The following is a 288,358-nucleotide window of genomic DNA, read 5'->3' as shown; positions in this document are numbered from 1 at the left end:
GCCCCTGACTAATTTTTCTGTGGGTCAGCAGCCCCCACCCTAAAAAAGGTTCCCTACCCTGCTAGAACAATCTTTCCACTAAAGGGAGAAAAACACCCTCATTCACTGTACTTAAAAAGCTCCTGAAAACTCACTCTTCTGAGGAGCATTCTATCTCCAATGATGGCTTTGCCCCTCTGATTGTCTATGGGGCCCTTACTTTTCCAATAGCTCTAAACTGAGAATGGTAAGCCCCAAAAGAAATAACAAACAGCCAGCAATAACAATGACTTGAGGCTACCTACATAGTGGCATTAATAGACTGAGGCTACGTCTACACTACGAGTTTTCTCAGCAAAAAATATGCTAATGAGGGACTCGTTTGCATGAGTCGCAATCTTATTTGCCTATTTTCTGCCAATCCATTTTTGTGCTAGGGGTTTTTGCACAAAAGCAAGCAGTGTGGACATTTTCTTTTTGCACAAAAAAACCTTTTTCCACAAGATCCTTATGCCCCAAAAAAGGAGGTATACTGATCTTGCGGAAAAAGGGGAAAATGGTATGTGCAGCAATGATTCAGTTTAGACAAAATCTTTACCTGTAGGTAAGTCTCAGAGCGCAGCTAAGAATTTTGCATTTTTGAAAATCAAATTATAGGCTTAGATATGAGTTTGCAGAGATCCAGGTGAGTGTGAATGAGTGTTACTGCCTTTGAGAATAATGTGTTGTTTTGTTATTATTATGACATATGCTTGTGTTTTAAAATAGTAGCTGTACAGGTACAGCATATGAAAATACAGTAAGATGGGTAAGTGCAAGGAGAGATGGATTGGGATGCTGAGGGAACCAGGGTAACATCAAGTAAATTACACCGTCTCAAATTCAGAAATGAGTTTCATGTGAACCAGGCTAATTCTATCATCCGTGAAGGGAAGGATGTTGCACAAACTTTATAGAAGAGTCAATTGCCTGTGACATTTTTCTGCAGCAGACAGTGTTCTCCTGTTGTTTATGGTGATTTAGCAAGTTTGCAGCCAGATATGAATTAATGTTCAGAGGGAGATTTCATGATTTTCTTTCATCCACTCTTTTAGGGCAAAGATGATGGCCTGGATTTGTTATTTCTTTCATGCTCTTATGAAACTAAATAAGATACATTTTCTACATTCCCCCAATCAGACCTGCCAACAGCAATTCTGTCTGCCAGGCAGAACAGTCAGTGAGCCCCCATCCATAGACAAGCCACGCCCATGTGGACTCAGTCTGTCTGGATATGTCTACACTACCCCGCTAGTTCGAACTAGCGGGGGTAATGTAGTCATCCGCAGTTGCAAATGAAGCCCGGGATTTGAATTTCCCAGGCTTCATTTGCATGAAGCCAGCCGGCGCCATTTTTAAATGCCGGCTAGTTCGAACCCCGTGCCGCGCGGCTACACGCGGCACGGAGTAGCTAGTTCGGATTAGGCTTCCTAATCCGAACTAGCTGTACTCCTCGTTCCACAAGGAGTACAGCTAGTTCGGATTAGAAGCCTAATCCGAACTAGCTACTCCGTGCCGCATGTAGCAGCGCGGCACGAGGTTCGAGCTAGCCGGCATTTAAAAATGGCGCCGGCCGGCTTCATGCAAATGAAGCCCGGGAAATTCAAATCCCAGGCTTCATTTGCAACTGCGGATGACTACATTACCCCCGCTAGTTCAAACTAGCAGGGTAGTGTAGACATACCCCCTGATATTAGGGTGGTGCTACACCTGCACTGGTTGGTGCCCAGCAAGCTGCCAGATACACTGCTGGGCACACTCTTCAAGGCATGGCCAGGACTTCCACATGACTGCCCGTCTGCCCTCATTGCTACCAGTACCACCTTGCATGCAGCTAGAAGTCCTGTGACCTGCCCAGGCAAAAGGGTTTGGGGATCCTGACTACCACTGATGAGGCTGGGAACCACCAGGCCCTTTTAAATTGCACAGGCTCATGGGCAATTATATCCTCTTCCCCCTCTCTCCTTTTCCAGGCCTGCTCAAATTCACCCGTCCAAGCACATGGAGCACAACAGGTTTGGAAAGTCCACTACATACTCCATGGAGGTGGAGAGAGAATAGGTACATAGGCACACAGATAGGACAGAGACTTGATTCTGCCCCTCAAAGTACCAGCCAGCACAGCTGAGTTGGTGCAGGAGAACAAGTAGTTTGCCACTGGTAAAGATCAGCAGCTGATTGCTTCACTCTGAGAGCAAGCGGGGAGCTACCTATTAACTCTGTACTTGAGTAATCAAATTACTTTGTTAAAGTGTATTCTTCATAAACCCATGATTCTCATTGTTCAATATTCTATTATTCTCTAGATTTGAAATTATTTTTTGCTTAACATTTGATCTATTAATTTACTGGAATAGAAATTCAATTTTTATTGTGGCAATTGCCACAATCACATGTCCCTCTTTTTCTTTTCTTTCCTTTTTTTCAAATTGGTATTACATCTGCTTAGCTTTGGCCTTCCATTATTTGCCTAGTTTTCCATGACATTCCAAAAATAATTTTCAACCATACAATGAGTTTGTTTTCTACTTCTACTTCTGTTAATCTAGGATGTATAGTATCTGGCCTGGCCATAATTTACATGTTCAAAAATTTCAAGTTATTTCTTTCCGGTACACTTTATCATTTGCTATTTTCATAAAGTCTTTCACACTGAATAACATCTCAATTTCTTTTCTTTATAGTGGACATATATTGAGTTTAAATTACTACTTAATATTTTGGACAAAAGTAGCCATTGTAAAAGAGTCAAAACTGGCATCCTTTCCAATAATATGTCAGAGAGTTCACAGACAGAAAAAAATCCCTGTTTCTTTAGACCTTGAGGTTCCTCCAGTAAAACCAAGGAAGACTAGATCTAACATTTCCTGATATTTCTAAGGTAAAAGCAAGCAGAAAAAATCTGCAAAGTCTTTCTGACCTTTTTTATACATTAGAGGCAAAAAGGGATAAAGGGCCAATTTAAAAAAATAAACCTTTGCACGTCACTTTGAAGTTAGTATTAACTGTATTTCACTCAAGTCCTAAAGAAGAAAGAAGAGAATGCACCAAGACCTAAGGCCTCAGAAATCAAATGGATTTTCCCATCAGCTTGATTTTATTTTGCAGTTTTAAGCATATGTTCTGATTGCACTCCGCTAGACTAATCAGCATTGAATACAGACAGGCTGCGAAGAACTAGAAATAAAAATACAAGGAGCCTTTTGAGTCTTGCCAAGCTAGTTACCATGATATGTTAATTATCTGCTCCCATTGTGTTATGACTTGATTAACTCACAAGATCTTAGTACAGGTTGGACCTCCCTGGTCCAGCATCCTCAGGACCTGACTGGTCCTGGACAAGAGAGTTTGCCGGACCAGGGGAGATCAGGCTTCCCCACTGAGCTCTACTGCACCTGGCCCTGCTGGTTCCATGGACTCCGTGTCCCACTGGCCCCACTTCCTCATGGGCTCTGCTGCTCCAGTGAGTTTCTGCGGGCACTGCTGGCTGGCTCCGTTCCCAGCCGCTGGCAATCTCTGCCACTGGGGCTCTCTGGTCCAGCAACATCTATGGTCCAGCAGAAGGTTCAACCTGTAATAAGATGAAATTTCAGGAGGCCAAGTGTTCTAACAGGATTGTATGTCTTCAGAATTCTGGTACAATTAATTAAAATAGAATAGATTGGCCACCACCATTAGTCTGAGAATTGGTGAAAAAACAAACATGTTTTTCTACATACCATTAGCTTTTGTGAATTACTGTAGCTAGAGATCCTGAAGGACACAAATAAGTGGCGAACCCAAGTTAACATATGCTGGACTATTACCATTGAACAGTATTAAAGTATTTTCAATTTTTTTTATTTTACACATACGACTATGCCTTTATGTGAAATGTGATATAAATGGAATTACCATACAATTCTGGGATTTTAATGAAAAGTAATTGATTATTAAAAATGTATAATGCATACTATTTTACCCAATGCATATTTTATTATATACTGATTATTGTACTGTAATATTTATGTGTGTGTGTGTAATTGGGAAAAGAACTGTGGTAAAAGGAGAGGGAAAAGATGACCTAATAGGATTTTTTTTATCTGCAATTTATATTATTCTTTTATTAAAACTGAATGGCCTGACTTAGGCTATGTCTACACTGCAGGCTTTTTGCGCAAGAACAGTTGTTCTTGCACAAAAACTTGCAGAGCGTCTACACTGCACGTGCGTTCTTGCATAAGTAAATTTACAGTACACCATCAGAAAACAGGGCTTCTTCTGGAAGAGTTATTTCTCTCCCCACGAGGAATAAGCCCTCTTGCGCAAGAGCTCTTCCACAAGAAGGCAGTGTAGACAGGTAACATGAATTTCTTGTGCAAGAAGCCCTATGGCTAAAATGGCCATCGGAGCTTTCTTGAGCAAGACAACGTCCACACTGCCATGGATGCTCTTGCGCAAAAGCACGTGGCAGTGTGGACGCGCTCTTGTGGAAGACCTTTTGCACAAGAACTCTTGCACAAAACAGTTCTTGCGCAAGAAGTCTGCAGTGTAGACATAGCCTTACAGTTTTCATTAAGGCTACATCTAGACTGCAGGTTTCTTTCAGAATAAGCTTTTCTGGAAGAGATCTTCCGAAAAAACTTCTTCCGAAAGAGAGCGTCCAAACTGCCAGCACTGAATGGATGCTATCTCGCATTTATGCTGTAATTACTATGGATGGAGTGGCCACCAGGGCACCTGAGCTCTTTCTTCTTTCCTTTTCTTTCAAAAGAACTCCCTCTTCTCCAACCACACAGGCCTTTTTCTGAAAGAGCTCTTTCAGAAAAAAGGCTTCTTTCTCGTAGAAAGAGGTTTACCAATGTCAGAAAATCCCCTCTGTCTTTCAATTTTTTCTCAAAAGACCGTGATTGCAGTGTGGACGTAAGTGAAGTTTTTTCAGAGGGACTGCTATTTTTCGGAAAAATCTCTGTAGTGTAGCATAGCCTAAGATATTTAGGCCCCATTTGATTTAAGCCATTTTTGACAGAGATCCAATATGGAGTCTGAAGGATAGCTACACTGGAGGATTAATTTATCTGTCAGTTTCATATTTCCTTCAGGTACATCAGTACTTTGCACAAGCCCAGTATCTCAGCTGGTGTACATCAGTGAAGCTCCACTCACTTCAATGGAGTGACTCAGGTATAAACTAGCTGAGGAGCTGCCCTTGTATTTTCTCTATGCAGCATTAAATGAAGTACAATAGCTGCATAATCCCCACAAAATGAAAGCCCAAAAAATGAGAGCAAGAAACAGTTGTTACATAATCCTGAATATGAATTTCACCACTTGAGCGCAGAGATGTTGCCAGAAATGTAAAAGGAATTCTGCTGTACCCCAAAGGGAGTTTTATATAGCACCTCCATCAACTGGATGAAAGGACTTTATTAGAAACAGCATCTATGTTAACTGAGACTCCTAAGATGTTTGGCTTTCTTTACTGATCTATATCATCCATGTTTACTTTTGCTCTATCCAGGGTATATCCATGAACTGTGAGGTCCACAATGTTTTTTGTTTATTGGGTCTGTCCTGTGGTAGCAGTACTTGCACACAATGGAACAGGATTTTGAGAATGCTAATCAACTTTTTGTCTTGGACTGAAATTGTGCATAAAAGCTATAAGAAAAACACATAAGATGGGATGTAAAACAAAGAGATATTGTGCAATATCACATAGCTCTTTTCTATTTTGAAAAATCCTGTTCAAATTCAGGGGATGTCTGGCTTCTGAGGAAGAAACAAGTGGCGGGTATTTTAATTAATTAAGGGTACTCTCTCTACTTATGAGTAGCAACCTTTTAAGGGATCCAAAGAGATGCACATCCCTAGAATTCTGTATTAGTGGTCATATATGATGTTTACATAGCTTGAAAGTGCAGATGATCTATAAAGCCAGTAAGGGTATGTCTACACAGCAAAGGTATTTCGAAATAACTTTACCAGCATCTACACAGCCAAACTGCTATTACAAAATTAAATCGAAATAGCAGACGGCTTATTTCAAAATTGGTAAACCTCATTCCACGAAGAATAGTGCCAATTTCGAAATTGCTATTTCGAAATAAGCGCTGTCTAGATGCTTATTTCAAAATAGGGGGTCTCCAGCACTTCCCAGGTGCCCTAGTGGCCACTCTGGGCATAACCAAGAAAACTCCTCTCCCTCCCCCCCTCCCTTGAGCCCTTAAGGGGTAGACTCTGGCCACAGTGCCTGTGCCAGCTCCAAGCCTGCCAGCCCAGAGCCAGCAGTCACTGCCTGTGACCAAGTGGCCCCAGCATGAGCCAGGCAGCCAGTCCCAGCCAGCCCTCCACCGCTCCCCAGAACCAGTCTGCCAGCTCCCAGGAGCCTGCCAGGGGCCACAAAAGGCGGGCACCTGCCTGGTCCAGTGCGGAGATCAGGGATGTAATTCAGGTTTGGGGGGGATGCCTCCAACGTCCATGATCTCCACAATAAATGGAGGAACGCAACCATCTACAGGCGGATGGCTGGCAGCCTGGCCACCAAATGCCATATATGAACCCAGGAGCAGGTTCATATGAAAATAAAGGAGCTGTGGCAGGCGTATGCCAGGGCCACATGGGGTAGCTCCCCACCAGGGGCATACCCAGACCTCTGCCCCTATTTTGATGCCATGGACCACATCCTGCGGGGCAGGATGGTCCATGCCCCCCAGGTGGTCATCGACCCTGGGGCAGAGCTTGCTGCCTACTGTTGCTTCAGCCCCTGAAGCCTCCCCAGCTACCGTTCCTCCTCCTACTCCTTCTCCCACTCCTGCTTCTTCCTCCCTACCATCCCCATGCCCCTAGGGATTCAGAGGTCCCCGCACCCGCAGTGCTGGGAGACAGTTGGGCCGGTGAGACCCCCAACCCTGAGCCCTGAGCTGCTCCTCCCCCTTCCTTCCCTTGCCTCTCCTGCTGGCTCCCTCCTCCCAGGTTTCCCCCTCCCTTTTCCCACCTTCTTTCCCCAGTCTCACCTCAGTTTCATTCCCCCCACCCCGGTTTTGTTCAATAAAGAGGCTTTATGTAATGAACACATGTCTGTTATTGTTCAGCAGGAAGGGGGCTTAGGGAGGGGTAAGTGGAAGGACGTGAGGGAGGAATGAGGCACAAGCCCCAGTGGGGCACACCAGGGAGACTGTTATTGCCTGCAGAACGTGCTGCCAGGCTTGCAGCAATATGTCCAGGAGAAGCACCAGAGTGCCCAGGGGCAGCTCCAGCTCCATGGTGCCGAGTGCTGTGGTGTCCTGAGTGAGGGCAACCAGAGCATGCAGAGAAAAAAAATGCTTTGCTGTCCGTCAGTGAGGTAGGCAAGCAAGCAGGGAAACCTTAGGACTGGCTGTCTTGGGGGGTCTCTTTAAGAACAGGTCTCACATAGCCTCAGGCAGCACCCACACAAGGTAACGCCTGACCTGATGCCCTGCCAGAACTGGTTCCGGACAGCCTTAAATGTGATTCAGCTATTTCAAAATGCGTTTTGTGTCTAGATGTGTTCTTTCAAAATAAGCTATTTCGAAATAACTATTTCAAAATAAGATATTTCAAAATAACGCTGTAGTATAGACATACCCTAATTTCCTTTGGTGATAACGATATGTCCAATATGTAGGGTCACCTCTTGGGCCATGCAGATTTACAAGAGAACCTTGGTGACCTATAGGAAAAACTGAGGACTGGGCTACTAGTGAAACACTACAGTAGCACAGCTGCAGTAGTGCTTCAGTGTAGACATTATCTATCTGGGTGGGAGGTGTTTTGTTGGCTAAGGTCATCCACCTCCCTAAGAACCGGTAGCTAGTTGATAGAATTTTTTTTCCCATTGACCTAGCGTTGTCGACACTGGGGATTGTGTCAGCTTTTTTCACATGTGATTGAGGTAGCTGGGTCAAATTGATGCAGGGAGCACATGATATCAGTAGGACAGCTATGATTAGATTAATCAGCTGCAGTCTCAATTATATTAAGTTCCTTCAGTCCTATCATAAAATAAAACTTAAGTTCATGGTATATAGCTGTAGTACTTGCTGCAGGTCTGGAGACTGAATAAGGAAGACATGCATTCTCACAATATGACATAGGAAAACTGCTCTTTCATGGATATCTTTTATGCAGAATAAGGTCCTGATCCCGGACCCTTGTGCCTGTGCACTACCACACTGAAATCAATCAGGTGCCACCATCTGTCTGCTTGAAGCTCCTTATAGGATCAAGACCTTAGTGAGGACTCAAAAATGGCTGAATTATTAAACTTTTGAAAATCTGTGCTCTTTAAGAATAACAGAGAAAAGCTAAATTCTCTGCTGGGGTATATGGATGAAAGGTATACATTCATGGAGTAGCACCCATTTATACCACCAGAAACTATAAGATAAAGAATTTTAAATATTCTGTGAGGTATCCCTTGCCTTCCTAGCTTTCAGCTGTTGCTTTCTGTGATGCTACCATTTCACTACATCTCCAGTCAACTCCTCAAGGTACAAGGTTGGAGAGAAGAAGAGCACACAGAGCTTCTTCTCTTCCCACCCACAGTAGAGCTCTACAAGAACCAGGTATGTGCCGAGGCTGTGGGGCTCTGTACCTGTCAATGGGGGCTGGGACTGTCACTTCAGCTTGAAGACCTGGCCAGGTATGATGCCCACTCCCTGTACACATGCTAGCAGCAGGCTCTGATCGGACCTATACCTGCTCTTTACAAATGCAGCTGATAGGCTTGCAATGCAGAGTATATTACTTAGTGTCTCCTGAGGCTTCCTGCTTGCTTGCCCTGTACAGTCAAAATGCCACAGAACATAGATGTTTGGTAAGAGCAGCTCCACATGTTTTCTATAGCCTCTCCCTTTGTCCCCTTTGCACACCTAGATTAGTGCTCCAAAAAAGAGAGAGGGAACCAAGAAGACCTTTTAATCCTGAGAGCTATAAAATATACCACATCGAAAGCCATATCTTACAAGCAAAGTCAGACACGATGCTTTAAAAAGGAGGGCAGCAGACTGGGGTTTTTTTTTTGGTTAGGTTTTTTGTTGTTTTTTTTTGCGTGGAAGGGGATGGTTAAATGAGCAAGGGACTATGCTTGCTCTCAATTAACCTTTTAACCTCATAGGGCCATATACCGCATGCAGCACATTTTGTATATGGTAAAAAAAAGAACCCAGGGTGAAAGGTTAAATATACAATTGTAAAGTGTTGCTGGCTAGGATCACTCTAAAGGAGTGTGGTATCTATGATATATCAGTTCTAAGAGAGATTTGTCAGGCTCCTTGTATTTTTATTTCTAATTCTTCAAAGCCTGTCTGTATTGAGTGTAGATTCTCATTCAACTAATTCACTATTGCTCATAGATAAAAATAAGGTGCTGAAAAATATTACCATATCAAAGAAATGGTGATTATCATATGAGAAGTATTTGCTGCTGTGTCTATCCAATATTCCAGTCACATCTCGTGAAACACAGACTGAATTTTGGGAGAGTAAAAAGACTGGTTTAAAATGTGATAGGTGTACAATTATTATATATAACTTTTTTCTTATCTTTTCACAAATTTTTGTTTTTATGAACAATTTCTACTTTCTTGCAAATTTTAAAATGTATATGCACATTGTACAAACAATGTGCATTCCCTTTGCTTTCTTCCGGTGTTGTAAATAGCACTAGAATTAGTTCTCTCATCATCTTGTTCCTCCTTCAGTTTGATCCTACAGTGAAACAAGAAACCTGCATTTGTGTCACTGTAATTTTGCCATGGAGATAGTGCAAGTGTGATTCCACTCTGAAAAGTGGCTCTCCGAAAGAGGCACTGTAGTGTTCCATTTTTATAGTCTCTCAGATCCAGGGCCCAATCCAATTCCCAGTAAAATCATTGTAAATTAGATCAGGCCAATAATTTCCTTAGTTTGCACATAAAAGACAGTGAATGAAATCCTGGTTCTGTTCTCATCGAGGGCAAAACTACCAGGGTACGTCTACACTACAGCGCTAGTTCGAACTAACTTAGTTCGAATTAGTTAATTCGAACTAAGCTAGTTCGAACTAACGCATCTAGAACTAAAAACTAGTTCGAATTAGCGTTTTGCTAGTTCGAACTAGCAAGTCCACATTGAGTGGACTCTGAACAGGGCTTAAGGATGGCCGGAAGCAGTGCCGGCAGGGCATAAAAGGAGGACTTAGAGCATGGAGATGCTGTCTCAGGCTAGCCGAGGGCTGCGCTTAAAGGGTCCCGACCCCCACCCCGGACACACAGTTCTAAGGGGTGCCCCGCTTGCAAAGAAGTTCTGGCTTGGAGTGCCCTGAGTGCCCACACTGGGCACATCACACCACTCGGCCATCAGCCCGGCTGCACTTGCCGCAGGCTGCCATCTGGGGAGAGGGAGTAATTGGGGGGCTGCAGGAGAGCTTCCACCCCCAGAAGCCCGCAGAGCCAGCCCAGTCCTCCCCATCGGGGGCTCGTACCCCATTCCTCCCTCACCTCCTTCCACTTACCCTTCCCTAGCCCCCCTTCTTATTGATGTACAAAATAAAGATAACGTTTCTTCCAACATTGACTCTGTCTTTATTGAAAAAAACTGGGGGAGACTGGGAAAAGGAGGTGGGAGAGGGGAAGAGAAAGGCTGGGAGAGGGGAGGGCAACTAACATGATCAGGGGTTGGGAACAGGTCCCAGATGAAGAAAGGCTACAGAGACTGGGACTGTTCAGCTTAGAAAAGAGGAGACGGAGGGGGGACAGGATAGAGGTCTCTAAAAGCAGGGGTTGGGTGGAGAGGGTGCATTCAGAAAAGTTCTTCCTGAGTTCCCATAAAGAAGGACTAGAGGACACCAAAGGAAAGGAATGGGTAGCAGGCTTCAAACTAGTAAGAGAAAGTTGTTCTTCTTGACAAAGCAAATAGTTAACCTGTGGAACACCTTGCTGCAGGAGGCTGTGACGGCTAGAACTAGAACAGGGTTTAAAGGGAAGTGAGATAAAGTGATGGAGGTTGGGTCCATGGAGTCCTATTAGCCAGAGGGTAGGAGTGGTGTCCCTGCCCAAAGTTTGTGGAAGGCTGGAGAGGGATGGCACGAGACAAATGGCTTGGTCCTTGTCTTCGGTCCATCCCCTCCAGGGTCCCTAGGGTTGGCCGCTGTTGGCAGACAGGCTACTGGGCTAGATGGACCTTTGGTCTGACCCAGGACGGCCATTGTAAGCTCAGGGCTCAGGGTCGGGGGTCTCAGTGGACCCCCTTGATTTTCATGCACACCTGCTCCTGGGTGGCCAGGCTGGCAGCTCTCCTGCCCTAGACGGCCACTTTCCTGTGCCTAGTGCGGAGATCGTGGACGAGGTCCACGATGTCCGCACTAGCCCAGGAAGGTGCCCGCCTCTTGCGGTCCAGGGCAAGCTCCCGGGAGCCGCCAGCCTGGTCCCGGCAAGAGGGGGTGGGCTGGGGGGTATCGGGTGGGTGGCTCTGTGCCGTGCCAGGTGCAGGGTCTGCTAGCTGGGTGCTGGCAGGCTTGCACCTGGCATGGGCACCGTAGCCAGCCCGTGCCCCTTTAAGGGGTCCGGGGCCGGGAGGGGGGCATAGAGTTTCCCTGGTGTTGGCCAGAGTGGCCACCAGGGAAACCTGGGGAGGGCTAGCCTCCCACTAGTTCGAACTAAAGGGCTACACAGCCCTTAGTTCGAACTAGCTAGTTCGAACTAGGCGTTAGTCCTCGTAAAATGAGGTTTACCTAGTTCGAACTAAGCGCTCCGCTAGTTCGATTCAAATTCGAACTAGCGGAGCGCTAGTGTAGCACCTATTAAAGTTAGTTCGAACTAACGTCCGTTAGTTCGAACTAACTTTGTAATGTAGACATACCCCCAGTGACTTGAGGTAATACCAAGATTTTGCCCTCTGTGTTTTTCATGACTCCTAGGCAAATTCACTTGAAAATCAAGCTGGGTTCTTTCTAGCTTAGTCTTCATTAATAGTACAGTAAGTGAAACTGTGCTCTCACTTACACCTGTGGAAAGCCATCATCTTCAATGCAGTTTCAGGGCTGGTTCTGCAGGATTAGCACTCCTGGAAGGGCAACTTCTTTGTTCAGTTTAATGAAAGGTCATCATCTGCCAGTCCTCCCTCGGTCACACTACAGCGTGTTTTATCCAGGCCTTGCAATTGTTTTGGCATTCTCCAAGACCAGCCTGGGGCCTTTGCCATGGCACTTTGTACCATTCTGCACATAGCTCTGCTGGTCGCCACTGTAGAGTAGGAGCAGCAAGTTGTCCAGCCCTAATAATAAGCAAATAGAATGGATGTTTGTGTAATTAAAAACAATCAGCCATCCCAAGACAGGCATGACAGGACTCAATGAACTGACAGGTTTTCCTGTCCTCCCACTAAGGAGGAGCCCCATATGCAACTCCATAGCACTTTGAGATTAAAATATTTTAAAATATCCAGCAAATTTTGATTAATGAATGAATTCAAAACCCTCATGATCTAGTTCAGGACCATTTAAAAGCAGAAACAGAGGTGAACTTCACCAAATTAATTCTTTGTTTCAAATTATCTTAGTTCTATTAAGCATCCATGTGACCAAAAAGGATCTATGGATCAATTATCCGGCATATAAGAAAAAAGTACTATGAGTCTTACCTTTGTATTTTCCTGATGGTCATCTACCCAGAATTATAGTCTGGTCGTAGATCTGTTACAAATTAAATGATTAAATTATTCAGTGTCGACTATTCCTGGTTTGTACTTTCCTCCTCTACACTTCTAAAAGAGCTGAAAAGACCTGGGCTGCGTCTAGACTGGCAAGTTTTTGCGCAAAAGCGGCCACTTTTGCGCAAAAACTTGCCAGCTGTCTACACTGGCCGCTTGATTTTGCGCAAAAGCACTGATGTTCTACTATCCAAAATCAGTGCTTCTTGTGCAAATGCTTTGATGATCCCGTTCGGGCAAAAGTCCTTTTTCCAGAAATGTTTTTTGCAAGAGGGCCAGTGTAGACAGCTAAAAACTGTTTTGCGCAAAAAAGCCCCGATGATGAAAATGGCGATCGGGGCTTTCCTGCGCAAAACCGCATCTAGATTGGCACGGACGCTTTTCCGCAAAAAGTGCTTTTGCGGAAAAGCGTCCATGCTGATCTAGGCGCTCTTTTCCGCAAATGCTTTTAACGGAAAAACTTTTCCATTAAAAGCATTTGCGGAAAATCATGCCAGTCTAGACGTAGCCCTTGAGTCATTGCTGATTGCCTGGTGGAATAAGGCCAATTGGTAAGATACCCAGGCCCATACACAAGAATTTCTGTGGGGGAGTGTGAGCTGTGGGAGAGGCTGGTGGCTGCCCCCGCTCCCCGTAGCCCAGCCCTGCCCCCAGCCTCTCTCCTGGGGGATAAAGTGGGGAATCAGACACAGGCTTTCCCTGGCCAGAGCATGACAGAGGGAGGCTGGAGCAATGAGCCACCCCTGCCTTTCCCAGACTGGCTGGAATTGGCCCCATGGCAAACCATAAAGAACTGTGTGGGTTTGCACACAGGCCTGATACCCTTCCATTTTTCTGGATTAAGTCCAGCTGTCCTCAGGAAATCTTCCTTTCAGACAGACAGAAACAACCTTCTAGAGTGCTATGGCTTAGGCAGCACCGTTCCCTCACTTCCTCTGCCTTCACAGTGGCATGCTGGACACAAGAAGTGCAGATGGCTGGTAACCCTGAAGATTCTTCCCTTCCCTAGAAGAGGAAACAGAATCATTGTGAGCAGGGCAGAAGCTCTTTGGTAACTACAGAAGGAGCCACTGTAGTGTCTGCTCTGCTTTTTATGTCTCTGCAGCTGAGTTTTCTAGGCTAGATCAAGATTCCATGCTCTAGATCAGGCCAAGGTTCCTTGCAGCTTTCAGACAGTCCATTATTTTCCTGCCTTTTTCATCCCTTCTACCAGGGATCACTGCAGCACAGCCCCCTTGACACAGCACAGCCCTCTCTGGACCTGTTTCCTGTGCAAGACACAAAAGTTCTGCTTAGAACCAAAATTGTCTAATGCAGGTCAACCAAGTATTATTGTCATCCCCTCTCATTCAGCATCTCTGCAACTGCAGACCTGAGGAGCCAAGAAGCAGGACCTGGATATAATAGAGAGATCCCACTAGGCCACAGTGCCTTGCCTGGTCAGCTCAGGCATATGGTTTAGCTGGTTTTTTATGTACTTTCAGCCTTTCACATTGTGGATGCTGCTGTGAGGCATCTACTTCATTCCCCACTACTGTGTTCTTCACATGACTTTACTGCACCTGGGAGGAGCAGGAAGAAGATGACACATGAATCATAGAACTGGAAAGAACCTGGAAAGGTCAAGTCCAGCCTCCTGCCGTCACAGCAGGACCAAGCACCATCTTCTAGACCATCCCTGAGAGCTGTTTGTCTAACCTGCTCTAAAAATCCCCAATGATGGAGATGCCACAAGCTCCTTAGGCAATTTATTTCTGTGCCGAACCACCCTGGGAGTCAGGAAGTTTTTCCTAATGCCCAACCTAAACCAACCTTGCTGCAATTTAAGCCCATTGCTTTTTGTCCTATCTGAAGGGGTTAAGGAGAATAATTTTTTCTCCCTCCTTCTTGCAACACACTTTTAGGTACTTGAAAGCTGCTATCAGGTTCCCTTCTCAGTCTTCTGTTTTCCAGACTAAATCATAGAATGGAAAAAATTAAAAGGTGCTCTCAGAAGTTGTAAGTTTTTTTCCCAAAAAGCTTGACCAAGTAACTATTATCTTAAGAAACAGACCGAGAACGAGTTCTGCGTTTGGTGCCCTACACAGGGCACGTGCTGTTTGCAGCTTCTGAAAGGGAGATCCGTGAGACAGGGCTATGAACATGAATGGGACAGGACAGTGAAGATCACAAGCAGCACACCACAACCTGAGCTACTGCAAGGACTGGAGTAGCTGGTGCTGTGGCTGCTATTGCCTCCATCTGGGCTGATGGAAGTGAGGAGAAAACAAAAGAGGATGTCCCTAGACTGGGAACCACTGGCAGAGAAGAGGCTCAGAGTGGGCCAGGAGGAGCAGGACAATCCATCACCTGGTGCCTGAAGAAAGAAAGCACAGCAGTGAGGAACATCACATGGAGAAAACTAAAAGACACTTGAGCACCAGTAGCACCAGCAACCTGGAAGAAGAAAGAGCAGAGAAAACCGTGGTTTGCGTGAATGTAGCTAAGTAGTGGAGGAGATTGTGGAGTATTCTTGGTAGAGAGGGTGGTGTGAGGTGATGGAAGGTTGTGGTGTGTGTGGTAAAGGGGGAAGGAGGTTTGTGTATGTCTGTTGGACATTTTAATTAGCATATCTGCCCTTTACTAATGAAGTGGTGTTCCCAGAAGCATTTCTCACATCTCTTCTGAAAATTGGCAGGACTGACTCTGCAGAGACCTACAAAATCCATTGGCCAAGATTTATATTTCTGTGGGATATGAACAGAAGTATACTATCTACTCAACCTAGAGCCAAAAAATTGGCAATAGAGCCAGTGAGGTAATACATTTTGAGTTGATGAGGAAGCTAAGGGCATGTGGAACTCATTGCCACCAGATATCACTAAGCCTAAGGACTTAGTAGAACTGGGAGTAAAGACAAGATATTGATACGCATGGATAAGAACAACCACAATTAGATTAAATAATATGTTAATTGTTTTGAAAGAATGAAACCCCTATTGCTTCTGGGCATAAGCCAACCTCTGAGAGGCTTTGACCAGAGATGTACCATACGGCAGATTATTCCATAACTGTTCATTATGGGATTACCTTCCTCTAGTCTAAAGCATCTGGTTGTGGCCATTGTCAGAGACAGAATACTGGGCTACATAGACCACTGGTCCTCTCCCTGACAGCCAATTCCTATGTTCCTCACCTCCCATCATCTCATTTCACTCCCCTAAGACAAAACATGGACAGATCTCACTGATACACATGCACTTGTGAAGAAAAAAAGACTGTTCACCACCAGGCCATACTCTGGAATGACAAATATGCAAGAATTAGTATCTTCAAGCTCTCCATAAATGTTGGGGTTAATCTCCAGGGTTTACAAGGCCCTTTAAATGTGTTTTAATAAGAGAATATGCTTTACAAAAGGCCCATGTAACACTTCACTTATCAGCAACATTTAAGGGATGGTAAACCCAGCTGTGATAATAGTGCAGATTTTCAGGGAGGGCCCTAACCAGAAGGCCAAAGTCAAAGTAATAAATGGATTTTCAGGGTTGTTTTAATTTGAGAACAACCATCTCCCAAATGGCTGAAGAACATTCCATTCAATCCGGACAGCTGGCGGGGAATAGCTGCCAGAGCATTCTCTCTCGTGCTTGGTAATATAAAGAAACAGGTAAAGCAACCTTGCATCTTTCAGAATATAGCCAGGCTAGGGTATATTCTGTTACCTCAGATAGGACCTTATTTCATTAGCAGTGTGATTTAAATGGTGGCACTAGTCGCAGAGTATGGTGCTACTCAACATGAGACCCCTAAACAGTAAGATTATATGAAATAATCAGAAGAATAATCAGAATAATCTAGTGACCACACACAAGGGCTTCAAGTCTGTGTGACTTCTTCCATCCTTCATTCACTAGGCAAAAAGAAGTTGGAGCATTTCCCTCTATTCTCAGGCAATCGCCTTTGGGCAAACAGCATGAACAGGGTTAATAGACTGTGGAGGGAGCAAAACACAGTCTTTCTCATAGTCCTTCTCCTACACACTGGTACAAATTAGGAGTAAGATCATGGAAGTTAACCGAGTTATACTGGGTTTCCAATGGAATTAGTGAGATCAGAATCAATCAGTTAGACTTATAGATAGCCCCTAGAATATTGCAAATACAACCAGCTCCATAAGCAAATGGAACAACAAGAGATAATACACCAAGAACATTGCACAAGCCTGGGATTGAAGCCTGCTAAATTCCTCTTGGCCTCTTGTCAATCTGATTGTCAATGTCCTCTTGTTATGCAAACACTAGAGTGAGTTGACCATGCCTCTGAGGAAATAGGAATTAGATGCACATTATGAGCCTGGTTTTGTTTACCAAAAGAGACTTTTACCATTCATTTCAAAGGACTAAAGATTAGGCCCAATATGGATACACTTCTGCAACGAAACTGAATCAGGTTCCTGGAATCAGCAGGGTACCGATGGCAAGAGACAAGATATGGAGAAGAAAAATACTGATGGATTCCACTCTATAAGTATTGGACAAACAAATAAATATGTGGTATATAAAATGGTGTGGATGAGAGCTTTGATCTGATTGGCCGAAAAAGATTCCAACACAGCAGCCACCATTCTTAATTGGAACTCAGTATTAGTGCCCATGGAGCGGTCTGTTTAAAAATGAGAGGCACAACATGGTCTTCTAATTGTTTCCCTACAAACATGTCTGCTGGTGCTTTTGGCAGTCTGAATGAGCACTGTTAACAGTCTGTGAAGAGAACGTCCTCTTTACCCATTAGATCCCTATGTAGCTTTCGGTTAACTTATTTCTTCTTTACTTTTCTGTCTATGGGCATCCAACATCCTGACAGATGACGTCAGTCAGACAATGGTGCTTGACAGTAGTGTGGGAGAAGAGATCAATGTATGAGTGTTTAACCTTCCCACAGTGGCTAGAGGTCCTTTTGCCATTGTGGAAGTTGGAGCACACTGTGCTTCCTACTGCACCTGCAGGCCTCAGCTCTCTGATGAATCTCCATGATAACTGCACCAGACTTCTCCTGACTGAGCAGTTGTAGGCAGGAGTCTCCCAGTTGTCAGTGGGAATGCTGAATTTCTTGAGAGCTTGAGTTTGTTGCTGTGTTGGAGTTTTGGCCTCCCTCTGCATCACAGGCACTTCTTCAGCTGGTCATGGAGCATTAGCCTTTGGCAGACAATCTTCAGGCAAATGCTCAATGTGGCCCAGCCAGTGAAGCCTGCATAGACTGTAGACCGGTTCTCTCAATGATCTCCTTGTTAGAGAATAGTGCATATGGCTAAAGAAAATTGCAATCAATCAGGATAGCTTGAGGGGACTAGCTGTCAGAGTTTTCATATTCTCTCTCAAACTTGGTAATATAAAGAAACTGGTAAGTGGTCTGACACAGGTAAAAAAAAAGAACAGCTGATTTTAAGGGTAATATAATTCACTTTTTTGAGCAAAGATATCTAGGGAGGATATAAGCATTGTACCGCTCTCTTAGCATAAGAATCTGAACTTCATTGAAAGTATGTCTGTTAAATGCTCATGAAAACCAGGTAGGGTAGCATAATAAATCAAATGTATGAATTAGACATCCAGAGAAGTAGGGTTGACTTAGTGTTTGGCTATTTTATCATCATCAACATTACTATAAGAGTTCATACTGAGACACCACTTACATTTTCAAAGCACTTTGTTTCCAGATGGCTGTGTTAAGACTCATGTTCTTAATATCTTTTGAGGGAAAGGAAGTTGTATCTTAGTTTTACTTGCCAATGTCTGTGTTTATCAATTGGTATAGTTTATATTATGAGACAATAAATGGTCAGTGGTAAAACAATGATCTCTATATTATAGTAATTTGCTAATGAATTGATTTATAATATGAAAAGCAAATAAATATATGTTTTATAGACAGCATTACCACTTACTAATTAAAATGTCATATGTAATAATCTACAGATTGTGGAACAAGGGGACACTACAAAGAGAGGGCTGTGTCTACAACACGACTTCCATCTCAGTATGGGAAACCTATATTATTCAGCCAGACTGACTAGACTAGTGAGGAAGGTGTTAAATTAAGGGGGGGGGGGAGAGTATGAGATGGAGTGAAAGGGTGGAACAAATGAGCATTTGTTTAGCAGTAAATCAAGATGTGAAGAACAAAATTAATCAAAGCACCAAAGGGCATGAAGACATGAAATTCTCCAATTGACTATACACCAATGCAAGGAGCATGGGTAATAAATAAGAGGAATTGGAACTGGCCATTTACAAAAAATAAAATTGACCTAGCTGGAAATACTGAACCTTGATGGAAATATTTGCATGTTTGGAATGTTAAATCCCTGGGTATACCCTGTTTAGAAATGATCACAAAGGCAAAAGAGGTGGAAGAATGTAAAAAATGGCAATCCTTCTTTTCACATCACTGGCAACTTGGAAGCAAATGGTCTTGAATGATATGGAACTATGTTCCAACAGATATTGCACAAGATGGGGAACTAGTGGGTATCTGCTACAGACCACCAAATTACACTAGAGAACAAGATGATCAATTTCTTATGCACCTATTTTCATGTGTAGGAAAACTGGGGAAATGTTAAAAAACTAAAAGAATGTACCAATATTTTAAAAAGGTAGATAGAACCACCCAAATAATTATAGCTCTGTTAGACTGACACAGACCCTGCAAAAAATAATGAAACAGTAGATGCAGAGATTAATATAATTCATGCCAATCACCATGGTTTTATGGAAAATAGATCTTATCAAACTAATTTGATGTCATTTTTTCTATGGGATTATTCATTTGGTTTATAACAGTACTCATGCTGAGAGAGATATTGGTAGACTTATGTAAAGCATTTTACTTGGGTCCATAGGCCATTTTGATCAAGAAATTAAAATGATACAAAATTAACATGGCACATATTAAATGAATTAAAAGCTAGCTAACTTAGGTCTCAAAATGTATGCAGTGTTGGTCCCAGGATATTAAAGGGACAAGACGGGTGATGTAGTATCTTTTGCTAGACCAACTTCCGTTGATGAGAGAGACAAGGGTACCTAGAACAGTCTCACATAACGTGTGCTAACTACTTACATGATGCTATCTGTTCAATCTTGTATCAGCTGTGATAGAATGAGTACCGGTATATTTCTCTGAGCTAAGAAAGAGCTCTGTGTGGCTCAAAAGCTTCTCTCTCTCACTAACAGAAGTTCATCCAATAAATATACTACCGCACCCTTCTTGTGTCTCTAGGTATCAAAATGTAATTGTAAACGGAATCATCACTGAGAGGCTGTGCATCTAGTGAAGATTGTTTCTTGGCTCTAAGTATTTTTATTAACAACCTAGCAGAAAACATAAAATCATCACTGATAATGTTTGCAGATGACGCAATAACTGTGGGAGTGATAAATAATGAAGAGGACAGGTAACTGATCAAAAGCGAACTGGATCACGTCGGTAAACTGGGCGGAAGGAATACCCATTTTAATATGGCCAAATGTTAGGTCATGCAGCTAGGGACAAAGACTGCAGGCCATGCTTACTGGATGGGACACTCTTTCTTGGGAAGCCATGACTTTGAAAGAGATTTGGGGATCATATTGGCTAATCAACTGAACATGAGCTCCTGGGACAATTTGTGACTGAAAAAGCTAATGAGGTTCATGGATTCATAAATGGGCATATTGAGTAGGAATTGGAAGTTTATAGTAGCCTTTTATTTGGCACTACTGTAACCACTAGTCAGGGCCGGCCCATAACATTTTGGCACCTGAGGCAGGGAGCTCAAATGACAGCCCCATACCCCCTCGCTTGGGCCAAAATTTTGAAAGGTCTGAATTCTGCCTTCTTCCTGTTCTACTCCTCTCATGGCACTCTACCATCTCTGTGCATCTAGAGCAGAGAGAACACATATGCACCAGCAGCAGACACAATTTTCTACAATCTGGGTCCTAGTGGTGCCCCCCCACAGTCTGGCATCTGAGGCGGCCGCCTCAGTTCGCCTCATGGTATGGCCAGCCCTGCCACTAGTGGAAAACAGGCTTTGGTATCCACAGTTCAAGAAAGATGTTGAGAAATTAAAGCAGGTTCAGAAAAGAGCCATAGGAATGATTAAAAGGTTTGAAAACATGCACTAGAGTAACAGATTCAAGAAGCTGTGTCAGGCTGACAGCTGCTGTAGGCCTGTGGGCTAGGTGTGGCTCCCTAGAAAGGCGCAGGGCTTTGGGCAGAAGGGCCAGGGCCAAGGACAGCCATCCCTCTGTACCCACAGAGTGTGGTGCTGGATTCCTCCTTCCAGCACTCAAAGCCACACAGAGTGCCTGGCATGGCACTATGGTGCTAATTCAAAAGGGTCCCTATCTGGCTGCTGCCATTGTCACATTAGCAGCAGCAGTGGCTGGGAGCTCCAGGCCCCTTTTTAAACACTGGACCCCGAAGCAATTGCCCTCTTTGTCCCCCCTGCCTCCCTGGTCAGCAGGCCTGAGTTCTGTCTATTTAGTATTTCAGAGAACAATAAGAAGAAACTTGATCACAGTTCATAAATACCTACATGGGACACCGAATTTTGGTTACAGAACACTCTTTAGTCTAGAAGACAAATATATAACAAGGCCCAATGTCTTGAAGCTGAAGCTAGACAAATGAAGACTAGAAATAAGGAAGAATTTTTGAACAGTGAGGGCAATTCACTGTTGCATCTGTTTACCAAGGGTTGTGGTGGGTTCTCCTTCACTGGAAAGTTCAAAAACAAGATGGATGTTTCTTCTAGACGATATGCTTGGTCAACTATAGCTATTGGACATGAAACAATAATTAATTCAACAAAGTGCTATAGCATGATGTCAGACTAGACCGGGGAGGGCAATAAGTGGCCCACAGGCTGGATGTGGTTCACCAGGGTTAGCCCCGATGGGCTGCCCAACACTTCATTCACCTGTGCATCTTCAGGTATAGCTGCTTACAGCTCCAGCTGGCCATAGTTCATTGATCCTGGCCAAAGGGAGCTGTGGGAAGCAGTGCAGGCCACACCACCACTTCCTGCAGCTCCCATTGGCCAAGAACAGCAAACCATGGCCAACAAAAGCTGACGAATGAAGCGTCTGGCAACCCACCAAGATCTAACACTGGCAAACAACATCCAGCCTATGGACCACTTATTGCCCAGAACTAGATGATCACAATGATACCTTCTGACCTTAAAAATCTATGAAAAAGATAATCAGGGACAAAGTAGGGTTTTAACTATTTGTGTCTCACATAAATAACAACTTTGCCTCTCAATCCAGTTGAACAGGATGACTGTACACACAAAGGACACTGTAACATTCCCACACGTTATCATTAGTTTGCATGAGCTAGACCAGGGTATTCAAACTTTAGGTCACAGCTTCTAAGCATAAGCCACTACTTGGCCGCAAGACACTTTGTTTACCTGAGTGTCCACAGGTTTGGCTGCTCCCAGCAGCTATGGTTCTCCATTCTTGGCCAATGGGATCTGCAGGAAGTGGTGACCCAGCCCACACTGCTTCTCAGAGCTCCCATTGGCCAGGAACGGTGTACAGCAGCCAGTGGGAGGTATGAGCAGCCATGCCTGTGGACAGTCAGATAAAAAATGTGTCTTGCGGCCAGCAACCGGCATACCCTTAGAAGCTTCAAAGTTTGAAAACCCCTGGTCTAGACTGACACTGATAGGAAAGATTAATGCAAATATGCAATATATATCTGCAATATTTATTTCCAATCCTTATCAAATCTTCATCTATTCATTTGTTTCACTTTTGAGTACATCTCAGTTCTCAGCTCTAATGGCAGTTATGGATTTTATGCATTGATTTTAGTTTAACAGCTCTTCTCACTGTTTGGTCATCTTTGGTGACCCTGTGTATATTCTTGCAAGATGATTTTATGTGGACTGTACATGCTTAGGTTTAATGGATACAGAGGAAACATATTTTAATGCAATCTCATAACTTTCATTTGCAGAGTGTCAGTTTGCAGTGACTGTTCTGTTTTAGTTCACATGTCTTTGCAACCCAAGAATTTCTCTTTGAAGAGGAACAAGCCCCAAAGCTTACATCCTAACTCATGCAAAATGGCCACGTCTTTTCTGTTTTCTCATTAAAACTGTGAAACTACCAAATCTCTCATGGTGTCTAACCAAAATCACAATTTGCTCCAAATCCATTCAAAACTCAATTAGAAATTGAATGAGACTGACAACCCTTCCAGTGAACATGGACAAGTTTAAAATGTAGACCAAATAAAAAAACTGTCAGGTTTCAAATCTCATTGTGAACATTTTGCTTGGCTCTACTAGTGAATTAATTTACCCCAGTTGTTTCATTAGAGACAGATCCATGCCATGAAACTTAGTTCTGAAAAATCCAACCTTCAGTGGGGCTCAGGTCTGGAATTTTATTTTGGCCCACTATAAAGACAGGAGGAATCAGATGCTATGATCAGGACCTAGTGTAGCCTCATATTCTAAGCACAAAAAATTCACAGTATTTGGGTCAGTGTTTTCCTTCAGACCCACTTATATTCATCATTTATAAGTCATGTTACTTAACTGGTATTTTCCCCTTCATCCCATGTTATCTTACATAGATACAAATGGAGATATATACGTGGAGATATAAAAGCAGACTGAAGATCTTCGAAGCCACACACCACTACAGCTTCTTGTGCCTTCTAAATTTGCAGTGGTGTCTAGGCTATGCTGTAAGATTTATTGCTTTTAATCTTCTCATGTACTACAACTGCTAAATACAGTATAATATATATGACAGGAAATAGTCCTGAATTTATTTAAGTTTTTTTCTGAGTTCATATGTCAGAAAATTGCCATTTTCAATTATTTATTAGGAAAGTAATGTTTTTTGAGGTGGATGCATTACTTTTGTTATCTGCTTTCAATTAGCTGGGAATTCACTGTGTTCAGCCAAATGTCCATTCAACAACAAATTCCAGATTCCTGGCAATCTGAACAAATTCCCAATTTTCTTCTTTTATGGATAAAATCAGTGAGGATGTTCATGCCTCCTGCTAAATCATGGCTGGAGGTGGCTAGCCTGGAGAGAGGGGGAAAAGTCACTATGGAAGTTCTTGAAATATACAAATGGATGTTGCAAAAGAAGGAAAGTCACAAACCCTCATGCTCCTTTTCTCAGGTGTGTCCACTTCTATAAATTAGGCTCCCGCATTCTTCCCCAAAGAGAACTGAGTTGAGAATCTAGCAAGCTTTCCTCCAAAATGCAGGAGACAAATTCATTGCAGAGACGGAAAGAACTTTACCATATAGACACTGTCCCATGCCGACAAAGCTGAAAATAAAGCCCAAGTAAAACAGCATGTATCTTGTGACACATAGTGCAGAGAGTGGAGTGATATGCCAGCACTCTGAGAACTCAGATGCAATTAGTTCCCCAGAGAAAACTAACTAGATAATTGGACCAGTGGGTTGGATGAGGTAAAGAGCCAATTAGCCCTCACGCCATGTCTGGTAGAGTCACAGCAAGAAAGGACTGGTTGGGGGAGAGAGGGGAAAAAAATAAAGGAGAAGGTTTAGCTGAGCCCACTAGCAAAGACAATTCAGGGAAGGAAGATTTCTGTTAGTCTCAGCTCCTGATAAGAGGAAAGAAAGCACAGAGGACATTGTGAGTAGACTGTTGCCTAGAAACTAGTGGCACTGATCAAAGGAACTCAGAATAAATGGTCCTGTGAATGCATAACTAGCAGAACCTCTGCAGTATCTGCAGGATGCCAGGAGCTCTGTTTCCTACAGCTCTACCTGAAGCGTTACTTACTACTAATACAGCTGCCACCATATGGGCAAGTTGAGTCACTGGCCTACAGGACAGCAACCTCCAGGAAGTCCCTAGGGGTCTGTCTTTCACTGCCATATAGTTACTATTCTTAACTATAGTAAAGAGCAGAATTCTCAGACACATAGGTGAATATAATTTGTTGGTCTCTAAAGGGTAGATCTACACAGCAACATTATTTCTAAATAACTTAGTCTGCGTCTACACAGCAGGCAGTTATTTTGAAATTATGTTGAAATACCGTCAAGCTGGAGGACTTCTTACTCCGACTCCTGTAACCCTCATTGCACGAGGAGTAAGGGAGGTCGAAGGAAGAGTGCTCTATTTCAAAAAAGTGCTGTGTAGACGCTCCCAATTTCGAAATAAGCTATTTTTAAATAAGCTACGGAATTGATGTAGCTCAATTTACATAGCTTATTTCAAGTTAAGCCCTGCTATGTAGATACATCCTAAGGTGCTACAGGACTACTCATTGTTTTTAAAATTACAGATTAACAAGACTACCTGTCTGAGGATGTGTCTACACAGCAGGGCTTAACTCAAAATAAGCTACGCAAATTGAGCTACATCAATTGCAAAGCTTATTTTAAAATACCTTATTTCGAAATTGGGAGCAGATGCACAGCACTTATTTTGAAATAGGACACTCTTCCTCTGACTTCCCTTACACCTCATGCCATGAGGGTTACAGGAGTCGAAATAAGAAATCCTCCAGCTTGACAGTATTTTGACATCATTTCGAAATAACTGTCTGCTGTGTAGACATGGACTAATTTATTTAGAAATAACACTAGTTATTTTGAAATAATGTTGTTGTGTTAGATGTACTCTGAGACTTTCAAACATGCAAGGCACTGCATTAAGCTGTATAGAGTGGAAATCCATCAACTGCACAAGGAAACTTGCACAGATACAAACAGACATCAACTACCTATCCAAGTGCAAACAAATGAACATCATACTACGTTCAATAGAACTACTTGTTGTTTTTAATTACATTGTCTCATTTTCCTCTTAATTTCAACTCCACCTAACTCCTATTCCTCTCTGTTCTTCTGCTCCCCACAATATGCTTTCCTGCTGCCTGCTTATCACTTTCCACACACTCACACCGCCCTAATGCCATTTCCACTCCCCACCCCCACCCACAAAATCGTGCATAGAAGCCTGGGTCATCCTCTTTCCCTACTTCCCTGCACATACTGACCAGCTGATATGCTCCCCTGGACAATACTCTCAGACTTTGGGCTCCACCTCTGAAAAGATAGCTAGGCTGGCTGCTCCTCCTTTTCCCCATGGCTCTTCTTTCTAACAAGGAACCTGGAGAAGCATCTGGAACTAAGGAGAGGGAACCAGCAATATATAATCAAACAGCTCTCCACAGACCACTAGTGAAGTGATGGGCAGAGCAGACCACTTCAGACACCAATCTGAGACACACTTATTTTGACTGTACCCCTGCCAACAACATAGGATTAGTTAGTATTTTGTTCAGTCTGGTTCTAAATATCTCGAGAGATGGGACTATAATCATTTAACTACTCTCATTGGCAGAATTAGGTCTAATGCTGAGGTGACATTTTCACTTTCTCCCCAGTTATACCCTCTTGTCACCCTAAGCAGTTCCTCTCCCTTCTTATAGTTTATATCCTTCATCTTTTATTATTATTGTAACTGGGAAATAACAAAATGAGACTCTCACTGAAAAACTGCAAGTGAGCAGGCCTATGTATGTCATTATTTTACCAAAGTGAGTTTCATTTTGTTATTTGCTCTACAATCCTTGTATGGGAACACTAATGAAGCCATTCATATTAAATTAACAATAACCCCTACAGCACCCACTAGAGTCCTCTCACAGCCTCTATCTACTTTCATTTATCAATACCTTTTGCTTATTGCCCCTCACAGTTTTCAATCCATGTGAGAATACTCATTTTTAAGCCAACTTGAATGACATTTTATAATACATTTTCATAGGGCTCTACAAATGAAAACTTTATGAATAACAAGATGGGGTTATTTTTGGTTCAATGGCAGTTTTGAAAAATTGAGACAATATTTTTTGTTAAACTGAAACATTTTTTTAAAAATTTTGCTGCACTGAAAAGTAAAAAAAAAAGTTTCAGGTTAAATGTTTCATTATGTTTGACTTGAAACAAAATACTTTGGTGCAATTTAAAACATTTAATGTTATTTATTTAAAAAAAATTAAGGCACTTTTGAAACAAAAGGTCATTTTGAATCAAATCATCCAAATATTTTGTTTTTAAAATATCAAAATGAAACATTTGGACTTTTTCAGAATATTGTTTGTTTGTTTTTTCTTTGTTTTCTACATGAATGATTTGGGAGTGAAAGTGAAACAAAACATAAAACATTTTGGTTTTACTAAATCTGCATTTTTCACCAAAAAAGTTTCAGGCAAAAATTTTCACCCAGCTCTAACAGTGACAAATCCTTGTCTGAGGTACAGCACCTACTTCTTTCCTTTCCTCAACTATATACCAACTCTACAAACACTTATGTGCATAAATGCCTGTAGAATTAGGGCTTTATCTGACAATATAAAGAGGATTATTCTGGTAGGGGTGGGTGAGATTCTGTGGCCTGCACTGTGCAGGGGGTCAGACTAGATGATCATAACGGTCCCTTCTGACCTTAAAGTCTATGAGTCTATGAATATTTTCTACAGTAGAAAGAAGTTACAAACAGCAGCCCTATGACCTGTTGTATAATAAGCCAGGCTGTTTATTGTCTAAGACACCATGACCCTCTATAGATATAAATGCTGTTTTTCAACATGTGTTTCATTATTTCATTGGGGTTTGCAATTTGACAATATTTATCAGTATCACTCTCCTTTCCTTCTTTGGAACATGAGTGTCATCACTTCTCTTCCTTACCCTTTTCACATCTCTCCAGTTCTCTCATCTTCTTAAAAAATAATGGTTGGTGGCTTTGAACAATTATCATCGCGATCCCTCAACTCCGTAAGATGTAAGCTATCTAGATATCTAGATACTTAGACATCAGTCTATGTTCATGTTTTTCAAGTATTCCTTTGCCTGCTTTTTATCAAGTTATTTTTACTATTGTTATGTGTACTCTGATAGCAATTAGAGGCCCCCACTGAGAACAATGTCCCATTGTGCTATGCACTGCACTTAGTCAGACTAAGGAATTACAGTCTAAATAGATCAAACAGAAAAGAGGTAGAAGACAGGAAATTATCACCATTCTACAAATGGAGAATCAAGAGACAGAGAAATTAAGGGATTAGCCCAAGGTCACAAAATATATCTGTACTAGATCCAGCAACTGATGCAACACTCCACATTCCAATCCACAAGATCAAGTTCCCGCTAAACTGCGCAACAGCAAAGACCCGCAGCTGCTTAATCAGCCCCGCCCAGCCAGGCAGCTCTGTGCACAGAGCCCTGAGTCCCTGACTGGGCAGCGCTGATTAAGCAGTTGCAGGGCTGTGCTGCTGGGCAGCTTAGAGAGAACCTTGCACAAGACCTCCTTCCATTCATTTATGTCTTCGTTACTGTCTAAGAACTCACATCAACGCTTGACCTCTGTGGGACTACCCACACATGTGAAGTACTCAGATAAAATGCTTACTTAGGGCCTATTGATCCAAATATATTTCCTTTATTTTTCTTCTCAAGTATAGGTTTTCAAAAGTAGTTCAAAATCTCTGCCATTTTAGAGTCATCCATGTAATTTCTTGCCTCTTGTAGTCATGGAATTGTTATGCCTCTTGGATTTTTCTTTCCTACTTTTATTGTAATTGCTTTCCTGCCCCTGCTAACTCCTCTGGCTTATTAACTCATACTGCTTATATTTCCTGGCAAGTCCTAACAAATTCTTGCTAGTCTTTGGTCATGTCTAGAGGCCTGCATGGATACAAAATTTGTATCCACATCCACTTCTGTATCCACAAAAATGAGCCACGGATATCTGTGGTTGTGGCTATAAAGAGAATATCCACAAATTTGCAGGGTTCTAGAGGCAAAATTTGTACCTACATTCACATCTGTATCTGCAAAAATTAGCCATGGATATCTGCATCCTGCGGATGTGGTTACCATGCATATAAAGTGCATGCCCATGGATTTGCAGAGCTCTAGTTCTGTCCCTGCTTTTGCTTCCCTGTAAAGGTACCGACTGCTTCTCATTTCTTCCATTTTTTTCATTTTCAAGTAAACTGTAGGCAAATGTCCCTTAGAGGAACCCCTTTGAGAAAAGCCATGGAAGTTGCCATTGCCCTCGTCGAGTGGGCTCTCAGAGTGTGGGGAGTGGCTTGTTACGCAGTGAGGAACAGCGTATAATGCACAAAACAATCAGTCTGAATATGCATTGTGCTGATAGTGGGCAACCCTTGGAACAGTCTGCCATAGATACTAATAGGCACTGAGATTTTTGAAAGGTCTGTGTTCTATCAATATAGAACACCAACGCTTGGTAAACGTCCAGGGTGTGCAGTCGTGCATGTTGTTCTGAGGCATGTGGCTTGGAGTAGAATGTGGGGAGGACTATTGGTTCATTTATGTGAAATTCCAAGTTAACCTTTGGTAGGAAAGTTGGTTGGGGGCGTAGTATGACTCCCTGGAACATAAAGACTGTGTATGGTGGTGTCGCCAAGAGGGCAGACAATTCTCCCACCCTGCATGCTGATGTTACTGCCAACAGAAAAACAACCTTCATGGTTAAGGTAGGTAAGTTACAAGTTGCTGAAGGTTCAAATGGCGGCCTCATTAAGGCATCGAAGACTAGTTCTAGGCTCCAAGGGGGCAGTGGCTGTCTGTGGCATGGAAAGAGATTAGCGAGCCCTTTCATGAATCTCTTTATCATTGGGTGGGAAAACACAGAATAGCCATCCACAGTGGCGTTGGAAGGCAGTGATTGCCACTAGGTGGACTTTAAGAGAGGAGAAAGTGAGGCCAGAGTGTTTGAGGTAGAGAATAAAGGCCAAAATGCGATGAATAGGAGCTGAGTATGGGTCAAGGCCGGTGTTGGAACACCAGGAATGGAACCGATGCCATTTATGCAAGTAGGTGGTACGGGCATTGGATCTTCTGCTGTGTAACAGAATGCGTTTGACTGCCTGTGAACAACTCATCTCTGTTTGTTGGAACCAACTAGAAACCATGCTGTCAACGAGAGATGATCTGGTTGACGATGTATCGAGTGTCCGTGGTTCTGTGTCAGCAGATCGCGTCCTCTGGGAAGATGATATGGAGGATGGGAAGACATGTGAGACAGGTAAGGAAACCACATCTAATGTGGCCAAAAGGGTGCCACCAATATTACCCTGGCCCCATTCATGAGTATCTTCTCTAGAACTTTGGGAATGAGGAGTGGGAAGAAAAGCATATAGAAGGTGACAACTCCAGTCCAATAGGAAAGCATCTCCCCTGGATCCCGTTCCAATTCCTGCCCTCGAACAATATTGAGGGGACTTCACGTTATGATGTGTAGCAAAGAGGTCTATGGATGGGTATCCCCTTAGTTGGAAAAGCTTGTGGAGTACGTCTGTGTGTAATTCCCATTCGTGATGTGCTATAAAATGCCTGCTGAGGGCATCTGCTGTGACGATCTCTCTGCTAGGGAGGTACGCTGCCATAATCACCACTTTGTGCTGGTTGCACCAGTTCCATAGTCATATTGCTTTCGTACAAAGGGAGCAGAAAAGAGCTCCTCCCTGTCTGTTTATATAATATACCATTGTCATATTGTCGGTGAGGACCCAAATAACGTGACCACAAATAACGGGGAGAAAATGTTTACACGCGTTGAAGACTGCCTGCAATTTGAGGAAGTTGATGTGCTGAAAGAACTCCTGTGCAGACTAGCGGCTTTGGATCTAATGATCCTGTAGATGGGTGCCCCATCCTAGCAGTGATGCATAGGTGGTGATCTGCATAGTTGGTTGAGGACAGTGAAAGGATATTCCGGCCAACATATTGTCCAGGATGGTCCACCATGTTAACAATTTTTTTGACATGACAAGGCACCAACACCATTGTGTGAACGTCATGCCTGTTTGGCATATATCCCGTGGTTATCCAATGTTGAAGGCACCTGCGATGCAACCTTGCATATGCCACGATGTACATCGGAGCCGTGATGTGTCCCAGGAGTTGTAGGCGGGTAAGTATAGGAGTTCTGGGACTGGTGGAGAGAACTTGCACAAGGTCCTGAATCTTCTGCAACCTGTTTGCAAGTAGGTATGCACGTACCGCAGTGGAATTGAGGTGTGCACCTATAAATTCTATGGATTGCTGAGGTATCATAGATTACTTTGGAATGTTGATTATAAGCCCGAGTGCCTCCAATACTGCCCTCATTCTGTTGGTAGCATGGAGTGCTTTGTCGAGCGACAGCGCTGTAATTAGACAATCGTCAAGGTAAGGAAATATGGTGATTCCTGACCTGCGTAAGTAGGCTGTCACTACTGTCAGTGTCTTGGAGAAAACCCTGGGAGCTGACAAAAGACTGAAGGGTAAAACTTTGTATTGGAAGTGCTCAGAACCGACTAGAAAACTTTGTTTGCATAGGTATCGACTCAGTCGCCGGAGGTCCCAAATTGGCCTCCATCCCCCTGATTTCTTCTGGGTCAGAAAGTAGTGGCAATAAAATCCTTTGCCGTTGAAATCCTCTGGTACCTTCTCCACTGCGCCGATAGCCAGAAGGTGAGCAACCTCTTCCTTCAAAAGAGACTTGTGAGAGGGGTCCCTGAAGAGGGACGGGGAGGGAGGAGTAGGAGGAGGGAGTGAAATAAGGAGATTCGTGTAGCCTGATGTAATTAGCTGCAGGACCCATCAGTTGGTGGTGATAAAGGCCCATCATTGTTGGAATGGCCTCAAATGATGATGGAAAAGTGTGGTTGTGGCACATTGGTGAGCTGTTAATGGGATGGTTTTCAAGCCCTTGACTGAGGCGTCAAACTTGCTGAATGGTGTTTTGTTGGTTGGACGCTCTGTTGTTTTGAGGATGTTGTTTCTGCTGTCATTGCTTGGGATGCTGCTGATCATATTGCCTGTAATGAGATGTTGCATCTGAGAAGGGCCTTTGTTTGTAAAAAGGTGCGTAGCGCTTTCGATACGGTGGGGTATACATCCCTAACGTCCCGAGTGTTGTTCTGGAGTCCTTGCCAGAGTCAAGGCCTTGATCAGTCTTCTCTGCAAATAGGCTCTGTCTGTCAAAGGGTAGATCTTCTTCCTTTGATTGGAAGTCCTTCGGGACTGCTGCCTGCTATAGCCATGACATCCTACACATGACCAGTGATGTCGCGGTGGTGCGAGCTACCATGTCCACGGTATCGAGCGTGATATTCAGGGCTGTTTGAGAGTCCATGTATCCCTCTTGTACCACTGCCTTGAGGTTTTGACGTTTACTATTCGGCAAATGTTCTAGAAGTGGTACTAGTTTTGAATAATTATCAAAATTATGATTGGCCAGGAGAGCTGCATAGTTGGCCATTTTTAGAGTCAAAGTGGCTGATGAATAAACCTTTCTTCCAAAAAGGTCTAAATGTTTGCTGTCTTTATCACCGCTGTTATTTTTATATTGCGGAACTTTAGCCCTCTGTTGCGCCACATCCACAATGAGAGAATTTGGCTGTGGATGTGAAAAGAGGAACTCCATTCCTTTAGCAGGGACAAAGTACTTCTTGTCCACTTTCTTATTTGTGGCAGGAGTTGAAGCCGGCGTTTGCCAGATGTCATCTGCCATTTCTAAGATTGTGTCGTCGAGTGGCAATGCGACTTTTGATTTCCGGGATGGTTGTTGATTCCTAAGCAAGTGGTGTTGTTTTTGCTGAACTTCTGAGAGTTTCACTTCTTGGCTGTCAGCAACTCTTTTAAACAATTCCCGGACATTGTTGGTAGGTGATGTATCACCAGGAAAGACTGCGTCGTCAGGTGACGACAATGATAGATCCACAGGAGAGAGTCTTTGTGGCTCCTCACAATCCAACAACTGTCCTTCCTCTGGTTCCAACTGTTGTGGGATTGTAGGTTTGTTCCCCTTGGGGGTGGGAGGTCTCATCCCCGAGAGGGTAGGAGAATCGGTCTTGTTGGTCCCAATCTGAGTCCGGTGGAAGGAAGGCGATCTTCTCAGGTCACTTTCCAGAGAATGTGAACAACGTCTGTCATAGTGACTGTGTCTGTAATGATGTTCATAAAGACGTGCCAGAGATGGAGAATATCTGGAAGAGTATCTGTTCCTCTGTATGTCATGATGTCTAGAGCAAGTCAAGAGTGGGGGGGATCTGGGTGACCGTGATCTACCCCTTGAATTCACAGGAGATAATCGTCGAGGTGAGAGAGCTCACTCCGTCTGCGGCCGAGTATGGTTAGAAGGAACTGGCGGGAGCCAGACCGCGTGCTCAGAAACGAGGCGAACAGCACGAGACGCCCAGTGTGTATGCACGGTCTGAAAAAGATCTCGGATCTGTGGCACCAGGACAAGCCCGACACCTACAGTGGAGCACCCACGGGGACTCTACTCGAAGAATTCCTGGTTCCTGGGTCAGGACAAGGCAACAAACAGGCCAGCAGTTATAAAGTTCAGTTGCCATGGCCCTGGTTCAGGGCAGGGCCCCAAACACATAAGCAGTTTTGAGCCCAGGCCCTTACTCAGGGCGGGGTAGCAAACAAATCAACAGTTCAAGGCCCAAGCCCTGGTTCAGGGCAGGGCGACAGGCAAGCAAAACAGTTAAAGGCTCAGGCCTAGCTACAGGCTGAGCCATAGTCTGTTAGGCAGTTCAAGCAGTTTAGTGCTCAGGCCTGTCTACAGGCTGAGTGGTAGTAGGGCCTCCTTGCTCTGGTGGAGAGCCAACAAGCTCAGAGGATTTTCTCCCTACGGGGGCAACCTGCCACTCTGGGTGGTAGTGTGGCGGGGGGGATGCAGGCCCACCCGCTCCACTGCATCCCAGCTCAGAGCCCTAACAGTGTCAGCGTGGGCTGCCAGTGGGGGTCCTGCTTGCAACATGCTGACCAGATTGGGGGGCTGGGGTAAGCGAGGTCCAGGCCACATCACACTCCCCCACCCGACCTCCATTTCATCAGCCGGCACTGGGTCAGCTATCCCTGAGTTGTTTCCTAGTTCCCCTTGGGATCCTACCTGGCACACCTGTTGGTTCTTGGAATCCTCTGCAGATGATGGTGCTGGCAGGGTGTCCACAGGCTCAGGGTCTAGTTCATTCATTGGCCCCGGTGGTGCTGCCCAGTCTACCCTGGTATGGCTGCTGGTCGTCTCCACCCATCCTCAGAGCTTGGCGGTGGTTAGGGTAACTGGGGTGTGTCCTGTGGGTCGGGCAGCGGGCCTGAGGGCCCAATCCAGTCATCCCTTGAATGGCAGGGCCGCTGTTCCTCTCTCCTGGAGAGGCCGGGGAGAACGTTTGGCCTGCTTGCCTGCTGGGCTCTAACTGAGCTCTCTGTCTCTGCCCTTATAGTCCCAGCCCCACCCTTCCACTTCTTCGGGCTGGGGCTGGGCAGCTCTGGCCCCACCCACCAAGGGGCCTTATGGAGGGCTTCCCCATCCGGGTCAGCAGGAGGCCATACTGACCCATTACATTTTGCACCACATTCATCACAGTATAAATCTTAATTTGGTGACATTTGTACTCCTGAAATGTCATCTTTTTACTACTCCATTCTATGAACCGCTTTTTGTATATGGAATTCAAATTGCACATGGTCACTGATATCAAAAACCTATATCATACTGGGACTTCCTCATTCTGGCTGCTTTTTCATTCCCCAAACAGGAAACACATTGCCCTAGAACCAGCCAGCCTACCAACCAGCTCTCATTTTCAGTCATTCACCAGTCGAAGCAGATACTCGGTAGTTGAATCTGTCAGTCAGCCAGGAATGCCTTCCTCTTGAGTAAAATACAGGACTATGTAGCACTTTAAAGACTAACAAGATGGTTTATTAGATTAAAGTGCTACATAGTCGTGTATGTTGCTTCAGCTACACCAGACTAACATGGCTACATTTCTCTCACTATTCCTCTTGAGTGGCTTCATTGACTGATTTCTTCCTTATTGCCTCTCACACATTCTACTGAGTTGTAACACTTCTCTGAGTCTAGGTGATCTCAGAGTTATCTCACATGCTGTATGGCTTAGCATGTAAGTCAATAACTGGAGCCGTCTTAGGCTTGTGCTTCTGATTGACCTTTCATCTGGAGGTAGTAAAAATTCATCACATATGCAAAAAGTTTTCCAAACTATAATCAGGATGTATGAGGAAGAGGGCATGGCATTTTTCATTTAAACTGTTTATGTATCACTCAATGTGCAATTCATTTTCCGACAGTGGGATGGTTAGTCTGAGGCCTCAGGATAATGCTGTGTTTCTTTTGTTTCTTGATACTGTGTATCCTACTGTATCTTCCTCCTGCCACTGCCCATTAGTTTTGTTGATGGCATGTGTTCATCTAGACATCTGAAGTGTTTTTTTACAGATGACACCATTGTCTTCTTTTTAACAGCTGTGTAATGTACTGCAAGCTAAGTGGTTATGAATTCATGAGTTAATTTTACTTGCAATCTAAATATTGTATGATAAGCAGATGTGTGCATCTATGAATTGAACCATGCACAAAGATTTGTAGACTCAAGAGGTTCAGACACAATGAATGAGAGCCAAGGTCACTGTTGGACTTTCAGATTCAATAAATCTTGCCATTATTGGGAGGGGAGAGGCAAGCAAGAAAGAGTTACAGAGATATAACAATTTTAAAAGTACAGCACTGGTGATCTGCAAAGCAGATGTAAGTCAGGTTGTTTTTTGATACATTAAACTTACCCCAGCAGAGCTGGAGATTAAATAAACTAGAGGTCTGGTTGAGAATCACATAGGGAACATAAGGAGTGGAAATGTCAATAATAAGCAACTGTTCTTATAAAGAGAGGAAATAAAATGCAATTGAAAAGACCAAATATGTGATTCATAACTTATAATAAAGCTAATAAAGATGTATATGACTCAGCATGAGATTTATCTGAAATTGGGTGTTTATAAATTACACATGGAATGGGGTCAATTTGAGCTAAATAACAGCACAGAACACTGAGAGCCAGGACTGGCAGCTGTAAATAAATTTTATGGGGCTGCAGGAAATTTGGCCACACCCATGATAAGGGGACATCTGGCTAACTAACATCATGCCGGACCACAGATATTGCTGGACCAGAGAGTGCTGAACTAGAGAGGTTCAACCTGTAGTTTGGCCTCCTTACAACTGAAGATCTCTCCATCAGCAATCAGGCACTGTATGGACCCTCTGCAGTGCCATGTTCTCCTCACTGCTTGTGCTAATACTCACCAGGCAAAATTCTGGTAGGACTGGGTGAAATTTTATGGCTTGAATTATGCAGGAGATCACTTGGTGACTGCAACAATAAATTCAAATCTATAAATATGCCATACAGCAATTCTAGAAGACTTATCTTGAAGGTGTAGAAGATAGTTCAGTTTGATGGTTCAACCAGTCCTTGGGGTCACTGCCATGAATATCACAGGAATCATGTTGAGCCCATTTCATACAGACAATTGAACAGCCATCACCTTGTGACAACTTCAAGTCATTACTAATCTGGCACCTTAACATAGCAGTGACAGGTGCCATATGCTATTCCCAGTTTCTTCAGGTATATAGTCCCATTTCACACATGGGGTTTTGCTATCTCAACTATTAGGGTATGTCTAGACTGCATCCCTCTATCGGCAGAGGGATGCAGATTAGGCAGGTCGACATTGCAATGAGGCAGGGATTTAAATATCCTGTGCCTAATTTGCATAAAAAAGGCTGCTGCGTTTTGCCGACTCAGCACTTTGTCAGCAAAAAGCGGCAGTCTAGAGGGGGCTCTGTTGAGAAAGAAAGCCTTTTTCAACAGATCCCTTATGCCTCCTGCAAGGAGGTTTACAGGATCTGTTGAAAAAGGCTTTCTTTCTTGACAGAGCCCCCTCTAGATTGCCACTTTTTGCCGACAAAGTGCTGAGTCAGTAAAACACGGCGGCCACTTTTATGCAAATTAGATGTGGAATATTTAAATCCCTGCCTCATTTGCAATGTCAACCTGCCTAATCTGAATCCCTCTGCCAACAGAGGGTTGCAGTCTAGACATACTCATCTTGTCAAAACAAACTCAAGTGGCTAACAGTGGCTTCTTATGCAATTTCTAACCACAACAAAAAACTCACCTGTATGTGGCCTTTAAAATCAGGTTACTTACATGTGGGTGCAAAAGCATAGACTCAGGAGCCTAAATTTGTGCATCTATCTTGGGCCTTGTTTATCACCTCTGGAGATGAAGGTCTCATGTTAGCTCCCACATTGCTGTGTGTGGGAGATAAAATACACTACCTCACAGGCTGCTGTTGAAAATTCCACTGTAGATGCAAACGTAGAAAAAGCTGCTATAATCATTTACTTTGTGACATCCTAAGCCCTCAGTGAAATGACTATTTCAAATCCTACATCCATCATGTGTGCTACATCTTACATCTTTTACTTCCCACCTCCTCCCAAGTTATTTCATACTTTAAGATGTACAGTGCTAGACTGTATGTCCTGATTGCACTCAGAATTTAATGCAAAAGAACATAAGAACGGCCATGCTGGGTCAGATCAAAGGTCCATCTCACCCAGTGTCCTGTCTTCCAACAGTGGCCAGTGCCAAATACCCCAGAGGAAATGAACAGAAGAGGCAATCATCAAGGGATCCAGCCCCTGTCGCCCACTCCTGGCTTCTTGAAAACAGAGGTTAGGGATACCATTTCTACCCATCCTGGCTAACAGGCAGGCTGGCCGACAGGGAGTGGCATGGGGGCAATTGCACAGGGGCCCTTTTGAATTAAGGGGATCTGGGATTGCCACGTGACAGTGCCAGCCCTGATGCAGTCCTTTTGAATTGCACTGCTGTAGCAGCAGCTATGGAGAGCCTTGGAGCTTGGATCTGTGGAACAGTAGGGGATGAGGAGGGCTCAGAGCTCTCTACCACTTTAAGCTCCGTGCTCAAATCAGCAGAGCAATGGCAGCAGCAGTGCGGGGGCAGAGGAGCTCCGCTCAATTCAGCAGTGGGAGTGGCAGAGGAACAGGAGCTTCCTGCTGCTTTGAACCCCAGCCTGGGTCTGCAGAGCTGCAGGGCAGGGGAAGGAGGAAAAGTGAGCGGGGAGGGGACAGCTGGGCTGGGAGGAGAAAGAGGGAGACGAACTCTGGAGGCAGAGCCAGGCAGGGGACTATAGGGAATGAGGGCCAAGGTGAGCAGAGGAACCAGGCTGGGAAGACAAGAGAGCAGAGGGATGCAGCCAGAGGCAGGCAGGGACAGCTGAGAGAAAGGAACCAAGGGGGGGGGGGCACAGGACAGCTGGGGGACAGAGAGGGGAAGGAGGGTGGGGGGGCACCTCCAGGCAGGTGGGGGATGGGGCAGTGACTGACCAAAGAGTTCTTTAACTGAAGGGTGGTGCTTAAGGTTTCTCTGACGGGGAGGTGGGTGGCTTGTGGCTCTCTCCGAAGGAGGGGGAAAAGGGGACCATTGATGTGTTGTCCTAGAGTCCAGAATTCCTGCCAACAGGCCTGCTAATAGCCATTAAGGGACCTACCCTCCATGCCCACAACTGGACACCAACAGTAGTGAATATGACAATCAGATTCTTTAAGCGCAAGATCTTCACCATCACTACAAGCTTCAGAATCAAAGGACTTCCATTTGCATAGCTTGTCACCACTACATTTTGCCACTCATTTATTGGGCATAAAAAAAAACAAAACAAAACAAAACAAAACAAAACAAAAAACAAGCAGTAAAGCTCCCAGAATAATTGAGGGGCTCTGTTCACATTTGCCTTGTCTGAGCTCTGCTCCCAGTGCTCTCAAACATAAATTCTTAAAATATCTCAACAGGACTTCAGACTTTCTTAAGGAATATAACAAATCATATTCTATATTTTATGTTCTAGGGAAGGACATATTGTAAAAGTCCATGTCCTGAAGGCCACAGTGCATTGGTCTGAAAACAGAGCTATCCCATAAGGAAGCTACTGGACTTTTTTTAGGAAAAACACGTCAATTTTCTGCTTTGTTGCCATCCCACATCAGACAAGCCTGCAGGTGAAAGAGAGCTTAGTATTCAGTATTTATCACAAACTGATTACTCAGCCGATTTCTCATTACTGAAATAAGGCGTTAAAAATAAAAGTAACCTTTTATTCAAAGGAAGACATTCCAACCAGCTGTTTCCTTCAAAGGCTTTACCCCTTCCTTTTCCCTATAGCCTCCCTAGGGAGCCCACAGGGATATAGTGCTATGTAGGATGCCAACTGCTGACTATTCATCATGGCCCTACTCTCCAAGGGCCCATCTACCTTGAATCATTTATCACTTGGTGTTGTGTGTGTTGCTGCAGAAATAAATCAGAACAGGGAACACCAGATGCTCCTGCATCACATAGTTCTGTCTTAATTTATTGAAAAGGTATTTTTTTTATTCAGCATAAATGGAAGCAGTGTGGTTCTCACTAGGCATGGAGCAGCAGGGAGAATGATTTAGCTCCACTGAATAAAAGTGGGAATAACTTTGCAAGAGAGAAATTTAAAAGTAAAAAGCACGTGAGCCTGAAAACACCCACGGGGTGACCCAGCGGTCAGTTTTCCAATTAAAGCCAGTGGGGAGCAAGCTCCAAGAAAAACACATTTTGAGCTTAAGTGTGTGTCTTTTGTTCGGGGTACACAATATCGTTTTGTTTCTTGGACTAGGTCTTGATTCCAGATAGAATAACTAAATATCAAGCTATAAATCATAGGATTCAGACTTGCTTTTCTTTTTCAAGGTTGTATTATATAATAAAAAAGGTCAAGCCAATGCAAAGCAAGTTGCAAGCTGCAGAGCGACAAAGTACAAAAGGCCCTAGGTCTCTCCTAAATAGCCTTCATGAAAGATAGGGCAAGTGCTAATACGAAGATCTGCATTTGTTAGAGACCACACAGATCCTCTCAAGGGTAGCAAGAGTTTCTCCTGTTCCTGTTTTCTTTAATGCTCTTGGAATGGTTATGTCACTAATAACATACCAACAAAACCGCTTAATTTTACCCCCTTGTAGATGCGTAGGCATTATGAAAGTCTTGCCTGATATCATCTGGGAGTCTGTTACAATGCCAGCACTAAAAGACCTCAGCTGTGCTAAGTGCCAGTCCAGAGTCTTTAACCCATAATATCCTTTTTCTTTGTCCAACCCTTTGCCTTATTCACGTCCACTGAGGCTCTCAAGCTGTGCCATTAAAGTGAATGAGAGATTTGGCACTGACTTACATCTAGACAGTACGGGGTCGTGCCGTGAGGGCAGGGGACTGGACTTGACGACTTCTTGAGTCCCTTCCAGTTCTAGTGTTCTATAACTTTAAGCCATATAGGGTCACACTCTGAATGAGACAGGGGCCCTGTCTAGAACAAATACTACATGATCATTTATTTGAAGACTAGCCAAATTAGCATTGCATGGATAACCTTAAGTCTGGTATCACCTAACTTTTGAATGCTTAACTTTGCATTTTGATATTCTTGTAACCTAATATAATGCCCTCCTTATTAACAATGCTACGTTGAAGAGATGAACATAGAACTCATGATTGCCTTTGGCTACTAAGCCTTTCCTTCTGCCGGGGGAGGGGGAGAGTAGCAGTGTAAACATACACGTACATTGTGAAACATAGTTCAAGTGGCAGTGTAAACATACACGCACTGTTATTCCATGATGTTTTCAGGCCACTTGGATATCCTGAGTAGGCTTATCCTCCTAGCAGAACACAGATTCCACTAAATCAGGACTGCTCTCCTTGAAGAGAAACAAATGTTAAAAAAAATATAGTAAATTGCAAGTTGCAGAGGGCTAGCCATGTTAGTCTGTTTAAGCAAAAGCAATGAGGAGCTCCAGCCCACAAAAGCTTAGGTCCATATAAAATTGTTACTCTTTAAGATGCCATAGGACTCCTCATTTTAGTAAATGGCAAGATTGCAAGTAAGGCAGCAGTAAAATGTAATTTCTCCCATGTACAGCTTTCTGTATGCATGTCTTCTTTGGAGCAAAACTTTTGTTTCAGCCTGAATATGAACTTTTGGGGGAAGTTTGAACAAAACCTCCTACAGCTGTTTTTGAATTAGCCAGGTGGGGGAAAATGCACATTTGCCCCATATCAACATTATCTCTGTTGGGGGGGGGGGAGGAGAGGTTAAGTTCAAGAAGAATATTGTGTTTATTTAAAGTTTCATTTTATTTAGTTGTCAGCATGGTATATCCATAGTTCTCAATGAAAGTTCTCAACTTGCTGTGTTTGAAAAAATATGGTTGAAATCTCAGATTTAGTTAGTAATCTAAATTACTACTAGTATGTATTGTGGATTGGTTAAAGTTTTATTTACTAACCTTGCTGTGTTGAAAGCATAACTTCTTATATAAAGAAAGCCAAATTCAATTCACCTAAAACATTTAGAAGTAACTTTACATACATTTCCTTTGCTCCCTTAATGTTTCCATTAACTTGTGTCTTTGCATTTTTAATCGGGTATTTAAACACTCTCTAATTATGCACTCAGAATTTTGCCTTTGTAGTCTATTGTGAGCAAAACTCAGTGGATGCCAATGACAGTATTTGGACTAAATCTGCAGATGTTATCATATAGTTAGATATCTGCAGCAAATGTTATGGCTTGAGCCCACAATTAAGAATTTGTTTACACAAGGAAATTTACCGGAATAATTGTAATGTTATAATTATTCAATTATAACTTTTTATATTCAGAATGACCTTTCTTCAGCTTATTTATGTTGCTTGAACATAATTGTTCATAGTTTTTATTATCTGCAGAAACATCACTGGTATCTAGATTCAGACCCATTTTAAAATTTGATCTGATATACTAGAGAAAGAGAGAGAGAGAGAGAGAGAGAGAGAGAGAGAGACTCACTTTAAGCACCAGAGCAGCTCTGTTGAATTCAATGCAGCCAGTCTTGGGCTTAAAGTGAGGCATGTGGTAATATGTCTTGCAGAGTAGAGACTTTAACAGGAACCACCACAGATACCACTTAGGCAAAATTTCATTTGTAGTCTGTTTGGTTTTCAGGACTGCTCATCATGACTTTGCCATTTTCTCAACTATCACATCTCATGCACTAGAAAATACTCTGACCCCCATAAAGGGGGAATCCCAGGTGCCGTGGCACCAATTCAGATATTTCTTGGGGGAAAATTCTGTTCCAAGCCATCCAGCAGGGATCCCATTCTCATCCCCAGTCATCCCTGACCTCCCACAGGGCCTTGTCCTTCCCCTGGTTTACCCACACAGTGCATGAGCTGGTGGTGTTCTCAGGGAGTTGAGCTCTTGACAGACTCCCATGCACTCCATTGCAAACACACAGACTCCCCTGGCACCAGGTCACACCATCACGTGACCCAGCCAACCTCCAGTCTGGAGGAAGAGGCAGCTAGGCCAAATGTGAGTGGCATTGTGACACGATGTGCCTGATCTCAGTGCCATTCCCTGAAATTTAGCCCCAATGCCCCTACATCAGTATGGAGGGGTGGCTGGGTCAAATTTCAAGTGGCTTTGCAACCACACAGCTAGAGTGATGCTTCAAGGCCAGTCCAGCAGTGGCCATATACTGATTTACTACAGGACCACTGCTTCCAAGTGGCTGGGCCACACCCCTTCCTACTGAGGATATTAAGAGGTGGATAACTGGTACAATTTGTATCAACTACACGATTAGTCGATAAGGGAAGGTGCTACCCCTGCTGCAGCTCTGCAGTTTAAATGCAGTAAGAGCCAGGTTGACCATGAACAGAGGCTGCTCCGGCAGCAGCCCCTGTCCATGGGGGGTCCCAGCGGGGAGGCAGCAGTGCAGGGGGGAAGGGCAAGTAGCGCTGCAGAGACAACGCTGGGGGGAATTGGCTTTTAAGACTTAAGCATAGCTTCTTTTTTAAAGGCCTGACCCTGGAAGCACTGCTGAGCCGAGTGATGAGTTGCTCCCAATTAATTTCCCCTGACAGGGAAAAAGGAAGAGAAGTTAAATAACACTAACCCACTGGCCAACCTTCTCTCAGAGGAAGAGCCATTGTGGCATCAGCCTTGTCTCCAATCTCACATGCCCCCCACCAGTATTTGACAATCTGTGGCTTCAAAGAGAGGTGCCAGGGGAAGGGGGGGGGGGGAGTCAAGCCTGATTACAGAGGCTCGCTGTGGTTTCATCCCTCCAACCTATGTGTATTGGCCCACATAGATCAGTAGGTGCCTTATGCATGTAATTTCGCAGCACTCTTTCCCCTCGCTCTTGGCTCAGGTGCAACAGGGAGGCCTATGGCAGCTAGGCGCCTGCAGGACAGACGGCTTCTATAAGATCCAGTGAATACCCCTGAGGCCCTGAGATTGGTGGGGATTCCTTTGGCGCTCTCAAGCCTTCTGTGGCTTGGGTGTGCCATGCTCACTGCTTACTCTGTAACGGAAGTGAACCACGAGCCCAAACCCCAACCTTCTTTTGCAAGATACAGCAGACATCAAGGACACAGAAGAAGTGAGATGAGCTTAAAACCAAAACTAGTCAGCACGCCTGACTCAACATAAGAGTTGAGACAATGGCCTCTTGCACTACATAGTCGCATTATTCTGAAGATGACACATTAACTCCATAGTCAGAGGCAGTGAGGTCCAATGGTTAATCCTGGCTCCTGTTCCCAGGACTACCAGTGTGACCTTGTACAAATCACTTCAACTGTCTGGTTCCTCCTGCCATTGAATTGTCACTTTAGATTGTGAGATCTCTAGGGGTATGGACTGTCTCTCACTTCTGTGTCTGTAGAAATCCCTGGGGCCTCTGGGTGCAACTGGAACAGAAGTGGTAAATAATAACAGACCCATCATTTCTGTCTTGGTGCACAGTGTGTTCCCCAAACTGGGTGGCAGAACCCTGGAGCTCAGGTCAGAGAGGCATGAGCCTCTTCACATGCCTCATTTTTCAACAGAACAGCATCATTTCTCCCAATGAGTGTTCACATGTACAAGGGTTTGGGAGTCCTGTCCATCTCTAGACTGCTCTTCATTCACAAGTTTTCAGTAAGCAACTTGAGTCATTCCATTTGCTGCCTCAGTAATAAAGAACAAATACAATGTTCCTCAAGGTCAAATCACAATAAAAGACGGCCATCTCTTGAGTTCCTCTTTAAAGGAACTTTTTAAAACCAAGGCAGAAATGACATGGCAATTACTCCTGTCACAATTTCTTTCACTGCCAAGCCCACTATAATACTGTGCTCAGCCTCATTCATGAATAAAAGGATTTCACTGCTGGCTAGAAGGTCACCAGAATATCAATACTAACTCTACCAAAACGTCCGAAGCACACAAGCCTGACTTGAATCGCTGCTGGTGATTCATGCTGCTGTCCTCTGGGCAGGGCTGGAAGGGGTTTCAAGACATTTTTACAGCTCACTGTACAGCTTCTCTGCAATGCAGTTCTAGCTCCCTGGCTCCAGCACCTGGAGAAACACTTGATATTGGGCCCTGGACTCCCTGTTAGTTTCATTTAAGACTGTTCAGTCAATGCCTGGCTTGAACTAACTATTTAGTTTTATCTAGGATGTCTTTGCTGTGAAGTCAGGCCAGGTCCTTGGTGAAGGACCCATCATCTAAGGAAACTCATTGTGCACAAGTGAGATCCTGTCTTTTGTGTTGGACGGTAGTGTATTTTAAGCCCCTATATTTCACTTAGTTAATGTCTGGCAACTTTCCATTTTTGAAATCTCACTGTTGCAACATTATGGCACTTTTAAACAATTGCACTGTACAGAATGTTCTGGAGAGGGATTAAATACTTCACTGTTTAAATGTAAATCCATTTGAGTTGCTGTAGTATTCAACTTATTATCAGTGCTATATAAATACATGCAACACTATAAAAAGTAGGTCCAAGAATGACTTACCCTGTACACAATGCTGTAAACTGTAGACACTGTGTAAGTTTGGTTTTCATGCTTTGGTTATGAAAATACAGTCTGCTTCCAGAACAATGGGCAGACTGCATGCTCTCCTTAAGTGAGACCAACTCAGTGCAGCAAATATAGAACCAGTTAAAAAGTTGTGTGAACAACACCAGTATTACGTAAAATACATCATGCTCTTCCTTACACTGTGCAGGCAACAATGGAGAATGTGAAAATCTTTTGACAGCCAACAGCTGGGATCCTAAATGTATAACCAATACAGCAATCACCAGATCACCATCTTGTAGCGCCCCCTTCAGGCGGGTTACAATGATGCAAGTGAATCCTGCCATAGGTGCTTCTCTTACCAGGGGTTTGTCCTGTCACAGCAAATCTGAAGAACTAACACCAAGTCTCAAATCCAGTTTGACACCTTTGCCTCAGGCTATCACTGTTTCTTCAATCAAACAAACAAACAAACAAACAAACAAACAAACAAACAAACAAACAAAGCTCCATGCTTCTTATAGGCTTTTACACAGTCTTCCCCAAAGGCTTGGAGTACAGGCAGTTATTCAATAGGCCTTCTCATAGTCATTCCCCTTTTGTTCAAGGCATTCAGCCAGGACCCCACTGGTCCATGAGTTACTTTTCTTAATCCACACATCCTACCTTTCTGCTGAATGTTTAGAGTTCCTTCCTTTCACATTCTATGCCTAGAGCCCGGAATCCCTTCTAGAGCCCCTGGGCTTCTTGCAATATCCTTTCATCAGTAATGGAGATGCAGCCGTGTTAGTCTGGTGTAGCTGAAACAAAAAACAGGACCATGCAGCACTTTAAAGACTAACAAGATGGTTTATTAGGTGATGAGCTTTCGTGGGCCAGACCCACTTCCTCAGATCAAATTGTGGAAGAAAATTGGCATGACCATACATACCAAAGGGATGCAATCAAAAAAAGTGACCACATATAAAAGCACATCAGCACAGCCTAGAATCCCTGCCTATCTTCCCTCTAATTTTTTCCACTGTGCAGAATAAATTGTGTTATGTGCACTGAGGCATGTGTGAATGTGCACCATCAGCAGAAACACATGCTACCAGCTGTGGGCGTTCTGCTAATCAGTTGGTCAGCATTTGAATCTCTCCTGGGTGGCCACCCAAGTACTCAGCTTACAGAGAACACTGAACCCTCCCTGTCCAAGCCAGTCTAGACTACCCCTGCCTTCCTGTTCACAGGAAAGACTTAAAGACCTTTTTATCTCTGCAACATCTGTATTCTCTAGCCCCTTTTGACTCTCCCTCTTCCTCTTCCACTTAGCTGCCCTTCCTGATATTAGTGTCAGTTGATTCTTACCAGGGCCACCTATGCCATCACAAGCAAGCTAAACATGTTTTCTTTAAAGGGACCTGTCACCCATGATAGAACCATAACATAAATCTCAATGAGATTCATAAACAGCCAGGCCCCTGAGAGGGGGGATCATTCACTTGACAAGTTACATGCTAGAGACTTGACTCTGCCTTCCAACATGTATGGCATTAGCAGTGACACTATAAAACAATGTACTGCTCTATGTACCCCCCTAGCACGATGGGAAAAGCTTACCCAGGAGGATTTCCAGAGAGGTTAAATATTGCAAAAATATCAGAATATCATTTCATTGATACTCCAGAAGGTAACAGACACTATTGCCTTTGATTAGTAATAGCGGATGCCCCTTCTCACACACACACACACGTTTTCATGCAAAAGTATTTATTGTTAAAGGAAGGGAAAGAAATGCAGAAAAGTGCCAACATCTCCTTCCAAGAAACTACTGGCAACTGAGGACTCTCAGTACCTCCCAGCAAGTGCTCAATGACTTAAAGAATAGTGCCCCATACTCTTCGCAATCCTAATTTTAAACCTCAACTGAATGATTATCAATGTGAGTTAAGGGCCTGATCCAAAACTGGCTACGTTGATGGGAATCTTTCTGTAACCCTTTTGCCACGTAGCGCCAGCAGCAGCTAGGGCTGGGTTCCATACCTAGGGGTATGACTGCACGACAGAGAACATTAAAGCTGCTGCTGTCAATTTTCCAGAGTTCGAATTTGCAGGTCTAGTGAAGACATGCTAATTCGAACTGAGAGTGGTGCTCCAGTCAATGCCGGTAGTCCTGCTTCCACCAGGAGTCGGGGAAGTCAAAGGGACAGTGCCAAAAGTCGAGTTAAGGTATGTCAACTTCAGCTACACAATTAGCATAGCTGAATTAGTGTATCTTAATTCGACCTTATCCCATAGTGTAGACATACCCTAGGGATTCCTCTCCATCCATCCAATACAAAACTGGCTCGAACTCACAACCAGTAACCTGGGAAATTTACACAACACGCCTGGGTGCCTCGGGGAGGCAGTGCTTACCCACTTGCAAGCACAGAGTCTGAGGGTATGTCTACACTACCACCCTAGTTCGAACTAGGGTGGTAATGTAGGCAACCGAAGTTGCAAATGAAGCCCAGGATTTGAATTTCCCGGGCTTCATTTGCATCTTGCCGGGCGCCGCCATTTTTAAATGTCCGCTAGTGCGGACTCCGTGCCATGCGGCTACACGCGGCACGGACTAGGTAGTTCGGATTAGGCTTCCTATTCCGAACTACCGTTACTCCTCGTTCCAAGTAGGAAGCCTAATCCGAACTACCTAGTCCATGCCGCGTGTAGTCGCGCGGCACGGAGTCCGCACTAGCAGATATTTAAAAATGACGGCGCCCGGCAAGATGCAAATGAAGCCCGGGAAATTCAAATCCCGGGCTTCATTTGCAACTCCAGTTGTCTACATTACCACCCTAGTTCAAACCCTAGTGTAGACATACCCTCAGTGTAGAGAAGAAACCTTTAATAAAAGAGGAGGGAAGTAATGTGGCATTGATTTGGGAAAACACCACAAAGTTCATAACCAAAACCATGAGTAACAGCCCGACTTCAAGTAGGTTGGGCAATGTCCTATTCCTTGCAGGTTTTTAAGTCCAGCAATGTAAATGTTCCCTTCACAACCCCAACCTTTCTCTCCACCCCAATCACAGTCACTCCCTTTAGTTAGGGCAGACCCAGAGTTCAGAGGTGCATCCGCAGAGTTCACATCCCATCCTGAGTGGGCGGGGGGGGGGGAGGAGCGGGGAAGATAGGAGGCATCTTACCCACTTGGCTGGTCACTCACCATCCACCTGCTCACTGCTCTCTGCCGCTGCCTCTCTGGCCATTCGTTGCCCCTTGCTGCCACTGCCCATTTCATCTCTCCATCATTGCTCTGTTGGCTGCTCATCGTGCTGCCACTGCTCACATCTTCCACTGGCTTGTGATGGATTTGGCTCTGGACCAAACCTAGTGATTTCAGCTCTTAGTGATTTCAGCTCTTGGGCCAAAACACGGTCCAGCCATAGGAAATTCCAGTTGAAGTTCAAAATAATAAAGTGACTCCTTATAGAGTCTGGTCTAATTCTATTATTAGAAGAGAGGGGGAGAAACAGGTTGAACCAGTCTTACAGCTCATTCATGGAGGGCATGCAGCTGACTGACTCAGTCATGCGCCTCCCTCAATTAACTTCACAGAGATTTGGCAGGGGAAGCCTGGTCTATCTGAGATTCTTTACACTGACAGTTTCTCTCCTTTGAACTGAGTTAAACACAGTCTGACTTTTCTGCATTCCCACAGTAACTGCGAGCATTGGTGGTCATATCTCACAATTCCTGCATTTAATGTTAACACAGTTTGTGACCTCACAACAACCAAATTGGTTACAATGGACAAAACACCACTCGAACAGTTGAATATCTAGCAGGCCTAAGCAAACTGAGTGAACTGTATTTACATATACACACTCAGGATTTCTCTCTCAGTCCAGCTGGTTGTAATGGAAGCATTGATTCAGACCATGCTTATATCTCCACTGACTTCAATAGACCTTGGAGCAGTGCCTAAATTTATATATTTTGTTAAAATGCATAGCCCAGAGGATTCTAGTTTTATTCTTCTCTGTAACTCATGTAACATCATGCCTGGCTGCTTAAATCAAAGAATATTTCAAAGTAATGAACTGATTCCAGTCCTCAGTTCTGTTCCCACTGGAGGTTTTTATATATAAACATTTGTCTGACACTTTACCATTTCTCTCTACTTCAATGCAGATACTGTAAATCTGCAGGGATAATAGGCTTTACAGTCCAATTTACAAACTTTTCTTAGGATGGTGTATATGATGCACTGTACTGTGCACCATTATACATAAAGAGCATTTTAAGAATGTTCTCTGATGAATAGGAATTATTGCTTTTAATATCCCTGTATAGTTTTGCTAAAGTTACTTAAGAACCCTCTGTCAATTTTGAGCTCTGGCTTTCACACGTGTCATAATCTATTTTTATATCATGCCCAGTATATGATACTGTGTGTGACAGGGAGAGAAGGCAGCACAATAACACCCATTTATGCTAAATGAAGTTGAAATTTTATTCCCACTGAAATCAGTAATAAAACTGCCACTGACTTCAATGATTCAGGATCAGCGCCTTAATGACCACTGTGTTTGCCTTTTCTGACAAAGCCCTGTGCTCAGTAGGATGCTGGATCTCTTGTTTTCTAATCAGAAAAACTGATTTGACCTCAGTGGGTTTTCTTTTCTTCATTTTGTGCTTTCCTATAGGGAATCAATGGGTATATTTTTGAATCTGCTGAGTGGCCATAAAATGTTAGTGAGCGTGCCATGTGGAGAACGTTGAAATGCATTTGCATGTTTGTCTAGTGATTGTACCACTGTTAGACATGATTATTCCCGAAACATAATCCAAGAGCAAAATAAGGGTAGTTAAATTAAAACAGCTCTAAAACCAACAGAGAATACATTTGCTTTCTGGTAATGGCACTTACACAGAGAAATGTTTGATGGCAATATTTGCAGAGGTTCTGTTTGCATGATAACTAGCTTTTGGGAAGCCTGAAACACCAACCCCATCCCATAGGCATAAAGGTAACAAATGCAATAGCACCAAGGTCAAAAAACATGAATCTCAATAGCCATTTGAGACACTATCCTACACTGAAACAGACTTTCACAGAAAGTGTCAAAATAGAAACTACAAAATGACTGGGAAAAATAAATAAAAACAGGGGGTTACATAAGCAGGACAAGTTGTATGTGGGAGAGGGGGGTGGAGAGAAATTGATCCATTGCATACACTCTGGCTTTTCATGCAGAAATGGATTAATTCATCTGCAGAGGCCAAAACATTCAGCTATTTTGATTAATTTAAACATATAAACAAAATAAATGTACTTCAGTAAAAACTCCCCAGGTACAGTTGGCTCATTGAACAACTGATTACTTAATGAAATGGAGTCTTGGCATCTTACAAAATATATTTCAGTGTATTTATTTTTTAGATAAAGCAAAAGGTTGGTGTTGTTTGCAAATGACTTCATTAATCACTACCACCGTTCCAAATCCAAAGGAGTTCCTACTACAAAAGCTTTGCCTGTGTTAACTTTCAGGCTGCCATCAACGCCCACAAACTCTCTTCCATCAAATTCATGTGTCCATCCAAATGGAAAAAGGCTGGCAGCAAATGAGTTAAAGACATGTAAAAATTCAGACACTTTCAGTGATGTTTTTCAAAATGAACATACTTGAATAATCACAGTGGAGGGGATTTTTGTTCCCTCCTTCCCCAGAAAGGAAAGACAAGGTAAAGACACCTTTAGGGCTTTTAAAACTAAGCCTCTTGCTTTTATTTAAAAAGAAAGATTTTTCTGTTGCCTGCAGACAAATTCAGAATGCATCACTGTTGCCAGACCACCTGGGACATAGGGAGTATGGGAGATTTCCAGATGGGTTTTAAGATAATTCATTTATATTTATATAGCCAGAATAAATGTTTTTCCTGAGATAGCATTTCCTTTTGCTGTATCTAGACCACCAACAAAAGAGGGAGGCACAGAAATTCTACTGCATTAATAGTCTTGGTGTTTACAGCTTTGGCATTTATTAACTTGTGAGAGCTGTTTATTGAGTCATAAACAGTACTAATGGGGATATTATCTCTAAATTATAGAAGTATTACGGTATTTGGGTTAGTTAAAAGAAAGGTTTTAAGCAGTTACAAAGTTTCAATTTATCACAATTACCAACATGGTCCTATAATGGGAATTTAATTGCTAATTGTTGGCTATGAAAAAAGCTAAAGCAACAGCATATGACATATAGCATACGTACATGAATGCAGACAGAGGCATGTTCATAATGCCTCCTTTCTAACATACTTTCTAATATAACGTATTTCTATTACAATGGTTAAATTCATCAGGGCCTCGATTCACAGTCCACCCTGGATCAGCAAAGCATTTAAGCATGTATGTTTGCTCCATTGCATTCAATGAGATTTAAAAACACATTTAAATTGCTTTGCTAAATAGAGATGTGCTTTGATGAACTGGGGCCTAGAAGTTAAAAACTGATAAGAAGAAAGATTGGCTCCACTGAAGTCAATGTGAGATTTGCTGTTGACTTCAACAGCGTAAGATTTTCATCTATGGATACTGCAGCCAGAATCTGATCCAAAGCTCATTAAAGACAATGTGTGAATTTCTATTGATTTCAGTGAGCTTATGGGCTGTCCCGCTGCGGGCGTGCTCCAAGGCTTTGCTCCGCGTCTCCCTGGTCTGCTGGGAGGGGCCCCCCCCCCCCAGCAGACCAGGGAGACGTGGAGCAGCTTTTCTCTCCCCGGAGGACGGGGGCTGCGGGACTGCAGCGCACCTGGGCGTCCCGCCGCTCCAGTCCTCCAGGGCGAGAAAAGCCCCGTTCGTAACTGCGGATCCAACATAAGTTGGATCCGCGTAACTCGGGGACTGCCTGTATTACTAAAAATACATAGAACAGCACTACAAAATAGTTAAAAGTCAGAAAGCTGGTAGTTCTCTACCTTTCCTTCCAAAAAAACCAAGTCTTGTTATTTATCTACACAGAGATCATCAGACATGTGAGAAGGCATTTTCAAGTCTAAAACAGCTTAAAGAGTGACTTAGTCACAGTTTATAAGTTCCTGCATAGGGAACAAAAATCTGGTAAAAGAGGGCTCCTCAATCTATCAGATAAAGGTCTGACGAGATCCAGTCCCTGGACGCTTAAGCTAGATAAATTCAGACTGAAAACAAGGCATGCATTTTTAATAATGAGAGTAATTAACCTTTGGAACAACTTACTATGGGTTGTGGTGCATTTTCCATCACTGGCCATTTTTAAATCAAAATTGGATGTTTTTTCCTGTAAGATATGCATTAGTTTGAACAGGAATTAATTGTGGGAAGCAATGTGGCCTGTAAAACACAGGGGTGAATGCAATTGCCAGGGGGCATGTTGGGGTCCTTGGCAAGGTGATGGGGGGGGGCAGCTTTGGGCCTCTGGAAGGGGCGGGACTGGGGCCAGACTTTCCCAGCTAGTCCTTGTCCTTCATGGTTGCTGCTGCCACAGTGGCCAGGAGCCCCAAGGCACTGGCATCAGCAAGCAGGCCAGAAGCCCTGAGGCTCCAGTGGCAATTTGAAGGTCCAGAGTTCCTGACCACAGCTGCTGCTGTAGTGGTGGCTGGAAGACCTGGGTCCTTTTAAATCGCCTAGGCCTCAGAATAGCTGCCCTGTTTGCTCCTTGCACCCATTGACAGCTCTGCCAGCAGGACTGTTGACGGTGGGGGGGAGGCAAAAAGGGCAGTGATGTTAAAGTACTGTTGGCCATGTACAGGTCAGTTTGTACCAATACGCCATACCAACCTGTACCAGCCCATTGTCATCTTTGGTACAATGTTGGACTGAATGATCACAATCATCCTTTTTGGCCTTGGAATCTATGGCATTATGGGATGTAATCTATATATAAAATGTACTACTACAAAACAAATCTGATTTAAACAATCCATCAAACCTACTTTTGTCTCTAATACAGAATCATAAAATATGCTAAGTATCTATCTTCCTAAATTAAGTACTTGTCTTTCTGCTTGAATTGCAATTTGAGGTAAAACCCTGTCATCCTCAGTCAAACAATTTGATAATTTCAGAAAAGTAACCAAAAAATATTAGCACAGAGTTGGGAGTCAGGTCATCCTGAGTTCTAATCCCAGTTCTTCTACTGACTTACTGTTGCCTCAGGCAAGTCCTTCCTCCCACATCACTGCTTCAGCTTCCCCACCCTTTTTAAAATGGGAAGCTCTGTGGGTGGAGTGATAACAAAGTCATGGCTAAAAATGGTTTTGAACTTCTACAGTGCTACAGATATGCAAAGGACTGGCAGGAACTCCACTTAATCATCATACTCTTTAATGATGGGAAAGGTGGCAATTAGTTTCAGTTGTGGATGTCCTCCGAATAAAGTGCTGTTTTACTCTGAGGACACCCATTTACTAAGCTTTGATATCTATCTACTTAGGATGTATGCAAAGCAAAAATCAAGAGCTCAGTTTCTGTGCTATGCTTGCAAGATATTTACTTCTATATTGGTAGGCTGTAATTACCTCTGATACCAGGAAATGTTGTGCTATGCTGTACTAGCATCCCTCCATAAACTAACTGGCTTAGACATAAAAAACACATAAGCTTCAGCAGAGATACACTGATATCCAACTAAGCAGCATGACAAAACAATGAACAGAATATGTAATTATTGTACTGACAATGTTATCGGTGACCATTTTGGTTTGTTTGCAGATGAGAATGGTTTAGGGGTCAGTCACACTTTGCTACATTTGATTCTCCCTGTGAGATTTCTGAATATTTGTGCATTTCTATATATAACCAAACATGAAGATCTGTTTAAAGGATATTTTTAATTGTGCTCATGCACCTTCAGTACAGGACTTTGTATTTTGAAATAATTACAAAAATATATGAACTATATTTCTACACTGGAGTAAGAAATTTAAATTCAATATAATCTGTATCTGTGATTCTTTTATTTTTAAGGGACGTTTACAGTAACTGTCCAGATATGCTTGGTGAAGTTGCAACAGTAATTCAAAAGAAGCGACCCGTATAGATCAGATTATTCTTCAGTGCCAAAAACATCCTCTATTAGGGGTAAGTATTTGATCCTTTTCACTGGAAGGGATGGTGGCTGCCCACTCCAGTCATCTTCATACTGAAAGTGATAAACAAGAGAACAAACTTAGAACTGCATTTTGAAAATAAAAGTAACTAGAAATGTCACAGAACAATGTTAAACAAGTGATTTCATTTCTACACACAAATCACCTGTTAAGGGAACAAATGTGTAGAACATATCCTCCTACACAATTTGGTATTGTTGATTTTGATCAATTTTGTTGAAGTTTTAATTAAAAATAGCCCATTACCTTCATTTCTGCACAATTTTTTTGAATTAATGACTCGCATACTGATTTGTTCAGTTAAGATACCTATATTTTAAAGATATGTAGGTCAGCTAAGAGGAAGACATTTTGTAGCAATTGTCAGCTTTCAAAGTAGTAGACAAAAAGAAAAAGAAATGTAAATTAGAAGATTAAAATTGAAAATTCAGTCACTGAGTTAGAATACAAACTGAAATTTTTGTTTGTAAAATATAATAATCTTACACCTAGACATATTATTGCAATGTATATTAAATCACAATAGCATAAAGATTAAGCTGATAACTTCAAAGACTCATCAAAAGGATTTTGAATTCCCATTGGCATCTCCTCTTCCTTTCTCTCTCTTCTTTTGTTACTCATCTTTCTTTAAAACATACCAGTCTAAAATAAATTCAGTATTATATATTACAGCTAAACAACAAAATAATACATTGAATAAATAATGCCACCACTTCTAATGTGGACATAATTTACTAACTTGTTTGTTGATGTACTGTGGTGCAGGATATCTCAGTATGTTATGTAACTTATTGTTTAATGCAGAAGTGGTTCTTCTGCCTAACAAATAAAGGAATACACTTCTGTGGCTTGAAGCAAGGATTGTTTAGATGGTCCACCTGGTCTGAGACAGCTCATTTTCTGCAAACCCCTCCAATGGCTCCACTGCAAACACACATTTATTTTCCTGATCTTTACTATGTAACCCTGCCCAAATTATACCTGATATTGTATTATACTGATCACAGCCTTTGGTGTACTAAAGATGCCAATCCAGACCTAGTACTAGTTTCCCAAATCCTTTTGTCTTGTCTCCCTTGCTGTTCCACATCCACTGGAAAACTTCCCTGCCACCAAGCCATAAAACCAGTCCTCCCTCTAATCACTGCTGCCACGGTATATACAGAACATTGGCATCTAGTAACAGGGAGGCAAGTGGAAGACTGTGATCATAGCCACTGACTGGCTTATTACGACTACAAACTGAACACAATGCCTCTCCTCACCACCTCCAGCCCCTATGCAAGATTCACTTCAGGCACACCATCCACAAGAAATCAATCAGGGCTTAGTGGCTAGTCTGAGAATGTCGGGCAGGCAGCCCATATTGCTAAGTGAAAAATATGAAATAAATAACAAGCCAAAAAAACTGTATAATTTTATGCCTCTTTAATTCCCCCAAAAGGTTCATATGGTGCTCATCCTCTTAGTTTTGTAAATGCTTTAGGTCAGAGACTGCATCTACCTCTGTTTGTACAGTACTTATTATAACAGTGCCCTAATTCTAACAAGTGTCCCTGGGTGCTATCACAACACAATCAGGGTATGTCTACACTAGCTCGTTAATTTGAGCTAGGTAGGCAAATCAGGCAACCGGAGTTGCAAATGAAGCCCGGGATTTAAATATCCCGGGCTTTATTTGCATGTTCCTATCTGGCTGCCATTTTTAAATCCCCCTTAGTTTGAACGAACTGCCCATGGCTACACGCGGCAGTTTAAAGTTAATCCAAACTAAATTCTTAGTTCGGATTAATTGTTACATCTCATTCTACGAATTAACGATCTAGTGTAGACATACCCTCAGTGAGTAATATCTTTGAGAATTCCTAACTTCCTTATGACTGTCTTTGAAAAGTGTCCTCATCAATACATGGAGTGCACACTTTTAAAATCTGAAACATGTCCAATATAAAGTGGATGTTGCAAACATATGTACAGGATCTTAGGTGCACACAAGAAAGAACATTCTTCTGAATTAAGGAGTCCAAGAAAATGACACCAAGGAAATCTTAGCAATTCAGCAACATTTTGCCCTCCTTAGCTCCTAGAGACTATTTTATAGGCTCCAGAAGAGTGTCACTATGTTGTGAGGATGAAAACAAAGTACTTGCATATCACTGATAAAAAAGTATGAAACTGCTGAATTTATTGTGCAGTGAACCCTACACTTCTAAACCAGCAGAAACAGAGGAGACTAAATGAATCACATTCAATCTCAGCAGTCAATGGCTGGGTCAGAAGAGTGATGTTATATGTGCACTATAACACTCGGGATTTCTTTGCTATGACATTTGTAAAAAATCAATTCGATTGGATTATGCACAATTCTATTTTAAATCATTCTGTTCTAACACCAGTGCAAAACAGCCAGGTCAGATTAGTATTTGCAGTTTGCTGAAATAAAATTTTTACTTACCCTAAGTACTAGACTTACAGAAACATATTAGTTGATTTCTCCATGCTACTCCCACTACCTACTAACAAAGTGGCGTATTCTGTGCAAGTTTCCACAGTTACAGAAAACTGTAGCTACATTTTGCAGTGTGAGTGCAGTTTTTAGAAGTTCCTGACAATCGTGACTTCTGAACATAAGCTCTGTGTAACAGTGATAGCCATGTCCTTACTCACAGGAGAGCACAGACATTTTCTTTCCTATATGTCCCTAGAAATCCATAGTGGCATCCATTATGCACAGAAGAGTCACAGAGTTCCCCTGCCTTACACTGGTTCTCTGCCTCAGCCAGCCCCTCACAGCAAAAACAAACTGCCCCAAAAACCCCAGACAAGATCCATAAAGATCAAGTCTTTGATGGATAAATCAGTGATGTTAATATGTTTCAGCTAAATAACATTAACTGCAGCCTGAATGAGGCTCTCAGATTTTGTGCATTTCTTTTTTGTTTTAAACATCTTAACTTTACCTTTATAGGAACCTTTATTGTCTGGAATGTAGGAACTGGAGTTTCTCTCCAATTCAGCCCATTGACAAACTTCTTATAATCTACTTGTTCCTTGCTGTCTTCAAACCTACAAGCAGAATATTTATATATAAATATTGACTCCACTGTTAAATATTTTAATATACTATGCTATGTTTTACATTGCACAACAACAAATTACCTTTTTATAATTAATTTAAAAAATATAGAAAAGGACAACAGTTCAAGAAGACTGCAGAATATGTATTTCTATTATTCTATATATTACACTTCAAGTAAAATTTTACGTTCATTTTTTTCCTGTCACATTGGACTTTTTTATTGTCTTTAAAGTTTATTCAAGTTCAACTCATTTCAGTTTTTAAAACATTACAATTAATCATTTTTTCTTCAATACATGAATATTATTAGTGACAGCCTTATAGTTTTGGGATTAGAGTGATATACCCTATAAACCCTGTCCTTATGTTTAGAAGAGACATCCACACAAGGGAATGCAAGACACAATATCTGGTTTATTTTGCAACTTTGATTTTAATCCTTTCATAAAAATAAGCATCTATCCATAATGAACTGGCACCCATTTTGTGATCACCAGTTCTGAGTAGAGCAGGATAAATACTTCCTACTTTTTATTAAGAAGCAAGCATGTGCCATAAAAGTTGACTGGCATTATTCTTTGATTGCATATATATCTTAATATGACATATGTTGCACACACACTGAATTTCATAAGCCTTTCGACATGTGATTTGTTTGTATTGCCAACTTGTAGTATTGCTTTCAACCCTACATTATCTTGACATCCTGCAGTTTCATTAATTAGAACCTTTGAAGTTTGTATGTTCTTAGGATATAAATTGGCCTTTGCTGATTTGTGGAAGGTATAATCTAGAAAGCTGTACAAGTTAACTCAGCAGATTTTTATACAGGAAAAGTGAAAGAATTTAACAACTTAAAACTTATACTGGACCACTTTCATCTAAGTCTGTATAGGTGCCATCCCACTGACTTCATTGGATTGGGGCCAAAGTCTTTCAATCTGAATATGAAAGCATGCTAAACAGCTAGGAATGCTGTCTCTGAATTAATGCTCTTAACTAGAGCTAAAATTTTCAAGAACGGGTACTGATAAATAACCTTCTAAATGCATATTTAGGCACGTATGTAAAAATGGCTTGAAAATATTCCAAATTCATTCTGGTATCTAGTGGGTGGATACAAATCCCTTGGCTCCCATAGAGTATGCATAAGGAGAAGCCCTGTTTCTGAGATATGAGTTGAGACTCACAAGGTACTAGATGGACTGGAACAAAATGCTATCCATTTGCGTTATCAGAGTTAATATGAGTAGACACTATAATTCTTTGCAATAATAAAGGAAGTTAGATTTGCCTCATCAAAAGGAGACAAGATCACTTGACAATCGTCCCCCTTTAGTTTTGCTATAGAACGTCATCACAGTATTTGATGTTAGAATATGGTAGAAGAATTGGAGAACAATTTTCTTTTCTTTGGCAGAAGAAAAATAACTCTTGTTTGTAGCCTCCATAAAATGTGTTCACCTTGGATTACCACAACAAGTAGAAGCCTGCTGTATCAATTCATGAGGCTATAGTGACCCAATCTGCTTATAAATGTTTTTTTTCTTTCCATCCAGAAAAGTTGCAGCCCAAGTGTTCTTTTTGTAGATAGCAATATTTACAGAGCTTGAGTTCCTTCGTTTTGAGAAAACCCTTTATTAAAATGTTAATCAGATAACTGTAGAAAGTACTATGTCACTTTGATTTAACAGAACATTTGTCAAGTATGCTGCTACTTTAGTTTGTTTGATGGCTGCTGTATATTCTGGGTATTAATATGTGTTTAAGTTGGTTACAGGAAAAGGTTAAAAGGACTAACAACTCTTGTATAACTGGTTAGTATATTGTGGTTACCATGCAGTAAACCTGATTAGCATGTACCAACAAATGTAAACTGCACTACCAAGTCTGTCATAGTGTACTGAAAAACCAAGACATGTTTACAAAAAGTTACATTCTAATTATTGGTACCTGAAGGTCACAATGGAGACAGGTGTGTCTAAGGTGCCAGACACATTGAGCTGGAGAGAATATAGCAGGACAATCAGAGGAGCCTTTCGAGTCCTGCTGTCTGTCCCCCGATCTTTTTTGTTGCAGGTGGAGAATTATGCCTACCTTTACTGGAGGGAGCATGCCACCCCTAAAATATGAGTTTTGAGGGTATGCTGCTGTGTAAAAGTCACCAGGGCATACACACCAAGGCAATGTCTATACAAGGGTATGTCTACACTACCCCGCTAGTTCGAACTAGCGGGGGTAATGTAGTCATCCGCACTTGCAAATGAAGCCCGGGATTTGAATTTCCCGGGCTTCATTTGCATGAAGCCGGCCGGCGCCATTTTTAAATGCTGGCTAGTTCGAACCCCGTGCCGCGCGGCTACACACAGCACGGAGTAGCTAGTTCGGATTAGGCAGATGTGGAACGAGGCGTACATCTAGTTCGGATTAGGAAGCCTAATCCGAACTAGCTACTCCGTGCCGCGTGTAGCCGCGCGGCACGGGGTTCGAACTAGCCGGCATTTAAAAATGGCGCCGGCCGGCTTCATGCAAATGAAGCCCGGGAAATTCAAATCCCGGGCTTCATTTGCAAGTGCGGATGACTACATTACCCCCACTAGTTCGAACTAGCAGGGTAGTGTAGACATACCCCAACAGAGTTACACTGGAAAAAATATGCAAGTTGCAATTCTCAATTTGTTTATCTTTTTCCGCTTTCTTTTCAGAAGAGGCTTTTCCGAAGTTTGGCCTGTCTACATGGAAAAGCTCTGAAGTGTAGACATAGCCCAAGAGATAGAAAAAAGGCAGAGAGGTCCTGGCCTGTGGTGGGAGGGATGTTCTAAGGGCAGAATTTTTCTGGCCTGAAGTCATTGCTCTAGCCCTTATGAGGATCAAAGATGCCTGGGGGTCTTCTTCCCCTTTCTGCTAAACCAGAGGAGATGGGGTGCTCAGAGGAATGCATGACCCTCAGGGTGATACCATGTAAAAACAAATTAACAGTTTTGCATTGTTCACATTAAAACTGAAGCAAACAGAGGTTTCACTTTGCATGGGCTCATACACACACGGAAACTTGGAGGCTGTTGGACGGAACAAAAGAAAACCAGCAAATTGGAGCTGCTGCATTTTCTAATCAAAATGCTTGTAATGTAGTTTACATAAAGTTTGGCTTTATCTTCTTAGATGCATGCACTCTTCTACTGTCTTGTTTGTCACTGGATTCCACAGTAAATTTGGGGGAAATCTGCACATTTCTATGGGCAGACAATGTCTCATTGATTAAAACACCCTCAATGAGTTTTGAATATGTACATAGTACACCACAAGGGGTGGACCTGATGACTTCCTGAGGACCATTTGAGCTCTGCATTTTGAGATATGGCTTTCTCATAGAGCTGGAAGGGACCTTGAGAGGTCATTGAGTCGAGGCCAATCTGCTGCCCTCCTGGCAGGACCAAGTACCATCCCTGACAGATTTACCCCAGATTCCTAAATGGCCCCGCAAGGATTGAACTCACAGCCCTGGGTTTAACAGGCAAACCACTGAGCTATCCCTCCCCCCCAATGTCTAAGACACATCTGAATTAGTCTAACTGAAAAGCAGCAGAACTGACACAAGAGTGATTATCAGTTTCTCTGGCATAAAGAGAAATCATCTGGAACATTAGATCCCAGAGGCACACCAGCTACAGCCCTCCCAACCTGGCAGCTGCCTCCCACAGATTTTCTTAAGTCACAGTTGCCAAGTCTCTCCCAGCTCTGGAAGCCCACTATTACCACCTCACATTAGCAGGGCAGAGAGAAATCATTCTGATGTGTCCATTGCAATTATTTAGCATAAAATTTACACTATTTTTTAAAGCCACAAGATGCGTGCACTATAGATGAACTCAAGCTTTTATATTTGAAACCTTGGCCATACAGTCTCATTAGCTGCTTTCTTTTCTCCATTTTATCTTTCCTCATTTGCCATCTCTCTGTTTAGATTGTAAGTCCATTCAGAAAGGGATTAGGTCTTTTTAACTCTTCATTGGTGCATTGGTAAGTGCACATTGAATAATAGAATCAAAAGAAAATTCTATGTAAAATTTTTATTTTTCAAGCATTTTAATTGTGCTTGTGTATTAAGCAAGCTAATTGTTCCTTGTATGTTTGCATAAACTTAAAGAAATGTTATAATAATTGCTGCATTTTACAGGTAGAAACAAATGGGAAGCCTCTGCATATATTAAAACATAACGATAAAACTCTGCACCTGTTCTGTAATTTTAAAAAATATATTTATACTAATTGGACACAAAGAATTTCTGTGGTATCCCCACTGCAGGTGGTCAACAGTAGAAACGCTCCCATTGACTTCCCTTACTCCTCATGAATCAGTAGAATACCAGACTCAACGGGGGCACGATTAGTGCTCCATTTAGCAGGCCCCTTCCTAGACCCACTAAATCAAATTCCGGGAGATCAATCTCCTCAGTGTCTATTCTGGGGTGACTGATGCTCCCTGGGACAGAAACCTCACATGAAATCTTGGGCTTATTGAAGCCAGTAACAAAATGCCTATTTGCTTCAATGTGGCTTAAATCCTTATTCTGTTTGTTAAGTGCCAAGGACACCTGCAGCATTACATACAAATGTTAAATAATAGATATTTATGGGTATTACTTTTTTAAATAGAAAATTCAAAGTTAACATCAATATATTTATTGCTCAATCTCAGGGGAAAAAACCTGCAAGCTGAAGAAGCTATAGTTAGAGAGCTCTTTCGACTATTCAACTAATATTCATTCATATGGTTCAGTACCATTTTATAGTTGAAGAGAGTCTAGCTAAGGCATTAGCTAAAGCTGCTGGTGCTGTGGGATTTGCACAATTTTCCTCCTAAATGCATTTAATAAATTTAGAAATGTTCAATAGAAATACCCATAGAAATAAAAATCAAATTCTTCCTCATCTATAAAAACAGGTGACGGGACATCAGTGATAAGCGGTGCTACCTTACATTGAACTGTGGACTTTCCAGAAGTCAAACTGGCTTATTGGCAGCAATGCCGCTGTGGTACATGTTTCATGGTTTTTCAACCTTCATGAGAAATAGCAAATGGAGGGGAAAGATACTACTACTTCCAAGGCAGAGTATGAGGCCTCCCAATGAATAGGAAATTAATTTTAATTAAATCCACTACAGGAAACATATTCCCGACCATGAACCCCCAAATAAACAAAAGTTACTATTAAATACACATCCTTACTTAAGTGGTACCAACTGCACAAGCCTTAGTTTAAGAATTTAAATACTTTCCTCTTATCTATAATGTAAGGACTCACTGTATACAGTGAGATCTTTCAGTGCAATGAATCTTCATCTTATCACTAAAATTACTCACAGTCCCTAATCATATAAAGCGATGTTTAGAATGAAATGATCTTCCACTACATATTAAGCAACCTCCTTGTTCTCTAAGCTTGTATATAATTTTAACAATCATTTTCAATTAAAGAGATTTGGTGTTTTTTTTGAAGCTATCTCCATTCAGCCACCCCTTCTATGAGACTGTCAACTTTCAAAAGCTTTTCCTAATACCAAGCCAAATATATATATTTCTGAGGCCTATGATGCATCAGATTTGCTAGTTCTTCTTCAGTATTAGCAAATAAAGCAAAAGTCCACTTCATCCTTCCTCTAGTTGCATCTATTCAATCACACCTTTGAGACTATGAGAATTCTAGTTCTAAATGCCAATTATCCTGATGCATGTTTTATGCTGGACAACTTGGTGGGAGTTCTAAAAATGAACTGTATGTGTCTTTTGACTAATGCTTGTGCCCCAACCGTCAGAAGTGAAGTCTCAGAGGGGTAGCCATGTTGGTCTGTATCTGTAAAAACAACGAGGGGTCCTGTGGCACCTTAAAGATTAAGGGTATGTCTACACTACAGCGCTAATTAGAACTAAGTTAGTTCGAATTAGTTAATTTGAACTAAGCTAATTCGAATAAGCACATCCAGACTTAAAAACTAGTTGGAATTAGCATTTTGCTAATTCGAACTAGCATCTCCACACTGAGTGGACCCAGAACAGAGGTTAAGAATGCCGGAAGCAGTGCCGGCAGGGCATCAGAATACAACTTAGAGCGTGGAGCTGCTGTCTCAGGCTAGCCGAGGGCTGTGCTTAAAGGGATCTGACCCCCACCCCGGACAGACAGTTCTCAGGGGTTCCCCGCTTGCAAAGCAGTCCTGGCTTGGAGTGCCCTGAGAGCCTACACTCGGCACATCACAGCACTCGGCCATCAGCCCGGCTGCACTTGCCGCAGGCTGCCATCCGGGGGAGGGGTGGCAATCGGGGGGCTGCAGGAGAGCTTCCACCCCGAGGAGCCCGCAGAGCCACCCCAGTCCTCTTCATCGGGGGCTCGTGCCCCATTCCTCCCTCACCTCCTTCCACTTACCCATCCCTAGCCCCGCTTCCTGATGTACAAAATAAAGGACACGTGTGGTCAAAAATAGAAACTCTCTTTTTTTAACAAAACTGGGGGAGACTGGGAAAAGGAGGTGGGGTAGGGAAAGAGAGAGGGGGGAGAGGGGAGGGCAACTAAAATGATCAGGGGTTTGGAACAGGTCCCATATGAAGAGAGGCTAAAGAGACTGGGACTTTTCAGCTTAGAAAAGAGGAGACTGAGGAGGGATATGATAGAGGTCTCTAAAAGCATGAGTGGTGTGGAGAGGGTGCATAAAGAAAAGTTCTTCATTAGTTCCCATAATAGAAGGACTAGAGGACACCAAATGAAATGAATGGGTAGCAGGCTTCAAACTAATAACTGAAAGTTCTTCTTCACAAAGCAAAGAGTCAACCTGTGGAACTCCTTGCTGCAGGAGGCTGTGAAGGCTAGAACTAGAACAGAGTTTAAAGAGAAGTGAGATAAAGTGATGGAGGTTGGGTCCATGGAGTGCTATTAGCCAGGGGGTAGGAATGGTGTCTCTGGCCTCTGTTTGTGGAAGGCTGGAGATGGATGGCACAAGACAAATGGCTTGGTCATTGTCTTCGGTCCATCCCCTCCAGGGCATCTAGTGTTGGCCGCTGTCAGCAGACAGGCTACTGGGCAAGATGGACCTTTGGTCTGACCTAGTACGGCCATTCTAAGCTCAGGGCTCAGGTCGGGGGTCTCACTGGACCACCTTGATTTTCATGCAAACCTGCTCCTGGGTGGCCAGGCTGGCAGCTATCCTGCCCTAGACGGCCACTTTCCTGTGCCTAGTGTGGAGGTCCTGGACATTGGAGGCCTCCCCGCAAACCTGGATGAGGTCCACGATCTCCGCACTAGACCAGGTGGGTGCCCACCTCTTGTGGTCCCGGGGAGGCTCCTGGGAGCCGCCAGCCTGGTCCCAGGAAGAGGCGGAGGGCTGGGTGGCACTGGGTGGCTGGCTCGTGCCGTGCCAGGTGCAGGGTCTGCTGGCTGGGTGCTGGCAGGCTTGCACCTGGCACGGGCACCGTAGCCAGCCCGTGCCCCTTTAAGGGCTCCGGGGCTGGGAGGGGGGCAGAAGAGTTTCCCTGGTGGTGCCCAGAGTGGCCACCAGGGAAAGCTGGGGAGGGCTAGCCTCCCACTATTTCGAATTAAGTGGCTACACACCCCTTAATTCGAACTACTTAATTCAAAGTAGGCGTTAGTCCTCGTGGAATGAGGTTTACCTTGTTCGAATTAAGCGCTCCGCTAGTTTGAATTAAGTTCGAACTAGCGGTTTGCATGTGTAGCACCTATCAAAGTTAATTCGAACTAACGTCTGTTAGTTCGAATTAACTTTGTATTGTAGACATACCCTAACAGATTATTGGGTCCAAGCTTTCATGGGTAAAAACCATCTCATCAGATGCATGGAATAAAAATCACAGAAGTTGGGATATATATAAGTACTAGCACAACAAAAAAAGAGAGAAACTCACCAAGTGTAGGACCAGTGATAAGGAGGCCAATTCAGACCGAGTGGATGTGGCTCACTCCCAACAGCTGATGAGGAGCCACATCCACAAAGGACTGTTGTATCTATTAATACCATCTATTTGATTCATGAACTTTTCTACATTATTCATCATGGCATTTTTCTCAGATTGTGTGTGTGTGAGAGAGCATGTGTGTGAATGTGTGTGTGTGAGAGAGAGAGAGAGAGAGAGAGAGAGAGAGAGAGAGAGAGAGAGAATGATCCACCTATTTATCCTAGACAATAAATGTTAGTTGTTAATTTCTATAAGTTTATTCAATTATAGTGTATATATATAGTCATGGGGATTTTTTTTCTGTCAACCAAAAATGACAAAAATGCTTCAGTTTTCTTCCTTGTTAATTCCAAATGTTTACCAAACATGAAGACTCAAAGAAGTTCATGGAAAAAATCAGCACCAGAGCACACACACAACTGTGTGAACTGCTGAAATTCTTAGGAAATATTTCTACAATGTATATTAAATAATCCTCTGCCATTAAACATACACTTATACTACACACAGCATTTTGTCTGGCTATGACTTACATGGTTAGTAAAGTCCGCAGAAGATCATCAGCCAATGGCAACCTGAAGGACTTGCAAATAGTCCTGCATTTCTCATGGGGAAGCAACCCACATCTGCAAAAAATAAATAAAATGAAGTGAAAAAAATGTCTTTTGTATTTTTTATCTTTACAAATTTAACAACATGGAAGCAAAAATGTGTATTTCAAATGCATGTATTACTGAATAAGGAAACAATACAAAACCTGGTGAAAAAAATGTAAGGGTAAAAATGAAAATTATATTTCACAAAAATTCACTTTTGCATAATAGGAAAACATCAACACTTTACATACATAGCCCTCTTCTCCTGTCTATTTAAAACACATGCTGCAGGTATTTATTCACAGATTTCTAATTCTAAACCTATGATCCTACAAAACCAGAAGGACAAACAATTTATATAAGTGATTATTTTGAACTATCTAAAAATCTTAGATTTTTAAAATTTTGCTATAAAAGTCTATTCGTCCCCTCTGATTAAAGAAATGTTTTTTTTTCTGTGGTGACAGGGCCAGGAACATTGCTATTTCACAGGCTATCCCAAACACTTGAAATGATGTAGACTCACTCCATCAGCAAAAAATCAGAAAGAAAAAAGGAGGACATCGATCCTCAAGTAGCCCCTACCAGAAACCAAATTCTTTGAATGCATTTATATGATATACTAGACAGAGAGAGAGAGAGACAGACAGACAGACAGACCGACCTTGGGTCTCCACGAAGTTATATATCAAATCGTGAACTAATAAAGGGAGTCAACTTTTAGCTTGAATCAAATACAGAAACCTTACTTTTCACGGTCATTGTAAACAAAGGTAGCAGACAGTTGCCCAAAATTCTCGAAGTTATTTTTCTTTAGCTGTTCTTGAGCCACTGCAAGAAGGAAGTTGATGTCCGTTTCAACCTCATCTCGCATACTATAATAACGTCCAATAGTCATAATTTCATGTTCTGACAATTTTCCACCAGTGACATTTGCTATCAAATTTCTGTTAGCAAGAAATAAATAAATAAAATAAGCAAAAGCATTTAAAGCAGAGTATTTAATGCTATTAAGAGTTCTGTGAAATTAAGTGATGTACTACACTCAACTTGTGATGCTGATATTAAGTCCACATAGTTTAACATGAATTCAACTCTACTCAAGAAAGCATTTTAGACATTACATAAATATTAACTCTTTAGGGAAAAGACCATTGCTTCCTACCAATCTGTAAAAGACCTAGAACAATGCAGGTATTATACCAATCTTTGTAATCTTTCAAGTACCTTTCCTCAGCAATGTCCTATTAAAGACATACAGAATATAGTATTTATTGCATCACTGTCTTTGTCCAACTACTAAGCAAAATTTTATTTAATCTTCTCATCAGTTATAAAATAGCTTCCACCATATTTGATCAGATATTTATAGATGTATGAGCTAGTAAAGTAACTGACCTTATGAAACATACATAGAAAAACACATACAAGAGAGGAGCAGGAGAGGGCAGTGACAAAAGAATAGAGTGATAGAGCTAGGCACACCAACAGGATGGAGGTGTAAAGTTCCACTCACCTGCACAGTGGAAGTGCTGTGAAAACTGACCCCATTTCCAAAGCTCTGACTGGCAGAGGGATGAAAAAATAAGGAACTGGACAGAGAGATTAAGATTAGGAAATTCCACCTTGACCTACAACTGCAAGATTTCTTGGGAAAGAGGAGAGACAGGAGACAGTGTCAAGAGCGTTGGGTGGCTGTTGCAGGGACACAGCTGGTGAAAACTCAACTCCAGCAGGAGCACAAGCCAACAGGGCAGTAAGCCTATGTCACACTCCAGGTAAGAATCAGCCAGGGCCCAAAGGATATGCCCCTGATCCATGCCTGCTAGCCTGATGCGGGTATTGGGATCAAGGTGACTTCTGTTAATGAAAGTGAATAAACAGTGTTGGAGTGATTTTTGAGTGTATTCTTGCCTCCCCAAAGACAATGGGAGTGGGGCCAGTGCTTGGAATTCACTACTAGCAGAATTCCACCCCAGAAGAAAGAGGTAACATAACTGAATTTAATTTAGAATCCCTATCACAATAAATTCATGTGTTCGCTTCTTTTAAAACTGTGTCCTCTGTGGAGAAGGCTCTGAGCACGTTCTATGTGCTAGCACAATATTATATATATATATATATTAAAAAAAACCTCCCTGGCAACAGTGAGATATGTAAAGGACTCCAGAAGGTGGCTTTCCCAATCTCCAGGGTAGGAAACAACTGAGGCCCATAACTATAACATGGATTTTTATAAAATCTCTTAAATCTAATTTTGTATAACTAGACCATGGCACTAAGCCTCCAAACGAGTACCTGTGTTGAAATCATACTTAATCACACTTCTAATATTTTTAAATATCAAGAATCAGATATTTTAAATAAGTTCTTATAGGTTGGTCAAAATGAGGTTAGTTGTCCATGACACTTCTGTATTTTAAAAAAATACATTACACTGCTAGTAAACCTTGTCATAATCTTTTGATGCAATTAAAGTTCTAGTGAGAGTTCCCTTGAGACGCTGTCAATAAAGTTGCTATGTCCTTGATTTGGTATACTGTCCTCTGAAAATATATTTGGGATAAATTATCAGTTTTCCATAGGGTTTTAGTCACAAAACTCTCATGAAAAATTGATGGCTGGTGCATGGCTAAACTTTGCACAATTTTCTGATAATGTAGCCTTTAATAGTCAACAATTCATAGCATAAATATATACAACCCCCATGCACACAGACACACAACTGTATAACAAATTTAATGATTGTTATTTATTTCTTTTAAATGATTTGATTTTTGGCAGCCATGCTCAAATAAAAGTGTCAACCCAGAGCCTATAAAGTCTAAATTTGCAGAGCTATTCACTGAAGGATACTTAACACAATGTACTCTCAACTTTGAGTCAGTTGATTCACCATGAGCTGGATTTGTATTAAGTAACACAGAAAGATCCTTTATTTACAGTGACTGGAGATGTATTATCAGCACAGGACAAAGTGTACCTAACTCAAGATAAATCTTATTTCCAAACATAGGCAAACTTGGCATTTGCATTTGAATAGAATGACCACCATGAAATACAACACTGTACCTAAGTATGGTCCCTTCCTTGTTATTATGTGTTTTACGGTAATGCTCACAGGCCCTCCAATTAAAACTGAAGTCCAGTTTGTGCTGGGCACTGTACAGACACTGTAAAAGACTATCCCCACCCAAAACAAATTACAACTTCAATCATTTAAGCATATGCATAAACTTACACGTATGACCAGTCACATTGGCTTCAGTGGGCCTATTCACATGTGCAACTTTGCATCCAGGCTTAAATCTTTGCAGGATAAGGGTCTAAACAGCCCTTCCATATGTTTTCTCAATTCAGACAATCATAGCACCAAAGATTTCCTCAGATGAAATTATTTTCTCTTTGGGGATTTAAGGGACTGTTTCCTATGCTGTATGATTTGAGATTTGTAAACATTAAATAGAATAAATAAAAACTATAATTATCATTTTGCTTCACTGAATCATATCTAAGGATGCGCCTACACTGCACCGTAGGTCGAAAAAGGATACGCAATTTGAGCTATGCAAATTGCATATCTTATCTTGAAATAGCTTATTTCGTAATTTGGTGCTGTCTACACAGTGCCAAATTTCAAAATAACCCACTATTCCAAAACATCCCTTACTCCTCGTGGAATGTGGTTTACAGGACATTGGACTAGCAAGCCCGAAATAACCGGCTTCCTGTTAAGACATGGAAGAGCTATTTCGAGATACTCCGGTATCCCAAAAGAGCACTGCAGTGCAGACATAGCCTAAGAGTGCATCTTCCCAGTGCCACTTGTGGAAAATTATACAAGACAGGATCTGTGCATTATGGAGAAAGCTATTTTGACTCATTAAGTAGGCTGACAGGAGTATATTTAAACTGTAAAGTCCAGAGCATAGTAAAACTTTTAGGCCATTCTGAAACAAGCCAGGGAGACTCTAGTATTGGGGCATAAACTTAAGTGTTCCTTACAGCTTCAGGCTGTCATGCAGGTGTTTGCAGGTACTAAAAATATGCATTTTGTAAAGGCCTATACTTATGAAATTCCATGAAAGACTAAAAGCACTAGTAATATATGAGAGAAAATAACCAAATAAAAAACATATGTTCCCTAATTTTTTTAACTTTTTATAGCAGAGAGATTTTCTGTTTGCTTTGGAATGAAAATGTTTTTCCTCTCAATGGCAGAAATATTTCCAGGCAATTCTATAGTAACGTGTATATTGCAAAATGGAACAAGAAGATATGGTTAAGATTTTTCAAATAATTTGCTGTGTTCTATGTATATAATACACTAGGAGCAGGAAAGCATAAAAGTCAAATGGCTACGTCTAGACTACATACCTTTTTTGGAAAAGGGATGTAAATTAGATGTATCGCAATTGCTAATGAAGCAGGGATTTATATCTCCCGTGCTTCATTAGCATGAAAATGGCTGCCGCTTTTTTTTCTGCCCGGAGCTTTGCCGGAGAAAAGCGCCAGTCTAGACGCTGATCTTGTGGAAAATAAAGCCTTTTCTGAAAGATCCCTTATCCCTCTATGAAATAAGGGATCTTTCGGAAAAGGCTTTATTTTCCACAAGATCAGAGTCTAGACTGGCACTTTTTTCCGACAAAGCTCCAGGCAGAAAAAAAGCGGCAGTTGGCTATTGAAGCCTCACTGCTTAAAAAGCAGGCCGCAGAGTGGCTCCACAGTATAGGGGAGAGAATGCATCTCTTTCCAGACCCCTCTGAGCACACGGGCTGTTCACAGCTGCCCAGAATTTGGCTTAAAAAATTACGCAGTAAGCTTACATGTAACAGAGGCTACATATCTTAAAATAAAAACCTTTCCCCACCATAAAGAAGTGCAGTCAGTCCTTCTAAAAAGTCTGTCCCTCCAATTTGGTAATACAAGTGCTGTGACACATTATCAATGCATGGCCAAAAAAACCCCCAACATTTCAGATGATGAGTTTATAATTTGGACCACAGCAAATATTTAATGATCAAGTTATTTGGTCTTTAAACAGATTACTGGGCACATGCAATAAACTGCTTACTAATATAGAAAGGGGGTTTTCAACATAGACATCATCAACTTGGGTTTATTTTGCCCTTTCTTTCTTTTGTAGTGAAACTACCCATCTCATCTGCATTTAATGGTCTAATGTCTTGACTTTGATCATGGACTGACACCTGTTCGATCTCAATAAAACTTCTAACACTGAATCTTAAGTATCCTTAGCAAAAACAAGGTGCCAGTGGTATTGACTTCTCCTGGTATGAATCTTACTTCTCGAGGTACTTATTTTTCATTACTTAACATGTTTTTTTTCTTTCATTAATACTTCCACTATTAAGTGTTATGAAAACCTATCTTTTGGCCTTTGCTTCACACCTAAATATCTTGTAATATATTTCATCAGTCTTTTCTGAAATAACATTTTTATAAAGAAGACATTTCTTTTTTTCCCATTTACCCACACATCTTATCTTTGATGCACCTGATTAAACTATCATATAATAACTACTCAAAGTTTGAAAAAACTGAAGCCATAAGTAAAACAATCTTCTCTGTCCCATATTTTTGGCTTTATTAACACTCTCCTTAGCTCAAACCCCTCCCAAAGTCAGAAGTCTTGAAGCAACCTTTGATCTTCAATTTAATTTTCCCTTCCATATATAATTTGCCTAAACATTTGCTCATTACCACCTATGGATCATTGCCAGAATCCAGGCTTCCATTAAAACAACTTCTGCTCACTTATTCATACTTTAATCACTGACTGAGAATATATTTCCCTCTTTTCAGATCTTCCTAGATTGTTTCCTATACTTCAAGGGCCCTGATTCAGTGACCAGATTATTATGGTGCTCAAAGAATCAGGACTCAATTAACCCCTTTCTCTGTTACTGTTTCCTATCCATCTCTGAATTCAACTGAAAATTCCCTGAGTTTTAGAACTTCCAGCTGACTTGGCTGACCCTACCTGTCTGCCGATGTATTCACCTACTCCCCTGCCTCTGCCGTTACGATCTCATTCTCCTGTAGCTGCACTGCTAGCTCCATAGATAAATGCCACATTCATTTGTGCTGTTCAAGCTATTCAAAAAACTCTCCCATTCTCTCGTTCTAAGCCAGGATCATTTCCCTTTCTTTAAATTTCATCTGAAGACCTTCCTTTGTGTTGCATTTCACATAATGTCTTAAAACGTGTGGAAATCAAATACAAGTCATCAGTCACTTAGCGTTTAATATACAACTGTGCAAAGACCTTCAAGAAACAGCAATGCTCTGTACATTTCTTGGAAATCATCTGAAGTAAACACTAAAACTGAGAATCCTTCATTCTTACCTGAAAGGGTTATATTCAATCACCTTGGTGTGTTCAGGGTCAGTGGCTGCAAAAATCTGCTTGATCTCTCTGGAACTCGGTTCTCCTAAAGCCTTCAATTTGTTCAGGATGAGGTTGATATTGGCCATTGGGAACTTAAGTGGGGGGATAAAAATGTATGTTATACTCAAAAAGACATTATTTAGTTCACTTATGCAGTGTTGTAGAGATGTAAGGCACTGCATAATTGCTAAGCATTATCATCCTCATTGTCTCATATCAAATGTACATTACATATCACTGCATTTTCTATGTGAATTTGAGAAAAAACAACGGCTGAAAAAATTTGCCTTTTTAATGAACATTTTAAAAGCTCAATAACTACTTATCTCTTACACTTTCAGAAAGCTTAAATTTCAGTTACTGAAAATGATGTCCAGTTTTGCTTCAATTAAATGTCAAAGCAGATAAAGATACATTTTAAAGCACAAGTTTAAAAATGATCTTTGCCCTCACAGTTCACTACTGCATTCCACTTAATCCTCGATTAATACATACAGTTCATTTAAAGTAAATCTTTTCATCCTTTGCTTTGGTGAACAGCTTACTGCAGTTCAAATGTATATGCTCAGTCATATAAACTTGTCATTCACAGTGAGTTCAGCATGGATTTTACAATTAGCAACCAATTTTTCCCAGAAGGCAAGATGAACGTTTATTTCAACAAGTGGCATTCTTCCCAGTTAGGCTGTTCCAATTAGATTTGAGGAGTTAAGCTTCAAAGACAGTATTCAGCTTTGCTATGTTAAAACTCTGTACATAATTTACTTGCTATTCTTAAAAGTATGTAATCAACCAGAAAAAAACCTTGAATTTTATTTTTGGAATAAATGACTAGTTATTTAACAGAAGCTGAATCAAGTTCAAGAAAGTCAGACATGCTCTGCTACAGAATATGAAGTACAATGAAACAAGCTGAAAACTGTTTTCCCCATTTCATAGTCAATGTTGTTTTGAGTAGCAAATACTGAAATTAGATAAGGCTGGCAATTAAGGATCTAACCATAAGAGCCTGACTCTAAGTTATACTTAGCATAACCAAGAATTGGGCCTCTTTATATCACTCTGGTTGTGTTATTGGCCTTAAAAGTGGGTGTATCTTAGCACCCTTCTATCATTGCCTGATCAGCGCAAAGGGGCCTGTTCGAATTAACCTACCTGCCAGACAAGACCTGCACATTGTGTCACTTAGGGCTTATTTACATTAATACTTACTTTGCTGCAAGCTGGAGTGTGAATCTAGCCCTGCCATGCACTCAATTCAGGGTAGCAGTCCATGCGTACCCTGTCAATGTGCATTAACAGTTGCATAATGTGCTTTCATCTAGTCTCTTCAACTTTGGTAAAATATGTAGAGCTGTGTGGGAATTGAAATTTCTAATTTGTAGACAATTCCTCAATTTCTAAATTTGTTTCCATTCTGAATCTTAACAAAACCAAACATTTTCAAAATTTTCCACAAAGTGATATTTTTGAAAATAATTCATTTTGGATTAATCAAAATGTTTCCTTTGATTATGACTTTTTAATTGTTTTTATTTTTATAATACAAAAATAAAATAAATTTCACAATGAAAATCAAAATGCTTGGTTCCAAAAATATAGAAAAGGAACTTTATCAGAATGACCTTTTAAAAAATCTAAACAAAATTGTATAAAAAAATCAACACATTTCTGCAACAAGTTTCTGTTCTGGCACAATGGCATTTTGTAATGGAGAAATAGTCCGTCAGAACTTTTTTGACCAACTCAATACACAGATACTGATGAGAAAGGCGATCAAGGCAAAGGAAGGAAACTGAGACCTAAAGGTTAAAAAAATACTGAATTTAAAAATAAAAAGATTAAGAATAATCCTAAAATTCTCTTCTCTCTATAATGTATTTATTTTGCTTCTATTTATCTCCAACTTTTATTGGAGATAATTACATTTGCTCAAAGGAAAAACAGGACTTCACCTGAAGATAGTGCATGATGTGCTCTCACTGGACTACTGTCATGAACAAGTACACTTAATCCTAATATTCAGTATTCAAACACTATGCATAAACCACCTAGGTATCAATATAACAATGAAGTTTATCTGCAAAATTAAGAGTTTTCAAAATTCACTTTAAAAGGCCTGTTTTCTCAGTGTTTCTTATTCACATTCTGCAGTTTGTAATGCTGATATATGCATTCACATAGTCTGAAAAAACAAGGTCTCATTTATTTGCTTAGGGGATTAATCAAATGCAAACTGCAGCGCCAATGAACATTTGGGCTGCGTCTAGACTGGCATGATTTTGCAGAAATACTTTTAACAGAAACGTTTTCCCGTTAAAAGTATTTCCGCAAAAGAGCGTCTAGATTGGCACGGATGCTTTTGCGCAAAAAGTGCTTTTGCGCAAAAGCATCCGTGGCCAGTCTAGATGCGCTTTTGCGCAAGAAATCTCCGATCGCCATTTTAGCCATCAGGACTTTTTTGTGCAAAACAGTTCTTCCCCGTCTACACTGGCCCTCTTGCGCAAGTATTTTTGCACAAGAGGGCTTTTTCCCGAGTGGGAGCGGGAAAGTATTTGTGCAAGAAGCACTGATTTTGTACTTTACAAAGTCAGTGCTCTTGTGCAAATTCAAGCGGCCAGTGTAGACAGCTGGCAAGTTTTTGCGCAAAAGCACCTACTTTTGCGCAAAATCTTGCCAGTCTAGATGCACCCTTGTAGTTTAGTGGTGCACTATATATTTTGGAACATAGCTTGGTTATGACACTTAGAGTACAAACAAACTGCAGGGAATAATAGGTGTATATAGCTTTATTTTTATTAATACATGACACTTTAAACACTTTATATCAAGAAGCAAAAAATCCTTACTTCATACGAAGCGAAGAAGACAATATCAGTTTCTTTATTTTACAAAGAAACAGAGGCTGAACACTTGCCTGTCTTAAACGGTATGTCTACACTGCAGAGCTTTTCTGGGTATTCTGGAAAAGCTCTGCTGCGTCCAAGGAACGTGTCCGCTTTTTTGGAACAGTTTTGGTATCCCTGTATTCTTCATTGTATGAGGAATAAGGGATGTTCCAAAAGAGATGTTTTTCCAAAATGTGGCCCTGTGTAGACGGGCCAAATTTTGGAAAAGCCTCTTTCCAAAACAAAAACAAAAATATCAGAAAAAGATACGCAAATTGCAGTTTGAAATTTGCGCATCTTTTTCCAACTTTTCATTGCAGTCTAGGCATAGCCTTACTCAGAGGAGTAGTGCATGGGCTCAAAGGCATTAAGGGCTAGATTGTGTCTACTCTACTGTGACTAGGTAGTGAAATTGGGATTTCCACTCTCCCAAATGAAACAGATACAGGCCTACCCACCCCATGGATCTGGGTCTTTGGCACAGCAGAGTCCTTGAGTGGCTGCATCTCCTCTCCTTTTTCCTTTAGTGAACAGGTGGGTAGGGAATAGGCAAAGACTTCATTAGAGCAAACTCTCATACAAGATGGCAGGACACAAGGCTGAAGGTCAATCCTATTTTCTTGCTAAGGACTGATTTAGTGTATTCTTTGCCCTTCCCCACCTGCTGCTGTGGAAAACGGCAGGTTTGGAGATCTTATAATTCAAACACAAGGAACCAGAAACACAATCTAGCCCTAAGCAAGTTGTTCAAGGTGAATATGGCAGAACAGGAGCAACTACTCAGGAATTCTTGATTTCACATATTCTTCAAAGGCATTTTAAAATAATTTCAGAATAATTTTCAAAACTTCAGAGAAAAGACTTCCCAAATATATACACGTACAATTATAGTTATTTCATCAAAATCTCCATAAGTGCATGATTCTGCACACATACCCAATCCCCACCCATAATATTCTGCTATTCTTTTTAGCAGCTTGTTTTTATCTTCTCCGAGTTACTGTTTCTGCCAGTGGCTCATGTGACAACTGCTGTGGGAAGATGAAGTCAGAACAACTATGAGATATTCTGGTGGCTTTGGTTAGCATTGATTCTGTTACCTAGATGTATATAAATTAACTGGCACTATAAAATATGTATCATCAATTTTACCCTCCCTCTGCTAATTACTGATTTCCTTTCTGAAAACAATGCCAGTGTCAGCAGACCTCGAATCCCAATGAAGCTGAGAGCTTGAATCTCTAGCTGCAAAGTGAATGTGTGATACTGGTAACAAAGCAAATGATCAGACAAGAGAGAGAGAAAATAGACAGCAAAATGATCAAACTGTTAATTTAAATAAGTAAATAGTGATAGTTCAGTATGCGATTTAGTGTGAAGAAACGTGGTAAACTTGGTTTTGAGAAAAATATTATATAGATAAGATACTCAAAGCATAGCCCTGAAAGGCAAAATAAAATAACAAAAGTCCAATTCACCTCATCTGCATGCTTCTCCATATAGTTGAAAGCATACTCATCAGCATCCACCAAAAGAAAGTTGTGACCATGGAAACAAACTTTGGCTCCAACAAACAGATCCTGAGCTTTGAAATACTCAGATATCTCACTCTTAAAGAGCTCCTGCCCAGGCTTCTTAACACGGCTTCTTTCCAGGAACTTCCCACCAAGTACCCCTAGAGGAACAGAATTGTAAATAATTAGCTGTACTTTGCTATTTTGTTTTTAAATTTTTTTCATCTTCAAGTTTCATCTCCTGTACAATATTCCCTCTCTTTCTCCCTCTCTCACTCCTAAAAGAGCCTTATATACCACTGCCCACAACAACAATTACACTGTGCACATTCTATGACATGTGCTCCTCTTAATGCCTGCCAAACACTTTCCTTTTTTCATTAAAATGTGACAGAAGTTTGCCTCTTCTAATGGTTTCCACAACCCAGACACTAGCACTGGGATCTTGGGAGGGGGACAGCATAAGCAATTGCATTTAAACTGATAAAGCCAAATACAACTTAGAATCAGAAGAAAATCCTAGTCATATAGACTGAATTTTTGGTTTACCATTTTTCCAACTTTTTAAGAACGTACGAATATGAAAAATATAGGAATGAGGTACCTGTAGCATTCCATATAACTCTTCCAGTGCAACTTAGTTCTGATAGTCTTCCATTGTAAATGTGATATCCTTATGGTAATTTTGTTTTCATATATAATGATTTCATTCACATCATGAGAATTGAGCATGTGGTTGAAGGGCACTGTGTGATTTATATTTATAGGGATTTTAAAATGCAAATTAATTTTAAGTGCCAACTACAAGAATAAGTAGGGCAGAATTGGTATAGTTGTTTGTAAAGCTTAAGTGACTAGCATGTAAAATACAAGAAGGAATGGGCTCTCTTTTGAATTGATTTGCTATAGTTTTGCAGTGCACAGCAACTCTGCATCACATTTACTAAGGTCTAGAAAACAGTTTGTCAAGTGTTATGTTTTATCAAGATATGTTGTTATGTTAAATGTGCACTATGCCAATTCTGTATTGTCTCGGCTTCAGTTCCTGTTTATATCTGACCTTGCAAACCAAAAGCTAAAAAGCATACTTTTGTAACTCTTTCTTTATGATGTTTTACATATTCTGTAGTGGTGTAAGGCTAATAAAAAGGTTGATGGACAGTGTAATAAAACGCCATTTATAGTCAAAACTGTAAGCGAATGTGAAACCCAACTACTTATTAAACAAGAATTTGGATCAGATATCTAATTTAATTGCTTTAGTAACATCATAAAAGTGAAAGAAAAAATACATTAACGTAATAATCAGGGTCTAGCTTAAACCCAAAAAAGCAGGAAAATTCAAACTTAAGGAGGGAACTTTGAACTTAACATATTCACTTTTACATAGGTACTACAGCACATATGCTACTTTATATCATACAGTTTCAGAAGATGCTACAATATTCTAGCACAACTGGCCGCTATGGGTATGTCTACACAGCAGAGCTGAAGTCGAATTAAGATACGTAACTTCAGCAATGTCAATTGTGTAGCTTAAGTCAAAGTAGCTTAATTCAGCTTTTTGGTGCTGTTTACACAGTGGGAAGTCAAAGGAAGAACACCTTTCCTTCGACTTCTCTTCCTTCTTGTAAAATGAGGGTTACCATGAGTCTGAGTAAGAAGTCTTCCAGCTTGACATTACTTCATAATAAAGGCTTGTAGTATAGACACACACTATGTTATTTTGGAATAACTGACTTAAGCTACACAATTCACGTTGCTGAAGTTACATAGCTTAATTCGACTTTAGCTCTGCTGTGTAGACGTACCTATAGTGGCCAGTTGTGCTAGAATATTGAAATAAAGCTGCTGTGTGGACATAGCCTGAGAGATTAGAATTTCAGCCCTATAGCACCTCCCTTAATTTGTGCGTTTAAATTAGAAATTCACTTTAATGTATTTTTCTGACTTTTGAATATTTAAAAGTAGTGCTTTTCTAGCAGTGTAAAGAAAAATTAAAATAACAAAAAAAACCATCATTAGTTTAAGGCCCTTAGATTGAGCTCAGATGAGCCATTTCAGTGGACATCTAAAATAAACAGATTAAAAATAAACACCAAACAAAAAAGCCTTCCACTGGCATCAGATCAGTCTTTGCAGGTGTTTATACAGCTGTTAGATTAGTATTTACACAATGTGAAAAGTGGGTTATAGTCTCCTGTATGGTGAGTTATATATAGGTACCAGATTTTGTCTCCCTTTTCAATAGAAGCTTCAAAATGTCAAAAAAATTATATTTCTAATCCAATTTGCAAAATAAGAATGAGTTGCTTTCCCCTCACCCTGTGATTTTCAGGATACTGTACAGAGAAAAATTAGAACAACTTTAACATTTTAGTATTAGCTGTGCAACCCCAAATAGTTTAACTTGCCTTCTAATACCAATTTCTAAAATTAAAATGAGAATAATAAGCATTTTTAATTTGAGTAGAAGAGGGATGTTCAGGCTTTCATTTAAAAAAACCCAACCGTTTACTGTTACTGCCTGACTCCCATCGGGTCTGAGCTCATCATTATTTTCCTCTATTTAGACCCATTCCAACCCCACCTCGTTCCCTATGCCAAAGTGTTCCTCCCTCTCTCCTTCAATCCCTGTCCCTTTGCCCTTATCCTCTCCCATCTGCGACCTCCTGTCATGCCTCCTCGCGCTTTCTTAATCTTGATTCTCTCAGCTGCTTTTCCTTGGCTTTCAAACATAGCTACGTCTTTGCATCTTGAAAACGAAATCTTCCTCGGTTTTTCCCACCTCTCTTACTACTATCTTCTCTCTCTAATCCCTTTCACATCCTAGCTCCTCCTGCTGCTTGTACTTCATTTCACTCCTCTTGTTCCTCAGAGACAGGAGCTGACCTAACCCATACTCAGAATACGCAGCTGCGTAGGGCACCTGAAAATCTGGGGCACCACTGGATCTTATTTCCACTCACCCACCTTTCCCCTGTTCCTGTTCTGTGGCTCTGTTTCCTCTGGAGAGGGTCTAGTTACCTGAAAAGTGAAAAAGCCTGCCAGACCCATTAGCAGAACACTGAACCTGCGAAAGAGCCTTTCAAGTGGTAATGAAGCCATTTAACAGGCATTTGCCAACCCAATCTATATACTGTCTGTTTCTGAATTGACCATGTTAGTCTACAGGACCTTAGTTTAAAATTTGTTTTAAAAATATTTCATTAGTGTGTTGCTGAAGATTATAAAATCACTAAAAAATCATCTCCTCCCCACAGCTGGGTTGCCATTGAGTATAGGAGCACTAGATTAATAGTAATACGTAAGAGTCCTATGAATCCATTGGACGGCTCTGCCGAGAAACTTCTCTTTACTAAGTCAAACTCCAATTAGCTTTTCTTAGACAAATCAAATCTCTCTTCTTTAGTCTTCTCCTCCTGGAAGTCTCTGGGTTTACCCTCCTTGACATTTCTACTACTTTAAAAGCTGCTGACCACATAATCTTTCTGTACTCGCTTCTATTTCACCTTTCTGAACTCATGGACATCTGAGTTTCAGAAACTTGATTTGGAGAGAGCTCCCTCCAGTATCTCCTCTGGAAGTGCTGCCTCCTCTTTACCCCCTCTCTACATCTGAATTTAGTCTTTGCTTCCCCTCTTCTTCCTCTGCAGTTTATGCCTGGGGAACCTCATCCACTCAATTTGAGCCACTGTCCTTATGCTGACTCTCTCTCTGCCAATGACTGATCCCCTATTGTTCCTTTCCTGCACAAGTGCCTGTGCTCTCCTGATTGCTATCCTCCTAGCCTGGAATAATCTCACTGGACCATGCAATCTCCCTTACTCTAGATCTTCTCAAAACCCACTGCTTTTCACAATCCTGAAATCAACAATTGTCAAATTCCACTTAAACAATTTTTATAGATCTACTTAAAATTTAAAAAAACACTTAGGAGGTAATGTACTATTCAAATAAATCCATAACTTTATTCTGTGTATTTCTTCTTTGCTGCATTCCTCCATTTCCCTTGGCTGGTGTTCTCTTTTCAGTGTCTTCTCATGTGAATTTAGCAGACTGAGGTGTGCATCTCATCTTTATTTGCTATGTGAACTGCCATGCATGCCAATAGCATGATACACAAATGTTTCATAATAAAATAATAGATAACAGCAGCAGCTGTGATTGCCCTGTTCTTTTGTGGATGCCACAGCTTGCTTCTTTGTGCCTTGGAACCAGAGCTGCCCCTGGGCATGTGATGGCCCCATATGGCCATGCTGCAGTTTTTGCAGCACTTTCTGCCAGCTGCCTTCCTGGTCCTGCACGACCTGGACCCCAACTTATTCTGGGGACCCTCTCTGTGGCTGCAGCTGCTCCACTCTGGCAACAGCACCCCAATGCAGAGAGGTGTTTTTGGAGGCTCGACACCAGTTCAGACTGGTGGGACCAGCTGGTCCTGGAGTGGTGGGACGACCAGCAGTGGCTCCAAAGCTTCCTCATGTTGGAGGCCACATTTTTGGCGCTATGTGTGGGTCACCCCCAACCTCTGGAGACGCGACACCCACCTGCAGCCTGCCATTCCTCTGGAGAATTGGGTCATCATCATACTCTGGAAGCTTGCCAACCCCAACAGCTATCGGTTGGTGGGCAACCAATTTGGCGTGGGGAAGTCCACTGTCGGGGCCCTCCTCATGGAGGTAAGGAGCTCTCGGGCTCCAGTCCCTGCAGGAGGGTGGGGAGAGTTGCTTAAGGGGGACCCTTGGGAAAGAGGGGTTGGGAGCTGGGGGGAGTGATCGGGGGGGGGGGGGGAGAACCCTGTCCCCAAGGGTTTGTGCCATCCCGCTCTCACACAGCCCTGATGCTGGGGAGGAGGGGGGAGCAGCCTCATAGGAGGTGGCTCCTGGGGCAGAGGAGGGGAGCAGGGCAGGCACCTCCCAAGGGCTCAGGCACCCCCTCTCCCATTCTCTGTTTTGTGTGTTTCTTTGTCTCCTTCTGCAGGTGGTGAGGGCCATCAACTCCATCCTGCTGCGCAGGGTCATCTGTCTGAGGATATGTCTACACTACAGCGCTAATTCGAACTAACTTAGTTCGAATTACTTAATTCGAATTACTTAATTCGAACTAAGCTAATTCGAACTAACGCATCCAGACTAAAAAACTAGTTAGTTTTGCTAATTCAAACTAGCATGTCCACATTAAGTGGACCCTGAACCGGGGTTAAGGATGGCCGGAAGCAGAGCCGGCAGGGCATCAGATGAGGACTTAGAGCGTGGAGCTGCTGTCTCAGGCTAGCCGAGGGCTGTGCTTAAAGGGACCGGACCCCCACCCCAGACAGACAGTTCTCAGGGGTGCCCCGCTTGCAAAGCAGTCCTGGCTTGGATTGCCCGGAGTGCCCACACTGGGCACATCACAGCACTCGGCCATCAGACCGGCTGCACTTGCCGCAGGCTGCCATCTGGGAAGAGGGGGCAATTGAGGGGCTGCAGGAGAGATTCCACCCCCAGAAGACCGCAGAGCCAGCCCAGTCCTCCCCATCGGGGGCTCGTACCCCATTCCTCCCTCACCTCCTTCCACTTACCCCTCCCTAGCCCCCCTTCCTGATGTACAAAATAAAGGACAATTGTGTTCAAAAATAGAATCTCTCTTTATTGAACAAAACTCGGGGAAACTGGGAAAAGGAGGTGGGAGAGGGGAAGAGAGAGGGTAGGAGAGGGGAGGGCAACTACAATGATGAGGGGTTTGGAACAGGTCCCATATGAAGAGAGGCTAAAGAGACTGGGACTTTTCAGTTTAGAAAAGAGGAGATGGAGGGGGGATATGATAGAGGTCTTTAAAAGCATGAGTGGGGTGGAGAGGGTGCATACAGAAAAGTTCTTCATTAGTTCCCATAATAAAAGGACTAGAGGACACCAAATGAAATGAATGGGTAGCAGGCTTCAAACTAGTAACAGAAAGTTGTTCTTCACAAAGCAAATAGTCAACCTGTGGAACTCCTTGCTGCAGGAGGCTGTGAAGGCTAGAACTAGAACAGAGTTTAAAGAGAAGTGAGATCAAGTCATGGAGGTTGGGTCCATGGAGTGGTATTAGCCAGGGGGTAGGAGTAGTGTCCCTGCCCAAAGTTTGTGGAAGGCTGGAGAGGGATGGCACGAGACAAATGGCTTGGTCACTGTCTTCGGTCCATCCCCTCCAGGGTTCCTAGGGTTGGCCGCTGTCGGCAGACAGGCTACTGGGCTAAATGGACCTTTGGTCTGACCCAGTATGGCCATTGTAAGCTCAGGGCTAAGGGTCGGGGGTCTCAGTGGACCACCTTGATTTTCATGCACACCTGCTCCTGGGTGGCCAGGCTGGCAGTTCTCCTGCCCTAGACGGCCACTTTCCTGTGCCTAGTGCGGAGGTCATGGACGAGGTCCACGATGTCCGCACTAGACCAGGCGGGTGCCCGCCTCTTGCGGTCCCGGGCAAGCTCCCGGGAGCCGCCAGCCTGCTCCCGGGAAGAGGGGGAGGGCTGGGGGGCATCGGGTGGCTGGCTCGAGCCGTGCCAGGTGCAGGGACTGCTGGCTGGGTGCTGGCAGGCTTGCACCTGGCACGGGCACCATAGCCAGCCCGTGCCCCTTTAAGGTGTCCGGGGCCGGGAGGGGGGCATACGAGTTTCCCTGGTGTTGGCCAGAGTGGCCACCAGGGAAAGGTGGGGAGGGCTAGCCTCCCACTAGTTCGAATTAAGGGGCTACACACCCTTTAATTCGAACTAGTAAGTTCGAACTAGGCTTAGTCCTAGTAGAATGAGGTTTACCTAGTTCAAACTAAGCGCTCCGCTAGTTTGAATTAAGTTCGAACTAGCGGTTTGCTTGTGTAGTGCCTATCAAAGTTAATTCGAACTAACAGACGTCTGTTAGTTCGAATTAACTTTGTAGTGTAGACATACCCTGGGAGACCTGGACACGACCGTGGTCACATTTGCTGCCCTGGGGTTCCTGAACTGTGATGGAGCCTTAGATGGGACCCACATTCCAATCCGAGCACCGGACCATCGAGTGGCCCAGTACATTAATTGAAAGGGCTACTTTTCAGTGGTGCTGCAGGGCCTGGTCGACCACCAGGGACACTTTACCAATATTTTTGTCAGGTGGTCGGGTAGGGCACACGATGCCCACGTGTTCAGAAATGTGCTGTGGCTGATGAAACCCTACACCGGGCACCTGGACCCCAGCAGGGACTAATTCAATGCCTACCTGAACGGGGCCCGGATCCAGGTGGAGTGCGCCTTTGGCCATCTGGTGCCTGCTCACCCACTTCGACATGGGGGAGCACAACATCCCTGAGGTGGTGGCGGCATGTTGTGTCCTCCATAACATTGTGGAGACGAAGAGGGAGGTCTTCCTGTCTGGGTGGGCGGCAGATGCTGGGGAAAGCCTTCAAGCAGCCGTAGACAACTGTCATCCGACAGGCCCATCAGGCTGTCTCTACCTTGCGGCCCTATCCCTTCCCCACCACAACCCCTCCCTTCACCCTTTCCTTGACCTCCCAATAAACATACCAGTTTGGTTTTCAAAAAAAAATGCAGTCTGTATTAATGAAACATTCTGAAAAGGTGGGCAGGGGGAGAAAGGCTCAGAACTGGGAGGGGAAGGGGGGTGGCTCATCGGAGTTGTGGTCAGCTGGGTCCGGGGAGCACAGGGAGGTGAACAGGAGGGGGGCTGGAAAGGAGCCAGGGTTGACAGGGGAGACATCATTTGGGGAGGGAGCAGAGGCATAGCAGGGAGTGGGGGGCAGGTGAATAGGGAATGGGCATAGCAGGGGGGGCAGGGGGGTAGAAGCCAGGAGCAGAGGCATCAGGTGGGTGTGCCTTCATGTGGGACATGACGGCACACATGTCACACTGCTGCATCAATTGGTCCCAGGCACGGTCCCACCACTCCAAGTGCGCATGGTCCTTGTGCACCAGAGTCTGGTGGATGTCAACAAAGGTCACTGGTGTGCTGGCACATCAGGTCCTCATGCACCCTAGCACACCTTCGGGTCCCCCGGGCTCTGGCAGGTGGCTGCGGTGGTGTGGCTCGGCCTGCGGTGGTGTGGTTCAGCCCGCAGTCCTGGCTGTGAAGAATACAAAGAGGGAGAGGCGTCAGTCATCCCTGCAGACACTGTCTCTGAGGCCGTGCCCTCCTCTGTGAGCAGAAACCAACAGTCTGCAGCCCACAGGAGGGGGATGTCCTGAATGCAAGGCCATGTAGGGCCTGCACAGCAGGCCCTGTCTCACAGGGGCCCCAATGTGCCCAGAGGACCATGCTGCCCGCTTCCCTTCCCCTCCCCCGCCCACGGACAAGCAGGTAAGAGAAGTGTCTAGTCACAGTGATATCCCCTGATGGGCAGCAGAGGAGCCGGGAGCAGCCTGGGTCTCCCTGGGGTCCACACACACAGTAGCAGCTTGCGGGGCTGTGAGCGAGAGCAGTTGCTGCCTTGCATGTGCACGCATGCCCGTGTGCTGTGTGTGGCACTCCTCTGTCTGTGTAGGGTTGTGCCTGTGCCCTTCTGTCAAGTCTGCTTCCAACCGGGGCAGCCTTCCTCCCGCTCCAGGGCAGGACGTGTGTGGCCTCCCCTGAGCCTGGGAGCAGGATCCCACCCATGTTCATGGGCTGCCTGCTGCGTCCACGTGCCACACAGTAATGCAGCACATGGTTGCATGTGCACGGACCGCACCACGATGTCCAGCCCAAGCAACACTTGCCCCCCCGCCGCCTGTGTGCCCGCCTCCCCTGCCCTGTGAGTGTGAAAGTGAGGCCACTCACCTGAAGATCCCTCCCCAAGCTTCCTAGGAGGCCCAGGAGACTTCCTGGCTCAGTTGCACCGTCTCCACGGAGAAGGTCACAGTGCCCATCTCCTCCTCCTCCAGCTGTCCCTGGTCCTCCAGCTCCTCTTCCGTGGAAACCTCTGGCCAGGCAATGACGGGGGTCTCAAAGCCAGAGTCGATAAGGATGGGTGGGGAAGACATTTCCCCAGCCCCCAGGATTTGGTGCAACTCCTAGTAATAGGGGCAGGTATGGGGTCCTGCCCCTGAGCGCAAGCTGCACTCTCTGGCCCGTAAATATCCCTGACAGAGCTGGTTTACCTTACTCTGGACCTGTTCCAAGGGCCAAGGTGGGTGTCTGCATTCCGCTAGGGACTCGGCCATCTGGCCATAAATGTCCGCATTGCGGCGCTTGGCCAGGGATCTTGTAATGTCTCCTCCTTGCTCTACAGTTTGAGGAGGGACTGGATCTCCGGGCCTGACTAGGACGAGGTGCGCCTCTTTGTCCCCCTAGGTGAGTCCTGGGTCCCCAGGGGCTGCTCCCTGCGAGAGCCAGGAGGATTGCGAGGGGCTTGAGGCTCGGCCATCATAGCAGGCTGTGGCAGAGAGAGCTGCACGGTGAAATGCTGCTCTCTGGCCAGCTTCCTGCCACAAGGTTTGTCCAGGGTGCCTGCAGCTTTAAGAGGGGCTAGGAGACAGGAACTATAGCATGGGTTCCCAAACTGGGGGGGGAGGAGGAGGCATGAAGAAATTCCGGGGGGGGCACAAGGCGACCCAGCCTCCCCCCCATCCAGTTTTGCTGCCCCGCTCAGTTCCTTTTTTTTTTGCTCAACAAGTTTTGCTGCTATTTTGAGGTGGGGGGGGGCCATGAGGGTTTTTCAAAAATCAAAAAGGGGGGGCATGATGCCAAAAAGTTTGGGAACCACTGAACTATAGAGTTGTGATTACTTTGTATGGAGTGGCCACCAGGGCACCTGTGCTTTTTCCTGAGGCCTCTTCTTCTGAAAAAAATCCCTCCTCCCCGTCCACACACACCTTTTTGCGAAAGAGCTCTTTCACAAAAAGGCTTCTTCATCATAGAATAAGGATTACTGCTGTCGGAAAAAGCCCTCTGTTCTTTCTATTTACAGTAAAACTCCAACTGTCCGGCATCCAGTGGTCCAGCATTCCTGATAGTCCGGCACCAACTGGAACCTGGAAGTGCTCCGGCCAGCCGGACAATTGGAGCTGCTCTGCCCCCGGCTTCCCCAAGTCCACTGCTGGTCAGTTTCAGCAGCGGCTGACTTGGGGAAGCCGGGGACAGAGCAGCTGGAGTGCTGCTGGGTTGGTCCTGCAGCGCCGCTCAGGTGAGGGGTGGCGCTACGGGACCAACCCAGCAGTGCCCCAGCTGCTCTGTCCCCGGCTTCCCCAAGTCAGCCGCTGCTGAAACTGACCAGCAGTGGACTTGGGGAAGCCGGGGGCAGAGCAGCTGGGGTGCTGCCGGGTTGGTCCCGCAGCACATCCCTCTCCCACGCTGTGCAGTTCCCCGCCAACCCCCCCACCCTAGACCCCTCATAGCCCCCCTTCCGGTACTCCAGCATATCTGATAATCTGGCACCCCTTGGGTCCTAAAGGTGCCGGATTATTGGAAGTTTACTGTACTTGAGAATGAACTCACTTGCAGTGTGGACGTTCCTCAGGTTTTGTTGGAAAAACGGCCATTTTTTCAACAAACTCTGTAGTGTAGACATACCCTGAAGGTAAGCGTGGAAAGGAAACGGGGTACGAGGACAGGTCTGGAGTGAAGCTGAGATGAAAAGAATGGAAGGCAGGGAGAGGCTGTGTTGGTATAAACAGCCAAACGCACACAGGGCAGAGAAAGTCCAGTTAAAACTGCAGAAAATTCTCTGAATGTCCAGAGGTCCCTACTTTGGCCATTTCTGCTCCTACTAGCTGGAGACGCTGCAGCTAAGCCACATGGGAAGGGAAGAGGGAAGGCCACTGTTGGAGGACAGGATACTGGGCTACATAAATCTTCAGTCTGACCCAACAAGGCCATTCTTATGTTATGTAGGCACCACCTTGGTCCTAGTTTCCCCAGAGTAGGGGGATTTTCCCCTGAACTGTTCAGGGTTCAAGGAGATGCTGGTGTCAGAAATGGTTCCATGGGGCCCCATTTCCCCCCCATCCTTGTGCAACATGTCCTAGTTTTGCTCTCACTTTGACTCCATGAGTTAAGGAGGCAGCCCCAGAGCACCTTTAGAAACTGAAGCTCCAGGCATCTTGGGGTTTGAAAAGGGATGCACTGACCTCTCCAGGAAACCTATTTTCAGAGGTTCTTTGGTTCTCGTGGAAAATTATCTACAAATGGTGCATGATTCTGTTATGTTCACCTCACCCAAACACAGCAAACATCTGGTGTGCCATCACTGGAAGGCATTTCATCCTTGCAAGGAGAAGAATTTTTGAAGTCATGAGATTACTGCTCAGTCATAATGACTCATCTTAGTACCAGAGCTAATTCAAAGGAAAATGAAAAAGTAATTTCCTTCTAGAAGGAAAAAGGGAATTGCTACCAAAAATCTGTAACAATAATACTGTTAGCTAACTAACTTGTAATTACCTAGCTATCCAGAACTATTTACTTAATGAAGAACAGGCCACACAGTGAGCAAAGAAGCTTGAATACTGCAAGTTTCTGAGGAAGGGAGAAGAAACGAAAGGCAGGGTCACTCTCTCCTTTTGTCAGGCAGAGGCCCAGGAATATTCAGGACACAGGCATGGTCCCCAAAGGACATTGCTGGCCAAAAGAATCTGGACATAATTGTATTGGAGGCATGCTCACCAACACTGAAATACATATGGACAAGAACTTGAAGTACAGCCCATTCATCACTAGAAAGGCTGGATCAGCTGTCTCCTGGAATTCAAATCAATGTCACTGTAGCAGGTTACTACAAGACCAAGTTTACCCTTTGAATGCCAATAAATGGTGGTGTAATATTTAAAATATTATGTACATTAAAACAGATTATTATGATGATGTTGATTTTGTTTTCATACTGTGCCTCTATATAATGGAAAATATATACCTAGAATAATCATCATCAGATTAATCATCATCATCCCCCAAAACACTTACAATATGATTTCCAATGTGTTAAATTTTCTGTGGGTTTATCCCTGTTCACCATCAATTACAGTCACACAGTTTTCTATGTTACCTATAACAAAAGCAAGGTCTGTTGGGTAAAATTTGTAAATAGAGTATGTGCTACCAAGAAGCCAACATCTTTAAATGTTGTGAAGTGCTGTCTTAAAACAAATGGTTTTATTTTGAATGTCACTGATTATAAATTAGCATAGCAAATTACTATTAAGGTAAAACAATAGACCTCAGTCAAGCCCCCAAGCAGCGGATGCAGATCCCATTGAATTCTAAAGGATTTGCACAGGTTTCCATTAGGACTGTTTTCAGCCATAGAGTTTAATGAACACAACATGTTAGTGAGAGCAGCAGAACTGTTAGAACTGATTGCAGAGGACTTTTCTTACCTGTATTTCGCTGCGGGGTCTCAAACACTGAAACTGTGTCATCACTCAGAAAATAAGAGATAATGAACTGCCGATCCTTGTCAATGGGGTTATCAGTAATAAATTTTGCAAGAAAGCGCAGCACGTTACTTTCGAGGCCTTTTCTAAGAGGGCAGAAGAAGTGGCAAGAAATTCAGTATATAGTGTGATTAAACTTTTCCTCAGTTAGTGAGGCATTTTGTGAAATAAACTATGTTGTTCTTGATCTGAAAAGAAAATGGAATGAGGTTCTGTTTTTTTTTCAAAAATAGTTTTCCTCTTAGGTTAATAAAGCCAAGCAGGGTCAGCCAGATAGAAACACATTATTTTTCAGGGCACAATTGTTTCTATGATTGCTGATTCTGATTGCATTTGTATTCAATCTTAATTGGAAATCAGGCTCAAAGTTTATTTCCAGAAATGTAATGGGGGAAAAAACATATTTTGGATGTATTCATTTTCAGACCTAAATACAAATCAATATACATGTCAGGACTCTCGCCAGGAAATTTGGCCAATCAGTTTCTTTTTCCAGGTGGTTACTATTTAAATGTGAAAAGTTTTAGAAAGTTACTGTTTACAAATGTCCTGTAGTTATGTAAAATGTTACTAAGTCTTCTACTAGCATTCTCCTTTTCTGGAGGCTTTACACATGGGATACTGGACCTCAGATCTGCCATGCAGCTTTGCATTTCACACAAGACTCATAAATCATGGCACAGTCCATGTAACACCCAATGGAAATGAAAGGTGTTAATGTTTGCATATTGCTGTAGTACAACTGTGTGTGAAAACCAGCCGACAAACAAAGGAACTGTGACAAAATCTCAAGATACCATATTTGTGGCTGTTCTGAAATTCTTTTTAGTTGTCTACACCTGGAGCTGTGAGGTGTGACTGCTAGTTCAAGTCGACATACTCACACTAAGGCTAATTCTACAATATGAGACTCTTCCGCAAGAAGAAATGCAAATAGAGTGCTCATTTGCATATGTCACGCTCTCATTTGCATTTCCTCTTCCCTTCTCTTTTGCGCAAGAGGTTTTAGTATAAAAAACGCTGTGTAGAAGGCGCCTTTTTGTGCAAAAACCCCCTTTTGCAAAAGAGCCATTCTTCCTCAAAAAATGAGGAAAAACGGCTCTTCTGCAAACGGAAATGCAAATGAAGTGCTCATTTGCATATGTCGTACTCTCATTTGCATTTCCTCTTCCTTTCCCTTTTGCGCAAGAGGGTTTTTGTGCAAAAAAGAGCTGTGTAGATGGAACCTTTTGGCACAAATCCCCCCCTTTTGCACAAGAGCCGTTTTTCCTCATTTTTTGAGGAAGAATGGCTCTTACGCAAAAGGGGGTTTTTGCACAAAAAGGCGCCTTCTACACAGCGTTTTTTTATACAAAAACCTCTTGCGCAAAAGGGAAGGGAAGAGGAAATGCAAATGAGAGCGCGACATATGCAAATGAGCACTTCATTTGCATTTCCGTTTGCAGAAGAGGCTCATAGTGTAGACGTAGCCTATCTCTCATTGAGCTAACATGCTACAAAAACAGTAGTGGAGCCATGAGGAGCAGCAGCACAGGCTAGCCATGCTAAGTAGGTACCCACAGAAGCCGGCTGAGTCATAGTTGGGGCAACCAGCCCTAACCACCCCTCAACCATTGCTTGTCCTACTTCAGCTATCCTACCTTTATTTAGTATGGCAGCTCAGTGAGAGCTAGCACAAATACATCCACTTCAACTGGGAATCACACCCCTCGCTCCAAGTGTAGACCCACCATCAAAGTTTGATCCAACTCCAGATGAAGTCAGGGGAGTCTGTATTTATTTTAATGGGAACTGGATCAGACCCTAATTTCACAGAAGACAGTGTTTGCCTACTTTATAGAAATGTTGAATGCAATGTTGCTAATCAAGTGTAATATACCTGGCATTTGGTGACATTTTACTTAACAGCACTCTCTCCTGCAGCCAGGAATTTAAAAAACTGACTGGAGTTCTCTTTCACTAAAGTACCTGTCTTTCTCCATAAATTTTCTGAAATCTTTCTGGGGAGGTTGGAGAAGAAGGCTCACGCAGGAGCATAGAGAATCCTCTTCAGAGCCAAATCCAGTGTACGGTGGAAACTTCTTTTCTATTTTTGGAGGAGGTGGAGCCTTGAATGGAATTGGAGTAAAATCCTCTATAAGAAAATAAGATAGCAAGATTTTTTTCAGATCATGCTATTCAATTAAAGATATTGTATTTTCACTATTAACATATTTGTATAACGTAGTAGAACCTCTCTTTTTTAGGGTGAAATGCAGGCCTTATTGAAATCAATAGCAATACCTCTATCATAATTTTAATGGGGTCAGGATTTCACCCATGCCCTATAAGATTTTTCACAAATCAGTCAATAGCAAGGCAAATATTTCTAAACAGAAGAACCAAATTTTCAAAACTACTTTTCAACTCTCATCCCTTGGGATCATTCCACAATTTAAATTTCTTGACTGCGATATTTTTTCTGCACTTTGTCAATTTCTATGTTTGTATTGGAAGATCTCAAATAGTTATGAGTAAAAAATCTCCAGTCATCTGAAGAAGTGAGCTGTGCCCACTAAAGCTCATGATACCATCTACACGTTTTGTGAGTCTATAAAGTACTACCAGACCATTTGTTGTTTCTTAAGTTTATCAAACAGTTATGTTAGTCTTGGCAATTTGCCAATAAATTCAGCCCTATCCCAAATATATCCACACTTTCTGAAGCTTTACTTTTATAGTCCTTCCCTAGACTCGGTTATCAGTACTATTCAAAAATATGATCCTTTTTCTCATATGAACATGACCAATAACCAGTCTGTCCTCTCTTCACATATGCCTCTCAACTCACCACACTGTTGTAAGATCTACCCTGATCCCTATGTCTAGCAAAAATCCTGCTGCCCCAGTGTTGACTACTGCTCTAGCGTGCCTTGGTTGCTCCCACAAACCTGTGTTTCGCAGTGTTACTACTTGTAACACCTATTGAGGCAAACAGCCAATATAAATATCAAGACAGATACAGATTTGACGATTATTTTCCCTGTAAATAGAGTTTATTAAACTGGAAGCAACATTGGCAGATGTTGGAAAACAAAAGTACAACACACTAAGAAAATCACGAGCCAGAAGTACATCACAGCATCCATGGTCCATGAAAGAACTGAGGGCCTCGGAAAGTCAATGTACAACAATGGCCACACAAAAAAGAATGTTTTTTCAAATTCCCAAATCTTGTCTCTTCTATGTGAAAACTGGCCAACCAGTGAAAACAGTGAAATTTACACACAGTTCTATAGAAAGAAAAATGGATTTAATGAATTTTTTTTTATCCCAAACATTCCCAACATTATTGTACTGTAGGGTTGATTTCAGCACATAGAGAGAAAAAAGGTGATATCTGGGGCCATGCAAACTTTTCTTAGAGTGTTTTTTCAATCTACATATCTATTTAGAACATGCTAATAAAAGAGCATAACAACCTACTCTTTTAATTCAGATTTATCTAATACAAGATTGTTGTTGAGTACACCAAGGATTCAGATGTCAGAATTTCATCTAAGTACAAGTCCTAATGCACCTTCTTCATCCTTCCATCAGCAGTTGCTTCTACTGCAGCATCGCCAGTTGAGACTAAGTTCTTAAAGGATAAGCTAACACTACCTCTTGAACCAATCAAGAGGAGTTTCTATAAAAACAAAGCAGACAAAGTATTTCCCTCAGAAATTACACATCTCCTTCCTACAATATAGTGCAACTAGTCCAGGGGGCCTACGTACTAAGTTGATACATAAAGAAGAAGTCTTCTGCTTGGAAATTTTCAAATTTTATACCAAAAACGACCTGCAACAGAGTAGCATCATTTATGCAAACACATGACAAAAACATTATTTTCTTAACATTGCTTCTGGCAATACTGACTCCCTAAAAATGTCAATGTAGTATGTGAGAAGTTACACATGCAACTCTAGTTAAATAAATACTGCATATTGAAAGGAGAGAAAACCCACATGTGAGTATGTATGTTGAATTACTAGGTGATCACACATGCATTCTCTGTTTGAAAAAGAACCATCATATTTATAGTATTGATTATTCTCAGTTACAGTATCTTAAGTGTGTCGAACTTACATAACAAATGGAACACTGATTAAGATCTTTCTTGCACCCCAACAGTGCCACCTAGTGTATGTCTAGTAGACAAGACAAAGATTACTACTAAGTTTAGTTTTACTCTCTTGGTACTCAACACTTGTACATTTGTTTTAATATATCAGTCATAATTGTAATCGACCAGTAACAAGTTTAATATATCACTAATAAATCAATATATCAACAAAATGCCATAACTTTCAATTGCTGTAGTATTTAAGTTTCTACTTTTTTACTTCATAGGTCCCATTACATAAAGCTAGTGTAGCCAGAAGGTCTGTGTAATTATGTAATATTCTTGTGTGATCTTCAGCTTTGGCCCTCTGAACCAATTCCTAACTATTTAATTATTTTCCGTGAACTCATATTTTATCTCTATCAAAGTCTTAGAAAGCTGTAGCAAAACAGTTTCACAGAAGTATTTTTGGACATTTGTAAATATGTCTCTTGCTGTAATAATCTGCAGAGTAACCCAATGTTCTTATATGTTGTTCACAAAAAATATCTTGCAAATCACTAGGGACCAATGCAGAAGATTAAGTAAAGTCCATATGTTCATTTCTGAATACAGGCAGTCCCCGGGTTACGTGGGTCCGACTTAAGTCAGACCCCTAGTTACAAACCGGGGGGGAGGACCCCGCTAGTGCGGGGTGCCTCCCCCACTGTCGTCGCCTCCGGCGGCGCAGGGGACACCCCCCCCCAGCAGGCCAGGGAGACGCGGATCGGCTTTTCTTGCCGCGGAGGACGCGGGCGGCGGGACCACCGAGACGCGCCGCGGTCCCGACACCCGCGTCCTCCGTGGTGAGAAAAGCCGCTCTGCGTCTCCCTGGTCTGCTGGGGGGGGGGCCACAGCTAGTGCGCCCCCCCAGCAGACCAGGCTTTTCTCGCCAACGCCTGGGGTAGAGCAGCTGGGGGACTGCCGGGTTGGTCCCACAGCGCCGAGATGCAGTGCTACTGGACCAACCCAGCAGCACCCCATATGCTTTGCCCCAGGCGTCCAGATTCAGCCGCTGTTGAAACTGATCAGTGGCTGATTCCAGGAAGCCAGGGCAGAGCAGCTGGGGTGCTGTCGGGTTGGTCCAGTAACGCCAAGGAGCTGCGCTGCGGGACCAACCCAGCAGCACTCCAGCTGCTCTGCCCCAGGCGTGTCCGATTCAGCCGCTGCTGGTCAGTTTCAACAGCGGCTGAATCTGGACGCCAGCTCCGACTTATATACAAATTCAACTTAAGAACAAACCTACAGTCCCTATCTTGTACATAACCCGGGGACTGCCTGTACTAGTGATATCTCAGCAACATTTTTGGAAGCTTTCTCAATTGATAGCTAATTTTGCATATGCAGCAGTTGACATCCCAGTGATCTGCTTCTCAACTATCTATCTCCTCGCTGGTCATCCCATATTACAGTGACCTTTTACCATCCCTCCAATGATGACTTTCTCAAGGTTATTTTCATACTCTATTCCTGATGTGGCCAAAGTACATAAGTTTGTGCCTATTGATTTCCAAGCAGAGCCCACTTCTTTTCAATAACATTTCTAACATAAGTGTTTTTCTTTTTTATCCAGGAGATACAGAAGAGTCTTTGCCAGTACCACATCACACAGTCTTCAGTTCCCTTCTCAGACTTCAGTTGGAAAAGCCCATTCTAGTACTCACGATATGGACATTCTTAATTTTCACATGGTCCGATAGGATCTTGTTTAATGCCTGGCACATTTGCACCAGCACTGTTCCATCTGTTTTCTTCTCACACAAACAAGGGAGCCAAGAAACAGTACAGATTGAAACTCTTAACTGGGACTCTCTGGTCCAGCAACATCAGGGACACGGATGTTCCAGGACCAGAGAGTCCCAGTGGAGAGCTAGCGCCTGGGAGCCCTGCAGGCTGGCAGAGCTGCGAGAGCCTGATGCATGGAAGTGGGGCTTCGCAGCAGGGCAGTGGGAGTCCCCCACATGATAGTGGGGCTGCCCTGTAGGGAATGGGAGCCTGGTGCACAGAGACAGCAGGGCTGCTCAGCATGGCAGCAGGAATAGGGGTGCGAAGGTGACGGGACTGCCGGGTGCTGCAGCTGGAGCCTGGTGCCACAGAGGTAGCGGGGCTGCTGGGCGCTGCAGCGGGAGCCTGGTGCACGCAGAGGCAGCGGGGCTGCCTGGCAGGGCAGTGGGGCCTGACAGGGCAGCGAGGACCAGTGAGGAGGGGAGCTGGCCAGGAGGCTGGTGGTGAGGTCAGGGCCGGAGGGGGCTGCTGGCAGGGGGGCCAGCAATGACCTCTCTGATCCAGCAAAATCCACCATCCAGGACAGTTCAGGTCCCAGGGGTGCCAGACTAGGAAGGTGCAACCTGTATTCAATATTTGTAGTTAACTTCAATAAAGGCTTCTGCTATAATATTGGGCCAACCTCCAGAGAAAAAAAAATGTGATCTTCCTCCTTCTGATGTTTTTTAGCCATTCATTGTTGTCACAATTTGACAGCACGACAGTACCTCATTCCATCATGAAGTTCATAAGACTTTGGTTCAAACTCCGCAGTCCCTCTGGTCATGAGACTGGGTTCCAAACAGGTCTACCCAGATACCTTGTTTCCCATGCATCCCTCCCACAACTGTTGCATATGTCAGACAGAGAGGGTTGTAGCAGCATTTTTCTCGTTACTTTTGAGCAATCCATCCATTCATTAGTATCTATTCATTGGATAACTAAACTAATGGCAGGATAAAGTACTCTTCAAAGGAGACACCTGGCCTCCAGCTACCATGGTGAGAGAGGGCTGGGGTAGTCCTCTCTCCCTGATGCAGCCTGCATTCTGAACTCCTCATCCCCAGCCTCACCCCCAAGTAATGATTTAAATGAAGAAAAAAAATTTTTTAAATGAGTTAAGGACCTGAGCAATGCGGATAAAACTTCTAGTGACCTAGAAGATAATTTATGGAGAAGGATTGCATAGCAGGATTGCCAGCCCTCATGGAGGACTAAGCTAAGCCTCTCTGGGCATCTCTTACTGCTCAAGCTTTATGTTTCTAACATCTCACACTTTAGGGACATCTAGTGGGTCTCACTCAGATGCTCAGGGACTAACTGTCCACCATATCCAAGGATGGGAGGCAATATTCCCACCGGTCAGATAGGCACAGACCTTGGGCACTTTTTGCCTGCTTCTACAGCATGGATCACTGGCTAAGATTATTTTACTAAATCAATTCCCTTCTATTGCATTGATGCGCCTCAGTCCTAATCACTGCCTCTGGCACATAATAGTTCAGTTTCTTAAGGACTGTAACACTTTGGTTTAAATCTAGTTGTTGGGCTCAGTCTGACTGTGGTTATACGGTGTTTTGCTGTCTGTGATGTGCAGGAGGTCAGGGGGGTGGTCCTTTCTGGACTTAACTCTGTAACAGCTCCACTGAGATCCCTGAAAAACTACTGTTTTGCTGTTAGCTACTTAAAGTACATTATATTGCTCCAGACTTTTAATTTAAAAAAGTGTTTCTATTAATCAAGAATAAGCTTCTAAAAATTCAAAATTTAAAAGCTGGCACACAAATGGATAAATATAACTACTTACTGATTCCATACTTTGTCCTGTAATATTCTTTAGTAAATTCATCACAGTCACAGAGTATTACCCTCCTTCCCCAAACATTGATCACTGCCCCTATTGTCAGGTCAGAGTCTTTGTAAAATTCTGGGTGCACCGTTCCTGTCTAATAAAAGAAAAACAGATTTAAGAAGCACCTTTATGAATCTCAGAATAAAATGGAATTGTCTAAAAAACCTTTGAAAGTTTACATAAATATTTGATCTTTAATTTTAAAAAGTCTGTATTTCACTTCTGAAATTTTTTTTCCTCCCATTCCAACCTAAAGCTTTTTCTAAACATTTTCACAAACATTGCTTATTAAATTTCAACATTGCTGATTTAAGCAGCTCTGCAATGACACCACCATTCTAACAAATAATCTTTATTTTAGATAAGCAGGATATTAGAAATCATAAAACAATTGTAATTGCATTAGATGGCCTGAGGTATTCAGAAATATCTAACCTTACGGTTGTCCAGAATGTAACGACCTTTGTTTCCTACTAAGCCTCCAAACACATTGAGAACTGTGCGATCTGTAATTGCACCAGGCTGATACAGCCCTTCTGGAGCATACTGCAAGAAAAGAGAACAGATTCTTGAGAAGCCCATCTAACAAAGCAAAAAATAGCAACTTCAGTTGCTATATAACCAGTGGTTGTATGAGATAATTTCATATGACTGTTTTGTGTGAATATTTTGAGTGACTATAGCGAGGTATGTTTATGCTACTGACCTCCAAAGCCGCTATGATGTTCGAACTATACATTCAAGGTATGTCTAGACTACATGGTACCGTCAGCAGAGCCATGTAGATGAGTTTACTAGACATAGGAAAATGAAGCGGCGATTTAAATAATCGCCGCTTCATTTACATCAAAATGGCCGCCGCGCTGTGCCGACGATCAGCTGACCGGCACAGCGCGTTAGTCTAGACGCTCCGTGGTTGACAAGGGAAGCCTTTGTCGACCACTCTGGTAAACCTCGTTTCACGAAGCATACCGGAGCGGTCAACAAAGGCTTCCCTTGTCAACCACGGAGCGTCTAGACTACTGCGCTGTGCCGGTCAGCTGATCGTTGGCACAGCGCGGCGGCCATTTTGATGTAAATGAAGCTGCGATTATTTAAATCGCCGCTTCATTTTCCTATGTCTAGTAAACTCATCTACACGGCTCCGTCAACGGAGCCATGTAGTCTAGACATACCCTCAAAGTCCTACCGTATGTCCAAGGGCATAGTCTCCTTCCATGAAGCAACTGGAAAGCAACGGTTAACACAACTAGAGTATTGCATATCTATACAATTCTGCTCTGAGAACTATTATTATTGCTGGTACAAGTTGTTATTATTATGTTATTGTAGCAAGTAAAAGCTACAGGCAGGATTGGGGCTACAAATATATAAAAGAGCTAGCCAGCATATTCTATTGTGATGTTATAATGAATGTTCCTATAGTAGGCTTTAAATTTAGACTAATAATTTATTCTAATTATATAAACCAAAATAAATACAACACACTTTACAATGAAAAATCAATTAGATAGGCACATAACTAAAACAAATGTAATTATCTTTTAACATAACCCTAGTCCTTCCTGTATACTATCCCCATTTGGGTAACCTCTTGCTGCACTTCCTCTAATTTCTATTGACTTCAAAGAGAAGGAGGCCCTTGATCCTAGTCCTTCATTGAGCACTGCAAGAGTACAGTGTCTGTTCAGTCAGAGCTCACTGAAAGACCAGGGTCTCACACTGTTAGCTCTTAAAGGCAGGGATCTGTTTGTTTTTTAAAATTAGCCTGTAAACATCTAAGACTTACAGAATTAAATATTATTACAAATATTAAAAGCAAAGGAGGGGGAATAATTAATTATTGCATTATTCCAGATTTATAATGGTGCACCTCTATCAGCAATATAAAAACAGAGTAACACTAAGATGATTCACACTCCCTGTGTTGAAACACTAAAATTTTAAGTAAGTTAAAGTGGACCTAAATTAATTAGTAGACCTCTAAGGCCTGATCCAATATCCATTGAAATCAGTGGAAGAACTTACATTGACTTCAGTTGGCTTTGGATCAGGCCCTAATTCCAAGAAGTTTACTTATATTGAACTGCTAGCAGCAATTTACATCACTGAATCCTAAGGTGGGTAAAAGGATACTAAGATGGGTAAAAGGAAACTGTAGAATACAAACTTATTAGCTCTTCCATGAGATTTAAGTAAAACAAACCCAAACCTAATTATTTTTTATAATTTTTTAACCGATTGTGTGATCAAATATGTAGGCAAGGAAAAAATCCTATAATTGTTGTGAGTCTCAATAATTTTGATAATATAGTATATTGTAATTATCATTTTACTCCTAACACAGGAACTTCAAAATAATGCATTCAAGCTTTTAGTTAACAAAAGAACTTTAATATGCTGTATTTTTTATTCTTCACCTTTGGTAGCTTCTTTCTATTGAGAAAAAGTGGAATAGCATCCCGGCCTGAATTTATTGGTATCACTTCTTTTACTTCAATAGTATCATCAGCCAAAAAATAGTGCAGAATAAGTTCTCGAGGGTCCCCAAACATGGATTCTGTATCATCCCACATACAGTAAAAGCGTAAAACATGTCCATCATGCTCCAAAAACTGCCTCAGAGTATCAAAACGCTCATAAGGACGCAAAGGTTTCATACTATCCGCAATCTGCAGATCAAGGAGAAATGAAAGAGACCTTTTTTAAAATTAAATAAGTTGTTCAACGACAGGAAAAAACCCAGGATAAAGACATGTTCTCAGATTAGTTTTTTAAGTGTTTCAAATTACATAATTTAGTGACAGTAAATCAAATGTACAACATAGCTAAAGAACTATTTTTAAAAAAAGGATATTCTCAGTATATTTTTGAAAAGAGCATTTATATTTAGACTTTTAAATCTTTGATTCGCCTGCTATAAATGGTCCTTCCAATCACACAATTGTCAAGGTTTTAATGATAAGATATTCATCATTTGTGCCACAAATGTTCCAGCAAATTACCTCTGGTACCCTCTGGGGTACATTTAATAATAAAACGTCACGCTCTTTGAGTTCTTTCAAAATATTTTATATCAGTAATTAACTATATGGAAGAAAGGTTACGCTAAAAAAAATATAAGGCTTTAACAGGTAATTATCTGATTATATAGAAACTTGAGCTACAAAGTGATGTGCGTGATTTACACTTATTGAATGGAATATATTCTCTTCTCAGCATGCACTAATTGGGTATAAACAGGAATTACACATATGTGTCAAAAATATATATTCCCATTAATGCAAGTCTGAAAAGCAGCACTTTGCAGTCATAGAAAGTTCCAGGATGGACAAGTGTTGCACTGAATTTTATCCTGGGTTAAAGTTTTAGCCCCCAATTTAGGAAAATATATCCCATGCATGTAATCTACAGGGTCAGTTTAAGATGAAGGGATAGGCCCAACACCTAAAGTCATGTGATGAGTTCAAAATTTGTTTTTATTTGACAAAAAAAAAAGACTTTTCTAGCCCTTGTAGTTATGGTGAAAAGCTTGAAAATAGCAACAAAAGATAACTAATGCACAGATGTCTACACAGCTTTCAAGAGGTGCAGACTGCCTCATGAATCTTTAAATGCTAGAAATCCCACTGTTACTTCTGGTCACTGTCATGGAAGAGCCTCAACAACAGGAAGAAAGTGGGAGAGACAGACATGTGGGGTTTGAATTAAATGCTGCTACCGATGAAGCTGGCTGTAAACTCTTGGCCATAATTCCTACTGAGGGCAGATCAGAAAAAGAGAGCAATGCCTCCTGACCCCCATATTGGTGAAGGAGGAGACAGCCCTTAAAGAAGAGACCATGGGAAAATCTCTTGTTGCTATTCCCATTGCTTCTCTCTGATTTGTGGGGAGAAAGATCCCAAGTCCTGCAGAAAACACAAATCTATACCATGTTTAGGAAACTGATGCAAAGGGAGACTTGTTGGGATGCATGTCTGGAAGCTTGTGAGAGAGAGTGAATGCCAGAGACTGAGTCCTAAGGATGCAAGAATGTGTTTCATGTAAGATTTACCTTTAATAAAATGGAGGGGGGAGCGGAGAGACGAATGATGACACGGGAAAGTGCCCAAATCAAGGAATCTAAAGTCACATATGTGCTTGGATTACAGAACCATAGGATAGGGTTAGAAGGGACTGCAAAAGTCAAATAGTTTAACTCTCTGCAAGATATAGCATTTGTTGTATCTATGATGGAGAGCCAGCCTCCTTTTGAAAGACTCCAGTGAAGGAGTTTCCACCACTTCCCTAGGCAGCCTGTTCCATTGGCCTACTGTGTTCTTAGTTAGGACGTTTTTCCTGAAGTTTAATCTAAAATCTGTTTTGCTGTAGTTTGAACCCATTGCCGCTTGTCCCCTCTTCTGTGGCAAGAGAGAACAACTTTTCTCCACCTATGGCTGCCTTGCAACTAATTGAAGACCACTATCATATCCATCTTTAATCACCTCTTTTCCAAACAACATACCCATTTCCTTCAGCCTTTATTCATACAGCTTGTGGATCATCCCTTTGATCATCTTTGTCGCTCACCTCTGGATCTTTCCCAGTTTCTCTACAGCCGTTCAGTACTTTGGTGACCAAAATACCTAATCAGCACTGAGTAAAGCAGTACTATCCCGCCTGTGTCTTGAATGCTATGCCTATGTTAATGCAATTTTAGGTTACAAGTGCTTTTTTTGTAACAGCATCACATTACTGACTCATGTCAGGGGTTATGATAGTAGTTTTCAAGTATCCAAAAGGGTGTTAAAAGGAAGAGGAAGAAAAATTGTTCTCCTTGGCCTTTGATAATAGGACAAGAAGCAATGGGCTTAAACTGCAGCAAGGGAGGTTTAGACTGGACATTAGGAAAAACTTCCTAACTGTCGGGGTGGTTGAGCACTGGAATAAATTGCCTAGGAAGTTTGTGGAATCTCCATCATGAAGATATTTAAGAGCAGGTTAGATATCATCTATCAGGGATGGTCTAGATGGCATTTGGTCCTGCCGTGAGAGCAGAGGACTAGACCTGATGATCGCTTGAGGTCCCTTTCAGTTATAGTATTCTGTGATTCAGTTATAATATTCTGATCTACCACAATTCCCAGGTCATTTTCAGCAAGGCTTTTGCCAAGCCAGTTATTCCCCATTCTGTGTTTGTGTGTTTTATTTTTCTTCCCTTGGTGTAGCACCTCATATTTTTCTTTCTCCAATTTGGCTATAGCCCAGTTCTCCAATTTATCAAGATCCTTTGAATTTTAGCTGTATCTTCCCCAATACTGATAACCTCCCATGACTCCAAATAAATCTGCCTTTAAGAATGTTAAGGAGACAAGGTGGGTTAGGTAATAATATCCTCTATTGGCCTAACTTCTGTTGATAAGAGAGATAATCTTTTGAGTTTACAAAGAACTCTTCTTGAGGTCTAGGAAATGTACTCAGAGTATCAAAATTGAATATAAAGTGGAATGGATTGTTTAGCATATGTTATTAACACATGTTTCAAGGGACTATTAAGGTGAAGTGGCCTGTAAAACCCCTCCAATTATGGGGAAAAGAAAATGGCAGAGGGTGGGGCAGGCAGCTAGAGCGGTTGTTAGTGGGTTACAGATCATTGTAATAAGCCATCAAGCCAATGTTTCTATTCAATCCATGATTTTTCTACCAAAGTTCTGAATGTAAGCTCCCAGATTTGTCTTTTGAAAGTGTTGTGCAAGTATCCTTGGAGGATGGGGACTAATAGGTTTATTACAACCTAAGCAATGTCATAAGCAGGATGATGTGACTGGGTGTACAAACCCCACACTGCACAATAAAGGGCTACAGACATGCTTGGGTCTCAGACAGCTCTGCCCTGCTATACTTGCAAAGAGGCACAGGATGAAGGAGGAGACTAAAAACAGCTCATTTGTGGGCATACCTGGGAAAGGGGACAGACTGTCAACCGTTAGCCCTAACGAAGAGCTGACTGAAGGCAGTAGCTTCCCAGACAACCACTGCCTGAAGCCCTTCCTAAGGGAAGGGAAAGGCAGACTCCACACACCAAGAGGTGGAGTCATTCCCCTCTGTCTCATTAACTCAGTTTATTCCCTTAATTTTTTGCTCATGGATGACCTCAGAAAGAGACTCTGAAGTGGCCTGGCTGGAGGACCAAGTCACAGGAAGAAAAAGAGGAGCACCCATCACCTGGAGATACCCAGCAGGGAGTGAGCTGCTATGCCATGCTTCACCACAAAGAGATGCCATCAGTGGTGAAGATCCTTCCTACCCCTGGAAAGGGTAAGAACAAAGAGCGGCCATACTGGGTCAGATCAAAGGTCCATCTAGCCCACGGTCCCGTCTTCCAACAGCGACCAATGCCAGGTGCCCCCCAGAGGTAATGAACAGACTAGGCAATCATCAAGTGATCCCTATCACCCATTCACAGACTCTGACAAACAGAGGCTAGGGACACCATTCGTATCCATCCTAGCTAATAGCCATTGATGGACCTAGCCTCCATGAATTTATCTAGCTCTTTTTTGAGCCTTGTTAAAGTCCTGGCCTTCACGACATCCTCTGGTAAGGAATTCCACAGGTTAACTGCATGTTGTGTGAAGTAGTAATTTTTTCTGTTTGTTTTAAACCTGCTACCTATTAAGAAGACTGACTGACCCAAATTGTCAAACACCCTATCTCCACAGTTGTGTCACAGAGGACAGACAACATGGATCTCAAGCATTTTCTCCAGTGCACAACAGAAAACCAGCAGCTGCAACACCTGCAGGAAATGGTAGCCCAGTAGCAAAAGATGGCCCAGGCCTTAAAGGCACAACAGGAGGAACAGAAGCAAAGGCTGGTCCAATAGTTAAGGGTCCCAATGTAGTCCAGGGTCTTCCACAGGTTTCCCTCCAGGGCCTCTATGTCCCCAACTGCCAGTGAAACTCAATAAGATGAAACCTGAACATGACAGAGGCTTTCCTGGTAATGTCTGAGTGACTAGCAACAGAAACCCACTGTCCACCTGACCAATAAGTCACCCTGTGGGCACCTGACCTGATGGGAACAGCACGGGCTGCATACTGGGATCTGGGCAGTGTCATCCCAAGACTATGTACAGGTGAAAGCAGCTACACTTAACTACCTTGACATCATGGAAGAGACCTGCTGACAGAGAACTATGCCCCGGGAGCCTGGCTTTACATGGTTGTCCAGAAACTGAGACTGATCCTGAAAGAAGTTAAAGTAGAGATTTGGATAGGAACTGAGGTGGCCAAGCTCACAGTGAGTGGAGCAGTTTGCCCACACACTCTTCTAGCTCGGGGTAGAGACGAGGAGCTCAAACACTGGCCAGAATCGCTAGCTGATGCTGTCTGGCTGATGGAAGATTATCTAGCTATTGAAGTAGCTTTACCAGCATCACACAAGAACCTGCTTGACTCCAAAGGGGCCCCTTGTCTCATCAGCAAATCAGTAGTATGAACTCAGAAGCACCAGTCTCTAAGAGGCGCCAGACTGGCCTTGATGGGAAATGTCAGCATCTCATGCCCTAGCCCCAGCAAACGTCGCAGGGACCTTTATGGGCTCTTCTACTGGAAAGGCAGGGATGGGAACAGACAGGCCACATAAGGAAAGGCACTAGTCTTACAGACAGTGCCCAACCAGCCAGCAGGGGGAGTATGTTCTTCATGTGGCCACCCTGAGTCATCAGGCTCACAACTGCCACTGCTTGAGCATGGTTATGGACCGCTATGGAAGGCAGGAAGCTGTGCCGATAAGCAATCCCTGGCTAAAGTAATGGTCTCAACACAGAGATGATGGGTCTGATAGATTCCCAATGATGGCTGCCCCGGTCCAGATGACTTGGTCCCAAACCTACCCAGGAAGTATTGAATTCTTTCTACACTATATTCACAAAGATACAAAACCCTATCCCACCGTACGCATGCAATTGACTGTAGGGGAAAACATGGAAGGCCTTTGCAGTGGAGCTAGTCCCAACACTTGCCTGCCCCATTATCTAGGTGTGAATTGGGAGCATTTCTGTGAGGTACTGAGGTAGTCTAAACCCGTCCCAGAGAGGTTAACTGAGGGACCTCTGGGAGACAGGCTCTCAAATCCTACAAAACTGGCAGGTATATGTGAGGAGCAGGACCCTTGAGAGGGGGATCTATCCCAAACAACAAACTGATCTTGGCTCCCTAACAAGAGAGGGGCACCCTAACTAGAAGGACTGATTTCATCAAGAATCAGAAGAAAGGTTTATGACCATCTGCTAGTTGTGAACATCAACAAGCAAAGCAGTACCCCAGGGCAGGCAGACTGAATCAGCTGGAGAAAACAGACTAACAGGTGAGGTTCAGTTGCAACTTCTCTTTCCTTGGCCTCATAGATGTGTGGTTCTACCACTGTCCTCTCTGAAGTTACCCACATCATAAGAGGACCCAGACAGGATTCTAGATTGCTTTTTCTGGCTCAAAATTCACCAAGAAGTTACAGGCTCCTCCCCTAAATGCCAAGAAGTAGAACTTAAAAGAATGACAAAAGTCACTCTGGTCTGACTCCCGATAGTAAGGATACCATCTACAAATAGATGGTCTAGTTAAACAAGTCAACCAGAACCTGAAAAGGACATTAAAGTTTATTACTGAGGGTCCTCATCACTGGGATCATCTGATCCATCCCCTATTGTTTGCTACCCGAGAAGTTCCCCAATCATCTACTAGATTCTCTCCATTTAAGCTCTTACATGGGAAATAACCACAAGGAATTCTTTCTACCATCCAGCAGAGGGGAGGCATCTGGAGAATTGGTAGCAGAGTATTACAATTAGTATCTATATTAAAAGAGTTATATCCAGACCCACATGTGGTAAATCAGATTTATTAGAGTGCATCTATACTGCACCCATAGCTCAAAATAAGATATGCAATTTGACTATGCAAATTGCATATCTTATTTCGATTCGTTTTCAAAATAGGCTATTTCAAAATTTGGCACGTCTACACAGCGCCAAATTCCGAAATAAAACACTATTTCAAGACATCCCTTATCCCTCATGCAATGAGATTTACAGGGATGCTGAAATAGTGTGTCTGCTATATTTCGCAATAGTGGATGTGTTCAAAAGACACGGGGTAGCTATTTTAAAATACCTTTGGTATCCCAAAATAGCATTGTGGTGTAGATGTACCCTTAGAGACAATCTCATTCTTTATAATTTGTCTCTAATAAATTTAACTCACCACATATAGGGCTGAAAGTAACTCATTTTATACAACTATTAAATGTAATATTGTGCAGTTACATGCTCACAAACTCCTATGTTCTTACAGTTTTTACTAATAGATAAGAACAGTTCTAACAAGCAAAACACACAACAGACATTGTTTTGATTGTAAGAATTCCTCATGCTAGCTATTTCCCAAATGCTTTCCCTCTGCTTCAAAGTAGACGTACACATCAACAAAAAAATTGACCTGTCTGGAGCTACATTATGTACTATTGCTTTTGACAGTGAGCCAAAGTATACCAAATGGGGTTTTTTTTCTGCTTTATTTTTCTGTACCAATTCCAAATTTCATTCACATATGCCGTATTAAAACAGTTATTTGGAAACATTTTTAATTTGTTACAGCAAAACCAGTCTTATATAATTTACATTGCACATGACTTCACAAAGGTTTCTTTGTTTATAAAATTAGATTTTCACTACTATTGTCTTGACTTACCTTTTGCCTGTCTCTTGTGTATGGGTCTTCTGGATGATATGCCGGAGGATTTAATCTGACTCCCAGCTTCCTCAAAAAATTTTTTGTGAATTGATCACAATCTACAATCTTATACCTTCGGGCATAAAAGATCACATCTGTATTGATATTGAAATAATCTACCGTATAAAACTGATCTTCATTAGGAGGTGGAAGTGGAATCCGATGACGCCGAACAAGAGTTCCTGTATCAAAATTATACGTATCTTTACTCGAAGGATCAAATTTCACATTAACCAAGTAGGTTGGTTTGATTATTAAAAAAATGGAAGAACCCACATAAAATTTAAAAAAATCAGCAAACGTAAGACAACTATTCCTTTGTTCAGCAAAGATTGTGCACGTAAGTATATAAAGGGGATCTTTTTTCCTTACTATAATAAAATCATCATAATAATACATAACATTAATAACTTCCAGAAATTCGCAAATCATTCACCAAATACTGAGGTGAAACACACTGCTGTGATGCAGGTAAAGAAAATCATTACCTTCTGAGACCAAAATTTCCAGGTATTTTATTGAAGCCAAATCCCAGTCAGTTAGATCCCAGTACATGACTGGCAAGTATTCCTAAACTGATCAACCATCCAAAGGGGTGGGAGGTCTTTGCCACTTCTATGGAGAAGCTAGGGCATCCCTTACTACCTTTTGCCACCAGTTATTTTCTGAAGAGAAAGGTGAAAAAAGTCACAAAAATAGCTAACATGCAAGGAGGGTGGCCAGCTGGATGATACAGTCTGGGAAACAAAGGATGGCAGTGCTGGGATGCCCCTGTACCCGACTCTACAGGGTGAGAACAGTAATCATCCACAGTGAGAGGAGGAGAGAATTGTCCTGCCCAGGAGACTCTAGCTAAACTTCCATGCATGGAGAGAGGGGCCTTCAGTTTAAGGTCATTAAGAAGTTGAAAGCAGGGGCAATATTGGAGTGATTGGACTGAAGTGGGGGAATGCAGGCCACTGACTTGGAGAGGAAGCTCAGGGTTTAGCAACATGACGAGGGCCAGAACCCTAACAGGGGGGAAAAAACTTTTCATTTTGAACCTAGACAATCTTGGGACTTGGTTTAATTTTCATTCTTTACATCACTGACGCAAAGGACCAGCTCCCTGCAAGCCAGGTGACTGCTTATATCCATACTTAAAATGGGAAACCTCTATTGTTTTAGCAACCAGACACTAGAGGATTTGTTCATACCTTAATTTTACTAGTGTTCACCATTATAGCATCTCAAAAAGACTTTGGGTTCATTCACTAATATTTGTAAACACCATCCTACCCCATGACATAGACAGCTTTAATATCCATCAACTGAAAAAAGGTAAATTAGTTTCCTGAGGCCTAGTTTTGCCACAGATGGTCTATAGCTAGAACCAGAACTCCTGAGTCTACATGCTGTGCAGCAACCACAAGCAAGGAAATAAAAGGCATTCATTGACTGACACAATGCCAAGAAGACTGAGGTTACTAACTATTGTAATCTCTTTCCAGAGGTTCTGAATGTTATTAAATCATATTAATCTTCAGACTGTTTGTTGCCCATGGGTAGCAACCCCCACCCCGAGCACGGTGGGTCCGCATCCCCTCCTTCTCCCGCCAAAACACAAGTGGTCCATGGCCCACCCCTATGGGCAGTCCGCAAGCTTTCCTGACCACGCTAGAGCATAGGCAGCACACACTACCTCCCCCATGAAGTACAGGAGGCCAGCAGCCCCGTCCCTCTGGGGCACAGTCAGCCTGTGGCATCTTCCACCCCTGAGCATGAGCCACTGGTGGACCACTCCTCAAACTATGGGTGGGCAGTGGTCCTGGCCCTCCCAGAGCAGAAGGAGGGTGGGCAGACAGGCGGGCAGGCACCTCCCGAGCTCCTGCAGAGGTCACAAAACACCAGCTGTCTAACCATGCTTGACCCATCCACAGTAGCTTTAGTTTTGCTTTAACAAGTTAAACCTTCTTTCCCCACACCCAAAAATAAACTAGCTGCAAGCATCTATCTTAGAGACAATTGCTCTCCATGTGGAATCATGGAAGTCAAAACCAGATGCCAATTCATTCCGATTTTCAGAGTAGTGAAACAAATAAATAAATACATTTTCCAGTGTGTTTGCCCCTAGTTTCACATTACAGTTTGGCTGTGTCTAGACTACATGCCTCTGTCGTCAGAGGCATGTAGATTAGACACATAGGCAAAGGCAAATGAAGCCGCGATTTAAATGATCGCGGCTTCATTTACATTTACATGGCTGCCGCACTGAGCCGACAAACAGCTGATCAGCTGTTTGTCCGCTCAGTGCGCTAGTCTGGACGCTCCCCTGCCGACATCAAAGCCCTTTGTCGGCAGCCCCGTTATTCCTCGTGGGATGAGGTTTACCGGGGCTGCCGACAAAGGGCTTTGATGTTGGCAGGGGAGCGTCCAGACTAGCGCGCTGAGCGGACAAACAGCTGATCAGCTGTTTGTCGGCTCAGCGCGGCAGCCATGTAAATGTAAATGAAGCCGCGATCATTTAAATCGCGGCTTCATTTGCCTTTGCCAAAAAAACAAATCTACATGCCTCTGCCGACAGAGGCATGTAGTTTAGACGCACCCTTTAAGTCCTATGTCACTGACCTGACCTCTCATTGGAAAATAATTATGAGCAACTATCTGGCCAGTCCAACTCCAAACTTGGATAACCACTATAAACCACAGTCTGCTCTATGGAGTCATACAATGATTTGCAAAGATTCTACCTCTGAGGTTATGATGTATTGGTGTACAGCCTCTGGGCATATTTGGACCACTAAGGCAATGAATCATTGCAAATACTCTAATTAATATTAACATGTTAGCTGGTCATGGTTAACACCCAGGTCTTATGAGGTAATCCCTCAGCCAGAGCCTGCAATGTCTCAGGTGTGCTGCAGCAGCCAATGCACAAGCCAGGACCAGGTCTGATGAGCCCCTTGGACAGCAATTTATCCCTCACAAATAGCAGTCGGCCAGTCTATGCGATGTCACCACTTGGATGGGAACTCTCCCTCTGCCCTGTGTGGTTACAGTCTGTCTGGGCTTCCAGCCTGCTCTCACCAGCTGGCCCTACACAAGCATCCACTTGAGCCTGCCCAAAGCACCTCCATCTCTGCCTCACCAAGTCACACAGTTGCTGTCTCGACAGGTCTCCCCTTGGGTTAACCATGTCCTGCTATATGTTTTTAAACATAACTATCCTTATTGATACAAAGGGCAAAGTCATGCTTAAATATCATTTTAGGTAAATATGTTTTTTTAACATGATGCATCTTGGCAGTGTAGACAAAGAATCAGAGAGTAAGCTTTCAGCTATTTTTCAATGGATACTGTTGCTGGGTAGGTAGGAATTTCTTTGCCAATATCTTGTGCAGAAGGTGTCAAAAGCACCCTATTTTAAAATTAAATATTACAGTAAAAGCTGTGTCGTCTGGCCCCATGCCAACCACAGAGCTCTATCAACTGGCATTTCTGACCCTCTGATTTAGAGTTCAGTTGGCATGGGGCCAGCAGGCTCTCTACCTGGGTGCGCATGGCTCCCTGGAATCTGAATTTACACAGAGGAACAGCCAAGGGAGTGCCATGTGTTGCCCCCACCCTGACCCGGCCTATGCTGCTTCCCACAACTCTCATTGGCTGAGAACAGTGAACTGCTGCCCCAGGGAGTTGTGGGGCTTTGTGCTGGTGGACACTCAAAGCCCGGTGGACACTCAGGTAAACAAACAGTCTGGCAGCCCGTTAGCGGCTAACCTTGTCAAATAACGCGCAGCCAGCGCACTGGAGGTCCCCGCCCCTGCTTTAGCCTGATGAATGTGAGATTCAATAGAAGTTGTTCAGCACAGTTTACGCTTTTATTATCCTGTTTTCATCAGGAGAAAAAAAAATTTCTGCATCAGGAAATTTGCCATAAGAATCCATTATAAGAGGACCTTTATGCTCAACTAATCAGTCACTCAGAACATTCTGAGATCTCCTTTTTAAGTAGATGTCCCTTCATACAGTGGAGCATCCAACAGACTAGTCTACCACATTACTGATTTTATATTTTTTAATCTCCTGCTGGTCAGTTGGGCCAACCCCCTTCTTCATTACACTCTTGTTTTGCAATCTGGAGTATGGCTTCTTTTCTGCACCAGCCTATTGTAAGAACATTTATTTTCACTATGTGCTTATGCCAGGAGCAAGAACATGTAATCTTTCTTGGCATGACTGGTGGGCTGACTCCCTGTGATCCTTATTGGTGTCCGGAGGACAAGTAGTGAATAATATATTTTTAGAGCACCTCTGCCTGTTTCTTTAAAGTGTGCTTTTATTTTTTATTTGGACAAGTCCAATAGCTGCTTACAAGAGAGCTTTAATTCCAAAAATGGATGCAAGGAAACCTTAGGGTTTGATTGTAATCTTACTGAGCAGAGCAAGGAACAAATGATGTCAAAACTGCCTGCTTACTCCCAAACTTCACAGGGAAAGTAAACAGCTCCAGCACTCCGCCTGGTACATCTTCCACACTGGCTCAGCTGTGCTGGTCCATGCACTTGAGTAAAGCGAAGAGGAGGGAAATGAGTGAAGTTATCACTCTGATAACTCAAAGCCTCCCAGCACAGAACAGGGGAGTAGCACCCCAGGAACCACTGCTCTCCCCACAATAGAAAAAACAAGCCTGGGATGTCAGAGGGCTCCTTGTATCCACTCACCAGTGTGAGCCTGCAGCAAGGGTATGACCTGGCCCTTAATAAACATGACAGAATCCTGATTATCTAAAGGTTCCAAGAAACATCATTAAACCTTCATGGAATCAGTGATTCAGTTAAACTGGAGCTAACTGCAACCCCGCTTGCCTGATTGCACTTTCCTCTCCAGCCAGCTGGCCTTGGGGAAGCCAGCCAGCAGGCAGTTCTGCTCTCCTTTTCAGCTAGCTGACCTTGGGGAAGCCAGCCAGCTGCTTAACTGTGCTCTAGATTATGGGGCCTAGGCTGCACTAGAAACTACAGTTAACCCCATAGGACATAAATGACTTTCATAACAGAGAGCATCAGCCAGCCAGGGTTCAGTTAGCTGCGAATTATGAAATGCAGCTTAGAATCATCCTATCTTGTCTCTGCATGTGAAGGACTTCTTTTTGCTGCTCTGCAGTAACACTCTGACTCTGGAAAGATTTAGGTGGAATTGTTATGTGTTCTCAAGATTATTGATCTCACCTTGACTCTGTGCTCCCATATCCTTAATTAGTTTTGTGTACAGGCAGTTCCCGGGTTACATGGATCCGACTTACATCGGATCCCTACTTACAAACGGGGTAAGGCAACCCCGCACTAGTTGCTTCCCCCCAGCAGACCAGGGAGACGCGAAGCTAGCGCCCCCTCCCCAAGCAGACCAGGGAGACGCGGAGCGGCTTTTCTCAGCAGACACCTCAGCTTGAGAATAAAGGACTGAGGGAAGTGAGGTGTGGAGAATAAAACTGAGCTCTGAAGAAATATTTGGCTAGAGTTTCCCCTACAATATGTATCAGTTCCGATTTACATACAAATTCAACTTAAGAACAAACCTACAGTCCCTATCTTGTACGTAACCCGGGGACTGCCTGTATTTTGATTGTACTGTTATTTTTAGCTTTTTAGTTTCTGGTTTCTCCAAAGTCAGTTTCAATTTGAACTCACAAAACATGACTGAATGTATTTGTTTCTCGGCTTGGATAGCTTTCTTCAAATGCTTCTAAGGGCTTGTGTACATACTCTACAGGAGAGAGATTTCTAAAGAACACTAATTGCCCCACACAGACCCTGCTGGGGTGCACTAAAGATTCCTTTTAATGGAGTACTCCTGCAAACGGCACTACATTAAAGAGCATCATTAATGTAAAACATATGAGTTTTAGAAATCACACCCCTACAAAGTGCATTACCCCACCATGTAAAACAAGCCATATTTTTTCCTACTTTAGCAATTCATCTTCCAGCATTAAATCTAGTTTACAATTTTAGTTTCTTCACAGCAGCTTTTCTTGCATTTTGTATATTTCCACCTCCATGTATTGTTGCCAATTTCACAGAAACTTTTCTCAAGTCTCTGAAAATCATTTCTGGCCATCCTTTACTCTTAGGGAGTTTTGATTACTAGTACACACAATCAAGAGAAGAAAGTGGGGATGGTTAGGCCACACTATCAGAAAACCTTCATCCAGCATAGGCCGCCAGCATGGAACCTGCATGGAAAACACAAAAGAGGAAGACCTCGGACAACCTGGAGAATATCTAATGAGATTGAAGGACAACAACTGGGGTACTCCTGGAGTGAGCTAGAAGTTTTGTCTCAAGACAGAGTGAAGTGGAGGAGACTTGTAGATGACCTATGCTCCACTTGGAATACAAGGGTTTAAGGAGAAGAAACACACACTTTCTGCTGTTTTCATTTTTAAGCTAATTCTTTTTGCGTTTCTAAATTCATTATTTTTGCTTCTGAAAAACTTCTTTTTCATTTGTATCTACCTTAGACTCTTCTCTCAGTACATAAGTATACATAAGACTCTTTCCCCAAAGCAGGGAGTACTAGTTGCAACTGAGAGCCCAGCGGATAGCTCACAAGCTATCCAGCATGCTCCAAGAGGCCCACACAGGACCCCATCTCCTATCTATACTACATAGGATACATCAGCAACTGGAAAGATCTCATGGGGAGTGGACAATGGGAAACCCAAGCCTCTTCACTGAAGCAACCATTTGCAGCTCAAAGTGTAGGAAGCAAATCAAGGCCCTTAGCCACCCCAGCAGTACCACCACTCAGCTATCTTCTCATTTAATCCACTCTCCTTACTCCAACAATTCCTTCTCTAATTCAACCTTGAGTGCTCCTCCCTCTCCTCCAAAAGATCCGTATGTTTTCAATAATTATTGAATGCCTTTCCAAAAAACACCAGATGGATGTTTTTGTAGTTAAGACACTGGACTGGCATTTAGGAGAGACAGGTTCACTTCCTGGTTCTGCCAGATTTCCTCTGTGGCTTTGTACAAGACACTTAATTTCTCTGCCTCAATTCCCCAACTGTATGATGAGAATGATTTTACTTGCCTCTTTAACAAAGGTATTGAAAGGTTAAACCCATTAACACTGGAAGTCCTCTGAGGATGGGGAGAGAAGCTGGTGAGGGGAAGGGGCCATTTTCCTAAGAGTACAGGTTGAGTCTGTCCAAGAAAACACTCTCAACCTCTTGCAAACCCCTGCCCCAGAGAGTTGACTTCCCCATTAATGAAGCCTTGCTGGAGCTGGTAAAAACCCTCTGGCAGAACCTCACTTCTATACCAACCACCACCCTGAATGGGTGGACTTCTATACCAACTCCAGCAAGTCAGTACTGCAGTCTCTGCTCAGGTGATCTGAATTCACTCCATTTGCAAAGGAGCTGCAAATGAGTGACCTGCAGTGGAATTTACATGTGTACAATCACTCAAAAGAAAAGAAAAAAAGTCACTTATCTGGATAGCAGATGTTGTTCTTAGTGTTGTATTGTGCACATGTACATTCCACAACCCACCCATCTTCCCCATGACATTAGATGTCAGCATGAAGGAATGGAGAGGGAAGCAGCAAACAAGCTTGTCTTATGCCTTGAGTGGGTGCATAAGGAGAGCGGGGGCTGTGTGCTATCTAATGGTCTTGCTGGCATTTCAAACCACCTGTTAAACTGTGATGTGATGGGGGAATCTAGAATCCCTCAGAGAAGCCCGCAATTACTAAAGCAAAGAAAACAAGTCCTGGTCCTTGGGACCCAGCATCCTGGTACAATGTCTATAATGGGATTTTAAAAGTCATTCAAGATGATTTCCTCCTTTTTAGAGTCTGAAGAAATGTAGGTTTCTTCAGAAAAGGGAGAGGCAGTCCTCAATGCAATCTGTAGTGGTGAGGGGATGGAAGACATCAGCAGATCCAAAGAAACCCAGGGATACCTGGAGCACCAATAAGGTGATCAGTGCTGGCAATACCAATGGTGCTTACATAGTAACGCGGAAAGACATATTTTCTGTGCATACTATGTCAAAAGCGCTGGCAGTGCTGAACATGCCGGTGGTGGTGAGTGTGTCAAAGATGCTGAGTGCCAAAGACACTGAGCTGCTCCAACTGGAGCTGGGTAAAATCTGCTATGGGGAAGCACAAAAATTCCCTTGACGAGTCAACAAGACTCAGACAGGTACGTCTTCAACTAGGATAGCTGTAGAGCCAGCAGTGCCAATAGGGCCTCAATCAGCTGAAGATGTACACATGAAGATGTACCAAGTATGGATGAAGACACTGGTCTTAATGGTGCCAAAGGAGCCGAAGTAGACAAGGTCGCACCAATGAAGTGGTTATGCTAGTGACACCCAAACCAGTACAGGAGTGCTTACTGGAAGCCTTTTTATGAGGTGAAGAGTCAGAATGCTGGGAGCGCTCTGAGGAGATTATATGTGATGTTTTCCCCTACACATGTGTTTGGGATCCCAGGTAACTAGAAGAGCACTTCCTGTTGACTTGATTTCATTATTTTATTGCTGGAGTCCAGTTAGGAAAAAGGGCACATGACCTGCTTTATCAGATGGGTTTTGAGGCACAAACCCCTCTGATTCTTAGGGTGCGTTTCTACTGCAGGGCTTACCTCAAAATAGCTGATTTTGAAACAGAGAGCACCCACACAGGACTTATTTCAAAATACAGCGCTCTTCCTCCAACTTCCCTTACTCCTCGTAAGAACATAAGAACAGTCATACTGGGTCAGACCAAAAGTCCATCTAGCCCAGTAACCTATCTGCCAACAGTGGCCAATACCAGATGCGCTAGAGGGAGGGATCTGAGAGAGGCTAAAGATACCATTCCTACCCATGCTGTCTAATAGCCATTGATGGACCTAACCTCCATGAATCTATCTAGTTCTTTTTTGAACCCTGTTAAAGTTCTAGCCTTCACCGCATCCTTTGGCAAGGAGTTCCACAGGTTGACTGTGCGCTGAATGAAGAAAAACTTCATTTTGTTTGTTTTAAACCTGCTGCCTATTAATTTCATTTTGTGGCCCCTAGTTCTTTTATCGTGGGAATAAGTAAATAACTTTTCCTTATTCACTTTTTCCATACCAGTCATGATTTTATGGACCTCTATCATATCCTCCCCCTTAGTCTCCTCTTTTGTAAGCTGAAAAGTCCAAGTCTTTTTAATCTCTCTTGATATGGGACCTGTTCCAAACCCCTAATCATTTTTGTTGCCCTTCTCTGAACTTTTTCCAATGCCAATATATCTTTTTTGAGATGAGGCGACCACATTTGTATGCAGTATTCAAGATGTGGGCGTACCATGGTTTTATACAGAGGCAATAAGGTATTTTCTGTCTTATTCTCTATCCCTTTTTTAATGACTCCTAACATTCTACTTTCTTTTTTGACTGCCGCTGCACACTGTAATCCTCGTACAATGAGGGTTACAGGAGTCGGAGTAAGAAGTCCTCCAGCTTGACAGTATTTTGACACTATTTCAAAATAACTGCCTGCTGTGTAGATGCGGACTAAGTTATTTCAGAAAAGTGCTAGTTATTTCAAAATAGTGTTGCAGTATAGACATACCCCTACTCCCAGCAGCGAAGGAAGTATAAGTTCTGCATTTGTCCTTCACCAAACCAAATCAAGAAGATTTTATGCCTGTGTGACACAGTGAAAATGTGATACATTGTTTGAATCCTGATGATTTTTCTTCATTCCAAATGAACAGATTTTTCTGAACTAGAACTAATTAGCTACACTCATTTAAACAACAAGAAGTCCTATGGTACCATAAAGACTACAGATTTGGGCATAAGCTTTTGTGGTAAAAACCACTTAGTCAAATGCCATTTGACAGCATCTGACAAAGTGGTTTTTACCAACGAAGGCTTATGCCCAAATAAATCTGTTAAGACTTTAAGGTAGCACAGGATAAGTGGCTCTACTCCTGAATGGTACTCCTAAGGATCACTATAATATAAATTATAATAATAAATAATATTAACAACATTAGACCATTGTTGAATCTACAACTGAATGTACGTGGCAACTAGTGTTTTTGGATTTTTTTTAATAACAGTGCTTTCAAATGTTCTTTTTGCTTCAGTACATTTAATGTGCTAAGGATACGCAATTCACCACTAACAGGAGTTTATTATCAATTATTGTGTTCAGCCAACTATGTGAGTCTGTTAAAAATCTTCTGTAAAATCTACTTTCCTAGGTTTTTTTAAAAAGCCAAGCTATTACACACGTCTTACCTTTCCCAAGTGTTTTAACACAAAATACAAATTCCTTGTGGACACATTGCATTTTACAGCATCAGGCTACTGAAAGTTCACCAGCTGCCATGAAATTTAGAACATTTAAAATCTTCATATTGTCTGTATGGACCATTTTATTCAAATGAAATAAAGATTGCCTGAAATCTGTAATCTGATTGGCTGAAGAGGCTTTCTGTCCATATCATCTCCCTACAGATCAGCAGTTTTCAAACTATGAGCTGAGCCTCCACTTTGAGTTATTATTTTTGGTTGTGCTCCCTGATAACTGCCCCTCCCACCTTGTATTTTCAGGATGGGAGAAGGTACATGCAACTGTCTCTGGGAGCAGAGCCAGAACCGGGCATGCACATGTTAACACTGAGGTGAGTCGAGGGGTAGATGTGGCACTCTCTGCTCAACACCCTTTCTTGCTGCACAGTGCTGGCTCATGCAACCCTAGATATTTCTCAATGGCCCCCTACAGGCAGATGCCACACAGTCTGAAAACCTCTGCTATAGACACACTGGAATTATAAAGCCTCTTCACCAGCCCATGTGGCAACATAGGTTAATGCTTCAAGATTAGTTGTATGCAGTGTAGTTGTAGCCTTGTCAGGCCCAAAGAATTTTAGAAAGACAAGGTGGATGAGACAATATCTCGTATTGAACCAACCATGAAAGCTTGTGTCTCTCACCAACAGATGTTGGCCTAACAACAGATACTGCCTCACTCACCTTGTCTCTCAAGAATAGTTGCTAATTCAGGATACAGAGTTGTAGAAGTCACAAAGTTCTTCCAGATACACTTTTGTACAGTGCACTGCAACTATTTTTGCTACTCTACAATAATGTTCAAAATAAGTTACAGTATCTAGGCCCCAAAAAAAGTACTCAGTAGCAATTAGCACTAGCTTCAAATCAAGTATGTAGGGGTATGTCTACACTACCACCCTAGTTCGAACTAGGGTGGTTAATGTAGGTAACCGAAGTTGCAAATGAAGCCCGGGATTTAAATATCCCAGGCTTCATTTGCATCTTGCCGGGTGCCGCCATTTTTAAATCCCCAGTAGTTCGGACTCCGTGCCCGCGGCTACACGCGGCACGGAGTAGGTAGTTCGAATTAGGCTTTCTAATTCGAACTACTGTTACTCCTCGTTCCTTGTGTAACAGTAGTTCAAATTAGAAAGCCTAATTCGAACTACCTACTCCGTGCCGCGTGTAGCCGCGGGCACGGAGTCCGAACTACCGGGGATTTAAAAATGGCGGCGACCAGCAAGATGCAAATGAAGCCTGGGATATTTAAATCCCAGGCTTCATTTGCAACTTCGGTTGCCTACATTAACCACCCTAGTTTGAACTAGGGTGGTAGTGTAGACATACCCTAGGAGTTTAGTCAAAGCCTTCCAGTCCCTGCTGGAACCTGAGCAATCTGCATGGAACACTAAGTCCAATGGGCTAGCCTCACCAACCCTTACCTCTGCATGGGAAATAGTGAAAAATATTGACTCAAAAACCCAAATCTAATGGAACAGAGAGTGTGGCCTTGCTCTGTCTTGCTTTGGGAAGAACTTGGAGGCTTGTTTCACTAAAGTGGCACCCTATGACAAATGGCAGGCCCTCAAGCTTTGGGTGCACCAACTGTTCAAGATCATTTTAGTAGCCAAGAACAAGCTGTGAACATCTCACCCAGAAGTAGCTTCTCTTATTGTGTCTCACAGGAACCAAAGAATGGGTTTACCTGACTGCTACCTCAAAACTCTCACAGACAGAGGGTTTACATTCTTCGTATCTTCCCAGGTTAAGGGAATCAGAGATTTGACAAGCCTTCATCCAGAGCCTGAAAGAGCATTTGCCCAGATAGGATTAGTATTGCCAACTAGAACCAGTGCTGACTCTCTGCTGATCAGCCAGCAAGATCTCTGACTGCAAGAAGGGACACTCAACAATAAGAGAGGCAGTGTCAGTCAGTACACAATGCACTGTCTTAACAAGAGACTCCTGGATGCTTATCCACCTCTACACCGATCAGTAGAACTGCATGGATATAAAAATTTGGATCTGCATTTGTGATCATTTATTTGTATCCAACTCGTAATCTGCACTCCACCTTTTATATGTATCCATATGCACTCCCTATTTCACTGTTGAGTCCTGTGTGGATACAAAAAAAATGAATCTGTATCTAAGATGATAATCAGTATAACCACATCTGAATCCGCAGATGGTGATATGCACAGATATAAAGTGGATTTGCACGGTTCTACTAATCAGTTAGGTAGCACCTCTCCATCTAACTTCTTTGACAGATTGGGAAATTAATAATACTTATCTATTTCAACAAGGACTGTAGTGACAGAGAAGATAATGTGTGCATATTAATATATGTACTAAAATTCATCAGAATATACACAAAATACTCCAGTTGTTGGAGAGACATAGTGGTCCCCAGCCCTCTTGTTTATTTGTACTATTATCTTTTGCAAATGTTTCAAATACTATCAATCATATAGCTAGACCCATAAAAGGCAAGGAACTGTAGCTGCACTACACTTCTGCTGAAAGAGAATGGTCTGCAAATCACACAGGTTTTATGTGAAATCAGTCCACTAGATTTCGAGTATATCCCAAAATATCAATTCACTAGTCATCCCCTAACAGGCTGGCCCTATGCATACTGGTGGAAACACAGTGGACAGGAGCCAGTTAATTTGAGTGTTGGCAACAAATTATTTAGCTGGCCCCCTCAAACATGCTAAGACCAGCACTAGTAATAAAAGCACTGACAGTTGTATAATATACAACTTGCTTTTGGAAAACTAAGAGTTTTACACAACCATGCTGACAGACTCATGTAATTTCAATCGCAGCTGTGTAAAAATAGAGACTTTTCCCAGCAGTTTGGTCACAGAATGTTCTATCAAAAACAAGATGTTTTTCTAGTAGGACTGGATCCTCTAACCTGAAGCCTATGAGGAAGTTGAAGCAAAATGCAGGACGATGTAGCACTTTAGAGACTAACAAGATGGTTTATTAGATGATGAGCTTTCGTGGGCCAGACCCACTTCCTCAGATCAAATAGTGGAAGAAAGTAGTCCCAACCATATATACCAAAGGATACACTTAAAAAAAAATGAACAAATATGAAAAGGACAAATCACATTGCAGAACAGGAGGGAGATGCAGGGGGGGGAGGAAGGAAGGTAAGTGTCTGTGAATTGATGATATTAGAGGTAGGGAGAGTGGGATGTTTGTGAGTTAATGGTATTAGAGGTGAAGACAGTTTCCCCAATTATCACCTCTAATATAATTAACTCACAAACATCCCACTCTCCCTACCTCTAATATCATCAATTCACAGACACTTACCTTCCTTCCTCCCCCCCCCCCCCCCCGCATCCCCCTCCTGTTCTGCAATGTGATTTGTCCTTTTCATATTTGTTCATTTTTTTTTAATTGTATCCTTTGGTATATATGGTTGGGACTACTTTCTTCCACTATTTGATCTGAGGAAGTGGGTCTGGCCCACGAAAGCTCATCATCTAATAAACCATCTTGTTAGTCTTTAAAGTGCTACATTGTCCTGCATTTTGCTTCAACTACCCCAGACTAACACGGCTACATTTCTATCACTATGAGGAAGTTCTCATTAATGGCAATGGCAAGAAAAGAAAATCTATCTGTCCTCTTTGTCACAGATGTGTATTCAATATTAGCCACGCTATGGACTTGCCTACATTACAAAGACTTAGCCAGCACAGGTACACCAGCAGAGCCCCCTAGTGTAGATGAGCGTGGGCCAGTCCAAGTTCTTCTGCCAGCACAGTTGCACCACAAACATTAACTATACTGAAAGAAGCACTCCTCTGTTGGCACAGCAGTGAGGGTTTTGTCAGGACAGCTATGCCAGCTAAGGAGTGCAATTTTTTCACACTCCTAGGCTACGTCTACACTGTAGCATTTTGTCGGCAGAGAAAATGCAAATGAAGTGCTTATTAGCATTTCTTGTGCTCTCATTTGCATAGTCTCTTCTGATCCATTTTGTGGAAGAGGTTTTTGCGGAAAAACACGCAGTATAGATGGGGCCATTTTGCAAACAAAAAACCCTTTTGCACAAGATCCTGTACACCTCTTTTTTTGAGGGATAAGGGATCTTGTGCAAAAGGGGATTTTTGCACAAAATGGCCCAGTCTACACTGTGTTTTTTCCTGCAAAAACCTCTTCCACAAAATGGATCGGTAGAGACTATGCAAATGAGAGTGTAAGAAATGCTAATGAGTACTTAATTTGCATTTCCTCTGCCAACAAAATGCTACAGTGTAGACATAGCCCTAGAGAACATAACTATACTGACAAAACCTTACAGTGTAAAACAGGCCTATGTAAGAAGACACTTTATATATCCTTTTAGATTGGAGTGGGCAAATACTGGCCCGCAGGCTGGATTCTGTTCCCCCCGAGTTAGCACCAGGTGCACCGCCACCATTATATTTACCCGTGCCTTCACAGGTACAGGCAACTGCAGCTTCCACTGGCCACGGATTGCTGTTCCCTGACAATAGAAGCTGCAGGAAGTGATGTCCCAGTCTGCAGAGGTGCAAGTAAAATATATTGGTGGCAAACTGCCTCCATCCACCTCTGTTTTAGATGGACAAAAACTACAATGAGAAACAGAACAGAGTTGAAAAAACAAAGGACGATCTATTATAAATAAGTACCTTGTGGTATTCCACTATTTTTTACTTGTGGTTCGACCACTTGAATTGTGTCATCTTCAAGATAGAAGTATATTTTACAATGCCTTATTCTATATAGCTCTTGATTTTTTTCAGGCACTTCTTCATCAAAATAGGCATCAAAAGACAATACCTATAAAAAAGCATAAAGAAATAAAAAGAAGCAAAGTCTTCATCCACTGTGTTAACCATAGAAGTTGTTAATAAGGGGAAATTGTGTAGATACACAATTAATTATAAAGATAACAAATATGTGGATTTCAGTGGGTAAATTAAATTTTCAGAAATATAAGAATAGGAATCAACATGAAATCACATATTTTTGTATTCTTTTGGATAGTATTTTTATCATCAGACCCAGTGCTTTTTTTGTGATGGTACTGCCTGGTACGTAGTATCGGCACTTCCAGTCAGAGCTCAACAACTTTTCCCCTGAAGTACCGGCACCTTTTTTTTTTTTTTTTTAACAAAAAAAGCACAGATCACACCTGAGTAGAGAAAGAAGATTCCAGTTAAAAAAAAGAAATCAAATAGTATACTATCAGCAGGCTACTGTCACAGAGAAGGCCCATATCAGCTTTCCACAAAAAGGTGCCACTTAGGGCTGTACAAAACAATCACTTCAAAATCTACCTTGTTATGTGTTTCAGTAAGTGTGAGAACCTCAGGAAATACTGGGATTGCCTCCCCAAACACAAATATAGGATCCTCCCTTCTTTTAACTTATAGTGGTAGTAATCCTAGAAAAAGTGTTTGTGGGTGCACTGCTCAGTAGTTTACAACAGTAGCATTCAACTCTAGAGACCCTGACACCTTCCACATGGTTACATATTTTTGTGAGTTGTGCTCTTGCATATTAAAACTCATTTGTGCACATAGCAAAGCTACTAAACAGTTTAGCACCATTTACTTTCTTTATTTGTGAGGTTAACGCTTGGGGAAAATTATATTTGCGTATATACCGTACATAGCAGGAAACCACTAAGGAAACTTGCATGCTTTTCTTTATCATGACCGGCTCAAATCAGTGCTAATTAGTACCTCTCCTAAATATTAAATTTTAAAGATTTAGTTAATGAAAGAATGTATTTTTATCTGGATTCCATAGATAAAACTGACCTAGGACAGAAAGCTTCTAGCTATCCATTCTTCATACTGTCCAGGCACTGGTGGGTGTCTGAAAGAAGTAGGCTTGGAAATTTTTAAAAGCTGTCAAAATTCTCTACATAACACATAGTTGCTAATACTCTGCCTTTCTTTAGCATTTCCATCTGAGACTCTCAGAGCACTTTAACAAATATTAAGTATTCAGCACATCCCTGAGTGGGTATAAATCTCCATTTTTACAGCTGGGCAAACTGAGGCAGATGTCCAGGCTCCCAGTCCTGTATCTAATTGGGTTGTCCTTCCTGCTTTGCTGAAAAAAGGATGCAACTGCAAGAGTGGACAATCTTTCTCTATTGAAAAGAGGTTAAAATTTGCCCTGAAGGAACAAAGACCTGGGCAACTTTCAGCACCTGAACAGTACATGACAATGCCTAACTTCTGCCACTCCTCTGGGCCAAAAAACAAAAACATTTTAAGAAGAGCTCTCCATCTAAGTGCAAGGACCTCTGTGTAGGACCAGGTTCTACATAATAATTCATTACCTTATGGTGTCCTCATGTACCTAGTAGTTTGGTTTTTTGTTGTTGTTTTTTTACTTTGTTAGAACTGTTTGATCAATTCAACTTTCTGTTCCTCTGTTTCTCTTTATACCCTGGTACATTAATATGCTTATGCTTTGGAAGACTGAAATATATGTGATTTCTAAGTCATCCATTTGAATAATGCAAAATCATTTAGAAAGGATGGGGTAGAAGGGAAGAAAAAAGGAGATTGCCTTAAAATGAAAAATATGTTTTAATAGAAGAATAAACACAATTTAGTGTGACAGATCAAATAACTCATTTCTTCTATTGGCTATTAAAAGCCTTAAAATATTAAAATATTTTGGTAGTCATTCTATCACAGTGATACACACAATAGCTATAAAGTGAACTACAAATCTGCTGTTGCAGCATGAAATTCATATTCAATGACATGTATACTATTTTACCCATTAACTAGAACGCAGTTTCAGTTCACTTAATGTACTGTGATTAAGCAAAGCATTTTGCAAGTAACCAAGAAATGGAAATATAAGGCTGATAATATCTGCCACAACCCACAAGTTTTTGCAAGTTTTATCGAAGCAGTCACGCTCTATCCCTTCACTTGGCAGCCTGCTGGCAACAACTTACCTGGGAGCCATGAAGCCCAGCCCAAGTATGAACGCCAGACCAGATGGCCAACTGGCATACTGGCCCTATCTAAGCTAGCAGCAGATAACAGAAAGCTGTCTGAACTGGGTTCTTTCTTTCTCTGAACTCTGTGCCTTCTACTTCTACTGTCCTGGCTTGATTTCCTAGCATTCTGACCCAGCTTGACTTCTAGTATCAGACTTGTGGTTCCTGACCTTCAGATTGTCTTTTACCTCTAATTCTTTGGTATCCTGATCTCGCCTGACTTTGCTTCCTCCCTTGTGGTTCAAACCTCCAGTTTGTCTCCTACCTCAGACCTCATAGTATCCCGACCCAGCTAGCTCCTGACTCATGACTGTGGACTCTGTCTCTGAATGTTTAGATCTGGCTGTGCATGACCAGGCTGTGACAATACCAAAGGAAAGGGAAGATCATAAACATCTGTCCTTCCAAATCCCTCAATTTTGGGAAATTTTATATCCCTGATGGCATTATAACAGCAGACTCATTTTTAGTAGATGAATTTAGTGAGTATCTGTGCACTTTCTTTAATTAAAACGAATACAAGTTTTATGCCAAAAACAACAAACAGGAACAGTTATTCAACAAACTCTGTGAGGCATCTGAAAACAGCATTTCGTTTGGCCTACCTGACAATGTAGTTACAATAGTAAGACAAAATATGAGTAATATTTCAAGTACAAAATGTCTCATTTGTGAACTCTTAACCCATGTATGTGAACATTTATTCTTTTACTTCCCACTGAATGTTGAAAACTGTAAAAACCTGTTTCTTCTCTATTAAGGCTGTTAAGTGAAATACCGCACATTCCGTTCTTTCAATTTTAGCTGTATTATTAGATATTGAGAAAAGTTACAAAACAAGAAGAAATGGGTAAAAACAGAATAATTTTAAAACAAAAAATTAAAAGTAAAAATGTAAATAATTTATCTAAGTTTATGAGCTTCATTGATGTTTTTAAGATTACCAAATAATTTCTTGGTCCCCATATATGTCACTAAAAGGAAATATAATATTGTCTATCCTTATGCATTATGTAATGCAGAAATCACTATCCCCTCAAATACCTAGTTAGGAGCTTTGTGGTAAACAGCTGCAGGAAGAATATTGATCAAAGTATCTATATTAATAATATCGAAAAATAAACATTAACCATTGCTACACAGAAAGTATCTCCCAACGGAGTTCTACCCATTCTATACCTTTTAGCACCAATTAACAATTTGTAAAAACACTTTAGTAACAGAGATAGACTTCTACATACCTGTTTATCAAATGCTACCCATGAAGGAGCATCACTTCCCACACCTCTAGGAAACACGCTATATTTAGGTTTCAGCTTTTGTCCATGCAGGGGTTCACCTCCTATTCCAGGTTTATCTTCTCCTACCAACATAGCAATTTTATTGCAGTAACCCCAATGCTGTGACTTATGGAATTTTTCTTTCCCTAGCTGTTAAACAAATCAGAAAAAAAAGAATAAGCCATTACTAAATAATCATAAAAAGATGCATCTAAATCCACATCTTAAAATTTCCCTCAAATTAATTTGAACATAAATGGAAATTCTAAAAATATATCACTAGAAGACAGCCAGTCAAGTGAACCAATCTGGCTGGTCAATTTTCAATGTCCCTCTAACAGATAGGGATATTTGTATTCTTGATAATCAACAGGTGTAGAAGCTCATATATGTGCCTGCACACTGTTATGGTATAAATGTAGGAGATCATGCTAGTAAGAAGATTTGCGGAAAGGAGGGATTGTGCTCATCTGTGGAACCAGCTCCATGTTGCATCCAACTGTTGGACAAAAATTAATCCACTGGTCTTCCCTTATCTTTTTGTGTGCAGTTGAACCTATGTCTGTAAAAGGATGAATCAATCTCTCCTTTCCATTATCTCCCTGCTTCTGGCAATAGGAATTCACACCCATAGGTTTAGTGAAAAAATAAAATGTTGTTTAAGATTGTAAGGAATGTATTCATGGTTAAGGATGCATAATGAAAGCAACTAAAGAAGTATTGCTTTGCAATAGGAATGTTAAATTTAGATTAATCAGTTAATCGAATAGTTGATGCAATTTGAATTGACTATTCGATTAGTCGATAAGGGCATCTCTGCCTTCGAAGTGTAGCAACAGTCCCAGGGCTGTTGCTACACTTCAAAGGCAAAAGTGCTGCGGGGAGCACAGGGCCAGTGGGGGATTCAATCAGGCTCCCCCCGGTGTTTCAAAGCAGCAACACCGAATGGAGCCCAGGATCAGCTGGGGACTATAAGTCCTCAGCTAACCCCGGGCTCCATGCAGTGCTGCTGTTTTGAAAAGCCACAGGGAGCCTGGCGTCAGGCCCTGGGCTCCACATGGCACTGCTACTGTGAAGCGCCCCCTGCTCCCCTCCCCACTCCCTGCCTTTTTCTGATAGAGGCAGCAAGGGGAGGGGGACAACTAGTCAATGAGTGTGTCAACTAGCCAATAAGCATTTGCTTATCAGATAGTCAACTAGTCGTTTACATCCCTACTTTGTAACACAGTGCATCTTATTCTGAAGCATCTGATGCTGGTTGCCTTCACAAACGGGACACTAGATCAGGTGGGCCTCCAGTCTGATCCAGTATGGCAGTTTCTGTGTAAAAGTTTGGTGTCGGCAGTTTCTACTTTAGTTCTCCATTTTTTTTCTGATGATGATCAACCACTCTCTTGTTCTGTTCCTCATTTTGTTACTTTATCTCCTCACCAAACTGAAAAAAGTGGTGGGAAGAATGCAGAACAGGAAAAAGCTTTCTAAATTGGAGTTCAAAGAGGAAATATATATAACAAATTTAAAATGGGACACTACAGGACAAAGTCGAATTAAGATACGCAACTTCAGACGTGTTAATTGCAAAGTAGTTTAACTAGACTTTTGATGTTATCCATACTGCAGGAAGTCGAAGAGAGCACGCTCTTCCTTCGACTTCCCTTACTCCTCATGGAATCAAGACTACTGGCATGGACCAGAATGACCCTCCCAGTTCAAATTAGCGTGTCTTCACTAGACCTGCTAATTTTGAACCCTGGAAGATCAACACCAGCAGCTTCAAACTTCTCTGTGGTGTAGATGTGCCCTAAGTGAGGAAAGCATTTTATCCAAGTAAAGGAAATGGCTCTCAAAGCCAGGTGTTATATATCTCAATCCTGACCTGAAATAGCCTTCGTAGTGTTCTGCGGTTTTTATTATTATTATTTTGTTTAATTGTGCCTTTAATTGTTAACTTAAGTGATCAAGATTTGCTTCCATAAGAATTCTTCCAGAAATGAAAACCAAATGACTCAATAATTAAATTCCATCAAGAACCTTCCATTGTCTGCTGCAAAATCTTCTAGGGTTTTATACAAAGAACACTTAAAAAGGTTATTCACATAATCAGTTAGTTAGCAAACTAACCTAGAAAGGTTCTGCAAACAATACACTTTTCAAATCATGTGGATGTGCCAGAAAGTTCCTTTAAGTAAGAAAGGAAGAAAAGAATAAAGTTCTCTCTATACATATAGTTTGCTGGTTGCTGTGTTTCAAGGTCTGAAAGTGAATATCTATGGTATGCATCGGGGCAACAACATCACTCTGGAAATAATGGGTGACCAGGAAACTGAGGGATGAGCAAAGCAAAGTTGCCACAATATCCACTAGAAATTTTTCTTCCAATGTCAGAGTTTATGGCTATAACAAAGAAGCCAAATTTAAACTGACCATTTTTTAGCGATGTACCATGCAAGACTTCCTGCAGACTGTCCAGTATGTTTGGGGATGTGTGGTATTGTTGAGGAGAATCACATGAACAGTGATGCGCTAGTTTTGGTGGCAATAAGTTGCAGAGAATGCATGAGGCAGCAATTGTGATGGTAACAAAAGCAACATTCGCATAGTTAAGGGTATTTCCAGGAAGCTGTTGAAGTCAGGGATGTATACATGGAATCTGAGCTGTTCTAAATATTAGCAGCACAAAAGACGAGACTTTCCCCCACCTTCTTCTAAGGTTGGCAAACTACTTTTCAGATTTTCTGAGAAGTCCTAGGCAGAACAGTTTGAGAAAAGGTGCATAGGATCTCAAACTTTTGGAACAAATAATCAATACATCAACAAAAGTCAGCTAAAAGCCAACATTCTCCCTGCCATCTCACTAATTTAAAGAGGCAGCAAGCCCATTGCAATCATCCCAGATATGTGATCTGCTGCACAGTAGGATGAAACGAACCTTGCTTGGTCTTGGTACTAAAGCACCCCATGACAGAACAGTAACAGGCACTCATGCTGCCACCAACATTTTAGGTTGGGGGGTTATTGATTTTTTGGGGGGAGGGGGCTGTTAGCCCCAGTTGAGGAAAGAACAGGGAATATGAATGATGGTTCTGCTACCTTGTATGAGTGGAGGCACATGGGACAGTGCTAACAACAAGATGACAGAGGAAGAGAGAGACAAGTGCCAGGTATTTGTCCCCATAGCACTTTCCTTTACCCATTCTGGACTCAAAACAGCTTCTGTATGTACTCTTTTTTTTCTGTAATTGAAAATACTGTACCTCTCATGAACTAAATTGGGACATACATTACAGAGATGATCCAGCAGATGTACCATAGTTGTCAGGCTTCACAAGTTTCTGTCTTAAACAACTTTCCTAAAGCACATGCCTATAACTTGTGTGTTGAAAATGCTGCCGTTCTACCTCAGAAGGTAGCCATGGATGGGCCTGAGTGGACCATGGCCCACCCACTTTATATCCAGGCTAACTCTCCACCAGCTTACTCAGAGTTGGTCCAGGAGCGGTGGGGAGCTGTGCTGTGGTACAGGGTTTACCCTGCTTTGCCCCAGTCAGAGCATGAGGGAGCACGACCAGGGCTTACGATGCTCCACCCCACTACTTTGGCAGGGAGCTGGGTCAGGTCTTAACCACCCCAGCCCTCCTGTCCCGCCTCCCTCCCCATTCTTGCCCAAAGTTGGGACTCATCCAACAGGGTTCATCTGGCTATGCCACAGTTCTACATGAAAATCATCCACTACATTAACAATACCAATGCTAGTTGTCCTTTGAGAATTCCTGCTCCTGAAGCTGTGCTTGCTTGTCCTGTAGCTATTGTCTTGTCCTACTACAGGTTGAATCTCCCTGGTCTGGCACCCCTGGGACCTGACTGGTCCTGAACCAGGGAATTTGCCGGACCAGGGGAGGTCAATGCCAGCCCCTCCACTCCCAGCTGCAGGCCTCTGGGGCACTGGCCCCTCCTCTCTGCAGCAGCACCAGGGCTCCACTGGGGCTCCCCTTTGCCCGCAAGGACTCCCCTCCACCAGCCAGCCAGCCAGCCTCTAGAGCTCCCCTCTGCTGCTATACCCTGGGTGTTAGGGCTACACTCCCAGCCCCTCGCCCCCCGCTGCCTACGTCTTCCCTTGTCCTGCAACACTCGTGAACCCAGCCCATTAATTTTTCCCAGCACGTGCTCCAGCCCAGGAGCACCTAACTGGGTCACCAATGATGCCGGACCAAGGGTGTTGTCAGACTAGGGAAGTCTGGATTAGAAAGGTTCAACTAAGACACACCGACTCTTAATTGATCCTTGCTTCATTGGCAGAATCAGGGAAACGGAACTGCAGAATATATTTTTTGTTTTTCAATAGAGCATGATTAGTGCCTTCCAAGAAAAAGCAGAAGGAGGGAGCAGGGAGAAGAGTTCTTTCCTTTTCCCTGTGCATATCTGTAAATTTTCCAAGCTTCTAATGCCTCCTGGTCTATTTCCATCAGAAACCATCCTACCTTCTGCAGGAAATGGAACCTCAAAACTGGCACTGTTGCTGTTATGTCTGCTGTTTTATTCAATGAAAAGGGGGCATTAGGATAGGACACTGCAAAATCTATTTCGGGTATTTATAAAGGTTTTTATAAGGATTGTTATATAATCTTTAAATCTAATTAACCAGGATGCTGAAGTGGTTAAATACTGGTCCCAAAGAAGTAGAATGGCATTGTAACAAAATAAGCCATTTCAAGTAGTAAAATTGTTTTCTGGGAAGCTTCCAAGTTGAAAGGAGGTGCTATTTACAGTAGGACAGGGACAGAGCCTTCTATCTACCCACTGCCAGCCACAGGGCAGCCGCTAAAATGGACATCTCAATCTATCGTGTACAGGCAGTCCCCGGGTTACGTACAAGATAGGGACTGTAGGTTTGTTCTTAAGTTGAATTTGTATGTAAGTTGGAACTGGTACATATTGTAGGGGAAACTCTAGCCAAACATTTCTCCAGAGCTCAGTTTTATTCTCCCACACCTCACTTCCCTCAGTCCTTTATTCTCAAGCTGAGGTGTCTGCTGAGAAAAGCCGCTCCGCGTCTCCCTGGTCTGCTGGGGGGAGGGGGGGTGCTAGCTTCGCGTCTCCCTGGTCTGCTGGGGGGAAGCAACTAGTGCGGGGTTGCCTCACCCCATTTGAAAGTAGGGATCTGATATAAGTCGGATCCATGTAACCCGGGGACTGCCTGTACAGTTGATATGGAAAGAGAAAACAAGAAGAGATGAAATTTGTTTGCATATATCTTAGCTAAGGAGAGACTGAATGCTGCTGGTGGATCAATTTTGACAAATAAAGAACCAAAAGGATACTAAGACATACACAAAGACATCATGAAATCACTTTATATTTAAGCAAAATCATCATCCCATTGAACTAGTTCAACCAGAACCTCAGAGAGACATCCCAGTTAGGAAAATTTCTTGATTAGGCATGTACAAATCAAATAAAATGGGTACTTTCACCCCTCCATCCACACCTTTTGCCCTTCATATAGGCACAGTAACTGGCATACGAGTAAGAGAACAGTGGCTATAGTAGCGGCGACAACATCAACAGGAAGTGTACTGATGGAATTAACAGCAGAAAAAAAAGCCAAGAACTAACAGAAGCTGCAATCACCAAGGCACTATTCCTTTCTGTGTTGTAGATGTTATTGCTGGGAGTAGATTTCTCCACAAAAGATTGGGCACTGTGCTCCTAGTAGTAACCAATGTGAGTTTCGGTTTTTCCAGTATAGTATATGAGAGCAGCAACCTCCACAAACATCCAGAACATCTGCTGATGCTGCTCTGCACCTGTTGTTCTCATGGTGAAGATAGAGAAGGTAAGGAAATTGTGGCAGGAATGGTCCAAATCTCTTTGTAAGTCACAATATGGTCTCACTGGACCTCTATTTTGTCACACTATGTGAATTCAAAATTAAGTTCGACAGCCAACACCTGAAGCAGTGGGTAGAACTGCCTCAGCAAAACTGAGCCTCACTATTACACTACAGCAGATGTCACCTTTCGAAGGCCACCTCAGAAGCTGTGAGAATGGTACAGTGGGGTTCTGTTGTGTTCTTCTATACTGTCTTATCTTAACTGTGACCTGATTTTTGAAAATGATGCTCATAATTAGATCTTGTATACTGTGTGTGCGCACACATGCATACGTTCATGTATAAGTATATACAATTTGGTGAGTTCTGACTACAGGCAGTCCCCGGGTTACGTACAAGATAGGGACTGTAGGTTTGTTCTTAAGTTGAATCTGTATGTAAGTCGGAACTGGCATCCAGATTCAGCCGCTGCTGAAACTGATCAGTTTCAACAGCGGCTGAATCTGGACGCCAGTTCTGACTTACATACAGATTCAACTTAAGAACCCCAGGCATCCCCAAGTCAGCTGCTGCTGAAACTGATCAGCGGCTGATTCCAGGAAGCCCAGGGCAGGGGCTTCCTGTAGTCAGCCACTGGTCAGTTTCAGCAGCGGCTGACTTGGGGATGCCTGGGACAGAGCAGCTGGGGTGCTGCTGGGTTGGTCCAGTAGCGCCGCCGCTCCTCGGCGCTACTGGACCAATCCAGCAGCACCCAAGCTGCTCTGCCCCAGGCGTCCTGATTCAGCCACTGCTGAATCTGACCAGCAGTGGCTGAATCAGGATGCCTGGGGCAGAAAAGCTGGGGTGCTGCCCGGTTGGTCCAGTAGCGCCCAGAGCGGCGCTACAGGACCAACTGGCAGCGCCCCAGCTGCTGTACCACAGGTGTCCGGAGCAAAGCCACGGAGCACGGGGGCAGCGGGACAGCCCAGACGCGCCGTGTCTGTCCTGCTGCCCTCGGGCTCCGTGGCTTTGCTCTGCTTTGCCCCCCCGTCCCCCTGGTCTGCAGACTAGGGGGATGGGGGGGGGCAAAGCAGAGCCAAGCCGCAGAGGACGCGGCCAGCTGACAGCTGTCAGCTGACCGCGCGCTCCGCGGCTTTGCCCCCCCCTCCCTCCCCCTGGTCTGCAGACCGGGGGGGGGGGGGCAAAGCAGAGCCAAGCCGCGGAGCGCGCTGCCAGCTGACAGCCCAGACGCGTTTGGGCTGTCAGCTGATCGCGCGCTCCGCGGCTTGGCTCTGCTTTGCCCACCCCCCGTCCCCCTGGTCTGCAGACCAGGGGATGGGGGGGGCAAAGCAGAGCAAAGCAGAGCCAAGCCGCGGAGCTTGTGGGCAGCGGACAGCCCTGTCCGCTGCCCACGTGTTCCGCCGCTTTGCTTCCTCTCCCTGGTCTGCTGGAGACCAGGGAGAGGAACGGCCCCGTTCGTAACTGCCCCGTTCGTAACTCGGGGACTGCCTGTATACGTAATATTATATACACACCCCATATATATGAAATCCTTATCTATACCTCTAAAATATGAAGCCAACTACTGTATGCAAGCTGCAATCAAGTAGAACCTTCATGGTTCTCAGAATTTGTTCAGAACTGAATAGCAGCAAGTGAGAGAATCCCTAGCAAAACACAGACCTCTACTGATTAAGCTAAAAGGAGTTCCTCTATTAAAAAGGAGGTATAGTGTACAATTGAGCAATTTGATTACTAAATAGATGAAAGAAGCCGCATGACTGAGTGGAATGTAGTTTAAATGTTCGCTTTAGCCTTTGAACCTAAACTAGGGATGTAAAATCCCATGTAATCAGTTTATCTGTTAAAACTTTATGATTAAGCTTAAATGGGATCCTGTGGGGGAAGAGGGCAGGAACAGTCCAGCCTGCAGCAGCCCCCCTGCCCATGGCGCAGTGGGCTGCTCTAGCCTGCCTGGGGCCACCACAAGACAGGGGCTGCTCCCCACGCTCGTGGTGCATTGGGCCTGGCCAGCCCAGGGCCCCTAGACCACCATATGAGCAGGGGGCTGCTCCAGCCCAGGCAGGCTGCCAGTTAACTGGCAAGCATCACACAGTTAACTCATTAACAGCTGACATCCCTAACTTGAACTTCATTTTGGCACACTCACTTCTAAGGATTTACCTACTGATATTCAAAAATATATTCAGCAGATTTATTGTTTAAATTTCCCCATCCTTTCTGGACAGAAAAAGTGATGGCGGCTTAAACTCTATTTGTTTTTATTTTAGAGCTCATGGTAAGAATCTTGTCTTTTCCCATATTTACAGCTATGAATACTTATATAAATAATGATGTTGTCAGCTCTGAATGATGTATTATTGTCCTTAACTTTGTTTATCCCTGAAGTGTCCTGCTTTTTATTTGAGATTTTTAAAAAATGGTATTTTTGTCTCCATTTTCCTTTATTATTTAAATAACCAATGTTCAAACTGTCCTAAAAATTACTGGTTAGTTTCTCAGTTCTTCCTTAATTGCTAAGTATGTTTATTTTTTACTTATGCCCTCAAAATTAGAAATTTTACAAATGTAACAAAATTTTGCTCAATAAATATGGAATAAGAAGGTGGCAAACTCCAGAATTTAAATTAAGTCTGCTTGTGACAACTAATGTGGAGCTCAATCCTGCTACCAAGTAATTCAATGAGAGTCTTTCCCTTGACTTCAATGGAAGCAGAAGAAAGAACCCTTATATTACCTTCCCTATATTGGAGATTTTTTGATACACAAGGGGAAAGTTGCCTCTCTCCTCTCAGATTTGCTACAAATGCTTTAAAGGCATGCTTTATATTTTTGTTGTAAGCAGTCTGAATAAAATTTTTCTTAGACAATGATAGCTTGCATTATTACAATATTCACAAACAGAAGCAGCATTAACAATTAACTAACATGACAATTAGTCTTCCTATCACTGACCCATAAGGGTAATCTGCTTGCTTCACATTTGTGTGTGGATGCATAGATAAGTGCAAGTCAAATATTATTGATACTGTGGACAATGTAGTATACCTCTTACAGGTGGGCCAAGACTAATATTTTAATCACATATATAATTCTCCACTGCAGAGAAGGCCGGAGCAGGTAAGTGTATTGGAAGCAAAGCCTCATATAAACAAAAAAAAACATATACCTAACAGTGGGCATTAGCCGCAGGTACAGCTGAAACATGGTTGACCTACAAGTACAGACAAGGACAAGCTACTTTTGATCTCATCTACACTTGCTACTAGACCATGTTCATAGTAACAGTTCATCAGATGCAAACACTATCAATGCCTGACATCAGCAGTTAACATTTTGAACAATCTTCTAAAAATCAGACCTACCCTCCTTTCTTTCATGGGACAAGCACACTCATTTTAAATGTATTGGTTTCTAGGAATGTGATAAGTATACCTGACAGTATGAAGCAATCACATCTTGAGTTCCATCAAGAGCTATACTTGTATACAGTATATTGAGCAAGCATATTAGCAGCATTATAGACCAACACTTCGGTTAGTCTATAAGGTGCCACAGGACTCATCACCGCTTTTGCAGATTCAGACTAACACGGCTACCCCTCTGATACTCGACATATTAGAAATGATCATGCTAGAGAAGGGTATGTTGTGAGGGAATACTTGGCAACAATTGGGGTCCATTAGAGTGCACTTGGGAAGTACATTGCATGAGAGCAACAACACCACTTGGCTCTTTCTTTCACAGCACTTTTCACCAGAGGAGCCAACTATAATTATCCTTATTTCCCCACATATGAGAAAACAAAGGCATCAGAGGCAGATTAGGTAGTATGCAAGGAAGATTCCTGGGGGAGCATATAATAGAAGAGAACTAGGGGTATGTCTACACTACCACCCTAGTTCGAACTAGGGTGGTTAATGTAGGCAACCGGAGTTGCAAATGAAGCCCGAGATTTGAATTTCCCGGGCTTCATTTGCATATTGCCACCATTTTTAAATGTCCGCTAGTTCGGACTCCGTGCCCGCGGCTACACGCGGCACGGACTAGGTAGTTCGGATTAGGCTTCCTATTCCGAACTACCGTTACTCCTCCTGGAACGACGTGTACCGGTAGTTCGGAATAGGAAGCCTAATCCGAACTACCTAGTTCGTGCCGCGTGTAGCCGCAGGCACAGAGTCCGAACTAGCGGACATTTAAAAATGGCGGCGCCTGGCAATATGCAAATGAAGCCCGGGAAATTCAAATCCCGGGCTTCATTCGCAACTCTGGTTGCCTACATTAACCACCCTAGTTCGAACTAGGGGGGTAGTGTAGACATACCCTAGGGGAAGCTGTGTGTGTTTGAGTAGGTGGGAGTGATTAAAAAGGATATCTGGGGGGGGGGGGGCTTGGATTTATGGGGTAGGTGCCAGGAGACAGGTGAAGGAGCTACAAGAATGTGTTTGAGGGTACCAGAAGGTAGAAGCAATGCAGATGGGGCTCTGGTGCAGACAGAGGAACTTGTGCTAGGTGCCAGGCATGCTGGAGAGCAGGAGTAGGGATTCTGTGAAGGGCAGGTGTGATGGGTAAAGAGCACAGAAGGAGCTACGTGGGGGCTGCTAGGTACAGGTGACGCGGCTGAGTGGGGGCTCTGGTGCAGGCATTGCTAAGTGCAAGGGGGCACAGGAGCAGGCGGTGCAGGAGAGGGGCTAGGCAGCGTGATGGGTGCAGGAAGGTTGCCGGTGGGGCTAGGCAGGGTGGCCGGGGGAAGAGCGTTGCAAGGGGGCAGCACTGTGGGGGGCAGTGGCGGCTAGAGGCAGCGAGGGGCGCGGTTGCTATGGGCAGGGGGGCGGGGCTGCCGCTGTCACTCACGCTGCGGTTGAAGGAGTTCCCGGGCAGGAGCGGTAGCGCCATCGCTCGTGCCGCTCTCGAGCCCGGCGCCGCCCCGGGGCTGGTGTTGCTGCCCGGACCCCGGCCGCTCGCGCCCCCTGCGCTGCCAGGCGGAGAGGGAACGTCCACGCGCTGTTTGGGGTTCTGTTGCCTAGCGACCTGCGTCTGACATCACAGGAGGCGGTCTCGTGGCCGCGATTGGTGGCCCGGCTGGGGAAGGCTCTGCTCTCGACTGCCCCCTGGAGGCTCGGGCCGGTCGCTTCACGTGCGCCTGCGGGAGACCCCGCCCGTGTGGAAGCAGACCCGGGGCTGGGCTGCGGTGCTTTCCCAGGGACTGGCCGGGCGCGGTGCGTGGCGGGTGGCGGGCGCTGCTCCTCCTGCTCCAGGTCCCGGATTCAGAGGCTCCGGGCGGCATTTCAGTCTGGCTTCCCCGCTCATGGGCGCTCGGTGTCCAGGCCTGGTGGCTGTGGAGAAAAGTGCCTCCACCCCCGGAAGGTGCAAAAACACGACCCGCAGCGGGCTGTTTCTGTTCGCTCTTGCATGGTGCCCAGCACCGACCATGGCGCGTAGCTCCGCGCGAATGTCACTTTCTGCTCCCCAGGCCCATTCCTTGCCCTTCCAGAATAACATGGCACTACGGAAATGCTGTCAACACGTTCAACTACGTTATCACTGCAATTAAAAAGAAAAACGCTCCTGATGATGTTTTACTCGGGTTCCCACCGTAAATAGTGGTGAGCAGAGTTGTGAGCACAAACCAAAGCTAACAGTGTCCAATGGGAGGTTTAAGCTTTGAATAAGACACTATCTTCGGGGCTTTTTGGATGCCCTTCCAAAACATAGTCCAGAAAAGCAGCAGCTAAATGGCTTGTCTGTCCTTGTGTTTCACATATGAATGGTCAATAACTTTCCTCAAAACCATTTTTCACAAAAAATTGGATTTTTTTTTACTTTTTTCAGATTTCAATTTGTAATTAAATAAAAGAAAACCTGAACAGTCCAAAATGAAACGGATCCTATTTTTTGTCCAATAGCTGACATCTTTTCGCCAAAAAAAATGCTTTTATTCTAACATGCCCCCACAGTGCCTCAAAGGCAGTGTAGTTCAGTTGTTTCATATCCTTATTCTACATAGCCCTGACCTGACTCCTCAGCCAGATTTCAGTTCCTTTGATGCACCACAATCATAAAATTCCTATAATGCAGTGTCTCTTCACTAGGAGAGAAGAAGACTGTGATGCATCACAGGCCATATTGTCTGATTAGGGAGCCCAGCCTAAAGAGAAAAATGGAAACATGAGGCACCCAAGTAACTCAAACCTTTTTGCAGAAAAATTGAAATTTTCCCTGGGGAAAATAACCTGTTTTCTCACCAGCTCCTGTTTCAAAGAAGTTTTTCAAAGAGTTGTGCAAATTTTAAAAAGGTCGCTCGCTGTGTGTATGTAGCGCTTGCAATATTCAAATGCCTAACCACTTTCTATGCTGACTAAAGTTCTAAAGACATCCATGAGATACATATATCTTCTATATCCATTTCAATAAATACCTTTTATTTATCTGTATACAGTGAGCCCTCGCTACTTCGCGGTTCGACCATCGCGGATTCACGACTTCGCGGACTTTTTTCATTACATTATGTATATACGTGAATCCGCGATGGTCGAACCGCGAAGTAGCGAGGGCTCGCTGTATACATGTTAAATATACATGTCCCTACTTCGCGGATTTTCAACTATCGCGGTCGGGTTTGGAACCTATCTACCGCGATAAACGAGGGTTCACTGTAGTCCCTTAGGAAACACAGTGCATATTCAAGCAGCAAAACTTTAAATTCCAGTAGCTTTCATTTGAAACAGAGGGCTTGAAGGACACTGACACAAAGCATCTTGGAATGCTTACATTATACTAATATTCTTTTTGTGATTTATTTATAGAAGTTTCTTTACACTTCTGGACGTCCAACATCCTAAATCCTGTTTGAAAGCCCCTGTGAAACATAGGCTTAGAGAACTGGAATAAATTGCCTAGAAAGGTTATGGAATCTCCATCATTGGAGATATTTAAGGGCAGTTTGGATAGACATCTGTCAGTTAGGATCGGCACGATGCTTGGTCCTGCCATGAGAGCAGGGGACTGGACTTGATGATCTCTCGAGGTACCTTCCAGGCAGAGTGATTAAACACTGGAATAAAAAAAATTCTACTTTCAAATACATTACACTGTTAATTCATGGTGACAAATTATTTCTACTTTTTAAATTTCTGAGCAAAATAGAATTTTTTGTCCAGTCTTTTTTTTGCTGTTGTGACCTCACTACATAAGCTAAACAAAGAAAAAGATTAAATAGACTAGTGCTGTTTCATAACAACTGCTTATGGACATTTATATTAAGCTATAGGCTAATAACATGATATTGTTGCATTTGCAAAATACTTCTCAATACCTCAGTTTTCAACTCAGAAAGGGCTGAGAAAGTACTGCAAAATTTAATGTAAATTAGTTAGGGACAATTATAAAAAGGTGTGAAAATACAGAAGTGAGTGTGACTTTTCAATCAGCATGGACTCCTATCATTAAAGCCCTATCAGAGCCAAAACAAATAAGCAGAAATGTAAACTTTCAAAGACTCATAGAATACTAGAACTGGAAGGTAATTCGAGTGATCGTCAAGTCCAGTCCCCTGCCCTGATGGCAAGACCAAGCATTGTCTTGATCATCCCTGATAGATGTCGATCCAAACTGCCATTAAATATCTCCAGTGATGGAGATTCCACAACCTCCCTGGGTAATTTATTCCAGTGTTTAACCAGTGTTTAATTTATTCCCCTTTATTCGGCTCTGGTGAGGCCACATCTGGAGTATTGTGTCCAGTTCTGGGCCCCCCACTACAAAAAGGATGTGGACGCATTGGAGAGGGTCCAGGGGAGGGCAACCAAAATTATTAAGGGGCTGGAGCATATGACCTATGAGGAGAGGCTGAGGGATTTGGGTCAGTTTAGTCTGCAGAAGTGAAGAGTGAGGGGGGCTTGATAGCAGCCTTCAACTTCCTGAAGGGAGGTTCCAAAGAGGATGGAGAAAGGCTGTTCTCAGTAGTGACAGATGGCAGAACAAGGAGCAATGGTCTCAAGTTGTGATGGGAGATGCCCAGGTTGGATATTAGGAAAAACTATTTCACTAGGAGGGTAGTGAAGCACTGGAATGGGTTACCTAGGGAAGTAGTGAAGTCTCCATCCCTAGAGGTGTTTAAGTCTCGGCTTGACATAGCCCTGACTAGGTTGATTTAGTTGGGATTGGTCCTGCCGAGAGCAGGGGCCTGGACTTGATGACCTTCTAAGGTCTTTTCCAGCTCTATGATTCTATGATTCTGTGATTTCTTGAAATATGGTGCCTAAAACTGGAAACAACACACCAACTGAGGCCTAATCAGTGCAGAGTAGAGCAGGAGAATGACTTCTCGTGCCTTACTCACAACTCTCCTGTTAATACATCCCAGAATCATGTTTGCTTGTTTTACAACACTGTTGTCACACTGTTGACTCCTACTTAGTTGTGGTCCACTTTGATCCCTGCATTCCTTTCTGCAGTACTTCTTAGACAGTCACTTCCCATTCTGTGGCTACATCTACACAGCTTCCCTCTTCCGCAAAAGCCTATGCAAATGAAGCACGGATTAACATATTGCTGCACTTCATTTGCATCATTAATTAGGAGTCATTTTTGCGCAAAAAAGCGCGTCTACACAGCACTTTTTTTACGCAAAAACCCTCTCTTGCGCAAGAGCCATTCACCTGAAAATATTAGGAAGAATGGCTCTTGCGCAAGAGGGGGGTTTTGCATAAAAGGCGCTATGTAGATGGCGCCTTTTTGTGGAAAAACCTCTTATGCAAAAATGGCTCCTAATTAATTATGCAAATGATGTGTGGTAATATGCCAATCCGTGCTTCATTTGCATAGGCTTTTGCAGAAGAGGGAAGTGGTGTAGACTAGCCTATATGTGTGAAACTGATTATTCCTTCCTAAGTGGAGTACTTTGCATTTGTCTTTGTAAAACTTCATCATATTTACCTCAGACCATTTCTCCAGTTTGTCCAGATCATTTTGAATTATGACCCTATCCTCCGAGCTCGGTATCATCTGCAAACTTAATAATCTTACTCTCTATGCCATCATCTAAATTGTTGATAAGATATTGAACAGAATCAGTCCCAAAACAGACCCCTGCACAACTCTACTTGTTATGCCCTTCCAGCATAATTGTGAGCTGTTAACAACTACTCTCTGAGAATGGTTATCCAGCCAGTTATGCACCCACCTTATAGTAGTCCCATTTAGCTTGTATTTCCCTAGTTTATTGATAAAAAGATCATACAAGACCGTATCAAATGCTTTATTAAAGTCTAGGTATACCATATCTACCACTTCTCCCTTATCCACAAGGCTTGATATCCTATCAAAGAAAGTTATCGGATTGGGTTGACATTATTTGTTCTTTACAAATCCATCCCGACTGTTACCGATCATCATATTTTCTTCCAGATGTTTGCAGATTAATTCCTTAATTATTTGCTCCATTATCTTCTCTGGAACAGAAGTGAAACTGACTATTCTGTAGTTTCCTGGATTGTTCTTGTTTCCCTTTTTTATAGATGAGCACTATATTTGCTCTTTTCCAGTCTTCTGGAATCTCTCCCAACTTCCATGACTTTTCAAAGATGATAGCTAAAGGCTCAGATACCTCCTCTATCTGCTCCTTGAGTATTCTAGGATGCATTTCTTCAGGCCCTGGTGACTTGCAGGCATCTAACTTTTCTAGGTGATTTATTGACTTGTTCTTTTTTTATTTTACCTTCTAAAACTACCCCATTTCCACTAGCATTCACTATGTTAGGCATCCTATCACCATCGATCTTCACCAAAAACAAAACAAAGATGTCATTAAGCATCTCTGCCATTTCTAAGTTTCCTGTTATTGTTTCTCCCTCTTCACTGAGCAATAGGCCTACCCTGTCCTTAATCTTCCTTTTGCTTCTAATGTATTTGTAGAATGTCTTCTTGTTACCCTTTATGTCTCTAGCTAGATTGAGCTCATTTTGTGCCTTCACCTTTGTAATCTTGCCCCTGCATACTTGAGTTGTTTGCTTATATTCATTCTTTGTAATTTGACCTAGTTTCTACCTTTTATACTACTCCTTTTTATTTTTAGATCATGTAAGAACTCCTTGTTAAGCCAAAATGGTCTCTTACCATATTTTCTATCTTTCCTACACAGTGGAATAGTTTGCTTTTGGGTCCATAATGATTCCCTCCTATATACTTTATTTTTGAAATAATGTCTTTAGAATCTCAAATCATCAGATTGTAAATATATTTTGAAATTGAACAAAAACCAGTTTTCTCTCTGTAGCTGGAGGAATGTGTGCTTTCATCTGTCATTAGCAACAAGAGATGGTTTTATACTATTATCAGCATACCACTAAAAATCATAAGTAAATTCCAAGTGTGGTTTTGAAAGCCATACTTAGCACAATTAACACTCTGCAAAAACATGTTATTCACTGCAGGCCATATGCTTTTCTTCCTCTGTAAAAATGCACAGAATGGAAACATAGCCTTTGAAGTTGCAGGACTTTCAAAAAGCTGTCACCCTACTGACTTTTGGACAGAACAAGAAGAGTATGTAGTTTAGGGATGTGAATGTGTATCTGAGTACATAGTTAACCAATAAGCCTGAGCTCATTGCTTAACACTCATGGTTACATACACCACCACCACCCACCACTCCTGTGCTACAGAGGCAGAAGTGGGAAGAGGGACAAGAGGAGAGGCAGGAGCCAGCTGGATGGAGGACTTTCTCGTAGGAGACTCCACATGTTGAATTGCATTTATGGCTGGTTGGAACCTGTTCCAGCAGGGCATCAGGTCAGAAGTTACCTTCTGGCCAGGGCAGCCAGCAGAGCATCCTGGGAAGGGCTGGAGGCCCCCTATTTCGAAATAAGTGTCTATACAGTGCTTATTTCAAAATAGCAATTTCGAAATTAGCACTATTCCTCATGGAATGAGGTTTACCAATTTCGAAATAAGCCCTCCGCTATTTCAAATAAATTTCGAAATAATGGAATGGCAGTGTACACACTAGGAAAGTTATTTTGAAATAACTCTTGTTATTTTGAAATAACTTTGCTGTGTGGACATACTCTAAGAGCATGTCTACACAGAAGGGCAAATGTTGAATTAAGCTACACAACTTCAGCTAGGTAAATTGCATCACTGAAGTCAAAATAGCGTAATTTGGCTTTTGACACTGTCTGCACAGCAGGAAGTCGAAGGAAGAGCACTCTTCCTCTGACTTAGAATCATAGAATCATAGAACCATAGAGCTGGAAAAGACCACATCAAGTCCAGCCCCCTGCTCTTGGCAGGACCAATCCCAATTAAATCAACCCAGCCAGGGCTTTTCTCAAGCTGAGACTTAAACACCTCTAGGGATGGAGACTCCACTACTTCCCTAGGTAACCCATTCCAGTGCTTCACTACCCTCTTGAGCTATGTCTAGACTGCAAGCCTCTTTCGAAAGAGCCTCTTTTGAAAGAGAGCGTCTAGACTGCACGCGGAACTTTCGAAAGAGCAAGCCGCTTTTTCGAAAGAAAGCACCCAGTGAGTCTGGATGCTCTCTTTCGAAGAAGCCCTATTTACATTCAAGAACGCCTTCTTTCGAAAGAAGCACTTTCGAAAGAAGGCGTTCTTCCTCGTGAAATGAGGTTTACCGCCGTCGAAAGACAAGCTGCGTTCTTTCGATTTAATTTCGAAAGAACGCGGCTGCAGTCTAGACGCAGGTGAAGTTTTTTCGGAAAAAGGCTACTTTTCCCGAAAAAAACCCTGAGTCTGGACACAGCCCTAGTGAAATAGTTTTTCCTGATATCCAACCTGGACCTCTCCCACCACAACTTGAGACCATTGCTCCTTGTTCTGCCATCTGTCACTACTGAGAACAGCCTTTCTGCATCCTTTTTGGAACCTCCCTTCAGGAAGTTGAAGGCTGCTATCAAATCCCCCCTCACTCTTCATTTCTCCAGACTAAACAGACCCAACTCCCTCAGCCTCTCCTCATAGGTCATATGCTCCAGCCCCCTAATCATTTTGGTTGCCCTCTGCTGGACCCTCTCCAATGCGTGCACATCCTTTTTGTAGTGGGGGGCCCAGAACTGGACACAATACTCCAGATGTGGCCTCACCAGAGCCGAATAAAGGGGAATAATGACATCTCTGGATCTGCTGGCAATGCTGCTCTTAATGCAACCTAATATGCCATTAGCCTTCTTGGCTACAAGGGCACACTGTTGACTCATATCCAGCTTCTCATCCACTGTAACCCTCAGGTCCTTTTCTGCAGAACTACTACTTAGCTGGTTGGTCCCCAGCCTGTAACTCTACACTTATCCTTGTTGAACCACATCAGATTTCTTGTGGCCCAATCCTCCAATTAGTCTAAGTCACTCTGGACCCTATCTCTGCCCTGAAACATATCTACCTCTCCCTCTTAGTGTCATCCACAAACTTGCTGAGGGTGCAATCGACCCCCTCATCCAGGTCATTAATAAAGATATTGAACAAAACCGGTCCTAGAACCGAACTGTGGGGCACTCCGCTAGAAACCGACCGCCATCCTGACAGTGAGCCATTGATCACTACCCACTGAGCCCGGCCTTCTAGCCAGCTTTCTATCTATCTTACCGTCCATTTATCCAATCCACATTCCCTTAACTTGCTGGCAAGAATATTATAGGAGAATGTATCAAAAGCCTTGCTAAAGTCAAGGTATATCACATCCACTGACTTTCCCATATCCACAGAGCCAGTTACCTCATCACAGAAGCTAATCAGATTGGTCAGGCACGACTTGCCCTTTGTGAATCCATGCTGACTATTCCTGATCACTTTCCTCTCTTCCAAGTGCCTCAAAATAGATTCCTTAAGGATCCCTTCCATGATTTTTCCAGGAACCGAGGTAAGACTGACTGGCCTATAGTTCCCTGGATCATCCTTCTTCCCTTTTTTGAAGATGGGCACTACATTTGCCTTTTTCCAATCATCTGGGATCTCTCCCTATCTCCAAGACTTTTCAGAGATAATGGCCAAAGGCTCCTCAATGACATTTGCCAACTCCCTCAGTACCCTCGGATGCATTAAGTCCTGACCCATGAATTTGTGCACGTTTAGCTTTTCTAAATAGTTCCTAACCTGTTCTTTACCCACCAAGGGCTGTCCATCTTCATCCCATCTTGCATCACTTAGCGCATTAGTCCGGGAGCTGACCTTGTCCGTGAATACAGAGGCAAAGAAAGCATTGAGTGCTTCAGCTTTCCCCACATCATCCGTCACTAGGTTACCTCCTTCATTCAGTAGGGGCCCCACACCCTCATCACCTTCTTCTTGTTAACATGCCTGTAGAAACCTTTCTTGTTATCCTTCACATCCTTTGCCAGTCGCAATTCCAATTGCGCTTTCGCCTTCCTGATAACCCCCCAGCATTCTCGAGCTATACGTTTAAACCCCTCCCTGGTCATTTGTCCAAGCTTCCACCTTTTGTAAACTTCCTTTTTGTGCTTAAGTTCACCAAAGATTTCCCCTGTAAGCCAATCTGGTCTCCTACCATGTTTGCCTCTCTTGCTACACATCGGGATGGTTTCTTTCTGTGCCTTCAATAAGGCTTCTTTAAAATACTGCCAGCTGACCTGGACTCCTTTCCCCTTCATGTTAGCATCCCAGGAGATTCTGCCCATCAGGCCTCTAAGGGAGTCAAAATCTGCTTTTCTGAAGTCCAAGGTGTGTATTTTAGTACTCTCTTTTCTTCCTTTGGTCAGGATCCTGAAATCTACCATCTCATGATCACTGCTTCCCAGGTTGTCACCCACCTCTACTTCCCCTATTAGTTCCTCCCTGTTTGTGAGCAGAAGGTCAAGCTGTGCACAGCCCCTGGTTGGATCCTTTAGCACTTGTACCGAGAAGTTATCCTCAACATTCTCCAAAAACTTCCTGGATTGCCTGTGTACTCCCATATTGGTTTCCCAGCAGATGTCAGGGTGATTAAAGTCCTCCACAAGAAAGTCAATGTGTGGAGCCACCTCCTCACCCCACACCCCACTGCAGCTGCCTCCCACAGAGGCAACAATGCAGGATGGGGGACAGGTGGGAGCTGGTGCTTGCAGGAAGCCAGCTTAAAAGCTGGCTCCCCATGAGCATTAGCTCCTGCTCCCTCCCCACACACACACATACACACACATAAATATGTGACCACTGAAAAATTCAGTGGTTACATGTTACACAAATAAATGCATTTTAACATCTCTAACGTAGGTAGGATTTTTCATTCACCCAGAGACCTACAAGGATACCCAGGGAAGGCCCTTGAAATCTCAGGCAATAAATGGGTTTCCTTGTTGCTTTTGTGGGCTTGTATTCACTTGTTATGTTAGAACATAATTTTGAGGTGACTTGTTAACTAACATGATGTCAAATCGACTTTGCCACCAATATAGGCAGGGACTGTTGTGTTTAATATTGCATCATATGGTTGTGAAATTACACATTTAACAAAAACGAGCTCACATGTTCTTAAACACAACTTGTACAAATTTCCATTGGCTGCAAAATTGTGTTTAACATCCCGTTAGTTAAAATGAACCCACAAGTTGGGTTTGATTGGATTTGAATTTCCAGTGAGGCCTATGTTGTTCTCGATGTCCAGACAATATCAGTCTATCTCACACAGGTACAGCCCAAGAGGAACTCGCATTTCTTCCTATTTCTTTACTGCATCTAATTACAAAAACTGGAAGCCACAATTCACCATTGGTGTAACTCCATCTGAGGTAGCAAGAGTGGATAACATGGTGATAAAAATGCCTGAGCCCTTACTATTTTATAAGGTGCACTATAAAGTACATTGCATTTGCACTGAAAAGTAAAGTTCACTAACAAGTGAACATCCATAGTGAACAGTCAGATGACTTCTTCCCCACATTCTAGCCAAGCGTTTCTTACCTACATGGAAATTAGCTCCTCCATGGGGACCTTGGAGAAGCCAAAGACAGCTATAGAGGGAAATGCATACAGAATCGCTGCTTTCTGGCCACATCTTCCCTCCCTCCTGTACAGTTCCTCAGCACAATCAGGACTCTTGTATTGTATACATGTTGTACCAGGTGAGGAGAACATACAGCTTTGTTTCTGCGGTTCTCAAACTTCAGTGCACTGTGACCCCCTTCTGCCAGCAAATTACTACACAGCCAGGGTGGGAGCATTCAGGCTTCAGCTTTGACTTAGACTTTGGCCTTGGACTCCTGCAAGTTTAACAGCATGGTGACCACATTAAAATGGGGTTGTGACCAGTGTTCCCTGTAAGCTGAGCACTTTGGAGGCCACCCAGGAGAGAGTCAAATGCTGGCCAGCTGATAGCAAAGCACCCATAGCACACACAGCTGGCAGCATGTGTTTCTACTGGTGGTTCATATCTGCATGTGCCTTGGTGCTATGACAAAATTTATTCCACACATAGATGGAAGAAATTAGAGGGAACATTGCTCATGACTCATGTTGGGGTGCTGAACCACAATTTGAGAACTGCTGCTAGACAGTTCCTCTGCATGAATTAAACACATGATTGCAAACATTTTCTATCCACTCTTCAGTCGTGTTTTGCTATCAGAAGTGATAGAGCAATACACCCATCTAGATGCATTGGTTCTGTTACCACATCAAGTTTTCTTTGAGGTCAATTTATCATGGTTATCTTTTGTTTCTCACTTTTTATATTCATTCAAGACTATGACTAAAACAAAACCTAACTCATTAGTGCCATTACTGAAAAGGTATAAAACTATTTTTAATAAAATCTTTATATAAAATGAAGATTTTAATGACAACAAAGAAAATAATATTACATTAACTGTACATCCTGACAGTAACATTGAGTTAAAATGGCCAATATACACCAGATACTGCATTCATTCTACAGTACGAGGAGGATGAATGCAGAAAGGAAGCCAAAAGCACTAAAAAAATACAATAAATTATTAACCGAGTGAAAAGAGAAACGTAGTGATTCTAATCTGTAATGGGATTGTTTTTCAGGCAAATTTCAAATCAGTGACTATATTCAAGCTATGATCGCCTGATCTGCTTTGAACAAAGTTACTCAGCATTTTGTAACAAAGGGCCTGATTTTCCTCTCATTTATGTTGGTTTTACACTGAAGTAACTCCGTGCCCTTCATTGAAGCTACACATGATTCACACCATGTACATGAGTAGAGAACTAGGTCCTAAGTTTAATGTATATGTTCTTCTTCTTTGTGAAATATTCAAGTATTTGGCGTGTCTACAATATGGTAACCAGAAAGAGCTGGGACACGTAGTCTCCTTTTCACATCCATGCTGTCTATGCCAGTTGCAGACATTGCAATGGTTTAAGAGCTGTTCTGCCAGCTCCATGCTACTGGAAAATTCCCCTACGTTTTAGTGACCTTCCTGTAACTAGTTACTCTGGCTAAACTGAGCTCCATATTTGAAATACTTAATAGTAAAAGCTTAACATTTCATAATAATGAGCATATAAAATAGATTTGGAAGTAAAGTTACATGAGGCACAATGACACTTTTATAGTGTCTCTATAGGTTTTGAAGTTCTTAGCGGCTGCTTTTCCGCAAACACTTGCCAGCTGTCTACACTGGCCGCTTGATTTTGCGCAAAAGCACTGACGTTCTACTATCCAAAATCAGTGCTTCTTGTGCAAATGCTTTGACATTCCCGTTCGGGCAAAAGCCCTTATCCGGAAATGTTTTTGCGCAAGAGGGCCAGTGTTGACAGCTAAAAACTGTTTTGCGCAAAAAAGCCCTGATGGCGAAAATGGCGATCGGGGTTTTCTTGCGCAAAAACACGTCTAGATTGGCACGGACGCTTTTCCGCAAAAAGTGCTTTTGCGGAAAAGCGTCCGTGCCAATCTAGACGCTCTTTTCCTCAAATGCTTTTAACGGAAAAACTTTTCCGTTAAAAGCATTTCCGGAAAATCATGCCAGTCTAGACGTAGCCATTCTGTACATATAAGGAGAGGTGCTCAGAAGAAGTTGGCATGGCTGCCATTGAAATCAGTGGGAATTTTATCAATTTCAAAAGAAGCAAAGCTAGGCCTACCGGTAGCAATTTTGATACTCATACCCACTCTGGGGAACACCATTACAAGCGGCAATACATTTCCATCTGATAGAAGCTCTTGAAATACAACCACTGTATATACTCAGTGTGACCTTGGATATGCTATCACTGTACTAATATAAAGTCACCATGAGATAGGCAAGCTCTGTGTCTGTCTCGCCCACATTCTGCAGCTGTACTAAAATGCAAAATGCTATGTGTCTGTCCCCTCAGCCAACCCTTTGTAACCAGTCAGACATGACCCCCCTCCTTCCTCTTCATTGGTGTCTAGTTGACCAGACATACTCCTCTGCTTTTCCCTTCTTTCCTGACCTTGGCTTTCTTAGTTATAATTTGTTAAGCTTTTTATCATGCCTTTGGTATGTTATCTGTAGCACAATGCAATTTCTTGTACTCAAGGCCATCATGTTATCTGTAGCACAATGCAATTTCTTGTACTCAAGGCCATCATGAGGCCCAACTTTGTCTAGAAATCATATTGCTAATCAATATGTATGTAACCTGTGGAATGTGTGTGAGGTGTAAATGAGAAAAACCCAACCAAAAAGGCAGCTTAGGATCCGTGACCTTTTAAGGCAGACAAACACCCCGCAAGCAGATAAATTAACCGAAAAGCGGCCAGAAAAGCTCCCTCTCTCTCCTGGACAAAATGTAACATCAGAGCAGAAACCTGGGATTGGCCCGGAGGAAGTAAAGCCTCCTGCAGTTCCGAAGGGATCTCCCAAGGAACATCATGGTCAAGTCTCCGGGAAGCTGATGCCTGGCCAGCACTCCAGCCACCAGCAAAATCAAAAGTAATCTTCACCGCACTTGCAGCCTGCCTCCAAACTGCCAGCATGAATGTGATATATGTGTGTGAGTATCACCTTACTCTTAAGAATCTGTACCAATAAACAACCCCAAAAGCAATACTGCTCCAGCCCACCCTTTGTCTGGGTTTGTTCCTCGGCAGTTGTGAGGAAGTGCAACACCCTTCAGCTGCCATGGAGATGCCTAAAGATGCAGTATGTAGGTTCCTAAAAAGCAGAATGGCAACATCAGAATTTAAAGTAGAATAAAAGAGAAAGAGGAACTCTCACTACACTGACTGAGGGGAGGAGAGTATGTGCCATTTTATTTATATACACTTCCTTTTATTCAGTCATAATACAGAACTACACACAGCACATGCATTTTGTGAATTTCTGCTTTGTGTGTATGCTGTGCTCAGGTAATAAAATTTAGAGTTTTGGCCCAGAGGAAGTACCCAAAGGAATTTGTTCGTTTCCACCATTGGTTATTTGTCTGCAGCCTGACTACTCTATTGTAAATACTATCAAATATTATAATTTAAATACAGCCAGCTGCTTCATAGCCCAGTTGCTGTCTCTGCTCATGAAGGACTGTTAACCTGCTGCTTACTGCCTTTGAAAATTCCCCAGGCATTTCTCCAAGTTCCCCTTGAAGGCTGCCTTGAAGCTTCGACATCAATTGGAGCCGCATGAAGGAATTACCAGTTCCCTTCTCTCCTTCAAATTCTGTATTTTCAAACTTAATCTTTTAGGCTGATGGATAAAAATAAAGACAGTTTAAAAAATTTTAAGCTTCCTTTTCCCAGTTAATCTTGAGACTCTAATATTGATCAAGGCTTTTCTAAGGATGAACTTGTACTCTACCCTCATGCTACTGGTACACCATGTCCTAGATTCAGTATCTATTTCAATTAAGAAAATAGGGGAGGAAATGCCATTTATTTTTTAAATAAAAAGCTTTCAAGTTACCCTTGCAGGCTGCTTTGAGGATCTGGTATTGATCAAAGCTGCTTTGAGGAATCATCTGTTTTGCCTGGAATAGGATAGCATATTGTCCATACAGAACATTAATTCAGTGTAATATATTAAAACAGCTGGTACATTTTTGCATTAGAAGCAGTGTTGGGAGAAATTCTAAGGGTTCAAAATCTATGAACTCCACAGAGATCTGAATCAAGTGAGATGTTTCATAACACCCATCTCTTTTCACTCTGCCTTTCACTTTCTCATCTTTTTGTCTCATTATTTTTGCACTTTTTTCAGTCTCTTTTTTGTCTTCTTTTGACTTTCTCTTGTATTTTTGTTGGTATTTTTAGGTTCCCTTCTTCTCCCTCCACATCATCCCGTTCCTTGCTATTTCTTTCTCTTCTTGAGTCCCCTTAATCTTTTGGCCTCTTTTTTATTTCTTCCTTTGACCATCCATATCTCCTCACCTATTTCATGTTTTGCTTGTATGCAGTCTCACCAAGTCCCAAGTGGCAAAGAGGACAAATGCCACAGGGCCCAGCAATTCAAAAGGACCCAGGGCTCTGGGCCCCTACCGCCACTACTGCAGCAGTGGTGTAGCCAGTGGACCGGTTTGTCTTTATTATATTTACTGCAACTCTATTCTTGCTTCATTATATTCTGCTTTGCGTTAGCTTCAGCAGTAATGCAAGTAACTTACAGGCTTGTATTCTGTAGGACAGGGGTGGCCAACCCGTTACAGATGAAGAGCCAAAATAGTGGTGGATACAGCACAAAGAGACAATGGAAAGAAGTTGGTGAGCAAAACCAAAAAAAAATGCTGCCCCTTTAAAAGCTACATGTGGCCCAAGCAGGTTTCCATCAGCCGCAGCATCAAATCTCGCTGCGCCATGCGGCACCCTGCCCACACAATGAAAAAAGGTCAGAGCAGGGGACCATGAGAAGAGCCACAGGTGCAGGAGCCCAATTTTTCCTTTGAAGAGCTGCATGCAGCTCACAAGCCGCAGGTTGGCCACCCCTGCTGTAGGACATTAGCTTTGACAAGTTAGTATAAGTCTTGAGGCCTATAATATCTAAACAAATAAATTTTGGACACACTAATAACCAGTGGAAAATGCCAAGTTATTGGGGAGTGGAAAATAAAGGTTAAGTACATCTATAGATGTAATGTATTTGACAAAGACACAGTTCTGCCTAGACTACAGGGAGAGAAGTTACAAAATAAGTCATCATCATCATCATGCCCAGTGAGGCTGACTAAGTGGAAGACTCTGGTTACCTATGCTAACCTATAGCCAATTTTGCTTGGTTAACAATCAAAACCAGTATCGTCCCTTGGAGTGTTCTGTCACAAATACAAATCTCCATATTACTCCAAAGTATCCTAATTTTGATAGGGAATCAAGAAATGTTCCTAATTTTCCTAGAATTACAATTAAAGTCATTGTTAGCTCATAAAAGATCCACTTCATAGAAATTACTAACCATATGGATTAGGCAAAACAAGCTATTCCCCAATTAGTAAGAGAAGGTAATGAGTTTTAACAATCTTTGGTGTAAATGTTGGATTAAAAGGATGGGTTATAGATCATGAATTATTCCCAGAAATATATCCAGAGTATCATCTGTATGATGCTCCTCAGTGGGAGAAAATACCACTGAAACCATCCCTGCAAACATCTGACCATTTACATCCATACCAGTGTGACAAGGTTCATTTTATATTTCACTCTGTCAAGGGGAGAGTGGGGGCATGTTGCCTATAGGGCTAACCTGCTCACAATCCTATATATATAAATGTATTCTTTCCTTATAGTTTTGATTATATGTTTATTAAAAGAAGGTACAGGAGGTTTATATTGGCAGTTTGGCTGTAACACAAAAGACTTACAGGCCATGTCCCATATGTTGAGCTTAGGCAAAGTATTTTTGTCTGGGACCTTTCACTCAGATAGTACAGTTCAGATATGTTCTGAACCTTTCACCTAGATAGATGGTGGCAAGATCAAGGGACTCTCCATGGTATAGGCGCTTCTAAGAATACCCTGAAACTTAGCAGGTGCACCATTACTTAGAAAAACCTAAAATAACTGATGGAGACCAGATCAAATAACCAGATAGGACAGAAATAATAAATGTGATAGACAACCACAAAAGGCCCATAGTAATGAATAGACGCATACGATAATAAGTTGAGATCAATGATATACTGACCTAATGGAAAAAGACACTTCACCATTAGTAAGGAGAGGAAATACAAAAAAGGAGAAAAGAAAACATTCTCTACTGAATGTGCACCAAACATAACAATGTCAACATAACATATGATAAAAGTGGCATCCCCGCCTAGGGGTGGTAGGAGGAGATGTCGTCCTTGGGAGGTGCCAGAATAATGGCTGCTAGTGATGTTGGGGAAGGTGAAGGTGATGAGGAAGAAGATGGCTAACACTTCGGGGTGTTCTAGAAGTAATGGAGAGAGCATATGGCGTGGAAATAAAGATGTGCATTCCCTATGTATCTTGTGAAATTGGGGTGTTTGTGACTGTGCTAAATTAATTAATTAATAAACTATATTTGCACATATGCAGGAGTTCCTATCGTGTGAGTGTTGCATCTATGCACATCAGGGTTCCCAAACATAGAATAATCAAATACTGGGCCTGATCATGGGACAAAGAACTTGTCAGCTCTAAAGATGGTAACTGGAAATGTATAAGCAATTTTATATCAGGCAACAGCGGTGGCAGCTGGAGCCCCATGCAGAACCCCCTGGGGGGTGCTGAGGACTGCCTGGAGTAGGTATGGCATGTTGTGGGTGACACTGAGGCTTCTTGAGGCAAGCTAGCCCCAGTCCTGCCCCTCTGACCAAAGCCTGCAGAGCCACCCCCTCCGCCTTGCCCAGGGGCCCAGCAAGGCTGTCGGACCCACTGTTTGTATGTCTAACAGCACATACTTTTAGCCAAGCCACCAGTTCTCATTTCTGAATCAGTCCTTCCACAAGTAGCGCTGCCAGCCTTTCCATGACTGACAAGAGGTATGGGCCTATATCTCTCACTTAATTTCACTGACGTCAGTGGACTTACGCTGGTGGAAAACCAATTTCAGTGAGAAGAGAATTAGGCCCTCTGATTTCAAAGCTGTTTGGCAGCAAGTTGAGCATGCTGAAGAACAAGTGGCCCTGAAGGAAATAGGAGAGGCTATGCAGATTAGAGTTGTTGAACTGGAAGCTTCAAAGGACATTTCTGATTTGGCTCAGGAAATTTAATCTTGTCAAATGTGAAGAGAATTTGTAGTTGCTCTGCTATAAGTGAAACTGCCAGAAATGGTTTCATGCCCTCATAGGTGATTCACCAATGTGAGATTGTTCTGATGATGTAATGCTGCTAACTTGTATTTCATTGGTGGAGAGTATTATCTTGTGAATTGCTGCTCCAGAGTTGTTATTGGTTTGTGGAGGGGAGAAGCAAGTGAAGCGCGCGCGCGTGTGTGTGTGTGTGTGTGAAAGATTAAAGTTTCTTTCTCCAACTTGCAATTCAGTTCAAGTTCTTATTAAATATTGTTGTTTTTATAAGTCACCTTCAAGCACTTATTTGCTACGGTTTCAAACTAAAAATGGGGCAGACTCATGATCAGGTCAAAGGAAAGGAGAGAGAGGGTTAAAATAAAACATGTCCTCCTGGCACCATAGGGAATACTAGGCTGCTTGCAGTCACTTCATAACACAGTAGGTCCAGACTGCTTTTTTTCCTGTAAAATGCAAGGATATTTTAAAAAAGAAAACTAGGCAGAATCCTTAAAGGAATTGCAATTAACTGGAACAACAACTAATGTGCACGTTAAGAATTTAACAGCCGTGACAGTGTCCCTTTAAATTACACTTGTTCAGTACAATGGAACTAAAGTGTTCTGTGATTATGCATATCTTTCTAACAAATGAGTGCACAAATATTTGGCTCTTAACTATGAACTAAATGGTATGACATTTGCCTGGGAAAATTAATTACTTTAACATGTGTTGTATAAAATATGGGATAATTATATACTGTATTTGGATGCTGCAGAATGTTTCTCAGTTACCAAGTTATTACCAAAGGAAATTTATGAGAAATAAACAAGAAATGCACATAGATTCTGTAAATGTCATGTTATGCTCAAGGGCCTTTTGCAGCTGAATAATTTTTATGTGGATGAGGAGGCCAGAATCATGCTGATCTTAAAGTCCAAGCAATAAGTCAAGTTACTACAAGTTAATTTTTACATTTACATGTAATTGTGTTGTTATATAATGTATCTGGGGCAGGGTTGTAGTGCTGACTAAAAATGTCTAAATATAAAGAATAAGACAAGATCAAATAAGATTAACTTTAGGGATGCTGAATATGCTTGATGCAGAATTTAAAACAGTTTGGAAATAAGGGGAGGAAATGGAAAAAATAATGTTACTATTACTGATATTATAAGGTGATGGGATAGGCAAAGTGCTAACTTACTATTATTTATGCAGGGATATTTTTGGAAGTAAAGGTGAAATCTTCCTCACAGATTTTCCATTCTAATGCGCCCCTCCCTGCAAGTCTGTCACATTTCCCAAGTGAAGAAAGTTCAGTCACTTCCACAACACAGTCCTCCCATCAGACTAAAATTCTGGAACATTCTCCATGTTGCCTACACTAACAGGCGCCGTAGATCTATTTCTGCTATACAAATAACATAGCTGAAGTCAACATACTAACTGCAGCATCTTGCGTGTGATAAGGTTGGTGAGGGCTGCTTTCCATAGATGACAGCTACTCTTTTCATCTTGGTGGTGTACCGTTGTCAACGGGAATGTGCTCAATGATCAATTTATGGCATTTAAGCAGACACAATAAATTGGCCAGTGGATTCATCGCTGCAGAGTTGATCCCTGGTGCAGTATAGACAAGGCCTGAGGCTTTGTGCATGAGGAGGAGGTGGAAGAGGACAGGCTGCAGGATCATGAATATCAGGTCCCCATGTACTGAGAAGTAGCTTTGCTAAAAAAAGTAATGGAATCATTCACAGGGTAAATTCTGTGTTGCATAGATAAGCATTTCCTCCTGTCAAATTGAAATATGTTGCCTTTCAGTTTGATTTAATGACCCTTTGTTCTTGCATTTTGAGAAAAAAAATGACCTCCTTTCTGTAGACCATTGATTATTTTGTATTCTCCTCATATTTATCTCCTCTGTTAATTAAATATTACATCTCTAGATGTTCTTACATACCTATAGTCGCTTTAATTTTCCACCTCTGGCACTCCTCTACTTGTCATATCCTTGCAAAGGTTGGGTGACCAGAATTAAATGCTCTATACCATGATGCTATGAAATTATAATGTGGGTGAGATAATATCTCCTCTTGGGCCAACTTCTGGACCTTGCCTGAACCTGAAGAAAAGCTGAATAAGCTTGAAAGCTTGTCTGTCTCGCCAGCAAAAGTTGGTCCGATAAAGTATATTACCTCACTCGCATTGTCTCCGTGATAGTCTAGGACACACATGGCTACAACACTGCATACATGAAATGATAATGACATGCTAATATTTTCAGTGTTATTTTCCCTCCCTGTGTCCTGGCAACTGGTTTGCTTTTTTGACCACTGATTTTCACTGAGCTGTCCACAGTGGTATTTGAGTCATTTCCTGAGTTGTTATAGTTTATTTACAAACTAGCAACGTTTATGACCATTCAAATTATTCCCTCCAGTATGCCATACTTTCCATGTATCCGCATTGTTAATCAATAATGTATTTATTTAAAAGTTTTAAAAAAGTATTTTTTGCCACTATGTTGTCTGCTAAGGTGTTAGAACTTTCTGGAATTCCTCAGTGTTCTCTAAATTTGAGTAACCTAAATAATTTGGTGTCCTCTGCAAATGTTGCCATCTCATTGTTCCCTCCTTTTTCCAGATAATGACAATTAATCAACATTGGTCCTAGCATGATACCTCATGGTATTATCATTTCCATATTGCATCCCAAAAAATGACATTAAAAGAATGTTCAAGTTGCAAAGTCAAGTCCTCAAAATTTAGAAAATTCCAGAATTAAGGCTATCTGTGCCCACTTGTGCATATGCATTAGGAATCATGTTTAATTACAGGATCCATACTGTTTTTCCACAGGACTTCTGCCTAATTTAGTGCCTCGGATGAATGGTGCTCATTGAATAGATAGCTATTCAATATTTTTGATCCATGAAATAACTCCATCTGCCTATTATCTAACTAGATGATCAACGTAAACTTACTGAGAGACCTAAATGAAGGCTTTGCCATATCCTTGTTAGGAATGTTAGATAGCAGGTATCTGAATAATCGTGTAACCACATGAAATCATAGAATCATAGAATACTAGGACTGGAAAGAACCTCGAGAGGTCATCAAGTCCAGTCCCCTGCCCTCATGGCAGGACCAAATACTGTCTAGACCATCCCTGATAGACATTTATCTAACCTACTCTTAAATATCTCCAGAGATGGGGATTCCACAACCTCCCTGGGCAATTTATTCCAGTGTTTGACTACGCTGACAGTTAGGAACTTTTTCCTAATGTCCAACCTAAACCTCCCTTGCTGCAGTTTAAGCCCATTGCTTCTTGTTCTATCTCCAGAGGCCAAGATGAACAAGTTTTCTCCCTTCTCCTTATGACACCCTTTTAGATACCTGAAAACTGCTATCATGTCCCCCCTCAATCTTCTCTTTTCTAAACTAAACAGACCCAGTTCCTTCAGTCTTCTCTCATAGGTCATGTTCTCTAGACCTTTAATCATTCTTGTTGATCTTCTCTGGACCCTCTCCAATTTCTCCACATCTTTCTTGAAACGCAGTGCCCAGAACTGAACACAATACTCCAATTGAGGCCTAATCAGCACAGAGTAGAGCGGAAGAATGACTTCTCATGTCTTGCTCACAACACACCTGTTAATGCATCCCAGAATCATGTTTGCTTTCTTTGCAATGGCATCACACTGCTGACTCATATTCAACTTGTGGTCCACTATAACCCCTAGATCCCTTTCTGCCGTACTCCTTCCCAGACAGTTGCTTCCCGTTCTGTATGTATGAAACTGATAGTTCCTTCCTAAGTGGAGCACTTTGCATTTGTCTTTATTAAACTTCATCCTGTTTACCTCAGACCATTTCTCCAATTTGTCCAGGTCATTTTGAATTATGACCCTATCCTCCAGATTAGTCACAACCCCTCCCAGCTTGGTATCATCTGCAAACTTAATAAGCGTACTTTCTATACCAATATCTAAATCATTGATGAAGATATTGAATAGAGCCGGTCTCAAAACAGACCCCTGCAGAACCCCACCTGTTATGCCTTTCCAGCAGGATTGTGAACCATTAATAACTACTCTCTGAGTACGGTTATCCAGCCAGTTATGCACCCACCTTATAATAGCCCCATCTAAGTTGTATTTACCTAGTTTATTGATAAGAATATCATGTAAGACCGTATCAAACGCCTTACTAAAGTCTAGGTATACCACATCCACCACTTCTCCCTTATCCACAAGACTTGTTATCCTATCAAAGAAAGCTATCAGATTGGCTTGACACGATTTGTTCTTTACAAATCCATGCTTGCTGTTCCCTATCACTTTGCAACTTTCCAAGTGTTTGCAGATGATTTCCTTAATTACTTGCTCCATTATCTTCCCTGGCACAGAAGTTAAACTAACTGGTCTGTAGTTTCCTGGGTTGTTCTTGTTTCCCTTTTTATAGATGGGCAGTATACTTGCCCTTTCCAGTCCTCTGGAATCTCTCCTGTCTCCCATGATTTTCCAAAGATGATAGCTAGAGGCTCAGATACCTCCTCTATCAGCTCCTTGAGTATTCTAGGATGCATTTCATCAGGTCCTGGTGACTTGCAGGCATCTAACTTTTCTAGGTGATTTTTGACTTGTTCTTTTTTTATTTTACCTTCTAAAACTACCCTCTTCCCACTAGCATTCACTATGTTAGGCATTCCTTCAGACTTCTCGGTGAAGACCGAAACAAAGAAGTCATTGAGCATCTCTGCCATTTCCAAGTTTCCTGTTACTGTTTCTTCTCCTCACTGACCAGTGGGCCTACCCTGTCCTTGGTCTTCCTCTTGCTTCTAATGTATTTATAAAAAGTGTTTTTGTTTCCCTTTTCCCCGTAGTTAGGGTAAATCTTAGGGTATGTCTACACTAGCTCCCTAGTTTGAACTAAGGAGGCTAATGAGGGCGACCGAAATTGCTAATGAAGCACGGGATTTAAATATCCCGTGCTTCATTAGTATGTTCCCGGGCAGTCGCCATTTTGGAAATTGACTAGCCCAGAGTAACTGCCTGCATCTACACGCGGCAGTGAAATGGGAGTTCAAAGTAACCCCTTAACTCGAATTAGCTGGTAAACCTCATTCCAGGAGGAGTAACAGCTCATTCGAGTTAAGGGGTTACTATTTGATAGTCCCTGTGGCCAGGTTTGGCAGCCAGTGTGCTCCCAGCCCAACTCTTGGGGAGCCATCTGCCACCCTGCATTGCTGCCTCTCTATAAGCTCTCCTTGCAGACTGGCTGCCTACCGCCCCACGCTGCTGCCTCTGACACAGAGGCAGCAGCAGGAGATGATAGCACAACAGCTCCTATCCACAAGGGGGGGGGGGGGCGGTCCAAGCTCCCTGCAGACAGAAGCTGCTCCGGGAGATGTGGAGCAGCCACTGTCTGTAGGGAGCTTGGACCTCCGCAGACAGGGGGCTGATACCACAAAGCAGCCTCTGCCTGTGGTGGGCCCAGGCTCACCGTGGACAGAGGCTGCTCTGGAAGATGCAGAGCTTGGACCCCCATTGACAGGGGGCTGCTACCACAAAGCAGCCTCCCCTGCTTCCCCCTCCCTTTCCACCCCCCCCGCCATGCTACCTCTGATAGAGACAACAGTGGAGTGGAGGAAAGCAGGTGGCACTGCAGAGTCAGTGCTGGGGGGAACTGGCTTTTAAGCCAGCTCACCCCAACACCGGTTCCAGCTTCTGTCCCCCCTTGCTGCCTTTGATACAGATTTTGGATCTTGTTCAGCATAAAAGCTTTACGATGCTGACATTAACCTGGTGCACCTAATGCTGGAACATGTCCAGAGTGTACCCAGGGTCTGCCAGAATGAGGAAGACTCTCAGAAGGCCATGAACATACTGTTTGTCGAAGCACTTGAGCTGAGCAAATTGCAAATGCTGCCAGCATTCGATCTTCTGGATATAGTGGAATGCAGGTTCTGGTGCCGTGAGATAAGCACAGACTGGTGGGACCACATTGTAATGCAGGTTTGAGATGATCAGCAGTGGCTATAAAACTTTTGCATGCATAAGGCCACTTTCATGGAAGTTTGCTAATTACTTCCCCCACATGAGAATATCAGAATGAGGCTGGATCTGACAATGGAGAAGCAATTGGCAATAGCCCTGTGGAAGCTTGCAATGCTAGACAGCTACTGGTCCATTGGTAATTAATTTGGAGAGGGGAATTCTACATTAGGGGTGTTCCCTAACTGTGGTGGGGCAATAGATGGAATGCACATCTCCATTTTTGCACCCGGCCACTTTGCAAAGGGGAACCAAAGTGCTTGCAGTACTTCTCGATGGTTCCAGGGGCTGGTGGATCACAAAGGCTGTTTCACTGACATCCGTGTGGGATGGCTGGGAAAGGTGCTTGATGTGTGCATCTTTAGGAACTGCAAGTTGTAACTTTTTCCCAGACCCGAAAAATTACAATCAAAGATGTTGAAATGCCAATAGCGATCATTGGAGACCTATACTGCTCCTTGCTCTGGTGGCTCATGAAGCCCCATACAGGCAGCCTGAACCACAACAAGGAGCAGTTAAACTACAGGCTGAGCAAGTGAAGAATGGTCGTATAATGTGCTTTTGGGTATTTAGAAGGAAGGCTCCGCAGTCTGCCAACTAGAGTAGATGTAAGCGAGAGCAACATTCCCATTGTGGTGGCAGCCTGCTGTGTGCTCCATAATATTTGTGAGCGGAAGGGGGGAATATATTTGTCTGGGTGGAATGCCAAGGCATAGCACCTAGCCAGGGATTTTGATCAACCAGACATCAGGGAAATAAGGAGAGCAGTGAGGGACAGTGCTAATTAGAGCTTGAGAGATAGTTTTATGATACCCAGTTTTGACAGTCATGCATGTTGCTCTCAGTGAGGTACCTCTGCATTCAATGTTCTCATCTGTAACTCCTCCCCCCCCCCCCAACACAAGCAAGAAAGAGACTGTGGTTCACAAATCATGCGTTTTTAATAAGGGAACACAGAACAGTGACAGAAAAGGAGCCCAGGGCGAGAGCTTTGGGGGGAGTGTGTGCTAACAATTGTGAGGAGAGTGTTTTGCTTCTCGACACATCCCTGGGAGTTGAGTGTGAGTCTGTCCTTGACTCCTCTCTCCCCCGCCCACTCCCGCCTTCTAGAGCCCCTGGGAGAGGAGGCCTATGGAACTTGGTAAAGAGGGAATGTTGGTTTGCAAGGGGTGGAGGCGGTGCCTGTCCAGGAAGGAGTACCGGATGACAACACTCTCTCCTGGTGCTTCTCTCCCTGTCCAAGTTGGCAGATTGCATTTGCTCCTGGGACATCTCTTCCCTTGTCCATTTTCACCTGTGGATTTGTGTGAGGCAGACAGCGGGTAGGGGGAATGCACACCAGGCTCATTGCTGTTCCCATGGTAACAAAAAGAGAAGAGCATGCTTTACAGGAGCTCCACTGTAGAATGTAAAGCCTAATCTGTTAGAACAAAATGAAGGTCTGTCTAAAGCAGTGTTTCTTAAACTATGTTCCGTGAAACACTGCTAATCCGTGAACAACTCGCAGGTGTGCCGCGACCTCTTCCTTGTTATTATTACTTCTTTGCTTTTGTCTTTTTTTGTCTGACAACAATTTTTCTTTTTTGAAGAAAATTTCCATAGGTGTTCCGCATAAAAAAACATTATTGTTTGGTGTTCCGTGGTCTCAAAAAGTTTAAGAAACACTGGTCTAAAGACCATAAGGACATGTTATGAACAAGGCCACAGTTATCTTTCAGGTGGTTACTTTGCAGCAGGTACACCTCAGGGTTCTTGATGGAGCAGCTGGACTTGGTTTTCTGGCAAGGAACAAGCCAGGGCATGAACCTTCGGGGAGAAAGGATTAGAGGGCCTGGGCATGGCAGCGGCTCACACAGCACCTGCGTGTTCAGCACTCCCCGTTTGCCAGGAGAGTGCAACTTTCCCTTGCTGCAGGCACAAGTAAGCAAATGGGAAGTGGGAGGGGGTCCAGTTGTGACAGTAGGGTAGGGGCTTATGTGGCACCCATGTGTTCCGCCCCCCTTCTTCCCCCCATTTTCTGGGATAGTGTAACTTTCCCAGAAGCCAAGAACATCAATTTTCACGGTGCTGTGTCTGCACTACCCGAAAGTCAATTGGTCAAGATCAAATTTAGTGGCTACTCCTCATATGAAAGCAAGAGTACAGAAATCAGATTTAATGGCCCTTTAAGTCGGGCTTAGTAGTGTGGAACAGGGAACAGGCTTAGTGGTGTGGACTCATTGTTTAGAAAATCGACTGAATGAGGCTAAATTCGACCTAATCTCCCTATGTAGACCAGGCCCGATGAGCTATTTATATGAATGCCTACTAACAAATGATGATGGCTGTAAATAAATGCTTTATTGGGAATGCATTCCTAGAGTGCCTGAGGTATACCACAATCTAGCCCTTCCTCACTGTACACGATGAAAGCATGTACTTTGTACTAGTCCTACGGGAGAGATTTATTTTAGTTTTGTATCTATGCACCTATGATAGGAAGAAGGCCATCAGGATGTGTCTTCTACTTCTGGCTCTTCTTTTACACAAATAGTGAAGCTGCCATCCTTAAAAGAATGCTAGGGGAGTGCTGATTTGCTCTGTGCATGCTTGGTTCTAGTAATACATTAGGAAATGTAGATATGTGTAATACTTGTTAGGTACATCAGTAAACTATTACAGTTAACCATTACATTTGTCTATTTTGTATAATTTATAATAATACAGTGCATACAGATGAGTAAAAATAAAAATATCAGCTGGTTGTAGTAAAATATTGTTATTATTACTTCATGCATTGATGAACTTTCATTTTGAAAGTCTGCTATTCAAAGGAAAACAATGAAGTGTGCAATCACAATTAATTCCAGAGATTAATGTTATGTCTACATGAACAGAAACACAGTACAGCGGCTATTCATTACTATTATGAAATAAATTATGGCTGTTTCTAATTAAAGGAATTTTTGAAATAATAATATACAACAGAACTTTGGTTACATACACAGAGAAAAGTCACCCCAGATCAATTCCATGGAAGTCATGGGAGCTCCATCCATAATGGCATATAGAACCTAAAGAGAAAGGAGAAATTATAGCAGATTTGTTATTATACATTATTTTATGGAAATTTAAAGAGATGTTGTCCATGTTTGAAGGCCCCTAATTTGACCTACTGTGCAAATTTATCCCTTTATATCAGTTGCAAGCAGGGAAGTAAATAAGGAACCCTGGGAGATGCGACTTTCCTTGCAACTAACCTTGGACTAACAAGGATTGGGACCATGAGGTAACAAGCGCAAATGGTTTTAATTGCTTTAACCTACTCTGGAGAGAGGGGAAAGGGGAAACTCACTCTCACTATCTGCAATCTCACTTGCAGGCTGACGAAATACAGACTGAGCGCCAGGCACAAGAAGGAGTTCATGCTGAGTTCATACTGTTGATCTCTTCCCGTGATGACTCCAGAACTGGTTTGTTGGCCAGGCGATCTGAGCAGAGGACGCCCTCGGGAGGTCCTGCTTCGTGATCCCCCTTTCGGGTTCTCTCTCTTTCATGGATCGATGATGTACAGGCCATGTGCAGCTTCTGGGTACATTGGCCTTCTTCACTGTCCTTGCTGGGCCATTTGCACTCTATGCTGGGGGCAGTGTGCACTCAAGTTCAGGTGATAAAAGTTCATCACCCATTGCATGTTCGTTTCCCACACATACTATGCATTCATTCAGGAAGGGGGAACCGTAAGGGGAACTTACAGAACTTAAGCCGATAACAATTCAGCTTTATAGCAATTATAACTTGCAAACAGAGAACAACGTCCTTTGCCCACAACAGTATCTACTTATAAAGCCTATGTCATTCTTTTTATGTGTGTTTTTCTCAAGCCAATGACTTACTATGCTATTTAAAAAAAAAAAAAAAGTATTACAGCTAATCCAACACTGCTGTATAACCTTGCAACAATAAACCAAAAGGCCATGTTAAATAGCTAATGATAGCCAATGGAGAATTGCCCTTGCATAGGGGAATTTTTTCTAGAGAGCAGAGATCTCTCTGCCACTTCCTATGCCAGCTGTCTCTCTCCCCCAACCATACTCCAGTCTATTGCAAGATGAGGCAGCAGTGTGTCAGGAATGTTCTATGGGTGAGTCATGGGCAGAGCATAGACAGGAGAAGGTGCAGTGGAGCAAAGCTCCATTAAGCCTGGTCCCTCACTGTTATGAGTTCTGATACCAGCAGCAAATGTTAGAGTAGGAGGGGGCCTGCTCTAATTTCCAATGGAGTTGGGAAGCTAAGGATTAAGGAGCAGCAATTGGCTCCTTGTCGCCATACCTCCCTTGTATCCATGTGTAGTTCAACTAGAGTGGAGAATCAGGGCCTCTATGGTGAATGTCCAAGGGGACATTATAGACACAAATGAGTTGTGCATTACTTATATGTTTTGTACTGGGCATGGGCAACAGGAATAAGAGGCAAGGTGATGTAATGCCTTCTCTGAGTCTTAGAGCTCAGCCTGTCCCCTCTTCCTATCCCTATTCTGACCCTGCTGGCTCCCACAGCAAACTTGAACAAAGGAGGTTTTATTAGACTCCATATCCCACTGAAATAAAATAACCTTTTGGAAATAAAAATCAGATGAGACACAATGCATAGGAATAATTCAGGCAGATTACTGGAAACTCCATGAGCTGATACATACAACATTTCCTCATAATTCTTCTATTGCAGGGCATGGGGAAGGTTTGAAATGGCGGTAGCTCAGCCCACAAAGACTGCAAATTTCCAAGTTGCCACCAGAAACCAAGGTCCTCTGCACAGAGGCTCTGTTCCTCTTCGTTGATTCCTGCTTCTTGAGGTTCCTTGTCTGTTGGGCTTCTAATAAACTCTGCATCCAGAGGTCCCCCATGTCATCCCCACCCACTGGAATTCCCCCTCACAATTGGCTTTGCAGTATGGAGTGGAAAGTAGCACATGTTAATGCTGCCTTGGTCAAGAAGAAGTTGTGCTGTTTTGTCCCGAGCAACTGGAGTGGAGGAATGATGTCATTGTACGGCAAGCCCACACCACCAACCCTTTCCTACTGTTGGCATTACCCATTTGAGCAATGAAGCCCAAACCCCAGGAAGGAAGGGGTGGCCTTGGGAACTACAAGAACATGTACTCCACTTCCACGCCCCTGGATAGAAATAAAAAAGTTTCAGTTTCCTTCTACTCATATCAGTGGATGGGAGCATTTGACCTCTCAGATGTAGCCATGTTGCTCTCAAATTAGGCTTCTTATTTATCAGTTTTGCATTACTTGTATGCTCTGTAGTAAGCAGAGGCAATGTGTATAAGAGGCAAGGTGATGTAATGCCTTCACTGGGTCTTAGTGCACAATCTGCCCCCTCTTCTTATCCCTATTCAGACCCTGCAGGCTCCCCCAGCAGTCTGTTAGAGTCTCATTTAAACATTTTATTAGTTTGTTGCTGACAATTATAAAATCACATCTCTAAAAAATCCTTGAATAGCTCATTGAATCAGAATCACAGAACACTGGAAGGAACCTCGAGAGGTCATCGAGTCCATCCCCTGCCTTCACGGCAGGACCCAGTACCGTCTAGAGTAGACCATCCCTGACAGATGTCTATCTAACCTGCTCTTAAATATCTTCAGAGATGAAGATTCCACAACCTCCCAAGGCAACTTATTCCAGTGTTTAGATGCACAATCTGAGTACTGTATTCAGCTTTAGCCTTAAATGCTTTGTTCTTCAGACATTTAGTTTTTAAAATAAATTCTTCAAAAGAGCACCCTTATCTAAAATACACAATGTAATTTTAATTATAATACAAATACTTGCTTCCCAAGTCTTCCTATCCTTTCTCTCCGTCCTTTTTCTCCATTGGCAATGTGTGGGGTGCACAACCGAGAGTGTGTGTCTCCCCAAACTCTGTGGGCAGGAGAGGCAAGGGCACAGTCAGCAGCCAGTGCGGGGACTAGCAGAGGGGGTTTGCAGAGATTACAGGGGCCTGGCGCTGGGTGGCAGCAGGAGTTGCCCCTGGGTTCCTCCCATCCATATGAAGGCTTAAGAGAACATTTAAAATAAAAAATCAGCTTAAAATACTGATAAAGTAAAACAGAGAAGGGCTGCATCATGTATTCCATAATATTTACTACTGTATTCAGCAGGATAGCTGGCTTGCCCTTTCTACAAAGTTTTTGCAAATAAATCTCTGACCAACTTCAGGATATATCAAAAACCTGTGCCTGACTGTTATTCCTAAATTTAATGCTTTTAATTAGGTACCTTCCAGTCTTCACAATCCCACATGCCGTGGAAAACATGCTCCATTTTCTTCAGAAAGACATTTTAGAAAACTGGTTTTTGTAAATATCATTTGCTACATTTGGGTTTAGGGATTTGGCTGGAAAGGGTAAGCAGAGAGGGGGAGGGAAGAGAAGAGAAAGACTGTGAGAAGGGGGCAGGGCCCGGGCAGAGCAGAGGTGCAGTATGGTTGGGGCCACGGGCCGTGGAACTTGCCTCTTCAACCAGCAGCTTCACTCACCACCTATGGTATTGGGGCTTGGGTCAGGGTTGATCTCCATATGCTGTGAAAATGACTAGTAGTTCTATTAAGTGCTCCAATTTCCTGGAAACACTGTGCTTTATATAAAGATGTGAAGAAAATCTCTCTGTAAATAAGTGCCAAAACACTGAGCCATCAAATTAATGTAATGAAACATGGTAACAGTCATTGAAAAGAGAGCGCTGCAAATTCTAAGCACTTGCAATTTTTGTTGATCTGAGATAAAAACCGGGGAGGGGGAAAATGTACATCAGAGAAATTTGTCATGAAAGTATTACTGACAACTTCTTTTTTATGTTAATTTTTTAAACCAGGCCTATTTACTTGTCAATTGCAAATTAAATCAGTGAGAGAGATTCAATTAACACATTATACTATTCCCTGTGAGTACAAACATGACTCACAGCAATTCATACAGAAGACCAGCTCTTGCTTAGTTTAGCTACTAATGACCTGCTTTGTTTATAAAGGGATCCTATTAACCAAACAAAGACAACTTAATAAATTCAATTTAAAGTAATTTCAGGTACCAACCCTGCAAGGAGGCCTTGTGCCAATTTTTGTAGTTCTACAATCAGATTTTTCTGTTAATTTCTAAGGTTATTTCTCTTCTGTTGCCCCATGAAAATTATCTGCCCTGGAAAATTAGGTTGTATTAGAACATGACCTTGGGGAGTTAGCACAATGATAAAGAAAATGTTGCAGTCTTAACACAGGAGTCAGTAATGTTTAATAGTGTAACTAACAGTTATAAAAAACCAGTGTAATGCTGAGCAGTCTTCTGAAAGCCACTTCCCAACACCATTTCCCCTTGTCTATAGTGCCCGGTCAGTCTGGGTCAGGATTCTACCACTTTGGTTCAAAGGCAATATGCTGCATGGCAGGACAGAGGTAAACTATGTGAACTGAAATATTTCCTTGTTTGCACATGCAATGGCTATAATATCAGTGGTTGGAAACCACTTGTAAGTGTTGGAGATGGGAAAAGGCCATAAGAAAGGTTTGTGAACATGACTCTGAGAGAAAACAGAGGGGTAGGGTTTCTTGAAGAAACAGTTTCTGAACATGAAAATTGCCTGCTGTTGTTTATTTCTACTATGTTCAGAGAAATATATTGTGCACATTTTTTGTTGTAAATACAAAAATTACACCTGGAAAATACCTGGACTCATATCACAAATTTCATATCCCAGTGGAAATAAACTCGCAGAGCTCCAAATTTTGGGTGACCATTTGCACCAACAGACAATGAGAGATTCTATCAGCATGTTTAATCTAAATTTTTTCTTTTAATTTTAAATATTAATCTACATTTATGTGGTTGTCTGGAGGATGAAAGGAAGGCACTGTAGTACATAATTGGACTTTCAGAAAACAATTTTTATTTAAAATAAATTATCTGGCTTGGGACAGTTTTGCAGAGTTTGATAAGCAATGTGGGATTTTTGTTTGTTTTTAAATATCACATTGTAGTCAATGAAAATGTATAGTAGTGATGGATTTGTATCAATAAAGATCTTCTCTGAGACTTGCTCTGTCTTTCTATCCTCAGGATAACTCTTCCATATTGTTTCCCTTTTGTTTTAGTTGGCCACAAGGTCACTTTGATTATCTTCATAAAAGGAAGAGACAGAAAATATCTATTTGATTATCATCTCCATCCCTCTGTGAATGCAGCATTTAAATCCTTGACAGGAGACATATCAGATGTTAAATTGATATTTTATTTATCAGTGCCATGTTTAATCTGTAAATCCATCTAATGAGAGAAAGGTCTACAGTTTGGTTCCAATAAAAATATTTTGAGCATTTAATTGACTTTGCTTCTGATCCCTTATTGAACTTGCAGCAGCCTCTGTCATTTGTTGCTGAGTCAAAGAAGGCTACATTAGGTAATCCTGGATATTAAGGCAATAGATCTTCCATCCCCAGGTTAATTAGAGATTAAGAGAAGCAATACGGATGATCAAGGAGAGCAAAACAAACTCAGATATAATCTTAATCAACATTACCTCACTTATCAGGAACGAATGTTGTTGCTTTTGTCATAACTTTTTGGACTTTTCTTATCATTTCTATGCCCAAGATTGTCTCTTTCTCTTTTCAAAAGCCTGTCTGAAAAAAACCCCAGAGGGGTATTTTCCTGATTTAAAAAATAAGACGTTTATCACAAAAAAATGAAATGTGTCTTATTTGCTAAAGCCCCATTAAGATGTCACTATTTCCATTGATTTGTGTGAGATGTCTGTCAGTGTTAGAAGGGGAGCAAAAAATTGCAGATATTTTGTTCTATCATGTTAGTGTTTTCTTTACTGAATAAGGAAGAACCCCATTAATATTACTTTTAAAGGAACTAATTTGGCAAAGCAATATGAAGTAAAGGTGACGATATATTTTCTGAGTCTGAACAAAAAACATCAGATTTTTTGTTTACCTTTTGTTCCATTTCATGGCATTAAGTTGGCCAACATTCACATGGCTAAGGATCTATTTTCACAGCTCCAAGGTAATGATACAGGTTGGCATCCCTAAGCAAGAAATGAAATAGTCAGATTGGACACAACATATCCAATCCCCAGCACTGTAGCTTCACACATTGTATCTGCAAAGTGCACAGCAGAGCAAATCTGGTGAGTTTTGAAAGATATCCCAGGAGAAGAGCAGGAATAATAGAGACTGCACTTCAAGGACTTTGGCAAATCCCTTTATGGGAATATGCATGTGCAAGTTTCTCTCAAAAAAACACCAATTTTGCAATGTATGTACTACATGACATTTATTAGTACTATACAGCATCAATGGAGCACACATTAAATGTATTAAGAACTAACTGATGAATCTCAAAAAGCAGTTGTGAATGGATAATCGTTAGGAAAGCGGGGGGGTGTTTCTAATGGGGTGCTGCTGGGATCATTACTAAGCCCAACACTTTCATCAATGACCTGGAAGTAAATACAAAATCACTGCTAATGAAATTTGCAGATGACAGAAAGCTCAGCTGAATGACAGATAACGACAAGGACAAGGCAATCATGCAGAACAATCTGGATCACTTGGTAAGCTGACCAGAGGCAATGGGAAGGCTGAGGTTTGGAGCTGGGTGTGGGTTTGCCAAGAAGCCAGAGGCACAAAGGGAGGTCAGACACTGCTGGAACTTTGGCCGTGGCAGGCAGGCACTCATCTTGGCCTCAGAGCAAGCAGAGGAAGTGGTGAGGTCAGGGTGTCTGTGGCAGAATGGTGTTCCCGGTTCTCCTCCGTAGGCCTCCATGCCGGTTTCCTACCATGGGTTCTGCCTGCTCTGCCTCTCTGAGGCAAATAATACTGTTCTAACCAGCCATTTCTCCTGAGTCCAGCCCCTAACTCCAAGGCACCCCCTTTCCCTTGCACCATAGGGACTGGGCTAGAGGAGGAGGGGGCCTGGACCGCTCCATATCACACCCTCCCCACCTACAGAGGAACTATTGGAGGGCTGAAAACAGACCCCACAATATTTCTATTATGGTGAAGCTAGCCCTCACTGTTACTGCCACCTCTGAGCTGGGCCCATTGAAACAAAAGGCATTTTAATACAGCCAGCTGCTGTTACACACATAGGAACACTGAATGAAGGCCATCACTACAGAAGAGGACTGTATCTGGGAAACCAGTAACTCTGAAAAAGATTTAGGCGTCATGGTAGACAAACAACTGAAAGTGAGCTCCCTTTGGGATGCTGTGGCAAAAAGGGCTAATGTGATCCTGTAGTGTAGGAAGAGAAGAGTAGTGAGTAAGAAGGTGATTTTACTTCTCCATACAGCGCTGGTAAATATGATGGTAGAGGACTGCATACAGGTCTGGTGCCCACATTTTTTAAAGGATGGTGAAAAGCTAGAGAGAGAACAGAAAAGACCCACAAAAGTGATTCAAAGGCTGGAGAAAATGCCTTACCGTGAAGGACATAAAGAGCTCAATCTCATTAGTTTCTCAAAAATAATACTGAGAGAAGACTTTATCACAGTAAATAAGTACCACGTGGGAAGAAAATACAGGACTTTCTATCCAGCAGAGAAAGGCAGAACAAGATCAAATGGCTGGAAGCTGAAGTCAGACAAACTTAAATTGAAAACAAGACACTTCTTTTTTAACACTGAACATGATTAACCATTGGAACAAACTGCCAAATGAAAAGTGGTGGATTTTCTATTGCTTGATGTCTTCATATCAAAACTGGAGGCCTTTCTGGAAACTATGTGTTAGCTTAACACAAGTTATGCTTTAGTCAACACAAATTATTAGGCTCAATAAAGGAGTACCTGGTTGAAATTTAATGGTCTATGATATCTGGGTCAGGCTAGATGACCTAATGTTCCTTCTGGCCTGAAACATGATGAATGTATATAATTCCTCAGCAACAAGACACGGGCAGTTTGGGGAGCTAGAGAGTATATATAGCAAGCATTGTTATGTACAATAGAGGAGTTTAGCCCAGTGTTCCCTGTAAGCTGAGCACTTGTGCAGCCACTGAAGAGAGATTCAACTGCTGCCCAGCTGATTAGCAAAGGTCTCACAGGTAGGTTTTGTTTCTGCTAGTGGTGCACATTTGCAGATGCCTCGGTGCACATAAACATTTATTCTGCGTTTTGGATTTAAAAAATCTGAACATGAATGAAAAAGGCTAGAGGGAATATTGATTGAGACCATCTCTCATTACTGCCTTACTTCAGAATTAATGTCCCTTTGCAAATGCATAGTCTTCACTCTCATTAAGTAGAACAGTGCATGTGGTCAGGCTTGCTAGCCCCTCAGTAGTGTACCAGTGTTACATGTACAGAGTTCTCGGCCACTCCCATTGTAGTCAAAATGTAGTGTTGGTATAAGACTATAAGTATCATCATGTAATAAATCCTATATAATGATTTGCCTATAAGTTTCATATGCTTCTCTGTTTCACCCTGCCAGTCACCCTTGTTTCTTGTTAGCATTACAAATTAGGTTGTGCTTCTTGTCTACATTGCACACTAAGTTGTGCAAAAGTCTTTTGTTATTTCTTTAGTAACTTTGCAATCTTTTATGTGAAATTCTCTATAAAATTGTTTGGCATGAGTGAAGAATGTGTGCATAGTTAAGGATAAGTGTGAAATCTATCACAAATCTCCAGATGGTCAAGAAGACTTCAGAAACTTGGAGATGATCAGAAAATACCCATTGTGCCAGAGGCTGAATGAATGAGCAGAATTGATGAACCTTGGAGACAGGCAGACACTCCCAAAAGATGAGATGACAAACAAGAGATAATGATGGAAAGCCTGACAACTCCTATCAAAGAATAACTGTGAAAATACCCAAGATTAACACCACTTAAGGATCAAGGATTGCAGCATGCCATTGAAAAACCCACAGACTCAAATGGGAATTTATAAGTATAAAAATGGGGAGCTTTTTTCAGAGGGCGTTGGAGTATCAAATTGCTATCGATAGAGGCCAGCTCCTCACTCATGTTCAATCTAACTGGACACTAGAGTGAACTTGAGCCACAACAGACTGATGACTATAAGAACATCTGCAGGACTTGTATGTGAATGCATATGTTGCATTTCATATTGCATTTTCAATAAACGCAGCATGTTTCCTTTTCCCCTGAAAAAGATCCTGTGTGCTTTTTATAAGCATAACATCATGCTCTAGGGTGAGACATCTTTACCCGGATTCTAAAGCTCAAGGTATAACCCTTTTTATTTAAATACCCACCCTTGCCCAATTCCTAGGGCTCAATATGTAACTTTCTGCATGTTTGCAGGACCTTTTATCAATAAAAGAGACTTATATAGTAATATGCTGTTCTTGTGCAAAAACTTGCTGGCTGTCTACACTTGCATGTGCATTCTTGCGCAAGTAAATTTACAGTCTAGCGTTGTAAAACAGGGCTTCTTCCAGAAGACTTATTCCTCTCCCCACGAGGAATAAACTCTTGTGCAAGAGCTCTTCCACAAGAGGGCAGTGTAGATAGGCAACATGAATTTCTTGCGCAAGAAGCCCCTATGGTTAAAATGGTCATCAGAGCTTTCTTGCGCAAGAGAACGTCCACACTACCATGGATGCTCTTGCGCAAAAGCACATCTCTTGCACAAAAGCACATGCCAGTGTAGACGCACTCCTGTGGAAGACTTTTTGCGCAAGAACTCTTCCGCAAAACAGTTCTTGCGCAAGAAGCTGCCAGTGTAGACGTAGCCATAGTGTCATGCTCACCAATCCTAATCAAAACAGGTGAACTTCCCCAGTAGGTAGGCAATTCTGAATTCTGGCTGTTACTTGAAGGTGATTTCTTCTTCCAGGTATTTCCTTCTTTTTGTTTTTCTGTTCCTTCTTTTCCTCTCCTGCTGATCTTCTTCTTGGACCCCAGTTTATATAGTTAAACTTGAGTCCTACTTAGCTATACCTTAAGCAATTATTTTACTAACATTTTATTAATACTAATTATATACCATCACCTTAATTCATTTACTTCTAGAAAAATTAGTTATCTAGCAGACAGAAACAATTAAAAACCAGACAGAGATCATACACACAATAGGAAAGTGGGGATCATAATAATAGAAGAGTAAAAGAATGAGGATTTCATAAACCCAACTGTTGATAAGCAGTTTCTTGCCAGATAAGTCTGTATCAAACTAAGTTTTCTTTAACCATCTTAAGATCTTCTGTTTCTTTATCTGGTGATACTGGTTGCTATTAGGACAGGGTCTCCTTATTATTACATTATTTTAATGCAATTTAGATACAATGAGAGTATGTGACTTCCTGCTTTTCTGCTAATGGCTGTTGCTCTTTCAGTTGGGCTGCACTTGAAGGCTTTGGGTCTTTAGGCCTTACAATATGGCAATAGAATAAAGGCCTTGTCCTTAAACCAGGATATATGATAGTTTGTGCATGCAATTGACACCACCAGGGAGATGGTCCGGACAGCACAGTGATCTTATCAGTTAACACTGGTTGAGAATGTCAGCAAGACCACACAGGTGCAGCCACGAACCATCCCATTGCAGAGGAGCAATAGGCATGCTTAAGATTCCAACCATTCCCAGTGGACAGAAGGTGATCTACCACAGTGAAAGTGTGATGTTATGATAATATAAGGAAGGTGAGGTACAGTCCTGTGTAATCAGGGGTGCTTGGACATGTTGGTGTTAGCTATGGTACTAGAAAGAAAAGCTAACTCTTTGGGCAGGACAGGGCATTCTTCCAGCAGGCATATGAAGTGACAGATGATCGTCTTAGCCTGGACATACACATAGCTCACTAGGCCAGTGCTCTATGGCACACATGTTCCCTGGGTCTTATCAGGATAGTTCTCACATTGCACAGGTGTGTTGCCCCAATTATTGTTGCTGAACAATGACGTTGTAGTCAAGATCATTAAGCACTGTCACTCCCACATAGCAATCTCCGGCATAAGCAAGGCATCAGTGACAAGGTGCTTATCTATAAGAAAAGAATGTGATGAGTAGTGCTTGCATTGTATGTTCAAGTTCCCCATTTTCTCTGATTTGATTCTCTTTATTAATAATTAAGTTAGTGTCTTTGAGCCTCTGTCATGGAGCAGGCCTCCATTACGCTCTGTGCTGTACAACCATTGTGCTGGGGCACTGTGTTCTATGTGCTTTATGTTACCACATCTTCTTACTCCTGCATCCACACCAGGGATTGACTCTTCAGCTAACATGCTGAGGACATTGGCTAGAGAAGCTATGTACACTTCTAACCCCTCCCTTTGTTTCCCTGGTAATGCACACAATTCCATCTAGGTTCTGTTTGCCTTCTGTATCAGAAGTAAACAGAGGGCAGTCCATAGTTTCCAGCTGTCTTCCTACCCACTATCTTCTCATAAATTCCTTTTCAGCTAATAATATTTACACCTTTTGTAAAGCACTTTAAGTTGTACCAAGTAAAAGTGCTCTGTAAGAACTGGATATTTAATACTGTAAATTATACTTAGGGAAAAGCACATTAGAAATGCATAAACTATGATAAATTAGATCATCTTCTGCTGTTCTGAAGGAGTCCTTAATATGTACTACCACAATACAACCCCAAATCCCAGCCCATATGATTAGAAATATGACATGACAAATGGTATCAATATTCATATTGCCACTCTGGTTCCATCTGGCACAACTGTCTACGAACTGGTTCAACACCCACTCTTTCTTTTCACTAGCTGGCAACATGAGCAGGGGACTTAAGAAGTTGTGTAGAAAACTAAAGAAAATGCTAGCGCTCCTCATTTCTAAATAGGTACAAATTCTGATTTAGCTTGCAAGAGATCTCTCAGATTTACTTGAATCAGGAGAAGGATGATACACCTTTTCATATCACAATACCACCCACTCTTAGAGGATGTTGGGTGTTCTATATACAGCAGAGGTACATAATAGGAGCTGGGTCGTTCTAGCCACAAGTTAGCACTAGAGTGCATTGGCAGAAATGGGTAGAATTCTTGGACTGCTCCTATCTAAGTTATGTTGGCTCTGAACAGCTCTTTGACTCCCTCAGGAGAATCAGCTTCACTTACATTTACAAAAAAACCAATACAAGCAAAACACAAATGTTCTCTATTTAGATCAGAGCAAAAAAATAAAGTGCTGTTGCAGAGGTTCTGCTGGTAAACAGAAACCATGCAAAGATGAGTCATGGAAAGCATTTATAGACTCTTATTCAAGAAGCTCATGCATCTGAGAACACACTGGGTTGGGGTGAAAAGATGATGAGGGCAGAGAAGTAGGAACTGAAAAAAGCATAGTCTAGAATGAATGAGAGCAGTGGCTCTCGACCTTTTCTACAATATGACCCTATATTATTATAGAAAAAGGTTTTGGGATGTGCATGCACACATTCTATTTCTCAGTCATAAAGAAAGGGAGGGTGCTGTCAGAAGCTCCAGGTTAAGAACTTTTGCTTTGGTCCTCTCTCCATACAAAAGTTACACTCCAATAACTGTACCAGTGTAGTTAAAGTGGTACAATCACTAATTTGGGATGCAATTATACAATATAGTATTGCTTATACTGGCTTGTCTTATTCCTATATGGAAAGAGGCATAAACTATACCAGTATACTGCTCTTTTATACTGATATAACTGCATCCACATTTGAATTATACCAATTTAATTATTTCATTAAAAATCATACCCCTATCTGAAATAGTAATACTGTTAAAATTAAGCTGTTTGTAGACCAGACCTAGGGAGTTCAATGCAGCTGTATCATCCAGATCATAGCATATTTTTATTCAAAATGTATAATTAAAAATGTGGATGATGAACTACAGCTAGGATATTTTACTGAAACAGATTATTGGTGGCACAGTGCATTTATAATTTTACAGAAAACTAAAAAAGAGTTACTTCAAAATTTTCTATAAAATGTATAAACATCAAGATCTACTTGGAATCAATTGAATTGTAGACATCATTGGAAGAGTAACAGTAAAGTTTAATGTAATTGAAATCTGTTCCTGCATCAGAAGGAAGAGATTTGCATAGGTAACTCCCATTTATGCTAATGAGAGCTGTGCATATAAATTCTTTGCTCAGTGATGGACTACAGCCTATTTGCATCATTTACATTTCCAGCGACACTTCTGTTTGAATAATATATTCTATTTATGTATCCATGTTGTCACTTAACTAAATTATACAGTCACAATTCATCAACAGTTCCAGTTTCTTCTGTAGAACCAAAGACAAGTTTACAAGTCTATAAATTCCTGGATTTGAATGCTCACTCATTCAGGTCTGAGTTATAAACTACATTAACTACTCACCAGCACTTAATAACCTTGTTTTAGTAAGCTATCAAAAATCTTCCATAAAAGCTTTCCAATTTCTTCTGCTTTCTTTAGAATTCTAGGATGCGATTTATCATTCTAGGCCCGGTGCTTCATCAACTTTTAATAGTCCTTATTACCTTATTATCCACTCCAATGCAACAGTAAAAACCTTCTGATATTTCACTTCCTCCCCCCCACAGGAAAATGTATCCCAGTTCCTGGGATATTACCTTCTGTTGCTTCTGTGATTACTGGGGCGAAGAATTCCTTTAGGCCCTCCACATTATCAACCTCATCCATCACTAACTTTCTATTCCTGCCTCTCGCTGGCCCCTAGCAAATTTGTATGTTTGGTTATTTAATGTCATTTTTTTCTTTTTTTTATTTGCAATTTTAATCTTTGTCAGTATTCTACCCTTTTAATTTCTCTATGTATTTTCCATAGGCTTACTTTCCTCATAACAGGTTTTGTGGTATATATCCCACTTCAATTTTCTATTTTTAAATATAGTTTAGGAATCCTGAACTGTAACTAGGCTAAGCCGGGGGTGCAGCTGCCCCGTCTTCAAAGCAAGCAAAAAAAAAAAAAGGGGGAGGGGGAACAAATATGCTTGCTTGGCCCAGATGCTAATATGCCTTCATACCATGCTGTAAAAATCCTGTATGTTAATAAGCCAACAGTGACCATTACATCATGCGGCTCTGCTGACCCATACTATAAATGTGTATCTTACATACAAATGAAAATCTTAAGTCAACATTTGTATAATTATTTTGTAATTAATGTGTAGACACCAATTACCTTTCTTTGCTCAGTACTTAAAAGGAACTGCAACTGCTTTATGGAAACAGAAAAAGTCATTGGGCTTTACCCTTAATTTCTGTGGTGTTCTTCATCTTCTACAGAAACGGTATTTGACAAATGACTATAACATTAAGTCTAAGCAAACCACAGCAAACGTTCCTACGTACCCTCTAGCAAAAGAATGTATTTATATAGTGACAAAAATGCACCAATATCACAGAAGGGTTTAGTAGATCTTTTATACTCTTGATTTTTATGTAATAAACTCCACTTTTAACGAAGTCCTAAAACTGGTTATAACATCATGATATGTCCTTAGTACCATTCTCATAAGTATGAGACTCATGAGTATGAGAACAATAAACACAAGATTGTCATATTTTTGTATGCTGGCGACTCCAATTAATGCACCTCAGCCTCCTATAGTACTATTACAATATTAGCTTTTCCTATGATTGAAAGATTAACTGAACACCCCCACCCCCCACCTGCGACTTGATAATATAGTGCAGTGTTTCCCAAATGGTGCTCTGCAGAACCCTGGGGTTCCACGAAGTGAAAATAAGAGTTCCACAAGAAAATTCCATTACAATAACATTTTATTATTTAAATAATAATTAATATTTACGCATTTATGAATGTTATTGAAAACAATTTTCATTTGTGTTGATCTCATGACCTTGTTTAACATTTGTTTATTATTATCTTTACTTATTTGTGGTCTACTTTTTCAGCTCCATATGTAAGACTGTTATTAGGGGTTCCACAAAATTCTTTCGAATTTAAAAGGGTTCTGTGGCCAAATAAAATTGGGAAACACTGATATAGTGCAAAATTAGAAATGTTAAAATACTAAATAGCTCAAACACAGAAGGCCAGCTAATCAATAATAAAGTTGCACCTTAGTATGTAAGAGTGTGGCTTACTCCAAATCCCTGAATTCCTCTATTTTCCTCAAGACATGGAACCATTTCTGTTGGTGGTGTAATCCACAAGAAAATCTAGACCACTTGTGGGCCACAGACCATAGTTTGTGAAGCAATGAGCTTCGCTGTTGAAAGAGAAAAAATATGTAGTAAGCAAATTACCACTTACCAACTTAAAAGTTTTAAGTTACCAACCTAAACATTGTCTACTCAGCAAGGGCGCCTTTTGTCTACTCAGCAAGCGTGCTCTGGGATGCGGCTTGCTTTTCATCCCATTCCCCGGAAGCTAAGGGAGTGACTGCAAAGTGCATGCCTCTCATACCTGGCTGGTGAAAGGAGCTCACCTGTCAGGTGTGAGAGGAATGCACGCAATGCAAGCCCTTTCCCCTCACTCCCTCAGCGTCCCGGGGAATGGGATGAAAAGTAAGCCATGTCTTGGAGTGCACAGCTGTTGGTCCCCCCCACGCCCTCCGCGTGCCCAAAATGGCTCCTTTGCTACTCAGGCCCCAATCAATTCAGGCTCTTTAGCATGTACTTCAATTTAACTGCTTTATGTGAGTAAAGTTAAGTAAGATTATTTGTACTTAAAATAAAGCACATGCACAAGTGCATGGATCGGGGCTTTAATACATTCTGTGAGGCAGGGAATCTACATGTTTATAAACCAATAATCATATTTGATGCTATATAAATAACAACGGCCTTAATTTAAAATGTAGTTTATGGAGAAATTCGTTATCCTTAACATTTACACACAAGTATGAGACCACCAGGTAGAGTGGTTAATATTTAAGGTTCATTCTTATTTTTTTATTTTGAAGAGAAACTGGAAAAAAAAATCTCATAGTATGTGAGTTGTGCAAGCTTTATCAGCTGTAGGTTTTTCTTGTTTCTAAAAATCTGGTTAGCTCAAGCATGACATCTTGAATATTCAGTGTTTAACCACCACTTTTTGATTATGTCAAAAGCTTATTATTCCTTAACAATATGAGAAAATTGGGTAACCTTCCCATCCCAATGTATTTATAGTCTGAGAAAGTTTTGATTGTTAACAAAACTTCATAGACACACTGGGTTCTGTCTTTTATTGTAGTATTAATCAATACTAGCAAGCATATGTAAATAACCTCTGCTTGAAATAGAATTTCTTCAAAATACCTATTGTAAATGGGATTCTTGGTTCAATACTTATTTACTCATTTCTTGATACTATTTTCTATTAAAGATTTACAAAACGTACACTGCCTGCTTGCAGAAATGATTGCACACGAATTAAAGAGCATCCTACTCATTTCCTGAGAGGACAAAGGAATGCTAGTGCACCTCTAACACCACAACATTTGGGTCACAATCACACAGCTGCAGATACTCCCATTTTTGAAATGTACATGAGCATTGCAAATAAAAAACAGCACTTAGCTGTGATAACTCTTCTGTTTAGTTCCCCCCCACACACACATATTTAGATGTGACTAAAGCTCTCTATGATATATTCTGTGATGCTTCCCTCTCAGCACTGGAAATTACAGACTTTATTAAACTTGTTGAAGTGTTACTGTTAAAGAGCAATATATTCTCTTGTGTTTAAAATGGTGGTAGTTTCTCCCTTCTAAAGACTCCTGCATGCTTATGCCTTTACACTTATGACAAATGCACTTAAATACTGTGGCACTGTTGAATATTTGGTATTGTTTAATTTCGCTGCTTCCATTTTCAGTTTTCATTTTGCATGAAAATGGCTCCCACAGACTATGAGCCTAATTCTTGCCCCTTAAAATTCAACAGCATTACTCCCATTGACTCCAATGGAAACAGAGCTAGGCTCAGTATGAACTAACAATTGCTTGACATTGGTTTAGTTACCTATAAATAATCAAAGTGCTGATTATGTTATAAATATAGAAATTGAATAGATAACTTAAGTAGGTTTCTCAAACCCCACTATTCAGAAAACTGCATTATGTTATTTATGTTACACAGGGATCTAGGAATTGCCATACTGGATCAGACCTGTGGTCTGTCTGGTCAGCATCCAGTCTCCAACAGTCTCCAGCATCAGATGTCACAGAACCACCTGCACAAACCCACCAGGAGGCAGAGGTGGGGTAGTTTGCTCCACATTAAGATGTCATTGAAATCCTTAATAATAGAGATGTAACTGTGTTAGTCTGGTCTTGCTGAAACAAAAGACAGGACTATGCAGCACTTTAAAGACGAGTCTTTAAAGTGCTGCATAGTCCGGTCTTCTGTTTCATTGAAATCATTGACATATTTAAGTCCTTACACAATGTTTTAGAACTTTTCAAAATGTGTTAACATTAGCTATAACTTAGGATAGTCTTGTTATTCAAATAAATGTCCAGTACCTCCTTGATTATCACTGAGCTATTGGTTTCAATTACATCCTATAGTAAGGAGTTCTAGAGTCCAAATGCGCACTGAGTGAAAATATATTTCTCTTTACCAATTCTGAAATATTTTACCTTCCATTTCTTTCAATATCCCTTATGTTAATGTTAGGAGCAGGAAACCAGAAACTCCTGATGTACCTTCTTTAGACCATGTTATATATTTGTATAACGTACCCTTTTATTGTTTCCTAAGGTGAACAATCTCCTTTAGTTTTCCCATCCCTTAATCCAGCATTTCTCAAACTGTGGGTCCTGACCCCCTGGGGGAGAGAGGGGGTCGCGAACAACTGAGAAGGTGGTTGCAGCAATGGGGGTGGGGGGAGGGTTACGGTATCACAAGTTTGAGAACCCCTGCCTTAATCAGTCACCTTTCTCTGAAGCCCATCTAATTCTGCAATATTCTTTTTGAGACAAGATGACATTAATACACATTTTGTATTCTAAATACTACTGATTTGTAAAATGGCACTGTATTTCTACATTATTCTCCATCTTGTTCCTTCAGGATCCTAACATCCTGCTTGTTTTTGCTGACCACAGCTGAACAGAGGACTGTTTATAGCAGGGGTGGGGAACCTAAGGCCCAAGTGCCGGCTGTAGCACCTGGCTTGCCTAGTTGCGGCCCCCAGTGCTCAGGGTTCCCCCCCAGCCTTTGGAAGCCCACACTAGTGCTCCAGCCCCTCTACCATGCCCCATAGGGCTCAAGCACACAAAATCTACTAGCCTGGGCTGACCAAGGCTCTAGTGTATGAGGGGAATGTGGAGAATGTCTACTCAGTTGGGGGCCACCTCAGTGAGGGGTGAGGATTTTTCTATGGGTCAGCAACTCCCAAACCAATAAAGGTTCCCTACTCCTTATCTACAATGTCATCTAGGTCCCCTTATTGTTAAATTAAAATCCGTGATATACGAATAGTTGAAATGTTTCCTTTCAGTGTGCAATATTTTATATTTATCATTGAACTTCACCTGACCTCATGTTACCTATTCACCTAGTCTACTAGTCTCAAATTTCTCAGTTGTCTCTGGATTTCAATAACTTTAAGTTGATTGCAAATTTTGCAAACTGACTGATAACTTTCTTTTCCAGATCATTAATACATTAGTAAAAATTCTTGAGGTAGCCTACTCTTCAACTTTTCCAATGACAAAATTTATTCTTACTTAGTTCTCTACATGAGACAATTTTTGATCCATGACAGTATGTTGACTCTCTTCCCATCGCTAGTTATTTTCTGCAGTAGCCTCTTGCAAGGAACCTTGCCAAAGTCAATCTGGAAGCCCAAATAACTTATACAAAATACAGGACTATGTAGCACTTTAAAGACTAACAAGATGGTTTATTAGATGATGAGCTTTTGTGGGCCAGACCCCAGATCAAATCTGAGGAAGTGGGTTTGGCCCACAAAAGCTCATTGTCTAATAAACCATCTTGTTAGTCTTTAAAGTGCTACATAGTCCTGTATTTTGTTTCAGCTACACCAGACTAACACGGCTACATTTCTATCAAATAACTTATGTCACTCATATCTCCTTTTGTCATTGCTTTATTGACATGTTCAAATAAATTAATAGCTTAGATACTGAAACTGTGCTGGTTTGACATTATCATATCATTATCTGCCAGATGTTCTATTTTTAATTATAATTTCAACCACAGTATCAGATATAAAATGTAAAGCTGTGTAGTATACAACTTGATCGCTCATCTCTACAGCCTTTTAAAAAATATATGTACAACATTTACTTTCCTCAATATTTCTATAATGCAGTGATTAAAAACCAAAATCTCTGCATGTTTGCAATAGCAGCCCAGTTGCTTCATTCTTAAACTCTTTAGAACTCAGATGTATACAATCTGGGCCTTGTGTCTTAAAGTATAAGTTTGTTCCAACATCTTGTCTTCTGACATCTCAGATTCAAATAGCACCTCATCGTAAAAAAATTGTTCCATGACAGAAATCTTCCTAACATCCTCAGCCATGAACTTTTATACTAATAATATCCTTATCTTCCTTAACTGCTCTCTGACCTAATGATAGTGGGGCCCCACAAATTCTTTCATTAAAGCAGAAACAGAAATCTAATATATTGTTGTCTACCTTTAGATATTTGTTCTTCAAAATCTATTTTGGCCCTCTTATATATATTTCCTGCTTTAATTTATGCTTCTAGTGATTTGTTTCTCTCTGGTTAAATTTCCATATTTTGCAGCATCTCTGGCTCTCTCAGATTCTCTAAATTTGCCATAGGCACAGTTTACTTCCTACCTTCCTTGTGTTCATAAGTAAACAAGCAAAACCCACACACCACTTGTGTCTCACATGTGGCCTTCCCCACTGTATATTCTAAACATATTGAGCCATTCAACATACTAGCAAGGGAACATGAGTTATACATGCTAACGGCTGGTTGCAACCTAATGTAAATCCGCCATTGTGGCTGAACCTGGATAAAACAGACTCAAACCAGAAATAAGTGAGGATAAGCTTACTAGCATGGTAAAAAGCAAAAAATAATTAGGAGAACTGGTAAATATGACATTTCCTTTGATAGAAGGGATCTGTCTGCTGTTTCACAAGTTTGGGGGCTACAACAGGTTGTAGTTGGCAGAGCTGTTAAGAGATAAAGAGGCAAAAGCAGACAAATACTTAAAAAAACCCTCTCCTTGGGTGTAAGATGGCAAATTCACCGTCAGCTGTGGCATTCCTTCCTTTAGAACTTGCTTCCTGCTTTGGTGTGACAGCCCCAAGTGAGCTGACTTATGGAGCGTACTGTAAGACTCATTTACTTCCTAGACTTTTGAGATGAGGATGAGTGGGAATTTGTTCCCAACAGGCTGATGGAGGAGGAGAATCCCTATTTTGTTACCAATGTATAGTTTTTGAAGACATATATTAGAGTACATTTCTACAAATCAAAGTAAGCGACATGCCTTAACTAGCAATCTCAAATAATCTCAAATAGAACACACAAGCAATATAAACTTTGTTTAGTTCCACTGGTTAACATGAAAGTGAAGTAAATAACTGTCACCTACTGAAACTGACTATGGCAAGAGCTTTTGGATTACTCAAATTACACTGTACTGACATGTTTTAAAGTTCAACTAAGCATTTCCAATGTTAAATGGAAACCTTAGCACTTGAGATTTCCAACAGAGCTAATTAAAAGAGATGTTCTCCCTGGGTTACGAAATATAAAAATGTAATTTAAGTGTCAAAGGTTTAAATAGTGCATATTTGCATACTAAATGTGTATTTCAATTGTAACTAAATGAAAGTTTATGTATAACATGCTTTTGAAATACATTTATTGTTTGTACAATACACTCATTTGTATGCAAATACACATGCAATATTCCTGAATGTTAAATGATGTGAGAAGTTTATAAAATAAAATACACAAAGACATATCAAGGTTTGATTTTCACCTTTAATATGCTATGATACTTTGTTACTTAATATTTCTGTAAAAAGTTATTACAGATTTATAGATTATTGCAGTGATTTCTAAGGAAGATTTTCAGCCCTGAGGCTGAAGCCACATATTATATACATTGTTAGTCATTGGCATTATTTACTACAGCATGAAGGACAATGCCTTTAAAATAAAGATAAAGCAACATTTAACTGGAAAACATTCAAACTGAAAATTGAGCTTTTTTCCTTACATTTCTGTAACCTAGCTATTACCCACAAATTACATTTTAAAAATAGTATTTTCTGAATAGTCACAGAATAAAAAATTCATGATGAAAATTAATCAGTTTTGTCTAGATATGCTTTGATGAGCACATTGCAGGTTTTCAGCAAATCTTAGTTTTACCAAGCATCAGAAGGCAAAAGCCTAAAATGTAAAAGCTTCCAATTTCTCTGACTAGTCCATTCTCCTTGCTCTGGAGCGATCAGTGACCCATACTGCTTTGCTTTAAGACAGTGCACTAATCACTATTACTGTTCTTTATTGTGGTTGATGCCAGCAGGAAGACAAAATTCAGGTTCTTAAGATGCAAGTCCTAACAAAAAACCTCCAACAAATCCACTGGATACTACTATATTCTGTTTGATAAATTCTGTTGCCTGAAAAAGAAAATAGTTTTTAGAGATCTGTGTAAAACCATTACACCTAATGGGAACATTTAATATTTTATCATGATTAACCAGAGAACAAAGGTAAATATTTGTATTCAACTTATTTTTTCAAAACTTGTTAGTTTAGCAAATATAGCACATACTGCAGTCAGTTATAGTTCAGCCTGACTCTACAAACTTAGACAATGTGCCTCATTCTTTACTTCTAGCAAAGCTCTTATGCCAATACCAGCCTTTTGCTGTGCAGAAACGGTGCATTGTACACTTCTTTTGTAAGAATGTAAGAGCAAGGGTAAGACCAGTAAGCTCATTTCAGTTTTAACCAGACACAGAATTACAGGTATAATTCGATCAATTATATCAGTCATTTCTTTTAGATCCACACTTTAACTTTTAACCTTTGGTAAATCATATACCATATGAAAGCATAGTACTATATCAACATGTGTTTGGGTATAAATAGCAATACGATATAATCTGTGTGTTATGACAGGCATGCAAAATAAATGTGATTTAAAACTCTTCTATGATGTAATAGGCATTTTGCAAACAATAGCATTAGATATTTCAGATAAAATAGTCCACAATTTTAAAATCAAAGCCATTTCATTTCTCCCTAGACCACTCCTCACACCCAGCGAAAAAAGATTACATTACATTTGATTTAGAGAGCAGTATACCAACTTTAAGACTGGAATTAAAATTATAAAAGTAATTTGGAAACTGAAGTACAATTCCATACAAGTTATGTTGGAGACTACAAGATCTTTAAGTACAGTGCAGGCATTTCAATGATTCTCTGCAGATTTCAAAAGACAGACTTCAAAATAAGTAAACAGAAAATTAAGGATACATGGTATGATGTTTCAAGTGAGAAAAAAAAAAAGAAGCAGCCCATACATCTCCTGGCAAAAAAGTCTCACTTTTTCTAATGTTGATAGTTTCTCCTCAGTACATCAACATTATGCACACCACAGACACATTTTAGACAGTAGGGACGTAAAATCCTGTGTAATGGGTTAACCTGTTAAACGTGAAGTCACTCACGTTAAACTGGTTAATCAATTAAGGTGGGATGCTCCTGCCTGCCCCTACCCCAATACCGGAGCTGCTTCGGACATACAGAGCAGGCCCTATAGAGCTGGTGTAGACCAAGGCGGGAGGGGAGCTGCTCCAGCCCCCACTTCCCTGGTTAACTAGGGAAGCAGGTAAGGGTGATGCTTACTGGTTAAGCAGTTAACTCCAATAGAGATGTGAATGGTTAGTTCCCATTACTTGTACATAGGCAAACTCATTACTCATTTTAAAGTAGTACTTCACCAGCAATTATTTTAGAGATTATCTGCACTTGCTTGGTTAAGAGTATAGCAGAGAACAATAAAGACTTGTAAGACAGGTGTTTATACCACCATCAGTTCCTGATTTGGCAAGAAGCTCAAAGCTTACTAATACACACGAATTTAATACCAGCTCCAGAAGATTTTTACTTCATTGAAAAGAGGAATAGAGTAATTTTTTTTAAATCATAATTTTGAGCTGTAACACCACAACCAAAAAGCAACCTGAATAAAGTGATAAGCAACCAGTACTCTAGAGTGCAGCAGCAGGATGCAAATATCCAGAACTGGCATATTGGATGGCTACTGTACCTCTTTTATGAAGACAAGCCTTGAAATTTGATCAGTATAAGACAAAATAATTATTATGGTCCATCATGAGAACAAAAAAATCCACACCTGGAAGTAAACATTAGTATAACAAACAGGAACGGGGACATCCTGCAGGACTGCTAACATTTACTAAAACACACAATCTCATTAACAGAACATATTTCTGCAAGTCTTCTCTAAAACTGGGTCTATGCTCCTGGAATTTTGCACATGCTGTCTAGCATTTTAGTTATCAGGCATAACTGTGGTCAAATGAACTATGTCTAAACTACACCCCTCTGTCGGAGTACAGGATCTTTCAAAAAAGCACCCCGTTGTCGAAAAAACCTCGTATAAACCACGGTTTCATTTTTGAAATGATGCTTGTTCGAAACAGCGCCATGACACAATTATGCAAATGAAGCACAGCATATTTAAATCCCCGCTTCATTTGCACTTTCGAAACGTCTAATTTACATACCTCTGCCGACAGGGGGTGTAGTTTAGACATAGCCATGCAGTGGGAGACCAGAATCCTCAACCACTGAAATCTTAATCAAAAGGAAAGAACAATTTTTTAAAAACATCTTACCTCTTCAATGAGGGTGCTGATTTCAGGTGCTGCCCTGTTTGCACGTTTTTTTATCTGCTTTTTTGCTTTGTTTACATCTTTCTCAACTCTCTTCCAGTCAACTTGCACATATCCACTATGACTGGCAACCTAGGGGAATTAAAAATATTAAATAAGAACAACTGCACTAACCAAAATAAGAGCCAAAGAGTCAAATCACAAGATGTTTGTATCCATCTAATTTTAAAAATTTGTTTTGTTTGCTTTTTCTAGAGATAGACAAACATGCACATTCAAGTTCTTTAGTTACAGATGCTATAAATAATGTTGCAACATTATTTCTGTAATAAATCAAAATTATGATTTTGAAAAAGAACTGACAAGGTTTGATATATCTTGTTTCTCTACCTCTTCCCTATTTTTTTTTAAATCCTATGCTTGAGAATAATTTACAGGTTAATTTATCGAGGTCAAATTATCTACTCAATAGTTATTGCTGCTTTACTTCCAACAAAATAGAAACTGAAAGCACTTTTATCATGGGATTAAAACATGGTTTTGTTTCATTTTAATTTCTTTCAGCGTCACTGCTGAAATCTTAATTTAGGACAAGACACTCAGTGAATCCGTTATCACGGAGCTACACAGAAATATCCTGTCTTTATTATTATTACTATTAAACTGTCTAGCATAAGAACCTGATACTACAGGACTCTAGCACTCTGTACATCATTAAGCACGGTTTATGTATCATTGAATAACTACTTCTACCATAATGCTCACAAGATATTAGCAATCAATTATGGGCAAATAGAGGAGCAGTCACAGACAGTTCACGCTAACTTAAAAAACAACCCCCATCAGCTACAAAACCCCATTTTTTACTATGAATGTTTTATTCCTCCATATTTATTATTATGCCCTGATCCTGAAAACACTTAAGCAGCTGTGTAATCTGACACACAAATAGTCCTACTGACTTCAGTGAGACTATTCACAAGTACAATGCACATGTAAGTGGGTATAGGATGAGGGCCATAGATTGCAAATTTTTAGGGCAGAGGAACTGCATTTTCCTGTAAGAGTGGAGAATATTAACACAATGTCCATAATGTCTTACTATAAGTCCTCTTGTTTGGAAGACACAATTATCTGAGAACGGAAAATCAAAACTAGAAAGGTCTGTGATGATCTTTTAAATGTTGGAATAAAGCCATTCTACATAGCCATTAAAAACATATTATTCTTAAACTTTATAGATAAGTTTTGGTTTTATATTAACTCAAAGTCTGAGATTCACCTAGTGAGAAAGTCATGTAATGAAACCCAATTCACAATCTTAGGTATGGGGCCCATGAATAACTCCTCCATTACACCTTGCTTGAATTTAAATGACACATTTTGATTTGCAGTCACTGGGTTTTGCTGAAGCCATTAACTCAAAAGAATCTGATTAGATGGATTATCTCAATGCAGTTACTCACAGGGGCTTTGTACACCTTTGTTACAGAACACAAAGAGAACGCAGATGTAGATGCAGCAGGAAGACTGCAATAAAGAACCAACTTCTCCAACAGCAAGTTTCACCAAAATTAAACCAGTCAACCTGAGGAAGTGCTTGTCAACCACCTCCTAATAGCATTCAGTTTTAATACAGACAATGTTTAAAAGTTTAGCCTGCTTCTGATTTAGAATCTGATACTTAGACAGTATTACCCACCACAACGTGTATAGCTTAACAAAATGTTTAAGATATTAATACAAGTCATACCGGAGTTAACAATGAACTAAAAGAAACAGAGAAGGTAAATCTTCCTTTTGAAGAGTTAAACTCCAGGGATTAGATCTTTGGAAAATATCAATCAACACAGAGACATTTTAAAAAAAAAATCAATGCAACTACTGTGGTTTACAGACATTAAGGATCTGGCCCAAAAATATTTGTACTAAAACTTGTTAGATTCAATGCATTTGCTTAAAGGCAAATTTCCAATATAAGAAATTCCATTTGCTTTGGCAGTTCTGCTGAATGCCCCTTTCATGTGGTGCACAAAATTGTCGATTTGGATATTCAAACACAAAAGAATTGGAAAAACGCCCACCTTTTTATCACCTCCCATAGCATGTTGCCCTCTCCCATTTGCACTAAAATGTCCAAGCAGGCACTATGCCACGATATCATAGCTACCATAGAATCCTAGTGGAGTATCTAGCCAGATCAAAGTAGGCAGGTAAACCTAGTTTTATATCTGTCCCTTGTATGGTTTTCAAGGGTTCCCTTAGATACTAAGGATGTTAAAATGTGTGCAACTGTGTAACTGCTGAAAATTTCATGGTTAGCCGGTTACACACTATATTATTACACCAGGTAACAGCCAGTGCCCTGGGAGCCCGCTGTTAAGTGGGCTCCCCGTGCATGCCAGCTCTCACCTGCCATTCCATATCAGAGGCGGGTGCACGGGGCAGCAGACAGCTCCCTGTGAGCCAGCTACTGCCCCACGCTGTAGGAATGTAATAATATAGTCAATTAACCGATAAACAAAAATGTATAGGTTAATGCTATAGACTACAGGTACTCCTCCCACCCCCAGTAAATTTGTTAGCAGGCTGGCCAGCAGCCTGACTCAGTCCCGGCTTGCGCCAGGTCCAGGACCCACCCCTGCTGCAACTCTGCATTTAAAATATGTTAGAAGCCAGGTGGGCAGGCAGCCAGGCTCAGTTCCGGTTTGTGCTGGATCCGGAAGCTCAGACCCCTTCCACTGCAACAGGGGCTGCTGCCTGTTTTTTTTAAAAACTGGCACCCCTCACGGACCACTCCTGCCTGGCACCCCACACTGCTGCCTCTGACAGAAAAGCAGCAGTGTAGAGTGGCAGGGGGCTCTCCAGGAGGGGCCTGAGTGTACTGGCTGCCAGACCCACCCCTGGGACTATTGAATAGTCAACTGATAAGAATTCATGAGGTTAATCGACTATTCAATTCACCAATATTTAACATCCCTACTGTGTTGCTGCCTCTGGAAGCTGGACAGGGAGCCGTGTGCAACTGTTTGGGTAACCGATAAGCTCATGCTTATTGGTTACCCATTTAAACAGCTACACTCTTGTAACCCTATTATTACAGAATCACTTAAGTGAAGACTTGAACTCATCAATGGTGCTTTAAACGGAATGAGTCCAAATATGAAAAATGACTAACTATAAATAAAGTGTTTCATAATTAAATTATGGCTAACAGAAGATAGAGTGCCAACGGGAGCAAAAAACAGTAAAACATTTTCTTGTTAAATTGAACAGATATGACTAATATATACAAGTAAAGGGGCATGCTCCATCAACATCTTCAGATGCTCCAGGAAACTCAGATTCTCCCCTGAGTGTTGGCTCACCTACTTCTCCCAGTAATCTCTCACAATAAACAGAACTCTTCAGTGATAAGGTGCTTTTTAAAAAACGAAGCAAAAAGCCACCAGTCACTTTTCAGAGCGAACCCACATTTTAAGGATTTGACCTACTTCCCCCCCACAGTTCTCCTTACTATCAGAAACTACTTAATCTAAAGGTTATTAAAGGAAAGATATTACAATTGTTGCTGTTTTGTTTCAAGACTTATTATTTGCTTTTATTTTTTCAGTGCCTCTTTATTATAGTGGACTTGAAGTGGTCTTGTAGCAGACACATTAGGAGGATTTAACCCTATTTGTTTAATTAAAAAAAAAGATACACAATCTAATTGTTCAACACTTCAAATTTCCATGACATTCAATCAAGATAATAAGACCATGCTGCTTTCTTAATTGATCCTTTTCCTTCTCTTTCCTCACCACAAGACTTCTTTTTAATAGGATCAGTGGTAATGTTGCTAATTGAATTAGCTTGTTTTCAGAATTTGACTCATTATATATGAGAAACTAATCACATAATATATTTTGTTTTATTTTTCCAACTAGGATCCCTTGAAATTAATGTAATATAAACTAAAAATATTGAATTTCAGAAAACTTTCACAAGTTGGACCCTATGGGTATATCTACACAGCAACATTCTTTCAAATTAACTTAGTCCACGTCAATACAGCAGGCAGTTATTTTGAAATACTGTCAAGCTGGAGGACTTCCGTTCCTACTTCGACTCCAATAACCCTCATTGTATGAGAAAGAGTGCTCTATTTCAAAATAAGTGCTGTGAAGATGCTCCCTATTTCAAAATAAGCTACGTAGTTGACATAACTCGAAATAAGCTATGCAAATTGAGCTAAGCCCTGCTGTGTAGACACACCTTACTTGAGTATCCTTCCCAGCAAATGGGCCCCATTCTTGTTCCAGTGGATTGCTCTGGTATCTGTAATTTCTCAACATTTTGCATTACAAAACTTGCAACTTCAAACAAACCTTAAAGGTAATTGCTAGTCACAGGCTGAAAACCTTTCAACCTGTTCAATGAATGCATTCAGGAAATATTCCTGAATTAAAAGTGAATGTACTTTGTATACTTACAGGTGATTTTTAAATGAAAAAACTGAAAGCCTATAGAAATGTAATTAGACTACCACACAATTTATGACTAATCTTTAATATGCAAAGTACCTAGATTTAAATGACTAAAACATTTACTTCTAGAAGAGTCTGATCTGAATTAAAGGTAAAGACAACTAAACCTAAATGTACATCTGAATAGTTCTACCCCACCCAATTCCCACTCGTAAGTTTTATCAGATATTTTCCATAGGAAAGGCCAACGCAATCTCCCTCAAGATGTACATAAACCGATTCAAGAAAACTTGTTTTCCCCATTTGTATATAGACTCTTTAGTGATTTACTCACTGTTCTTTCTTTAATTCAAAATTTGTGACACAAATTGATAAGGCTAGCCAAGTAATAGAATGTTGTATTGCTAAGTAGGAAATCCAGTTCTGAAACCCAATCCCGTGCTCTTCTTAGTTTAAACAGAGTTTGAAGGGCAATGAGTACTTTTAACTCCACAGGCTATGCCTACATGAAAAATTGAATCATTCTCAACTGATCCAGAGGTGTACAGGTTTAAGGCAAGCAATTCAGTGTGTCCACATTGATTTGTGCACCATCTCCATGTCTGGTTTATACTACACAGTTTCTGATGCAATAGCCTTAGGGTACATATTCCACAGTACCAGGCACAACTAATAGCAACGGTCTGTCTTAGATATTTCAAAAGACCAACAGTAGAGAAGGACACTTTTTGAGAAAACTACCAGAATCATTATTAACTCATTTCAGTGTTGTCCCCACTGGCAATAAAATGGAGCAAATTGAAACATTTCTCAGACCTGCTGAAAATCCATACCATTTTTGGAACATACATAAACTAACTGGAATACCTGTATGAGAAAACATGATATTTAACAAGGAAGGGTGGGCAATTACCCCTATCAGGCTGCCTTATTGTAAGTCTGGCAATGTTAATTCAAAAATAGTATTTTAATTTTTGCATTAAGGTTTTCATTCTTTCAAATCACTTGAAACCATTTTTATTTAAAAACATTAGATTATTCCTGTTCATTATAACATTTCTGACCATTAATTTTACATACAGTTTTTAAAAGATAAGTAAAAATACACCAACAGTATTTTTCTAGTATTTGGTAAGGCTTATCTGGTAAGGCTTACTTAATAAAGGACATAGGTATAGAACTCTCCTTCCTTTCCCAACCCCAGTATAACCAGGAACTGAGTATTTTCCATATAATTCAATTATAAAACATCGCCTAAATATTAAAATATGAAATTCTGTATACCTGAAGTAGAAGAAATCCACCACCTACTGCAGTTGCTGCAAGTTTTCCAACTTTCTGGAACAAAAATCCTGCACACCTTAGAAGACCCAAAAAACAACATTCCAATAAAGTTAAGATTGTCTGGCCCACAATGTCACTTTTCAGAATTCTCATATTAAATCCAACTATGATTTCAGATTTACTAAAATGAGTTTCACTTTCTAATTTCTTACTCCGCAGCCTGCAAGGTATAAAACATTACAGACTTATATAATATTAAGATGTTTTGGTCACATAGATCAGCTGTTCCCGACTGCCAGTCTACGTACTGGTGTCAGGCAGCAGACTGCTGGCTGCCGGGCCACAGCGGCCACCAGAACTGAAGGTGGCTTTTCATGGCAACTCACTGCACCGCAGCTGGCTTTAGCTCCAGCAGCCGTGGTAGCTGATTTTGCCCGGCAGTAGTGCTGGGGCTGAGGAGGCGGCAGGAGGTAGAGCAGGCAGTATCTCCCTTCCTCCTCCTCCCTCCCACCCAGGTAAGTTGGCGGCCTGGCTGGAACTCCTTGGTCCTCCCCACCTCTACCCATGGGGACATGAGACATGCTTGGAGAGGGAAGGGGCACGAAGGAGGAAGAGTGCATGCCGCCAACAGCCACTCCCCTACCCACGTGGCAATAACAGCCATGTTCCCTAGACGGGGTAGCATCACTCTGGAGAGTGTGGGGGATAGAGTGAGGTCTAAGGAGTGTTGAGTGAGGTGTGGTGGGGGTCACATGGCAAGAGGGTTTTGGCATGGGCTGTAGAGATCAGGTTAAAAGATCAAAAGGCACAGGGTGTAGGGTGGGGGGGCAAGAGGGTTTTGGCATGGGCTGTAGAGATTCAGGTTAAAAGATCAAAAGGCACAGGGTGTAGGGTGGGAGGGGTCAAAGGGTGTTAGGTACTAGGGAGCAAGGGGCTGGGCTAGGGTTAAGGGCGGGGGGGAGAGATGGCTGGGGCTGAGGGACAGCGGGGTTAGAGGTGTATTACAATGGGTCACTGGTTATGGAGCCAAATGTGCTGCAGCTTGTACTTCTGTCTTATGTGGCAGCAGATCTGAGGGTGTCTGAGCAGAGTCCAGGGGCCTCAGAGCTTGTGGAATAGGTAGCTGCAGGGGCAGTATCAGGGTTTGGCACAATTAGCAGTCATAGAGTTTGTGGAGCAAGGGGATCCAGAGGGTAGCAAGGCAGGATCAGGAAGCACTGGGACAAGATCCGGGGAAATAGGAGGGAGTCAATTTCAGTCAGGGTTTGCTGGGACACAGCATGCCAAGGTTGGCAGTGACAGCGGCTGTAGGACAGGCCCCAGGCAAGACATGTGGTTGACAAAAGAAAGGTGGCAGTAGGGGGTGTTGGGAAGTGAAAGACAATGGGCATTGGGGTGACAGACTTGTGAGGTAATGGGGTTAGTCGGATATAGGGGATATCAAACAATGAGTTAGGCATGTTTAATAATACAGAGACACAGAGTACCAGGGTTGGCTAGACGGGGTCAGGGGGTTCTGGGGCTGGAGCTAAAGGGATGTGTAGTGACAAGACAGGGTCAGTGGGTGAGTGAGTTGGCAGACAGGGAGAATTTTATTTGTATGTTTGCATATTCACTATTTGCATAATTACTGTGCAAATAAAATGTTATCAGTCCACCAAAAGTTTGTGAATGGGTTTGCCAGTCCATGGTATAAGGAAAGTTGGGAACTACTGACTTAGATTAAGCACAAGACTAGATCAGTGGGATATTGTCAACTAATGGTTATTTGATGTCCTCTGTGAACTGAGTTGGGGGCTTCAAGCCTTGTGTACACACAAATTAAATTGCACCACAAACTGGTACAGTCGAAGAGTTCAAACAGTTATATCAATATAAAGGTGCCTTTTTAGGTACATCTAATCTGGTAGGGAAGGAGGATAAGCTATACTGGCTTAAGGGACTTTTGTACCAATATAACTGTATCCACAGCAGGAACTATGCAGATTGAATTATTTAATCAAAAAACCCCAACATATCCCCAAACAAAATAGTTAAACCGGTATAAAAAATGTGTGTAAAGAAAATTCTAGTCTATTTTCGGGTAAAGAAAAGCTTCTGTACTATTTAACCTTTATGGTGGCAGACATGGAGATAAGTCCAGCACCTTGGCCTCTGCATGCTGGGACTTGAGCATTTTTGTAGGGCTCTTAAAAACAGGTTTCACCGCTGCTCCACAAATGGCACCAGTTTTTTAGATAAATACTTCAATTTCTATGCACCTCAATTTGACACTTGTCATGATTTTGGCACTAGACTCCCATTATACCTAAAAACACCAAAGGCTTTTATGCATTTATCTATTATTTATAACATCTATAGGGAAACATAGGTTAAAAATCATATTAAAACTACCAATTTCCCCCAACTCTATTATGAAACACCCCATATTATTTACACAATCTTAAAAATAAGTCTTTTCACCATTTATGCTTTTTTTTTTTTTTTTTTTTTAAAGACTTCACTCAGCCTAGTCCATAGAGATTCTATTGTCATTTAGCCAGCTTTACTTTCAGGTTCTCATGTATTTGCATTTTAAACATAATACCATTGTTTAAATCCAAAAGTATCTGTTTTCATAAATGTAAAAAAGTGTGCTCTTATAATACTAATATTTCTATGTAAGTACTTAATACTTTATACTTATGATTGAAGTTTTTTTTAAAAAAACAAAACAAAAACAGAACATTTCACTACCTGTAAGTAAAATTGTAGAGAAGTTCAATTTAAGTGGCTTTTGCTTTTAAATACAAAAGCACTTTCACTTAACCTCTGCTGTGCCCCACAATTCTAACAGTTTTACATGCAAATCTTATTCACAACAAATCAATCAGGTAGTCATGTCTATATTATACATAATAAAGTATGCTACTCCATAGCAACACAATCATTATATACAGTAGTTTTCCATTTGTTTTTTTTAAAGAAGTGTCACATCTTCAAAACTCTTTTACAATAATTGGCAAAGAATCTCTTTTATAATAGGTGCATTCCAGACAGGGAATTTGAAGTGTGATCTAGTGCCAGTTTTTTCCTTATCTCTTGGATTTACAGTTAATTAGAAAACCAGGCAACCTCAAACAGCTTATCATTTTGAATGATACAGAACAATCAAAAATTTAAGAACAGTGATGTGCATGGCATGATAATTAAAAGAGATCCTCTCTCACCAGCCAGTCACTCCGCCCATTACAATCTGAGTGGCTACAGAATACTTTTCTACAATTGGTCCAGAATTTCGGCCAAACACACGATTCCACCAATGGTGACGCCTTGCATATTCTGTTAAATCCAATACTTCATAAGAATCATCATCGCTCTCATGCTCTTTAAAAAAAAATTCAAGATTACCATTAGTGACTCTCCTTTTAGTAAGTTGTTCAAAGCAAGTTATAAAAGCATTGGTTCAACTTCTCAATTGCATAGTAAATTTATGCTTTTCGAAAACTAAAACGACTAACAGAATCACTAAGTTACTATAAAAGTCTCAGCCATATTTTTTTAAATTTTGAGGTAAATATGGGTCAACAGACTGGTAAATTAGGAAGACGCACAGATAAGGCTAGGGTGTTACCATATTACTATCACTTGTAAACAACATTTAATAGTCTTGACTACTTAAGATGGAGGACAAGTGACTCAAATAACAAAAACATCAGCCCTAACAAGCTGGCACTGAACTTTCCTGTTATCAGTGGTAACTACAACTGCAAACCATCCACTTTATTTATTATGTTGGGGATAGAAACATCAAACAGGGATTATATTTAGCAGGCCTTGGCCACCCACAGTTTTTGTACGAGTATTATGATGGTTAGGGCCGTGATTATTGTTAGCCCAAACTACAGGGCTGTGCCCCCTGCTCGCTAAGATTGCTAACCCCCTCTCCCTGGGGGTAGGCATCTGGCCAGGGGGTAGTAAGCAGGAGAGGACTGGGGGCAGTGTGTCTGGCCAGGAGGGAGGGAGCAGGAGCAGGCTGGGGGTAAGTGTCTGGCCAGGGAGGAGGGGACAGGAGTGGGATTGGAGGGGGCGGGGGGCTGGAGTCAGGATCTGATGGCAGAGGGGACTCGGGGTGTTCTGGAAGGCGGGTGGGTGGGGGCTTGGATAGCAGAGGGAATGCGGGGCAACACGGGGGAGCGTGCACAAGGTCAGGCTCAGATGGCAAAGGAGACCCTGCCCCAGCAGTTCCTCCCCAACAGCGCAGCCCCCAGAGGTGTAAAGTGGGAGCTGGAGCTGCCCAGGCCCGAAGGGGAGGGCACCGAGGCTGGCCACAGCAAGCAGATGAGACCGGAGGCAGATGGCAGCAGCACATGGATGTTGATGACATCATTCCGTCATCCCACAGGAAAACTTTTTTTCTCTATATAAAAAAATGTTCTCCTGTAGGACGACAGTGACATAATCACAACACTCTGGTGTCCCCACAGCCCCTTCCCCTGCCTTCACCCACCCTGCCTAGAACTCCCGCAGGCAGCTGGATCCAGGCGGCCTTGCCCCTCCCAGAAGGCCAGGAGCTGCACAGCCTTTCCTCCTCACACGCGGAGCTGGGATAGGGATGTAAGCAATTAGAAGACTATCTGGTAAGCTTTTAGTGACTCGACTAAGTGCTTTGCCCCCCTTCCCCCACCTTGCTGTCTCTATCAGAGTCAGCGCGGTGGGGGCTGGGGGGAGGGAGACAGGAGCCAGAGCTGGGGGAAGTGGACAAAAACTGCTTCCCCCCAACACCATTTCCGCGGGGGGCAAAGGAGGCTGAGGCATAGTGGAGAAGCCAGAACTGCAAGCCAAACAGCCTTCCCCACTTGCAGGGGAAGGGGACGGAGCCACTTGCCCTTTCCCTCTCATGATGGGGAGGTCGGCCATGGCCTTGGTGCAGGCTCCCCTGCGGCTAGAGGAAAGAGCTGTTGCTACATTTCAAAGATGGAGGTGCCCTTATCCCCCCACTCTCTGGGGGTAGGCATCTGGCTAGGGGGTTGTTGCCTCAACTATTCAATGAGCCAATTCATCTAAATTTAACATCCCTACAAGGAACCACCCTATACCAACCTACAGCACTTTTATATCAGTAGCGTGTCTATGTGGGAGAGAACTATGCCAGCATTGCACCACCACTCGGATCTCTTTTTTTGTTTAGAGTCAACAATCTTCATGTGGAAGGCAACTATGGAAACTTCTTCACCATCACCCTGGCTCTGTGAAGTACCTTATACATTCAAAAAGACTCAGAAGGGTACACGAGAGGTCCTGTAGCACCTTAGAAACTAACAAAGAGAGATAGAAAGATGCAAAGAAGTGGAGTTTGGCCCCCGAAAGCTCATGATGCTACACACACACACACAGACACACACACACACACACAGACACACACACACACACACAGACACACACACACACACACACACACACAGACTCTAATGCGCTACAGGACCCATTCGCTGTTGTTGTTTTTTAATTCTTACATCCCTGGGTGGGAACAGGCTCTGACCAAGGCCCAGCCTGTCTCATTCCTCTACTTCCTTTCCGGCGCAAGCGAGGGCTGCTGGGCCCTTTCGGTGGCCCCCGGGATCTGACGATCGAGCAGCCGCGCCCGGACACGCCGCACACGGAGCCCCCGCGCCTGGGCAGCCCCCAGAAGCGCTGACCCCTCCCCCCCGCAAGCCGGCCGCTTCCTCCCCAGCCCCGCCCGGCGGGGGCAGAGCGAGGGGTCGGACAGCGGCTTCCGCGCCCGCGGGGGACTCACTCACCCGAGGCGGAGCGAGGCCTCCGAGCCGCCATGTTAGCGACAGCTTGCGGGGGCCTCCGTGGAGCCGCGCGGCTCCGCCCACCGGCCGCTCTGCGCCGCCACCCGCCGCGCTCGATGCTCCCGCCGCTCCGCTGGGCGGCGCAGGCGCAGAAGGCGCCGCCAATTCTTCAGCCGCGCTGGCCAAAGCAAGGTGGAAGGGCGGGGGACTGACGTCATTGCCCCAGCTGGCCCCGGAGGATTGTGGGGATTGTAGTGCCGGGCCCCTGAGTTGGCCGGCGCTGATGTGGGGCCTGGCGGTGGCGCTTTCGAGCCTCGCGCTGGGCCCAGTTGCTCGCCCGCTCCAACGGATGCCAATCGCTGGGGGGGGGGAGGGGCAGCCGCCATTTGTCCCTCGCCCAGCACGGCCGGCCCCGCGCACTAACTGCCCCTTCCCCGCGCTACGTCACAACCAGCCGCACACCTGGGCTCGTGCTCCCAGCCCGCGGGGCGGCTCACGGGACAGGGGCAGAGGCCGCTCGCGCCAGGTCTGGCCAGGGCCGGACTGGCGGGTGCTTGCCTCGGCGGGGCAAAAAGGAGGAGGCAGCGACGCGGAAAGAGGCTGGGCCGCTCAGTGTGCTTGGACGCTCCCGGCGAGTGAGCAGAGGGCGGGCTGATGGCTCACCCCGTAGCAGGCGGGTCACGCCCTGGCATGGATGCCGCTAGATGTTTGTGGTTTTCAAGATGAAGTTGCCTCGTCATCACCAGAACTCAAGACAACATTTCCAGAGCTGGATTTTGGCAGCACCAAGGCCCAGTCAAAAACAGGAGGGTTGCCCGCGCTCCCAGGTGTTTCTGTGGGGGATCAGATTTGGCTGGGATGAAGCCCCCTCTAGGAAAGCTGCCAGAAGTTCCAGCTTAGTCTCTCAAACAGCGCTGGGCAAGATGCGGCCCGGGGGCTGGATCTGGCCGGCCTAGCACTTTGAGCCCGCAGACTGCATCGGGCTGCTTTCTGTTTGTAGCTTGCTGCCCGTGCCACCAAATTTCCAGGCGGTGGCTCAGGAAACCAGATCCTATTTAAATGGTTCATGGGCACTATGCTACCCTAGCATGGGGAGGAGCCACAGGCCCTTTAAATAACTGCAGCAACCCCAGGCAGCTGCCAGGCAACACAGTACTGGCAGTGCTGGAAGACGCCAGAAGACACAAGTCCATTGTTTTTAATTCAAAGCCTCCAACCCCAGGCAACTCTGGAAGGAGGCTAGTCCTCAGCCCGGCCCCTTCTTCTGCAGGCCCTGCCTCTTCAAGGAGATGGAGCCAGTCAGCGACTACCCACCAAAATTCATTAAGTGGTCCCCTTGTGAAAATTATTGCCCACCCCTGCTCTAGCAAGTTTGAGCCTTGCCTAGGTAAAAACCCCTCTGCTTGGCTTTTTGCCTCACCTTCCTGCCTGCCTCCTGGAGCTGATTGGCCATTCAGAGATGCTACAGGCAAAGCACTCTGCTTCCCCTCTGCAACCCCAAGCCATTCTAACCAGAGAAGAGGGAGCAGAAAGATTGCAAAAGATGATGCTTCTTCCCCTCTGCTCCCTTCCCATGAGTTATGAAACAGCTTCTCTACTGCACCTAGCCTGGGAAGGGGCAGAGGAGGGTGAACAGCCCTTAGAAGTACAACCCAGGCTTGGGAGATAGGAGTGAAGAACCCCAGGAGGTGCAAGGAGAGGCTGAACTCAAGAGACGGGAGCAAGGGATGGGTGGCTGACATTGTTGAATAGATGGGTTGTGGGAAACAGGCTGAATTGATGTGGGGTCTGAAGCGTGGGGGAGGAGGGACAAGACAGACTGTGAGGATGGAGGGAGAGCTCTTGCGGGAGGGACCAAAAATCACTTTACCTAGTACATTTGAGAGCCTAAAGAACATTAACTCATACCCATACATGCACAGTGGGGGATAGGCAGGAGGGTTTCAAAACTCGACACACCAAAATATCTTTTTTAAAATCTCATGGTTTTGGGAGGCCAAAATTTTTTAGTGTCTGATACGATTTTTAATTTTGTGAGGTTGGCACTACTGGTGAGTAGTACCGTGCCTAACTGTCTGGGCTCCCATGTTGTGGTAAGGCCAGGAGTGTAGAGTCCAACACCCCTTGAATGTAGACCAAAAATTTGTTGACGACTGCCCTTACGACACAGTGCAATGTTTATGTGTATGTATGGTGTGGCCACCAGTGGGTCACCATGATCTATGAGGTAGAGATGCAGACACAGGCTTAGCAGCTCCAGAAGAAAAACAGTTCTGTTGTTTGCTGTTTTGATAAACAACCCCTAGGAAGGCAAAAATCAAACTTTTCATCTGTCTCTGATGTTACTAGATTTGGAGGGTTCATGCTGAAGGTAGTGTGGCACAAGATGAAGTTGGGACTATGAGCAGGAGCAGTGTTCCCTCTGATGATGCCCATTTCTATTTTATTCATCTCAGCCAATGCCTTCAGATGCCTTACACGGAGTTTCATGAAATTGTGTTGTAGCTGCATCTATACCTTAGAGAATATATATAGTATCATGAGCAAAACCCACTAATCCACTTCATCAGAGTTTGTCACAAACATACCATTCATCACACTAACAACCAAAATTAGTCCAAAGTATTACAGCCAGTCTTCACTCCCAAAGTGAGGGCTGAGGGTTTGCTCTCCCAGCCAGCCAGCAACTCTCCCTCTTTAGCTTCTCAATCAAAGTCTGACATCTGCTGCAGGTGCTATGAGACATAGTTGATTGGGCTCCTCAGCAGTCCATTAACCCTTTTTTTTTATTTGTGTGGAGTTTGTATACCCCATCACATCATTTATCTACAAGTTCCAAAACTACTGTTAGGGGCAGTAGTGTCATAGCAGGACATACCTCCCAAAATTTTAAAAGCAGGGAAACGAGTTAAGTGGAAAACTTGTGCATTCATTTCCATCTTCATGCTGCCTCCATCACTCTTGATAACAATCCAAAGAATAAACAGTAAGACAGTTATGGTGCAGTGACAGCTTTTATGTCTATCTCCAACTGATATCAAAAGCAGTGTACTCCATCTTCGTTAAATTTGCATTTTAATACAAAACTTAAACAGGGACCTTGTGCTTTTATATCAATAGATTTGCATGCCTGGCTGTTGCATGCATTTGGGAAGTTATTTTGTGTTAACACTGCTGAGGGCATTGTTAAGAAGTGTGTTGGAATGTAAGATTAATGAAGTTGGGAATATGTATAGCTTTGGGGTAACTGTTGGAGAAAGATATCACTCCACCATAATTCAGGGCTGGAAGCAGCCTGTAATGTTGCCTAGGTGCTCTAACTCTGAGACTAATCTTGAACAGCTGAATAGCTTAGTAAAAGTTGACCTACGTTTGAATCTTCTGGAGATTTCCTACACAAATAAAGGAGTAGATATTGGACGTTCTTTAGAGTCTAAACAGCGATGGAACATCGCCAGGATGATCCAAGTCAATAAGAGGCTATTGGTGAGTGTTCTTGTTGAAATAGGCCTGTTTGTGGTTAATAAAATTATTTTTGTGTGCAATGTGGTTTTACTTGCATTTTAATAATGTATTTTATAGTGCTTTGTGTTTCATCTACATGCTAAGTTTGTAACTCTTGTTTGACTTAAAAATAAAATTTGTTTTATCTTTTCCCTGTGATCTGTAGTCTGCTTTATTTTTATTATGTTAGCTAGATTGTGGTAACACACATTATGTTTTAAATGGGCTTCAAACTTAGAGGAAGACACAATCCTTACCCTAAATTTAAAGATATAAAAACAAAGGAAGGGGCAACCATTTGTTTTGCCATTTTTAGAGAGGGTAAACGGGATGACCTAGGCTGATATTCATGCTGGGCAAGATAATGGAGTGGCTGAAATGGGACTTGATTAATATAGAATTAAAGAGGATAATGCAATTAATGCAAATTGGCACAGATTTATGAAAAATAAATCCTGTCAAACTAACTTCATCTCTTTTTAATGAGATGAAAAAGTTTGGTTGCTTTAATATACTTAAACTTTGGGAAGGCATTTAACTTGGCATTAAATGAAATCTTGATTAAAAACTAGAAAAATGAACATGGCACAGATTAAATGAATTAATACTTGACTATTAGATAGGATTTACAATGTAATTGTAAATGGGGAATAATCACTGAGCAGGTTTGTCTCCGGGGGATCTTCAGTGATCTGTTCTGGGCCCTACACTATTCAATATTTTTATCAATGACTTGGGAAAAAACATCAAATCATTACACAATCAGATGACACACAAACTGGGGGAACGATAAGTAGTGAAGAGGAGAGGTCATCATTCAGAGCAATTTGGATTCATTCGTAAACTGAGTGCAAGCAAACCATATGGCTATGTCTACACTCGCGGCTTCTTGCGTGAGAAATATGCAAATGAGGCTAAGCGTGGAATATCGCAGAGCCTCATTTGCATACCTAATGAACTGCCATTTTGCAGAAGAGGCTCTTGTGCCAGAAGAAGCTGTCTAGACTGCCCCTTCTTGCGCAACAAAAACCCTCTTGTGCAATGCCGTTATGCCAATTACTTTTCAGGAAGAACAGCATTGCGCAAGAGAGTTTTTTGTTGCGCAAGAAAGGGCAGTGTAGACCGCTCCTTCTGGTGCAAGAGCCTCTTCTGCAAAAACGGTGGCTCATTAGGTATGCAAATGAGGCTCTGTGATATTCCACGCTTAGCCTCATTTGCATATTTCTCACGCAAGAAGCCGCGAGTATAGACATAGCCTATGTGTTTTAAGACACATGAATATAAATGCATAGATCTCAGAACAAAGGCTGTTAACCCTACTTAACAGGATGGAGGATAGCAAAAAGATTTGTGATAGTGATAGACTCAAGGAACTCGAACTATTTAGATTAGTAAAAAGAAAGTTACAGGATGACTTGATTATAGTTGATAACCTACATGGGGAAGTAATAGTGGGTTCTTCAATCCAGCAAAGAAATCAAATTACTCTAACCCAATGACTGGAAGTTGAAGGTGGGCAAATTCAGACTGGAAATGTTTAACAGCAAGTAATTGGAACAATTAATAAGGGGTCATGGTGGATTCTCCATCACTGACAATGTTTAAATCAAGATTTTGTATTTTTTTTCCTAAAAAGATTTGCTCTAGGAATTATTTGGGGCGTGTTTTATGGCCTTTATTATATAGGGCTTCAGGCTAGATCATCATAATGGTCTCTTCTAACCTTAGAATCTGTGCATATAAGAAGGGAAAACAATCTGCTGTGATCATAGTACTGTTATCATTACTGAGGGATCATTAAAACAACTTTTAGCCTTGAGGAAACGTACACAATATTATCATTGTGGCAGTGTTTATCCACTTACATTTGAGTTTCAGGGATAAAATTTTCTATTGGTATGTGTAAAATCTGAGATTATTAGATGACCCTCTATGTGGAGCCCTCTTTCATAAAGAGGATGTATATAGTTATTTATGTAGAGAAGCAATGATCATAAATCAATCCCAGATACTATTTATACAGTTAACATATGTTTCCATTACATTTGCATAGTATAAATGCACTCAAACAATGCAGTGGAAACAAGAACAGTTTTGAATAACTTTTAAACAACTAACAGTAATAGTTTAACAACTGGGCAGGAAAGATTTACTTCAATCCACAGGGGATTAGCAGAAGTTCTCTAGAAACTCCTTTTGCGAAGCAAAGAGCATAGAAAACATAGTTTTCTATTCAAAGAGGTTCAGATACACTGGACCAGAGCTATCAGGAATAAAAGTGAGTATGTTGAAAACATCACAGTATAATAAAGGAATTCTTAGTAATAAGGTTATTTCAGTTTTTCATAAGAAAAACAATGCAGAATTTTAATCAGTAACACACTATAGGGTGGACCTCCCTGGTCCTGCACTCTTGGCACCTCAGAAGGAGGGATTTTGCTGAACCAAGGGAGGTCATTCCTGCCACTGCCCCCCCCCCCCCCAACCCAGCTCCACTCATGGCCTGACCTCTCTGCAGGCTCCTCACATGCAAGGAGCTATGCTGCCCACGGTCCCGCTGCTGGGGCTCTCATCTACGGTGGGGCAAACCACTGCCGTGGTCCTGCCAGATCACAGATGTTGCTGGACCAGGGAGTCCTGGTTGAGAGAGATTAAACAGCATATAAAAGGAAAATTGTTCATCAGAGTCATAGTTGGGAAAGGGAAAACCTTCAATAGATACATAGTTATAGTGAAAATTGACTGCAGCACCAGACTGTTCTTAGGACATCTCCAGCTTATGGGAAATTTCCTGAAAGGCTGCTTCGGTAGCTCCAGGATGAATATAAATCAATTATTTAAAAAGCTCCAATTTTTTAATTTAAATATTATTTTTAAAATTTTAAAATAATTATACAATACTAATTTTCTTATTTAAATATAGTTACAATTACATCTGATCACAAACTTGTTACACATACACTTACAGTCTCATAAAAATGAATGAATGGCTCTAAGGGTATGTCTAGACTACATGCCTCTCGCCAGAGGCATGTAGATTAGGCTACCAGACATAGGAAAATGAAGCGGCGATTTAAATAATTGCCATTTCATTTAAATTTACATGGCTGCCGCGCTAAGCCGACAAACAGCTGATCAGCTGTTTGTCGGCTCAGTACGATAGTCTGGACACGCGGGTGTCGACATCAAAGGTATTTGTTGACCACCCAGGTAAACCTCATCCCAGGAGGCATACCTGGGTGGTCGACAAATACCTTTGATGTCGACACCCGCGCGTCCAGACTATTGCGCTGAGCCAACAAACAGCTGATCAGCTGTTTGTTGGCTCAGCGCAGCAGCCATGTAAATTTAAATGAAGCGGCAATTATTTAAATCGCCGCTTCATTTTCCTATGTCTGGTAGCCTAGTCTACATGCCTCTGGCGACACAGGCATGTAGTCTAGACGTACCCTAAGTCTCTCCAGCCTAACAAACATCTTGCTTCTTGAAAGTTCTGAGCCTTCAATTTCTTTTCCTCAACAGACTAACGTGCAAAGACAGACACAGGCTGGATAGGATTGTTTTTGTTCTGTAATTATCTGGTGGTGGGCCTGGACCAAGTACAGCAGAGTTAGTTAAAACGTTGTCTAAAGACAGAGACGCTATATAGGAAAGGATGGAGGCAGCATAGAAAGGAACAGTGGAGTGAACTAGAAAGAAAAAGGGAAGACATTATTCACCACACACATAGGGGCTGCATCTAGACTGGCAAGTTTTTCCACAAAAGTGGCTACTAGTGCAAAAACTTGCCAGCTATCTACACTGGCCGCTTGATTTTGCGCAAAAGCACTGACGTTCTACTGTCCGAAATCAGTGCTTCTTGCGCAAATGGTTTGACGTTCCCGTCTGGGCAAAAGCCCTTTTCCAGAAATGTTTTTGCACAAGAGGGCCGGTGTAGACAGCTAAAAACTGTTTTGCGCAAAAAAGCCCCGATGGCGAAAATGGCGATCGGGGCTTTCTTGCGCAAAAACCGCATCTAGATTGGCACGGACGCTTTTCCCCAAAAAGTGCATTTGTGGAAAAGCGTCCATGCCAATCTAGACGCTCTTTTCCGCAAATGCTTTTAACGGAAAAAAAATGCTGAATCGCATTTAAGGCCAGCTGAAACCGGATCTGGCAGGGCATCAGGTCAGTAGTTGCTTTGTATGGCTGCTGTCTGAGGCTTATGCTTAAAGGGACTCCCCTGGACAGCCAGTTCTCAGCTTTCCCTGCTTGCTTACCTACCTCGCTGAGGGACAGCAAAGCATTTTTCTCTCTGCCTGCTTGGTTACCTTCACTTGGGACACCACAGCACTTGGCACCATGGAGCCAGAATTGCCCCTAGACACTCTGGTGCTTCTTTGGTATCTTTTGCTGCAAGCCTGGCAGCAAGTGCTGGAGACTGCCTGGCACCATCTGCAGCAGCCCAACCCCAAGTCCTCTTCCGGACCCTCGTGGGAGCTGTGGAGGAACAGCGCCTGGACGCCAGCGTGTCCCACCGCATCTGGCGCCTGGACACCAGCAGCGACTGGTGGGACCACATCGTCCTGGAGCGCTGGGGAGACCAACAGTGGACCCAGAACTTCAGGATGAAGAAGGACACCTTCCTCGAGCTCGCCCCTGCTCTGCGGTGATGGGACATGCACATGAGGCCCGCCATTCCCCTCCACAACTGTGTGACCATTGCCCTATGGAAGCTTTCCATGCCAGATAGCTACCGATCCGTCAGCAACCAGTTCAGCATGGGGCGATCCACTGTCAGAGTGGTGCTCATACAGGTATGGCAGTCTCTGGCCATTGTTCCAGGGGAGGGCATGGGCAAGGAGTAGATGGGCTGCTCCAGGGAAAAGGGGGGGAGGAGGTGCAAGTCCCCTCCACGAGAGGGTTTGTTCTGTCCCAGACGCACTTCGGACTGCCTGTGGTAACCAGGATTACGGGTGGGGAGGGGACCCGGGGCAGTGGTGGGGAAGGAACATTCTCAGCCACCCTGGCACCCCAGTGACTCTTGGTTTTGTGTGTCCCTCTGCAGGTGGTCAAGGCCATCAATAGAGCGCTGCTCCACAGAATCATCCACCTCACCGATTTGGATGCGGTCATCAAGGGGTTTGGCGCCCTGGGCTTCCCCGACTGCGGGGGGGCAATCGATGGGACACACATCCTCATCCCTGCCCCAGAACACAAGGCCTCCCTCTACATTAACCGGAAGGGATACTTCTTGGTCACCCTGCAGGCCATGTCTGACCACCAGGGCCGCTTCCTGGACATCAATGTGGGCTGGTCTGGCAAAGCACATGATGTGCGGGTGTACCGCAACTCCTCCGTGTGCCAGAGGCTGCATGCCAGGACCTTCTTCCCCGACCGCCACATCAGGGTTGGGGACGTGGACATGCCTGAGTGCCTGGTGGGGAATGCGGCCTACCCACTACAACCCTGGCTCATGAAGCCCTACATGGGACACCTCAACCCCTCCCGGCAGGCCTTTAATGCCAGGCTCAGCAGGGCCCGCATTGTGGTAGAGGGGGCCTTCGGCCGGCTGAAGGCCCAATTTCGATGCCTCCTCATCCGCCTCGACCTCTCCGAGAGGAATATGCCGCACGTGGTGGTGGCGTGCTGTCTGCTGCACAATTTGTGTGAGCGGGAGGAGGAGGAGGCTTTTCTGCCAGGCTGGATGGTAGAGGCTGACCACTTGGCTGGCCTGTACGTGCAGCCCTGCATGGCTGCCAGCCGTGAGGCCCATTGCGAGGCTGCCAGTATCCGGGAGGCCCTGTGGGAGAGCTTCTAGACAGAGGAGGAGTGAAGTCTCCCTGGCGTGCCCCACTGGGGCCTTGTGTCTTATTCCACCCTCACATCCTTCCACTTTCCACTCCCTAACCCCCGTTCCTGATGTCAAATAAAAACACGTGTTGCCAAAAACCCCTCTATTTATTGACCATAACTGGGATGGGGGGGGGGGGGGGAAATCTGGTAGGAGGGAGCTGGAAGGGGGAGGCAAGGGGAGGAGAAGCTCAGAGTTGGGGGTCTTGCCGGCCTATCTGTCTCCTTGCACTGCGGGTGCGGGGGCCTCAGCATCTCTGGGGGGGGAGCGGGTATGGAGGAGGGGGTGGAGGGAGCAGGAGTGGGTGGAGGAGCGATAGCTGGAGCGGCAGCAGGCAGCAATCTCTGCGCCATGGTCTGCAGGTGGTCGCAGATGGCACGGCCCTAATCATGCAGCTGCTGCAAGCTCTCCCACCACAGCTGGAGCTTTTTCTGCCCCTAGTGCTCCTGGCTGTGGACCTGCCTTTTTCAGTAACCCCAGGTGCTGCCACTGTTATCCCTCCTAGTTCCGGGTGCGGGAGGATGTCGTGGGCGGGGTAGTGCACCCTGTACTCGCAGCTGGTGCAGCTGTGGAGAAAGCAAAGAGGTGGTTCGTTCTCCCTGGGGACACAGTGGGTGAAGCCCAGCCCCCCTCTGCAAGGTGAGTACAGCAGGTCTCCACACCACCATGTCCTGCTATCCCCAGGAGTGTGAGCTGGCCCAGGACTATACCCATGCTCCTGTGCTGTATATAGTGTGGGGGGGAGGATGTGGCCTGCCTGTGCGTAGAGGGGGCTTGTAGAGGGAGGGCATCGTGCAGTGGGTGTGCGTGACCCCTGGGGTCCCAGGAGTGCTGGGGCTGGCTGCTGCGTCCGTGTGCCAGTCAGTCTGGCCACAGAAGGTTGCACGTGCAGCGTGCTGCTGCACAGCATGCGGCCAGGCTGTGCCATGTGCCGCTCCCTCTTCCTCACCCATGGCCCCCCTGCCCCCTGCACACTTGCACGTGGCAGCTGCAACACTCACCAGAAGATCCCTTGCCAGCCTCCGAGCCACAGGTCTTTCAACTTGGCCTGGATCTGTTCCACCTTGGCCTGGACCTGCTGGGTGTCCCTCTGCAGCTAGCGCCTGGGCCTTCCAGGCAAAGATGTCCACATTCCGCCTCCTGGACTTGGGGTTCCGGAGAGCCTCCTCCTAGCCCCAGAGGTCCAGGAGGGCCTTGACCTCGGCGGTGCCCCAGCATGGAGCCTGCCGCTCGGTGCCCCTGGGAGCCTTCTGGGTGCTCTGGGATGGCTCCTGGGTGGGGCCTGCAGGACGACGTGGTGGCTGGGCGGCTGCCATCGCTCCCCCTGGCTGCTACCCAGGATGCACATGGTACATGACTCCACTGGGTGCCTGTGCCTTTAAGAGGAGGCCAACTAGGGGGAACCAGCGAGTGTTGATTGCGCATACAGTGTGTCAGAGAGGCCACCTGTGTTTTTTTCCCCCGGAGGCCAGTTCTTGCGCAAGAAGCCTTTGCCGCGTGTCCACACTGCCCTCTTGAGCGCCTGCGCAAGAGATCTTACACCTGTTAGGACAGAGCGTAGCTTTTGCGCAAGATGCCCTCTCTTACTACGCTGTACTGTAAATTTTCTTGCGCAAGATCGGGCGGGCAGTGTGGGCACTCTGCAGGTTCTTGCGCAAGAATGGCCGTACTTGTGCAAGAACCCGCCAGTGTGGACATAGCCTTTATCTATTCTCTTAGATGTTGTAAAGTGCTGTCATGAGTTGTAAATTAATATGTTTTACTGATTAGATTTGCACCATTGTTTGAAGAAATATGTGAAGAAGTGTCAGCGAAAAACGTGATTTAAATCAGTGATTTTAAATTGCCTTGATTTAAATCAGTCCACCCTTTGTCACTCCCTTTATTTTGGCTGAAATAAAGCTCCACACACTTTCTCTAGGGATCTGAAAATGTATGCATGGCCAACACAGTCAACCCTGAGACTGTCAGGATTTAGGACTGCTGCTAACAACTCTAGTACCTGTAGTTGTCTCTTCTTACCATATGCAGATTTCAAAATAACATTTCTCCATCCGGAAGACTTACATACCAAAACAGAACTTGGATTAGTGGAATTGGGTCTACTTTGAGGGCAATTTTCTTGCAGCGATTAAAGCCCACTGTAGTGGCAAAGTTATTCAGCAAACAGAAATCCATTTTCTTGCACACGGTTACAGGACAAGAGTGCTTTAATAACCAGACACTTATCTAATATTGAAGCAGCAATATTTAATATGACTATAATATACAGTAAATTTGTCAAAAGACAGATTTAATTCTCAATATATTCCCAGAAGAATCTGATCTGTGAGCAATCAGTTCATTTGTCTTTAAAAGCTGATTAATAATTAGGGATAGTGTATTGTAGCTTTCTGATCTCAGGTAGGGCTGATATAAATTTTCCAGATTTGAATTTGTATATGAAATTTTATTAAAATTTTGAATAAAAGCAGATTTTGACTAGTTTGAGGGGGCCTCAGGATTGCATAAAGCTGGTGAGAAATAGAAAAAAAATTCTTCTACTTTTCATCAGAAATTCACTTCGTCAGAAATTCACTTCAGAAAGAATTTTTCAGTCAATTGTAGTAAAAAATAAATAATGTTCAACTCTTCTCATTGCATGTTCATGAGCCTGATGATGTGTCAGTCCTTACTGGAGCACTGAGATCAGTGAGAGGTTTCTATATATAAACATGACTGGACACCAGGTCGTCACCCAATAATCTTACCAAAAGATACTGCTTCCACTGATTCAGCTGCACCAGTGTTGGTATTGGTGGGCTATTATTGTGTAGAAAAGTCTTGGTGGCAACAAACAGTTTTTAATTGACACATTGATAAAAATAGAGGGCTGAAGCCTTGCCTACACTAGGGATTCCATAGGCACTTCTACCAATTCGTCTGAACCAGTGGTAGCTCCTAGAGCAGTGTTTCTCAAAGTGGTCCGCGAAACCACTTTGTAAAACCTGCTAACTGGCCGCGTCAGTAAGTTTACTTTCCCTGGCTGCGGCACTGGTAAGTAAACACACTGGCGCGGCCAGTTAGCAGGTTTCTCAGAGTGGTTTCATGGACCACTTTGAGAAACATTGTCATGGAGAATATTTGAAAATATTCCCTAGTGCAGAACTGTTCTGCCTGCTTTCATTATGTCCAGTAACACCAAAGGCAGCTGTTCAAAGGTATATTAGGGAAACTGAAGATCATTAAGATGGGCTTAGGTATCTTGAGTTTTTTGAAACACTGCTTCATTGCCAGGCACTCACACAAGCTATGCTTTATAATCTTCAGTAATATCCAGATTTATCAGCATACAGCGGATTAGTTTTATTCTATACATTTTAGCTGTTCACTGCAGTTTACACAATTGTTGAGCTGTTTTTTCCTCTTCTGATTTATCAATACCATTGAATCTGTAGATGTATATTGTTTGTTCATATCTTCGTCCTAAAACAGTTTAAGATGAGTAGGTGACTTGTTTGTGCTGTCATTAAGAAGACCATATGTTAGGGTGGCCTTATTTGGAAATAAGCGTTCAAGTAAGGTTTTAAGCGTTCAAGTAAGGTTGCCTCCAAAGGAGTCTTGATTGCTCATCCAAGCCCAGAGGCTGAACAATGACTGGGCTGCAATGACTGGGCTGCATTAAGATCTGTTTTTTTTAAAATGTCCTAATTACACTACTACAATTTCTTGATGCACAAAAAAGTATGCATTCCGAAGTTCTACTCATCCTATGAAATGTCTGGGACTAAGCAAAGTATGCACTTTCATTTACACATCAGCTAAACAACTTCAAAACACATTGTTGCCAAACCCCTATACGGAGCCATTTTAAAGATATTTAGGACCCTTTTAAAGGACAGTTTTAAACAAAATAGTGCAACAACACTGCAACATTTTGGAAACCTACATCTTCCAAATGAATGTTACATATAAGATTTCAATATTGGGGTGTCTGCCAACATTAACAGTTTACAGGCAGTCCCCGGGTTACGTACAAGATAGGGACTGTAGGTTTGTTCTTAAGTTGAATCTGTATGTAAGTCGGAACTGGCGTCCAGATTCAGCCACTGCTGAAACTGACCAGCGGCTGACTACAGGAAGCCCGAGGCAGAGTTACTCGCCCCGGGCTTCCTGGAATCAGCCGCTGATCAGTTTCAAAAGCGGTTGAATCTGGACGCCTGAGACAGAGCAGCTGGGGCGCTGCGGGTAGGTCCCGGCAGCGCCGCACCTCAGCACTGCGGGGACCAACCGGCAGCACCCCAGCTGCTCTACCCCAGGTGTCCCCAAGTCAGCTGCTGCTGAAACTGATCAGCGGCTGATTCCAGGAAGCCTGGGGCAGAGCAACTCTGCCTCAGGCTTCCTGTAGTCAGCCGCTGGTCAGTTTCAGCAGCGGCTGACTTGGGGACGCCTGGGGCAGAGCAGCTGGGGTGCTGCTGGGTTGCTCCAGTAGCGCCGCTCCTCGGCGCTACTGGACCAACCCAGCAGCACCCCAACTGCTCTGCCCCAGGCGCCTGATTCAGCCGCTGCTGAAACTGACCAGCAGCGGCTGAATCAGGAAGCCTGGGGCAGAGCAGCTGGGGTGCTGCCAGGTTGGTCCAGTAGCGCCGAGAGCGGCGCTGCGGGACCAACCGGCAGCGCCCCAACTGCTCTACCACAGGCGTCCCGAGAAAAGCCTGGTCTGCTGGGGGGGGGGAGGCGCACTAGCTGCGTCCCCCCCCCCCAGACCAGGGAGACGTGGGCAGCGGGACCGAGATGCGCCGTGGGCCCCCCCAGCAGACCAGAGAGATGTGGAGCAAAGCCGCGGAGGACCCGTGCGGTGGGACCAGGGAGACACGGAGCAGCTTTTCTCGCCCTGGAGGACACGGGGCCCGCGTCCTCCGGGGCAAGAAAAGCCCTGTTCATAAGTACGGATCCGACGTAAGTCGGCTCCACGTAACCCGGGGACTGCCTGTACTCATGAAGCTGCTTTCTCTTGGCTATAATAAAAATGGATGGGGAGAAAATAAAACTCTGAATGCTAATTCTGCGACAACAGACACAATAGTGTCATATCAAAACCCTTTTAGAAGCAGAGTTTTTATATTAATATATTAATTATTATTAGCAATATATTATTAGATTTTTCCTTCAAATTCTACAAAGGTTAAAAAGGAAGGATTGTTTAGTCATGCAGTGTAGGGATGTTAAATTTAGATTAATTGGCTAATCGAATAGTTGATGCAATTTGCTTTGACTATTTGATTAGTTGATAAGGGCACCTCTGCCTTTGAAGTGTGGCAACGGCCCCAGGGCTGTTGCTACACTTGAAAGGCGCTGCAGAGAGCATGGGGCCAGCAGGGGACTCAAGCATTCCCTCTCTGGCCCCGTGTTCCCCACAGCGTTTCAAAGTGGCAGTGCCACATGGAGCCCGGGCTCAGCTGGGGAATTTGAGGACATCAGGCTCCACGCAGTGTTTCAAAGTGGCAGCACTTCATGAAGCTAAATGTCAGCTTTGAAGCACTTTCCCCCCCCCCACCCCTCTTTCCCCCCGCCATATGTCTCTTTCTGATAGAGGAAACAAGGGGGAGAGGTAAAGCAACTATTTGACTAGTGTGTTGACTATCCAATAAGCATTTGCTTATCAGATAGTCAACTAGTCGTTCACATCCCTAATGCAATTAGGGTTCAAGGCCTGGGTTCCATTCATTGATCCACCACAGACTTTCTGTGACCTTAAACAAGACATTTAGTCTTTCTATGCCTCAGTTTGCCATCTGCAGAATGGGGACAATAGCACTTAGGATACAGACACTAAAGTTTCGAGGAGTCCTGTGGCACCTTATAGACTAACCGAAGTGTTGGAGCATAAGCTTTCGTGGGCAAAGACCCCCTTGCATCTGACGAAGTGGGTCTTTGCCCACGAAAGCTTATGCTCCAACACTTCGGTTAGTCTATAAGGGTATGTCTACACTACCACCCTAGTTCGAACGAGGATGGTTAATGTAGGCAACCGGAGTTGCAAATGAAGCCCGGGATTTGAATTTCCCGGGCTTCATTTGCATATTGCCGGGCGCCGCCATTTTTAAATGTCCACTAGTTCGGACTCCGTGCCCGCGTCTACACGCGGCACGAACTAGGTAGTTCAGATTAGGATTCCTATTCCGAACTACCTTTACTCCTCGTGGAACCTTGTAGTGTAGATATGGCCTCCCTCTTTTATCTTTGCTGTGTAACAATTCCCATCAGGAGGGCCTTCTCTCCAACATTAACAGCTAAGGCAGTTTCTTCAGGCTTTCCCCATGCAAACTTATTACCTCTTCTTTGATTGGCAGCATGCTGTGGGATAAATTAATTGGCATCACACTCATAACTCCAAGTTTCTAAACTGATTATAAGATCAGTGTCCATAGTAATGAATCTATCAGTTGGAGGAGAAAATTCTCTGCTAGCTGTCTGTGCCAAAGCAAAAACTGATGTTAAGCTTTTCATGGATATTTTCCTATGTGCTGTATTAGCAAGTGCACCAACTTGAAGGTACTGTAGAATATCTGTCCACTTGTTTAAAGTAGTGAAAACTTATGGATAGATTCCTTGTCAAAACTCAGTTGTATTTGCAGCAGACTGCATCCAGTATGATAAGTGAAAAAAGTAGAGACTGCAGCTGTCTTGGCTTTGAGCTATCTCAATGTTTGCTACCTGACACAATGCCAGTTACTGATGATTTTGAAGTAGCTAATAGACAGGTGTAAGCTTTTTTGGATGAATGACAAACTGTGGTTTTCTAGAGGCACTAAAGAACCATGACTCAAGATTAGATGAGCACTCATCTTCATTTGGATGCAGAACAACCAAGGCAATAGATTATTTGAATTCAGCGTGAAGTCAGTAAAGGCCATTTGGGAGAGCCATTCTGTACTATGCCAAAGTTTGCATAAGCCATCAAAAAAAAAAAAACAAGAAAGAAGTAACAGTTGTTGTTTGAGACAATGTCTCTCTTGGAACACTTTTGCTTCAATTCAGGGTAAAGTGCAGTAATATGTTCTTGTAGCTAGCAGATTTTTATAACTACAGAAATAATACTGCATTAAAAATGACAAATGTGTTCACATTTTAATGGGCAGAGAAAGGCTCTTGAGTCAATGGCTAGCTGTGCTTCACAGTTTCTTGAAGAGGTGTAAGTATAGAACCATTCACTATAACAAGAATTTCTAAGAACAAAACTATGTGCTTCTGAAACCAATGTCAAACCACTTAGTGTCTCTCAGTTCTTTCCCACTAATCCTACTCAGGACAAGGAACAGTCTGTAGGTGTCTAAGTCAAAATGCCTACTCATATACGAATTTGCCTTCTTTATTAGTGTGACACCCTGTACCCTATGTTCACCACTTTTTATATGGCTATGACATGGTTTGTACAAAATATGCCTTATGAGGTATCATTTGAAAACTCATAATCTGCTGAACGTTGTTGTCCCATTAAGGGTACGTCTAAACTACATGGCTCCGTCGACGGAGCCATGTAGATTTGTTGTTTTGGCAAAGTCAAATGAAGCCGCGATTTAAATGATCGTGGCTTCATTTACATTTACATGGCTGCCGCGCTGAGCCGACAAACAGCTGATCAGCTGTTTGTCGGCTCAGCGCGCTAGTCTGGACGCTCCCCTGCCGACATCAAAGCCCTTTGTTGGCAGCCCCAGTAAACCTCATCCCACGAGGAATAACGGGGCTGCTGACAAAGGGCTTTGATGTCGGCAGGGGAGCGTCCAGACTAGCGCGCTGAGCCGACAAACAGCTGATCAGCTGTTTGTCGGCTCAGCGTGGCAGCCATGTAAATGTAAATGAAGCCGCGATCATTTAAATCGCGGCTTCATTTGACTTTGCCTATGTGTCTAATCTACATGCCTCTGACGACAAAGGCATGTAGTCTAGACACAGCCTAAGATGTGTGTAACATCACTGTATGGAAAATTGAGATTTTGCTATAAAATTGTCAGTGAAACATGTTGTATTCTGCATAACACCCACAAGCTAGCTTTTCAGAGCAAAGACTCACTGAGGTATCAGCATAGCCAAATAAACCATTGGGGATTATTAGATAATTATAATTGGACATTCTTCAGCAATGGGGAAGTATAAACAAGATGTTTACATTTTCTCTCTGATACCGTGTGAATCTCACGTACATGGGATTGTTTATCTATGCCCCGGCAGGGTGAAGGGAGGTAATTCAAAAAGAGTGGGGAGGGTATAAAAAGAAAGGACAGTGACCTCCACAGGACCCCTCTCTCTTCTTTCCATCTCTGCTTAAGAAAACAATAACTCTCAAAGAAATGAACAAAGGAAGGAGTGATCATGGGCTGGAAAGAAACACTGTGTGTGAAATGCATTTGCAGCTTTTACTTTTAAGCCTGATACCTTGATAAATTTTAGGAATTAGTTTTCATGGTAATCCTTTTATTTCTTTTATAACCAATTCTGATTTTTATGCCTTACCATGTATAGTCACTTAAAATCTGTCTTTCCCTAGGTAATAAACTTGTTTTACCTAAACCCGTATGTTTGGATTGAAGGGTTTGGGAAACCTCCACTTGAGACAAGGCTGGTGCATGCAATCACTTCCTTCATTGAAATGATGGACTATCTACGGGCTTGCATGGGTCAGTAGTGCACTGGACAATACAAGATGCAATTTCAGAGATGCAAAGCTGTGGAGATGCAGCTGTGTCCCTGTGTATAATTCTTGGATGGATTAGCATAGCATTCATGTATTAACCTGAGGGTCACTGTACATGTGAGGGGCTGTGTGTGAGCAGAGCCTGGAAGGGTTTGCTGTTCAAAAGCTGTGTGAAAAGCACCCCAGGCTGGAGAGCTAAGGAGACATAGCAGTTCAGATAGTGCCTTGAGGAATGTCACAATTGTTCAGTATGCCAGTGAATGCTTAGCAGGAAAGTTTAACTTTTTTATGAAATAGTATTCAAGGCTTCAAGAAGTTCAAAGATACTTATGGCTCAACTATAACAAATAATTTGGAACAATTTTAGGTGGGCGCATGTATTTCTGTTGCTTCAGCTGTAGGGATGTTAACCTTATGAATTCTTATCGGTTATTCAACTATTCTTTAGTCTCCGGGGGTGAGGCCAGTAGTCAGTGAGATCCAGCCCCACTCCCAAGGAGCCCCTTGCTACTCCGGACTGCTGCCTATCAGAGGGAGCAGCACGGGGTGCCAGATGGAAGCTGGACTGCAAGGGGAGCCAGTTTAAAAACTAGTTCCCTTCGCAGACTGGCTGTCTGTTGCCTCTCACTGCTGCCTCTGATACAGAGGCAGCAGCATGGGGTGGCAGCAGCCTCTGTCAAGAGAGGGGTCTGAGCTTCCAGACCCGGTGCAAATTGGAACTGAGCTGGGCTGCCCGCCCACCTGGCTCCTAATACACTTTAAATGCAGAGCTGCAACGGGGGTAGGTCCCAGACCTGGGACAAGCCAGGACTGAGCTGGGCTGCTGGCCAGCCTCGTAAAAAAATTACTCTCAGGGAGGGAGGAGGGATGCACGTAGTCTATAGCATTAACCTATTCTGCTGTAGATTAGGATAGAGGGTAGCTGAACATAAAAGCCTGGATCTAACAAAGGACTTCTGTAAATACTTAAATTTACACTTGTGAATATTCCCACTGAAGTGAAGTACTGTGGGGCCTTCATTACAAAGTCCTATCCATGAATTGTAAGAAGGTGCTCTGTGATAGTACATGCCAGAGTATTGTGTATTGTCTTGTATAACAATCCTGAATGTAAAATATGCTGATCTGTCAAATCCTCCAGACACTGTAAGATATAAAATGTTTGCATTTCTGAACAGTGTATATAGTGTTCTGTATTAGTGATTGCAAATTATCCACAGCAAGGACTGGGGCTTTTTATATGTTTGTAATGCATCTAACAAAATGGATTGTTTGGGAAGAATGGCTATTGCACAAGAGGGTTTTTTTGCGCAAAAAGGTGCTGTGTAGATATGCTAATCTGCATTGCATTTATATAGGCTTTTGCGGAAGAAGGAAGCTGTGTAGACATAGCCAAGGTGTTAAAGGAGTAGGCCAAAACCTGTGTCAAGGTCAGGTGCAGCATCATCACTGAGTCTGTGTCTCAGGGACAGGAGCTGGGTGGCGGGGAGGGAGACTGCAGGGTGATCTGCCAACTTCGTGAAGCCAATGAGCTGTGCTGTGCACTGCCATGCTAGCTCCTCTGCATTTATTTACTGACAAATAAAACTTGTAGAATTTTGCAGACTTTTAAAATATTGTGCACAGAATTTTTAATTTTTGGTGCAGAGTAAAATCAATGGAGGCTGGACCCCTACTGGCAGGTCTGGCATTGCCCAACAATGGCATTCCATTGTTTAGAACAAAATGTTGGGGTTAGCTAGCCAATTGAATGACAATTATAATGCTGGTCTCTCTCTTGAGGAGACAAGGGCTTTTAATACCCAGCTGGCAGAGACAAAGAGAGGCTGACAAGGTTTCATGGTACAGGTCGGCCTGTTAGAGAGCACTACATCGCTGTGTAGACTTGCTGAGTGGCCAACTGGGAATGGGCCTGAGCAGTGAGGTAGCAAATGGTGGATTTCCCTAGGCAGCATGCGATAAGATTTCCAAACCCAAGAACTCAAAAATTAGAAGACAAACCAAACTGAACACAAGAGATTATTTTTCTCAACCTGAAATCCGTTACCACATTTATTTCCAGTGAAGGTATCTCTTTCCTGTCCTTGTGCATACTGGCACCAGGTCCTGAAATGTCACAAGTTGGATAATGATGTGCTCCATTTTAGCCAACCGTGGAGTCCTGCTTCAGACTAGAACATTTCATCACCCCCTTCTGTGTACTCATCTGACTGAAGCTAACTGCAGGGTTCTGCATCACTGGACAGCCCAGTCCGCTTTTAGCCTGCCTGTTGGGAATGTCAAATGAAACCAAAATTAAGTTTTGGAATAGAATAAATATGGTAATTATGTTCTTACAGTGAATATGAATCGTATTAAAATTACCTCATTCATTAGTACTCATATTGTGAACTTATTAGATGTTCTTAGTTAATGCAATGCTTTTAAAAAGAGTTTGAGAGGGCTTTTATTTTAATGTCCAATGCATCTTGTTTTCATGTTTACAGAGCAAATGGCATTTTTCTTGGAATAAAAATAAGAATGATTATTTGATTCCAGATTAAACATTTAAAAATGTCCTGTGGCACATTATATGTGTGTGATGATTCATTTGTTGTGATTTCCATATGTTCTCTGAAGGGGTAGTCTCAGAGCAAAACTATTGGTACCATATGGAAACATGTTTTATTGACCTCTACTGTATTTTTACATTACAATATATTATTTGTATAACATTTTATAAAATACTATGACAGTTCACATCTTAATTCATGCTTTGGTTACCATCTGCATATGGCACTAGACTGGGACCCAAATTATAAAAAAAGATGGTGTGTGTGTGTGTGTGTGTGTGTGTGTGTGTTTGTGTGTAATCCGATCCCTATTGAAGTAAATGCTAATTGTGTCAGGAGGGTCAAGATTTTACCCAGGATCTTGTATAGATTTAGACAAAAAATATGAAAATGTAATCATGTGGGTATATAGTACTCATCCTAATCATTAGAGTTATTCATGAAGACATGCATAGGTCACAAGTATTTTATTTTATTGTTTTGGAATATTGATGGGATCCCATGATTGAATGGGATAGTACAAAGATACTTTTATAGACAAAATGGGCCATATGTATTCAGCACTCTTACACACATTTGTAGTCAAATGTATTCATTTACTTTTTAAGATTTAACAATAGCATAAAAGGTGATCCAGAACTGAGTCTGTATATTCTACCTCTAATAACCCACAAGGTCAACTACAGACAAAGCACATCTATAATATTTTGAGATTGCTATTGAAAAATTACTTTATATTATTGTAATGGACAAATACAAAAAAATTCTGATACTTAATATCTAATACAGGAATTCTTGCAGAACATGAAATGTTAAATGTTATAACAGGTTTTTACTTTATCTGTAACTAAAGGTCATCCCAAATTTACTAACATTAAGTGGAATGAGCAATTGTTACTGCAGCTCTTAAATTCTGTCAAATCCTTTATTAGAGGGTGATCCTTCAAACAATTTGTTCTTGGTTCAACCTGTAACCTTTATTCAGGAAAGCTTCCCATTTAGAGTATGTCTATACAGCAGAGTTATTCCGGAATAACAAAGAGTGTGTCTACACTACAAGCCTTTATTTCGAAATAATGGCATGCTGGAGGACTTCTTACTCCTACTCCTGTAACCCTCATTTCACGAGGAGTAAGGGAAGTCAAAAGAGTATACTTCCTTTAACTTCCTGCTGTGTAGACAGCACCAAAAGCCGAATTAAGCTGTTTGGACTTCAGCTACGCAATTGATGTAGCTGAAGTTGCGTGGCTTAATCTGAGTTTTGCCCTGCTGTGTAGGTGTACCCTTATTTCAATGGAAGGTTCACCTGATTAAGAAGTATAGGACAACATATCATGCTGTGTAGCACTGTGCCAGTAGTTATACAGAGGTGTGTTGGAATTAGAGCATGAGATCTCACCGTAGACCGTTCTAGGGAAGGAGCAAAAACCTTCAGGACAGATTCCAAATCAATATTTAGAGATAGGCTGAAGCATGAAAAAGTGTTTACAAAGTAGTAAAATTAAAAAGCAAAATTCTTTCTGCTCTGCAGATGAAAAAAATTAAAGTAGACAGCAAAGTACAGGAAAAGAGTGAGAAAGAAAGTAAAGTGTGATGCAATTGATGGGGGCAAATGCATTCAGAGGCTTCAGCTAGGACTCAGGAAAGTTGTGTGTTAAAAGGTGATTTGTCCATTATGTTTACTTGCATGAAACAAGAATCAACAGCAAGACTAAACCTGTAAACAGCTGTATTAAGCCTGGAGATTCCAGCAGGTTCTTTTTATTTTTAAAATATGTATTTACTTTTATTAATATAATACAGCGTGCCATAGAAATTGCTACAAAGCACATGCCGTTGTGTGGATAGAACTGAGGACAAATTATGGCCCACTCTGTATTATTATTCCCATTTTCGCAAGGCATTATGCTTTTTACTAATTGCCATGATGCAGTAGATAATAGATCATTTCTGTATCAAGTCAATGATATTGCATGACTGTAAATGAGGGCAGAGTTTGGTTCACAATGACAAATTAGACCAGCATAAATTATTATACTGAAATTTGTTGGCGATAGTAGATTTATAGCATATATAAATGTGAGGTATTTTATGATATATGGAAGCACACAAAGAAATAATCTCATATACACCTCCTAAAATACATTAATAGTAATTACAGATTATACTGTGGCTTAGCTGTATATAGTTAAAATAGCTAATACCGTTTTATAGAGTTTTATTCCTTGTTTTATAGTACAGTTTTGATCTAATTTACAGCAAATTGCTGTTTTTTAATATTCAAGGCTCCAATCAGCACTTTTTCCATGCTGTTGATACTGTAAGTTCTATACAGTTTCATTTAGAAAAAATAGCCTTTTTATGTAATTGTTATAGCCATGGCCACAATTTATCTGAACTAGATTTAATAATACTTTGTCAGTATCTTTAAAAATAACAAGCTTTGGTGTAGGGCAATATTTAAGAATAATATAGGTGAAAGATTTGCATCTACTATTTTCCAACATATTTTGCCTAGAAAACACACCAGATCTAAAATTATACATCTGTCTACCCATCCACTCCTAGAATTCTTGCCAATGGGAATATTAACTCTCTGTACCTTTTGAGGGGATTTGGCAGCTCCAAACCAAACTGCCTCTCCCTACATAATCAAAATAAGGCAGAATGCTCACATATAGTCCCAAATTTCTTGCTTGTTCTCTAATGAGCTTGCAACATTTTATACAAAGAACTGGTGATGTCCCATGGGCTATCAAATAATAAACAGAATATATTTATGAGTGGGGCAATGCTTAGTTAGTTAATGTTACTGTTGCTTGCTGTAGGTGTAAGCAGAAAGATTGTTCTCCAGAGAGAAAGTTGTTTTGTTTCCTATAGACTTGGATTTTATGCAGATCAAATCCTTTGAGCCAGCTTGTGGATAAATACAGACTAAATGCTAAACTATAGATAACATAATTATGGATGGCATGGGCAAGGTGACTTAGCAGAATATAATGCGGTTACAGTGTTTATTCTTTCCCACTCATCTCAAGTACAGTGTTTGCTAGCAGCACTCAAGCAGAACTCTTTAGTGACTGTTTTGCCAAAATGAGGCACTGGATTTTATCATAACATCACAGGGCCAAGTTCTGCTCATTCTCTCCATTTCTCTGCAACTCTTCCCTCTAGTCTCCCTGGGAACTGTGTATGAGTCCCTAAGGACATATTCAGGTAAAAAGTTGAGCTGTTAAAATCCTATTTGATCATTAAATTGTTCTCTCCTCCACTCAACCAATGCAGGATTGTTCACTACAGTCCATTTGCTAAGGTATTGTCCAATGTAGTTTTAAATATCCCAAGAAATCAGACATCCACTAGATTTCACCACTTCTACAGAATAATAGATCTTGCTGACTGATAAGTAGCAAAATTTTCCATGACTTAAAATCATCCTATCATTACATCTTATTTGTTCCATCCTACTTTCCTTCTTGATGCTGTCCACTCCCTCTTGTTGTTGAGTCAAATGATGCATATTCATTCTGATTATCCAAAAATATTGGGGGGAGCGGTGATATCTAAGCATTCTGGTAACTTGGGAAGCCAGAATAGAGAGATTGCATGACTTACAAGTTCAGCATCCTTTTTTTGTTGCATTTATTAGCTCTGGAGACTTTAGAGTTTAAAGAGACTTTAAAGAGACTTTAAAGACTTTTCACAACATACATTTTCTGTATAAAAATATTTCATGTGCTGAATTCAAATCTTGGGACTGAAGCCTTAGAGAACATATTATATCACAAAGACTAAGTAAATGATGGCCTGACAACAGAGATGCATCCATGGTTAAATGTTTTATCTTACCTAATTTAAAAATCTTTGGTTCATAAGGCAGAACCTTTAATTTCTATCATTTTTTGCTGTTCTCACAACTTCCTCCTGTTAATCAATAAATTTCTGATAGGGAAATGTCCAGAAATTTTGACACAATATTCAAGTGTGTTCACAACAATTGCACATAGAGAAATGGTATGTACTGCTCTGTTATGCTGTATCTTTACTGTTTAAAAGTGCTATGGCTTTTTTGCTGCCACATCACATTGCAAACTCATGCAATTGCTGTCCAATGTTATTTCTAGTTCACTTTTGGCATTACTGCTTTCCAGATTTTTCTTCCCTTGGAATATCTATGCTCCTGATTATATGTCTACTGCTGCATTAGCTTAGATTTTGCCAAGATGAATTTTTGTAACCTCTAAGTGACTGTGACTTGTTATTATTTCTGTCCTTTCTGGTTGTTGCAATCTTCTCATTTTAGTACCATTTATAAAATATATTAACCTGACATTTAACTCCTTCTTTGCGATAATGTATAAAGATATTAAATAAGACAAGGCCTAACACCAGTGCCTGCAGTACTTTACTAGATACCTCCGTCCAAGCAAAGTGTTATCTGTACAGCAAATTAGCGTGTGGCAAGCCAGTGTGTTACTCTACAGTGCATTAATTTGCTGTTTGTTGGCTGTGTGGACCCTTCTATCATACACTGAAAGTCCCCTTTTGATGTACTCCCCAAATGGGAATATATCACTACAAAACTTTTAATGTACAATAGCATGTCCACATGGCCAGTTACAGTGTGTCTACACTGCGTGCTTCCTTCAATGGCATATAGTGCACATACCCATGTAGCCCTGCTAGGCCAGATATAAGTAGCAGTGTAGATGGTGGAGCCAGTGGTGGATTAGCCATTGGGTCAATGGGGCCTGTGCCCAGAGGCCTCAGCCAAGTTGAAAGGCCCCAGAAAAATCAGCATCTCCATTCCCCCACCTTCCCTTCCCACCAGATTTGCCTGCTGGGGTGTGAAGTCAAGGCAAGAGGGCTTGTCACACTTTGCCTACCTGCTCCCCACTGCACAGGCAGAACAAGGCAAGTCCCCAACCCTGCTCCTTGGCTGGAGTGCCAGGTGGAACAGGGAGAACCTTTGCACCTCAACCCAAGTGCCAGGTGGGTGGAGCAGCAACCTGCTCAAGCCTTTCCAGGCTGCGTCACCTCTGCCTGAGCCTTTCACTGAAATATACCTGCACATCACAGTGTGGACACGCAGTATGCTTTTCCCCACGGTGTGTAGCTACGTGCACACTACACACTACTGAAAGTGGTACGTGGTAGAGGTATAGCCTTAGGGCTACGTCTACACTGGCCCCTTTTCCGGAAGGGGCATGTTAATTTCACAGGTCGTAATAGGGAAATCCGCGGGGGATTTAACTATCCCCCACGGCATTTAAATAAAAATGTCCGCCGCTTTTTTCCGGCTTTTAGAAAAGCCGGAAAAGAGCGTCTACACTGGCCCCGATCCTCCGGAAAAAAAGCCCTTTTCCGGAGGATCTTATTCCTACTTTGAAAGTAGGGGCGTGGCCTTGGGCGGAAGAGCGTGGCCTTGGGCGGAAGAGACGGGCCAGGACACTTCCATACTTCTCCGCCCACTTTGCCTGATTGGCCTGAGAGTGGGGGAGCGTGTGAAGTCTTTGCTTCACCATGCTCTCCGGAGAGACCCGCCAGCTGTTCCAAACAGCTGGCAGTTCCCTTTAGGCAACTGTGTCCCTGGCGGCGGGAGGAGACTTCACGCGCTCCCCCCACCCCTAAGTCAATCAAGGCCTGGGGGTAGGAGGAAGTGTGGGAAGTCTCTCGCTCCCTGCCCCTGCCCTGCAAGGGGGTGCCACACTTAGAGTCAACCACCATCTATTCAGCTGGTGGTTGACTCTAAGTGCTGCATGCCCAATTGGCCTGGGGGCAGGGAGAACGTGCAAAGTCTTTCACTCCCTGCTCCTGCCCTGCATGGGGCATGCAGCACTTAGAGACAACCCTGGTGATTGACTTCTAAGTGCCGCATGCCCCTGGCGGGGGAGGAGACTTCACTTGCTCCCTTGTCCCCAGACCCTGATTGGCCTGCGGATGGGGGAGCATTAGGGCATCCATGGGCTGGATCAACCCACTCGGAGGACTGAATCCAGCCCACAAAGGCCCTTTCACACCCTCCCCCCCACCCTAATACATTATCATCTATTGTAATCTGTAGTTTGTGGCCCTCCAACTGACAATGTCAGCATTCTACATCCTTTTAGCTCTGAGTATAAACTAGAGAAACTATGTGAAATCCTATCCTAAAATCCAATTGTTTTTTATCTGCCATCTTCTCTTTAGCTATTAATTGAATTCAGTATATAAGAGTCATAAGACCAGCAAAATGTGAGGGTTTTCATGGTGTTTTTTAAAATTCCTTAGAAATGATTGTAAACAAATTGGTCAAAAGATAAGCAACAGGATTACAAAATTACATTTTAAAAGCACTTTAAATAATTAAATAAGTCTCTGAGATGGGCATAAAGAGATGCCAAAGAGATAGCACAGATAAAAACCAAAATGAATGTGTGCAGAAAAAAAGATTTCTGAGAAAAATAAAATGTTGGGATTCTTGGCACATAAAATAAAGCCACCAAGAAGTGTATAAAACAGAAAAAACTGTATAACATTTATTCTAAACATTCTTGAAGTAAAGAAATTTGAAGAATATCAGAATCTGAGTTCCAGCCTTCAGCCTAGAAGTTGTTTGTTTCTTATCATATAAGTTGAGATACATTTTTGTCTACTATCTTGTAATTAAATGAGATCTATGAATTTGGATACTTTGTTGTCTGTATTTGGTTGGAAATAACAAGGAAGTCTGGAAATGCAAGCAGCAAATTCAGAAGTTTTCACTAATACATTTGTATGACTATTGTGGGTTTTCATGGGAATTTCTGAAAAAAAACCCAAGCTTTTTTTCTAATCACAAATCTGAGAAGCATTGTATTGACACAGTTGGGGCTGCTCTCTAGCACCTCCAAGCACAAGCAACAGTAATTCAGGCGCTTCCAGCCTTAGTCCCTAAGTTTGGGCCACCTGCTTAGAGCTGATGGCCTATTTCGTAAACTCGGCATCAGTCTCTACAGGTAAACACAAGTAACAAACTCAGAATCTGACTGGGTATGCCTTTCACCAAACAAAACCTCAAAGGCAAATTCTTTGTTGCAGTGCTGAAAGGCAAGGCACTTACCTGGCCACGGGGTTCTGAGCTGGCACTGCAGAACTCCTCCTCCCTCTCACTCATCTCTGACCATGCAAAGAAATAGACACTCCTTAGCTGGCCTGTTGACTCCCAACCAGTCAGCAGCTCCTCTTGGCCCTTCTAGACTTCTGGAGGACTAAAATCTTGTTGGTAAACTGATCTGAGGGTGGGGGGAGGGGAGGTGTCAGGATGCTGAATGCTTTCAGCATGGGGCAGAGAAAGCCTGTTGAATCTCAGTACACATATCTTTTAAAATGGCATTAATCAGCTCAAGACTTTGCCATATATTGTGGTTCCTGGCCAATGGTAGCTATGGAGCCAGCCCTAAGGTGAGTGGGGCAGTGGGTGGACCCACCCTGGCTGCCCATGTGCCTAGAGGCTGCAGGGACCTGGTGGCCACTTCCAGGAGCTGCTTAGAACCTGGACAGGTAAAAAGCCTTCTGTAGCCCAAGGAGAGGGAGGAGTTGATCAGCAAGGTACGGAGAACTCAGTTTGAGAAATGTTGGTGTACACAATGCCTTATTAAGAGGATCAGAAATAAACGAAGATGAGGTGAAATCTTAAGAAACAAATCTCCAATAATTACTGATCAATAAAGAATCAAAATGCTCATGTTTGTGGAGTTTTGAATGTTATAGTATCCAATTTACGCTGCATTAACACAGTAGATCAGATCTTCACCTCAGTGCGGCCTCTTTTTGTTGTAATGCTGATTTAAACAGACTTCCATCCTGAGAACTTATCTTCTTCTTTGCATGTCTCCTGCCCCATTCTCACTTCCCTATTGTCTTTTGTGCCCTCATTATGGCATCTTTTAGAATTTTCCAGCTTCCTTCCAATTTTCCTTCCTCTATTGTCAGTGTTTCTGCCATTACATCTCACCCACCAGCTTTTCCAAAATGTGCTTTTCTGAAATCAGGAATTCTTGTACCACTATATTTTAAGATTCCTCTTCTTGCTATGTTGATTGTAAGTATCCTTTGGATACTGAGTCATCCCTTGGGATCCACATCATAGGAATGAAAGGAACTGGAACAACAACAGACAACAAAACTTTCAGAACTGTTAGTGAAATTTTAAAAAGCATTCATCTGGCCTGACCTTTCTTACAAACAGCTGGTTTCTTAGTGGAAAGGAGATGATGGGCAAATTAATGGTTCAATTAAACTCAGTGGCAAAATTTCCGTTGACTTCAGAGTGATCAGGAATTGACCCTTTTAGAATACAGATCTGTGGTATGGAAAAGATATTTTTCAATTTTGTTAGAAGTCAAAGACACAAAATGTCCATGTCAGTTTTTATCTAAACCAGTTTGATGGGAAGACAGGTCTGATTTTAATCTCATATCAGATTTATTTTGAAGCATACTGTCCAAGTCAGAACTACAACAATGGCTGCCCGTCGCAGGTGAGCCATAGCCTGTCATACATCTAGGGCTGGTATACGGGGCTCCGTCTGTGAGGCGGAGCGCTTCCCATATAAGGGCATGTAAATTACTGATCTTCCCCTGCTCGCTCCACCCACTGCAGTGAAAGATCAGCCAATGGGCTGCCTGGTGGTCAGGCCTGCTCTCTCCACCCACTGTGGCAAAAACCAACCTATGGGGTGATAAGTCCACAGGCAATAAAACAGGCAGCCGAACCCTCCCTCAGGGGGATCACATTGTGTCAACGCCTGGCCTGATCACCCAGTCGCCTCGCACCCCCCGCTCTCCAGTCTGTTTGAGCGTACTTCGAGTTGGTCGACCTGAGTGGAGACAGTTTGGGAGCATGTGGCTGGTACTCGTGTTCCTGCTGTCTTCAGAATCGGTATAACCCCTCTTCCCCGCGATTATCCCAATTGATTTTTGAGTTGCCCTAATTGCCTATCAAGTAACAGTAGTTTAAGAGTTATTGTGTGTGTTCTTTTAATAGTGGTTGTTAACTGTTCTTTGTGTAATATAGTGTAGACTTATGAATAACACCAATGTGAATTCGACTGTTTCTAACCCCTGGGCAGTTATTGGGAATTATTATGATTTAGAAAAGCCTCAGGGAATTGTTTTATATTGTTTGATGATTTGTTTGTTTTTCATTCTGATGATTGTCTGGTGACCGCGCATGTGACTAAGTTTACAGTCATTAGGCGCCAGAGTTCTCATCAAAATAAAATCAGTTTTTATTTTTTCAAACCCCCAGTCATGGTCTCATTCTTTCCGGCATCCCTTTGAATCTCGTGTATTGCAGGGACTGACATACCATATTGGAGTAGGAACTTGGGTGATTCATAGTATGTGCTAGCTGTCAACTGACTATGTGTTTTGATGGTTTTATTTGAAAATGTATATAAAATTAAAATTTAATCAGAGATAGTTTTCTGTCTCATTTCACACTATCAAATACAGTACAAAGTACACAATAGCTACATTAAATTTTTTATACAAATTTTCATGTGGCAAAGAAAATACCATATTATTGAGATGCTAATACCCAGTGGCTGTGTCTAGACTGGCAAGCTTTTCTGGAAAATCATCTGCTTTTCCGGAAAAACTTGCCAGCTGTCTACACTGGCTGCTTGAATTTCCGCAAAAGCACTGACGGTCTCATGTAAAATCATCAGTGCTTTTACGGAAAAACTATGCTGCTCCTGTTTGGGCAAAAGTCTTTTTCCGAAAGACTTTTGCGCAAAAGGGCCAGTGTAGACAGCATAGTACTGTTTTCCGCAAAAAAGCCCCGATCGTGAAAAAGGCGATCGGGGCTTTTTTGCGGAAAACCGCGTCTAGATTGGCCACGGACGCTTTTCTGCAAAAAGTGCTTTTGTGGAAAAGCATCCTGCCAATCTAGACACACTTTTCCAAAAATGCTTTTAACGGAAAACTTTTCCGTTAAAAGCATTTTCGGAAATTCATGCCAGTGTAGACGTAGCCAGTATGTATTTGGCATATAGGAATGTTTTTGTGAGACTGAAGACACTAGCTTGTGTTTGTTTTGCATGAAGTAGGAAAATGACTTTGCAAATAAAATTGTGCAAAATATTCAAGCAAAATTCAAAATAAGTTTTTAAAGTTTTGTTGAAAATTAGAAATTGTGAAATTGGTTGTGGAATGTTTGGTGCTAAAATGTGATAAAATCATCACATCACTTTTTACAAAAATTAAATATGCTGATTGCTTTATAGAAGAAAAAAGCTAATTGTAGGACTGATGCAATAAATGTGGCTAAAAGCACTAGGGAACAGATAAGGTGAAGAAAGATGGGAGTTATATCCACAGGAGCAGTTAGTGACTCAGACAGCATATGAACATTTTCATGGTTCAGATCAGGTATTATAAACATATAAATTAGGGGCCAGATTCACATCTTGGATAAATTTGCATAGCTTCATTGACCTCAATTGACTTCAGAACAAATTGATTTACTTCAGAACAAATAGATTTTTTTTATTTTAAACTTGTTTTTATTCCACAGGTGTTGAAAAGGATCACTTTTTGCTTATTTAAGCATTTTGCATGACAATTATAGACATCTTATGCTTTTTAAATTGTTTTCTTTTAACTTTTCTTTGCTTGCTTTTTGTTTTCCTTCCCCCCTTTTTTCTCTAACCTTTTTCTCTCCCTCCTTTTTTACTTTTTGCTCCTTCCCCCACAAGAAGAAGAAAGGGAGGAAGGAAAGGGAAAGATAGAAGGGGACAAATGTAAAAAGAAGAAATTAAGTACTGTATACTAAAAATTAAGAGGGAATATTTCATTTTCTAGTAGTTCCATTAAAAGAGCACCATGAAAATTAAAAACAACAACAAAAAGGTCTGTTACAATCATTTACAGTTTCAGAAAAACTTTTTTCAAATAATAAGATCTGGTCCTAGAATTGTTATACTCTCATTTCTGGTACAGGACCCAGAAGATGTGAGCCTTAGGAGCAAAGTGAATTGAATGAGGCAAATGGCTTGGCATTGCAGAAATGGAAAGGAATTACATGCATTGGAAGGGGCACTAGGAAAAAAACCAGACAGGTTAGGAGAGAAGCGGACAAACAGAACACTGATGCTGGCATCATTAGTAATGCAAAGAAGGAGGCAGTTATGAATCTAGGTTGATTATGTAAACAGGATGAATGGGGCTTTGTGGATTAGTTTTTTTTTAATCGAAGCCAGAGTCAAGAACCCCATTTCCTGCAGCGCCAATTAGTCCTTGGAATACCCTGATTCAAGTCCTGATTCTGCTACGTTTGGAAGATCTGTTTGTAGTAGCTCCCTGTTTGTAGTAGTAAACAACAAATAACAGATATTTTCATTGCTAATTATGTGATAACCACATGTGTAATGAGTGCCCAGATAATCTCTTTTTTCCTTGGAAGTTGGTCCTTATAAAGAAGATTTTAGAAATTTGAACATTATGTTTTCTGGAAACTATAGTTAGAAAATAAACTTTGGCGTGAGTCAGCATGTTGCATTCTGTATTACATTGGACTAAAATTAGTCAGATCATGTGGTATCAGACTGACATGATGTAATAAAAATATGCAAGACGAGATGGCCCTTTGAATGTTTTGAAAACAATTAAAATTTACATTTAGCCATGGTACTTGAAAATAATATTTTATTCAGGCCTTCCTTTAAGGAAAAACTAATTGCAAAAATACCCAAGATCAAATCTTTGGTAAAGTAGAGATTGGAAGGGAATCAAATTATTTACTGCCCACGGGTAACAAGTAAACCACCTGCAGAACTGACAGCTTCAGATGTTTTAAAAGCAGAGCTATGGCATTATTCCAGGAAATGCCTCCCTGAGAAAGTGGTACCGTACTTCCAGACCTAACACTAGGGCATTCTCCAAAAGGTTTTTCCATTTCCATAGCATCACACCTGGAAATATATCATCCAAGGCAAAAAACCAAGGAGGCAATTGTTGCATTGTCCCTTCTTCATGCCTCACTGGACTTTTTTGTTAATTGGTGCCATTCCAGATGCCTCTTTGCTTTTCTCTGTGCTTCTACTTAGTTAATGTTGACTTCCTTCAGAGTGGTGATAGTGAGGCTGCCTAATTGAATTTGGATATACCATTATTTGTAGGTGCAACATATTTTTCTGGTGTTGTCTGGCCCATCTCTTGTTTTCTATGATTTTGTTGCCAGAGAATAAGCCAAGTACTGAAGCTAGCACTTCTGCTGCCAACAGACTGATGTTTGGGAAGCAAAATTCTTCAGTATCCAGCAAGATTTTTCACTGCATTAAGTTAATTATTTTTCCAGTAAATTACTCTAGAAAGTTACCATTTCTTTTACTGAATGGCATAACTGTTACTGACAGATTATATGACAGTCTAGATGTCAAAATGTTTTCCTTATGTGTACTTGCAGATGTTACAGCTGACAATCAAGATTTTGAGCTCAGAATAAGTTTGCTTGATTTCTGAAAAATCATAATAATTTAATTAGACTCAGTCATCTATGAGCAGAAATCTGAAACAAAGGAAAAGGTGGACTGTTTACATACATAGTGTATACCACTTCTTTACACAGAAGACTTTTGAACAAGATTTTATTTAAAAAAATATCAACAGGCAGTCACAGCATAGGCTGTCCCTTTAAGGGCAAGCTGGAGTCCAGTCCAGTCTTTCCCTGTTACAAATTCTGACTCTTTAGGTAAGTTGTACTTCCTAGGGCAGTGTTCCCAAATGGTGTTCCACTGAACCTTGGGGTTCCGCAAAGTGAAAATAAGGGTTCTGTGAGAAAATTCCATTACAATAACATTTTATGATTTAAATAATAATAATTAATATTTAAGCATTTATTAATTTTATTGAAAACAATTTTCATTTGTGTTGATCTCATGACCTTGTTTAGCATTTGTTTATTATTATCCTTACTTATTTGTGGTCTACTTTTTCAGCTCCATATATTCGGGGTTCCGCAAAATTCTTTCAAGTTTAAAAGGGTTCCATGGCCAAATAAAATTGGGAAACACTGTCCTAGGCGGTCACCTGACAGGTTCCTGTGATGGAAGGATTACATAAGACTTATCCTGCTCAGAAAGAAGAGAGATGGAGGTTGTGCTTTGGACACTCTCCAGAGTGTGCCAGGAAGGAAGTCCAAAGGCACAGCTGAAGAACTGAAAAATGCCATCCAAAAAAGGAGTGCTAGTTGGACTGGGAAGCCAAAGGATGGGAGGAGAATTGGAACTATTTAGAGGCCTCCGCCAGAGGGCTGTATAAGAAGCCCCTGGACTAGTTGTGAACACCAGGACCAAGAAGGAGCAAGTCCTTCGTTCGGTGGTGAAGGGTTATATTGCTAAATACGTGTATCTGTGAGAAGCAGAGATAGGATTCATTAGCTACAAAGAGTTGTCTTGGGACAGCTGAAATGCTGTCAGTCGGTGGCCTGGTCTATAACTGTGCTTCCTTTAGAGGACCCAGGTTGTATATTTCTTGTGAGGATGGGAGGAAGCTCCCATTCCCTGCAAGCCAAGGAAAAGGGCTTATCACAGTGAGGGGCTGACCATTTGTTTTGGGCTGTTTACCACACAAAGGGAGAACTATTTTGTAATAACCTTACACAAACATGGTGGGGCCACAGATGCACCCACAAAAGTATATAGGTGTGACTGCACTCTTGAGAGTCCAAGACAAAGTACAAGGCAGACTCAAGTGGAGTGCAAAAGTCCACAGAGTTTACTGAGGCAGTTTCCTATATCCAGTCCCCCGCTTCTGGTCAGCAGTTCCTTGCAACAGTTTCATTAAGTCCCTTAGGCCTTTCTCAGGCAGCACAGACTGACCAATAGTCTAGGTGCCACAGGCCCATCTCAAACAGTCCAATTGTTTGGGGTGGAGGGTGGGGGTTAAGTAAAGCAAAGAAATAGTCCCAAAACTAAAATCAGTAGTCTCTTGTGCCAGGCTAGTTTCTAGAGGGGTTTTGGCAGTCAGCAGTTCTCGCAGAAGTTCGAGGCTGGATTTTTCCTTGCAGAGCAAGGGAGAGGCAGTCTGGTTAGTCAAGTACTGAGCTGTCTTTTTCCTTTTTCAACTGCCCCATCATTACCTGATAGCAAGTGCAGGTAAAGTAGAGTAGGGCTGATTGGGCCCACAGCACTAGGATATCCAAAGATGGTGCTGGCGTAGTCAGCTTCAGAGAACTGGATTCATCAGTTTTATGTGGTGCCAAAGTTTCGTTTGACTATATTGTCTGTGTTTGCAGTTCAAGGTTACTTAAGTATGTTCTATACTTCACTGTATCCAAAGAAAAAGTCATCAAGAGATCTACTAAGACTACTTTCATGTTCTACTGTAAAGATGGACTGAACATAGCTTGACAGCACTGATGTTTCTTCCCAGCTAAACATTTTTAAAAAATTGTTGAAGTCTCTTTTGACTAGCTTTGACTTGTCAAAGAACTGTTTTTGTGAGCTCTTTGATTAAAACATTTTGTTCTGTTCTATTGACTGTCAGATGTTCTATGGATAACATTGTTATTCAGTTTACTTTTTCTTTGTTCAGCATACTATTTCCATGGAGATGATTCAAATAATTCATAAGTAACATAAACATACAATCAAAATGTCTATATCATTGGAGACAGATTATAACCGGAAGTAATGTTAAAAAATCTTCAGACGATGCAGTCTCTAAATAACATATGTAAATTATTTCTGAAAAATTTGAAACAAATTCAGCCCAACTGTAAGCAGCCACACCTCCACGGATTTTAAAAGAGAGCTGTGTTGGGAATAATCTCCGGACACACTAGGTGTTGGTGAAAACAAGCAGAGGATTTATTGGTTCACACAGCGCTGGTGGAGTGCGGACCAGGTGCTTAGCCCAGAGCGCACTAACTTAACCAAAACATACATTAGATTATATAGGTAGCAGATGGACGGAGGAGAAGTGATTTGATAGGTCTAGCAGCGGAAGTGAGAGATGCACATAAGCCAATGGTCTAAGACAGTTACACAGCATCTCCGCCCATTGCCAATTAAACATATTATCACGAATACAGGTAATTATTCCCAACAAGCTAAATGTGCCAACATAAACAGGATGAATGAATATGTTGCTGTAAGCTTGTTAGCCGAACTTGTGGGCTACGTCTAGACTGGCCCCTAATTCCAGAAAAGTCATGCAAAGCAGGTAAGTCAGAATAGGGAAATCCGCGGGGGATTGAAATATCCCCTGCGGGATTTAAATAAACATGTCCGCCGCTTTTTTTCCGGCTTGGGGAAAAGCCGGAAAAGAGCATCTAGACTGGCGCGATCCTCCAGAATAAAGCCCTTTTCCGGAGGATCTCTTATTCCTACTTTCAAGGAGATCCTCCGGAAAAGGGCTTTATTCCGGAGGACCGCGCCAGTCTAGACGCTCTTTTCCGGCTTTTCTCCAAGCCGGAAAAAAAGCGGCGGACATGTTTATTTAAATCCCGCGGGGGATATTTAAATCCCCCGCGGATTTCCCTATTCTGACTTACCTGTTTTGCATGACTTTTCCAGAATTAGGGGCCGGTCTAGACGTAGCCGTGATGTCTAGGCGGGACGGACGACTCCATCTCCATCCTGGCACAGTCCTTGAGATTCAAGCTCATTAATCTGAAAGCACAAGAGACAGTGAAACCCACACAGCCTGGCTGATACCAGCCACGCCTTATCAGAGTGAGAGAGGCCCCTTCAGAATGTAGTTGCCATGGGAATCAGGGTCACAGTAACTGTTGAACTGTTTTACTTCCCAAGCTTGGCCTAATACTTTCAGGTTTGAGTTTGTCAGTTCTCAGCAAGATACCACGGACTGTCATCAGCTCAAAAGGTGTTAGCTGAGTTAATCTGTTGGGCTACCTCGGATTCGGTAGAGCACAGCAGGTAACATGTGTGCCCACCCTTCTCTGGTATCCAGAACTGCCTTTGTTAAAGCTGCTTTTATGGTTCTATTCATCCTCTGAACTTCCTGGTTTGTAAGGGATATGGAATCGTTTTATTTCCAGTCCCTTGCAGGCTTCCTTCATCACCCATTAGTAAAATGCGTTCCCTGGTCAGAGTCAATTGACCAGGGCAGCCCCCATCTGGGTATTAGTTCTTCTGCTAGGATACGAGCTACCATTGTGGCAGTACAGTTTTTAGTAGGATACCATGGACTGCCTTAATTTACCCTAAAGCTGTATTTGGCTATGTATGAAAGGCTCCATTTGGTTCTGTATCTTTTAACTTATCATCTTTAGAAGATCGCGTCAATTTCCAAGAGTTTTACTACAAATTATCCAATAGCTAGTATATTATCTTCTTAGATCACGCGCACACAACAAAAAGGTCCAAAATTCTGATATTTTTGGTCTGGATGTGACACTACATTAGGGGTGGCCGGGGGGAAAATAGTTGTCAAGCAAAAAAACAAAAACAAAACACAACAAAAAAGGACGCTGCCCCTTTAAACACAACTCCAGATGGCTTTTTGGCCTCATCAGGCTCCCATTGGCTGGCGCCATTTTGCTGGTGCTGTTTTGCTTTGCCGCGCCAGACGTTGAGCACAGGGAAAAGGCAGTGGGGGGCCTTTTTTAGGGCGTAGGGGTGGCTTCGTGAGCCATGGGGGAAGCTTCGCGAGCTGCACTTAAAGTGGGGAAGAGCCGCATGCGGCTCGTGAGCTGCGGGTTGGCCAGCCCTGCACTACATCATGTAATCTTCATAGAACTATTGTTATAATATGATTTTAGCATAATTAAGATGTGGTTTATGCAAAATGGGTCATGTAAGGTAACGTTGGAAAGATTATTACTGACTAGGATCATCCTATCTGTATGTATGCATCATTTATGTATCTAAAGTTAGGAATTCAAACTGTATAACAATTACAACTGTTTTTGCACTTGGGGAATGCCCACCAGACAGAATGTCATCAACCTGGATGGGCCAATAGGGAGAAAAATAGAACTCTGAAGATGCTTACTGAGAAGTTTCCGGGGATGCTGCTTGAACATTGCAAGGTCACGTGATTATGTCATCTTGTACTGGACCCCATCTTGAACTTCCAGTATTTTTCAGCTAAGAGGGGGTGGGAATCACACTGGGAAACAAAGGATTTCTGATATAATAAAATCCTATTGAAGGTTGGGAAGTGAGTTATCTTGGTGCATTCTTCACTGAATCCCCAGCCAGGATGGCTACTAGAAACATCTAAGAAACAAAAACAAAGGAAGGGGGACAGAAAGTACTGAACCTAGGCTAGGAATGGTTTTGCCCCCCAAAGGATATACCTGTAATTTTAAGTTGCAAACAAATAGGAGTTTTGTTCTCAAGAAATCCTGCAATCTGCTAAAACAACATTTAGGATAAGAAATTACTATTTGTAGCCAAATTCTTGAGTTTATTAAACTTAATTTACGTGTTTGTTTCATTTGCTCACTGATTTACTGTGATCTGTTTACTATATCTTATAATCACACAGGCTGTGTCTACACTGGCATGATTTTGCGCAAATACTTTTAACGGAAAAGTTTTTCCGTTAAATGTATTTGTGCAAGAGACCATCTATACTGGCATGTGCCTTTGCGCAAAAGATTTGCTTTTGCGCAAAAGCATCCGTGCCAGTGTAGATGCTCTCTTGTGCAAGAAAGCTCTGAAGGTCATTTTAACCATCGGGCTTTCTTGCGCAAGAAATTGATGTTACCTGTCGACACTGGCCTCTTGTGCAAGAACACTTATGCAAGAAGACTTATCCCTGAGCGGGAGTGTCAGAGTATTTGCGCAAGAAGCACTGATTTCATACAGTAGAACATCAGTGTACTTGCACAAATACTCAGGGCCAGTGTAGACAGGCGGCAAGATTTTGTGCAAAAGCAGCTGCTTTTGTGCAGAATCTTGCCAATATAGACACAGCCTTAGGGTTTATCTTTTGTAGTTAATAATCTTTTGCATTTTGTTTATTTTAAAACCAGCTTGTGTAATTCGTAAGTGAGGGAGGCATAGGGTTGCCAGGTGTCTGGTATTGACCCCAGACAGTCTGGTATTTTCGCCTCGTGTCCAGTAAAAAAAATGTTTTTCCCTGCCAGGAGGCGAAAATACCAGATACATGGCAACCCTATGATACTCAGCTACCAGGACCGGCCGCCAACCCCAGCCCCAGCCCTCAGGCCCCTCCCGGACAAACCACCCAGGGTCCCCTCCCCTCCGCTTTCCTGGTTCCTCAGGGAAGCTGGCATGGAGGAAGAAAACAAGATGGCTGCCAGCAAAAAAAGTCCCAAAGGCCTTAAAGGGGCCATGCTTTTTTTTGTATTTTTATTTTTGTAATTTTTAAATTTCTTTTGCTTAATAATTGTTGGGGGGGGGGGGTGTCAATTTTTTTTTTTTTTTTTTTTTTTTTTGCTCAGCAACTTTGGTCTCCCTCTTTTTTTTCTCAACAGTGGTTTTTTTTGGGGAGGGGGGGGTTCAGTATTTTTGGTTAAACCATCTGGCAATCCTACGGAAGCAAAAAGCTGTACATATCTTCCTCCACATTGAGGGAGAGGGTGGATTTCATAAACTTATATTGTATAGATTTCTGTGCAGTACAAGACAATATAATTTTGAATTTACGCTCCAGAGGGTTTGTGCACTTGAGTAACGGGCAATGCCCAGGCTGAAAGGCTGCCCATCCAAGCACTGTGTCATTTAGCCTCAGTGTCATTCTGCAGTTGGGTGTGTCTCTACCTGTGCGTATGCAGAACAGGGCGAGGGAGCCCAGGATGGAGGAATGGGCAGATTCAGTGGAACCCCAATTCATCAGGTGACACCTCAGAAGTGGGGACAACTCATCACATTGGAATCTTCCAGGTTTTTTTAATCAAAATGTTGAGATCCATTATGCTACATTTTAAGATAAAGACTGTACTGTAATAATGATGTTGTCATGATGGAGAGTGGGTGAAACCTATTGAAGATGGAGAGCATGATAGAACCCTTCATTCAGGATAAATATAAGAAGCAGTTGAGTCCCCTTTGGAGTAAAATAGCTGAAACATTAAGGCTACGTCTAGACTGCCCTCTCTTGTGCAAGAAAAAAGCAAATGAGGCAAAGCAGTGAATATCTCCATGCCTCATTTGCATGCTTAATGAGCCGCCATTTTGCACAAAAATGGCTTTTGCACAAAAAGGAGCCATCTACACAGTTCCTTTTTATGCAAGAGCCATTCTGCCGCTTTTTTTCAGGAAGAATGGCTCTTGCACAAGAGGGGTTTTTTGTGCAAAATGGAGCCATGTAGATGGCTACTCTGGGCCAAATTTCAGAAAAGCCTCCTCTTTCAGAAGAGCCCTTCTTCTTCATTGGAGGAGGAAGACAGGGCTTCTGAAAGAGCACATCTGCTCTTCCGCAAAAGAAAACGGAAGAGCAGATGTGTTCCCTGAACATGGCAGAGTTTTCCGGGATACCTCCGGTATTCCAGAAAAACCCCATAGTGTAGACATAGCCCCAGAGGTGATGTTAAATTTTCATAGATTCATGAGTATGGGTTTGAGCCAGTGTTGTTTTGTATTGTTAAGAGAAATCTCTAGCTATTGAACCTGGCCCCTATTACTGCCAAGTCCACCTGGTAAAAGGGATACATTTTTATTTCCTGAACTTATTTAATTTCACTGTATTTAGCAAACTGGAGGATACTAAATATCTTACTCATATCAGACTAAATTTGGCCAATCTAGAAAATGTTGAATTTTTTCCCAGAAATAATTCCACTGATTACCTATAAGACATTAGATTGTGTCCTATTTTAAATATCTTTGGGGCTGCTCCCAAAACAGGTAATCAGAAGTAACATTATAATTTGATCAGATTTACTCTAATATAAGGCTATGCCTACACATAAACCAGTACAGAGGCACAGCTACTACTCTGCAGGTAATGCTTCAGTGTAGATACTCACATTAGCGACTTGAGAGGTTCTCCCATCACATCCTGAACAGACAGAACAGTTCTTCTCTCAGCCTAGCCCTGTCTACACTGGGGGTGTCAGCTTAACTACATCTCTCAAAGGTTGTGGATTTTGCACACTCTTGAATGATATAATGGGGTAGATCTAACTTTGTAGTGGAGACCTGGCTTAGAACTGTTGTCAGATCTTTAAAGAAGGGTGGAAATCACAGTCCATTTACCATGGTAGCATAGGAAAATAGAAGATTATCTATTTAATGAGAGTTTATGGGTTTTAAATTCCTGATAGTAACTTTTGAATATTTGAATGATAATGACCCTTAGAACATAGTAAATAATACAGAGAAGTTGTACATTTCAGTGACTTCTGAGCACTGAAAATGTTTTTAGGGGGAAAGCCAAAAAAAAAAGTAACCTCACACTTTAAAAGAGTAGTAAAGAAACAATAAAATAATGGATAAGTGATGGCCTCTGGGAAACTTCCAATTTTCAACACTCTGCCCTTAGTTCAGGAAAGCACAGACTTTTGCTGGTATATTCCTAGGTATAATGGAAGTGTTTCCATTGTGTTCAAGAGGGAATAACCTGCTAGGCGTGGTGATGTACGTGTGTTTCTGAATACAAGAATGAAGAGAAGATTGACTCCTCCCCTAGTTTTCTTTGGAAGAGTTGTTAGATGTCAAGAGTGAGGGCAAGGCCTGAATAAAAGAAGTGTTTTTATTTTTAAGATATAGTGTAACATGGCAGGACTCACCGCCACAGGCGCCTCCTAATGAACACTCTGAGAATTAGCTTTTTAGCTCTGAAGCACCCCCTTTCAGCTGGTATCTTGCCCGCTGCTACCTATTTTTTCTTCACCTCTGTGTTAGGACCCACATCCCTCCCAGACCGTGGTGTCCTCTCCTCTCGGTACTGCCCTGCCACAGTGCCCCCTCCCCTCCAGGGTTGTTGCTACACTTTGAAGGTGAAAGCAGTCCCCCGCTGACCCCATGCTTCCTCCCCGTGGCATTTCAAAGTGGCAGCGCCGCATGGAGCCTGGGGTCAATGGGGGAATCCTTAGATAACCCCAGCCTCCACGCAGTGCTGCTGCTTTGAAACGCCGCGTGCAGCCCGGGGCCAGCTCGGGACTCCTTCACATTCATTTGTAAACTCCAGTAGATGATTACCTTCACTGCTAACAATGCTTTTTAGATCCATTTGCTGAACACTCAGATATGCATTCAGAGTTAGAAGCTTATCAGAATTGATCCATGCAAGGTAGGACTTGATCCTACCAGGTACTGAGTGATAGTGGCTGGAATGGGTGTCATTCACCATCTCTCAGGAAGTATTTTGCACCTTGCAAGATCAGGCTCCTAATGGGGTATGATTATTAGAAAGAACCTGTAAGCTTTTCTTCTCTCCATCAGTTTTTAAAATTGTGTTCCCCACAATCACTGTGGCACTTTATAGACTAACTGAAGTGTTGGAACATAAGCTTTCGTGGGCAAAGACCCACTTCGTCAGTTGCAAGTGGGTCTTTGCCCACGAAAGCTTATGCTCCAACACTTCAGTTAGTCTATAAGGTGCCACAGGACTCCTCGCCGCTTTTGCAGATTCAGACTAACACGTTCCCCTCTGATACTTATCTATTAATATGGCTCTACCAAATTCATGGCCATTAAAAATGTATCACAAACTCTGAAATCTGACCTCCCCCCATGAAATCTTGTCTTTTGTTTACTTTTTCCCTATACTATACACATTTCACAAGAGAAACCAACATTTCTCTAATTGGGGATCCTGACCAATGTTTTCTTGACTTTTTCCAACCATGTGTGGAATAAATTTTAGGTGCGCCAGCCAGCAGCCATGCAGCCCCCAAGGAGCCCCACTAGTGGCTCTGGCCCCCCGGCCATCCCTCTTGAGAACCATCCACATCGCAAGCCCACTGCCCTGAAGGATCTGAGCAATGCTGAGTAATCTTTTAGTAATATATATCTATAAAAGTTACTACAGGGATAATGACTCCAGCCATGATGAGTTAGGCATTTTAGAACTCGCTACTCAAAGAATTAAATGTAAGTATAAGAGAGAAATGAAAAGTATGAAATGGATAGACCTGTCATAAAACTAAAAATAGCACACTTTGAAAAAATAAAATGTACAGAGACTACATGTGCATTTCTAGAAGTAACGACAACAACAACAACAACAACAATAATAATTAATACAAGTGTGTGTGTGAGTGAGAGATGCACAGACAGTGTATGTGCTGGCTGCTGAAGAGGCCTCTGAGAGATGCTGAGTTCTGCCCCTTTAAAGCATCTGGCCACCGGAAGGCTCAGAAGGCTTATTCAGACCTCAGACCACAGCAGCTACCCTGCTCTTTAGCCCTATCCTCCTCCCCAGCCTTACAGAGACAAAGTACTTGGGCAGGGAGGAAGCAGAGGGAGGGAGGGAGAGTGAGTGATTGTGAGAGAGAGATTGTGTGCTGGCTGTTGGGGAAGTTGCTGAGAGGTGCTGCGTGCTGTGTCTCTTAAAGGCTCTCTCACTAACCACCAGTCCACACAAGGGATCCACTTCCTTGACACTACAGTACAATTATACAACGGACACATTTCCACCGCCTTTCACCAGAAACCTGCCAACCATTACACTTACCTACATGACTCCAGCTTCCATCTAACACACATTTCCCAATCAATTGTTTATAGCCAGGCCCTAAGATACAACCAGATTTGCTCCAATCCCACAGACAGAGACAAATACCTACAGGATCTCTATCAGGCATTCTTAAAACTGAAATACCCACCCAGAGAAGTGAAAAAACAGATTGATAGAGCCAAAAGAGTATCCAGATTGGCCCTACAAAGAAAACAACAGGACACCATAAGGACATCAACAGCCCACAATTTAAACACCTCCAACACACTGTTAACAATCTACAACTTATCATGGAAAATGACCCCTCACTCTCAAAGGCCTTGGGGTACAGACCAGTCCTCGCCTACAGACAACCCCCAAATCTCAAACAAATTATTTCCAGTAACCATGCAACACACCTTCATCATACTCATCCAAGAACCCACCCCTGCAATCAGCCCCGGTGCCAACTCTGTCCACACATCTACACAAGCAATTTCATCACAGGTCCTAACCAAATAATCCAGCACATCAGAGACTTGTACAACTGCACCTCCACCAATGTGATCTACGCCATCAAGTGCCAGCAATGCCCCTCTGCCGTATATACTGGCCAAACTGGACAGTCTCTACGAGAAAGAATTAATGGACCCTGTGAAGGAGCGTGATAGACCCCCTCCTTTTGGGGGTCCTGCTCGGGCCCTGAGCTTTCCTCTATTTAGAGTTTTCAATGTCCAGTCTGCCCCTCCAGCAGTCCGTGTGATTCCCGGCTTACAGTAGTCTGTACACGCGCCCCCCCACCCCCGCTTGGGGCAGATGGGATAGGAGGACCCAGACCCGCCCTCTCTCACGGGTCCCATCCCAGGGCCCTAAGGACAGGCTTGAACATGTTCCTGTCCAGCTGAGGGGGACTCCTGCCACAACTCACCAGCCCCTAGGCCAGGCAGGGGAGCCCTGCCTGGGCTACCTCCTACCCTGGCTCCAGCTGGAGGGTTCTTCAGCCGTCACAGCCTACATGCCACGGCCATCAATCCTCCCCCGCTTGTAGGGAGGATCTGGCCCTGTTTGGTGGTTCCCTCACCTGCCTTCTCTCCTTTGCTTGTTCCCTCTCTCTCTCTCTCTCTCTCTCCCACGCTCACTCCCTCGCCTTCCCTCTTTCTCCCATGCCAACGCCCCTTTTGTATCTCCTACCCCTCCGATGTCACTTCCGGCACGATCATGACGTGGTGCTGCTCAGCTGTGCCGTGGCACACGAACACGTGGTGCAAGTGGCGGGCCATGTTCCGTGCTCCCTGTACAGTGCAGGGGATGGGTCTCTCGGAGTGCGGGGCGATGGTGCCCCATCACAGACCCAAATCAGAGATCCGAAAAGGCAACATCCAGAAACCTGTTGGGGAACATTTTAACTTGCCTGGGCACTCATTCATGGATCTCAAAGTCACCATATTATTTAAAACCAATTTCAAAAGCCAGCATGACAGGGAAGCTACAGAACTTAATTTCATTTACAAGTTTGATTCCTATCACAGAAGTGTAAACAAAGACAATGGCTGGATGGCCTGCTACATTCCACATCCTAATGACATAAAAAACAAACAAAGGGTATTTAAAGCGGGTACCAAGTATTCTCAGCGGGACGGGATGGTCAAAAGCTGCATGTCCCTGGGGAAGGAGGGATAAGGGGCTCCCTGACAGTAAGCTAGCAGAGTGGGTTCCTATGGGGCCTAGGGGCTAGGGCACTCACCTGGGGAAGATAGGGTCATGGATTCAAGTCCTGGTCCAGAGGTCAGTGTGTTTTGGACCCAAATGCCTGCTGACCCACCAGTTGGCTGCTGTTAGGGCCCTGCGCTGGGACAGTGGTGTAGGGAGGGCCCACATACCCCCTGCCACCCACCAACTGGGTGGCAGTCTCCTCCTGCCACCACAGGCAAGGTGCCTGAACCTGTCCCAAACAAGGAGCTAGACCAGTGGTCTCCAGCCTTTTGAAGCACAGGATCACTTTTATGAATGTAGGTGCAATCCAAGATCTACCTCAAACCCAAATACTCTGGCCCTGCCTCCTTTGTGCCCCCTTCTTTGAGGCTCTGCTCCTGCTCATTCCATCCTCCCCCTACCCCCATTCTCCTTCACTTTCACCAGGCTGGGGCAGGCAGTTGGGGTGCCAGAGGGGATTATAAGTGCAGGCTCTGAAAGGGTGTTTGGATACAGGAGTGCTTGGGGCTAGGGCAGGGGCTTGAGTTGCAGAAAGGGGTTTATGTCAGGGGTAGAGTTTCGGGATGTGAGTACCAGCTGGGCACTGCTTATCTCAGGTGGCTCCTGGGTGGTGGTGCAGTGGGGCAAAGTCAGGCTCACCCATGCCCTGATCTTGCACCACTCCCAAAAGCAGCTGGCAAACTCCACCCCCTCTTTGCTCTATGGAGATAGGATACAGGGTGGAAGAGGAGGCACCTTGACATCAACACCCTCCTCTCTCTCCCCTGCACATCAAGCAGGAGGCTCCCAAGGGTTGGGGGGGGGGGGGAAGGAAGCTCCAAAGCAAAGGGCAGGAGATGTGCAGCAGGCTGGGGTGGGGCAGCTGAAGTCCTGTGCTTGATAACCTCTTGGCCAAACCACTCAGGATCACCTGTCAGAAGCTCCAAGATTTACTGGTTGGTGACCACTGAGCTAGACTATATACCCATGCATACCTGCTATGAATTGGTTTGCTTATTTGCTGCAGCCCTGCCCTGCACGAGGGCTGGGCTATAAACTGCCAGACTGGGACCTTCAGCTCATTTCATTATACAGGTTGGACCTCCCTGGAGATTTGCTGGACCAGGTGAAGTCCCCTGGCACTGGCCTTTCTAGCACCTCCCGTCGTGGCCTGTACCTGGCCCTGCTGTCCCCAGGCTTGGGCGCAGGCCTGGCTTCAGTCCCACTGTCACTGGGCTCTGGCCCCAGCCCTCCTGACACTGGCCCAGCCAGGTCTCCCTGACTGCTGGTGCCCGAACTCCTCCCTGTGCCACCTCACCCCATTGCCATGGGGCTCTCGGCCAAGTCCCAGTGCCCCCTGCCATGCTTCCAGTCCCACCACAAGACCTCCCTGTTCCTGGTTTTTGTGGCCCAGGAACATTCGTGGTCCTGCCAAACCAGAGTCCCAGCATAGGGAGGTACAAACTGTAGACCAGCGTTTCCCAAAGTATGGTCCGCAGCCAGGAAAAAAATACCAGGCCTCAGTGTGGCTGCCAGGGTGTTCCGGGCTCCTGGACTGCCCATGCACCACTGGGTTCCCCAAGCCCTCAACTGGGCTGGGTGGATGCAGCCATATGTTTCAGACTTTCAGACTCCCGGCAGAGGCATAGCGAGGGTTACCAGGTGAGCTCTTATTGCTGGCTGTGGAGGGGGGAGGAGGGGTTGGATATGGGCCGCAGGGAAGCAGGGTCGGGGCAGTGGAGCTGCCCAGGGGAGATAGGGAGGGGAACCGGCCAGCGGAAGTAGGGCTGGCCGGGGGGAGGGGGGCGGGGAGCAGTGAGGCTGGCCAGGGGAGATCGTGGGGCTGGCTGGGGAACCAGCCAGCGGAAGCAGGCCTGGCGGGGGCAGCAGGGCTTGCCAGGAGAGATCGGGAGAGAATCAGCTGGCAGGGACAGTGGGGCTGGCCCAGGGCAGGGGTGAGGGGAAGGTGCGGGGGGGGGGGGGGGAATCGGCCAGCGGGGAGTGGGACAGTTCAGGGCGCACGCAGATCCTGAATAAAAATTTAAAAGCAGTGCCTTTTAAATATCCCCACTGCTGACAGTGAGGTTTAAAGGCACTACAATGTGTCAGAATGGAGATAACCTGGTGCATTCACCATCCGGAATGAGAATATGGATAAAAAATTCCAAAGATGGTGTCAGCTTTCTGAAAATAAATGAGCCCCTTTTCAATACACGATGTGGTGGTGCTGGATCAGTCCATTTTTCTAGTCCATATTCCCTTAACTTGCTGGTAAGAATGTTGTGGGTGGCCGTATCAAAAACTTTGCTAAAGCTTGCCCTAGGGGCTTTGGGAGGACCAAAACCAACATATTTGCATATTTGTCATTTGATTAATGAATATGCAAATATGCAAATGAATGTTACCGGTCCTCCGAAAGCTCATAAATGGATTTATTGGTCCCCGTGTCAGAAAGTTTGGAAACCCCTGCTATAGACTATCAAGTAGCTGTTAGTTAATAACACATTTTGGTTATGGTGTCTTGAGGTGGAGTTAGACCTCTGACTGAGAAATTAAAAACTCTCTAGCCCCTTTACAAATTCTCTACCCTGATGGTTTCCTAACTCATAAGAAATTTGTGAAAAAACTTCTCCCTTCAACATGTAGGGCATGGCTGAGGGAGTTCTGAAAAATTCTGTCTGCTTATAGGGAAGCATCTTCCTAAAATTTTCTTTCAGAGTACTAGAGACAATTTCCTTCAGAGTACTAGTGACAATTTCCTATAATATATGCTTCCATTTGTGACTACATTTCCACAGAAATATATTGCATTTGATCTTCTCTCAACCAGCTAAAAAAGCATGAGGGCTTCTCTTTTGCATGAAGGAAATTGCTAAAGAAGAAATATCTGCATACTGACTTTGTATGTCTGTATATTCAAACAAATTAACAAAACTAAATGCTGTAAACATTCAAATAGAATACAGACCATACCCAGAGGCCTTCAAAGCATAAGGGAGAAGTTTTAACACTGGAAGCTTTCCCAATCCCTCCCAAATTAGTTTCCCGCTGGTGAAAGTCCCAACTGTTAACTGAAAAGTGGCTGGCCGGCCTTCAAAGGAAAGAGACAAAGTAGGAGAGGGAAAAAATTGTTTATTTCATTCACATTAAAGTGGAGAAAAAAGAGTGAGTTAGATTGCATTATCCCTGTCAAGCTCAGGAATTGGTTGGGAGAAAAGATTTCTCCTAGTAAATATTGCCAATGGCATTTTTTCAGTTCCATTAGAGGCTGATCCAGCTCTCATTAATGTCACTAGATTCAGTGGAGTACAGCCAGTTGAGCTCCATGGTAGAATCTGTCTTCTTATAGTAGCAATTTTATGAAGGAAACAACCAGATGTTGGTTCAATCTTTTTCTAGGATGTATATAATTTCTTAATTAGTCTTTTCATCTTTCAGACACTCACATATAATGAACAAACTCACACATTTTGGCATGACCCCATCCTTATTCATTTTCGCTGTCACACTTCATTACTGATGGGATGCCACCCCATTCTAACAAATTTGTGAAATGAAGCATGCTAAAATATAGGAGACATTGTAATGACTTTTAATTATAGTAAAGAAAAAAGCTACATTTCTGCCACACTCAAAGCATATATTCTAAGCATTTGAAATACTCTCAATCTTACTGATTGTTGTAAGGGAATTTTGAACTGTACTTAGACCTGAATGGAGAAGACTTAACTTGTTTCCCTCCCCCACCCCTACAAAAAACCATACAAGCAACACAGGACTGCCTTGATATTATGCAATTTAAAAAAACCTTTGAAGGATTATAAACTGTACATAATATACACATACTCAATACTGTATCACTTACAGATCTGAAAGGGAACTGAAAAGAAAGATGTGGATACTCCATTCTAGAATTTGAATTGTTAGTCCCTACAACTAGATGAGCTTGTAAAGCCTTTTTAGTTGAAGAGTCTGTTGGTTCTGATGCCTGTGAAGATAAATATCTAAGGAAACAGGAAACACACACAACTAGCTTATGTAGGAGTTCTTAACAGTAATACATTTCTAGGGTATTTTCAAGAAAACATTTGTCATTAGAGCACTAAATTAGGCATGAGCTTAAAAAGATAGCATTTAAAAGACAAGTTCTGTGTAACAGTAACAGATCATGCTGTACCCTAATGTTGTGATTCTATTCCTACACTTATAAAATTACATACATGAGATACCCAGCACATAACTTGCTGAGTGCCACTCTCTTCTTTTCAAATGTTTCAAAGAAATAGATTCAAACTTCATTGCAGATTCATTTTTAAGGCAGTGATAGAAATGTAGCCGTGTTAGTCTGGTGTAGCTGGAACAAAAAACAGGACTATGTAGCACTTTAAAGACTAATAAACCATCTTGTTAGTCTTTAAAGTGCTACATAGTCCTGATTTTTAAGGCAGTGTGGGCCATAAGGGAGCTTGAACAGCTGCTGCCCTTTCGTATCTGTGATGTGGAAACATAGCACACTTCAGCACTAAATTAATTTTGTTTAAAAAAATACACACACGGCTAATGTTTTTATCCTAGAAGACTTCCTGGCAAGATTTCTAAAATACTGGGGAAGAGAGTTTTTACCACAAAGATGATTGAGATAACATCTTTTATATCACATGTGAAAGCACTTTAAATGTATTACATTCAGAAACATTTGTGGTGCAACCATTTTTGAGGAATCATGTCCATATTTTAACAGAAAAAAGTGAAACCCAAAGCATGCCATATCCACCTTTGTTGGTGTTTAGTTTGTGAAGATATTTATGAAAGACATAGTCACTTTGCCACTGTTTTCTTTCATCAAATAGATACTTTCTTTAAGGAAGCCCTGGTCAACACTAGGGCGTTATTTTGAAATAACCACCCTTAGGTCGAATTATAAGCAGAACGTCCACACTACCACGCCTGGTATTTTGAAATAATGGGCTGCTTATTTAAAAATCTGTACTCCTGCTTTCCTTGGGGAATAATGCTAATTTTGAAATAGTTATTTTGAAATAGTATTAGTGTGGACGCTCCGGTACTGCTATTTTGAAATAATTACTCCACAGAGTAATTCAAACTAATTACTCACCAGTGCTTCCTGGGGCTCTAAGTCTAGGTAGCGCATTCACAATAGCAGAGCCTGCCTTGGACTAATTTTGAAGATTCCCCACAGTGGGGACATACTGTTTCAATTTTGTAAAATCAGGAGTTATGTCAATTTAGTTATTTCGAAATAATTTCCTAGTGTAGATATACCCAAAGAGATTTATGATTAATTGCTTCATTCAGTTGTGCCTTGTAGGTTGGGGGTGGGGCCTGGCCCTGCATCAACTTCCCTAGAGCTATAGCAGGCCCACATTGGGTATGCTATCCAGCCTCACTAGCCAAAATCGTGATAGAAAAATAAATCTGTGGAAGTGTTGGGGAAAGGCCAATTCTAGGGACAAGAAGGTTCTTCAGTTTTCATTCTTATTCATACTGTGGCTGTGTTGCTTGGACTGCCAACGAATATTGTCCTTTCACTGTTCTTTGGAATGCAGTAAACTATCCACTCAGATAGTGGTTCTCAAGCTTTTTTACTGGTTACCCCTTTCACACAGGAAGCTTCTGAGTGTGACCCTTTTCATAATTAAAAACGCTTTTTAAATATTTAACATTAGGATAAATAATGGAGGCGAAACAGAGTTTGGGGGTGGAAGATGACAGCTCAAGATCTCCCTCATAACAACCGTGTGGGATCTCGACCCCCGCTTTGAGAATCTCTGCATGGAGAAGTGGACTGAGATCACCAATTAATTTCACACAGGTTATTGAAGAGACATCAAGAGTAGAAAGGATTTCAGTCAATAAGAATCTTGCTTAAGCAAATTAGGCAAGTGAAAGTCTCTTTATACTGTCCAATAAGAAATCAGTCTTCCTGTATGTAGCATGTCTAAGAAACACTTGATAAAACTATTTATCTTTGAATTTTAACAGAATCCCTTAGATACTGCAAATTATTCAGAATAATATATCAGAATCCTTGGTTTTATATGCTAACTTGGAATTATGAACATGGGTTTCAATATCTTTCATAAAAAGGCCATTTTATTTGAAATTTCTATTGCTTAAGTAGCTTTTGCATAATTTCTATTGACAAGTAACCTAATGGTGGAAACTACTGCTTAACTTATAATATGTGCACATTTTTTTCAAAACTATGAATGATCACAATTCATATCTGAATTTCCTTAGTACAAAATAAAAATATTTCAGATATTACCCAGTTTTAAATCAAGCAGATCAAACCCCCTCCCCTCCAAAACAAAAAAAACCCAACATTCTTAAACTAATTGTTTTGGGTCAATTATTTTTATTGTGATCCATTTTTAACACTACATGCATGGACACAAAGTAAATTTTAAATAAAAGGTGTTATGAGTAGAAAAATCAAAACTTATTGTTCCAAAAATGTTAAATGGTGTGATTGAACATTTGCAAAACATTTTTCAAAACCAATTTTAATCAAATTGATGTAATTTTGTTAAAGTTTTTGGTTTTGTCAAAAGAACTTTCCAACAAAAATACTGTTTTGACAATTTCTGACCAGCTTTACTATCTACATAGTTTCAGTCTGATGATTGAAAAATCTAACCTTCAGAGATGGTTTAAATTAGCATTATTCTTGATAAGCAAGAATTAGTTTGCTTCAGACAAACATCTTTCAGCTTTTTAAAAAGTACTTATGCATATCTGTTACAAATATTTCCTCTCTTGTAAGCAATTCATAAGACTGTTTGAACTCTTTTAAAGTGCCCTGGAAAGGAGAACAAAAATATTGGCTGTACAGTAAGTTACTTACATTAATTTAATGAGGAGATTTTTTGAGAGAGAGAGAGAGAGAGAGAGAGAGAGAGATTGAAAGAAAGAACACAACTTTGTAATTTTCAGCATAAGGATTTAAACTGTTAGTTTAGTCCATCTTGGACTGACTAAAGCCACTAGTGACCTGGGAAGAGGTACTGAATCAATTTCCAGACAAGTAGATAGACAATCTCCAACTTATCTGCTGTCCACTTGTTATTAATTTACACATAAAACTTGGAAGTGTCCTATTAAGTCACACTAGGAGCAAAGAGTGGAAACTATATAGTTAATTTTATTCACGGTTTTCATGAATTCAAACAATATTATAAATTCATACAAAACACTGTTCTATCCTTTTTATAACAACCCTTTTTCCCTCCATTAGAATGCTTGTCCACATTTCTAGAGAAATTTGCTCATGAAACACATGTCAAAAATACTTAAGAATTAAATTTTGCCTTGAACTTTGCAGAGCACAAACTGATTTCTTCTGTTTCCTCACAGAGGGAACTAGCTTAATCTTTACCCTCCACAGCAGGTTTTTGAGTTGACAAGGAGTCACATTTTTGCTCTTTTTAGTTAGGCATCTTTTTGCCTTATTAATGTCAAGATCTGTTCCTCATTACACAAATCCAGCATTTTAAAGATAACTATAGTCCACATTTTTTCCTTGGGAACTACAAAACACATTCTACCCTGATACCTGATACAGCTATTCTCTGTTAAGTCCCAACATATTTGGGGTCCATTTAGACATCACTTACAATTTTCTCCAGGTGCCTGATTTCCATCTCACTCCAGTGTAAAAAAGAAGTGATTTTGTTGAAGTCAGTGGAGTTACAACCAATATAAAGCTATTGTGAGAAAAGACTTGATTTCTGCAAGAGTTTCAGAACTTGCTTTTGCAGCTATTACTCACATGAATAGTTCTACTGAGTTTAATGAAATTACTCAAAAAGGAAGATGTCATAAGATTAGGTCTAATATTTGTGCTCTCGTTTGGTGCTTCATCTTAACAACTGTAATGGTATGTACTGTGAAAGTGTGGATATGGTTAAAAAAAGACTATTTAAAAATGGCATCTTGTTACTCAATAGATCTGCTGTCTTTGGCTCTTGTTCAACTAAACACTTAAGCACATGCTTATCTTTAAGCACATGTTGTTTAATAGACTTCAATGGGATAACTAATGTGCTAAAAGTTAAGCATGTATTAAATGCTTTGCTGAATCAAGTCTTAAATATTTCAGGTAATACAGTACTTGTTTTCTCTTCTGATGCATTTAATTTTGCTACTTTTTACTCCAGTTAATGCTGCAGAGTCAATATGATTATGGAAGGGGGAGTTGCATTCTCTTTTATCTAATAAATCAACAACAGAAGTTTTTACTGTGTTCTGATTACAGAATTTTCATTGCTGGCATTGAAGTACAAGCTAAAAAAATACTGTACAGCTTGACTTTCAGATTACAAGATGTTAGGAAAGCAGTTAGTAAAAAACATAAGGACATAAGAATGGACATACTAGGTCATACCAAAGGTCCATCCAGCCCAGTATCCTGTCTGCCGACAGTGGCCAATGCCAGGTGCCCCAGAGGGAGTGAACTGAATAGGTAATGATCAAGCCATCTCTCTTCTGCCACCCATCTCCATCCTCTGACAAACAGAGGCTAGGGACACCATTCCTTATCCATCCTGGCTAATAGCCATTAATGGACTTAACCTCCATGAATTTATCTAGCTCTTTTTTAAACCCTGTTATAGTCCTAGCCTTCACAGCCTCCTCAGGCAAGGAGTTCCACAGATTGACTCTGCATTTTGTGAAGAAGAACTTCCTTTTATTTGTTGTAAACCTGCTTCCCCTTAATTTCATTTGGTGGCCCCTAGTTCTTATATTATTGGAACAAGTAAATAACTTTTCCTTATTCATTTTCTCCACACCACTCATGATTTTATAGACCTCTATCATATCATCCCTCAGTCTCCTCTTTTCTAAGCTGAAAAGTCCTAGACTCTTTAATCTCTCCTCATATGGGACCCATTCCAAACCCCTAATTTTAGTTGCCCTTTTCTGAACTTTTTCTAACACGAGTATATCTTTTTTGAGATGAGGAGACCACATCTGTATGCAGTATTCAAGATGTGGGCATACCATGGATTTATATAAGGGCAATAAAATATTCGCTGTCTTATTCTCTATGGGTATGTCTACACTACAGTGTTATTTCAAAATAGTTATTTTGAAATAGCTTATTTCGAAATAATGCATCTACACACAAAATGCATTTCGAAATAGCTTTTTGCTATTTCAAAATAGTGCTTCCACACTGAGTGGATGCTGAATCGCATTTAAGGCTGGCCAGAATCAGTTCCAGCAGGGCACCAGGTCAGGACTTACTCTGTGGGGCTGCTGCCTGAGGCTATCTGAGGTTTGTGCTTAAAGGGACCTGCCCCGGACAGCCAGTTCTCAGGTTTCCCTGCTTGCTTGTCTACCTCGATGGGGGACAACAAAGCATTTTGTCTCTGCGTGCTCTGGTTGCCCTCACTCAAGAAACCACAGCACTCTGCAACATGGAGCCAGAGCTGCCCCTGGGTACTCTGGTGCTTCTCGTGGACACGTTGCTGCGAGCCTGGCTGCACTTTCTGCAGGCTGCCATCTGCCATCAGGGGGCTGTCAGGATCCAGGAGGCCCTGTGGGAGAGCTTCCACTCTGAGGAGCACTAAGAGCCTCCCTGGTCTGCCCCACTGGGGGCTTGTGCCTCATTCCTTCCTCATGTCCTTCCACTTACCCCTCCCTAACTCCCCTTCCTGATGTCAAATAAAATACATGTATTTTCTTGAACACAAACTCTCTTTATTCAACAAAACTGGGAGAGAGGGACTGAAACTCTGGTGGGACAGGGGAAAGGAGGCAAGAGAGGGGAGAAGATAGGGTGGGAGAGGAGAGGGGGAAACCTGGGAGGAGGAATCTGGAAGGGGGAAGTAAGGGGAAGAAGGGGGAGGGGAAGCTCAGGGTTGGGAGTCTCGCTGGACCAACTTGATTGTCATTTCACATGTGGCCTTTGGTGGCCAGGCTGGCAGCTATCCTGCCATAGACAGCCGCGTTCCTCTGTCTAGTGCGGAGATCATGGATGTTGGGGGCATCTCCCCCAAACCTGAATAATGTCCATGATCTCCACCCTGGACCAGGAAGGTGCCTGCCTTCTCCAGGCTCTGGCAGGCTCCTGGGAGCCGGCAGACTGCTCCTGGGGAGTGGTGGAGGGCTGGCTGCCAGTGGCTTGCTGGCTCATGTTTTGGAGCCACTGGGTCAGGGGCAGTGACGGCTGGCTCTGGGCTCGCAGGCTTGGAGCTGGCACAGGCATTGTGGCCAGAGTCTACCCCTTTAAGGGCTACGGGGGGGGGGGGGGGGAGGGGAGGGAGAGAAGTGTTCTTGATTGAGGCCAGAGTCGCCACCAGGGCACCCTGGGAAGGCTGGAGGCCCCCTATTTTGAAATGTGTCTACGCAGCACTTCTTTTGAAATAGCTATTTCGAATTTGGCGTTATTCCTCATAGAATGAGGTTTACCGAATTCGAAATAAGAACTCCGCTATTTCAATTTTATTTTGAAATAGCGGTTTGGCTGTGTAGATGCTAGGAAAGTTATTTCGAAATAATGGATGTTATTTCGAAATAACTTTGATGTGTAGACATACCTTATCCTTTTTTTAATGATTCCTAGCATCCTGTTTGCTTTTTTAACTGCCGCTGCACACTGTGTGGACTCCAACATCTCTTTCCTGATTAGTTTTAGCTAAATTAGCCCCCATAATATTGTATGTATAGTTGGGGTTATTTTTTCCAATGTGCATTACTTTTCATTTATCCAAATTAAATTTCATTTTCCATTTTGTTGCCCAATCACTTAGCTTTGTGAGATCTTTTTGAAGTTCTTCACAATCTGCTTTGGTCTTAACTATCTTGAGCAGTTTAGTATCGTCTGCAAACTTTGCCACCTCACTGTTTATCCCTTTCTTCAGATCATTAATGAATAAGTTGAATAGGATTGGTCCTAGAACTGACCTTTGGGGAACACCACTAGTTACCCCTCTCCATTCTGAAAATTTACCATTTATTCCTACCCTTTGTTTCCTGTCTTTTAACTGGTTCTCAGTCCATTAAAGGATTATCCCATGAGAACTTATTTTTCTTAACAGCCTTTGGTGAGAGACCTTGTCAAAGGTTTTCTGGAAATCTAAGTACACTATATCTACTGAATCCTCCTTGTTCACTTGATTGTTGACCCTTTCAAAGAACTCTAATAGATTAGTAAGACATGATTTCCCTTTACAGAAACCATGTTGACTTTTGCCCAACAAATTATGTTCTTCTATGTGTCTGACAATTTTATTCTTTACTATTGTTTCAACTAATTTGCCCGGTACTGACATTAGACGTACTGTCTGTAATTGCCAGGATCACCTTTTGAGCCCTTTTTGAATATTGGCATTACATTAGCTATCTTCCTGTCACTGAGTACAGAAGCTGATTTAAAGGATAGGTTACAAACCATAGTTAATAGTTCTGCATAAAACATTACTTTTATAAACTGAGTAGATTTAGGTCTGCACTATTTGAGAAAAACATGCCCAAAACATCAACTCCCATAATGCGACTTTTATAGAGTCTCTTTTCAGAGTATATCTGCATGTTAAAATGAGGACTACAGCTGGGTGTTTTTTTTCTGTATTTTTAACCACATAGTTTCAGTGATGTTAGTTATACCCATCTATCCAGATTATTTGCATATAAGGTACATCCATCAATATATATATTTGCTGCTGCTGCAGTCTCTAACTTCTTGATTTCCTGGTTGGATAATGGCAAGGGATCCTGGGATTCGTCCAGGTTAGCAGAAGGTACTGGAATTCAAGGGTAAAATCCTGATCCTATTAAAGTCAATGACAAAACTGTGAATGACTTCAGTAGGTCAGGATTTCACCATTGTTCACAGCAGTGTGCGGCTGCAAAGGTGACACTCGCAACTTCTAGGACCAAACTCTCATGCTAAATAAATCTAGTAGCGCTGGTTTTGATGCCTGATCTAGGTGGTGTAAATAGTCTCCTCTTTCATTTAAAGGAGATGGGCACAAACCCAAATGCTGAACTGTGGGAAAGCTCTAACCTAGATCTACACTTTGCAGCTTGTGCCAATTTTTGTTAGCTAATACTTGTATTGTGTTGCTGAAAGCTATTTAGATAGGCTTTCTTTTTATTAAACAGATTTTCATGGATGACGTGATTCCAAATGGGAGGGAATATTGGTCTGGGCAATAATAAATGAGAAGGAAAACCAGCCTGAGTAGACAAATGAATGTGAAAAGAGGTGTCTATGAGGTCATTTTTATATTAAGATGTGGTCCACACTGTGAAAAGTTTGAGAGCCATCTAATAGAAAAGCAAATACAAAAATTTCAAATATTGCATTACAGAACTTTTCTGAAGTCAAGTATTTTTATTAGGTAAGGTTCCTTATTAAAATGCTAAAGTGACAAGAAGTCCTGTGGCACCTTAAAGACTAACAGATTTATTGGAGCATAAGCTTTCGTGGGCAAAGACCCACTTAGTCAGATGCATGTAATAGAAATTCCAGAGGCAGGTATAAATATAAAGGCATAAGAAAAGAGTACCAATCAAGAGTAAGACTAGAGATAACAAGGTCAATTCATTCAGGGAGGATGAGGCCCACTTCTAGCAGCTGATGTGGAGGTGTGAACACCAAGAGAAGAGAAACTGCTTTTGTAGTTGGCTAGCCATTCATAGTCTTTGCTTAATCCTAAATGGATAGTGTCAAATTTGCAGATGAACTGTAGCTCAGCAGTTTCTCTTCGAAGTTTTTGTTGAAAACTGTTCTTGAGTTTTTTGAAGTTTTTTTGTTGCAGGATGGCTACCTTTAAATCTGCTACTGTGTGTCCAGGGAGATTGAAGTGTTCTCCTACAGGTTTTTGTATATTACCATTCCTGATATCTGATTTGTGTCTGTTTATTCTTTTACGTAGGGACTGTCCAGTTTGGCCAATGTTTATAGCAGAGGGGCATTACTGGCATATGATAGTGCATGCTAGTTATTACTCTTGCTTATTTTTGGCAGTATGGTCTAGTGGTTTGAGCATTCAGTTATATTTTATTTGATACACATGAAAAATAGACTTTTGAACAAATTTTGAGTTTTTGAAATCATAGGGTGTGTGCAGCGTACAAAATCATGGCTACTTTTCACAAATGGGCCTAGCACATTCAATTATTTTGTACTTCTTTAAATCAATGGGAACTTTGTCACTAACTTCTGTGGGTGTGAGATCAGGCTCTGAGTTTGATTCTTGTTGTTTGCAGTGAAATACTAATTTTAAATAGCATATACAGTAAAACTCCAATAGTCCGGTATCCAATAGTCCGGCACTTCTGATAGTCTGGCATCAAAATGGCAAGAGCCTAGTGAGTGAGCTATGGCAAAAAATGAGTCACAACGCAACAGTGGCAGCAGCTGAACTGAGCAAAAAGGGTAAAAAAGGCTTAAAAACACTAAAACATTACAGAATACTGAATACAGTATGTACAATAAAAAGGGTTAAGAACACTTTATATACACTATATAATTTATACAGTATATATAACCATCTTATATAGTATCTCCTGGTAGTCCGGCATATCTGATAATCTGGCACCACCTAGGTCCCATAGGTTCCGGATTATCGGAAGTCTATTGTATAACAAGCCATTTGAATGTAAAAGGAAAAGGAAAATGAGGCCCCAAAGATCCTACTTGTAATATTAGAGGCTAACTTTGCGACAACAATAAAAATCTCAATTTTGTTAACTACACTTTTTCATAGATACTACAGAAAAAATCAATTTCCTCTATGTGACAGGTTAATTAATGTATCTGATGGAAAGGATGTTAGGTCACATAATTTTCAAGAAGAGAAGATCAAACAGTTGGAAAATAGAGAAAATAGTTTTTAAAATAAGTTTATTCTAATATAAATCAGAGTTAATATATTACAGACTTAAAATTTTGTTCTAACTTTTGAAAGTAAATTAGCAGTGACAAAGATTTGGGGAACAGAAATTTTCATATGGGTAAACAACTGTGCCTGCAAAAATACATACACACCTCTTGCAAACTGCATTCCCTGCATTTGAGTACAAAAATGGTAATAATATGCATAATACAAAGTATATTGGGGCATGTCTACACTGGGGAGTTATTTCAAAGTAACTCCTCTTATTTTGAAATAATGTGAGCATCCACACTACCAAGCCTGTTATTTCAAAATAACAAGCCCTTTATTTCGAAATAACCTTGTAGAAGAGAACTGAGGGAAGCGTGTGCAATGTGTGTTGGAGAATTGAGGGTGAAGAGAGGGATTATATGCAAATTTGTATATGAAGGTAAATATTTTTTCTCTGGTGTTTTGGTGAATTCCTGTAGGCAGGTCTTCTCAGAGCTGGGTGGTGAGGGAAGCGCAGACACAGGGATTAAGCTGGATCAATAGAACATATGGAAACTGGTCTCAGGCTGCTGTATTGTACTCCGGATCTCAGCTTTCATTAAAAAAAAAAGAAGTGTTAGCCCTTCTATTTGCAATGAAAATCTTCAGACTGTGAACACAGTTTAACTGATCCCATGTTATCCACAGAAAGCTTGAAATCTCTGAGATTTATGAACAACTCTTGTCATTCCAGTGGGAAGTTAATGAGATGCTAAATGATATTATAAATGTCAACATTAATAATTTCACTGATGAAGAAAGCATGAAAGATAAGGAGGATCACATTATGGAGAGCTGCTAAATCTACCTTTTGACATTTGATTTTGCCATCCAGTTGTTGGAGTAGTTGGGGGAATACCACTTATTTGCTAGTTTAAAAAAAAAGAGCAAAGTCAAAGGAGGCTAGCAGAACCCAACGAAATAGCTATCCCGCGTCTTCACAGCAAATCCGTTATTTCAAAATATATCAGGCTCGCTGTTCTGACTTCCCTGTAAACCTCATTCCATGAGGAGTAAGGGACATTTTAGAATAGTGGGTTATTTCGAAATTTGGCACAGTGTAGATAGCGCCAAATTATGAAATAAGCTATTTTGAAATAAGATTGAAATAAAATACACAATTTGCGTAGCTCAAATTGCGTGTCTTATTTTGAGCTATGGTGCAGTGTAGACGTACCCTACAAAGCCTGTTATTTTGAATTAAAGTACTTGTTATTTCAAAATAATAATTCCTGCTTGTGAAGAGGAATGAGTTCATTTTGAAATAGTTATTTCAGGGGTTATTTCAAAATAATTTATTTTGAAATAACCTGGTAGTGCAGACATAGCCTGAGAGATCAAGGAAAGCATACATGATTATAATTTGAACATTTATATAAACTATAGTGAATAGGGTGGGGTTTAAGCAATTGAATGTCCTAAATATACCATGGCATAGGATTCCCTGAATCTCTGATCCTGCACTTGGAGTGGTAGGGAAGCTTTCCTATACTACCAGATATTTAGAGGTAGGGCAGTGGCATCGGCCCTCTTCTCTTGACCAAGACATTAAGCCTGAGAATGGATTTGGGATCTCTCTCCCAAGGAGACAAATAGATTGAGGTAGATCTGCTTGGGAGGGATGGGTAAGCCTGGTACACTCTTTTTCCAGAGTCTTCTGTTGGGATAATTGTATCACAATCCTATCACAGCTATTATTTCAGACTGTCTGCAGACTTAGGCAGACATTACTGCTTGATAATACAGTTCATATTTTCAAATTTTCTTCAAAATCATGAGGGCTAGAAACTTAGTTTTTAAAAATGAAATATAATATTCCAACAATCACATGACTCCAAGAATAGGAGTTCTAAACATAGGCCTCTCTAATCTTGATGTCTTAAAATCTAAAAGGTGAGGGATCTCAACTGGAGCAAAGCATGTACAATGCATAGAGCTTGGGAGAATTTCTTTTTTTTCTTTTCAGCTTGACCACTTAAGTGAAGATGGAAGGTAAAGGTTGATTGAAGTTTAAGGGAGGAAATTATAGTTGTATGAAGTGGCTGATGAAAAGACAAATGGAAAGCTGGATGAGGTAGCATGGAAACCTGCATGTAGGAGAGGGAATGTGTTTTAAGCAGATTAAGTACACAGAGCGGTTAAGCGAAGGCCTGAAAATGGAGAGTTGATAATTGGTGAATGAAGGAGTTAAGGTGGAGAAGCCCCAGGTGTTAGGGGAGATACTGAAATAAGAGGCTGCTCCTAAGAACTCTCCTGAAGGGTACGCACAAGGGTATGCTTTCTGCCATGCTTATTCACACTGAGCAGTGCTCTAATCCACAATATTGACCTCCCTTAGTTTGGCAAATTTTCTGGTTCAGCATTGGTCAGGTCCTGAGGGTGCTGGACTAAAGAGGTTCTAACTGTACTACATTGTAAGGGGCTGAGCAAGGCTCTCTCAGTGACTAAATACCAGCCTGAGATACAATATTTCCAGCACATCCCTTAAAAAACAATTGTGTAGAAGAAGTGTGAGATCAAAAGCGAGCAGTAGAACTTTGCCAAAACACCCTTTCTTCCCTCTGCTAGTCTAACGCAATGGTGGCCTTTGATCCTGTCACTTGCCACTTTAGAACATTTCTGAAGCCATGCTGCCTCAGAACAGAAAGAAACTGACTGCTGAAGACAGGTTGCCTTTCCAATCCCAGGACTCAGACAGGAGTTTCAGAAGATTGTTTCCCTCCCTTGTAGGGAGATTACAAGTAGGGAGCTATCCCATAGTATAACAGCTGAGGAGCTGCTCCCTAAACAGATCAGCATAATTTAGTAACATAGAAAACCTTGGAATTTCCTGGCTCTGTCAGTCAGTTTTAGTATGTGTGAATTAATTAAGTCTAAACCAGCAGTGTTTTGAGTTCCTCGGTATCTTTGGGTGAAGGCAGCAACTAAATAATCCCCCCCAACGCTGAATTACTGTGTATTAACCGGCCTTAATTCAACAGAAAATAAACGAGGCAAGTAGTTATCTGTTTTATACTTTAATTCATGGACTGTCTTTCCAAAAGCGTATGGCTAAGCTCCCAAATCCAGTAACAGAGGGAGAGTTCCGGCAAGCTGAGTGTTGGGTGTAGCATTAATGGTCTGTTCCTGGCTTCTTCATTAAGTCCCCTAATTCTTTACTTCCATCGCACAAAAAAAAAAAAACCAACCAACCAGACAGGCAAACAGGAGAGCGCGACGCAGGTGACCCTCCGCCTCCCGCGTATTTTCCTCTCCACTTCTGCCTACTGCAGGCGCCGGGACACCAGCGGCCTGAGCGCTTCCGAGCGGGGGGAGGGGGCCTCGACCTACTCCACCCCGTGCATGCGCAAAGCCGCGCGGCTACAGCGAGCGCCTGTCAGGGGCCGCCTGGCGGGGGTGGGGCGCTTCGCCCCGGGTCACCCAGCGCAGGGGCCGCTGAGCGCGCAGCCCGACGCCAGCGGGAAGGGGCTGAGCCCCCGCCACGGTCCCTGCCCGGTGCCGACGGGCTGTATCGGGGGGGCACTAGGGCGTCTCCCCGGGCAGCACCGTCCCGGCTCCGCGCCCGCGCAGGGAGAATCTTCCAGGAGCAGAAGTGGCGGCTGCGCCCCCCAGTCGGGCGCGGGGCCGCTTCACTGGCGCGGCGGGAGCCATGATTGCCCGGCGGTGCCAGGGGAGCCGCGCCCTGGGCCCGGCCCCGGGGCGGCTCCTCGCCAACGGCTGCCCCCGCCCCCGCATCGCCGCCGCAGCCGGGCCCCGGGAGACGCGCTACCCTGCCAGCTAGAAACGCGCCCAGCTCCTGAGGAGCGGATCCCTCCCCCGCTCCTCTCCCGCCACTCCCCACCGTGCGCCCCTCCCTTATTATTTAATGAATACACACAAACATGCTGTGCCTGAGTAACTGCCAAAGCTCTACGACTGACAGGAGCCTGGACCAATAACAAGCAGACTCCTCACGCAGTCCTGCCCTCAGGACATCCCTCGACCAATGACGGGATGGCAGGTACGGGGGCAGGCACCGAGCGCCAACCAAGCTGCAGCGCAGCGGTGGAAGGGCGCTATCACTGACGTAAGTCAACAAAGGTCACGTGCAGCGCTGCGGCGGCGGCGATTGGCTGGGCGGCCCCGGGCGGGCGGGGGAGCAAAGGGGGGGTCACGGTGGCGGCGTGGGGTTCGCTGTGTGACACAATTACAACAACTTTGTGCAGCTGCTGGGGAAGTTTGTACAGGCAACAAATACACCCTGCGCGGGCGGGCGGGGGGACCCTGTCACCCCGACTCCACGCACCCCGCGCCGCCGGGGCCAGCAGCGCAGCAGCGATGTAAACACGGCTCCGCCGCCATCGCCGCCTGCAGCCGCCGCCTCCTCCCCCCAGCCTCCAGCGCCGGGGCGCTCTTCCCCCTCCCCCTCCTCCTCCGAGCCGCGGGGCTTCCCCCCGCCTCCCTCCTCCCCTCCCTCCCTCCCCCTCCCTGCCGGCTGTTGTTGTTGTAATAAAAGTTGTGGTGTGTGTGTCGGGCGCCCCGCCCCGCCCGGCACTGGGGGGCGTTGGGGGCGCGCCGGGGGGGCGGTTGTGATTGTGAGTTAATTACGCTGCGTTTCCATGAAATCGTGCGGAGTGTCGCTCGCCGCCGCTGCCGCCGCCTCTGCTGCTCCTTTCGGGGATGAGGAAAAGAAAATGGCGGCGGGGAAAGCGAGCGGCCAGAGCGAGGAGGACTTCGCCAGCCTGACAGCCGAGGAGAGAGCAGCCCTCTCCGGCCTCGACAGGTACCCGCGCCCCCCTGCCTCCCTGTCCCGCCGCTCTCCCCTCCCCTCCCCGCCGCGGCGCCCTGCTCGGGCAGGGCCAGGGCGCCCGTCTCCGTGCGGGGCTTGTGCGGGATCCCGGCCGGCTCCGCTCTGCCAGCGCGCCCCGTGCGGGGGCTTCTCCCCTGACTAACGCTGCGCCTTGTGCTTCTCTCCCCCTCCCGTTCCCCCTCCGCAGCCGAGTCTTCGGGTTTCTGAGGCTTCATGAAGATGGCGCCAGAACGAAGGCCTTGCTGTTAAAGGTAAGAGGATGGGGGGAGGAGGGAGCCAGCCCAGCCCCGCCACCCTCCCCCCGCCTGAGCTTGCACGGCGTGTGCGTGTGCACGGGGTGGCACCGCCACAGCCCGGGGGGAGAGACGCGCTGGGGCCCACGGGCTCGCCCCTCGCCTCTCTCCGTGTGTCTTCGCTCTCGCCCGCCCTGCCAGGCGCGCACAGCCCGCAGCTGCCCCCCTAGTGCACATATCGCCCGGAGCGCAGGGCGGGGATGGGGCCTGCGGCTCCTCCGCCACTTTCTGGGGTTTGGCCAGAACTGGGACGGAAAGTGCCTGCGCGTCAGGCCGGAGTCTCGGGCTCTGGAGCAAACGGCGAGAAGTGCGGGGCGACCCGGGAGGGTGGGCGTGAGGCGCTTCTGACGTTCCCCCAGACCCTCTCTGGGGATTTCAGTCCCGTTCGCATTGGGCTCGGGCTGCGCGGACCCTGCCAAATCCCGGCCCGCGGCCCTCACCCCACTGCTGGCCGGAGTGGCGGAAACGCGGCCTCTTGGTTTGGGATCGCTGTAGTGCGGGAGTTGTGTGTCGTTTCGAAGTCAGTCGCTAAGTGACTTGTTTGCTTTCTGGGTCCATCTGTTAAACGTGTAACTTCTAGCGGAGTGATTCCCCATCTGCCCTGGCCGCCCCGCTCCTGCGCTGCTCCCAAGGAAAGGCGCACACTGGAGCCTGTTTGGGCTTTATACGCACACGTTTGTTTCTATGAAAAGTTGTTGGCCCTGTCATTTAGTTAAGTAATGGCTGCTCCTGTCGGCCCAAGATGGCCGGACAGGGAGGAGAAAGAGAAAGGGGAGGGGGGAGGTAAACAGGGAAATAAATAGTAGGAATGAGTATACACATCGGCTGAAATGTGCAGCCCCCCACTGTGGTTAAGGGAAACTCTCTTGTGCATTGCAAGATTCTTCTCGTTGCTTTCCTAACGTAGACTACAGCGTTTGCAAACCTGGCGTAATCCTTATCAACCTGTAGCACATTTAGCTTCCCATCCACAAGCTAGTGACAAAGGCTGTGCAGCTGGAGTAACTGTCACTTTTGTATCTTAAGACTGAAAACAGAAGAAAATACTTGGATCAAATTATTTTGTACACCATTAATAGATAACTCAGTTGCAGCAATAGACGTTGAGTGATTTTGATACTCTGCTGGTTTCTGCTTTGGAGTTAGTAGCTTTCCATTTGACACTTTTCTCATCCTATTGTGTCCATGTTGGATGTGAATGTTTTTACATTATTTTTGTCTGATTTTTTTTTTTTTTAAAGCATACCTCCAGAGTATGTTGAATAGAGTAGTTTTGAGTCTTAATATAGGTCTAGTTGCTTTTTGGTATAATGGCAAAGCTTAATATTAGAACAATTACAACATATTTTCTTTAGTCTTCTGTTGTACAAAACTAAGGTTTGCTTTGTTGCTTATAAGTTTTGAAGTTATTTACAAACTTTCATAAATCCTATAAAATAGGAACATGACATCAAAATGCTTAAATCTTTATTCTTTTAATTGATGTCTAATATGTGGATGATTATAATAGGTAATTTTAAATAGTACTGAGTGACTAGAAACTGACTTTGAGGTGGCACTTGAAGACACTTAAACTTATTACATCCTAATTTTTATGTGGGTTTCTTGCAATTTGAGTACATTATTTATAGTTTGTGTTTTGTGAAATGTAGTAGTAAAGCAATTTCAGCTCTGACAGCTAAGCTTTGACTCCTGCCATCTTATGTAGTTGTACTTTTAATTCAAATTGGTCAATTTAATGTGTGTGTGTGTGTGTGTGTGTGTATATAGATATAAAAACCATATGCTATAGTGGTATGTTTTATGGCTTTTTGAAGCTGACTTTTACAAATGCTTTAGATGTTATCTTTTATTACACGAACATTTACAATCTGTAAATTATAATAGGCAAATATCCCAATCTTCCTTATAATAGCCTGAATTTTCCTTATAATATTTTCTGATTTTTGCATATTGGAAATACATAAAATACAGATCACCTCATGAAATGACTTTTGTTATTTTTGGCTGACACTTTATTAAAAAATCAAGAGAATTATTTCAAGAGTAAAAGAACGTTACTATTCAGTACAAGGTATTTGGTAAGTTCTTGCAAAAGATCATATTACTCTGTTTATCAATGTAGTTTACTTCAAGTTTTTTTTTATTTTCCCTCTTTGAATCACACTAAGTTTAAGATGCAATACTTATGATCTAGTCACTTTTTTCATATGAACTTCGTATTAGATCAAGCTCTGAACCAGAAGGGATTTAGGCTGGATGACGAAAGAGATTATCAACATTTGATATGTCACTTCCAGCAATAAAAAAATTAGTTAGCCATTGTAACCTGGAATTCTGCTGTACTGTTGTTGAAGTTAAATTAACTTAAGTTTGTGCATGAAAGAATAATAGCTAGCAAAACTCCTAGACTCTCCAGTTATGAAATAATTCTGAATCAGGAAGATAGTAACTAGCCATAACGTTAAGGGCTCTGCTATAGTGTTTATTTACAGTTGCACAGATGCTGTTCCATGAGGAATTGTCCTAAGAGTAGTCATCTCCAGGCTTTTTAAGCACAATTTCACTTTTTGAATTTAAGTCCAATCTAGGATCTACCTCAAACTCAAATACCCTTGTCCCACCTGCTTTGTGCCCCTTCTCCAATGCCGGCCCCTGCTTACTCCATTCTCCCTCCTTTCCATCAGGCAAGGACAGAGGGTTGGGATGCAGGCTCTGGTCTTCGGTTAAGGGATTTGGAGTGTGAGAGGGGCTCTGAGCTGAGCCTGGTGCAAGAGGGGGTTCAGGGTAAGATTCTGTAATGGAGTTTGAGTCGGGGGGAGGAGCTCAGGGCTAAGGCGGATGATTAGGGTGGAGGAGGGGGTTCATGACTGAGGCAGGAGTTCAGGATGCAGGCTCCAGCTAGACACTGCTTACCATAGGTAGCTCCTGGGTGGTGGTGCAGTGGGCTGAGGCAGGCTCACCCCTACCTTGGCCCTGCACCACTGTCAAGAGCAGCCAGAAAACTCCCTCCATCCCAAGCCTTGTTGTCCCCCTCCCCCTTCCAGTCTGTGGCAATTGAATATAGGGTGGGAGGGGAGCACTCTGACATCAGCACCCCTCCTCTCCACTGCCTTGCCCTGTACAACAAAGAGTAGGCTCTGGAGAGTGGGGGCAGCTCCTAGACAAAGGGCAGGCCATGCACATCAATAGGGGGAGGGGCAGCTGAAGCACTGTGCTTGATAGCCTCTTGGCCAAACCAGTCAGGATCACCTGTCAGAGACTCTAAGATCTACCAATAGATCCCAATCTACTGGTTGGTGAACACTCTCTTAGGCTGTGTCTACACTGGGCCACTTATTCCGGAAAATCAGCTGCTTTTCCGGAATAAGCTGCGAACTGTCTACACTGGCCCTTGAATTTCCGGAAAAGCAACAACGCTCTACTGTACAAAATCAGCCGCTATTCCGGAAAAACTATTCTCCTCCCGCTCGGGCATAAGTCCTTATTCTGGAACACTGTTCCAGAAAAGGGCCAGTGTAGACAGCCCAGTAGTCTTTTCCGGAAAAAAGCCCCGATCGCGAAAATGGCGATCGGGGCTCTTTTCCAGAAAAGCGCGTCTACATTGGCCACAGATGCTTTTCCGGAAAAAGGGCTTTGCCGGAAAAGCAGCCTGCCAATGTAGATGCTCCTTTTCCAGAAAAACTGAAAACGGAATAGTATTCCGTTTTAAGCATTTCTGGAAATTCATGCCAGTGTAGACACAGCCTTAGAGTATATCTACTCTGCATTTAAAAACCCACAACTGGCCTGTGCTCACTGGGCTAAGGAGCAATTTAATTGTGGTGTAAACATGCAGGCTTGTGCTTGAGTCTGGGTACTGGAACCCTTGTAAGGTGCCTAGAGCTTGGGCTGATGAGCCCTGAACTCTACACTTCAATTAAACAACTCCTTAGATTGAGTCTATGCATGCCTTATTGCATTAAAGATGCTTAGAGACAGAATTCTTACTGATGTTCCCATTCATCGAAGGAGTAGTTAGTCATTGCAACCCACTTTTGTCTGGCAAGCTTTACTGGCTAGAGAATGAAGAGGAAAGGATTGTAGTCTTGCCTATTTCTGATAGCCTTCCTGAGACTAAAAATATTTTCAAACGGGAGGAAGAAGGCACTCTTGTGCTCTATGTAGGATGGAGTTTACTCCTTTCTCACTCTGAACACTTGCTGATGATGGTTGTTTCCTAAGGTGGTGGTGGTGGTGGTCTGTAGGATGTGTCCTTGTAGAACGTATGTTATTGAATGCTGCCTTTACGCTTACGATAGTGTGTATATTATAACATCGGACTGGCTCATCTTGTGTTCTGTGGCATACAGTATTAAAAATCTAGTCTAGAATAGATGCATGTTGCTGAACACGGTATGCATTATCTGCTTAAAATAACTGAAACTTTGGTGACGTTATTGTATGGTTATATGAAACAGAAGAATTACTGTTTTCTAAACTTTCAGCTTGATTTTATAGGAATGAATCCTGAAAATATTGTTTTGGAAGGTGTTTTCAGTGTTGTTAGGAGTGCGCTTTGTTTGTTTGTTTTTTGGTTTGTTTGTTTGTTTTTTAATTCTAAAGGTGCTGGTACTCCAGGGGGAAAAGTTGTTGAGCTGTGACTGGAGGTGCCTGTACAGCGTACTGGGCAGTACCGTCACAAAAAAAGCATCGGTTACTAGTATTGCTTCTTATGGGGCTGCTAGGGTCTGGTATAGGATGTGTTTACATTCTCATTGAAATGCTGAGATCCTTCACCTGAAGGTCATACATGAAAGTGCAAAATGCCCTTTTTGGTATCTTGATGTCTTTAGTATGTTCGTACTCTCCTTCCCTTTTTCCTGCCTCCCCTGCCCCTGCTAGTGAAGGATTTAAAAGAAAATGGCAGTTATAATAGTGAAACTAGATTGCAAGGAGAGCCTTTTATAATGTTCAGGTTGTATTTAGTCAAAGTTGACATTTATTTCTTGTGACAAATGTTCATTTAATAAGACATAATTGTTTGGCTTTTGTATTAGAATGTTGCAGATTATGTAACCTTGGGTTCAACATGAGTTACTAACAACTCCTGTTCATTGAATTTGATTAAAGTTTGAAATACTGTACAAAATCAAACATTATTTAAAGACAGGAAACAAAGTGTAATTGATTTTAAAAGTAGTTTTATATACTACACCTGTGCTTCAGTTTGTCTCAAGTTGTATGGTTTCTATGATCAAAGAGTTTGCATTTCCCCTGTTGTGCAGGTGCCCCACACAAACTGGGAAAAATGATTAAGTAGTTACGTGCATTGCTATGTGATTCACAAAATAATGGATAGAAAGAATATTGTGATCTTCCATTATCCTTTCTTTACATGCTTGTAGCAGAGTGTTAACAAATATGTGAATGCCAAATATGTGAATGCCAATGTGAATTATGTTGACTGTGTCCCTTTAATGCTGGCTGTCAGTTTTCTGCTAACATATAGTTCAGCATCCTTATTTTTAATTATAGCAGAGTACTTGAAAAGTAGTTAAAAAGGAAAATCTTTAGTATAAAAATCTTAACTGTAATATAGCGACCGACTTTTATGCCTCTTAAAACCTTTTGGATTAATTTGTTTTCATCATAACAGAAGAGAAACATTCCTTTAAAATAATTACACTGCTTATCTAATGTAATGGCAGTGCTGGGAGCAGGGGAACTTGGGTATTGGTATCATGAGACTCTTGTAAAAGTGTGCTAAAGAGGGGGTAATGTAATGTTCTGTAAATTATTGCTGAGCTCCTATTTCATAGATCATGTTAAACATAAGACAAATTTAGAATTTATTATTAAAATGAGTTGTTTAACATGCTTACATATGAGTGTGGAGAAAGATGAAGTAAGTTAGTTTTACAGGCAGTAACATACCTGGAAACTTGAGTTGCTAATCTTCTTGTAAACTACCTTGAAGTGGAACAGTTTGAAGTAAAATTCTATAGTAAAGTTTCTTAGATACTTGAGGTTGGTTTATGGATTTCAGGTTAGCTGCTTGTTTTTCTGTATTCCATGTCTGTTTAAAGGCGCAGATTATTTATTTAAAAAAAGAGGAAGAAATGGTTGGATAGATTCTATTATTCCTGGTTGTACAGTATTATATCTTAACAATCTTTTAAAATTGTGTGTGGCTATTAATAGCAATTGTGTTTTACAGGTTGTACCTCCCTTAACTGGAACTCTTTGGTCCAGCAACATCCATGGTCCAGCAGGACCACAGATATTCCTGGACCACAGAGTCCAGGTATAAGGAGGTCAGGCTGCAGGTCAGGAGCAGGGGAAGAAGGGTATGATTCAGCCAGGACCCTCATGTTGAGAGTGGAGGGCTCAGCAGGGAGTTCTGGCCCCTTCTGCCAGGTGGTAGCAGGGGGCTGGCAGCAGCTGCGGAGCCCCAGAAGCTGCAGAGGCATGGCAGGGCAGGTAGCAGTAGGGCTCAACTGGAGTCCTAGTTGGGGGCAGCACGGACCACAGTAGGAGGGACCTCCCCTCGTTTGGCAAATCTACTTGTTGGGAACCAATCAGATCCCTAGGGTACTGGGCGAGGGAGGTACAACCTGAACTTAAAGGACGGGTATTTCTCTGTCATGTTTGTATGCATAATCTGGTAGACTGTTTGCAGCCTAATAAGCACATAGCTGCATCCCATGTGACATCTTCAGGGCCATACAGATAGCGTATATAGAGAGAGTTGTATATATGTGGTCCACAATGGTAAAAGTTGAGAACCACAGCGCTATATGATGATGATGTTCTTTTCTTGTCTTAAAATGTATGGAAAATTTTACAATGACAGTAGATTTGCCAGGCAAGGATCGTGAAAAGAGATGAATGGTAAGCACTGTGTTCATTTAACAGATAGTGAATGGATGCACAGTGAGAAAGAAATAACTTTCCTAAGGTCACATAAGTGGCAAAGATGGGAACAAAATCCATGTACAGTAAAAGCTGTTTTATCTAGCATGTTGGGGTAATGAAGGTGCCAGTAAATAAAAAATGCCTGTTAAGATGGAGGGAATTTGGACATGGTAGGGAGTGTGAGGGAGGGGGTTGGACTGTGGGAGGGAGTTCTAGGTGCTGGATCTGGGGATACTTACTGTGGGTGGCTCTGCCATTGGCAACTTGTCCCTGCTGCTCCTAAGTGGAGGCACAGCAGCTGGCTTTGCTTGCTGCCCCAAGCACTATCTCTGCAGCTCCTATTGGGCACAGTGCCTGGCCAATGGAAGCTACAGAGCCAGCACTTGAGACAGTATGCAGAACCATCTGCTGTGTGCCTCTACTAAAGAGCAGCAGGGACAAGTTTCTGCTGACTGGGACCCACCAAGATGAGCATCCCCTGAATCTGGCACCACAAACCCCCTTCTATGTCCCTGCCCTAGGCCTCTACCTGCACCAAAATTCCCCCGAGCCCTTGCCCTGCATCCCCTTCTGCACCCTATCTCCATGCCCAGTCCTGCACTCCAAACCACTGGTGGCCATTCCTCCACCTAGCACCATCACTGTTTGCAGAGAGCCATTGAGGCCAAGTAGGGAGCCTACCAGTCCCGCACCAACTGAACTATAAACCACATTTTCTATGAAGAGATGCTGATTTATAGAGCTTTCCAGTTGGTAGAGGGCTGGATAACATATGTTGAAATTCAATATACAGTAAAAGCTAATATCTTAACCATAAGACATCCTTCTTTTGAGCTGTGTATGGAGCCTGGCTCTACAGGAGAAAACAAAATAGTCAAAATCTCAAAAATAGTTCTGTAATTCTTTAAATGCCATATAAATATAAAATAGCCAAATGGTGCAGAGTTTGTCCTCACCTTGGATGATTGTTCAACTGCCTTGTAGCTTTGTCATTTGTGGGTAAATGTGGTCACTTGAGACTATGGTGAGCCTTTGTATGATCCTGCCATTGATAGGGAAATCTGGTCACCCTACCTATGCTGAATATGGGGCACTTGGTAAAATCAGTTGTATTTAAGTGAGTGTAACGACAGTCAGAACTATGCAGCACAAATGTTCAAATTAACATCAAGTTGCTTGATCTCCTGTTAAGAAGAAATACTGCATAGTTGGATTCTTTTTATTTGCCTTATCTTTAAGGCTTGAGGGGGTCACAGAATGAGGGACTGAATACACAACCCTAACCCCTCACATCCCCATACACTTCTCTCACATGTGAGGCAGAGTGACCAATTAACCCAACCCTCTCTGACTGGCCCTGTTTGCCTTGTATCCCTGGTTGGCCCCCGGAATGGATCTGCCTCTCCTGATCCCTGGAACCCTGTCTTCCTGAGCAGACACATGGGTGGGGGGCATGCAGTGTCACATTCCACTCCTCCCAGATCTCTGCCAAGGTTCACACCAGAATATGGCCAGCAGCAGCCCTTTAGTACTTTGTGGGAGGGAAGGGATGGGAGCAGCTGCAGGGAAGGAGTGTGAGGGGGGAGAAAATCCTAGCCCTATAGTCTTTGCAAACCTCATGTCTCCTCCCTTCTCCACCTCCTTCCCATGGTGGGTAGCAGCTTGTCCTTTCCTGCCTATATAGTGTCAAAAGTCTGCTAACACCTCCATGGTGCTGCTGGCCACCTACATAACCCAGATGCACCATGTCCCATCCCCCACTTCACCATGTCCCTCAACTACAGTGCAGGCAGGATAGGGTTAAGTCCTGTGCACTGTGCAAAAGGGTCTAGGTAATGTGACAATAGGGGCTTGAGCAAACTGGGCCAGACAGGTGGCTCAGCCGGAGTGTGTGTCTAGGGAACCAGCAGACCTGTGTTTACTACGGGGTAAGACCCAGGGTGTGTGCGCACGTGCACAGAGCCTGACCTTAGGGGTTGCTGTGGAGCCTGTAGATTTGGGGTGTGAATATGCTGGAAATTGCTTTCTCATCATCATCACACTAATGCTTAGCTAAAGGGTGGAGAGGCTTACCCATGCCAGCTCTGCACAGGGCTTTGGCACATGCAGGGATTGGCTCCTCCTGGCTAGCACCCTGGGCCCATCTTTGGCTTTCTTGGTCTGCTGGCTCAGTCAGTCAGTGGGAGAATGGAGGAGCCTGCTTGCCAGGCTGCTGGTGACTTGAGCACTCTGACCAAGGGCTAACACGCCACATAGCACTGGGAGCAGGATATGCCCCGCCATTGGGACAAAGGGCTAAAGCAGCAAGAGTAGGAGCATATAAGGAACCAATGGGTAGGCAACAGAGGACAGATGTAACTAGTTGCCACCTGGCACCTGCCTATGCTCAACAGCCACCACAGATCTCAGTGTGCAGCTAGTGCTGGACAGAAATGGAATAGGGAGCAGGGACACATTGGCCTCACGTTTTGCATCTTTGCTCTTCCACTAGCCTTGCACAACTATCCCCATTGTTGGCCACTGTGCATTGGTGGTATAGTGGTGAGCTTAGCTACCTTCCAAGCAGTTGACCCGGGTTTGCTTCCCAACCAATGCTGTAACTGGGTCCTTTTTGGCTGGCTTTATAGCTCAAGTTGTAGAGGCTACTGTACTAAACTCCAGAGGTCCCAGGTTCAGATCTGCCCAGTAGCAACTACACATTTGGGGTGGGTTTTCCAGTGGCCTTGTGGACAAGGCGTATACCTTGGATGTATGGGGTTGTGGGTTCAAATCTCTCCTGCCTCGGGCGAAGCCTGGCAGCCCCCACTAGTCTCCCCATGGCTGTAGACAGCATAAGCCCAAGGTAAGCAGCCACCACCATCTTCCCAGGGCTGGAGGTGGCACCAGATGAACTTTATTCAAGACCTCTGGTGGGCAGGTGGCTGGCAAGCAGAAATCCAGCCACAACAGGACTCACCTGTGCTAATGGGGTGAAGGGTTGGGAAGCGAGCGAGAGAGGGATAGACAGATAATACAAGACAATTTTTTTTTAAAAGAAAGTCAGGACACCTGCAGGAGGGCTAAAATATGGGACAGTCCCTTTAAAAACAGGACGTCTGATCACCCTATTGATAGGGATGTTAAAATGCATGTAATTGATTAACTATTTTCACGCATATAACCCGCATGTTATATGCACTTTTACAAACCCTGCCCCCCCCTCCCCCACGGGGTATACTTGGGTGTGGGGGTATACAACATTTTTTAAACTCCTCTAGTGAGTTCCTGCTCAGCCTCCAGCCTCTGGGCGGGAGAGCGCTCATCCCCCTGGTTCCTGTGCAGCCGCAGGAACCAGGGGATGAGTGCTCCTCTGCCTGGAGGCTGGTGGCTGCACAGGAAATGGGAGATGAGCGCTCTCTGGCCCCTTTCTGCAGCTGCGCAGGGACCAGGGGGATGAGCGCTCTCCTGCCCAGAGACTGGTGGCTGCGCAGGAACTGGGACAGTGAGCACCCGCAGGAAACCCCCCCCCCCCCCCCTCACCTTCCCCGGCACCGTAAATTAACAAATATATCCCCTGGCACAGAAAAGTCTTGTATACCCTGCGGGTTATACTCGTGCGTGGGGTATACAAGTGTTTTTGTTTGTTTGTTTGTTTTTTTACTCAATTTGAAAAACCGTGGGGTATATTCGCTAAGATATGGTATGTAACTGCTGAAAATTTTCAATGGTTACATAAGAGGTGGCAGCCGGCTCCTGCCTGCCACCTCTCTCTTGGAGAGCCGGCTGCTGTCCCACGCTTTTGCCTCTGATACAGAGGCAGCAGTGTAGGGTGTCAGGCTGCTCCCTGGGAGCTGTAGCAGGAGCCTTGTTTAGCTGTTAGGTTAACTGATGGCTTATTGATTATCCAGTTTAAATGGCTACAGTTTTACATACCTAGTTATCTATGTTAATCTGTTGGCATATTACCTTTCAATGTCAAAACCACAAGTAGGTGTTATTTATGTCTTCTGAAATGCATGCTGACAGTATGGTCCAATAAGTTCTATCGTATATTCAGTAGGGATGTTGGTGATTAATTGATAGTCGTGTAACCGCATAAAATGTTAGTGGTTACATGACTTTTCAATAGTCTCTGGAGCTGATACAGAAGCAGCAGTGTGGGACCGCAGCCCCATCCGTGTGTGTCTGATCTCCCCTCGGAGAGAGGCTGCGCTGGTGTTCCAGCAACATGGGGGGAGAGGGAAGCAGCTTGCGTGAGCTGATATGAGCGGGTAGCTGGCTTGTAAGATGGCTTTCTAGATTCCTCTCCCCCCCCCCCCCCCCCCCCCGCCCCACTTACCTCTGCATGCTACTTCTCTATCAGGAAGCAGTAGCGTGGGGGATGGGGGAACAGGCAGCTCTGCAGCTCTGGTGCTTGTGGGGAGCGGACTTGAAAGCTATTTCTTGGATGGAGAGGCATCGGGGGAGAATGCATGTAGTCAATAAGGTTAACTGATAAGTTCAGGCTTATCAGTTAATCGTGTATTTGACTACACATTGACATCCCTAATACAGGAGGCCCCAGCTTGAGATGCAGTTGGTTCCTGGGGAAGCGTTGCAAGTCGGGGACGTGGTAACTCAAACCATAATTTACGATAGGCGCCGTAAATGATTGTAAGTGAGGAGGGTTGCAACTCAGGCATTCGCAAGTCGGGGGGCCTCCTGTATTCTATATATGGCACTAATTAAATAGAAAATATTTTAGACATGTTTAAAGACTTGATGGGGAGTTATCCTTTTTTTATTGCTATTCTTGTAAGGCCTTATGCTTTCATTAATCAGTTCAATTTTATAAAGATTAGGGGAAGCTATAAAAGCATACTTTTTTTTCTACTATGTTATGATTGTAAGGTGTAATATCTCAGGACCTTCTAGGAATATAAGCTTATGCTTAAACCCACTAGTGATCTGTATCATATTGCAAATTTAGGGTTTCTAAATTCTTTTTGTTGAAGTGACTCAAAATTTAAGATAAAATGTCTTCTCCAATAACTTTATTTTGCAGTATTAATCCAGTCTCCAATATACATTTTCATATTCCATTCTAGGTCACATTAAACACTAAATACATTTTTTAATAAAACTTGCAATTCCAGTAATATTTTAGAAATCAAGGTGCTATTTAACTGAAAAGGATAAATGTCCATTTCCAGCCCTAAAGAGTCACAAGGTATCCACTTTCAAACCTATCACTGGTTCTTTGCTGATTGCTACTTGACCTAGGCAACCAGCAAGTGTAACTTTGTTGGGAAATTCTGCAACTCTGGGTTTGATGGGAAAAGGAAATATCAGGCACATAATGAAAAGTTTTAAATCAGCCATTTAACAAACTTCAGGAGATAATGAAGTATTGAGGAGATGCATTTATTGGGTAGAGATCAGATAATATATATATAAAAATTGTTAGACCAGGTAACACCTCTTTCTTTTTTTACCAAAATGTCACTGGTTCTTGCATTATCACATCAAGTCATACTCACACTATTTATCACCACATATTGTATCTGCATAGTTCCTATCTCCTCCTGCCATTCAAATGTTTGTGTTTCTTCCATAAACTACAATGAGTAGTGCCCTTTGTTTTGTTTAGATTCTGGAATTGTGGTGGTTTGAGTAGAAAAATTGGAGTATTATGTCTGACTTTTTTCTTTAGATCAGTGGTGTGGAACCTTTTTTTGGCTCGGGCCACACACAAGTGAGAAGCAAAAATAATAATAATAAAAAAGACAGGTACGGAGAAACTGAATAAGGAAAAGTTATTTACTTGTTTCCATAACACAAGAACTAGGGGTCACAGAATGAAATTAATAGGTAGAAGGCTTAAAACAAAAGGAAGCTTTTATTGAAGCAGAGCACAGTCAATCTGTGGAACTCCTTGCCAGAGAAAGTCGTGAAGACCTGGACTTTAACAAGGTTCAAAAAAAAGAACAAGATAAATTCATGGCCCACCAGTACTTACTAGCCAGAATGGTGCCCTTAGCCTCTATTTGTCAGAGGCTGGAAATGATTGACAGGAGAGGGATCACTTGATCACCTGTTCCGTTCACTCCCTCAGGGGCACCTGGTATTGGCCACGTCAGAAGACAGGGTACTGGGCTAGATGAACCTTTTGCTCTGACCCACTATGGCTCTTATGTTTAAAAAAACCAAACCCTCACTAACATGGCCCCTGATTGAGAAACAGAAAGACACTTGATGCCTTCCCTTTGCACACCAGAGCTTGGAGGGTGGGGTGGGGAGGGGAGGGAAAGCAGACTAGCAGATTTTGTGTGCTCTAGTCCTGTGGTGGGGCTGGAGTGCCAGCGCAGGATCCCCAATGCTGGGGGAGAGCTCTGAGCCTCGGGGGCCAGATCCAAGCAAGCTGGGGGCCACACCCTGCTTTAAATAATAATTGAATGACACTTGCTCAATGAATTTTAGACCGTTGTTAGTGTTTTTTCAGGCAGCCGACTAGTGAAATGATCCATAGGACAGATTTATGTAAATTAGAGATGTAAAATCCTGGTTTATCGTTAAACTTTGGGTCAAACTAACGTTTAACCAGTTGAGCAAGAGTCAGGCTGGGAACTGCTCTGGGGCGGGCTTCTGGCTCCCAGCCCCTGCTGCCAGCTTTTGGCTCCCAGACCCTGCTAGAGCAGCCCCTGTCTGTGGTGATCCTGGGTCTAGCAATTTAGGAGAGAGATTGGATGGCTGAGTGCGATTCAAAATACTTGCTAACTGTTAGCCATTCAATATTTCTTCTAAATTGCTAGCTTTAAACTTTATTTTTGACTTTTTGGTGCATTTTTGTAGTATTTTTAGTCTTTTGGTGCTCTTTTAGAAAAATTATCTTTTAAAGCTTTTTTTATATATATTTTTAATTTTTGTCTTTTTGGTCTTAAATCTAGTGTTTTCAACTAATAAAAACTCCAGGGTGCATTTTGATATGCTTATATACTTCGAGCTAGACTTTTTTACAATATGTTTTTGGAAGGGCTTTTGGAAAGTTCAGTGTGACTGGAATTCGTGTAAGAGTGTTCAAGGTGCTAGGTGTTGTAGAAACACAGAACAAACCTACCATTCCAAATATAAGTGAGACAACAGATGAGCACAATTGATAAACAGGGTGGGGAGAGAAGACAATGAACACAAAGAGCTGTCAGGACGGAGGTCCGCTTGCAGTGTGCTCTTACCTGCAGCGCCATGCAGTCAGCTCCTGTCCTTCACGAGCCGAGGCTTACCCGCGATGGCTCCCGCCGTCAGGCCAGCAGGGAGCGGGAGGGGGCAGGTGTCAAGAAGCGGCGGCAGAGCACGCTTGCCGCGTCGGCCACAGCGGTAGCACCTTCCCATGAGTGGAGCTGCGCAGCACTGCACCAGGTGGCAGAGCACGCCTGCAGGAGCTGGCAGGGGTGGCCGTGTTGGTGTATGCGCAGGAGCGGCAAGTTGAAAATCCCATGACAGACAGACAAGAATGGTGGTCCCTTAATAGAAAGATTGTCTAATAACAAGGAACAATACAATGTTTTAAATTAATTTTTTGAATAGAGCTACAATGTAGAGGCTTTATCCTAGAGAATTTGAAGGGTCATTCTGCTTGAAGATGTAAATATATTTGAGGCCCTATCAACAATTATTACTTTAATGTAATGCTCTAAAATTTGTGCTTTTAAAACCAACTTGTGCATATCAGGTATATCTCCACGGTGGACCAGTGCCTTGCCTTTTATAACTATTTCCTCTCTTGTGAGGGGAATTTGATATGAGAGTCTCCATTATAAAAGGCTACTGAATTAATGAATAAGGAAAGTTCCTAAGCATACTTTTTAGTGTTAAACAATATTATTACATGTATCAGAGGCATTGGGTGGGGGTGGGGAGAAGCAAGTAGTCAAGTAGTGACTCGACTAGTCACTTACATCCCTATGCCGAACCAGAGAATTTGCTGGACCGTGGCAAGTGAATATTGTCTAGCAGCATTGCCAACACTTCCACTGCTTATGGGGCTCTTAGAAGAAGTTTAGGGGTAGATTAGAACTAAAAGGTCATCTGAGGAAATGGGTTTTGCCCAAGAAAGCTTATTCTTACTTTTTTTTTTGTTAGTCTCGGAAGCCCTGTCGTCTTCCTCCCACGAGGAAGACAGGCTCTTCTGAAAGAGGTTTTTTCCCCCCGAAACTTGGCACAGGCCAAATTTTGGAAAAGCCTCTTCCAAAAAATCAATTGGAAAAAGGTATGCAATCTGCGTACCCTTTTCTGATAAAGACCCATAGTGTAGCCATAGCTTAAGGTGCTACAGGACTACTCACTATTTTGTTTAAAGTTACAGACTACCAGGCTACCCCTTTGAGACTTTTAAGCATAGTCACTGAGAGCCTGGACTGGTGGCTGTAAACAGACTTAATGGCACCATAGGAAACTTGGCCACATATGGCAAGTGGACTTCTAGCAAACTAAAATCATGCTGGACCACAGATGTTGCTGGACTGTTTATCTGTAGTTTAGATGCTGCTGCTGTTTAAGAGTGAAGTTGGAGCAGAGCAGCCTAGGTGCTACTGTTTTTTTTTTGGGATCGAAGGGAAAGTCAAGGAAAAGAAAGGGACAGGCTCTTGGAGGGTGGGGGAAGGTCAGTATAGGGAGTGCAGATCATCAATATGAGATGGATGAGAGGAAAGGACTGAATAGATTAAGTGTGCCACTGGGATTACTGTAGGAGAGATGGAAAGAGTCGGTAAATAGATTAATGGGTGGAATACAAATTACAACAGAAGCGGGGAAGAGAGAAGGAAAACAAGGAATACTACACGTGCAGTTGAAAGATGCTACATGATCTGTATTAGGACAGAAAAGGTGGAGTGCCACCAAGAAGGAAGAAGTTGTAACTGTACACTGTTAGCTACATTTGTTGCTAACCAATAAGTAGAAAGAAGTATCCTTATTAAATATAGTAGAGAGTGAACAGTATGCAACTTCTCTTCTTACCATTCAATGATTTGGGACTTTGGTATGAAAGAAAGAGTCATCTAAGTATTTTTCATCTGTATAGTAGGCTGTCTTTACACTTATGAGCCAGGCTTGAAATATTTCCAACAAACGTTGTAGTTCTGACACCTGTTTGAATGTTGAATTTCCCAAATTAAAGGGAATATATGATAAAGAGCTGCTCACATTTTAAAGATGACTTGCAAAAGAGAAGAAAAAATTAGGCTTCTGTCCTTTTGTTATTTTACGATGCACAAAGAAAGCCTGCCTTTTTTTTTTAAATTGCTTGTTTTTATTATTGTTCAGTTCTAGTCTTGATTTTTCAAGAGCGAATAAAGGGAAAAAATGCATGTAATCTTACATTGAAAGTTGCTGAAAAATTCCTACTTTAGAAGCTGGTGTTGAAAGTTGGTAGTCAGAATGATGGTTATTGTTCTGCCACAAATTCAGAACAGATTAAGAAATCAAAACAGGAAGAAGTTAACTATAATTCTTTGCTTGCAAAGAGTTGCTTTAAAATCTGAAATACAAGAAATTTTATGTAGACATATATGTTCAACACTAGACAGTATGGAAATGTGTGTAAACTGATCACCTCTGGTGTGTTAAGAAACCTCTGCAATGTACTTTCGGTATACCAGTACACTGTTTTCTCTCAGATGGCTTACAGGTTTGGTGAAATTTGTCGGGGGCAGGGGAAGAGAGAGAAGTGTAGATACAAGTCAAGTTTTACTATCTTTAACTATAGAGATGCTCTAGCAGGAGAGGTTAGCAGTGAAAATTTGAATGCTTATTTTGCTTAGTCATGGATAGTAGAGATTGTGAAGAACTTCAGGAAGCTCTGACACATGCATAATGTTATGGCTGCAGTGATACTGGATTGCATAACTAGACTATCAGAATCCATAAGTAAATAAGTGCAAACAAAGATCTTCCAGGAAAAGCCTAGATGTGACAGACTGAGAGCTGAATTCACTCTCCCTCATCTTTCAAATAGCAAAGCCAGAGAAACCCAGCCCTGTAATACATTGGGATTTACTTCTGTTGGGGAAATCCCCGTAACAGATAAGTAGGAATTTTCCAGCACAGAGAAACAACCTCTAATATTGGGTGTGAGTAAGCCATTGTACAGATTCACCAGTTGGGGAAAGAAAAATAAATCCCAACTACAAGTCATTTCACACCCCTTTGCCAATCACTGTTTATACTCTCTGGCTGTGTCTACATTGGCAAGATTTAGCTCAAGCGGCCGCTTTTGTGCAAAATCTTGCTGCCTGTCTACACTGGCTGCGAGTATTTGCACAAGAACACCTGACATTCTATTGTATGAAATCAGTGCTTCTTGCGTAAATACTCTGACACTCCCTCTCAGGGATAAGTCCTCTTGCGCAAGAGGCCAGTGTCAACAGCTAACATCAATTTCTTGCGCAAGAAAGCCCGATGACTAAAATGGCCTTCGGAGCTTTCTTGCGCAAGAGAGCGTCTACACTGGCACGGATGCTTTTGTGCAAAAGCCAATCTTTTGCGCAAAGGCACATGCTAGTATAGAAGCTCTCTTACTCAGATACTCTAATGCAAAAACTCTTATGTTTAGAGTATTTGTGCTAAATCTTGCCAGTCTAGACGTAGCCCATTTATATTGTTAAGAAAATCCTATCTCTTTTATAAACGTTTCTATAGGTTAGTTAATTTACAGATAAAGTTGATCATATATACTACTTCACCTATCTTTTTAGAAGAAGAATCTTAAATGAATCTTTAAAATTCAGTTATTTTAAGATCAATGAAATTGAGGTGCCCAAAGAGGGCATGCTAGTACAGTTCAGACATTGAAATGGGACTCTCATCTCCTATGTTGGGTCAGGCAGTTGACTTAATCCTTGTTTCTATTCACACTTTGGAAAAAGGGGTATTTTTTCTTAACCTCTATATATCATATGTAACTATATTGTAAATTCTTGTATGTAATGACTGCTTCTTACTCTGTGTACATTCTGTGCCTGACACACAGAAGCCTCCAATTGATATTGTGATATCAGTTATAAGGCTTGATTTTTAATTTTTTTTAACAAGTAATTCCCCTATGATTTCGGAAATATAGATAACTATTGGTTAGGTCACCTGAACAACTTTTAATCTGGCTTTATAATGTAATCCAGAAATCAGGGCAGCTTTTTATCTGTCAATCACTTATCTCAACCATAAAAAATATACAATATTGAACTCTTATGCATTGATTGTACAGAATGTAGATGTGTGTGTATAATAAAACACTTTCCATAGAAAGGCACATCCTTAAAATGATATTGTCTAAGAGAAGTAGTGTATTAAGTGCTAGCCTTGATACCATTCACAAAGAGCTTTTTTGTAACCAATTATACAGCTGTTAACGATATCTGAAATTCCTAGATCAGGTTCATGACATGAAAAATGACTGGGAGGGGATAATCTATTGATAAAGCATTGAGTTTAATATACTATATTTGAAGCTTTTCTAAAGTATATTCTGAAGTCTTGAATATTCCACCTGTAAAACTGTAAGGTATCTCCTCATATCTAAAAATTACAACATACCATATGAGGCCAGAGTTGTTGTTTGACCTTATCTGTGGCTTGCTGTAATTTAGAGCATGCAGTCTTTTAAAAGTGGAACCTTAAATTTTAATTTCCTGCTTTAGAGCTTGAGCTTCACACGAATTCAGTTTTAAATGCTTTTCTAAAACATTGCTGCTATGTCTTCTCAGTTTAACTAAAACCTAATGAGTGTTTTGGTGGTTTCAAACTTTACTGGAAAAAAACACTAGAAAATCATTTGCCCTGGTAGAATCCTGCAATGTGAATAGGATCAACTGCAAAAGCGACGAGGAGTCCTGTGGCACCTTATAGACTAACTGAAGTGTAGGAGCATAAGCTTTCATGGGCAAAGACCCACCTCGTCAGATGCATGTCATCTGACGAAGTGGGTCTTTGCCCATGAAAGTTAATGCTCCTACACTTCAGTTAGTCTATAAGGTGCCACAGGACTCCTCGTCGCTTTTGCAGATTCAGACTAACACGGCTACCCCTCTGATACTTAGGATCAACTGGGTAACCTGATCAATTTTTCCATCTTTAATAGTTGTAAAGTTTAAAAATGATGCAGTAGTTATTTTACGCAATTTTATACTTAACTCACATTTTACTTTAAAATGTATTTAGTAAACGTAGAAAGAAGGGGATATACTACAAAGTATGGGTCAGGCTCTGTTGTTTAGATTAGCACTCCTACACTTTTTTTTTTTTTTTTTAAATGGGAGAGATTTTTAGGTGTATCTTTGCGGGTTTAGGTGAATCTTTTGGCTCCCAATGTAATAATAAAGTTGATTTATAATTGAAATAGTTCCTCACCCATAATAAAACTGAGCAATTTTTGTTTATCCCCATATTTTTGAATTTTGCAGGCTAACTACTTTTCCATTACAACCTTCACCTTACACCAAGTCTCTTACAAATTTTCACTAGCATAGTGAAGAAATAGCTCTCAAGCATCTCTGCAACTTGGCAGTTCTGGAGAGAGCTGGCGTATGAGAAGGAAGCAGTCCTGTTTCTGCATGACAGTGGGAGGTGACAGTGTATGAAGTTGCACTCCACATGTTATAATGACAATTGTTAGATGAGGGTTGATATGAGGTGGTAGCTAATATTATTCAGTTTTCCTTCTTTTGGAGTGGCTGGGTAATAGCAATTATATGAGAAGTTCTGTAGCGTCTTACTTCCTTAGATTTGAGTAAAGCTAGAATCCTAACCTCTCCAACGAGTTCATTGATCCATTCTCCCAGTAGTAGTCATTGACTTGAAGAGAGCTAGGATTGCAGGGGCCTTTAATTTGTATACCTAACAGTGGCTGTCTTCCTTGCAGAGGTCAGCACACATGAGCTGTGAGTTACAGACTAAAATTCCATGAAGGGTGAAGGAGCAACTCCCCCCCCCCCCCCCCCCCCCGAAGTCCACTTGAAAAATGCAGGAAAAAAAACTGCTTTCAAACCATAGGTATTACCTGTAATATTGATAGGTTTTTTTTTTAATTCTCCATTCACAAGTGAGAATTATGAATATGTCTTTCAGGTAATATGGCAAGTGTGTATTTCACAACAACCTAAGGAAGACAACTAAATATTGAAATAACATTTTTGCCCTTAAAAAATAGAGGCCTCTTTAGATGCCCACATTGTTCCTCTAAAGTGTTTCCTGGGAAACTTGTAAAAACTCTCACTCTTCTGTAACTATAATATTTTTTTATTTACATCATACATACATGCACTTCAGCATGGTTGGTTGTCTGCATTTTCATAATCATTCTTGATCAGTACATTCATATTTAAAATAGTTTTATAGTTAACCTTTTACAAAACTTAATTTCAGCCAAGACACTTTTTAAGATACTAGTCCAGTAAAAATGCTTCTTTCTTTAAATGTTTGTTTTAAAGAAAACTGTTTTTTAAGAAAACATTTTCATGCAGTGAGATGAAACAGGTGTCAAACATGGGTTTTTTAAAAATAATTAAATATTGTCTGTAACGCTGCTGGCAGGTGTTCTCAGCAGTAAAAAGTTTGGGTTCAATTTTCTCCAGGTTTTTTTTCCCTAAAGCTTTAATATTGATTGGAATCCTCACTCCCCACACAGAAACCTGGGACACTATATACACAATTTGTACATTCTTTATAGACAGTATTTCCTTGTTTACAGAGTCCAGGGTTTAAGAGAGAATTTTATTGAGAAAAGGGAGGTAGCAGAATGCTTTTGTGAAAACTAACAAATTTAGTAACAAATTAATATTTTGTGAGGAAAGCCATTTCACTTTCTCCCCCATTGTTTGACAGTAGATACATCTTGGGCCTCTACCTGTTGTGAGTAGCTAATGTTTTCCCAAAAACTTCTTCAGACCTTCCTATTCACTATTGGCTGCTCTGGTTGGAGAAACATGAGAATTCTAGTAGATCATTGCTGCCTTAAATGTTCTGGGATACTTCTAATTGATTGGCAGCTTAAATTGTAGTGTAGGCTGGCTCACACCAGAGTTCCTTAGCCTGCTGTTGTCCTGTATGTGGCTTCAGCCTAAGTTGCCTATATCTGCCTCAAAGCTGCTGTTCTATACTATCTGTTACTTCAAAGTGCTACCACTCTTGAATGTGCGTTGATTTGTAATAATCTCAGCTCAGCTCCTAGAAAGGGATCAGTGTTCTATCTAGGACCTCTAACAGACTTCTCACCATCAGAGGAAGTCTTGGCAGAAGGTAATAGGATTACAAGAGTGAAAAAAGCTATCCATGCCTCCTTACCAAACTGCACTTGACTTCAGTCTTGATCAGGATGACCTAGGCTCGATTGGTGTAGAGTCCTTACATCTTTCTCCCAGCAGGATTAATTGCATGTTATTTCCCTTAAACTCAAACTTGCATGTTTTTCAACCAAGTGCTGCAAACATCACAGAAAATCAGAGTGGATTAATTTAAGTCAAAGTGAGTTAAAACACCCCCCAAAATTGATTTAAATCAAGTTGCTAAAAAAGCTATGATTGACTTGCGCTCAGAGTGCATTTTAATTTTGGAGTAAGCCCCCTTGAACTGATTGGTACTTCTGTTTTTTGAGAAAACAAGTATAAGATGGGGTTCCCTTGGAAAAGCTGAATTATGTGGAAGTGAAACAGGAAAAAGACTTAATGGCATCACCGTTATGGACTGTAGACATTATGTTCCAAAATCAGGGGCATGTATTTAGTAATATAAAATAAGAAAATTACAGTGGCAACTGGCAACTCTGGATTTCTCTTACTGCAGTTTTTTGTACTGTATACTTGAGTGATAGATTCTAAACCTAGTTAACTAATTAAACAAGCCATGAGGATTAGCTAAGCTAAACTTTTTTCCTAGCCTCAGAGGAGTACCTGTGTTAGTCTTTAAAGGTGCTACAGGACTTATCATTTTTGTTGATACTTATTAACAGATTTATTAAGACATAAGTTTTTTGTGGGTAAAACCCACAGAAGCAGGAGTGTGTGTGTTTTTATATATATATATATGAATGAAGTTGTTTGTGTTAATGAAGCTAATAAAGCCAGGGTGTAAGTGGCATTTGGTCTGGAGATGTGAATATTCAGAGAGGGGAAATTGCCTTTGTAATGCATTAATCAGTTGAGATGCTTATTCAGTCCTAAGTTGATAATATTGCATTTGCAAATGAATTCCAGTTTAGATATCTTCGTTTGAAAGATGGCTACTTTCAAATCCATTATTGAATGTCCAGGGAGTTTAAAGTGTTTCCCTACAGGTTTGTGTGTTACCATTCCTGATGTCTGATTTGTGCCCATTTATGTTTTGGCTTAGAGACAATCCAGTTTGGCCAATATACATAGCATAGGAGCATTGCAGGCCTTTGATGGCATATATCACATTAGTGCAGAGGTACCCAAACTTTTTCATACTGGGGACCAGTAAATCCATTCACGAGCTTTGGGAGGACCAGTAACATTTATTTGCATATTCATTAAGCAAATGATGAATATGCAAATAATTTTTCTGGTCCTCCCAAAGCCCCCAGTGCCAACTTTAGCCAACAGAAAAGTCAGTCAGGGCCACACAAGTGAGATACAAAAACACAGCCCCTCAAACTTCACTAATGTGACCCCAACTGTGCTTGTGGGTTCTGGGACAGAGTTCTGGGGAAGGGTGCCAATGAGTGCTGGGGCAAGAGACATGGTGCTTGCAGGTGCTGGGGCAGGGTACTTGTGGGGGCGGGGAGGGGACAGAGACGGATACCTGGGGATCCTGTAGCTGCCAAGGCCCAGGAAGTATGTGGGCTGCTCTCCTGTCCTCCAAACAGCAGAGTGGTACCACACTGATCCGTTGCATGCCTGATGCCTTCCTGCGCAGGGGAAGGCGGGAGTCCTGGACTGTGCCAGCTGCAACCGCTCGGGCAGTGTGCGCCTTGCTCCTCCGCTCTCCACGGCAGCATGCGCCGCCTGAGCAGCTGGAGCCGGCACAGTCCCGGATCTCCACCCACTCTCCTGCGTGCAGGAAGGCAGCAGGGGAACAAAGTCCCCAGCGCATGATCGACCGGCATTTTAGGTACTATGCTGGCTGTTGGGACAGGGGGGAAAGCAGCCCCCACACTTCTGGGACCTGGTGCACAGCTGCAGAACTGCCCCCTGACCCTGCGGGAAGGCTGTGCTACCTCCATTTACACGGGGAGTTCAGCATGGTGTTCATCTTGGGCGTTGCGGGCAGCGAGGTGGGCTCTTACGAAAATTTTTCTGAGGCCCAGTATTTTTTTCCTAAGGACCAGTACTGGGCTGCTGACCACAGTTTGGGAAACACTGCATTAGTGGATGTGCAGGTGGATGGTATGGCTTATGTGGTAAGGTCCTGTGATTGGTGTTACTTATATAGATGTGTGGACAAAGTTGGCAATAGAGTTTCTTTGCAGGAATAGTTTCCTGGATAAGTGTTTCTGTGGTACAATGTACATTGTGGTACATTCTGTGGAGGCAGGGAGCTGTTTGTAGGCAAGGACTCGTCTGTTTCCCAAGGCCTGTGATAGCGAGGCATCTTTCCAGGATTTGTTAGATTGTCAGTGATACATTGGAGTGGTTATAGGTGGGGCTTGTAGTTGATGATCAGAGGGGTTCTGTTATTTACCGTGTTGGGTCTTTCCTGAAGCACGTGACTTCTGGATACTCATCTGGCTCTGTGAGTCTGTTTCTTCACATACCCAGGTGGGTATTTTAAGTTTTAAGAATGCTTGATAAAGGTCCTATGTGTGTTTGTCTGAGGGATTGGAACAAATATGGTTATATCTTAGGGCTTGGCTGAAGACAAATGGATTGTATGGTATGTCCTTCATGGAAGCTAGGGGTATGTAGGTAAGAATAGCAGTCACCTTTCCAGGATAGGGTGGTGTTTGTGATCATCATTTATTTGTACTGTAGTGTCCAGGAAGTGAACCTGTTATGCGCATTGCTCCAGGGTGAGGTTGATAGTGGGGTGGAAATTGTTGGAATCCCAGTGGAATTCTTCCGGGGCCTCCTTCCAGTGGGTCCATGTGATGCCATCAATATAGTGTAAGTAGAAGAGGAATGCTATGGGACAGTATCTGAGGAAAACTTAACTGGGGTTGGTCTGTGTAGATTTGTTCCTGTGTTATTGCAGGGAGTTGCTTTTTTGTTACTCATCTTTACTGGCTACTCATAAAAAGATATTTTGTTGGTATATTAGAGAATACAAAAATATAATTGAACATTGCAAAATTATTAGGTTTTTGAAGAGGAACTCTGAATTTAGTCTTAATTTGGTATTTTGAAGACATCTGATTAGTATCTCAGCAAATGAAATAAGGGTCAGTTGCCTTTGTTAATGACTGCTACTTTTATTTTCTTATTCCATTATTTTTAGCAGGTGGCTTCCAAATTTTGCATTGCCAAATTAAAACTGCTCTACATCTTTAGAAGGAAGTATTTTTGTATGTTGCAGCAGTTAAAACTAATTGCATTTTGTGGTCATGTGAAGTGTCTGTTTGCTTCTTGTGTATTTCACCTGTCACCAATAGTATATTTTTTTTATAAGAACTAAAGAACTGTAAAAGTTATGAATGATATATAAGTCCATAGCATTGATTTATTTTGCCCTTTCTAACTTTCGCTTGGATTGAATTTTTAAAAAACTTTTCAAAACAAACTAAAATAAGGAACTATCTTAACTTACGTTTTAAATTGAGAGCAAATTATGGCCAAAATACAAGCTTCTTAAGTAACCTGTGCAACAGAAACAAACCTTCAGTTTCAGTGGTACTAATTGTTGCAGCTTAAGTTTGTAGTTTATCTATCTCTAAACCACTTTTCACTCTTCTATTCATTTCCTTAGTAGGCGGACTTCATTATTGAGCTCAGATTAAGGATGAATTCTTTTTTGGAACTTAAACTGCTATAGAGATTCTATTCTACTTCACTTATTCAGTCACATGTACATTAGGGCTACGTCTAGACTGGCATGATTTTCCGCAAATGCTTTTAATGGAAAAGTTTTTCCGTTAAAAGCATTTGTGGAAAAGAGTGTCTAGATTGGCACGGAGGCTTTTCCGCAAAAGCACTCTTTGCAGAAAAGCGTCCGTGCCAACATAGATGCGGTTTTTGCGCAAGAAAGCCCCGATCGCCATTTTTGCCATGGTGGCTTTTTTGTGCAAAATAGTTTTTAGCTATCTACACTGGCCCTTTTGCGCAAAAACATTTCCAGAAAAGGGCTTTTGCCCGAACGGGAACGTCAAAGCATTTGCGCAGGCAGCACTGATTTCAGACAGTAGAACGTCAGTGCTTTTGCGCAAAATCAAGCGGCCAGTGTAGATAGCTGGCAAGTTTTTGCGCAAAAGCACATGCTTTTGCGGAAAAACTTGACAGTCTAGACGCAGCCTAGGTGTTTTTATCCTGACATGCACAACATCTTAAGAAATGTGGCTAGACCTTCTGGGCTCTTGACTACCTCTTTTAAATCCCAAGATATGCACATCTTGATTTGAATTTTGAAGTAATGGCTGTAAATTTGATGTAAATGCTCATCCTTCTAACCTGTGTGTATCTGAAAATGCTTTCCCTGTTTAGTTCAGGAGATCAAGTGTTTAAGAAAAGGCTTAGCTTGTCTATTTTAACATTTATGTATTCTATTGTAGATATGGCAAATTGTATTTTATTTTAGCTAGTCAGAGTGGATCCCTAGGCTCCCTTAAAGTTTGGTTGCAACCAGCTAAGTGGCATTAAAATGCAACTTTTCTAAGGTAGGATTTTAAAAATGTAACATTCTTAAAGTCCAGTGTAAGGGAGACAGTGTATACTTTAATCATTTTAACATGTGCTAAACCCTAGAGGGAAAACTCGGCTTTAACTTAACATGTAACGTATAATATGACACTATTTTCTACTGCTGAACCTTTCCTATCCCTGAGTAATAGAATGCAAATGTCATATCAGCTTCCTAGTTGCAGAAACCTTCCTGACCCCTCACTTCCTAGAGCAAGTCCTCTAATTAGACACATGTAAATGTTTGCAGATGGCAAATATAGGCAAGAGTATACATTTCATTATCTGTTTAAATATATGGCTTTTGTTATGGTAGGGTACATGATCATAGCAGGACGTGGAAAATTTTATGTAGCAGGACAGCAAGGTGTAATATTTGATCATTAGTTAGTAAGGGGTTGGAGGTTTCAAGTGCGTGCGTGTGCGCACACGCGCGCTCCAGGGGTTGAAAATAGATTTGGCCGTGGTGAGTAGGAAATTTAGAATGATGTAAATTTGCAATCTGTTGCTGGTTGGAAAAAGTGCACTGCAGCAAAAGGAATTATTGAAGATATTAATGGAGGACCATCCAAAAGTAGTGTAGTTTGTATATCACCTAAACAGAAGTAGAATTGGCATAATAAGGGATTTCACATTTATCAGAAATCCCTAGGTTGCTGATGTCGATATCCTCCAATCCTAAAAACATTTTGGTAGGAATATCAGTAGCTGGTTCTCTGAATATACTTTCCTCAGTCCTGTCTTCATATTTTTTTAGCATCTCGCCCAGTGATGATTATAATAACCATCTGTAGATTTAATAATCTGGCTCGGAGTTGTCTTATAAACTTTTCCTATGAGATCCTTATTTTTCTTAACCTTGATATTTGTACTTACTTTCCCTTTATCATAACATTAATGTAATTTACTTTATTCACCATGTCAGAAAATGAAAAACAACGAAGCCTCAAAAGCCATATTACTAGAATTACTGATGGTTGATGTGCTTAAAATACAAATGTACATTATAGCATCTTAATATAGCTTTGATAAACTTAAACTCCAAATTTCCTGATATTTTTTTTGTGAGCTAGTGACACCAATTTAGAAATTAGTTCTGAAAAAGCAACACAATGTTAGTAAAATGGAAAAATTAGATAAATATTTTACTTTATGCAGATCACTTTTTATATAACAAATTGCAGTATAATCTATTAACTCTTTTATATAGGAACAGGGTCTTAAACTATTTTTAGAAAATAAGGAGTGATTGTTAAAAATGAGTTTTACAAATCCATTTTGCTTACAGAACTCTTCTCTCACCTTGCGTGGTTGGTTCAATTAGATTTGCACTCTTTTATTGACTGTTTTCTTTATGTCTTTATGGTTAATGGCTGTAATTGTTTCTGAGACTTTGATATTACTAAAGTTGGAGATTGGGAGATTTAGTGGGTTGTTTTGGGGGTACTAATAATGTCTCTATTTGGAAGAAAAATAACTGGTTTTTATTTTGAGGTCATTTGACTTTCTAAAAATTTGTTATCCTTTGAACCAACAAGGGGGGATGCCATTTTAGATTTGGTTTTGGTGAGTAGTAAGGACCTCATAGAAGAAATGGTTGTAAAGGACAATCTTGGCTCGAGCGATCATTAGTTAATTCAGTTCAAACTAAATGAAAGGATAAACAAAAATAACTCTGAGACTAGGGTTTTTACTTTAAAAAGGGCTAACTTTAATAAATTAAGGAAATTAGTTTGGGAAGTGGATTGGACTAAAGAATTTATGGATCTAAAGGCAGAGAAGGCCTGGGATTATTTTAAGTTAAAGTTGCAGAAGCTATCAGAAGTCTGTTTCCCAAGAAAGTGTGTTTTAGACCAAGCTGGATGAGCAAGCATCTCAGAGAGGTGATTAAGAAAAAACAGA

At 42.5% G+C, this 288,358-nt stretch overlaps 3 protein-coding genes and 1 long non-coding RNA gene across 9 annotated transcripts in view; 1 reads left to right on the top strand and 3 right to left on the bottom strand.

The window, feature by feature from the left end:
* Positions 1–53,367: 53,367 nt before the first annotated feature.
* On the bottom strand, positions 53,368–135,452 carry EFHC2 (EF-hand domain containing 2). Its single transcript, XM_006137936.5, has 15 exons — positions 135,280–135,452; positions 124,557–124,745; positions 120,971–121,121; positions 105,947–106,170; positions 98,639–98,890; positions 96,654–96,764; positions 96,174–96,312; positions 90,445–90,610; positions 88,420–88,562; positions 76,086–76,282; positions 71,678–71,811; positions 66,057–66,254; positions 65,245–65,337; positions 56,629–56,734; positions 53,368–53,697 (listed from the first exon to the last, which is right to left on the bottom strand). Exons 1-15 carry the CDS (start codon positions 135,319–135,321, stop codon positions 53,602–53,604), a joined length of 2,241 nt encoding a protein of 746 aa, XP_006137998.3. The 5' UTR covers positions 135,322–135,452; the 3' UTR covers positions 53,368–53,601.
* Positions 135,453–159,576: 24,124 nt separating this feature from the next.
* On the bottom strand, positions 159,577–197,128 carry FUNDC1 (FUN14 domain containing 1). 3 transcript variants are annotated; one of them, XR_012898271.2, is made up of 7 exons: positions 196,969–197,128; positions 194,398–194,554; positions 191,189–191,264; positions 185,439–185,567; positions 167,591–167,684; positions 161,592–161,661; positions 159,577–159,958 (listed from the first exon to the last, which is right to left on the bottom strand). XR_012898271.2 is itself a non-coding variant. In XM_075912798.2 (6 exons), the coding sequence occupies exons 1-5, from the start codon at positions 196,997–196,999 to the stop codon at positions 167,628–167,630; spliced, it is 450 nt and encodes a 149-aa protein (XP_075768913.1). In that variant the 5' UTR covers positions 197,000–197,128; the 3' UTR covers positions 161,351–161,661; positions 167,591–167,627. The 3 variants fall into 3 exon arrangements, 2 of the variants coding, with proteins under 2 accessions (XP_075768913.1, XP_075768903.1); XM_075912798.2 differs by lacking the exon at positions 159,577–159,958 and having other exon boundaries at positions 161,351–161,661; XM_075912788.2 differs by lacking the exons at positions 159,577–159,958; positions 161,592–161,661; positions 167,591–167,684 and adding an exon at positions 182,521–183,185.
* Positions 197,129–217,015: 19,887 nt separating this feature from the next.
* Positions 217,016–224,714, bottom strand: LOC142826985 (uncharacterized). The gene is made up of 2 exons (XR_012901301.2): positions 224,610–224,714; positions 217,016–217,243 (listed from the first exon to the last, which is right to left on the bottom strand). It is a non-coding gene; the product is annotated as an uncharacterized LOC142826985 (long non-coding RNA).
* A 35,109-nt stretch (positions 224,715–259,823) lies between these two features.
* The window catches only part of KDM6A (lysine demethylase 6A), a 289,075-nt gene continuing 260,540 nt past the window's right edge, over positions 259,824–288,358 (top strand). For 3 of the 4 annotated variants that reach the window (XM_075912776.2, XM_075912756.2, XM_075912767.2), the window contains exons 1-2: positions 259,825–260,445; positions 260,660–260,723. In XM_075912776.2, the coding sequence (XP_075768891.2) occupies positions 260,282–260,445; positions 260,660–260,723 (228 nt within the window). In that variant the 5' untranslated portion in view covers positions 259,825–260,281. Of the gene's footprint in view, positions 260,446–260,659; positions 260,724–288,358 lie in introns of all 4 variants that reach the window. The other variant, XM_075912747.2, reaches the window with a different exon arrangement.

Source organism: Pelodiscus sinensis, chromosome 1 (genome assembly GCF_052426305.1).
Source record: "Pelodiscus sinensis isolate ZL-2025 chromosome 1, ASM5242630v1, whole genome shotgun sequence".
Lineage (NCBI taxonomy): Eukaryota > Metazoa > Chordata > Testudines > Trionychidae > Pelodiscus > Pelodiscus sinensis.
The sequence above is the reverse complement of the archived record's forward strand: the minus strand, read 5'-3'. Positions and strand labels throughout refer to the sequence as shown.

Bases quoted from the DNA above. Each gene is read 5' to 3' on its own strand.
- EFHC2 (XM_006137936.5), bottom strand. From the start codon at position 135,321: ATGGCGCTACCGCTCCTGCCCGGGAACTCCTTCAACCGCAGC. The intron at 76,283-88,419 runs GTAAGAAAAGTC...CTGTTCCTCTAG, and splicing joins GACCCCGCAGCGAAATACAG to GGGTACTTGGTGGGAAGTTC. The intron at 65,338-66,056 runs GTAAGGTTTCTG...TATTTTTTGCAG, and splicing joins GTTTACAATGACCGTGAAAA to ATGTGGGTTGCTTCCCCATG.
- FUNDC1 (XM_075912788.2), bottom strand. From the start codon at position 196,999: ATGGCGGCTCGGAGGCCTCGCTCCGCCTCGG. The intron at 191,265-194,397 runs GTGAGAGAGGAT...GGGTCTTCTAAG, and splicing joins ATGGGCGGAGTGACTGGCTG to GTGTGCAGGATTTTTGTTCC. The intron at 183,186-185,438 runs GTAAGATGTTTT...TTTCTTTTTCAG, and splicing joins TCAGCACCCTCATTGAAGAG to GCAACAGAATTTATCAAACA.